The 233,349-nt window shown below is 45.8% G+C and overlaps 5 protein-coding genes, 1 long non-coding RNA gene and 1 pseudogene across 24 annotated transcripts in view; 3 read left to right on the top strand and 4 right to left on the bottom strand.

Annotated features, from left to right (window-relative positions):
• LOC128779185 (uncharacterized) overlaps nt 1-485 on the bottom strand; it is a 3,449-nt gene extending 2,964 nt beyond the window's left edge. Inside the window, exon 1 of the long non-coding RNA XR_008425083.1 lies at nt 353-485. This is a non-coding gene — a long non-coding RNA (uncharacterized lncRNA). The remainder of the gene's footprint in view (nt 1-352) is intronic.
• On the top strand, nt 194-30,535 carry GNA13 (G protein subunit alpha 13; the record flags this gene model as incomplete). The annotated part of the gene is given in 4 exon segments (XM_053910518.1): nt 194-503; nt 2,994-3,220; nt 19,525-19,575; nt 24,877-30,535. Coding segments are annotated over 4 exon segments (1,134 nt in total). The 3' UTR covers nt 25,450-30,535.
• A 24,182-nt stretch (nt 30,536-54,717) lies between these two features.
• Nucleotides 54,718-62,327, top strand: AMZ2 (archaelysin family metallopeptidase 2). Of its 9 annotated transcripts, XM_053911025.1 has the most exons (9): nt 54,726-54,786; nt 55,265-55,324; nt 56,105-56,180; nt 56,288-56,570; nt 56,857-57,030; nt 57,113-57,241; nt 59,549-59,712; nt 60,865-61,041; nt 61,986-62,327. In XM_053911025.1, the coding sequence occupies exons 4-9, from the start codon at nt 56,288-56,290 to the stop codon at nt 62,139-62,141; spliced, it is 1,083 nt and encodes a 360-aa protein (XP_053767000.1). In that variant the 5' UTR covers nt 54,726-54,786; nt 55,265-55,324; nt 56,105-56,180; the 3' UTR covers nt 62,142-62,327. The 9 variants fall into 9 exon arrangements, with proteins under 9 accessions (XP_024428904.2, XP_053767000.1, XP_053766995.1 ...); XM_053911020.1 differs by lacking the exon at nt 56,105-56,180; XM_053911021.1 differs by lacking the exon at nt 56,105-56,180 and having other exon boundaries at nt 55,265-55,358.
• Nucleotides 62,328-70,788: 8,461 nt separating this feature from the next.
• LOC128779211 (retinol dehydrogenase 14 pseudogene) lies at nt 70,789-71,594 on the bottom strand (annotated as a pseudogene).
• A 2,450-nt stretch (nt 71,595-74,044) lies between these two features.
• Nucleotides 74,045-180,301, top strand: ARSG (arylsulfatase G). Of its 10 annotated transcripts, XM_053911743.2 has the most exons (16): nt 74,197-74,482; nt 74,576-74,635; nt 77,808-77,971; nt 96,190-96,268; nt 121,823-122,553; nt 137,641-137,828; nt 139,622-139,669; nt 140,754-140,865; nt 143,422-143,559; nt 148,894-149,090; nt 149,949-150,029; nt 160,082-160,190; nt 166,132-166,252; nt 170,357-170,447; nt 178,546-178,863; nt 180,002-180,301. In XM_053911743.2, the coding sequence occupies exons 5-15, from the start codon at nt 122,336-122,338 to the stop codon at nt 178,821-178,823; spliced, it is 1,581 nt and encodes a 526-aa protein (XP_053767718.1). In that variant the 5' UTR covers nt 74,197-74,482; nt 74,576-74,635; nt 77,808-77,971; nt 96,190-96,268; nt 121,823-122,335; the 3' UTR covers nt 178,824-178,863; nt 180,002-180,301. The 10 variants fall into 10 exon arrangements, with proteins under 10 accessions (XP_053767717.1, XP_053767718.1, XP_053767716.1 ...); XM_053911742.1 differs by lacking the exons at nt 74,197-74,482; nt 74,576-74,635 and adding an exon at nt 74,045-74,081; XM_053911741.2 differs by having other exon boundaries at nt 74,197-74,635.
• On the bottom strand, nt 87,364-103,416 carry SLC16A6 (solute carrier family 16 member 6). 2 transcript variants are annotated; one of them, XM_024573219.4, is made up of 6 exons: nt 103,246-103,416; nt 96,334-96,572; nt 94,558-94,701; nt 93,873-94,001; nt 91,067-91,885; nt 87,364-89,984 (listed from the first exon to the last, which is right to left on the bottom strand). In XM_024573219.4, the coding sequence occupies exons 2-6, from the start codon at nt 96,563-96,565 to the stop codon at nt 89,731-89,733; spliced, it is 1,578 nt and encodes a 525-aa protein (XP_024428987.2). In that variant the 5' UTR covers nt 96,566-96,572; nt 103,246-103,416; the 3' UTR covers nt 87,364-89,730. The 2 variants fall into 2 exon arrangements, with proteins under 2 accessions (XP_024428987.2, XP_045038253.2); XM_045182318.3 differs by lacking the exon at nt 103,246-103,416 and adding an exon at nt 100,051-100,548.
• On the bottom strand, nt 179,556-211,002 carry WIPI1 (WD repeat domain, phosphoinositide interacting 1). The gene is made up of 13 exons (XM_024573487.4): nt 210,824-211,002; nt 206,800-206,882; nt 205,340-205,509; nt 199,122-199,218; nt 191,290-191,387; nt 190,510-190,602; nt 189,820-189,890; nt 189,089-189,196; nt 184,944-185,108; nt 184,085-184,192; nt 183,321-183,439; nt 182,836-182,936; nt 179,556-180,094 (listed from the first exon to the last, which is right to left on the bottom strand). The coding sequence occupies exons 1-13, from the start codon at nt 210,901-210,903 to the stop codon at nt 180,047-180,049; spliced, it is 1,341 nt and encodes a 446-aa protein (XP_024429255.3). The 5' UTR covers nt 210,904-211,002; the 3' UTR covers nt 179,556-180,046.
• Nucleotides 211,003-233,349: the final 22,347 nt, after the last annotated feature.

The following is a 233,349-nucleotide window of genomic DNA, read 5'->3' as shown; positions in this document are numbered from 1 at the left end:
CCTCTCGGGCCCGCCCTTCTTCCCTCCCTCCCTGTCTTTCCCGGCCCGCCCTGCTCGGCCCGCCCTGCGAGTCAGTTCGCTCGTTACCTCCCTCCCCCGGCGTGCTCCGGCCGCTGCAGCGCTCCCCGCCCTCGAGCCTTGGTGCCGTAGTCGTCCGCCGCCCGAGGAGGAGGTGGAGGGAGCCAGAGGGGCCCGCCGAGGCGGCGGCGGCGGCGGCAAGATGGCGGACTTCCTGCCGTCGCGGTCCGTGCTGTCCGTGTGCTTCCCCGGCTGCGTGCTGACGAGCAGCGAGGCCGAGCAGCAGCGCAAGTCCAAGGAGATCGACAAATGCCTGTCTCGGGAGAAGACTTACGTGAAGCGGCTTGTGAAGATCCTGCTGCTGGGCGCGGGCGAGAGCGGCAAGTCCACCTTCCTGAAGCAGATGCGGATCATCCACGGGCAGGACTTCGACCAGCGCGCGCGCGAGGAGTTCCGCCCCACCATCTACAGCAACGTGATCAAAGGTGCCGGGCGGGGGTCGGAGCCGGGGGACCGAGGGCTGGAGCCCTGGGAGGCGGCGGCCGGCGCGGGGCCGGGCACCGCCCTCGTTCGCTAGGTCACTGGCGGAGGACCCGGCCCAGCGGGCGGGCGGGAAGGGGGCGCGCCCGGGGATCTGGTCCTGCTGCCCGGGTCGCCCAGGGGAGGGAATACCCCAGTGCTCCCGGCCTCCCTTCTTGGTGCCGCGGTGGGACGCCGGTGGGAGGTACGGATGGCCCCCCCACCCTGCCCTCCGAGAGGGAAGTGAGGAATGCTGGGGTGCGGGGTGACAAGCCCTGTCTTCCCTCCAGATGAGGCAGGAAGACCCGTGAGCCTCCCCTCCATCCCCACCCCGGGCCCCGGCGGTGCCTACCCCAACTCTCCCCACCCCCTTGGGTGGGTGACCCGAGTCACATGGGGTCGGTGTGCTCCCAACTCCCTGCTTCTTTGGCTGCCTCCTGAGCAAGGGAGTTCGGGAACCGTCGCAGTAAGGAGACTTTTGCCCGAGGCTTGTCAAGGGCAAAAGGTGACAGTCCCTGGGCCCTTTTGGACAAGGATATGAAACTTGAGGGTGTCGTGTTTGCTGTGCAGTTATCATGGAGCTGTAGACCTGTTATAGTTAGTCTAAAAAAGCGAGCATCAGTGGTTTTTCGCCCCGGTGCCACGGCTGGGCAGGATGTTTGCCTGTAATCACTATGCAGCACGTTTCTCTCTCTCTCTCTCTCTCTCTCTCTCTCTCTCTCTCTCTCTCTCTCTCTCTCTCTCTCTCTCTTTCTTTCTACTTAACTGGAGGCCCGGGAGGGTTCTGTGTGCCACAACTTGCTTCTATTCTATTATATAAATGAAATTGAAATTGTGCATTGATATACAGACTCTTTGGCTTAAAAGTTACGTGGAGCCGTTATAGGTAGTCAATGAATCAGTGTCAGCTTGGATCATAAACTCTGCTATTTGTCATTATTTAAAAAACAAAATCAAAGTTGTACTTTGTTCTTAAGTGAAAAATACACAAGAATTGTATTTCTTGGGGTTGAGAAAATTCGAGAAGATGGTTTTTATTTTGTCATTTGGGCGGTATGTGGCACATACTTTTTTCAGGGTCAGATATTTTCTACTTTAGAAAAGACGTGGGAGCAAAATTGAGAGAGCCTGGCACTTAAGGTGCATCCAGATGCTCTTTATTTCATCTGGGTAGCAATTATCTGGGAATTTGCAACAAATTGCAGGTCTTTTCAGGCATGTTTTTTTAAGTGGGATTTTTTTTGTTCGGGAAGTACTTAAGCAGCTCCTCTGGGTCACTTTTTTTCTCTCGGGACTGAGTAGAGGAAAACTGTCTGGGAGTGGTGGAGGGAGGAGGGGCGTATTGTGTGGTGGTTGGGGGGGGGCTAAGCAGGAGGTGGGGAGCTCATAGACCACTAGGAGCTTGGAGCCCCAGTAACACTGCAGTTAAAGTGTACAAAACAGTTGTATTTATCATATTTTAATGTTTAGTACAAAAGTAATTAAGGTGTTTTTCAAGGCCGCAGACTCTGCCTTGCCAGTCCTTAATTAAAGGTACCTTTGTATCCTGATGCCGCAGAACTTCAGGGACTATGTCAGTGAATAGAGTCAACATGTTAACTGATTATGAGCCAGGTAAACACCTGTTTCTTAAATTTGTGCATGGTCTGAAGTGTGACCTACTTTGAGCATTGATTATGAGATGAAGTATGTCACTGACTGGACAGCTACTTTTTTGAGCTGGCATGATCAGAAAAGTGACAGCAAAAACAGTTTCTCAGCTGCCCAAACAAATGAGTTCTTGATAGTCATGTGACTGTTAAAATGGACCAAAGGTAATAGTTTAGTGGTAGAGATAGTGGGTTTGACTAATCTCTTTTGAGTTGAAATCTGTTTTTATATCTTTTTTTGCATTTGGTCTCCTTTTAGAAGAATCTGTTGCCGTCCTGTGACTTACACTGATTTGAAGCTTGGTATGGGACAGGTTTTTTGAGTTTTGAATGTGTTTCTAAACCAGTGTTGGATTAAGCGGGAAGCTTAGGGACCAGCCAGACCCAGAGCCATTCTGTCTGGTACTTGGCACTTCGAAGTGCCTTTTTGAGGGGCTCAGAAAATCTGGGTTGCAGCCATTTTCTTCTGAGCCTGGACATCAGGCTACGCAGCATGATTTCCATTTTCTTCACTAGTTTTTGTTCTCTTGTGACTTCCTTCTGCCTCAGAAGTTATTTTACAAATTAGAACATGTGAAAATCCTTTAGAGCTATTGTTTAATTGTATATGCGTTTCAAGGCTCTAATTTTATGATTGTAACTTAGTTTTTTTAAACTCAGAAGTTACGGATGTCCTTTTGATGTTGGTCTCCATTTTTGGAGGAGGTGGGCTTGGAGTAGTTACGAAGTTTACGAAAATTATTCTGGAATAGAATCTATGAAAATATATCATAACACCTGTCACACTTTCTTTTTTTTTAAACAAAGGTATGAGGGTGCTGGTAGATGCAAGAGAGAAGCTTCATATTCCTTGGGGAGATAACTCAAACCAATTCAGTGGAGACAAGATGATGTCATTTGACACCCGTTCCCCCTTGGCGGCCCAGGGCATGGTGGAAACTCAAGTTTTTTTGCAATATCTTCCTGCCATAAGAGCCTTGTGGGCAGACAGCGGCATACAGAATGCCTACGACCGACGTCGAGAATTTCAACTGGTAAGAGACTTTTCTTTTAAAATGTTGTGATTCTATTTTAATGACATTTATTATCTGAGTCTGACACGCTCTTTTCTTCATCGACTTACACAATATACTCTGTGCAGAATTTTAGCCGCAGAAATCGGAGTTGCTATATAGATGAGCTTTTTACTAAGCAAGATAAAAATAGGGTAAACCCTATAGATTCAGTGAAACTGTTAAAATTAATTGGTCATTTTTCCTTTTTGAAGGTAAGATCATAATGATTTTCATAGGCACTTTTAATTTTGCTCTTTTCAAAATAATTACCTCCCAGTTATAGCAATAATATTAACTCTTCTTTTAAAAAATCCTGTTACTCTTGGTCTAAGAGTTCAATAGCTGAACTGAGTTCAATGTGCTATTTAGTCTTTAGAGGTACTCGTTTTATGATACAGAGTAATAGAGAAAGTTCGATAATCATTGTGCTTTTTCTATATTTGCGTTCTCTTTTTACATGTGTCTTTTTTAAGGCATCTAAGCACATTTTACAAAACAGATTTTTTTTTTTAAGCAAAAATTTTACTGGATGAGCTAAACAGGTGTCCTAGTCTCTTTGGGCTGTAACAACAAACTGTGATAGACTCACAGACAACAGAAATGCATTTCTTAACAATATTGGAGGTTGGGACGGTGCTGGCAGGCTCAGTGTCTAGAGAGGGCCCACTTCCTGGTTCATGAATGGCCATCTTCCTGCAGTGTCCTCTCTTGGCTGAAATGTTTCTTCTTAAACAACAAAAAAATCTTGGTTATTTTTTGGCCATCTTGTTCCACATGGGAAGCACCTAGATTTTATTTTATATTTATTTTTTGTACTTTGTCTTAAGACTACCCCATAAAACTTTAGCTGTTACAAAGCATTGAAGACAGGGTGGAAGAGAAAGGATCTGATCTAGGTCAAAGATATAAAAATAATAATTAAAATAGATTTTTTTAAATCAAATGTTTTGTAATTTAATTGTGAATGCTTCGATTGCATTCTGGGATTTATTTACCAAAGACAGGAAAGATCCCAGGAATGACAGCAGTCTCGACTGTGTACGATTGGGGGCAGTTGGGGTCTGAAATGGCTCTCTGTACTGTGATCAAAATGAAGTGGCAGTTACAAGTAAAACTGCGTAGAAAGTTACTTGATGAGGTCACGGACATTAAAGTGATCCACATTTTTGGGTGTGGCTGCAGAATGACGTACAGCCAGTAGTCTTTGCTACTACAGTTTGTACTCGGAGGCAGCTTAGCTATTAACAGTTCTAGAAAAGTGTTCGTGATAACTTCGTGTAAAACTGATATTAAATCTTTGTTCCTCTGAATTATGGCTCTCATTTGCATCATACAACCAAGCACTTGATTGTTGCTGTCTTACATAGTTCTCTTCTTTGATATGAGTTTCTTGTGAAGTAATTTGTCCATTAATGAAAAGCAGAGATTTATCTCACATTATTGTGAAAATTGAGTAACTGGCAGCATTACATATTGAAAATTAGGAATTTAACTTAAGTGACCTTCATCCAATTCTCAGACTTGGGGTTGCTTTTTGACCTTTGGTCAGTGTTTGTTCTGTGAGTTTTGGTAGTCTTGCATAAGTTCCCCCACACAACCTCTTCTCATCTCCCTTCACTCCTGTTTTTAAGTGCTGCTTATTATCCTTTTTTCTTAATTCATTTTCTCAACAAACCACACTTTCCACTCTGAAGTTTTTTTAGGATGTTACTCAACTTTCCAGGTAGGGAAAAACATCATCTGTAACAGTACACATTGACTCATGAAGAAACGACTGTGCTCTGAAGTTCTCTGTAGGGATGTTCCCTAAGTCCATTTAATGGAAGGTGGGCTTCACTGACACTTCCTGAATCTGGACATTCACATCTTGCAGTACCATATCAAGACTATCTTGGAATCACTGCTGAGAAAGCATTCTTAAGTATTTGCCTTTAAGAACAAATGTGTAAGACCACCCAGGATGAGGACCTGCGTGTTCTTGACTTGAGCTAGCTGGTGCTTCAGGGGCAAAGAAGACATTGGGCAAGGAGAGACAAGTTCTAGAAATACCATTTTCCTGATAAAAAGTGCAGGCACAAATAAAGAGGAAGAGGGCAAGATCTAATTTTAGAACTCCTGAGGAAACAGGGATTTTTTTCCCCCTATATATCCTCAGCATTGTTCATGGTACCTGGCACCTGTTGTTCAACTGTTATGTCAAATTAATTATTCTCATGCTTTTTGGATGCTCAGGTGCTTGGCATAGTGTTGGACACTGAGAAGGCACTTGACTCATTTAAAATTTTCCTTCAAGTCATATTCATTTCCTCCTTTTGTCTACAGACAGCCATTCCCCAAGTCCTGTCTTTCTATACCTGTGATGTCTCTTGCATGCATTCCCTCTTTTCCTCCTTCACATATTGTCCTTGTTCTTGGACTCCCAGTTCATCGTTTTCAGATACAGCATGGGTTTGCTTAGAAAGCTTTGCTCATTCTCTACTGCCTCCAGAAGAAAGTTCAGCCTCTTTATGTATAGCGAGTTCAGCCTCTTCATGTATTGGGTCAAGGCTCTAGCTAGCTTACCTGTGATTCCAGCAAAATATTTTATTTGACCATTCACATACCCTATAACCCCTCAATTCCTGTATACCCTAATGTTCTGTTTCTGTGGCTGTCTTCACAAAGTCCCTCTGTCTAGTCTGTTCATTAGGTCCTACCCTATTCTTAGAACAGTGGTAATCCAAATTTTTTCCCCTTTTTTTATTGTTGTTTAAGTTCAGTTGTCTCCATTTTCCCCCTACCCCAGCTATCCCCACCTCCCACACTTGATCCTACCCTCCTTTGTCTTTGTCCATGTGTCCTTTATGCATGTTCCTTGACAACCCTTCCCTCTTTTCCCTCCATTATCCCCTCCCATCAAATTTTATTGTGACTAAATGCAGTCCATGGATCCCTTGAGTCAAATTCACTGGAGTGATTGTTTAGTACAAGACGAAAAAGCATTCTGAGACTTCATCACAGGAGGATCTGTTTCAGGAATCTGGGCTGGAACTCAGTGATCTGTATGTTTAGCAGACAGCCATAGGCAATTTGGGTGAATTGCCTATGTGCTTTAGGTTCGAAGCTGGTATGTTTTATTTGTCTTTTGCTTTCTCACTAGCATTGGGCTTGACATTTATTTCATTTCCTTATTTTTTAGACATTTGAATTACAACTTTATTCTACAAAAAAAGAAACACCCCACATTAAGTTCCATACAGGAAATAGGAATATTTCTGTATGCTAATTTGTTAATTTTACAGGAAACGGGAGGTCCTTGTATTTTAGAATAATAATTTCTCTTTTTGCAATGTTTGATAATGTATATTCTTGAATGTTGGATAGAAAAAGTAAATATCAGAGAAATGGAAGGAGTTAGCAGGTGAAATTAACCATTTTTGTTTTGACTAACAATTGATTATTAAACTTAATGCAAATTGAAAGGCAAAACTAAAAAAAAGGCCAGTTTTCAAGCATCTCTCTGTCTTTTTTGCTTTAGATGAGTAACTGCCATGCGATGAGTCTCTGAGACAAGGGACAGGATAGTTTTATCACAGCTTAGGTTTTTAGCAGTCCACTTACTTGTTAGTAATAACTTCGGGGGCAAACATGAGTATTTTGTTCTCAAAGGCAAACATTTCCTTTTCTGGTTAGTTTCATCATGGGTAAGCTAGATAGCTTACTGTGGAAAAAGAATCTAATCTGTTGTTATAGCTTAAGGTACTGTTTTAGTTCTTAAACTAGCACACTAAGGATAATACCTATATCCTAAGAAGTGGTCTTTTTTATTTGTATTATTATTTTTTATTGAATTTATTGGGGTGGCACTGGGTAACAAAATTGTACAGGTTTCGGGTGCACTATTGTACAACATCTGTACACTGTATTGTGTGTTTACCACCCCAAGTCAAGTCTTCGTCCATCCCTTTTTAAGAAGTGGCCTTTTAGTACTGAATGAAATGTTTGTAATGCTCAGCTTTGGGTGTACATTCACTATAGCCTGCCACTGCACTAAGGAGACACCCTCTCTTCAGAAAAACCTCTTATGTGGCAATAGCTAGGGAATTTGGTAAATTAGATGATTAAAGAGATGAGAGTCCAGGGTTGGCTGGGAAATGATACAACTGAAGATATGTAGTAAAACTAACAAAATAACTAGGAATCACTGCCAGTTAAATTTTATGGGCTTTACATATTATTCAGAAATGCAAGCAAAATGTGTAGAACTGGTTATATAGGACAGGAAAGTGTGTGACATTGGGAGGAATACTCTAGAACTTCTAGTTTCTATAATCACTTTAACATTGTCAGCATTAATACAACTTCCTGTAATGACCAGTGTTTCTTTGCAGTCCCTGGAGCCAAACTGTTTTCTTTGTTATCATGGTACCTTCTGTTAGACTTAATTTTTCTAGTTCAAGTAGTACAGTTTGTACTCGACATAGTTACACTTTAAGCTGATGGGATAGTTTGTTCATTAAGACAGACACCCCCCCCCCCCAGCGTCTGTGTAACAAAGTAACTACTTAATTTCATGCATTGGCTGCTGAAAAAGAGCTGAGTGCCAAGAACTTCAGGTTGGGGTAAATACTTACCATATTTTTCAGACTATAAGACGCCCCCCCCCCACCCCCGCAATTTGGGAGGAAAGGGAGGGGTGCATCTTATAGTCCAAATATAGCTTACCTGGCTTGCTGGGGAAGGGGGTTGGGCAGTGGTGGTGGAGCGGGTTGTTTTTTTCCTATTTTCCTCCTCTAAAACCTAGGTACGTCTTATGGTCTGGTATGTCTGATAGTCCGAAAAATACAGTATTTGCACTGCGGCGTGGATTTGAAATATTATAGAGTTAGAAGCATTGGTTTATTCTTTAACACTAATTTGGATTTTCTTTAAAAAGTGAGTCAATTACTATATTCAATTTAAACTATTATGTTTCTGTTGGAGAAGGATTTGGTTTGTTTTCTCTATAAATAAAGGCAAAACAGGGCTCTGACTTCAAGTTGCTCAGTACCTACTGTCTTATTCTAGGATTAAGGTAAAATATTTCAGCCTATGTAAGATGAGGATTGTATGTAAGAGTAGAGGTTGTAGAGATTTTAAAATTTCGGTCTCTATGGATAGGATTTCCTGTGGGTGAATTTGATCAAATGTCAATCCAAACCTTGGAAGCCCAGAGCTATAGTACTATTTACATTAAAACCAAAGAGATGTTTTAGCATGTGCTTATACACCTTTCTGAGAGTGTGTGTGTACATATGTACATGCACAACACGTAAGTACATGTCTTGATGTGTTGTGTTATATTGGCGTGGTCATGTTTATATCTTATATTTTGGGGGGAAGAGTAGAAATTTGACTAGCTGTGGGATTCCTGGCTCTCTGTGCTGAAGGGGGACTGTAAAATACTGTGCAGGTTTCTACATTACCTTTTATTGCTAAACAAAGCTAGTGATACAGTAAGTTATGCTGCTCTGAAAAGTGTTTATTAAAAAACTAAGGGATGAAGCAAGGAAATAATTTTGTTAGGAAAACTAGACTTTAGTTTCAGAATTCTTTACTAGAGTGTGGACCTAACCCCAGGAGTAAGGGTTGTGAGCTTGCTTTGAAGGAAATGCTTTCATTAATGGTGAAGGACTCTCTGGCTTGAATATTCCCTGTAGACCTCTCACAAATAAGCGTAGCCCAACCAAGTTGAAGTATCTAGTCATACTAGCCTAAAACAGGTGCTGATTTCTTTCCCCGGAAAATTAATTCAAGTGCTGATAATTACCACTTCTTAATATCTTATGTTTTATCAGAATGCCTTTGTACTTTTCAAAATTCTGTCGCATGCATTCTCATATAATCCTTAAAAAAAACCAAAACAAATAGAATATGTGTTGCTGTCCCCATTTCCCAGATGAAAAAAGTTCCTGTGCAGAAAGGTTCCTTGATGCTGTGGATCACAGAGTGGACACTGGAACCCAGACTGACTCCCAGCCCACAGCACTAGCCACTAAACTATTTTGCAAGCACTCAAATATTATTTCCGTGGAACATTCTTTTCTTTTATTCCTAGCCTCTTCTGACCAACATCCAACCACTCATATTATCATCCTCTTGGAAGTTCTAGCACAGTTATTTTAAATATGTATGTTTTCTTAAGAACACATAGCATTGAACTGATATTGACGGTTCTTTTTATATTCTGAAGTTCCATAATACCCTGTACCATTCCTTTTTTACTGTATTAATTTAGGTTATAGTATAGTTATGATATACATAAACTTAAATGCCATTTAATGGCAAATTCCTTAACTTAGAGTGTTACAGTTCATCCTAACCACCCTTCATCATGGTAAAGGCTGTTTGAATCCTCATCCCTTGAAAACACCCTTGAATGTACTACTAGTGATCCTCAACTGATGTTTTATCAGTGAACATGGTTTTTTAATTTCTATTTATTTACTTGTTTGTTTATGAACATGGTTTATAATGTACCCTGAAAAAATAAAAGTTTAATGGCAACCAGTTATCTGAAAGACAGCCATATATTTTTCTAGGAAACTGCTCTTTGGAAATTGGCACATATCTGATATATATATTTGCTCTTGTTTTAAAGAAGGGGATATCAGAAAACTTTTTAGTTTTATGAGCTCCTTTGCAGTGTTTCTAATTAATTGTCACAGTTTTCATACTACTGTTGAGCATTCCAGATTATAGTTGCAAATTTTTGTTATAGTTAGAAACTACCTGAATTTTTAAGTGCATATTTCTGAAAACAGTGATTTTTATTTTCTTGTTTGAAAGTACATTTTGTCTAGCTACATAATAAGTTCACTTTTTTTCTATGTGGTGAATATATATGTGTGTGTATATACATATTTTTACAAGATATATTTTTTCAAGAGAATTTGTTACATCCACATTAGCAGAGCATTGTTAGAATGGGCTGATAACAGATCAAGGAAATCATTTTGTTTTGAGAACTGGACTAAAGTCCCAATCTGCTGCACTGATAGTAGTTGTTTGTCTTAATCTTTCCAGTTTCATCTCTCTCCTTTTGGCAAAACGAATACAAGTTTGTTTTTTTTTAATCAGCGTAGTGGGTGTGCCCTAGGGTGTGCCCTTTTTCATCCCCAACTACTGTACAGTAGATGCCAAATACTTGAGTAGAATTGATCTTCCTTGATATATTTTGGTTTTGGCCTCAGTCATAAGACCTGTGTACTCGGTTTTGCTTCAGGAAACTTTACTTTGTATACTCCAAACAAATTAGGAAATAACCATATTCAGAGTTACTGATTTATTTTGCATATTATAAAACATATTCAGAAATGACTTTAATGTGACAACCTTAAGAGTTGATACGGCATTCTACTGTGCCGTGAGATAGGTAAAGAAGAGCTCAATGGCCAGCCAAAACTTGTGTCCTGGTTGTACCACTCACTGTGTGAGTTTGAGTGAGTCCGTGGTGTCTCTGAATCTGTTTCTGCAACTGAAAAATAGGGACGATCCAAGGACCCACTGTTATTAATTGTCATAGGGATTGCATGAGATAATCCATATAAAAGTCTTTGGCACAGTGCCTGATACATGTTAACCATATTAACATTAGCCATGTGCACATAAATCATATGTAGCTTTTTAAAAATAAATAAAGTACTATAAGGTTTGATTTGACCCACTTTTTGAACTCAATTACCAATATAAAAAATTCTTTATAAATAATGCAGACCTATGGCTTACATTCTCGTTAGACCGTATATTATCTGTAATAAAGGTAGCACATTTTTAAAAATTTTTATTTATTTATTTTTAGAGAGAGGGGAAAAGAAGGAGAAAGAGGGAGAGAAATATCAGTGTATGGTTGGTTGCCTTTCACATGCCCCCTACTGGGGACCTGGCCTGCAACCCAAGCATGTGCCCTGACCTGGAATCGAACCTGCCACCCTTTGGTTTGCAGCCCGTGCTCAGTCCATTAAGCTACACCAGCCAGGTCAAGGTAGCACATCTTAAAGAGAGATTTGAGGTTTTCATTGCTACACCGGTTCTTGTTGCCTTCTCATGTCACTTTGCTTGATTTTCAGACTGATATGTTGTAGGTTGAATTAGCCAAATCCTTACCTGCCCTGCTGGAAATGTGGTGAGATACCTTTGGGGAAAGCGCTGGTGTGCTGCTGTTCTTTCCCTCTCCCTCCTCCTCTTTCTTTGTGGTGCCCCTTCACTGGTGGTGCCCCCCCACCCCCAGACTCTCCCTTTCTGCCATTTCCTGTGCCTGGAATGGGCAGAGGCTTTGTGAGTACTCAGGTTAAAGAGGGATTTTGGTTTCTTTTTCCAAGGTTAAAAAAGATTCCATATATTTATAAAATACAAAGTGATTTTTTTAAGACTTCATGTTACTTTTTATGAGATTTTAGAATTTCTGACCGTTTTGTATAAAAACCAACTGAAACCTTAGTCCAGTAGAGAATTCCTACTTTTTCTCATGGTGCAAAGTAAACAAATTTCAAATTTGTTCTCCTAAAGAAAAAGAAGTATTGACTTTGGCATTTAAAAACAATGTTAGTTAATAAACAAGACTTTTTTTACCCACCCTCCCCTCAGTGGTTTCACTGTGTCTTTGGGGTCTTTGAGCCCGAGCAGCTGCATTTAGCATGCTAATAGGACGTTTCTCTCTTAACCCTTCTAGAAAGGTTAAAGAAAAAGGGCTGGAATAATGAGTAATTGGGGTGAGAGACTTTCACTTTCCTTTTTAATATCCTGGTTATTGTTTTCATATTCCCTGGGTAATGTTTTTTAAAATCCTATTTCTGCTAAATAGGATGAACTGTCTCAGTAGAAGTGCAGAGAATTTGTCATATCATCATGTGGGTTTCATTTAGGTTTCATGATATAAAGTGTGGTTGTATCCATTTATTGATAGTAAGTAAAAGAAAAATTCATGGGAGCTACTGGCAATGAGCAACTGTATGAGGTTTTCTGAGTTTCTACTCACAAGTTATTGCCTGGCCAACTCTGTGCTACACAAGCCTAATAAATGAGAAGATGTACGTGAATATACTTTAGACAAATTGATACTCAAATGTAAGAGCTCTAAAGTCATTTTTATTGATTTCTTTTAAACCTAATAAATAATTGAATGCTATATATTCACAAAGTTGTAAATACTATTTATTCTAATTGAAATAGTTATAAGAGTAATGTGATTTAGCCTAGTGAGTTACATACAGTATTGCAGTGCAGATGATTTGCTATGTTTGTTACTAACTTGCCACATTTGCAGTAAAAAGTTTTTATTAGCTATAGCTTCAGAAATGATTAAAATTGTTACCATATAGATGATACACATTTCAATTCTGGACTAGGCAGGGAGAATCATATTTTCCTTATTTTTTCTTGATCTTTTAAATTATAATCAAATGTTGCAACCAGTTTTGAGGTTGGTATTACAATTTAGTAAAAAAAACTAAGGTTCTCACTGTAATTTAGAATTTTGCACATCTGGCCTTAATATAAGATACCTTACTTTTGGAAAAAAAAAAAAGCCTCCATTTAAAAAATAGATATTTTTTTAAAAAACAAACTTTCATTCTGTAGAAATGCATTTTTTGATAGGACTGTATATGTCCTCTGATAAGTTTTCTATGTATTTATATTTTGCATTATATGCTGGTATCAAGGTTTAGAGCATGACTTTTGAATGTGCATTTTCATTATTGTCATCTGAATTTTTTTCTCCTCATGTGAAAAGTGAAGAGCAAATGTCAAAGGCAGTGGGGCAAGAAGGCCTTGGGGAGCAGATTTCATGGGGTCAGTCATTCTCTGACAAGTCAGATAACAGTCAGCTGGCAGCTTTTAGCAGTCATTAAGTAACATGTTATGGGTCACCTGTCAATGAGTAGGCACTTTGTTGCAGGCTGGGTATTTGCTAGTGGGCCAAATGTTAGTAATTGCTGTTTCCATTGATCTTAGATGGTAGTTGGAGGGATTACATGGGCCAACAAATAATCCCACCGGTGATAAATGCTTGGAAGGAAAAGAAAAGGAACCAGTGGCAAAACAGGAGAATGGTTTAAAGAGGTGGACATTGAAATTAAGACCCCATGGGTGAGAAAGGGGCAGCCAGGTGAGGGGAGAGAAAAGTTCGACAGGCAGTAGGGGGGCCATGTGCGCAGGACTAAGGTGGGGAACGGCTTGCTGGAGTGTGGAAATTGGAGAGAAGTGAGGGGAACAGTCAGTCAGTAAACGCATATCGAGAACCTTCCTGCTATTCTGGATGCTGAGCAGTTCCAAAGTTAGGTGGTAGCCGTAGAGGGGTAGAGAAGACAATGGATTCATGGTATGCTTTGTCGGGAAAGTCACTGGGATTCCGACAGTTCAGGTATGAGGTGAGGTAGACAGACAGACATGTTTTAAGAGTGACTCAGGTTCCTGGTCTTAACAAGCAGGTGGATGGTGCTTTTTGCTCAAGTAAAAAGACTGTGCAAGAAAAGAATTTGAGAGGGAAGATTAAGACTTTAATTTGGGCATATTAGGTTGAGATCTCTGTGAGAGATAAAGGTGGAATCAAGTAGACAGTTTGATCCAGATTAGAGCTTTGGGTTAGAGGTGGAAATTTAGGGGTTGTTTGTATCCAGGTGATATTTAAAATCTATAAATGTTTACAGTCACTCAGGGGAAGGATGTAAAGAGAGACTAGGGCTGAGGATAGAGTCTCAAGGAACGTTCAACCTTTTGAAGGTGTTCAGAGGAGGCGATGCTAATAGAAATGGCCAAAAAGGTAGGAGCAATTCAGGAACATGTCATGCCATGGCAGCTAGGGCAGTGTTTTGAGGAAGAAAAATGTGCCACTGAGAGGTCTTGGAAGGTAAAGAAAGACTGACATGTCCATTTTTGGCAGCAGGAAGGTTTTTGCTGGTTGTGGCAAATGACATGGTGAGGAAGAAGCCAGCCTGGGAGGGCCTGAAGAGGGAAGAGAGGTGAGGAAGTAGAAAAGAGCCCCTTGAAATCAAGCCGACTGTTCTCATTTCTCTTTGCAGTGCTTTCAGCCACCTGGTTTAGTAGGTTGTGTTTTTTCAAGCCTTTTTAAGGTTCAGGAGGACTCCATAGCCCTTATCTGATGTTCACCACCAACCATGCTTTCCTGCATCCCTTAGTAGCACAATTAACCAAATAGTGACTTGGAAAAGGAACTGATGTACCAGTAGAAATTTTGAGCTATTTCCCACCTTCATCAGGTTGTGCTGTTTTGCTCTCTGATATGATTGCTTGCTTGGCGGGTAGGAGAGGGAAGGTAGTTAAAGCTTATGTAGGCTGTGTGAGGCTTCTTGAGGCTTCTCTGCTGCAGGCAAGAGAGTTGGCATGATGGATTGAACACTCAAGTGGGAATAAAGTCATCCGGGTTTTCCTCTCACCTGCTGTGTGATCTTAGGTGTAGAATTACTTTATTAATTAACAAATGTTAATGTTATTTAATGTTGATTATTGTGTAATATTTGAGTTGTGGAGATTTCAAGATTTGTTGTAGCACATCACAAAGAAGAGCTTTCCATCTGGTGTGCATTCACAAGGATTCTGGGCAGTATGAAGTGCTCTTACAGGCCCACTCGAGTTACCAGGGAAATTGGAAGTATGATCTTTGAAAAACTATTTTTTTCTTTTTAACAATTGAGTTCATTTCTTTTTGAGAATCAGAAAAAGTTTACTACTGAATGTTTCTAGTTCTGGTACAGAATATTTCTTTGTATGCTGTTAGGGTTATATATAATCGACCCTTTTCAAAAATTTATTTTAAATTTTTGTGAGGAATTTCTTAAAACTCTGAGCTTTTTATTGTTATGTGAAGACTGAAAAGTAGGAAAATTGTTGTTTTTTTTTTTTTGAGGGAATTACCTCTTGACTCCAGAAACCAAATTAGCTTTTTTAAAGTTTAAATTTTAAAACATATGTCCATTGTAGAAAATCATCCAGTTAGTCATTTATACCACCACCCTAAGACATCTTTGTTGGTAGTTGGTGTATTTCCTTCTGGTGTTTCAGTACAACATTGGGTGTTGAGATAAACTTTTTTGTACTTTTTGTACGATTTTATGTCCTGTTCATTTAGTGCTGTTGCAACATTAGCATTTCCTGGAGGAGGTGATTTCTCAGAGAACTGGTAAGGCATTCTTCTAGAAAATGGATGTGATTTTTTTAAATTAAATGGAAAATTCTTTCTTGTATGTATTTTTTTAATGAACAGAAAGTAGTGATAATAAATGAGTAACATGCAACAAATATGGATAAATCTTACCATGTTGTTACCAGATTGAGCAGTGTTATGTATCATGTTAGAGCTAGCCCATCTCTATAATATTAAACTTCTTCCTTACGTTTCCAATTTGTATTTATAAGGGAATAAGTTTTTATTTATTTTTTATCCTCACCTGAAGACATTTCTTCACTGTGTTTAGATAGAAAGGGAAAGAGAGAGACAAGCATTGATTGGTTGCCCCCCATACTCGCCCTGATGCATATGTGCACCTGGGACGGGGACTGACCCCACAGCCCTTCCGGTAGGACGACACTTCAGCCAACCTAGCCACACTGGCCAGGGCGAGGGAAGAAGTTTTTGCTTATTTTTAATTAAAAAAGAGTTTTAAAAGAAATGCTGGCCTCCACTCTGAAACCTTTATTATTTTAAAGAAAGGGCTGTACTTCTCACACAGACTTTTTTTTTTTTTTTTAATTTATTTATTGTTATTTAATTACAGTTGTATGCCTTTTCCCCCATCCCTTCACCCCACCCCAGGTGAACCCACTTCCCTCCCCCCTCTCCACCCTCCCCCTTGGATTTGTTCATGTGTCCTTTATAGTAGTTCCTGTAATCCCCTCTACCCACTGGAATTCTACACACAGACTTTTGAGAGTGATTGATACTTTCTTAAGATAACAAAGTGGAATAGCTTATAAGTATTACATACACATTCGTAAGTATAAGAAACACATGTATCCAAAAATGCTTATTAGACATACGGCTAAGTTTTTTTCTCATATCTCTCGGATGAAGCATTTTAATAAAATAAGTTTATTTTTATGACTTCTGTAGTAGGAGAATAACTAAACTGCATTGTATATTTTGTGTTATGTGTAAATCAGAATTTGGTGGGACTACAGGAATACTCTGGAAAAACTAAAATCTAGCTTTAAATTATTTTGGTGATAAGTCTAAGTGAAAAACTTGATATAAAAAGAAATTAATTTGTGAGCAGTGGCAAGAAAGGTCAGTTTATAAAATAAAGTGATAACTTAGTTATTTTCAAAAATCTCATTTCTAATTTTGTGTACTAGTTTATTTTTATAGCTTATATGCGAAGAAGAGTTAAAATTAATTGTCTAAATCAAGCCGGTGTTCTTTTGGACATTGGATTTAGGCTATTATAAGTTATCTTAGATTAATCTGAATAGATATTTAATCTGAAAAATTGTTTTTAAATATTGGGGTGGTTTATGTTGTAACTAATTTTGGCTCTTTTGGAAGTTTTAAGTGATGCACATAGAAAATGTTAGCAAGAAATTTGAAACTCTGCATTCGTTTGGAGTCTGCATAATTTTGACCTATCTGCAGAGCAAAGGAAAATATTTTGCTTATGTTTCTCTGAGTATAAGCAAATACTGTCTCGCTCCTTGTGAACTAGAGAAAAAGGCGTGAGTGGTAGTACCTTAAGTATGCTTTAATGATCAAGATGGCAACGTTACCCTTATTAAAAGCATGTGCTGTGTGTCACATTAATACTTTACAATGCTTTTTCCAAATAAAAATTAATAGAGAATGTCATTAAACAAAAAGTAGGTCATCTGAAAGATAAGAAACAATAAAATAGGTCCTTTGTGGAGACCAGGCAATGCCGGAGGGGCAGTAAATGAAAGGAGAAGTGAAACTGCTTGCGGCAGGCTCTGAGAACCAGGAGCAGAGTTCAGTGCCTGCCCTGTGTGTCAGCCAGCCTCTTCATTATATTTTATTTTGGAATTAAGGGGGGGGGGGGAAGACGTGGAACCCATAATAGAGGTGGCATATTTCAAACATTTGAAGTAGGATGGTCTCAAGATCTTTTCACTTTAGAGTCATTTTCAAAGCTAGGAACACATTCTTTAAATATAATTAGGCCTGGTTTTATGTTTATTGTCTTTAGTGAATTAAGTATAATTTTATAGTCTTAGATTTCAAATAGTGTGAGCACAACAATATGTTGTATTTCGTATTTTCATGTTAATATGTGAAGAGACAATAGAGAAAGGACAAATAGGAAGGGAAATTGAGTCTTTAATTTACCTTTGTTATTAGCCACTTCCGTAGATTGAAATGAAGAGTCTTGATTCATTAACCAATTTTAACCCTAAACGTTTTTCATTTTGTACCTTATTTCTGTTTGGCATTTGATTCTGCTGTAAAACTTACATAAGTAAATGCTAGATGGCAAAGCTTATATTACACAAAGTCTACGCATAAAATATTGTCCAAAAGGATCCTTATTTAGATATGGCTTCGTGAAGATATTTGCAGGGCTTAAATTACTAGTATATGCAAATATGAATTACTGATTTTAAAAAAATTTCTAGGGCACTTTTAAAGGCAAGTTAGTAAGTTTCTTATTGAACAGATTTCTCTAAACAGGCTGAATGAAGCTTGCTTAATGAATATTCAGAAAACACTCTGATCCGGCTTAGTGTGGGGATTATAACACTGATGAAAATTAAAGGCGTATTACAGGTAGATAAACACCTTATGACAATAGATGCAATCCAACATGGCAGTATAGTTCGCAGTTACAATTAATTTAAGGGTAAACAGATTTCTAGTTTTCTCTCCTGTGTCTTGATTTTTTTTCACTGAAATATTTCAACCTTGCAGGTAGGGCTGAGTGTGCGTGGAAAGTGTGTAAGCCACTTTAAGTCATCGGACTTAGCCATTTTAGAAGACAAATCTCTAGTAGTTCACTAGTACTTCAGGAAATATTTTGCTGTTAAATTATTAAAATACTTCTCCCTTTTCCAACTACATTGCTGTTTAAGGCCAGATTTTCATCATATACTTCAACCAAAACAACCTAAAGTAGCAGTTCAAGTGCAGAAGCAGATGAGTGTCTCACTGTCTTTTATTAAGATATACTAAAGTGTGTTCACAGGTAATTGGTTTTCTATTGATATTTTTAAATGAATTAATAAATATTTGTTAGGATTTCTCAGTTTTGCTTTCGACTGTGGTAAATACCAATAGCTATAACCTTCATAAACAAAGTCTCCTTGGGATCCTGAAGATGTGAAAAGGGATCCTGAGACCAGAAATTGTGAGAGCTGTGCTCGCTTCAGCAGCACCTGTACTAAAATTGGAGCGAGATGGAGAAGATCAGCATGAAAAAAAATTTGTGAGAACTGCTACTTTAAGGCCTTGTAATGGAAAGCGTGGTTGGTCCCAGAAATCGCCTGAATTGCAGAAACTGCTCCCTCCCCCCACCTATAGGTCAGAACCTATAGTTGGCAAGATCTTCCAGTGATTCTCCCATACAGTAAGGAATCACTGCCGTCAGGAACTTGTGGAAGCAGCTTCAGGCAGGGGAAGTGCATGATAGTAGAAATGCAATAGGAAAGTGAAAATATAGGAAGAGAGCACGGGGAGACCCCAAGACCCAGAGGCTTCTTTCCCCAAATGGTTTCCTCTTATGTATCCTCTGCTCAAGTATTTCCTTTTAGGAATGTATTCTCATACAGTTTAGATGTTTGAAATTACCTAGAGGTCCTACTGAAATCCGGGCTCAGAGAGAGTAGGCTGGTCACTACGAAAAGAAGACCTATTGGAGATGGGAAGCCTGCAGCATCATTCAAAATCTTCGTAGCAAGCCGTGTCTCCAGGTGTTACTGGAAGAGTTTTTATACAGTGTTCTCGCCTCATCTCAGGTTTGTTCTCGTCTCTGGAGATAACCACCATTGGTATAAACTTCAGGTAGAAAAATGTGGACAAAAAGAATCCCATTTAAATTTTAGTTGTTATCAAAAGTATACATGTAATCCTGTCCAAGTAGACAGTCACTTGGGGGTATCACTTATTAAAGCATTTGTGAAACTCACCAGGCTGTGGCACTTTGTGGCAGAGGCAGACATTTTACGCGTTTTTAGTGGGGCTAGCTGTTCAGTCTGGAGCAAACTATGTTTGGACTAAGTGAACAGCCAGACAGTTTAATATAAACTGTTGTAACAAAGGCTTCCATTCCTAAGCCTTAATAACTTTGTTTTCTTCTTGCTTTTAGGGTGAATCTGTAAAATATTTCCTGGATAACTTGGATAAACTTGGAGAACCAGTAAGTTTTTTAATCCCTTTGAAAGCAATAGTCAGGATATTGATGTTATGAAATTTAGAAAAATTATATATCAAGCTGCTTGCTTCTTTCGGTTTCCTAGTGGCAGTGTTCTGACTATCCCTGCTTCGGTTTTTCTCCTCTACTGTGCAGAGCTCTGACATTTCTTTAAGGAATGCACTATCCACTGCTTAATGAAAGTAAAATTGTTTAGAGGAAGAAGTTTACGTTTGAAAATGAGATTGCGCATTATATGTTCTGCTTCACTGTCTTTTGGGTTTTATGTAAGCAGAGATGAACAACAGAGTGAATAATTGATTTACAAACCTTTCAGAAAACGGTATTTTCTAGTTCAGGACCCCTTTGTGTTGTACGGGCTAGATTCTGAAGGCCTGGTGAGGGATTCCATGCTGGAGAAGAAAGGGTTGTCCTTGGAAGAAAGTTTGTGATTTTCCTGCTGTGTGTCCCTCAGAGCCCGCGTCTCTCAGCTGGTAGTGCTTCCCTGGGCCTGCTGCGGGCAGAGCAGCTGCGCCGGCTGCTTTCTGTGTTGAGCTCATGCAGAAAACACTACTGGGAGAAAGGTTTCTTTTGTCTGGAAGATGTTGGGAAGCCTTTGCCTTAGAGTCATTTGTTAGCTGCTCAATTTAGTATATTTTCATTTGCTTCCTCTTAGCAAATTTATGTTATAAATTTTAGTATCTCATGGGTTCTATGAGGTATTTAAATTTAAAAACATAACTGAAGGAAAACACAAAATGAATCCCATTACAAGTAGGAAAGTAACATACTAATGGATCTAGGACACGTGAAAAAGTACCCTCTTTTTGCTCTAGCAGGATAATTTTTGTATTTTCCCTTATTTTGTATCTGTTTTGCTAAATTACATGTATCCGCCCTTCAAACCAATATGGTTTTCTCCTGCCTGTTCCCTATACACAGGTATTCCACAGTTTGGGATCTCTGTCTTTATCTAACTCAGTGCATGCACATCAGCGAGACTTTTATTAAGACTGATTATTTCATTGTCACTTTTTCATCTGGTCAGATTATAAGCCTTTAAGAAAGTTAAGGGAAGCCTTAATAGGTAAACTAATTTTTTAAAGTTATTTCATGTTTTCCAGTCCAGACACTGACTTGCCCTTCTTAACTTGACTCTTCACATAGATAGGCCTTTTGAGCATACCTTTTAAAGTAGGTCCCTTCCTCTTGTTTTCAGTATAGGCCCTTGCTTTTTTCCAACTTCATTGCTCTTAGTACAGTTGGTTTGTTTATTTATATGCTTACTGGTCTTTCACCAGCCTCTTCTATAAGGGCAAGGTCCTCATCTCTTGATTGTGAAGAGTTGAGTTCTTGATGCCTAATTGTTACTAACACATACTAGGCACTCAACAAATGGCTTTTGAATGAATGGCTGTGGTAGGCCAGCTCCAGTGAGTTTTCTACTGGCTGCTTAGTATCTTCTGCTGAGGACAGTTCTGAGGCCACATATGGAATAAAGAGAAAACAGTGCTGTAATCAGTTGGTAGTTAACAAGGAGGGAAGAAGGAACCTGAGTGTGCTGCTACGTACTGGCCACCCATCCTGGGCCTATTCGATAGTTCACAGGATTGCGTTTGCTTCTGCATCTCTGGCTAAAGTACCAGCGCCATTGAAGCCCCACTTCATGCCAGGCCCCCTGACCCCTCTGCTGGGTGAAACAGCATGTGGAGCGAGGGCATTGGTTCTGCAGCCAGACCACTTGGGTTCCTGTCGCTGTGACCTTCCAGGGGTGTCCAGCCTTTCGGTGTCTCTGGACCACACTGGAAGAAGAAGAGTTGTCTTGGGCCACACATTAAATACATTGTGACATGTAATTATAAAAAATCTCATAATGTTTTAAGTAAATTTATGATTTTGTGTTGGGCTGCATTCAAAGCCATTCTGAGCTACAATTTGGATACCCCTGTGCATTTGTAAACCTCTTGTTTTTTTTTGTTTTTTTCTTTTCAGTATCATAGGTGGCATAGTAAGAGAACTGTCCTCATAGAATTATGGGATGATTACATGAAATAAACCCCGTGTCTTAGTCTGCTGAAGCTACCATAACAAAATACCACTGACTGGGTGGCTTAAATAACAGACATTTGTTTCTCACAGCACTGGAGGCTTGAAGTCCAAGATCAAGGTGCTATCTAACACGGTCGATTTTTCTTGATGAGGTGTCTCTTCCTGGCTGGCAGAATGTGTGGCCTTCTCACCCTTGACGTGGCTTTTACTAGGCACACACACACGGGGAGGGAGAGAAAGAATTTTTCATTCTTCTTATAAGGCCACAAATACTCTGATTAAGAAGGCCCTCACCCGTATGACCTCATTTAACCTTAGTTACTTTCAGAAAGCCTTGTCCCGAAATATAATCACATGAGCTGTTAGGGCTTCAACGTAAGAATTTGAGGGGGTGTACACAATTCAGTCCAATACCACCTAGTAATGCACTCAGAGTAGTGTGTAATAAATGCTCAATGTTAGCTGTTTTGTTCTTTGATCTGTGTATTTAAGAAACTCGTTCTAGTCAAAGACGAGAGAAGTATTTCAGCTAGAAATGTTGGAGCTAGCCCAAAAGAGTAAGTGAAGGATGGGTTGGATTTAGACATGGAGAGAGGAGGTGCAGCCTACCGAGATGGAAACAGCTAGGTGTGTTTAGTTTTAGGAGGCACATCTGTCAGACAAAGGGTGTGTGGAGTCCTTGGCTCTAACTCATACAAACAGATTTCTAGAAGGCAAGAACCTGGGTGTGCATGCATTGTTCATTGCACTTGGACTATAGTGCAAGTCAGTGGGCAGGTAGTGGTATTACACATGAAGATTTGTATAGGTCTTGGTGTCAGGCTCGTGGTGATCCTGGGCAATGTAGAACAGCCTGCTAGTTCCAGAAAACGAGTAAGGAGGGTCACGAAAGCCAGTAGGCAGAGCCTGGATCTGATGGAGTCAGGAGCCGCACTGTAAGTTCTGAAGTCATGATGCCAGAGGGGTCAGTGTGGGATGGGCTTGGAGGGGGAACCAAGAAGTGCAAGACATTCAAGACAAGAGAACTGAAGCGATGGTAATTCTGCGCCTGAGAGGAAAAAAGTGGGAGGGTGGAAATGAGGAGGAAAGGGAAAGTGTAAGAAAGATTCAGAAAAGGAACAATAGTATTTAATGTAGGATAGGAGATGATAGAGAAGAGCCAGGGTGCTTGAGAGGCTTCAGGAATGCTGACATTGTTGGTGGGACAGGAAGTAGGAAGAAAAGCATACTGGCTGGACTTAGAGGAGTCGGTAAGGAAGAAAATGAATTTTCTTATTGACAATGTTGTATTTGTGAATAGACTGTCAAGTGTAAATGAATGGTGAGCATTTAAAAATGAGACGGGAGAGACTTGAGCAGAAGTTTACCTGCCCATCACAGCCTTTTCCCTCTTCCTCTCTACAGCAGAGGCCATGGTGGTGGCGAACACAGTAGGAACCACTAGACTAGTAACACATAACATATGTGCCAGACGCAGCTCTTAAGCACTTCACCTTATTGAATGTTACTGTATTTTACAAATGAGGAATTTGAGACAGAGAGGTTAAGTGACTTGTCCAAGATCATACAGCTAGTATTAAAGAGTTGACTCTAGAATTCCTAGTCCTAACTACTATTACCGCCAGATCATTTAGTTATTTGATTACATTGTCCTCTGTTTTATGGTTTGTACAAATCAGCCTAATTTGAACTAGATCGGTAGCTTCTAATTAAAGCAATGATAAAGAAGGTTTTATTTTTATGGAATAAGAAGTTTTTTTAAAACAACAGCTCAGTGCTGGTGTGTTTCTGAGGCAGCTGGCACACAGGCATTGTAAATTGGTACCACCTTTCTAGAAAGCAATTGGGCATTAAGTGTCCAGAGTTGTTAAAATGTTTATAACCTTTGACCTCATAAGCTTATCCCTGGTTATTTACTCTCAGGAAATAGTTTAAAAAGAAAAGAAAAAGTGTTTGCACAAGAATTTAACTGCTGAACTTCTTTGAAGTAAAGCAAAAATTTGGAAACAACCAAAATGACCACTAGTAGAAGAACGTTTATGTAAATTGTATCACATTAATCCATTTGATGTAAAGTAGGTAGGTATGTGGACAAAAGCTAGAAGAAAACAGAAATGCCAACACATTTATTAAGAGTCCCAGACTTACTTAATGAATGACTGTGAATTACAGATATAACATCGCTGAGAACTGCCTACTTTTTTTTTTTTTTAACTAACGTGCACCATTTTCAAGAGATAAGTATTCTCGCAATGACATTTCAAAATCATATTATACTATGTGGAAAGGCATAAAGTGTAGCATTGCAGATAACAATCAGCATTGTTTTAAAATCTTGCCTTGGTTTTTAAAAATATTTTGACCTTGATAATGAGCATTAAAAGCTCTTCTCTTCAGTATTGCCAAAAAGCTATGTCAAAGTTGTGGAAAAACACTAGCCTGAGAAGAGAAAGAACAGTTCGACTGTGGGATGAAGTGCACTGTCAGGGGCTAGCCTGTGACTTGTGGGACCAGCAGCTTCTGTCTGTTCAGGGTCCAGTAGTTGACTGATCCTGTTCACAGAGAAGGACTCATTTGATCTTTGCATAAATGTCCCTCAGAGGCAGGTAGACCCGCCATGGTCACCATCATTTCACAGGCAAAAGTGCTGACAGTAAAAGACTACTTGTGTCAATAGATGAGATCGCTGGAACAGGGCTACACTGTACCCTGGAAACAAACTTAGGAAGTGGCCCAGAGTAAACGCAGGTGATTATAGTAGAGGAGGTGTTTTCTCTCTACATACAGGCAAGTAGCATAGCAGCAATGATAACATGGAGTGATCAGTATAGAAGTTCTTAGTCATAAAGCCGGTAAAGAAATGTTTAGAATGGGCTAGAGAGAGGCAAGACCTTGAACTGGGAAGTGATTCTCAAGAACTGACATTTCAGACCAGCAGGTGGGTATGTGAGCAGTGAGGTCACTTTGGCTGAAACTAAGAGCAGCGGGCCAGAGTATGAGGACAGCTGGTAGGTAAGACCTCAGTTTGAGTAGTACCGCAGGAGGGAAAAAATAGTAGATGCTGCTCATTTGTAGTGAATTTTGAACCAGTCTTTGTACACTGACATTTTAATATATTGGTACTTTAATGTTATCAGGAGGTGTCGTTTAAAAAAGTAACTTCGTTTGCATATCCATTCACTAGACCCCCTAGTAGTACATTAAAAATTCTAATTACTTCTGGATTACTCAGTGTAGAATATTTTTTTTCTTTTTCAGGATTACATTCCATCACAACAAGATATTCTGCTTGCCAGAAGGCCCACCAAAGGCATTCATGAGTACGACTTTGAAATTAAAAATGTTCCTTTTAAAATGGTTGATGTAGGTGGTCAAAGATCAGAAAGAAAACGTTGGTTTGAATGCTTCGACAGTGTAACATCAATACTTTTCCTTGTTTCCTCAAGTGAATTTGACCAGGTGCTTATGGAAGACCGACTGACCAATCGCCTTACAGAATCTCTGAACATTTTTGAAACAATCGTCAATAACCGGGTTTTCAGCAATGTCTCCATAATTCTCTTCTTGAACAAGACAGATTTGCTTGAGGAGAAAGTGCAAATCGTGAGCATCAAAGACTATTTCTTAGAATTTGAAGGGGACCCCCACTGCTTAAGAGACGTCCAAAAATTCCTGGTGGAATGTTTCCGTAACAAACGCCGGGACCAGCAGCAGAAGCCCTTGTACCACCACTTCACCACTGCTATCAACACGGAAAACATCCGCCTGGTTTTCCGTGATGTGAAGGATACTATTCTGCATGACAACCTCAAGCAGCTCATGCTACAGTGATGTACAAAAGACTTGCTCTTTTAATAGCTTTGTATCTTTTTGATTGTTTTCTGTTTGTTTTGTTTTATAAAATAGTTTACAACAGGAATTAGAAAAATCTTGATCCTATGTTTAAGTTCTTGGAACTCTTAGTCCTCCTCCTGCGGACTTGGGTTTGTGGCTGAAAGCTGCTGAATAAAACATCGCTAGTATCTGCTGAGGTTCAGGCTTTGATCTGTTTCGCTGTGGCTTCCATTGGAGTGGAGTTGTAATTTCCTGCCAAACCTCAGACGAGGTATATTTCAGGCTTTAAATTCTTCCACTTTCAAACTGAATTCTGTAGTGCCAAGTAGAGAAGGTGTCCTTAAATATTTGTAGGTATGAGGCTAAGAATATTCGGTTCTGGGACAAGTAAGACACTTTCTGTCTGCCCAACACAGAGCACCAACACCCGTGCCTGGCTTTATGACAGTCTGTTTTGAAATGGCTGTTGGAAAAAATTTTGATCTGAGTAATGATATTCTATAGATTTACACAGATTTAGGCTTCATGTATCTTTAATTATGTACACAACATTTGTTTTTTTTCAGTTTCTGTGGTTTCTAGTGTTTTAAAGTTTACATGGAGATTTCTGGTGTGATGCTAACGAAAGTTCACACATGGTACGGGGGAGCAAAAGGCAAGCAAGTGCCATATGTAGTGTGGTGATCAAAGTTATGAGTAAAATATAACTTATCCTTTTCATATTTAAATAGCATAATAAAAGTGCCGGATGTGTGAAACATTGTGGCCATAGCAGTAACTAAAAATTGCAAGCAACTTAACAGAACTTTCCATAAAACACCCTTCCCAGAATGTTACGTGTTTTACTCGTAGACTTTTAAATCCTGTCTCAGATGATTTGTGGCCCTACTGTAGGAAATCATCGTTGTACCGTCATAAACATCTTTCTTTTGCTCTCCTATTTCCATCAACTCAGACGGTGCATTTATGGGATTTTTTTTGTTGTTCATTTGGAGCTTGACAATGGCAGTATTTTCATGTCAAACTATTCAGAAAGGTATTATTTCAAGTTCCTTTTCATCCTTGGTTTGCCACTAAAGCACAGTATACGCATGTTTGTATCATTGTTTAAGGAATTCCAGCTTTATTGAGGTACAGCTTGAATGTTTTAAGGATACTCACACCAAAATATGATTGCATTTGACCTCCCTCCATCACTTATCCAGTGAAAACATATCCATGAGGTAGCTTTGTGATTACAGTACACTCACAGCGAACTCTTCGCAATGGCTGGTTTGCAGGACTGAAAATACTGGCTCGCAGGTTCTGTGCAGTGTTAGAATTGGATTAGAGAAACAGATGTACAAGGCTGAGGCAGTTTGGAAAGTCTGGCAGCTTTTCTCTTTTTCCTGAAAATTGTGATTAAGACTGTGATATCCATCACTTTACTGTATAGCTGACTGGGTTCTCAGGTATTTTCTTGGCTAGAAAGTTCTTGAAAGATGGGTCAACATTATTGGGCACCCACCCTTTCCAAGACAGTGGCTCTTGGTCTGTCTTGCTGTCTAGTATGAGACTGCAGTTTTTCAGTGAGCTAACCAGGGATTGCTCTTACCATACCTGATGCTGCATTTGAAGTTCCATCCTCCATCAGGATGTCCGTAGTCACTTCCAGTGTTTCCATGCTTTGGTTCACACGACCTCCAGAGCTGTCTCCCGCATGATGGTGCAAGTGTTCATAGTATAGTTCGTGCACGTTTGAATCGCTTTTCATCCAGTGCTTCTTGCCAAAAGAATACTTTGTTTAAATTCACAGAGTGAGAATATTTTCAGTGCTGGTGAATATCTGAATTATGTGCACAATAATATTTGGACTCTTTGGTGGCAAGTCTCTGTAAATTTAGCAAGTAGTTTTATGGAATGGCCAAACCATTAATTCCAAGAAGACTGAGGTAAGTCCCCCATGTAAAGAGGAAACCGAGTCTGTCTATGTTATATTTATGTTTAGTGATATGAACCATAAATATTGCCTGACAAAGCAGAAATCATGTTTCCCCATGTAGACCACCACCAAGAAATGTTGAAACACCAAATAGATACGGCATTATTTTGAGCATTTGTGATTTTCTTTCCTGATAATGTGTGGTGTCTCTGCCAACGTCCTCATATAGTAAAGTCTAGAATATACTTGGAGGCAGTAATTATTTCTAATGGCAGGCTTGATTAGATAGTAGACCTGCAAAGTTCAATCTGAATGCTTTAGTCCACACTTTATATACTGTATTGTTCAACCATTTGAAGGAGTCGTTATCTCTGTACCATGAAAACCAAATCCTTTTGAAATACCTCTCCATGAAGGAGGAGGTGAAATTTAGTGAACAAAATGGAGAGGAGGCTCATAGTTTTCACTATGTTTATTTTCTCCTGATCTCTAAAAAAGTAATTGAAATGGAAAATTCTTTCACCTGTTACATTTTCTGACTTTGTGGTTATGATTTTGAATAACATGTGCCTAATTCTCTTACATTCTGTTCTTAAATCTGAATGTCTCCTTGTTTAATTCTTAAGAAATGTCACAAGAGTCTTCATTGACCCTGAAATTTTTAGTACACAGAGTTGCCTTACAAATCAAAGAACACCACAGACTTGGGCCTTGATTTTTATACAGGGAAAAGGCTTTGTCAGCTGTTTTCTGAAGGTCCAAAGAATTCAAGGTGTGCCTCTGCCACTTAAATATTATTTTTAATAACATGAATCATTGTCTGCCAAATATTGTATTAATTTCAAACCTTCATTTCAATTTTTTTTTTAAAGATTTTATTTATTTTCAGAGGTAGGGGAAGGGAAGGAAAAGGAGAGGGCGAGAAACATCAATGTGTGGTTACTTCTCACGCACCCCCACTGGGGACTTGGCCTGCAACCCAGGCAAGTGCCCTGACTGGGAATGGAACCTGTGACCCTTTGGTTTGCAGGCCCATGCTCAATCCACTGAGCTACACCAGCCAGGGCCTTCATTTCAGTCTTACTGGCTGGAAAGGGCACTTCATGGCTAGAGAGCAACCGCAACCCAGAAGGCAATGTGGAGTGAAAAAAGGTCATTTGTTTTTGTTCTGTCATTGACACGTATTGATATTTTACAAAGTGTGGATCCTCTGGTAAATCACTCACGTGAGGTTGTTTAGGAAAATCTTTGTTCAGTTGGTGGCCGTGGTTGGTTTAAAGGAGAAGGAAGTAAGATGACCTTAATGCCAGAAATGAGTAGAAGTACTGATTTAGATTGGACAAAAATCATGTGCCCTTTAATTTTTTGTTAGAAGGAAGGAGTAAATCTCAACTGCTGATGTATACCCAAATACTTGTATTTATGCTTTTGATAAAGTGTATTTTCAGCATTAGTACACATACCCAATTATGCCTTATTTATATGAAGAAAAAAGTTACCAAGTTATGTTCTGAAATGCAAATCACTGTTTGAGAAGCCCTCAAATTGGTGCTTTCATTGTATAATGACACATTTAGACAAAACCCCAAACCAAGCCATTTGAAACAAGATTCTCTCCATTGCGATTTGTAGCAATGTTATTTCTGTATATGTAATGAGAAGACTAAATATCAGTGTTAACTCAATTTGTTGTGTGAATCCATGAAATCATGCCTGTAAAGCTCAGCCAAATATTTGTAACAAACTCCCTAATAAATCTAGAGAAAGTCACTATTACCTCTTAATGTCTTTTAGTTTTATTTGAGGAATCAGGACAAATTTTGCAAGTGTCTTCTTAAGTTGGAGATCTGGCTTAGTGTTGGGTCCTTTTCCCTCCCATCATATCAGCAGGTTAGGTTGTATTAGTCATAGATGATCTGCTCATGTGTTGAGCTGGTTGACTAACAATACTGATTTTTTTTTAAGATAGCATACAGGTTGGCTTTTTCTTCAGTAAACATGAGGAAGGGAGGGATCCTATGTGAGTGGCTATGTTTTGTCTCCACGTTCCAAATAAAGGAAACGATATAGTACATACCTGTTCTTTTATGGTACAAGGCTAGGGCTTGATAAATTTATACTAGAAATTGCATTGTAAGTCTAAACCCGAAAATTTGAAACAAGTTGGACTTCATGGTTTTTCAACAAGTTGATAATAGCCTTTGAAGGCTGATTAGTGATTATTAACATCTTACATACAGTGTTCGTACTGCTAGCATTCTCATGTCTGTACTTGAATGTATAGTTAGCATGTAAATAAATATGTTCATTCTTGTATCATCCAAGTCTAACCATCGGATTTCAAATGCCAGAGCTTATATGGACCAAAAAGCGTTAATGGTGGGGCAGTAATTTCTGGGTTGACAAGAGATTTTGTGACCTATCCAAATCTGTCAGTGATGAAAATTTCCAGCTGTATTGAAGTGTGCTAGGACTCATTATGCGTAAATTTTCAATCAGTGAATGTCATGGTAGAAATACGCTACTTCCTTGGTATCTGATTTGGGTTTGTATTTAGAAAGCTTGTTACATTCCTGCCATCGTAAGGGATGTGTTTGTCCTCAAGCATGCCTGTTTGATGGTACCAGGGGGAAACAGCAAGGGGGGGCAAGGAGGAGCTGATTTTGGGGGAAACATGATGTAACAATGCAACAAACTATATACCATTCTCCTTTTTTTACCTCTTACTTGAAAGCAAAAGCGCAACATGTTTTCACTGGCTTTCTGTCCTAGACCTTGGGGAGAGCTCATTTACCACAAGAAGCCTTATCAAAAAGTATATTTTGTAACAACCTCATAGATACTGTACCTAACAAAACATGCTTTGTATTAGCTCTGTATAAAAGTATTTGTGGTTTAGGACTTTTTATACATATATCTTTTTATAACTTTCCAGGAACTAAGCACATTATCTGATATTGTAAATTATTTTCTGTTAGGCTTTACTTCAGGATTGGCAATAAATTATTTCTAAAGGAAGTGGAAAGAACAGTTTGGTTTTATGAGTTGCTAGTTTATTAAGGCTTTTTACTTTTGTACATATTTTGCAAAATTTTTTGCCTCTTGCTATTATATTTGCTTTGTAAAGATTACTGACATTTAATAAACATTTTTAAAACTTCAGCACTATGATGTTATTTAAACTGTTTGCTAAATGTAAAATGTGAAGCAGACACTTAGTTTAAAATTTGAAAGCAAAAATTTCGTCTAGTGGCTTAAAGCATGGAAATCTCTAGTTTGGCAGATCTCCCAACATAACTTTGCCTTAATACTACTCTCTAAACTTTTCCTTCCTAAAGATGGAGATGTAGACTTCATCCACGGAAGTGCGTAGATTTTTAATATGTTTTGATGTGGACATGGAGAAAGGAGAAACTTCTTTTCTCTGCGCTCCTCTTAAAATTACTAAAATTGTATTATGGTGGTTCTGGACTCATAGTTTATCCACCTGGAGGAGTAGTGCTGTTAAATGTCTGTTGTGCTTGATGTGTTTTAAAAACAACCCTTACCACTCATTTTATGTTTCAAGAAATTTTATATGACTTGCAGAAAAATTGCACCGGTATCAGAACTCCCATATTCTCCACTCCGTTTATAGTAGTTTCCCCAGTTAACATCTTGCACTCATGTGGTACATTGGTCATAATTCATGAACCAGCCTTGATGCTTTAATATTAACTAAAGCCCATCCTTTATTCAGATTTGTCTAGTTTTTCCCTAACGTCCCCTTTTGTTCCAGAACCCACCCAGGATAGCATACTTCACTTAGCTGTCCTGTCTCCAGGCTCCTCTTGGCTATTACAGTTTCTCAGAATTTCCTCGTTTTGATGACCTGGGCAGCTTTGAGGAAGAGGAGGACTGACCGGGTACAGGCATATCTTTGTTGCATTTCACAGATGGAAGGCAAGACCCTCCACCAGCAAGAAGATAACACTCTCTTTACTGTGGTGTCTGGAACTGAACCCACCATACCCCTGAGGTATGCCTGTATTTTCTAGATTATCTGTCTATTGGGATCTGTTGTCATTGTCCCTTTCTCATAACTAGACCACGTTATGTGTCTGGGGACCATGGAGGTGGAGTACTATTCTCATCAAATCCTATCAGGCACACACTCATCTTTTCCCTTTACAACTTCAGCTAAATTAGAAGGGGTTAAATAAATTTCGGCATGTTAATACCTCTTCTCAACTGGCATTTGCTGAAAGCTGAGCATGTACTTTTCTTCCCCAAAGCAGAATGAAGGGCCTTTCCCCACAAGGAAATGCAAAGCAGGTGTGTTAAATGTTCGGTGGCAAGGCCTGTACTCAAGACTGGCTGGCTCCAGGTCAGTCTTTTCCAGATAAAATTTCTTTTCCAAGGCCTCACCGTTAACATAAATTTTCACTGTTGGTCCCAAGAAAAACTGAGATAAGTTTGGGCTTAGAAATATCTACAAATACCTGCAAATCTGCAGATTGGAACCAGGTCATTTAAGGCTTTCTTAAAGAGATTCAAGATCTTTTAAATAGACTCTAAACTCTTGAGTATTTGAATCCCCCAAACAAACCAAGAAGTCTTCTTATGTTAATGTTGGAACAAAATACTCCTCCTTGTCAAGGGAAATCACTAAAACCCAAACTACTGTCTAGTAAAGCGTTCGTTTGGCACAATCACATCATGAACACGGATGTTCTCTCAAAATTACCTGTGTCATTGCCCCCAAGCGGGTTGTTGGAAGAGAAAAGAGACTTTGGTCACAAGGATGCAGGAAACTCAGAGTTTATAGGTGAAACTGGAGTTTTGTGTTGATGACAGGAAGTTGGGCATGCCTTCCTAGGGCAGTGTTTTAAAATACATGTACATTTCCCTCAAATTAGCGGGGTACCTGGAGTACCGAACAGTTGGAGTGAGGCGCATCTATGACAACACCGCAACTGTATCCCACAAGCATCCCCTTTTGCAAGTACATCGAAGCTCAACCAATGTTCCATACGAACTGACGATTGAAGGCATCTGTGTGTTTAAGTGTCTGTTGGCCCCACGAGCACTGAGGGGAGTTGTGCCCACAGTGCGTATTTACACTGAGTGGAGGAGTGTGTTGATTTCTCTTTCCTCCATAAAGGTGCGTGATAGAAAACACAAGGAACCAAAGGTTTTTTTAAAAGTTGATCATTCTTGTAATTAACCACACTGCAGCTTTAGACTTGGGCTTCCTGTCAAGTGTTGAAGAGATGGAACAAGGTTGTAAGATGAAGCTAAAGGCCAGACACTGCTGGCCTTGGGAGAAAAGTGTGGGGTTTTTAATTTTTTTTTCCTATTATTCTATGTGGAAAATCCCAGTTCTTATAAATTTTGTGGGATTGATTTAGCTAGCCGGTTTCGTTGAGACTTTGAAAATAAAAAAGAATCACAGCACCCATGGCTCACCAGCTTTGATGAAATTATATTTAGAGCTAATTCTGTACAGGCAATCCTGGCATGTATGTAGCAGGTTACAGTTTGGGGGAAATTACTATCAACCATAACAGAAATACAGAGTGAGGACTGGACGCCCAGCCTGACAGAATTAACGGGCATCAGTTTAAGACAGGTTCAACATACAGCATAATCCTTTCTAAAGTGCCCGTAGCAGTGACTTTCAAACTCTGCCCAACATTAAGGCGCAGGGGATCAACCTTCCTTTCCAACGAGCACTTCCAAAGGAGCGGCCACTTTTCCCCCCCCACACCTTTTCTCTGGGGCTCTTTGCCTCAGGGTAAGTCCTACACATCCTGCAAGCCCGCCTGCCCCCCAAGTTTTCTCCGTCTCCACCCACCACAAGGCCAGGGGCGGTTTTCTTCCTTGGAGCACCTGTCTCCTCTGATTGCCTCTCAGGGAACTGGAAAGGTTCTTCCTCACTTTGAGCCATCGAGACGCACGTGTTAGCTGCTCTGCTTGACTGTGAATTGAGCTGGACAGTGTCACAGATGGTGTCCTAAGTGCCGAGTGCCTGTCGGACACAGTGGGCTGTTCCCGAGAGTAGCCGACACAGCCTCTACTTGAGGCTCCCAGCGGAGCTGTGATGGGCGCCCGGGTGAAAGCAGACTGTAGAGGGGCGGCGAGAACCCTACCCTCCCAGTGTGCAGCTGTTAACTAGCATGAGGAGTGGGCTGATGAGACTGATTATCTGAGAAATAAGGAGGTTGAGCTAGATAACTTTCATGTTCTTGATTACATTCAGATTCTTGAAAGTCTTCTGGAATATTCCAACTTGTAACAAAAATGGTCTATAGCATAATATAGAATTGTAGTCGATAATACAAAGTTCCTATGATAAGATCTTTAATTTTCCCTGAGGGGAATAATTAAAGGGAGGGGCTTATGGGGAAAATTATAAGTATCTTTGAGGACACTATGGGTAATTCAATCGTGGTTGTTTTTTTTAATTCACCTGTGTTTCTTAATTTTTTGTCCTGCACTCTTTCTCATGGGGAATTTCCCTGTATCAACTTATAAATATTCAAGATCCCCTTCGTCTTTCTGAGGTATGAAAGTTAAGATCTGATAGCCTCAAAAGCTCATTAAAGTTTTCTGGTTCATTTGTTTTAGGGTCTTTGCTGGGCCTGCTATAAAAGGTACCACAGACTGGGCGGCGTATCACAGAAATTTGTTTCTCGCTCTTCTACTGAACATCTGAGCTAAGGGGTGCGAGTGTGGCAGGGTTCTGGAGACGGGCGCCTTTGGTCTGCAGACTGCCAGCTTCGCGCTTTGTCCTCACTTGGCAGAAGGGGAGCTAGCTGGCCTCTTCGGCCTCTTCGAAGGGAACTATTCATGGGGGCTCCATCCTCAGGACCTAATGACCTCCCAAAGGCCCCACCTCCAAAAACCACCCTATTGGGAGTGAGGCTTCGACATACAAATACGGCAGGGGGTGGAGGAGGAGACACACACACACACACAAACATTTGGTCCGTAATAGTCACCAAAACGTCATCAGACTGGACTTGAATGCTGCTTAATTGTCTCTTTCTTTCTCCAAGAAGAACCAACCTTTTTTTCAGTGTAAATTTTCTCCATGTTCTCCATATGCCATCCGAAACGGAAAGTCTTAGTCTTACTACTCTACCACAACCGCCATAAATAACTTTGATGTTTTCAGTCAGTTTTCCCTCTATGTATCCTTAACATGAGCCCCAGTGACAATTGTTTTAAATAGTTGTATATTTCACTTGGTGCCTATTTATATCGTTCTACTGAACTGCTTGCCAAAACTGGCGATGTGACCCATTCTTGCAGGAGAAAAATGATGACATCCACTTTGTTTTCAAAGTCCTGCAAATGAGATTACTTCTGAGCCTGACTTTTCCTCCAAGATACTAGTGAGTTTGCTTCTGAACTTCTCCAGTGTTCTCAGAAATCCACCATCTCAAAGGCCTTCCATGTTTTCATGGGAATTGAACCACACCTTGCTTGTGGCTCCATAAAACAGAACAGAAAAATTTAAAAAGTGATCTTATGTTTTCTGAGTTGCTAGTATTGAATGAGTAATTCTTAGTTTGGGGAAGATATCTCAAAATTTGATAGTAATAATTTTACCCATTTAGTAATAAAAATCATAAAAATTATTTTATTCGTATGTTGTAAGATTAAGCTTGATTTTAGTTTTACTCCTATGTACCTCTATTTGGGGGGCTTTTTGGTTGTTCGTTTCATGTGTCCAAGAACATCGTGTAGCAGCATAGGGCTTATGTCCAAGGATGTCCTCATAATTGTTTACAAAACGATCTGTGAGCAGCGCTCAGAAGGGGTAGTTGGCTACCAAATTTAGGCCTTTCTATCCACTATGGCTTAATACTTGTCTTCAGCACAGTCCTCAAGTAACCACGACTTGTAGCAATGTGCAAGTAAGAATTTGAGCTTTCCATAGCACATGAAAAGATGCTCAACAGGGGGGTGGGTAGGGCAAGGGAGAGTAATGGGGCAGGGGGGAAATAGGGACAACTGTAATTCAACAATTAAAAAAGCAGAAAAGATACTCAACTTGATTAGCCATCAGGGGAATGCAAATCAAAACCACAGTGAGGTACCACTTCTCACCTAACAGGATGTCTACAGCCAAAAAACAAGTGCACGATAATAAGTATTGGTGAGGAAGTGAAGAAACTGGAAACTTCATCCATAGCTGATGAGACTGTGAAGTGGCGCAGCCCCTTTGGACACGTTTGGCAATTCCTCAAAATGTCAAACAGAGTTACTCTGTGATCCAGCAATATCAGCCCTAGGTATAAATCCCAGAGAATCGGAAACACATTCTACAAAAATTTGTACACGAATGTTCCTAGCAGCATTATTCATAATAGCCAAAAAGTGGAAACCACTCAAATGTTGTTAACTGGCGAATGGATAAACAAAATGTGGTTTATTTGTACAATGGAATATTATTTAGCAATAAAAAATTACTTACACTACAATATTGATAAAGCCTCAAAACATTATGCTAAGTGAAAGAAGCCAGGCACAAAAGGCTTCAGCTTTACAAATATGTGATTCCATTTGTGTAGAATGTTCGGAGCAGGTAAACCTACAGACGTGGAACATAGATGTAGCGGTTGCCTGAGGCTGGCGGTAGAGGAAATGGGGAGGGAGAGCTGATGGGGATGGGCGTTTGGGGAAACGATCACACCGTTTTCAAATTAGATTTTGGTCATGGGTGCGTGACCTGTGACTACACGAAAACCATCGAATTGCATCCTTTAAATTGGTTAATTTTTTAGTAGATGAATTACATAAACGATAATGCTGGTTTTGAAACAAGAATTTGAGCCTTCACACCCCACACAGTTTGCAAGAAGACTGAAAATACACACCAAAATGTTAACTTTTTTTGGAGTGATGGTAATCACAAGACATTTTTGTCGTCTTTACACTTTTCTGTTTTCTACATTTTTTATGAAGAACATCTGTTATTTTTATATTAAGAAAACAAGTCAATCAACATTTAAAACCAAAAGAGCAACTCTGCACTAGCCAGCAAAACACACAAGCCTCTCAGTGCTTCCTTCCGAGCTGTTCTCTATTCCGCCTGGCATCTCAGCCACCACGTGTAATCGCGAATTTCCCAGCCTGGCTTTTGAACAGACCGTAACCTCCTGGCAGGCAGAGCTCCTGTTTGTGGAATGTCTCACTCACCTCTTCGGGCCCACAGTCTAACAGGGGTGTCCAACCTGCGGCCCAGGATAGCTATGAATGTGGCCCAACACAAAAGTGTAGATTTACTTAAAACATTATGAGACTTTTTTCTTTTCGTTAGTGTTTGTGTATTTAATGCGTGGCCCAAAACAACTCTTCTTCGGTGTGGCCCAGAGACGCCAAATGGTTGGACACCCCTAGTGTAGTAGCTTGTTAAATGCATGTAGGTGCTCAAAAATATTTGCAGAACGTAACCGAATTTATGAAACGTCAATTATGTCACCTATGTGCTAGAGGCTGGTGATAAGAAAATGATCCACTTATGCAACTGAATTGAAGATGCTCACAGTCTGGTGGGGGAGAAGACATAGGTGATCAATAATTAACCCTAGATATACAGTAATAAATACCACTCAAGAGGACTAGATAAAGTGCCACAGGCCTTCAGAGAAAGGCGATTACTCCATCTAGATGAAGTCAGAAACACTTGGGAGGAGAAGGCATTTGGGCTGGGCCTTCGAAGATGACTTAAATATGCCTGGGCGTAAAGCTGCATGCCTGATGGATAGAACAGAATAGAAATGAGAAAGCACCTTTATTGGATAGAGCAGCCTCCTGTAAGGCACTAGCAGTAAAGAGGAGAAAGCTTCCCTGTCACCGTCCCAAGAAGTTCAGTCTCTGGAAGAGGAAACAAAGGTATGGAAGGCTATCGTAAAAGGTGAATACAGCATAGGTTGGGACCGAGGGCACAGCATGTGCAAAGGCACTGCGGCATGGTGGAGCTTACAAGTAGGGGTAGCAGCAAGAACTCTCCCCGAGAGATAGTCAGAGACAGACACAGAGATAAAGCAAATGGCAAAATATTAGTTCTTCATCGTGCTATTCTTTCAAACTGTGTGTATGTTTGACATTTTTCATAGTTAAGAAAAAATAAAGAGGTCATGGTCTCACGGGGGTGGCGTCATAAGTGTAAAAACAGCTTCAAAGCCAAGGCTGGAGTGGGGTCCATACCGGGCGTATGTAGAGCTGAGTCATGTCAAATCCGCAACATCAAGATGCTTTCATGTGAGCCACAGTTCTAGGGTGGCCTCTTGGCCGTAAAGCCGCAGGGGCGGCGCTTTCTCGCCAGGCTTTGTGCGATCCATTTCTTTAATGGTCTCTCTGCTTAATAACATAAGAGGCCCACACTGCCAATTCCAGCATAACTTATTACATTTTTTTCACCCAAGCTTTCCTTTGTATTATGATTTTTCTAGAGAATTACTGTGCTGCTTTTCTTCCCCCCCCCCTTTTTTTAATGTTGTAAGATTCTTTAAGAAATGACTACAGGATGCTTCTGTGATTGATAAATGAGAACATGAGCTTTCAAGTAAGATGAACTTGGATTGAAATCCAGGCTTCTCTACTCACTGACCTGTGTGGCTTTAGGCAAATAAGCCTTTCTGGGCATTGATCGCCTCATCTGTCACACGTAGGCAGTAAGTTTATTAGACATCTGATGCAGAAACTGCTACAGTGCCGGGCATGGGATAGGATTGGGGGGTAGCTACTGGTATTTTTATCTTTTTTATTTTCATTTTATGGTTTTAAAAATTTTACTCTTTCTCAATCCCGTTGCCTTCTTTGTTTTCCCTCTTCCCTCTCATCCTTCTCTCTCTTTGCTCTGTTTTTTACCTTGACAATTTCTCCCCAAAGAAACCACAAACCAGAGTGAGAAATTCTCAGGCTAGATACCACCCTAGCCACCCTGAGGTGACACTTCAGCTAAGAGCTCCTTGAGAAAGAAGTGTTGATGTTGGTGCTTAAGGTACAATTGCAGGCATTCAGCCTTGTACTGATAGCATCTCTAAGCAAATTAAAAAAATCAATGGCCAGTGACCAACAGAGTTCAGCTCTAGTCTATTTTTACTATGGGAAAACACAAAACAGGTTTTTGTGGTGGTGTTAGCATTGTGCTCAGGCCGAAACTAAACATTCCTCAGTGGACGAAGGGTGTGATACTCATTTTCAGGCCATTTTAATGCAGGCAAGGTTGACACAGACAAACGGGTCCCAGGTTGCCTGGCTCCCCCCCACCCCCCACCATCGCATTTGGCCCTCACAGCATGAACAGTGGGTCACGGCGTGGCCTCGGCCTGAAGCTGGTCCAGCGAGGCCCCCTCCCCGGACCCAGTGCAGGAGAGAGGACTCCCTTGCAGATTGGACTTGCCCAAGGAGGACTCTCTGTGTGACAGGCAGCAACAGAAATTCAGGAAGAGACATTTAGAGGTAAATGAGAATTTAAAATGCAGACATCTGAGTGCAAAGATGCAAAGCAAAAGGGTTGGGGAGAAAACATGCTGACTGTGCAAGTTTGCTTCTGCTTTGTGCCCTGTGAGCCCTGTAGGAGGTTCATGTCCATCGTGAAGAATGGAGAACCCCCCAGGCTTCCTGCAGGACGGGGAGCGAGGACCTGCAAGCCCTGGGCCGGAGAGCTCCCAGGGTGCAAGGTAGCTTTGTGGGCAGGCTGCTCTGCCTCATCCCCTGTCTTTCTCTCTCTCTAGTTTTCTGGTTCTGTTGGAGGATGTGTCCTCTCCACATCCTCCAATTCAGTACAGGGAACAAGTCTGATTAATCTAATAGCTTGTCCCATTGGAGAGCAACCTTTAGGCCTCAATCAGCCAATGGATGGGCCTGTTTGGGTCAGGTGACCTCCGCTGGTCCATTCCTGGGAAGTGCTCAGTCGTGCTTCCCTGTGCTCCTTTGGTGGGGGTAGCATCGTACCTGACACCCCCAGGTTCTTGGGTATGGAAAGTGTGTTTGACTTTATACTTTAATTCTAGAGAGTGGTCTTGGGACTGTCTTAAATAGCAAGGGCCATGTAAGCAAGCCAGTATGTCTTTTTTCATTTTTAAGCTGCTTAATTTGCTCCTAAAATATACTCTGTGTGCTGGGTAGGAACATTCTCAACTGGCTTTTGATGCTGAGTCTAACATCAGTGGACCAGTTTTAAGACCATGAACAAGCCACCCCTCTTAGGGTCCCAGTTTGTTCTCCTGTGACATAGCAGGTCACAGGAGATAAATTCTCAAAAGCCTTTTATAAGATTAACATGCTATAACCCTGTGACTGAGTTGGGATTTTGAAGCATGGCTATTATGCATGATAATGTTGTGACTTGGGGTACAGAGAGAGTTTGTTACTGGAACTTGTAACCTTGCAAAGGTAACATTTTAGCATTATGTGTTTAGCTGGAAGATATGCTAGCAGGATGGTTAAAAGGATTAACTGGAGTCACACCCATCTCAGCATGAGTCAGCTGTTACAGGCCAGTTCTGTGACCTTCGGAAGGTTATCCAACCTCTCTACACCCCATTTCCCTCCTTTGGGGAGTGGGGATACTCAGTTTCTGCCTCACAGGCTCTTCAGGGGTGGGTGATAGATAACACATGCTCACCTGGGACCCAGGCGAGGCGACCTGGCTGTGACTTAAGAGTCTCTGCTTAGGGGATGGATGGCCAGTATTCATTTCCTGTGGCTGCTGCCATAAATTACCACAAACCCTTGATGGCTTAAAACAACCAAAATCTTTCTTCTCATAGTTATGGAGGCCAGATATCTGAAAACAATACTGCTTGGCTGCCATCCCCCTGGCAGCTCCAGGGGAGAATCTGTTCTTTGATTCTTCCAGCTTCTGGGGCTGCCAGCGTTCCTTGGCTTGTGGGCACATCACTCAGTATCTTCACATCTCTGCTCTGTCTTCACATTGCCCTCTCTTGTCTGCCAAATCTCCCCTTTGCCTCCCTCTTATAAGGATACACATGATGGCATTTAGGGCCATCTTCCCATCTCAAGACCTTAATTTAGTCACACCTGCCAAGATCTTTTTGTCAAATAAGGTAACATCCACAGGTTCCAAGGATTAGGACTTGGGGGCACCGAGGGACTCTTCCAGTAGGCTGCGGTTTTGTGTCTCTTTGTTCTGGAGATGTCCCTCATCCCTTCTGAACTTCCCTAACTGCAAAAACATCATTTTTCCCACCCAGCCCAGCTCTCTGTTCTGACTTCCTGTTTCTGGCCACAGCCACATCATTTTCTCCATAACCCTCTTCAGAACTGTCTTTGACCCTTCCCAGCTCCTTCCCTTCCCCAACACGTCCACACCCAGGCTTTAGATTAGTCACCCAGTCTCAGAATCACAAAGCCTCTGAGCAGAAGGGAAGCCTCTCCTCTAACACCTTTTATTCACAGACTCAGCGCTGAGCCCTAGAAGAGGCAGCGACTTGCCCATTTCATGCGGTGATTTAATGGCAGGGCTGGATTAGAGCCCAGGGCCCTGAGACCCACTCCTGCCATGGCTGCCCATCTTGGTAAAATTCTTCTCGAGCACCATGCTCCCCATCCCTTATCTCTATCTCTGCTGCCCGCTCCTCAGCCCTGCCCTTGTCTCCTCTCCTTGGGACACTGAAGAAGCCTCACGGGCCCTTTTCATCCAGTCTCCCCTTCGTCCAGTCACCCCAGCATCCATTTCACTGTGTTGATTTGAGTATCTCCTTCACCTAGAAGTGAAGTCCATCCGTTCAGCAAATATTTATTGAGCATCTATTACATGTTAGATATGGGGGGGAAGGGCAGTCCATGATAAACCAGACCCAGGCCCAGCCTTCAATCACAGTCTGGTCTGTCTGCTGGCTTGGCCTGGCATTCACATTTCTTACCTGCCTCTCCTGCCCTCATCCCCGAAGACCCCACTGCCCCAGCAGCCCACCTCTGCAGCTGGGATGCCTGCACTCCTGCCTCTGCAAGTTCACGGGGTTGTCCCCTGTGTGCAGAACTTCCTGTCCTGTCCTGCCCCCGTTGGCATGCAGCCTTCACAGCCTAGCACCTGTCCCTGCCTGGGAAGCCTACTCCGCACACCAGTCCAGTGCCCCGAATGTAGCCCCCTTCCCACTGTGGACCCTTCTGAGGCCTTTGGTTTTGCTTCCTGTCCTGGGTTGACTGAAGGAACCCCTGGCAGCTGCCTTTGCTGCTTCACAGAGTGGGTTTTTGCCTCCATGTCCCCTCCACTCCTGTCTCTTTTGGTTTTTGCTCCTGCCCGGAAGGTGGAGCACACCTGTCTGTCCAATAGAAGCACCTCTGACCCCGTGTCCCCAAAGCCCCCTGAACATAGCTCTCTCTGTCATTGCCGCTCTGGAGAAGCACAACCTTTTGGCTGAACAAAGTCAAGCAGGTCCCTCAGCTGAGAAATTCCCCCAGGGCCTGTCACCCATTCCCACCTGAATCCAGAAAACTGGGGACCTCAGGGGATTCCTGTCTGGTCCCCAAGGGTAAGTGCTCCTGCCTGTGATTAAACTGGGCATGTCCTTTCTTTTGACCCTGAGAAACCTGACCAGCCAGATGGCATGGATTCATGATATTTTTATTGGCATTTGGCCTTTTCTGTGATCCAAGGTTTCATTACTATTGCTGTGTAACAGACTACCTCAAAACTTTGTGGCTTAACAGTGAACCTGTTTGCTCACAAAGCTGTTAGTCCAGAACTTAAACAAGGCACAGCAGGGTTGCTGGCCTCTCGGTGGAACTTCCAAGTTCATGTTACCACCCCCATGTCAGGTGTTGGGCTGGTTTGGCTCTGAAGTCTGGCAGTGGCTGAACTGGCCCCAAGAGAGGCACAAGTCTGACTGTGCTCCTCAGTTCTCCCCCATGAAGTGTCAGGGCCTCTCCCCACACCGTGGCCTGTCCACGGGGACTCTCCATGTGGCCTGTCCAACAGGTACACGGTCAGGGCTCAGGGCTCCCAAAAGTACAAATGCAGAAGCCACCAAGCTTTCTTACAGTGTAGGCCTATAGCTGGTACAATGTCACCTCTGTCATATTCTATTGTTCTAGGCAGCCCAGATTCAAGGATGAAAACTTTGAATGCCAGGAGGTATGGATACTTGTGCACCACCTCTGGAACAAACCCCTCTGCATGTCCTAGCCTTCCAGGTGGCATCTAACTCTTCAAGGGATGGAAGAAGGTCCTGCCCCTCGGCACCCTTTATAATGGCTGACTGTCCCTATAATAAATAGGCAGATGAGGTCCGAGAGCCCAGGAATCTGGTTTTTATTGAAAACTAGGGAAATAAATGTACTTTTCAGGAATTCATTCCATGGCCAAATTGTCTGGACTGTATCTAATCTGCAGAGCTACAGGTAACTCATATTTACTTCCATGGGCCACCTTCACCCCGACACGCCTGCTTTGCTTGAACATGCCTGACTGTTTCTCATACCCTCTGCTTGAACCCAAGAGTGAGTTAAAAGGCAACGGCAACCATTTGTGAATGCAACTTACTCAAGATGCAATGAAACAAGTTCCTTGAAGGACAAAATAACCCCTCACATCCTCTCCTAAGACAGCATTTGGGAACATTTCGGTATTGAAAATTATAATTGCAAAAAGTTTTGATGACTCTAGTTTCTTTTTATTTTTTAAGATTTTATTTATTTATTTTTAGAGAGAGGGGAAAGGAGGGAGAAAGAGAGGGAAAGAAACATCAGTGTGTGGTTGCCTCTCGCGCACCCCCCACTGGGGACCTGGCCTGCAATCCAGGCATGTGCCCTGACTGGGAATGGAACCTGTGACCCTTTGGTTCGCAGGCCGGCATGCAATCCTCTGAGTCACACCAGCCAGGGCTCTAGTTCCTTTTTTTCTGGCTTGTGTTTTGTTTGCATATCGATTTCATCTGATCTTCTTTTCCCAGCATTAGCCCCTTCATGGCCTCGTTATGTCTTCTAAGCTTCATGCAAAGAGGACATCCATTCTGCCTCTTCCTCTCCCTCTACTTTACGTGTGCTCGAGTCACGCCCTCCACCTGGAATGGCTGACTATCCCATCTGCACCTGCTGATATTTGTAGAAGGCATCTAAGTACCAGCCCTCCAAGGGGCCTTCCTTTATCCAGTCCCTCCAAGCAGGCGGGATCTCTGCCTCTGACCCCGGGGTGCTTGGAGCACCCGCAGTGTGGCGCTCGGGTTCTGCTCTGTACTGCGGGGACTCGTGTGTTCTACACTCTCTAAGCTCCCTGAGGGCAAGGCTTGTGCTTTACCAGCCTTTACTCTCCCAGAGTCTCTCCCTGTACTGTGCCTTGTAAGGGGAGGTATTTGCTGTTTGTGTAGAGTGGGTGTTTATGTAAAAAGAATGACCTTTCTTACCGCTCCAGAACAGTGTATAGGTTATACGAACGACCACGAGTCACCCACCAGCACCTCCATGAATCTGGAAATAGGGAAACAAGATTTCAGCAAGTAAAAAGCCCAGTGAATTTGAATTTCAGATAAATAATGAATAATTTTTTAGTATAAGTATGTTCAAATATCCTGTATTGTACCTGGCAACCCTACTTGGAGAGTCAAACTATAAAACTAACACATATGGATTAGAACAAAAAAATGTAAAGTCACTTTAAGAAGTCAGAATGGGTCCTTCAGCAAGACTTCTTTGGAATTGGATAATGTAAAAAAAGCATATTTACAAAAACAATTGGAACCTTATTTTGTAACATATCTTAAGAATGTGCCAGTCAGGAGGGGGTTGGGCAGCAGTAGAAAAGGGAGGGTTGAAGAGACAAACCTCGGCCATTATCTTTAACATCCAGGAGCACCAAACTTCCAGGTCTGGGACAGCTCTGATGTCACCGTGGAGACAGACTTAACCAGGCTACTGAGTGGCAGGGGTCGTTGGGGTCATCCCACAAATTCCCCGTGTTTACCAGGAAAATGTGTTCAAATTTGGCTTCCCGTGCCTCCTGGGAGTGAGTGTGCTGATTGGGGAACATGTGTATTCTGAGGGCGACAATTAAATAGAACTGGCGTTTATTCTACCCCATTCTCTCTGTGCACGTGGCTAATAGGAGCCTGCTCCACTCTCACTGGGCTGGATCTCTCCCAGGTGACACCCAGTGTCAGTAACCTGCGTGCTTCACACCAACCCCTGCCCTGTGTTTCTGGGTCTCTATCACAGCAAATGGCAGAAGCTGTTTCCTCAGGATCTAAGTGCAGAATCATAATAAGTAGCATTGACCGAGTGCTTCCTATATCTTATGTAGTCCTTGTAACAACTCTCCATCCCAGTTTCAGAGAGAAAGAAATGCACTTGGAGAGGTTTACATAGCCTCCTTGTCCCAGGTCACGGGCCCCAGTAAGTGGCACAGCTGGGCCTCAAACCAGTGGCTTCTTTCCCTGATTTTTGACCTTTGTTAACATTTCGCAAACATCTTTACACACACATACACCTATGTTTTTATGTAAATAGGCTAAAGCTATATATACTGTTTTGAAACCTTTTTCAAAAGGTTCAAGATCTTAGAGACATCCTTCCACGGATCTGCTTCTGACTGCCATGCCATAAAATCATGCAAAGGAGGGTTTTAAATGTTAACAAATACCTTGACAATTCAGAAAATACGCTCAAGACAACTTCAGATAAGGAATCCAAATATTAAGGAGGAAGAACTCTTTACCCTTGAAGGAAAGTAACACAATTGCCCTCTTATACTCAGGGGTGTTGATAAAGGCCTAATGACTTTTGAAACCACTTTATGGCTGCCCACATTAAGTAGAACCTTCTTGAATTTATGTTTTATGAGGGGACTGAAGTTATTTGATTTTCCTTTTAAAATATTTTACCTGGGTGATCCTGAATCAACAACACAGGTGTGCATGTAAAAGGAAAGACTTTATACAGGAGAAAATTCGAGAGAAGGGGCTGCAAAGATGTAAGAGGAGACCCTGGCGAGTTTTATTTATCACCTGCTGCTCCAGAAGCTGGGGACTGTCAGGAAAGAAAATTAACCCCCCTGGGTGAGAATGACTGCCAATCACGGCTCTCTTTTTGTTGGAATGTGCACATCTCCAAACCATTCCAAGGAGAGCCCCTGGCCTGGAGAGACAAACCACCTCAGTGACTCACAGCAACAGGCCATTTTGTCAAAGCACATTTATTTCCATAATTAGAACTTGTGACTGAGAAATCCAACCACGAGGCTCTATCACAAGTACTTGTCGTGAGCGCTGGTTTCTTCAGCAAAAAACGACCTGGTTAAATGTCAGGACTTTGCGTTTTTGCCTTTGGGGTTTGGCCATGCTGTTATTACTGTAGTCAGCTTCTTCTGATAATAAATGGTTAGTTGTAAGGGGATTTTCCTGAGTCTTATTTACTCCTCTTAACAACCCTATGAGGTTCTTATTATCCCATTTGGTGGGTAAAAGCACAGAGGTTCAGGGAGGTAAAGGATCTTGTCTGAGACTGGCTGTTGAAGGGGTGTTGCCAGTGTCTCAGCTTGAACCCAGGTCCGGTGACCACAGATGCTGTAGTGCCTGGGCCTGAGCCTCTGAAATATGATCTAGGTCAGTTTGCTCCCGAGTGATCTCTACGGAGCCCTCGCCCAACAGAACCACGGTTGTCTGCTGGTGTCTTGTCCCCTCAGGGTCCCGCAGTGCCTGCTTGGCTAACTGGTGCCACTGAGCAGCCCGGAGAGAACGGTGACCCAGAAAGGTAAGAGGGAAAGTTTCAGAAAGGGGCGGTGCCCTGGGGTGTCAGATGCCCGGAGCGATACCGCTGACAAATGCCATGCTTTGTTGTGACTTTGTGCCTTTGGTATGTGCTGTTCCCTCAGCCTGGATTGTCCTGCACTGGCCGGTCCATACTTCTCCAAGACTCAGCCACAAACATTGTGTTTATCTCCTATGATAGAAATACCATTATTGTTTAAATTATAACACAGAGTTGTTATTTTAAGAATACAAGATAACAAGTTTTTAAAGTAGTTTTATATAGACACATATGTGAATTTTATACCTAACACTTACAATTTATATATTTTTATATTTGCAATTTTACATGTAAAAATGTAAATTTGCATATAATAATGTCAAATGCCAAAATGGTATCATACTATGTATAGGTTTGGTAACTTTCACTTTCACTCGCTATGTAAAAGATATCTTTTATGGCAATAGGAGGTAGATTTAAATAACTTTTAAAAATAAAGTTTAAAAAAGTAGAAAACTAGTAAATGCTCATTGCGAAAAAAATTTAAACATCCCTAAAAAACTATAAAGAAGAAAGTAAACAGCACAGAAAGCCCTACTTCTAGAGAAAACCGTTGTGATGATTTTGACAAACGTCTTTCTTTGCGCACATGTACGCCCGTGTTGTTATATAAATAGGCTCAAATGATATATATACTGTTTTGAAAACTTTTTGAAACCATCCAGCAAGCTCTTGGTGACATCCTTCCATGGTAATAAATACAGCATGGGATCGAGCTCCTTAGTGACTGCCTAATGGGTCGCTGTGAGGTTGTAGCTTTATTTGACTGCAGTGCTGATGATGAACATTGATTTTTAGGTCTTCGGGATTGTAAATGATGCTGTGGTAAACATTCTTATATAAAGGCTATTCTTTCCGGACTAGGAATGAAACAGATGGAGAAATCAGTGTGCACAATTTTGAAGGTCCTGTGTGATCACAATTTTGTTTAAAAATGTGCCCCACAAAAACGTATAAAAGTTTGGCCAACGTTCACACAAGTTACTTCTGGGCAGAAGGATCAGGAGTGATTTGTTCTTTTGTTTTCTCTTCTGTTCTTCCAGATTTTTCGTTTATAAGTCTGTCTTACTATAGTCTTTGTTCCATTGACTCACGGAAAAACATATTTTTACACTGCACAAGAAATACAGGTTTTTTAATCACTCAGGTGTCACCTCTGGCGACCCTCTGTTTCCTGTTTCCTCTGCACCACACCTGGTTCCATCACTGGCCACTCTCCGTCAAGTCTTCACATCCCCTCCGCCCCGGCCCTTGGTGAGCATCAGCTGGACCCCACAGATCTTCCGTGGGGGGTGCTGGCTGACTGGGAGGGTGAATTGGAGGCAGGGTGTTGAGGGCTCATGGTCCTAGGGCAGCCCCCTCAGGTGGCGCCTGCATTTAACATGGCCTGGGCATCTCCGTGTTGTGAGCAAAGTAGCTTCCCCCTTGTGAGAAAGGAGCTTTGAGGGTCACACAGGGACAAGGAGGCCACACACATGCAGGCAGCCACCTGTCCTCAGCTCCCAGCAGAGACCTGGCTGGGAGGGAAGCTTGTTGCTTCTGGGCAGCAGCTGTCCCCTCCCCCAGAAAGTCTGAAAGCACGCAGAGGATGGCTTCACTTTTTCCACAGAGGTCACCGACTGAGTGGGCTCTATTATGTTTGGTTAGTGCCGAGACACTTCCTCTTTCGTCCGTCTCATTCGAGTCCTCCCCGCCCCCGCCTTCTTGAAGACTGGAAAAGGGGAAGGTGAAAGAAAAACTCAAAATTTCAGATGTAGCTACAGCACGGGAGACCATACCGTCGTCGTCCAGCGGTGACTGGGGAAGTCGCCCTGGGGATCACCGCATCCTCCAGCGGTCACAGAAGCCACTCGACCTGTCCTTCCTTCCTCCCCTCAAGCCATCTTCCTTAGCTCCCGCCCAAGTACTCTTACATGCTGCAGGAGAGTCTTGGGACCCCAATTCCTACTTTTCAGGGAGTGGCATCTTAAAGAAAAAAATGGAAGTCTGCTTTTGCTCATTTTATTGAGTTTATTGTATTCATTTGCAAGATAAATATAGAGATGTGCAGATGTACATGTAGGCACACACACGCACGCACACCAGATTGTGGTAGCTTTTGGAAAGTGTTGGCACAGAAAATCACTCGCCTGACAAGACATCAAAGAGCTGCAAAAGAGGCCACAGAACCAGAGGCCTGAGTGACTGCTTAGCAATTTACAGCATGATTGATGATAAGCATCTATTTGCACCAACCAGTAAGTTGAAGTAAAACTGTAGCTGTTCCGGGAAACAGTAACTGAAGTCACAAATCATAAATAATAAAAGACAGAAAAATCCTCTTTTCACCTAATGGACTAAACGATTTCTTGTTTCGTATTTCTGCTAATGGCCTCTCTCCCTTGGCACTACTAGAGATGGCCCATTACAGGCAAATCAAGCCCCAGTTTGCAAACAGGACATGGTCCAAAAGATCATTTACAAGGTAGTTAGTTACTTGGAAGGCCGAATGTGTTTTCCCTAAAAACTACCTTTCCGGGGTGACTGGTTCTCAGGTTCTCTTGCACAGCCCTGTTTAAGCCCTACTGTACCTGGGCTCTGGGTCTTTGAGGGCAGGTTGTCTGCAGTGCCGGAGGGAGAAAACAAGTCAGCTCTCGCTGTCCGCATACAGCCCTGGCTCTGAGAACAATTTAAATATAAGTTAACTTTCTTTTCCATCTTCCCAACTCCCCTGTGGCATCCAGGGCCCTAGGCCCTAAGCCTCTAGATCACAGCACCCTCCCCAATCTCTGAGCTGCCCTCCCGCTGAGGGACTCTGGACCACAAATTACCCACCTGTCCCCACTTCCTGGCCAATCAGACTACCATTTCCTCAGAACAGCTAATATCAGCTAAGGGCCAGAGAAAAAGCAAATTGAGCAGATATGAATTCGTACAAGCAGACGCATGACTGAAACCTTCTTAATGTATTCTCATGTTACAATGGCTTGGCTGTGACACTTGAAAGTCGTTGTGGGCAGCGAGGTAGAGGGGATGAAAACAGGGAGGTTAGAAGTTCAGAATCTGCACTTATTAGTGAGATTCGCAGGCTACCCACTGCATGCAGCCTGCTTCCAGGACACTGGCTGTCAGGAAATAATCCTTCCTCGGAAAAAAAAGGGGTGATCACAGGTTCAGACACCGGGTAATCCATCCCCCTCAGTGAATGAGCTGGCCCTCTGGCTGCCTCTGGGAAGTCCCAATGCATCAGCCACTTTTAGGCGCACAGAACCATCAACCCGCTTTTTGTGCACCGTGATGAAATCTTAACAGATAGCCAAGGATCACCAGATGTTTGTGGAAAGTGCTAATATGGAAAAAAAAAAAGCAAAAAAGAGGAAATAGCAGAACAAAACTTTAAAAGTAGTGTAATGAATAGCCACAGAGAGATAAAATATCTTACCCATGAAAGAAGAAAAGTTGCAAAATAAACAATCAGAACAAGAAAGGAATTTTGGCTATTAAAGAATACAATGTTTTAAAATAAATATTAAGAAAGAAAAGATAGAAGATAGTTGATACAAACTTCAGAAAATAGTACAAAATGATGGATGGAAAAATATGAAAAAGAGAAAACTAGAGGGAAGCCCTATATCCAGCAAAAAAATGGAGGGGAAGAAATTGTAAAGAAATATAATATGAAAATTTCTTAGAATGAAAGAATGAGTCTCAAGGGCCCACTGAGTGAGCAACACCATGAATGGGAAAAAGGCTCAGACCAGGGTACACCTTTAAAAAAACATATAAACTTAAAAAGCCCAGAGTTCTTCAGAACTCTAAGGATAAAAGGGAGACCCTAAGATCTCCCTAAAAAAAGAAGCAAGTAACAGACAAAGGATTAGGAATCAAACTGGCATTATTGGAAGTCAGAAGAAAATGAAACACTCTTCATAATTTTGAAGGAAAATGAGTATCAACCTAAAACTCGGCGCCAATCCAGGGAAACTCTCGGTCAGGCATGAGGGCAGAATAAAACTGTTTTCAGATATACAAGATTTCAAAATATTTGTCTCTATGTACCCGTATTCCAAAAGGTTCTGGGGCATGTGCTCCTGCAATCCAAGGTGAAAACCAAGGAAGAAGAAGACACGAGATGGAAGAAACAGGGGACCCCACAGAGCAGAGTGTCGCTGCGGTCCCAGGGTGACGCCCTGCCGCAGGCCCAGAGAGCGCCAGTTCTGATTGGAGCAGGGGGACAGAGAGCTCCAGAATGACGTTTCCCAGAAAAAGGAAAAAATGCACCCAGTGTGCTTGGGCTCGGTAGGAAATATTACCGGCAAGTCTGTAAAGACATGATGAAGTATTTTAAAAAGAAGAGAGGAGGTCATAAGACACTAAGCACATGAAACTCTTCTCACTTAAAAAAGAAAGTAAATAACAGAAATGGAATGATTTTGAACTCCAGGCAAAAATAAAGGGTTCTGCCAGAAAGAGGGTAAGGTCGCAGTGCACTGCTTGGCTCTGCAGTGGGCAGTGTTCGCATCATCATCATAACACATGCGCTGACTGCAGAGTCGATCAAACTACGTGATGTAAGTGGTGGGGGGGGGAGTGGAGACACTGTACTTGAACAACAATTAAAGAAGCAGCAATATAAATCAGTTAAAAAATATGTGGTATAAGGTATGAAGACCTTACCCTCTTTCTGGCAGAACCCTTTATTTTTGCCTGGAGTTCAAAATCATTCCATTTCTGTTATTTACTTTCTTTTTTAAATGATAAACGAGAGGAATGAGAGGTGGGAAGTGGGAGCATTTATTATGGCAATAAATCAATAGATACTAACTTCAATCCACGGATCAAGAAATCTCATTATACATACTTTGTGTGGAAATACACAGATAAATACCAGGGAAACAGTTGAGGAGCTGAAATCAGAAGCCTCTTGGAGGTTGGCCTGTCAGGTGGGTGTTGTTACTTTTCATTACAGCCTCTTTAGCACTGTTTAGCTTTTAAAAATATGTACTTGGAATTTTTTCATATATCTAGTAATTTTTAAATAAAGCCAGAGAACTGGGAAAATGAATGATAGATTGGTTATTAATCTAAATGAATCTCTAGTTAGTAGAATGACGGGATGAGTAAAATTCAGAGACTGTACAGAAAGTGGATTGGGGAGGTGGAAGGGGCACCATTAAAACGTGAGTTTATACTGATATGTTTCCATTGTACTGTGGTTATTTATGAAAATGTACTGGGTTTCAGAAAGTACACACTAAAGAGTGTAGGAGTGAAGGGACATCGTATCTGTAACTTTCTCTCAAACGGTTTAGGAGGAAATATGTGTATTGAGAGAGAGAAGGAGAGGGAGGGGGAGGGAGAAAGACAGTGAACACAAATGAGGTTAAATGTTAACCATTGGGGAATCTGGGTGAAAATGATATATTAATAGTAGTTGTTTATACTATTTATGCCACTTTTCTGTAAGCTTCAAATTATGTTAAAATGAACAGTTTTATCAATTTAATAGGTAAGAAAAAGTATTAGGTGATTTTAATTTTAATTATTAGTAAAATTGAACGCATGTTAATGGATCATTCAAATTATGTTTATGTCCTTTGCGCATTTTATTTTTATGTTCTTTGAGTTTTCCTATTGATTTGTAAAGCTACTTAAAAATCCTTTGTCTGCCAAATATACACATATTTGGCAGATATCTATCTATCTATCTGGCGCATATCTATATCTAGATATCTAGATATAGATATAGATATAGATCTGGCATTGATATATATGGCATTTCTTTCCTGCTTTCTGTAGCCTTCTAATATTGTTACATTTTCTTTTTTAACCCTGGACAACTGACATATGCATATATTCTAAAAACCAGAACCTGTAGTTACGTTAGAAATGTAGATAGTCTGTGGTTCATTCTGCAATGGCATATTAGTTAATAGGCAAAAAAAAATCTTTATTATAATCCCATCCTGGATTCAGTGTTGTGAGCCCTTACCTGTTCCCCTGATTATGTATACTTTTTCTCCAACCACCTGTTATCTGGCATCCTGGGTAATGGAAAAAGATCTTTTTATTTAAAAAACAGCAACAACAAAAACCCCCTACAAAAAATTCCAAAACCCAAACCTTAAAAGAACACACAGCACTATCTAAAAAAATATTAAATATTTTATGCAGGAATATGGCATCCTTCTAAGATTTTTAAGCAACCACAACATTTTTATGCAAAAAATGGATTTAAGCAGTTTAAAGGCAAAATGGATTTCTGATAATGAATACAATTAATTAAATGAAAACCTAATGAATATCTTTTATGTTCTAGACACCTTGAGTGAAAGTCTTTACCCTCAATCATCTCACAGCCTGGAAAGAGAGTCCTTTTAAGAACTAGATTACACTCATTGTGATAAGGACAATGGCAGCAGGTATATACAAGACAATGAACCTTGCAGAAAAGGGAGATTTGTCTTGAGGGAAGTTGGGTTAGGGAGAGCTTTACCAAAACAGGTGATAACTCAGCTAAAGAGGCCTCTCAGGATGTCAGGCCATTCAACTAAAAGACGGAGAGTCCAAAGTCATTCATTTGATCCCTAAAACTCTGTACGGTCAGTGCTGTTACTATTTCTGTTGTGCAAGCCAGGGAAGAGATTCATGAGAGGTCAAATAACCAATTCAGGTCACATGCTACAAGTGAAGGTTGCAGGGTTCCAACACAGACCATCATCTTAGCCCCTGTGCTACACTGACTCCTGGGACATCTAGAGATAGGCATTCAGTCAAAAGACTTAACATCCAAGAACGCCTACTACTTCTCAGGCTCGGCAAGACCGATGCACCAATGTCCTCAGTTGGCAATTTGGAGAATCGGCATAGTATGAATGCATTTCATGGAAGAATGGATTCAGGTAAAGGGGATATGAACACTGTGTTCAGAGATGAATGTTGAGATTTCAAGATCCAGGAGGACGAACAAATGAGAGGCTGAGGCAATCAATGGAGTTCCAAAGATCAAACATTTACGTAGTAAAGGTCCTCTAAGGGGAGTCAACAAGTGGTTAAGAGTGGAGAAGATAACAGTTAGACAAGGGCTGAGGTCATTAAGAAAGAGAAAGCGAGTGTGTGTGTGTTTCCTCTTTAGAGCTTGGGAAGAGGAATTTGGATGAAGAAATACCACAGTATGGTAAAATGTCCTGAACTTCAAAAGAATAGAGATTACTTTGTAGCGGTAGGACAATGGCTTGGAAATGAAAAACAGGGCATAGGAGGTACGTTTGAGTGAAGGTTGAGAGGGAAGAAGTGATGACCAGGGAGGAAGGTTGGGTGTCCCTTAAGGTGAAGGTCTTGGAAGAGAACCTGTGGAAAAAGGTGGAGGTTTGAGGAACAGGTTTATAATGGAATAGGGCTTGGCGGGGTTCCTGTGCAGGAAGTTGCCAGGAGGAGCTGAGTGGAGAGCATGGGACAAAACTGGAGAAGAATGAACTGAGTTTAAGAGGAAGGAGGGTATGTGGGAGGGTGGGCTTGTTTGGAGGCCAGCTGGAAGGGAGAGGGCATCTTCATTAGGTCTCGATTTGTCCTTGGCAGTACTGAGTGGCATTAGCCAGCCTGACCATGTCCTAATGTCTGATGGGCACTGGGATGCATGGGCGGGGTGGGGGGGGGCTGTAGAGGGGTGGGGTCAGGGGATCCTCTGCTTTGATACACTCAACTTCCCAGGGCTGAAGGGGGCCTTCGGGATGAGAGCTCTCTCCTGTCCTTTTCCATCCACATGCGAATCGCGAGGCCCAGAAAGGTTAGGAGGCCTATCCAAGGCCACAGAGCTACTTCAGCCCTGACATCCGCTGGGGACCTGTGCTACTTCCCAGCCGCGCACTGGCAGACGCAGTGAGACACCAAGGGACGCACGTCGTGGGTGGAGAAACCCAGCCGGCGGCTTTTGGCTGGGACACCGCCTCTGCGCCGCCCGCGGCTCCGCGCGCTGCACCTGCACTTCGCGGTTGTGGCTGGCGCTTCCTCACGCCCCGGCCGGCCGTTGCAGCCGCTGCCACCAAATAAAGAAGCAACCAAATGAAGGAGGGAAAGTACAGTGGGTGACGGCACCAGGGAGCGCGTGCTGAGGCTGTGCGTAAGCCTCCGGCCACGGTTGACTTATATTTGGACCAGGCTGGTTAAATTAGTCACTTTTCAAACCCACGGCTCACCAAGCACATTCACAGTCATGCAAAGCCAGCGACTCCGGTGCTGCCCCATGGGGAACCACTGCCGCCTGACGCGGCCTCAGGCGAAGGGGGCCTAGCCCCAGCTTCCGCTGGGTCCAGGGGCCAAAGGGCATCCCTTGAGAGATTAGTGGCGGCGCCCCCGCGAGGGCCAGAGGAGGAAAGGCAGCCGCAGGGGCTGATTGCGGCGCCTCATCGCCCCCTGGCGACCCTCTTCAGCCCTGGGACCCAAGGGCAGCCCGCGCCCGCTGCTAGAATTTGGTTTCTTTTGGTCTCTTCGTACAACAGACAGTTGTACGCTTCCGGGCGTGGCAAGGACAAGGCGCGCTCAAAGGGGCTGGGCGTGACGGGGCGTGACGTTAGAGAAGGGGCGTGGCAAAGCGCAGGCCGCTAGGCGCAAGCGCGCAGGGGCTGCCGCAGTAGGCGGGCGTCCTGGCGTCGTCAAAGGCTGGAGGGTTGAAGGTAGTTCTTTGTAGACGTCATAGCCGGGCCCGGCATCCTGGGCCGCGCTGCGCGGTCGCAGAGGGTGGGGACAGTGGCTATTGGTTTGGAGGGGTGAGGATGTGGGGGCTGCAGCCGCAGCGGAAGGAGGGAGAACAGCGGGCGCCGTGGTGTCTTCGGGGAGGAAGGCCCGGCCCGGGAGGAGGCCCCGCAGGGAGAGAGGGGGAGGCGAGAGTCCCAGGGAATCCCCCACCCTGCCCCCCGCTGGGGAGTGCGTCACGCCCGCCAGGGCGAGCCCCGGGTGCCAGTTGCTAGAGGCAACAAGCCGCGGTGACCAACTTGTCCCCGCTGCCCGCGATGTGCAGGTTTCGGCTTGGCGGGATTGCAGACCTGCCCCCCCACGGAGGTGACCCTATTCTGCTCCGTGGGCTCCACCCAGACTAGACCCAGGAGACCTCTTGATATTAGGCTTTTAAAACGCTATAATTTTTAATATTAGGGTGGAGGCACCGCACATAACACCTTCCCGACCAGACCCTGAGATGCAGGTCTTTGTGAGGTAAAAACTTGCGGGGGAGTCTTCCTTCCTAAAGGTAGGAAGACGAGGAGGGCACACCTGGCTTGATGTTTTGTCCAGCAGAAGTCAAATTTCAGCCCAGTTGGGGGGCAGTGAGGGTGATTCTGTGCTGGGATCAGATCTTTGACCGTAGAGACCCCAGTTTTGGAATTTCTCCCACACGCAGGACCCCCAGGATTTGGATATCCAACCAGAAGAACAATTAGCTTAAATTTTCCCATGAAACATGTATCATTAAGCTGGAAAAATCTAGATAACTAGAAAATATGGTAGGTTCCAGACAAATGTCCAGTTTTTCCTTTTCCAACCTAAAAAGCCTTGTGATGCAACAGCTGTTTGGCCCATTCAGACAGGAGGATGAAAGCTCTGCCTGAAAAGAGGCTGTGAATGGAAGGGACCTGTCATTGAGAGTCGGCTTTTGATTAGTCACTGATGTGTTCTCCAGGGTGACCTGACCTGGAGACGATAAACTTCAGGGGCTGAGATATGTCCTCGGCCTGCAGTTGAGTTGCAGAGCCAGCCGTCCTTGTATTAGTCCTCCGTTTGGTCTTGGACACCTTTGAATCCCACTGGGAAGGATGAGTGTTTCTCATGTGGCCTTAATGAGTCAATTCATAAAATCCCTATTGCCACCCAAGTGACAGAAGGAAATTGGAAATCAGGCAATACCTTTTTGGGTTACCACTAGTTTTTTAATAATGGGATCAAGTACTGTAAGAGATGGAGGAGTGAATCTCATGATTTTTTTTTTCACTTTTTCAGGCACCGTCCCGAAGAAATTGACTGGAAATAGGGAAAGCAAACAGTAGTTGGGTGTGACCCCTCCAAGGCATTAGCAGTCAGTCCATTTGGGGAGAAATTAGAGATGCGTGTGGGGGATGGGTAGATTAAAGTCTCCAGCATGGATGTACATTTTATATTTGACTAGCTGTGTTTTCTTGGTAGATGCAAACAATACGGCACTCAGAGCAGACACTTAGAGCAGCTCTCATCTCAAAGAACCCGGTGCTTGTGTCGCAGTATGAGAAGCTTGGTGCTGCAGAAAGGCGTTTGATGAGTGAAGCCTTCCAACCAGCCAGTGATCTCTTTGGACCCATTACCTTGCATTCTCAATCAGATTGGATCACCTCTCATCCTGAGCCTCCCCAAGACTTTGAAGAGTTTTTCAATGATCCTTTCAGAAAGACACCTTCTCCAGAGAAACACAGTATTTATATACAGTGTATTGGTACATATTGTTAATATGCTGGATTTGGGTTGGTTGCACAGTGGTGCTGTTGCTAGGGATAGTTTGGGCTGTTGATCTCATCTAATGGTGCAAATTTTGTAGCCAAACAGCCTTAAAAGAGGACATTTTGTTTCTAATTCATATTCACATTAATGAATGATAAAGGCGTTTTGCAAATTTACAGTTGGTTTGTTTCTAATTCCAAATTTACAATTATAGACCGAGGTAAAGATTAAACATTTTAATCATCCTAAAGTGTGTCTTTAAATTTTCTTCCCTATTATAGGATCTCTAGGAAACACCAGAGTTATCAGTGAAGAATATATTAAATGGCTGAAGGGCTACTGTGAAGCATTTTTCTATGGCTTGACAGTAAAACTCTTAGAACCGGTTCCTGTCTCTGCAACGAAGTGTTCCTTTAGAGTCAATGATATCACACAAAACCTACAAATACATGCAGGTGAGTTAAAGAACTTTAAATTGTAATTGGGTAAAGGATGTGGAGATATATTTAAAGCACATGTACCTATCTTTTTGAATAGGACACATCCTGAAGTTCTTAAAAAAGAAGAAACCTGAAGATGCCTTCTGTATTGTGGGAATAACAATGATTGATCTTTACCCAAGAGACTCCTGGAATTTTGTCTTTGGACAGGCCTCTTTGACAGATGGTATTCCTTTTTGACATTGTTTATAGAAACACTCTCAACTTGAGACTCTTTGGAGATGTTGAAAGAGGGAAAAAATTCCAACCAATTATAATTTTGATACTTAAAACTATATTTTTCTGGCGCAGCATCATGCTGTATTGGGAGGTGTGTTGTTGATAGAACCCATCTGTGGGTTCCTCCCCAGGTCAGCTATTCACTATCTGTATGACCTTGAAGCTAATAATACCTGTTTCACAAGGTCATTTTGGGTACATAAAAAGTGTATATATGGCTGGCACATATTTAGGCATTCTGAGCAGCGTATGGGAAAGGTAAGTACTTTGGTGACAAGTTGAATTAAATAAATTGGGGATATTTGAACTGTCATTAATGTAAGTGAAATTTTGCTAATTGTTTTTTAACTGTTTTTGTAGTCATCTTGCATAGATGGAATAACCACAGACTGCTTTATAACTGTATGCTTAACCTGTGTCTTATTTTATTTTAAAAAGTGAGCTTTAATTTTTGATTTGAGATATAATGAGCTTTGACTAAGTAGGAACCCTGCATGGTTATATGGAAGTGGGGAAGGATCCAGAATAAAATCATATTTTTGCCTATTTTATTTTCTTTTTGTCTTCACTCTGTTCTCCCACACATCCATTTTTGCTCTTATTTTTCTACCCTTTATCCCCAGGGTCTGAGACCCATTTGAAGGGGGAAAGTCCAGGAAACTAAGGGCAGTCTGTTAGTGTTCTGAGGATGATGAGTAAGTACCAGGGACTGTAATGTATGAGTACCAAGTTACTGTCTGGATGACACCTTAGCTTCTCCCTGACAAATGTTTCTATTAGATATCTCTTTGTCTTACACATTCATCAGAGGTAGGGGCCCAGGGCACTACCCTTTATCCTCAATTCTCCATTACATTCTTATAGCCCCCCAACCTCCTCATGACCCTATCAATACGTTCTCTTAGAGACTTGGGCAACTGCTGTATTCCTGAGTTCTGTATGAACTAACTTTCTATGGAAAATAAACTTGTATGAGCTAAATTTTATCTCCCCTTTTATTTTTAATCCGGTAGAGATGGAAACACTTTAAGAAATTAAAACTGTTTATTGCTAGCTAATTTATCTTGTACATTTGAGGAGGTCAGAAAGCATTTCTCCAAAATGTTTCTACTTTAAGTTTCTTAAACATTGCATCATATGGGACAAGTAGTACTAAGCTAGCAGCATTGATCTGCTAAGCAGTGAGACAATATCTTGTAAGTGACTATTCAAGTTTACAGAGATTCATGTTTTTAAATTGAGAAATATTTAGTTATAAAGAAAATAATATTCTATTTATAGGATTATTAGAAAAAACGATTCTTGCTAAAGGGATTGTAGTAAAATATGCCCACACTTCTTTGGCCAGATGATGTGACACATGAGTAGATTCTGTTTTTTTCTTAACTTACTATGAAATCATTTCTGTAACAAAAAATTCGTTATGACTTCCCATAAACAAATGAAAGGCATAAATAAAAGTGACAATGTAAACAAGTCAAATTTTAAAGCAGTCTCCTTTAGAATGAGCTGAAAATCATACTCTGTCCTCCATATGTGTGAAGATGGTTTAGATGAGCCTAAGACCTAAGACAGGAAGTCAGTTGCAAGCAGGTTTATTCTGGTCACCCGACCCCAGCCACACAGTAAGAGTTGTGCTGTGCTTCAAAAGGGGGAGGAGGGGAAGAGGTTCTGTCCTCTCTCTAAAGCCATGGTCAAAACATGGTCTCCAGGGCGTGGGGGCAGTGGCAGGGCTCTTTTCCTCAGTAGCGTGGCCCGAGGGGAGTACAGGCACCCTCACTGACACGAGGGGAGTACAGGCACCCTCACTGACACGAGGGGAGTACAGGCACCCTCACTGACATAGGTCATGGAGATCTGCCTCTTGTGTCCTTAAAGAGAAGAATCATGTGGGTGGGTTGTTCATGTGATCCTTTTCAGTGTTCCTCCTGGGGTGCTTGCTTTGGACTGTTCTTTGAGAAAAAGACTTCTTTTGTGGGGAAACAAAACCCTCTGGAACTTCTAATTTGTCAAGAATTTGACGTCAAGACGAGTGAGTTTTGCAGGGCAGGGCACATTGGACAGTAGAAGAAGGTTTTGTTGGGGAATCCGGGGCAAAATCTCCCTTTGTCCTGGGAAACCTCAAGCGTACTGGCCTCTGGACACGGGAGTACAGATGTGAGCTGCCGGATCTGATGCCCTCGCGGGCTCTTGTTTGGTCTTTCCTTCAGGAATCTTAACTGTCATTCTGGTGTTGCTCGTCCTTTTTCTGTAGGTGTGGGGATATTCAGCTTTGCCAGGTATGGCAGTGATTTCTACAGCTCAAGCTATGCAGGCAAAGTGAAGGCATTCCAGAAAAAATCCCCAAGTGACTATTCGGTTTTCCATGACTATTACATTCCTGCAGTGACTAGTGTTTTGCTGCTTCGGTCCTGTAAGGTGAGTTGTTCATAAAATCCAGCAGGACTATTTTTAAAGAGATCTTACTTCTCATTCCTCTCAATTTTACATCAACATTCCTTAAGGTAATGTTATAAATGAGTCTGTGTCATTTGTATACTTTTGGTGGCTATTGCTTGACTGAGTTTATCGATAAAAGCAATTTAAATGGATACGTTAATATTAAAATGTACAGGGTCTATGCCAGTTTTTTGTCCTATTAGTTACCCACAGCCTCGGCTGTACCCACATCCTCACCATTATATTAATTGCAGAGTTCTGGTGTGAGTAGGTGACCTACCCTTTCAGGCTGCTGTGGTCATCAAGCAAAGCTGCTTTGCTGGGGCCCGGAGGACTTCTGTTCCCTAGTCTCTCAAGGAGGATGGCCTCTCTCTTGGTCTCCAGGCTGCCTTCTACTGTAGTTAGTTCTACTGACATTTCTTGATGTCCACCCCACCACTGCTCTTTGGAAAGCCTTTCTCCTCATTTTTTCTGTTTTCCACAGCCAGGGTCGTAGGCTTTTCTGCTTTCACGTGTATTGCCCGTGGGGCTTGAGAACTATACTTCAAAGAGCAATGTTTTCAATGTACATTCCCTGCATTAGCATCACCTCATATGCTTGTTAACATGCAGGCCAAGCCCTTCTTCCCAGACTTACTGACACTGCATCTCTGGGGGAAGGGCCCCGAAATTTAAATGGTTACAATTTTTTCACTGCTGTAGAGCACTGTCTGTCACCTAGCAGCTGTTCACCACCCAGAGATCTTTTGGCAATAGGGGGGGAGATTTTGGGGTGTCACAGTTGGGGAGTGGATGCTACTGGCATCTGGTAGGTAGAAGCCAGGGATGCTGCTAAGCATCCTACAGGGTCAGGATGGCCTCCTTCCTTCAAACAATGATCCCAAAGTATCATTGGTGTCACGACTGAGAATCCCTGGTGCAGTGGTAAGTAAGTGGCTAGGTATGGTGAGGAAAGCAGTAACACATTTAAGGAAATGAGGAGTTAAGTCTTTGGGCAGGTAGTTTAGGTGATGATTGTAAGGGAGTTGATTCCTGTAAATTTGTTTTTTGGGAAAGTAAGAAAAAGAAGGAGTGCATAACTGATTGTTGATAATGGTGGCACTATAAACCTTCAATGTGAATGTCTTGCAGACTTTAACCCACGAGATTGGACACATATTTGGACTTCGACACTGCCAGTGGCTTGCATGCCTAATGCAAGGATCGAACCACTTGGAAGAAGCTGACCGGCGCCCCCTACATTTGTGCCCTATCTGTTTACGCAAGTTGCAGTGTGCTATTGGCTTCAACATTATAGAAAGATACAAAGTAATTTGGGGTGGTGCAGTCAAAAGGGGGGAAGTGGTTATATAGGTAGCAAACTACATATTCTACTAGGCACTTCTCTGGAGCTGTCATTTATCAGAGGAAATTAGTGCAAAGATAAGCAGGAAGCTGTGGTTTAAAAAAAAAAGAAAATATACAGAGAAATATCCTTAAAAACTGCAGCTTGCCTCTGAGTGCCTTACATTTATAGTGCAATGAGAAGTGGTGGAAGAGGTTTCTGTATCTGCCATTCATTTAAGGCAAGAGAATCTGAAGTTTCAGAACAGAATAAATATTGATATGTGTGGCAAAGTTTATTTTTAAAAACTGTGTAAATATGTGGAGGTGATTTACCTCACGAAATATGGGACTGAGGTATGATATTCATTGGAGGAAAAGATGAGTTTTAAGAAGGAAGAGGCGAAGTACATAATCTCAGTATGTGAATGTGCGTGTCCAGACGTGTCCACGAACAGCAGTATACATCAGCTAAGTACTCACGGGTTCAACCGTTCAGGTGTCTACTGTACCTTCGTACACATCCGTCTTCCTTTAGCTGTGTGTACATGTAGGTGTGCTTACACATTCACATCAAACACAGTCACAGTATAACGTCTTGTGGAACGTTTACCAAGTTGAGAAAAGAAAATAATTATTTTTCACCCCAAAATACTAAGGATTAGTGTATTTCTTTTTAATCTTTTCTCCTATGCATACTTGCGACTGTAATTTATAATTTATGTTTGCATATTTTTGGTATATAATCTTTTACTCAGTATGTCAGCATAAGTGTTTTTTCATATTCATATCCATCTTTATCAAATGGAACATCTTCATGGGGTAGTCTAAGTCACCAATTTAGAGAATCTGATTTAGAAGCCAATGTTTTCCTCTTGCCTAAACTGTTTTGCTGTGCTTTGTTAAAATACTGATCTCTTCTTTCCAAGGCACTGGTGAGGTGGATCGATGATGACTCTGCTGACATACCTCGAGTCACTCCAAAACACAGTCGTGAGGATAATGTGAATTTGCCAAAACCCGTGGAAGCCTTTAAGGAGTGGAGAGAGTGGATAATAAAATGCCTTGCTGTTGCCCAAAAATAAGAACCTTCATATAGGAGTAATTAAAATAAGTACTTGTACATTATACTTTCTTTTGGATCGAGTACTTCTGTGGAATAAAGTGTTTATAGATCCTGCCCTGTATCAAAGTAACAGAAGAGAAGCACCTTTAAAGCACTTGAACTTGAAATGAGGCTCATTTTGAATGATAAAAACTCTAAACTCTTTCGTCTTTGTAGCCTGGTCTGTGACAGCAAGCGCATTGTATCCATTCTTCAAATATGTGTATGTCTCCTGGGAAGGCTAGGACCAGCAGTAACTAGTAAGTAAATAAATAGGGTAAACATAGCTGTGTATATGTCCCAAGAAAGGATTTTCAAGGACCCTAATTTCCAGGGTGTGATTTGCTTCAGTTTTTCTTTTTTATTAAAATATGTTTTATTGGTGATGCTATTACAGTTGCCCCAAATTTTTCCCCTTTTGCCCAGTACCCCCTTCCCTCCAGCAATTCCCTCCTTAGCTCATGTCTGTGGGTCATGCATACAAGTTCTTTCGCTTCTCCATTTCCTATACTATTCTCGACATCCTCCTATTTTGTACCTACTAATTATGCTGCTTTAAAAAAAAAAGATTTTACTTACTATTTTATATATAGAGAGAGAAACATCAATGTGTGGTTGCTTTTCATGTGGCCCCTACTGGGGACCTGGCCTGCAACCCAGGCATATTCCCTGACTGGGTATTGAACCGGCAACCCTTTGGTTTGCAGGCTGGCACTCAAACCACTAAGCCACACCAGCCATGGCCCAACTACGCTTCTTAATCCCTGCACCTTTTCCCCCATTCTCCCTCTTCCCCCTCCTCCCCCCCAGCTGATAACCCTCCAAATGATCTTTATAATTCTATTCCTGTTTTGGTTGTTTGCTTAGTTTGTTTTATTTAAAGATTCAACTGTTGGTTGTGAATTTGTTGCCCTTTTAATGTTCATAGTTTTCATCTTTTTCTTAAACAAGTCCCTTTAACATTTCATGTAATAATGGCTTGGTGATGATGAACTCCTTTAGCTTTACCTTGTCTGAGAAACACTTTATCTACCCTTCCATTCTAAATGATAGCTTTGCTGGATAGAGTAATCTAGGTTGTAGGTCCTTGCTTTTCATGACTTTGAATACTTCTTGCCAGCCCCTTCTTGCCTGTAAGGATTCTTTTGAGAAATCAGCGGATAGTCTGTCTTATGGGAACTCCTTTGTAGGTAACTCTCAGTGTTTCTGTTGCTGCTTTTAAGATTCTCTCTTTATCTTTAACCTTTGGCATTTTTTAAAAAGATTTACTTACTTATTTTTAGAGATGGGGAAGGGAAGGAGAAAGAAAGGGAGAGAAACGTCAATGTGTGGTTGTCTCTCAACCAGAAGGTCCCCTACTGGGGACCTGGCCCACAACCCAGGCATGTGCTCTGACTGGGAATCGAACAGGTGACCCTTTGGTTCTCAGGCTGGCGTTCAGTCCACTGAGCCACACCAGCCAAGACATAATCTTTGGCATTTTAATCATGGTGTGTCTTGGTGTGGTCCTCTTTGGGTCCAACTTGTTTGGGATTTTCTGTGCTTCCTGAACCTGTATGTCTATTTCCTTTGCCAAATTGGGGGTGTTTTCTTTTATTATTTTTTCAAATAAATTTTCAATTTCTTGCTCTTCCTTTTCTCCTTCTGGCACCCCTATGCTTCGGGTGTTGGTACATTTAAAGTTGTCCCAGAGGTTCCTAAGCCTATCCTTTTTTTTTTTTTTTTAAATTCTTTTTTCTTACTGCTGTTCTGATTGAATGCTTTTTCCTTCCCAGTGTTACAAATCATTGGTTTGATTTTTGGCTTCCTCCTCTCCATTGTTGGTTCCCTGTAGATTTTTCTTTATTTCACTTAATGTAACCTTCATTTCTTCCCTTATGTTTTTATTGTACTCAGTGAGTTCTTTGAGCATCCTGATCACCAGTGTTTTGAACTCTGCATATGATAGGTTGGTTATCTCTGTTTTGTTTAGTTCTTTTTCTGGGGTTTTGTTCTGTTCTTTCATATGGGCCATATTTCTTTGTCTCCTCAATTTGGCAGCCTCCCTGTGTTTGTTTCTGTGTACTAGGTAGAGCTACTTTGACTCTCTTTAAAAGACACCTATAAATTGTATGGGGTGGAGCCTTAGCCAGTTGCCAGGGCTGGGCAACCCACTTCACTCTGCGGCAGGTGGCAGGGCTTGGAGAGGGGACAGTGCTGCTGTCTGGCATCTGGAGGTTTGCCGGGCAGTCCCCCCACTTCCAGTCACTTCACCCACTTCCCATATGCAACTGGCACCCTTCCAGCTGTTGCCCTGGTGGTGAATCCCAGAGTGGGTGGGTTTGAATATATTCTAAGTCCATGCAGGCCATTTAAATGAGCTCTCTTGAAAATCTGGCAGTTTCTTCCACTGCCCCAACCCCCACTGGTCTTTACAGCCAGAGTTATAGGGATTTATCTTCCCAGCACTGGAACCCTGGGCTGTGCGGTGTGGTCTGGGGCTGGGTTCACTGCTCCCACGGAATCCCTCCCAGTTTTTATCCACCACACGTGAATGTGGGTCTGCCTGTTGTACCACCACTACCACTGCCTCCTGGTGGCATGCTGCATCCTCACACCTCCCCACCCGTCTCCGCAACTCCGCCCTCCTTTCTGTTTGGATGAATGTGGCTTCTTTAAATCCTTGGTTGTCAGACTTCCATACAGCTTGATTTTCTGATGGTTCTGATTGTTATTTGTTTTGAGAAATAGTTGTAATTCCCTCAGTGGTTGAGCGAGGAGGCAAAGTGTGTCTCCCTATACCTCCATCTTGACCAGAAGTCCTGCTTCAGTTTTTTAAAAGAGGTGCTCTCCCTCTGTTGGACCCACCAGGTTACCTTCTCCACTCACATACCTTCTCCTATTCTATGAACTTTCTCTTCCCTCTGGGCTGCCTCACATCCAGTTTTTCTTTGCTTGTTGTCAGTTTCTACCTGAAAGACACAACTACTTGTTTCCAGTTTCAGCAGCTTAAAATGTACCTCCTTTCTAGAATATTTGCGAGTGAAAATAAGAGTGATATTTGTACTACACCAGCCTTTGCTGGTGGTGGTCGTGATGGGGGTTACCTTGCCATTGTCAGCTTTAATCAACATAGTCATTTGGGAGGATTCTTGCAAATAATTGGCTCTAATGGTCCTTATGGTTCTGAGTGTTACACTTTCTCTGTGGGCTTAGAACGGCTGTTGGGTTTTTTCCTACAATAATATCTCTTTTACTTCTTTGCAGTGCTTACTTGACTGGGGGAGAGAATGTGATAGGATTACCTATTGCTGTGCCAAGATAACCAGGACGGCCTGATGGCTGTGAACATCAGCTTCATTTCCATGGTGGGGAACAGGCTGAAAACCTCAGATGGAATAAACCGCTTCTGCTAGATCAGCGTGTGCTGGTGATGGTGACGAGACGTTAGAGCAGATTATCAGACTGGGTGCTGGTGAGCAGAGAGCATTTCTCCCTTTCCCATCTTAACCTTGAGGGTGTAACTTAAAGGTAATTTTTGTTTCAAACTTTGAAACCCAATTTTTTCCTTTGTTATTTATGCAGTATGATTTAAAGCACATTTTATAACGGAATCAGTGATTTCCCTTACATTCAGTCCCCTACTTGATTAAGCCTCTAAGTCATTTAGGAAATGCTGGTTTGCCATTAAATCCAATTGGAGAGTGAATGCATGGTCATTTTGTACTGTACTGAGAAGAGAACCCATGGAGCATGGACTTCTGTGAATTCTGTTATGGGTTCTGTTTCCCCAATTATGTCTTTTTCCCAAATAATGTACTTTCAATTATTGTTCAATCCATCCGATTTATTTAAAAATAAATAAATGTTTATTTCTTTATTTTTAGAGGGGAAGGGAGGGAGAAAGAAAGAGAGGGAGAGAAACATCAATGTGTGGTTGCTTCTCACACACCCCCTACTGGGGACCTGGCCTGAAACTCAGGCATGTGTCCTGACTGGGAATCAAACTGGCTACCCTTTGATTCGCTGGCTGGCACTCAATCCACTGGGCCACACCAGCCAGGGCTCCATCTGTTGTTTTTCATTTTCCTACAAGGTAAGTGCAGATTTAGTCCTGTAGGTTAGCGTTAGTTATAACTTAAAAAGTCAAATTTGGTGAAGTGTGTAAATTGGGGTCACAATTACTTGGATAAGATGTAATGCCTGTTTGTACCTGCTCTGCACTGTAAGATCAGGAAAACAATCTGCTATTAAAAAGCCAAATCATCCAGTTTTGAAACAAATCAAAAGTTGGGCAAACATAAGTTTTATATAAGTCATTCACTTAAGTGTTTTGAATAAGTACTGGTTTAATGCACTTTTGGGCAATTTCTTAGGGTCAGGTTTAAAAATATAATTACTGCAACAAAATTTTATGTCCTATCTTTATATCTTTAGAAAAATGATTTTTCACTCAGTAACAAGTAGAAATCCATGCAGGTTTTACTCTGCAAATGCTGAATGAGCAAGATCTTTAAGAGTGAAGAGAATTAAAAAAAAAAAAAAAGAGTGAAGAGAATTAATAATTTTCTACTGTCCAAACACTACTATAGAAATAGGTGACTCTGAAGTGCTATTCACTTTGGCGCCTATGGGATTAGTAGTATCTCTCAGTTCAAGGGAAGTATTAAGTGTTAACATTTCAGTCCCCCAAGACAATTGATGGGGACGGTTAAAGAGAAGAATGTGGCGAGGATTCTACTTAGGTTGTTATCCAGCTTGTTCTATTAAGTGCAAGTTCCCCAGATGTGAATACTTGTAAATGTCTAACACTTTAGGACCCCAGGGTCTGAGTTGTTCCCTCTTCAGAGCAAGCATGATAAAACCCGTGCAGGCAGCTGTGGGACCTCCGGCGGCTCTGTGTGCTGGCCTTTCCTTCTCAGGAAGCAGTATCGCTGTCCCTGGCAGAGCCCCAGCACAAGAGCATGAGGGTCAGACCTCAGACTGGCAGCTGCAAGCCGTCGCTCCAAGCCAGCCCCCTGCCTCTGTCCCGAGGAAGTCCCTCAGAGCCAAGGATTATGACTCTGCCCTCCCCCGCACCAGGTACCCCTGAGGGGACCACCATCCTGCCATGCCACACACACTTGTTTGCCCTTGCGTGGGCCACACCCCAGGGGAGGCCTTGGAAAATCTGTGTGGCAGTGCAGCAGAGCAGTAAGTGGAAACACTTCTCAGGGAGAGAGCACGTACACAGTGCTTTCCAGAGTTGGATCTTAGTCAGTTCTTTGGTTCTGATTGATAGTCTAGAGCAGAAACATCTAATACAATAAATATAATATGAGCCACATACATAATTTAAATTTTTCAAATGGCCTATTAGTATATGCTAAGGGAAGCAGGTGAAATTAATTTCAGTCATATATTTTATTTAATCCAATATATCCTATGTTATCATTTCAACATGTAATGAATATACAAATTATTAAGATATTTTACATTCCATTTTCATACTAAGTCTTCAAACTCTGGCTGTTTTTTTCCCATACAGCACAACTCAGTTCCGACTGGGCACATTTCAGGTGCTCAGCAGCTCCACGTGACTCTTGGCCGCTGTATTGGACAGCCCCAGCTCTAGATTAGTACCATTTTGTAGTCTACATGGAAGGCGTAACTATGAAATTGAATTAACGGGGGAAAATAAAGCTTTTTAAAGTAAAAGGTCTTGTGGGTCCTCTGGCAGTACAGTAAGTGTGGATATTCAAGCTGCAAGGGTGTGAACACTTTTGGATCTTGCTGTCAACCTCTGTGGCAGGTGGTTTTTTACCCTCTTCTGTTATTGCCAAGGACCTGGTATCTCCTTTAAATGTGTTTTCATTTTTGGAAAGCAAAATTTTAAAGTATTAACGTGAATGTTGCTGAGTCCATTTCAAAGATGAGGAAACAAGCCCGCAGCAGCTAAGTAAACTGTGTATAGTGACACCAGAAGCAGAAATGGGATCATATCCCAAGTCTTCCTAATTTCATTTTCACTGTGCTGCATGACCTCATAAGAAGTGAAGTATTACAAGCCAGAAACCTACCATATTTTTACAGATTGTTTATAGAAGGGGTTATAAGATTAAACTCTTTCAATTTCTTTTCTCAAGTGGGACCATATGGGGTTGATCAAGGTCAGCAAAGTCAGAGTACTTTGCCTTAGCACCAAGGAAGAGGTTCAGTATCCAGAAAGAACTTGCCAGTAGTTGAGGCATTAAAAAAAAGTATAATGGAAAAATGTCTACTTAGACATAGGTTCGGTGAAAACAAAGTATGCTTCAGCAGTGTTAAAATTCAGAGCCTGCATTCTCCTTCCACCCTAGTGGTCATCTCTTCCCACTGTTTAGTCTTTGATGGATCTATGTTTTCTTCCTTACACCTGACCTGCATATAGAGGACATCATCGCTGGGCACTTTGAGACCCTTCTGAGACACTGGACCTGTAACAGGCTTTGAGCACAGTGCTTTGTGTCCTGTGCCCGGGCAGTCCAAATGCTTCATAGCAGCACCACACTCTTGAGCTGTAATCGTGAATAGATATCAACTTTTTTTCCTTTGCAAAAGTCAATCAAAAATAAAGAACTCATTCATTCATTCAACAATATTTTTGGAGCATCACCTACTATGTGCCAGGCCCTGGTCAACACCTTGGGTATGAAGCACTGAACAAAAAACTGGTTCCCTAATGTGCTCATGGAAGAAGCAGATAATGAAATGAGTAAACAGATACTTTTATAACCTAATATCAGAGTAAAGGGATAGCAACAAATGCTGTTTCAAATAGGATAGTCAGGAATGCCTCCTCAGGGGTGACCTCTGTAGGGGACCAAATCGAAGTGTCACATCATGTACACATTAAGGGAAGGGTGCAGCAGCAAAGGGAACCACACATGCCAAGGCCTGATTCTTGTGATTTCAAGGAGCAATAGGAAGGCCAGTGCAGCTAGAGTAGCAGTACCAAGGGGGGATGTGATAGCCTCCATCAGGCCGTACAGGAAGGGCCCATTGTTAAGGATTGGGTTTTAAATGTGATCGTGCCTGACTTGTGCTTTGAAAGGATATTGTAAAGCTGCCATCTGGAAAATGAAGGCCAAGGTGTGGTGGTTGGGTAGATAGCAAGAGTGGAGGCAGGTAAGCCAGCTAGACGCTGCTTACAGTAGTCCAGCTAAGATGATACTGGCTTGGACCAGGGGTAACTGGTAGTTTGAGAAAAGCAGTCAGGTCCTGGATATGTTTAGGAGGTAGAGCCAACAGGATTCGTGGAGGAGCATGCTTGCAGAGCAGGGTGGAGAGTTCTGTGGAGGACTTGTTAACTTGGAAATGCCTCATTGGCATGGCAGCCACCTGCTGTCACGTGGGCCTGTGTAAGTCCAGAGCTCAGCAACACAGTCTGGACTTAGTGTGGGAGTTGACAATGTGGAGAAGGTACTTACAGCTTTGACTGGATTCTGGGGGCATAAGTTGCTAGGAGAGTTAGTGTGCTTGCTTGTTTTCTTGAGTTGCTAGAGAAGTATGTAAGTAATATATTGCTGGCTACATGGCCACAGTTTGTATTTTCTGTCAATAATCTCTGGTGAGCTGTATTTGAAAATCTACCCTGACGTATGTGGCTCAGTTGGTTGGATTGTCATCCTGTAAACTGAATGGTTGTGGGTTCGATTCCCAGTCAGGGCATATACCCAGGGTGTGGGTTCAGTCTCTGGACTGATCGTGTAGGAGAGGCAGCTAATTGTTGTTTCTCTCTTACATCCATGTTTTTCTCCCTCCCTTCCCCTTTCTCTAAAAAATTAGTGATCAGGTCCTTGGGTAAGGATAAAGCAAACAAACAAACCTTTATAGATAGAGGTTTGGGTTATCAGTTTTGCTATCTAATTTCCCTTTAGGAAATCCATAGTCACTGAAATGATTTTGATCTGGATATGAGAGGTTTTCTTTCGTGAAAAGCCACGTTTTTCTTGTTCTATTCCTCAGGAAGTCATTACAGAAACTGAACACAAGGGGGAGAGAGTTTCCTTACTTATGCAATAGTGTCTGGGCCACCTGTTGGAATCCTCACTTCTCTTAACCCTGTATCAAAAACAAATTTGGTGACAAAGATAACGTCTCTTTTATCAACACAATGTATATTTATAGGAGTGACCTTTTAACATGTAACATGTCTGAATGGTCTTTACATTGGTACTTCCAGTTTCTTTTATTTCTCTTGCATCAGTAAATTTATTGCAAGTAAGAATTGTACACACACACCAGGCATATTTTTCCACATAAAAGCCAGCATTGTAATAAAAATATTTAACACTTTGGCCATGAAACTCAAAGATAAATTTCTCAAGGTACCTATATTAAGTAACTGAGTTCTTTAATATTTGTAATCTATGCTTATTTAATTATAATTTTGAAAATATAATTATATTATTCATTATGCTTATTGTATATTTATGAGATCTTTCTGAAATTTTATGTCCTTCAAAATACAACTTTTCATGACTTCAAAATACCCATATGTGCCTCTTAGTGATACTATTGTAAAACCAAAATTGTTCTCAAGTAGCAGGTGCTCAAGCCACACCATTCCTGATCACAGATTAAGTGATGTCCTTCTTTTTTTAATGGCTCTCTTATACTTCTTGTTCCTACTTTAATATGCCAACCATTGCTTCACCGATAGCCCAGAGTTTTCTTGCAACAGACTCACCCATGGCATTAGGCAGTAGTTCTTCCTCTTCATAATCCCCAATGTACTTTCTTGACACACGTCCTACCTCAGGTGAAGAGGCTAAATAAATCAAAGTCTGGGTACCTTCAGCTGGAGTTTGGAAAAAAAAATCCAAGACACCAAATTGAAAAGCCGTTTGCCCAATGGTGGAATGTGTATGTGCCTCCCAAGATTAGTCCAAACACCACCAGGGTGTATTGACAGTACCATTCGTGCCATCTAAGCAGCGGGCTAGTTCCCTGATGAAAAGGATGGTAGCCAGTTTGCTCCGACTATAACAAAAGCTTTCATCATAGCTTTGTTCACTGCTCAAGTCTTCAAAGTGGATGCCTCCATATTCATAAAGTTTGGAAGAAACTGCCACAATCCTGCTGGGAGCTGAACTTTTGAGTAGTCCGAAGAGAAGATTGGTGAGTAGAAAGTGACCCAGGTGATTCACTTCAAACCGCGTGGCAGACCCATCTCCATTCTTCATATAGGGCACTGGAAGATCCCTGTGTTACTGATCGAGATGTGTAGTCTGGGCTCTTTCTGGAGCATCTCCTGATGGACAGAAGGTGCAGTTGGTGCTCCCTGTGGCTAGGCTCAGCTCCTTGATGAGTGTCATCCGGGCCAGATCCCAGCAGCTCGTGGTCACCCATGCCCCCATGCGAGGCAGCTCTGTAGCCATGGAGCGGCCCAGGCCTCGTCGGCCCACTTGATCAGCACAACCTTGCTGTGCATACGGCCTGTATCCTGACTGATGGAACTTAACCTGTTGATATGATGGGAGAGGTAAAGGGACCCAGCACTAAGTCAGATCTTCAGCCCGAGAAGACACTTGCAAAATTTCTGTCCTGATTCCTCAAATAAAACTAAAAGATATTAAGAGATAGCAGAGTGACTTTCTCTAGGTTTATTAGGGAGTTTGTTACAAATATTTGAGCTTTACAGGTGTGACTTCATGGATTCACATAAGAAATTGACTTAACACTGATATTTAGTCTTCTCATTACATATACAGAAATAACATTACTACAAATCACAATGGAGTCTTGTTTCAAATGGCTTGGTTTGAGGTTTTGTCTAAATCAGGGATGTCAAACTCATTTTCACCAAGGGGCTACATCAGCCTTGCAGTTGCCTTCAAAGGACTGAAAATTTTAGGACTGTATAAAGATAAATACTCCTTAACTGTTAAGGAGTTGAAATTACATTCAGCCCTTTGAAGGCAACCACAAGGCTGATGTGGCCCCTGGTGAAAATGAGTTTGACACCCCTGGTCTAAATGTGTCCTTATGTAATGAAAGCATCAATTTGAGGGCTTCTCAAACAGTGATTTGCGTTTCAGAACATAACTTGGTAACTTTTTTCTTCATATAAATAAGGCATAATTGGATATGTGTACTAATGCTAAAAATACACTTTATCAAAAGCATAAATACAAGTATTTGGGTATACATCAGCAGTTGAGATTTACTCCTTCTAACAAAAAATTAAAGGGCACATGATTTTTGTCCAGTCTAAATCAGTACTTCTACTCATTTCTGGCATTAAGGTCATCTTACTTCCTTCTCCTTTAAACCAACCACAGCCACCAACTGAACAAAGATTTTCCTAAACAACCCCACGTGAGTGATTTACCAGAGGATCTGCACTTTGTAAAATATCAGTACCTACCAATGACAGAACAAAAACAAATGACCTTTTTTCACTCCACATTGCCTTCTTGGGTTGCGGTTGCTCTCTAGCCATGAAGTGCCCTTTCCAGCCAATAGGATTGAAATGAAGATTCATTGTTGGCAAACAACAATGATTCAGGTTATTCAAAATAGTATTTAGGTGGCAGAGGTACACCTTAAATTATTTGGACCTTCAGAAAAACATCCGATGAAGCCTTTTCCCTGTGTAAAAATCAAGGCCCAAATTAGTGGTATTCTTTGATTTGTAAGGCAACTCTGTGTACTATAAATTGCTTCAAGGTCAACAAAGACACGTGACATTTCTTATGAATTAAACAAGGAGACATTCAGATTTAAGAACAATGTAAGAGAATTAGGCACATCTTATTCCAAATCATGACTACAAAGACTTAGAAAATCTAACACATGAAAGAACTTGCCATTTAAATTACTTTGTTAGAGATTAGGGGAAAATTGACATAGCGAAAACTAAGAGCACCCTCTCCATTTTGTTCACTAAATTTCACCTCTCCATAGAGTGGTTTTTCAAAAGGATTTGGTTTTCATGATACAGACATAATGACTCCTTCAAATGGTTTAACAATACAGTATATAAAGTGTGGACTAAAGCATTCAGATTGAACTTTACAGTTTTACTGATGGTTTAATCAAGCCTGCCATTAAAAATAAATTACTGTCTCCAAGTATATTCTAGACTTTAGTATAAACGTTGATGGAAACATATCAGGAAAGAAAATCTCAAGTGCCCAAAATTATAACATATCTATTTGGTGTTTCAACATTTCTTGGTGGTGGTCAACATGGGGAAACTGGTGATTTCTGCTTTGTCAAGCAATGTTTATGGTTCACATCACTAAACAAATATAACAAATAGACTCAGTTTCCTCTTTACATGGGGGACTTACCTCAGTCTTCTTGGAATTAATGGTTTGGCCATTCCATAAAACTACTTGCTAAATTTACAGAGACTCGCCACCAAAAAGTCCAAATGTTACTGTGCACATAATTCAGATATTCACTAGCACTGAAAATATTCTCACTCTGTGAATTTAAACAAAGTATTCTTTTTGGCAAGAAGCACTAGATATAGAACTGTTTCAATATGCATGAACTATACTATGAGCACTTGCACTATCATGCGGGAGACAGCTCTGGAGGTCGTGTAAACCAAAGCATGAAACACTGGAAGTGATACCTCGCAGGCTGCTACGGTGCAGTGCCAGAGCTATTGGCTGCACTGGGTGTGGCCCTGTGGCTAGCATCTGGGCTTTTCTGGGCTTCGGCACATGATTGGGGGTGGGTCTGCGCCCCATGGCGACCCTGCTGGGGGTGACCAGAGCCCTGTCAGTCGCAAAACCGGCTAGTACCACGGTCTTAGCCAGGGGTGGGGGCGTGGCGCGCTCCAGGGGCGGTACGGGGCGTGGCGTGCTATAGGGGCGGTAGGAACGAGCCCGTGCGCAACATGTTGGGGGCGTGGCGTTGTCAAAGGGGCGGGGCGCACGCACGCGGAGACCGCCCCTGGAGGCAGGTACCGTAGATTGGCGGCCTGGGGAGGGTTCTGTGTAGACGTCATAGCCGGGCCCGGGCTTCCAGGGTCGCGCTGCAGAGGGTGGGGACAGTGGCTATTGGTTTGGAGGGGTGAGGATGTGGGGGCTGCAGCCGCAGCGGAAGGAGGGAGAACAGCGGGCGCCGTGGTGTCTTCGGGGAGGAAGGCCCGGCCCGGGAGGAGGCCCCGCAGGGAGAGAGGGGGAGGCGAGAGTCCCGGGGAATCCCCCACCCTGCCCCCCGCCGGGGAGTGCGTCGCGCCCGCCAGGGCGAGCCCCAGGTGCCAGTTGCTAGAGGCAACAAGCCGCGGTGACCAACTTGTCCCCGCTGCCCGCGATGTGCAGGTTTCGGCTTGGCGGGATTGCAGGCCTGCCCCCCACGGAGGTGACCCTATTCTGCTCCGGGGGCTCCACCCAGACTAGACCCAGGAGACCTCTTGATATTAGGCTTTTAAAACGCTATAATTTTTAATATTAGGGTGGAGGCACCGCACATAACACCTTCCCGACCAGACCCTGAGATGCAGGTCTTTGTGAGGTAAAAACTTGCGGGGGAGTCTTCCTTCCTAAAGGTAGGATGACGAGGAGGGCACACCTGGCTTGATGTTTTGTCCAGCAGAAGTCAAATTTCAGCCCAGTTGGGGGGCAGTGAGGGTGATTCTGTGCTGGGATCAGATTTTTGACCGGTGAGACCCCAGTTTTGGAATTTCTCCCACACTCAGGACTCCCAGGGTTTGGATGTCCAACCAGAAGAGCCATTAGCTTAAATTTTCCCATGAAACATGTATCATTAAGCTGGAAAAATCTAGATAACTAGAAAATATGGTAGGTTCCAGACAAATGTCCAGTTTTTCCTTTTCCAACCTAAAAAGCCTTGTGATGCAACAGCTGTTTGGCCCATTCAGACAGGAGGATGAAAGCTCTGCCTGAAAAGAGGCTGTGAATGGAAGGGACCTGTCATTGAGAGTCGGCTTTTGATTAGTCACTGATGTGTTCTCCAGGGTGACCTGACCTGGAGACGATAAACTTCAGGGGCTGAGATATGTCCTCGGCCTGCAGTTGAGTTGCAGAGCCAGCCGTCCTTGTATTAGTCCTCCGTTTGGTCTTGGACACCTTTGAGTCCCACTGGGAAGGATGAGTGTTTCTCATGTGGCCTTAATGAGTCAATTCATAATATCCCTATTGCCACCCAAGTGACAGAAGGAAATTGGAAATCAGGACGTGCTCTTGTGGTTACCACAAATGGTTATGATAACACACAAAACATAAAAGTACGTGTCGATGAATTAACCATTTTCATAGTTTGAATTGAGTGTAGAATAATTCTCACATATACTTTTTTAAAAATTGGGCACATCCTGAAGTTCCCAAGGAAGAAGAAACCTGAACATGCCTTTTGTGTTGGGAGAATAACAATGATTTTCTTTACCCAAGAGACTCCTGGTGTTTTGCCTTCGTACAGGCCTCTTTGACAGATGGTATTCCTTTTTGACATTGTTGGTTGACACTTCCTCAAGTTGACAATATTAGATGTTGAAGTAGGAAAAAATTCCCAACCAATTATAATTTTCATACTTAAAACTATTTCTGGTGTGGCATCGTGCTGTACTGGGACGTGTGTTACTGAGAGGTTCCAATGATCTGGGTTTCTTCCCAGGTTGGCCATTCGCTATCTTATATGCCTTTGAAGTTAGTGATACCTGTTTCGAGGGTTCATATTGAGATAATATGCATAGAAGTACCAATACATCCAAAGTGTGCACATATGCCTGGCACATACTTGTGTACTGACATTCAGCATAACAGATAGGAAATGTAAGTAATTCAGTCACAAGGTAGATTAAATAAATTAAGGAAATTTGAAGTGTCATTAACTTAAGTGATTGTCTTGCTAATTGTTTTCCACTTTTTTTTTCTAGTCATCTTGCTTAGATGGAGTAGCTATAGACCGCCGTATAAGTATATGCTTCCTATCCTGTGTCTTATGACCCTTTGATATTTTATTTTAAAAAAGTGAACTTAAATCTTTTATTTGAGTATAATAAACTTTGACTTTAGGAACCCTGCATGGATCCAGAAGATCATATTTTTGCTTTTTTTGCTTTTTTGCCTTCTCTTCACTTCAGTTCTTCCCACACCTTCATTTTGTGCTTATTTGTCTACCCACATGCCCAAGATCTGAGACTCATTTGAAAGGAAGAAGTCCAGTGCACTAAAGGGAGTGGTTGTCCATTAGGGTTCTGGGGGTGAGGAGTAAGTACCAGGGACTCTTCTCTATGAGTACCAAGTATATGGACTGTCCCAGTGTTACATTAGCCCCTCCATGGCAAATGTTTCTTTTGATTAGATATTTCCCTCTCCAGCCCATTCATCAGAGGTGGGGGCCAGGGCGAAATCTCATCTTTCCACCTACCCCTTTGTTCTCAATTTTTCAGTACATTCTTATAGTCCCTACTTACCTCTCCAGGACCCTATCAACATACCTGCTTGGAAACTGCTGCCTTCCTGATTTTTGTTGGAGCAAACTTTCTAGGGACAATTAAATTTGTATGAGCTAAATGTTTACCTCCCCTTTATTATTAATCTTATAAAGATGAAAATATTTTTAAAAATTAAAAATTACTTATCTAGATTTTACTAGCTAATTTATCTTATACATTTGAGGAGGTCAGTAAGCATTTTCCCCAAATATTTCTACTTTAATTATTTTTAAAAACGAAGTTTCTTACATATGCATGACATAAGCGATCGTTAGACAGCAGGATTGATCCGCTATGCAGTGAGACAATTATCTTACTCCAAGTGATCTATTCTCTTCTTTCCAAGAGTGTGGTGACGAGCATTCTTTTTGAATCTAGTTGGATTGGACAGACTTACTATGAAATCATTTCCTAACAAAAAAATCCTTATGATTTCCCATAAACAAATGAAAGGCATAAATAAAAGTGACAACGTAAACAAGTCAAATTTTAAACTGTTCTCCTTTAGAATGAGCTGAAAATCATACTCTGTCCTCCATGTGTGTGAAGATGGTTTAGATGAGCCTAAGACCTCACACAGGAAGTCAGTGGCAAGCAGGTTTATTCTGGTCACCCGACCCCAGCCACACAGTAAGAGTTGTGCTGTACTTCAAAAGGGGGAGGAGGGGAAGAGGTTCTGTCCTCTCTCTAAAGCCATGGTCAAAACATGGTCTCCAGGGCGTGGGGGCAGTGGCAGGGCTCTTTTCCTCAGTAGCGTGGCCCGAGGGGAGTACAGGCACCCTCACTGACACGAGGGGAGTACAGGCACCCTCACTGACATAGGTCATGGAGATCTGCCTCTTGTGTCCTTAAAGAGAAGAATCATGTGGGTGGGTTGTTCATGTGATCCTTTTCAGTGTTCCTCCTGGGGTGCTTGCTTTGGACTGTTGTTTGAGAAAAAGACTTCTTTTGTGGGGAAACAAAACCCTCTGGAACTTCTAATTTGTCAAGAATTTGACGTCAAGACGAGTGAGTTTTGCAGGGCAGGGCACATTGGACAGTAGAAGAAGGTTTTGTTGGGGAATCCGGGGCAAAATCTCCCTTTGTCCTGGGAAACCTCAAGCGTACTGGCCTCTGGACACGGGAGTACAGATGTGCGCTCCCCGATCTGATGCCCTCGTGGGCTCTCGTTTGGTCTTTCCTTCAGGAATCTTAACTGTCATTCTGGTGTTGCTCGTCCTTTTTCTGTAGGTGTGGGGATATTCAGCTTTGCCAGGTATGGCAGTGATTTCTACAGCTCAAGCTATGCAGGCAAAGTGAAGGCATTCCAGAAAAAATCCTCAAGTGACTATTCGGTTTTCCATGACTATTACATTCCTGCAGTGACTAGTGTTTTGCTGCTTCGGTCCTGTAAGGTGAGTTGTTTATAAAATCCAGCAGGACTATTTTTAAAGAGATCTTACTTCTCATTCCTCTCAATTTTACATCAACATTCCTTAAGGTAATGTTATAAATGAGTGTGTCATTTGTGTACTTTTGGTGGCTATTGCTTGACTGAGTTTATCGATAAAAGCAATTTACATGGATACGTTAATATTAAAATTTACAGGGTCTATGCCAGTTTTTTGTCCTATTAATTACCCACAGCCTCGGCTGTACCCACATCCTCACCATTACATTAATTGCAGAGTTCTGGTGTGAGTAGGTGACCTACCCTTTCAGGCTGCTGTGGTCATCAAGCAAAGCTGCTTTGCTGGGGCCCGGAGGACTTCTGTTCCCTAGCCTCTCAAGGAGGATGGCCTCTCTCTTGGTCTCCAGGCTGCCTTCTACTGTAGTCAGTTCTACTGCCAGTTCCTGATGTCCACCCCACCACTGCTCTTTGGAAAGCCTTTCTCCTCATTTTTTCTGCTTTCCACAGCCAGGGTCCTAGGCTTTTCTGCTTTCACCTGTATTGCCCGTGGGGTTTGAGAACTACACCTCCCAAAACAGTGTTGTCAAGGTACATTGCCTGCATCAGCAGCACCCGGTGCTCCTCCTGTGCTGGACCTAGCCGTGTCACCTTCCTTCTCCACGCACACACCTGCTCCTGTTCTGTGAACTTTCTCTTCCCTCTGGGCTGCCTCACATCCAGTTTTTCTCTGCTTGTTGTCAGTTTCTACCTGAAAGACGCAACAGCTTATTTCTGTTCGGCAGCTTACAATGCAATCTCCTTTCTAGAATATTTGCGAGTGAAAATAAGAGTGGTACTTGTACTACACCAGCCTTTGCTGGTGGTGGTAGTGATGGGGGTTACCTTGCAATTGTCAGCTTTAATCAACATAGTCATTTGGGAGGATTCTTGCAAATAATTGGCTCTAATGGTCCTTATGGTTCTGAGTGTTACACTTTCTCTGTGGGCTTAGAACGGCTGTTGGGTTTTTTCCTACAATAACATCTCTTTTACTTCTTTGCAGTGCTTACTTGACTGGGGGAGAGAATGGGGTGGGAATATCTGTTGCTGTGCCAAGATAACCAGGACGGCCTGATGGCTGTGAACATCAGCTTCATTTCCATGGTGGGGAACAGGCTGAAAACCTCAGACAGGATAAACCGCTTCTGCTAGATCAGCGTGTGCTGGTGATGGTGACGAGACATTAGAACAGATTATCAGACTGGGTGCTGGTGAGCGGAGAGCATTTCTTTCTTTCCCATCTTAACCTTGAGGGTGTAACTTAAAGGGAATTTTTGTTTCAAACTTTGAAACCCAATTTTTTCCTTTGTTATTTATGCAGTATGATTTAAAGCACATTTTATAACGGAATCAGTGATTTCCCTTACATTCAGTCCCCTACTTGATTAAGCCTCTAAGTCATTTAGGAAATGCTGGTTTGCATTAAATCCAATTGGAGAGTGAATGCGTGGTCATTTTGTACTGTACTGAGAAGAGAACCCATGGAGCATGGGCTTCTGGGAATTCTGTTATGGGTCCTGTTTCCCCAATAATGTCGTTTTCCCAAATAATGTCCTTTTAATTATTGTGCACTCATTCAGATTTCTTTCATTTTCCTACAAGGTAAATGCAATTTTAGTCCTGCAGGTCAGAGTTCCTGCAATTTGCTTCATTGTGCTTCCCACATGTTTCATTTTTTTAATGAATTGAAGGTTTGTGGCAACCGGTGTCAAGGAATTCTATTGATGCCATTTTTTCAATAGGCTCAGAGGATGGTTAGCGTTTTCTTAGCAATAAAATGTTTTAATTAAGATATGTACTTTTTTTTAGATATAATGCTGATGCACAGTTTATAATAGACTATAGTGTAGAGTAAACATGACTTTTATATGCATTGGGAAACCAAAATATTCCAGTCACTCACTTTATTGCAATATTCCCTTTATTGCTATGGTCTGCTGTTGAACCCCTAATTTCTTTGAGGTAGGCCTGTAGTTAGTTACAAATCTAAAGGAACTGAGATTTGACAAGGGATTTATATTGTGGGTTACAGTTATTTAGACAAGATGTAATACCCATTTGTTCCTAATCTGCACTGTGAGACCAGGGGAAAGATCTATTAAAGAGACAGATCATTTAGGCTTGTTAAAAGTTGGGCAAACGTAAGTTTTACATAACGGGCATTTATTCAGTGATCTTCACTTAAATGCTGTGTATAACTAATTATTGGGTTGTATGTACTTTTGGACAATTTCTTAGGGTTAAGAGTAAAAATAAAATTTGTTGCAACTAAATTTTACGTTTAAATTTCTGTGGTTGTTAAAAACAAAATCCATGCAAACTTTGCTCCGCAAATCCTTAATGAACACGATTTTTAAGAGGTAATTTCCCACTGTCTAAACACTATTCTACAAAGACGTGAATCTGAAATGCTATTCACTTTGGTGCCCATGGAATTAGTAGTATCTCTTAGGTCAAGGGAAAGTTTAAACGTTAACATTTCATTTCACCAAGACCAGTGATGGGGAGGGGAGTGTTATGTAGAAGAGTGTGGCAAAGATTCTACTAAAGATTGTTGTCCAGCTTCTTTGAACCACAAATTCACCTGACCTGAATTCTTTCAAATTTCTAACCTTAAGAGGGCCGGAGAGTGGAGTTATTCCCTCTTGAGAGCAAGTGTGCTAAAATCCAAACAGGCCTCTAGACCTCTGGCCCGCCCTGCACGCTGGCCCTTCCCCTCAGGAAGCAGCGTAGGACTTGTCAGTTCTGTGCCAAAGTGGGGAGCAGAAGCCAGGGACCAGCCGCTGTGAGCCACCGTCCCAGCTACTCTCCTATTTCTGACCCAGGGAAGTCCTTCCCCCAGGAACCCCAGAGCGCACGCTCGTGACTCCGCCTCCTCTGGCGCTGGGACCTGTGCTACCCAGGAGCAAAGCACTTGGCCACACCCACGTGTCCCTGTTCCTGTTGGCCGCACAGGGAGGCCTTGGAAAACCAGTATGGCGATGCAACAGAGCAGTAAGTGGAATCACGTCTTGGGTAGCGCATGGAAACAGTGCTTTCTAAAAAGTTTGAATCTTAGTCACTTCCTTCGTTCTGACTGATAGTCTAGAGCAGAACCGTCCAACACAAATGTGAGCCACACACGTAATTTAAATTTTTCTAGTGGCCACATTAGCAAATGCAAAAGGAAGCAGATAAAATCAGTTTCAATTATATATTTTATTTAATCCAGTATGTCCAAAATATTATTTCAATGAGTATACAAATTAATGAGATATTTTACATTCTATTTTCGTACTAAGTCTTAAAACTCTGGCTGTATTTTACACATGCATCACAACTCAATTCCAGCTGGGCACGGTAAGGAGCACAGCTCCCGTGACTGCTGGCAGCTGGACTGCACAGCCCCAGCTCTAGATTAGTGCCATTTTGTAGTGTACGTGGAAAGGTGTATCTATGGAGTAGAATTCATGGGAGAGAAGGGAGAGGTCATGCGGGTCCTCTGTCAGTGCAGGGGCTCTCGACATTCGAAGTGCAGGGGTGGGACCCCTGAAAGGGCCTCTGGAGATGCTATTGATTCACTTTTGGATCTTGCTGTTATTCTCCATGGCAGGTTGGTTTTTACCCTCTCTGCCCTCTCTTCCTATTGCTAAGGGCTTGGTATTTCCCTTAAATGCGATTTCATTTTTGAAAAGCAGAATCGTAAAGTGTTAATAATATGAATGTTACAGAGTCCATTTCATAGATGAGGAAAACAGCCCGCAGTAGCTAAGTAAATTGTGTGCAGTGATACCACGGCAGAAATGGGACATCGTCCCAAGTCCTCCAGGAGACAGATAATGAAATGAGTAAACAGATACTTTTATAACCTAATGTCAGAGTAAAGGGATAGCAACAAATGCTGTTTCAAATAGGATAGTCAGGAATGCCTCCTCAGGGGTGACCTCTGTAGGGGACCAAATCGAAGTGTCACATCTTGTACACATTAAGGGAAGGGTGCAGCAGGCAAAGGGAACCACACATGCCAAGGCCTGATTCTTGTGATTTCAAGGAGCAATAGGAAGGCCAGTGCAGCTAGAGTAGCAGTACCAAGGGGGGATGTGATAGCCTCCTTCGGGCCGTACAGGAAGGGCCCATTGTTAAGGATTGGGTTTTAAATGTGATCGTGCCTGACTTGTGCTTTGAAAGGATATTGTAAGGCTGCCATCTGGAAAATGAAGGCCAAGGTGTGGTGGTTGGGTAGATAGCAAGAGTGGAGGCAGGTAAGCCAGCTAGACGCTGCTTACAATAGTCCAGCTAAGATGATACTGGCTTGGACCAGGGGTAACTGGTAGTTTGAGAAAAGCAGTCAGGTCCTGGATATGTTTAGGAGGTAGAGCCAACAGGATTTGTGGGAGGAGCATGCTTGCAGAGCAGGGTGGAGAGTTCTGTGGAGGACTTGTTAACTTGGAAATGCCTCGTTGGCATGGCAGCCACCCGCTGTCATGTGGGCCTGTGTAAGTCCAGAGCTCAGTGACACAGTCTGGACTTAGTGTGGGAGTTGACAGTGTGGAGAAGGTACTTACAGCTTTGACTGGATTCTGGGGGCATAAGTTGCTAGGAGAGTTAGTGTGCTTGCTTGTTTTCTTGAGTTGCTAGAGAAGTATGTAAGTAATATATAGCTGGCTACATGGCCGCAGTTTGTATTTTCCGTCAATAATCTTTCATGAGCTACATTAAAAAGCCTTTAGAGATAGAAGTTTGGGGTATCAGTTTTGCTATCTAATTTCCCCTTAGGAAGCTCATAGTCACTGAACTGATCTTGATTTGGATGTGAGAGGTTAACATGAAAAGCGAAGTTGCAAGTTCTTGTCGCTCTCTTGTTCTATACTCTGAGGCAGTCAACACTGAAAAAGAACACCAGGGGGCACTAGATTCCTTACTTAGAAGACGGTGGCTGGCCCACCTGTTGGAACTTGTAGCCCTCACTTCTATCAACAGCTGTATTAAAGACAAATCTAAAGACAAGGACAGCGTCTATTTTCTCAGTACAATGCCTACTCACAGGAGCGACCTTTAAGCATGTAACATGCCTGAAGTGACTTTAAATTGGTCATTTACATAACCACTTAAAAATGTAGAGGAAATGGCTTCTAAACTCTAGATCCTTATTAGTGAGCCTCATATCGGGGAGCTTTTAAAAATAAGGACTCATGATAATTTCTTTATGAATTTTAGAATATTTGAGATGGAGTAAAGAAATGTAAATGGGCCATGGGAACCTTTACTTAAACACCATTTTCTATTTTATCATCAGGTATTAAGCTAAAGTAAAGGTAAATAAATGCAAAAAGGCTACATTACACACTTTTGTAGTATATCACTGATAACTTTGTTAAACGTTTTGGAAACATATTAGTTCAGATGGCATCTGTCTTAAAGGAGCACATGACTGCAATTCATTTTGGGAACAGGGGTAATTTCACGTTTTGGAAGGGAAACCGTCTACATTTACACTCAAGCATTATTAACTGAGCAAGATTAAAGCAGAATCTCTTTAGTCACAGGAAGTGAAACCTGATCATTCACATGCTCTCAGCTGTTTAATCTTTCCTGTCTTTGGCATCTATGATCTAAGAATCTTTGACCCCAATGATCCTGTGCTGTCACCCAGGGTTGCCAGTGTCCAGAGTCGTGCCACCGCTGGTATCTGTCTATTGCAGTGTCCCAGACACGCGGAGTCGGGGCCGGAAGCTGCAGTCCACAGGCCAAACCCAGTAGTCCACTGCTTAGGGTTTTTTTTTTAATTTTATTTTTCAATTACATTTGACATTCAACATTATTTTTATTAGTTTCAGGTGTACAGCATAGTGGTTAGATAATCATGTAATAAAGTGATCTCCCCATTATTTCAAGTACCCACCTGCACCTAGTTAGTTATTACAATATCACTGACTATATTCCCTATGCTGTGCTTTACCTCCCGGTGACTGTCCTGTGACTGCCAATCTGAACTTCTTACTCCCTTCACCTTTTTCACTCGTTCCCCCAACGCCCCCCCGCATCTGGCAGCTGTCAAAATGTTCTCTGTATCTATGAGTCTGTTTCTGTTCTGCTTCTTTGTTTACTTTGTTTTTTTAGATTCAATTCTTGATAGGTATGTATTTATTGCCATTTTATTGTTCATACATATATTTTTAATCCTTACCCGAGGGCATGCTTATTGATTTTTAAAGAGGTGGGGGAGGGAGAGGTAGAGGGAGAAAAATTTTGATGTGAGAAACATTGATCGGTTGCCTCTTGCATGTGCCCCAACTGGGGACCAAATCTGTAACCTAGGCATGTGCCCTCTCCAGGAATCGAGCCCACAACCTTTCAGTTTATGGGATAATGCTCCAACCAACTGAGCCACACTGGCCAGGGCTTTTCATATTTTTTTATCTTTTTCTTCTTAAAGAAGAGCCTTTAACATTTCTTGTAATGCTAGTTTGGTGGTGATAAAGTTCTTTAGCTTTTTCTTGTCTGGGAAACTCTTTATCTGTCCCTGGATTCTAAATGATAGCTTTGCTGGGTTGAGCAATCTTGGCTGTAGGTCCCAGCTTTTCATCACTTTGAATAGTTCTTGCCAATCCCTTCTGGCCTGCAAAGTATCTGTTGAAAGCACAACTGGCGGACTTATAGGAGCTCCCTTGTATGTAATGATTCTCTTGCTGCTTGGAAGACTTTTTCTTTGTCCTTAACCTTTTGCATTTTAATTGTGATGTGTCTTGGTGTGGGTCTCTTTGGGTTCACGCTGTTTGGGACTCTCTGTGCTTCCTGAACATGTGTGTCTTCCTCCTTCCTCTGGTTAGTGAAGTTTGCAGTCATTATTTTTCAAATAGGTTCTCAATCCTTTGCTCTCTCTGTTCTCCTTCCTGTACCTCTATGATGTGGATGTTGTTACACTTGATGTTGTCCCAGAGGTCCCTTAAACTATCCTCATTTTTTAAAATTGTTTTTTTTCTTTTTGCTGCTCCAATTGGGTATTTTCTGCTACCTTGTCTTACATATTGCTGATTTGATCCTCTGCTTTGTCTAATCTGCTGCTCATTCAGTCTAGTATACTTTTCATTTCAGTCATTGTATTATTCCCTTCTGTCCCTTTTTATGCTGTTGAAGTTCTAAGTTTTTTGATGTCCTTATAACCATTGTTTTAAACTCTGTATCTGGTAGTATTCTTGCTTCCATTTTATTTAGTTCTTTTTCTGGAGATTTCTCCGGATCTTTCATTTGGGACATGTTATTTGTCTCCCCATTTTGGCTGCCGCTCTGTGTTTGTTTCTCTGTATTAGGTAGATCTGCTGTATCTCCCAGTCTTAGTTGGATGGCCTTAGGTAGTTGGCATCCTATGGGACTTATTGGTTCAGTCTCCCTGATCTCCTGAACCAAGTGCTCCCGGAGTGTTGTTTTTGTATGTTACGTGTGCCCTCGTGTGTAGTTGAGCCTTGATTGCTGTTGGCACATCCATAGATGAGGATGACCCTCAGGCTGGCCGAGCGTGAGGATGGGCCATGACCACAGTGTACAAGCGGCTGTGCAGGGGCTGACCCCACTAAGTAGAACTCACCTGAGCAGGGTCTGGTGCCTGCCAATACCTCCCTTTGGGTGTGCTGCTTATTTGCTACTCATGTCGTGCTCTCTTGTGATCTAAGGGCAGCTACTGGTTCTGGGAGGGACTGTGGTGCAGGTCGGTGTCACACACTGCCTGTGATCAGCCCTGGGCTACTTGTTAGGAGTTACAAAGTGGTCCATGCTTAGTAGCTGCCTGTGCTGTACCTGGGTGTGCATGGAAGGGGCCAAGCTGCATACCAATGCCAGCTGCCACCAGTTATGGGCCTGGGGCAGCTCAGCAAAAGGCCTGAGGTACTCTGAGCCCCGCTGCCCCCTGCTGGCTGCCTGCTAGGCTCAGCCATTTAGAGTCTTGAGTAGTATGCAAGGTGCATGAAGCATGTTCTCAGGGATTCACACAGTAAGGGGGGTGGTGTTCACCAGGTTAATACAGGTTCAAACCTGGTGCCTATGCTGGGTCTGAGGCCACTGAGCAAAAGTCTAAGAGTAAACTGAGGCCAGCTTCCACCTGCCCGGGGCCTCTGGACCTTTGCAGATTCTCAGGGAGTTGTCAGCGTGGAGCTAGTAGAGTTCATCAGCTAACGCAGATTAAGACTTGGCAGTGTGGAGGCTGGGCTTACCACAGGAAGGGGGTGCACGTTGGGCATGTGGGATGATGACCTTCAACCTAAAGCCACGCAACTCGGTTTCTCTCTGTGTGTCTCTGGAATCACCCACGCTTGCCTAGTATTCTTTGAGAGTTTTTAAAGCAAGGCTGCAGTTTGGGCCCAGGCTGGTTATCACTGGCAGAGCCTACAGACGTATGTGAGTTTGGTAGGGCAGACCACAGGGAGCCCTCAGGATGGAGTTAGTGTGGCTCCTGAGGCTAATGCTGTGGGGCAGGGGGAGTGCTCAACCCAGGAAAGATGGCATCTGTGGGTGGTGTGGGAGAGGGGTCAACACGGACATTCGCAGCTGTCCTTCTAGCCCTCTCCCCAAAGCCACACAACCTAGTCTCTCCCTGTGTGACTCTGGCACCCTCGGAGCCGCCATCCTCCACTGGAGCCCCGGGTGGGTGCCTGCATGTGAGGGTTTGTGCACAGCAGCCTTCCATCCCACTCCAGCCGATTTTCACAGCCACACGTGCAGCTTTCTCTTCCCAGCACTGGCGTGCCAGGCTGTGGAGCCCGGGGTGGTGCTGGGACCCCTCACTCCTCAGTGGGGACCTTTGCAGCTGAGATATCCCTCCAGATTCTCTTTTTTTCAACCTATAAGAGAAAGTTTATTTAGAAAGTTACAGAGGCAAAAGAAGGGCCTTTGGAAAGAAAGGTAAAAGTAACTCGCCTGGGGGATGAAGAGGGGCGAGGAAAAGGTGCCGTGTGCTCCCAGGAGGCAATCCTTTGGATTGACACATGTGGGTAGAGCTAGACAGGCTCCCATCTCTGCCCCTCCTGCCAGTCTTGATGTGGCTTCTTCTGTTTATCTTTAGTTACAAGACTTCTGCTCAGCTAGTCTTCAGGATATCTGGGTTGACGGCTCAATAATTTAGTTGTAATTTTGATGTGGTCATGGGAGGATGTGAATGCAGCTTCCACCTCCTCCGCCATCTTGGTCTGAATCCACTATTTTTCTTTACAGCCTGTGAACTAATAATGGCTACTACATTTTTATGGCATTGAATCAAGTAAATTTTCTATAAATCAAGTTTTATGAAAATGAAATTTCAGTATCCATGGATAAACTTGCATTGAAACAGCCAAGATAATTCACTGATACATCGTCTATGGCTATTTCCCCACTGCAGCCGCAGAGTTGAATAGCTGTGACAGAGCCCTCACGGCACCCGGAGCCTTAACTTTTACTACCTGGATCTTCCCGGAGAAAGTCCACCAGCCCCTAGCCTGGAGAGCCTGTGCTATTTGCTTAGGGGTTAGAACAGGTCTTGGGATTTTCCTGTAACTGAATAGTATTAACTATTTCCACTCAATACAGTTGAGAGGCTGAGCTATTACTCTGTGGCCACCATGGTATTATTTCATTCATGTATTTTTCATCCAAGAAATAAATTCAGCAAATGTTTCTTGGAAATGTTTATGTGTCTGTAGTAGAGTTGAAAGATTTTTCAGGGAAGAAGTTGTTTTTATAACTTTAATTGTATTGCACAATGAATGCTGATGAGTCAATAAAAAATGAATCAGTCTCTTTAAATAAAAAAGCCATACATTTATTGCAAATCTAGAAGTACCAGAATGTCCGTAGTCTAGAACAAATCAGCAATCCTGTTTTAATTTTCTTCCAAACATTTAAAACCTTGATTATTGACAAACTGAAATTGGCATACATTTTTTTTCATGCAGTTAACAGAATGGACATAGAGCACATAGCTCAGAAATCAGTTATAAATATTAAACTGTATTTAACATTCATAGTAAAAATTGTTATAAAGTGCTGAAGTCACGTAAGTTTGCAACACTGCCACAAGCTCGGAGTCCTTCTCCAGCAGTGACAGAGATCTGCTACATCCACCTTACTTTAGGTGTGTCTTTATTTGATGGACACTTTATCATTTCCTGCTGTCCCACCCTCCCCAAGTATTTACAGATTGTCCTATTTCTATGGCTGATAAAATGCTGTACAAAATATAGCAGGTGGTGATGAACTATGCCACTTTCATTTCAGTGCAGAGAAATATTCAAGCTTTGTGTACCTGGAACCAAACTAGGCTTGTTATATTGTTTCCCCCTGAGTTGTCATAAATTAACAGTAAAGATGTATAAGGATGGAGCAGCAAGCATTGACCGTTACCTGTAGTGAGATTCAGTATGTAGGAGTAAGGAACCCACCTCTTATCCTCACATTTGCCCTCTACAAAAAAATGGCTAAAATGAGAAATACTATACATGTAGTGTAACTGCAAAAAACCCCCCCAACAACAACCAGTTAACCTGAAAACTCTGGCGACTTAGAGCAATCAAGGTTTACGTAAGATGTAAATTGCAGCTTGTAACTCATGATAGTAAAATAAATGTCCCTGCTGCCCCATGTAAAATACAGAAATGCTCCAGCAGTTAGATTTTTTCTTTTTTAAATCAGAAATGCTTCAACAATTCAATGCAATAGAATTCTGATCAAAGAAGAGCCTCAAGTATTCATAGGTGATAAAACATTACTTTAAAATGCTAAGGCAATTTGCTCTTCATTATTCCCCCCCTATAAATAGCACGTGTTGCTTTTAATCAAATTGAAGAACCATCACAACTTGGTCTTTGTGGAGTAACTTACAAGAGTGGTATTCTTTGAGGCATTTAAAGGATTGCAGAAGGGAGGTAAAAATGCTGCTTATGTCCCAGATTATATTTATTTTGATTACTTTATTCATCCTAGAATAACTTAATAATAAATAGTGGTTTAAATTAAAGACACTACGATCACATATTTCTGAAAAATTAAAAGCAACAGGAAACGCATTTTTGAATGCTACTCTGTATATTCTGTGAAATACTTCTGGTAACGACCGGCCATAAAAAAGAAGTGGGAATCTTCACATTCATGAGTTTCAAGTCTATATATAGAATGTATATAATACATATAAATTTATATATATAAATTTGCATTTATTAGCCAAATGTTTGGTCTTAAAGTGTACTTCATTTCCATTGAATATTTGGATTATTACGAAGCTGTAAGTTTTCAATGTAAACCTCAAGTATTTTTCAAAGGGTTTTAAACAATCTGTTCCTATTTCTGAAAATGAGAAATTTTAAAACTGATTTAAGATTTTTTTGAGTGGCCAATTTCACTATAGTGGCCTGGGCTAGATAGCAGTTTGTCACCTGTGAGAGCTCCTAAAACCACTTTGCCAATTTACGTCGCTGTTTTACAACTGGAATGTGAACCACAGTACTTCTGCGTATCTCTGTATCGCTACGGAATACAGCCAGATTTACGTATGGAAGAGTGTTTGGTTGTTTTTGTTTTGGCTTAAAGAACAAGCAAAAAGAAAAAAACTTAAAAATAAAGAAAAGGATGTTGGTAGTGGTGTTCATGTGTACATTCCCTTCAGGATGTCATTTTGAAAGTGGGTGGAGTGGTCAGCCCCTCTGCGCCACTGTGTCCCCAGCACACCGCTCCCCGCCGCCCGCCAGGCAGCCAACAGAGCGGCTGCTCTTACATGGAGGCCTAGCATACTGGCTCCATTTTCACTGGAACTTTATGCTCATTCTTCCCAAGGTCCATTTCGAGAAAGTCTTCAGGTATGTCTTGTAAAGCTCTCCCACGGTAACTCTCTGCCTTTGCTTCGCCGGCGTGATGGCGCTGGCACAGTCCCTTTTTACACGGTCTTACGAGCGCGAGGCACACGGCGGCCACGGACATACCAGCGGCACAGGAGTAGAAGGCTCTGCTGTATATCTTGCTGTGGTCCACCAACAGACCTGGGGGGGAACATTCGCATGTTAGCAGCGTGGACACAAACCCTTCTCACCCAGGCTCCCCTCAAATTCCGAGGCTTCTCAGTTTCTTTGCTTTCTTTGTTTCATCTTGTTTCTCTAAAGAAAAAAAAGTGTTGAAGGTAGGAATCTTTTCTAGACTGGGGGGAAGAACTACATCAGACAAACGTACAACATATTTATTAGCAGCTGAGAAAACTGTGTTGCCAAAATGTCTGCATGGGCTAATCTGTCCCAGTAGAGAATCTAAAACATGCTTCTTTGAAAAGGCAGAACCTTCAGACAGGGGAGAGCTCTGTTATTTTCACACGGGCTCATTTCAGGTAACTTTTAACATGGGGTAAGATTTCTAGTCACAGTATCGTCAAGGACCTATTTCAGGTCTGAGATATGAAACACAGCACGTCCTTCCTACCAGGAAATGTTCTGCAGTAATCAGCTGAGTATATGCAGAGTGCTGTTCTGCGCTCAGTTCCCTAACACCTAAGAAGGGAAGGTGACTTCCAAGTCCCTAGGTTCTGGTATTCTAAGGCAGAGGATGACAGAGTCATAATCCCTGGGTCTCCCTCTAGCATTTTTAAGGCAAGATGGGAGGAATGGCTGGGGCAGCTTGGGCTGCAGAGCGACTTGGTCACTGATTTACCATTCGACCATCGGCTCACAACCTTTGACCTTCAATTCCCTCATATTTCAATCAAGACAGTTGCTCAGATCATCTCTAATTCTGCCAGCTCTATAATTGTATGAAAGTATTAAAATCAGTATATTTTTAAATTAGACTTGAACAGGAAGCTACCACCATTAATAAGGGAATATTAAACATTATAGATTATATCATCTATATTACAGTACCTACTTTACAATATAATATGATCTCCATTTATAGCCGAAGAAGCTATCTCCAGCCTTTCTTAATGATATTCTTTGCCCTGAACAGTGTCATCTTGAACTAATATGCTTCAAGTCCAGAAAGGCTACAGATGTTCCACCTGTCCAACTCTGAAGTTTTTTAAAAAAGCGGGGAGAGTATAGTAGACAAGGATTTGGATTTTGTGTATTTAAATTACCTGCAAGGGGCGGTCCAGCCAGTGCTGCTATGCTCTGAAGGAAGACGTAGACTCCCGCAGCAGAAGACATCTTCTCAATTCCTGCAACATCATCTTCCGCAAGCAGTGGAATGTGGGTACCTGCTACTGTTCCGATCATAACACCAAAAAATATGCTACAGGACATTAAACCCCAGAATTCAGTAGCAAAAGTAAAGGCAAATAGAGACACAGTCAGTAAGATGACACAGATGAGCTCAATGTAGATCTTACGAATGGGCTCTCTGTTGAGGACCAAACCAGCTCCGATTCTTCCAAAAACTTCAGCAATTGCCATTGTAGACAACAGAAAAGCAGCGCGGTCCTCTTCAATGTCCAGGCTAATGCCCAAGGGAATGATGTACAAGGAAGGGGCAAAGAATCCCAATGTTGCAAAGAGACCAAATAATGCGTAACAAATGAAACTCTTCTCTTTCAAGACTGAGAAGTCCAACAAGGGGGCTTTTTCATCGCTGTGCTTGGAGCTGGTCTTCTCCACGATCTGCTGTTGAACGTCGGCCTTTGGCTCCAGTTCCACGCTAGCGTGACTAGGCACATTTTTAGGTGAGGTAGTTAGTTCTACTCCTGAGTCGATGGAATCTATTGAGGTGCGTGTTTTCTCATTTTCAAGCATATATTGTACTTCTTTCAGATTTTCGTGTCCAGTTATTTTCGGTGACCCTGGTCCTCTGATTATAATTGGTCTTAGCAGTGCCCCGCAGATGACAATGTTTAACTGCAGGAGGCCCACGAGGAGGAGGCTGTATCTCCAGCCAATGTTCTCTTTCAGAGCCGTGAATGCTTGGGCAGGCGGGAGGGAAGCAGAAATAAAAAGGTAAGGTCAGACAGTGGCTCAAAATCCAGGAGAAAATATCGAGTAGAAATATGGACTTAAATTTAGAATTAATTTTTTAAACAATTTACTCAGCAGTGTGAATGCAGTCAACCTGTACTATTTATCCTTTATTCTAGGTTTTGGTGCTTTTAGGAATCAATGTGGAGAAAATGTGCATAATGATTATATATAAAACAAAAATTTTCAGCCCGGGTCTTCAGAAGACTTTTGGAGGGTGCGTTTTGCCAGGTAGAAGCCAAGAAGTGAAATAAGTTTTTGACCTACATCAAAGTTCAGCAAACAGTAGCCTACAGGTCAAATCCAATCCTCTGCATATTTCTGATAATACAGCTTGGCTGGAACACAGCCACACTCATCTCCAGCTGCTCTGGTGATGTAACCGCAGAGTCCAGTAGTTCTGAATGAGACTTCTAGTACAGGAAGCCGAAAATATTTACTCTCTGGCTTTTTAAAAATAGAATATCCAACCTCTGAGCGACAGCATTGTATATCCAGCTATTCAGTGCTTAGCAGTAATGCATTAACTGCAAAGTAAACTAAGAATCTAAAAGCTCAGTGATTATCTTAGGATGAAATGAGACAGTTCTCCAGTTTCTACTTGGTGTAATGTCCTTAAGCATCTGAGTCCTACTCCTTCCTGCCAGTTAGTTGGGTCCTCGGCTGCCGACCAGAGGCAGCCTGGAGGGGGGGCTGGGCACCCAAATGTGATGTTGGGAGGGGGAAGACCAAGGGAAGCACAGAGGTCCACAGTGACAGTCGGAAAATTCAGGCCCCATAAGATCTTAAAGTACCTTTATAATCATCCCGGAAGGTGAAATGATGTTCATCAGAACTTCATTTTACCACATTCTAATTCCTTGAGCGCTGACAGCCAGGTACGAGAGATACGGTAATTTGGTGCCCCAGCAGACAGGCCTTACGTTCCTGGGGCGCTCCGCTTACTTTGGTAGCACAGGTTTTGCTCACATCTGTTGTCCCCCCATTCATATGGATTAGCTAGAATTGTAAAATAGTTTTGGCTTGGGTATTTCGGGTGCTTTGTACACATTTGGCAATAATGGGTCTAATTTTTTTTTCTCTGATATTTCTTGAGTCCTGTCAGGAGCCAGGGATATGTCCAGTGCTAGGGAACAAAGCTCACCAAAATGCAATTTCTACTTTTTGAGCACTCAGGCTACTGATCCTTTTGACTTCAAAAAATTTGATTTCAAAAAATTGGCAACCAGCAGAAAAGTGAAAAGAATGATACCAAATGCCTGCCTGTACTCTACCTGAATTCAACAATTAACATTTTTCTCTGCCTGTACATTTTTATGCACTCATATTTTCATTTTTGCAAACTACCTGAAAAGCTTCAGACAACATGACTGTCACCCCTAAATACTTCTCCGTGGGTCTCCTTTGAACAAAGTGCAATCCACTGACACAGTCATCAAAAGTGGCAGTGAAGGAGCTAAGTCTGGGTCTCCAAGTTATCTGTCTCCGTTAGTGTAATCCACAAGTTAACCTTAAGATCGAAATTACACCAGGGGTAAACATTTCACTGTGAGATCACACACACACAGATAATAAAGCCAACTTTACAAGCACAATTTACATGCACAGTGAAGATGGCTGTGTTAACAAAGGAGAGAAACAATAGTATGCAAATTCCAGATGGTTAATGGACGTTTCAAGCCTTGTTACTGCATATGTGCTGTGTATCTTCCGATTTGTGTAAACTTGGACTAGGACTGAAATGCTTGAATCCCTAACGTGGGGGTTAGGGAGGCTGATCCTCCACGTGTGCTGGAGAGGAGAAGGAAGTGCCCTTTCGTTATGCAGACAGAGACAGGTATCCGGCAGCTGACTGTGGGCGAGTTGGCGCAGCAAGAATAGCTGAGCGGCTTTCCTGGTTTCACATTAACACACACACGATTGTGATCCACCTACCTGGTGCAAAAGCAAACATAGCAAAACATTCTCCTGTGGAGGCGACTGCAGTGACCACGGAGCGTCTCTTGTCGAAGTACTGTGAGAGGATGGTGACGGTGGGGAGAAAGCTAAAGCAGTATCCCAAACCTGGGAGAGTCAAAACGAGCAGTGAGAACCACGCACTGGTTGAAAAGATGTATTTGTCTACATGCACAGAACATGGGTCCATACACGCATGTCCTCTCTACCTACGTCTGTCTATGTGTCTATCTGTCAGCAAGTAGCGACTCCTTTGAAAGGGAAGAGAGTTTGCTCAGACCCTTGAGAATAAGCCCAGTACACTGCACCCTTCCCCTATAGCTTAGGATCCTCAGACTCTATTTTGGGAAAATACTGGATAAAGAAATTAAAGTCTAACTTTGTGAAAATGATGTCTTTTCATGGTAAACTATCACTAAAGAAGTTTTCTTTCTCATTGGTAAATATTAAAAATCAGGCAAAAATTCTTGGGCATTGAGAACAGATTTTTACATCCCCTGGAGTCCATACAGCCCTGTTTAAAACCACTGATCTGGGACACTTAATTTTAAAGAAAAAAGGAAAAGAGAGAAAGAAATGACACTTTGGGGTTGAGTCCCTCCTTCCCCTCCTTGTCCTTCAAACTATGTATCTGGAAAACTTTTGAGCAGAGGGAAACACTTACCAGTGACGATGCCAATTGCGACGTACATGTGGTAAACCTCACGGGAAAAGGAGGCCACCACCATTCCCGTGCTAACGAGCACTCCTCCCGCCATCACCACCAGGCGGTGTCCAAAGCGGTTGCTCAGGACAGTGGAGAGGGGCGCTGCAGGAGAAGAGCATAGCATCACATTTCAACTTCCAGAGGCGCGTTAGCTTTAATACAATTTCTTCTTTAAAGTCTTGGTCATGGAAAGACACTGCTTAATATGTAACACATAAGCATTAGCTTTAACAAGATTCTCTCTCAAAGTCTTGAACATGCAGAGATGACGTACACTATGTAATACACTTTATGCAATGGTTACTTAAGTCAGTTTGGGAATTACAAGTGGTCCTTGAACACCGTGAGTTTCAACAGTGTGGGTCCACTTATGCTCATACTTTTAATAAATATACAGTCGGCCCTCTTTCTTCCCAGGTTTTGCACCTGCAGATTCAAGTAACTATGGGTCGATAACAATATTTTCAATCTGTGTTTGGGAGTCCACAGGTGGAGGGCTGACTGTATGCATTGATCTGTGCCATTTTATATAAGGGACTTGAGCCTCCATGGATTTGGGCACCTGTGGGTGGCCTGGAACCAATCCCCCACGAATACCAAGGGATGACCATTAAGTTTTGCGGGAGTCAAATGTTATACATTGATTTTTGACTGTTTGGGGGTTGGGGTCCTCAACCCCTGCATTTTCAGTGGTCAACTATATTTTAGTATTTGGTTAGACTGGACAATATATTCTTTGGGCTCCTTAAAGAGAAAGCCAGAGTAATGGTACAAAACTCATCTTAATATTTTTATGTATGTGTGTATGTATTTATTTTAAAGATTTTATTTATTTACTTTTAGAGAGATGGGAAGGAAGAGAGGGAGAGAAACATCAGTGTGTGGTTGCCTCTCATGCGCCCCCCACCAGGGACCTGGCCCACAATCCAGGCACGTGCCCTGAGTGGGAATCGAACCAGCAACCCTTCGGTTCACAGGCCCGCATTCAATCCACTGAGCCACACCAGCCAGGGTTCATCTCTATATTTTTAAATGAAGGATCTTGAGTTACCATGAGTGTCTATATAAAATTAGATATGCATTATATTTATGTTATTCTGTAATAAAAATGGGCTTTCCTATGATTGCTTGAATAATTTTATTTCCTATACTCACTGCTTTGGATTCCTTTTTAAAAAGTTCCATTTAGGATCAAATTCTAGCACAGTTCCTCTTGATTTTTATGAAAATGATATGAAAGCATGGTGAATCCTCAGGTCTGCACACCAAATGGAGAATAGTGACAGGGCAGATAATTCTAAGTGGCTGATGGATATACTTTACAAAGCTCCTATCTTTCTTCTTCACGTAGCCACATTTTCATGTTGCCAACATAAGCATGTTTTTGTGAAACCAGGGCCTAGTAGGCCAAGTGCTTCTGATGTTGCTTCTTTAAAAATAGTTACAATCCCACAGAACTGGGGGGTACTGCTGTCCTCAAAGTAATCTACAGCATCCTAAGAGTCTGCATACAGTAGGTGTCTAATACATGTGTGTTAAATTGAAGGCAGTCAAGGCTGGCAAATAAAGCTTTTTTTTTCCCCCCTTCAGCTCCTCACACCCTTGAACATCCTATTACTTGAGACTGGAAAGTGCCAAGAGGTCGTAGAGGACATGCATCACAAACACAGTAAGTACCATTATGTAGTTAGGCAAATTAAAATGAATAGGGTTTAACCTGACAGGTATACTGACCTGTAAATGTTAAGGTAAACACACATATTGATATTATCCATGAGATCCTGCTATTAGATTCCTCGAAACTGTCCATGAAGTCATTGAAGAAGACACCAAATGACTTGATGACACCATAGGTAAAGACTTCAACAAAGAAAAAGGACACAGCCACCGCCCAGCCCCACCCTCCATCAGGCACTTGAGGATAAACATTGGCTCTGGAACAAAGCTGTGATTTCTTCTCGGTCATTCTTAATCTGAAATGAGAAGTTTAAAAAAAATCAGACAAATAATAGCATGAAGGTTGCTGATTCTAGCATTCTTTAGCCACCATGACAAATAAGAACAAATTACCACATTTCTTAGTTTGATGAGTATTTACATCATGTGTAGTTAGTATAAAGTCTTTGGAGAGAATAAAGCATATAATGGAGCCCTCAAAGAATTTGGAAGTAGGACTTCCAAGCTGTGACAATTAAATGGGAAAAACAAACATAAGGCATCAGGGAAGGTATTTAGATGCAGTTTGAAGGACAGAGAATGGCCAACAGACCAAGCATCAACGGTGACCTTGACCTTGAAGACAAGTTAGGTGAAGGAAGATTGAAGTGACCAAAAGGAAGGTTATCAGAAATGAAACCTAGAAAAAGGCAGGCCAGGAGGCAAACATTGGCAGTACATCTACCCCCTTCCGTAGGACTAAGTGCCGGAGACACCCCTTCGCATCTGTGCTTGATGCCTTTGCCCGTTCAGATTATCCAGCTACCTCTCTCCGATCCCATTTCCCACTCAGCAACTTTATGATTATGATCAGGGTCCCATGTGGATGGACCGCCAAACTATGAACTATATAGAACGGGACTATAAATCCAAATGTGGACATTGTCTTCTGGGAGTTTGGCATGACGAAGTTACCGAAATTGATCACCCGCTGGTGCATTAGCAATTGAATTTCCATGCACACTGCAAGTACTACTCCAGAATATAGTGACCAAATAAGGCACTGCCAACTTGTGAGGCCTGGGTAGCCAGTTAACTCAACCTTAAGTTACCCCTGACCTCACTAGGCTTTCCATTCAAACTGCAACAAATGTCAGAACAAGCTGACTGGTACCTCAACACCACTAAATAAGAGGTAACGTTGTATTTAACCCTAGAGCGGGAGGTCCTTTTAAGTCTTTTGCATTGGGCTCCAGCACATGAACACTGGTTTTCAAAGACTCTGCAATTACATCTACTTCGAAACGGTGATGTATGGTTTTAGCCCAACTAAAAATTAGTATATGTAATAATGAATCCATGGTTTTAAGGTCTTAATTGCAACCCATCTTGAGTTTAACAATTCTCTACAACTATACAGTTGTATACACGTGTTTAGGGTGTTTCTGTATCCCTTCCGTAGCCATTAAATTATGTTAAGTGCTAAGGCAGGTTTTATTGATAAATGGAGAGTAATTGAAAAATAACAGGACTCATCTATCCAGTAGACTTGCCAATTTCTGGTATCAGGATCTAAGATTCTGCATTTACTCTATAAATCCTAAAAAGTAGCAAATCTGACCCAAGTTAATATGGTTCACCCTATTGATAGCACCATTTCCACAGTGGCCTACTACTTTGAAAGGATTAAATGCTCACTTTTAACCTGTTACTGTCAGGTATTTGGTTGCATAAATTTGCGCATAAGATAGATGCTTTAAGGAGCTTAAGTTCTCTGCAGCAAAGGCCTTTGTGTTTCCACAGGTGTTAATGTGTCATTCCTGACAGCAAATGGGAAGGTGGGAAGGGCAGTTAAACAGCTCAAGGTGTTAGCTGAGCAGCTACAGAGCTGTTTCCCACCCTGGAAAGCAAGTGATTGTAAGACAGGAGGCCTGCCCCCAAGCCAGTCAGCAGATGAGCTTTTCACAATACCACTTCCTCATTGGACTTTCAAAGTTCATTCCCAAAATGAGGCAGCTGGAGCAGGGGTGACAACAGTGCGAGACTCAGGATTTAGAGGAGCCCCTAGTGTTGACTTTAGAACAGTGTTTATCCCTGAAGAGAGGGTCAGGAGGAAAGGAGGGGAAGTGGGTGGACAGCCTACAACCCAGGCCCTCGGCCCTCACCCTTTCCCCTCCATCCCCTCCCAGGCCAGTGAAGCCCACCACTCCTTTATTAGTGTCTTAGCTGCTTCCCCGTGTCCCGTAAGATTAGTCATCTGAAATGCTGCACTGTCGCAACTTTTCTTTTTTAGCTCAGCGTTTTGCAATGGCTTTCCTCTCTCGGAACGGTAAAATCCACTGATCTGTCTGACTTTCAGTGTCCTTCAAATTGTACCCCAACTTATTTTTGAAGCCTTATTTCTTCCTCTTCTAAGACTTGACCCACCTGCCTTGGCCAAAATGGACTCCTCCTTGCCCTCCAGGCTCTAACCACCTTGCCTGTGGCCAGGCCTTTTCCCCAGGCTGGGGTCCCCTCGACACCTGGCCCCTTTAAGGCGCAGTGCCATCAAAATCCATCTTCTGTAGTGCTTCCTCTGACTGACTCCATCAAAGGGGGTTTTCTTTATGTGACAGGTATCATTTAATAATTGGGTACCATTTACTTTAATGAGTCTATCTTACTTGGTCAATTAAATTTTAAGCTCACAGACAACAAAATCTGGGTCTATACCTCTCTGTATGCCTTGTCCTACCGCAACCCCAAGTACCTTGCATATAACTTTTATTTATTTTTTCAAAAAGTACCTGTTGGTGCCAGGCCCAAAGCTAGGCCTCAGGAATACTATAGTGAAGAGACAGAGATGGTCTCTGCCTCCTTGGACTTAAATGTTTGTCAATGAAAATGATAAGAAATGGGAAGACTGAAATGCATATTTCAAACCATTCCCCCACATCCTTCCAGAGCTCAGCACACTGAGATGAGAACTTCCAAGGCCATGTTTCTATGATCATTCTAACCTGGAAGGGTGCACATACAGTCTCAGAGTCTTAACTGAGGGCTCAGGACTAACCTGAATATAAACATATTGGGATAAAAAAATATCGGGATAAAACTGATGAGTTCCCGAAGAGACAAAATGAATCTCTCTCTTTGGCCTAAAATCCCTGCAGGATGAAGACAATCTTTTTGTTGGCGTGCATCTCGACAAGTAGGACCAGACCGCACCCTTTGTAGGACGATGTGTTTATCTGCCCATCATCAGAAGGCTGTGTTAGGCCCCCAGTTCAGTTCTGGTGATGAGTGCCCATCCCTCTTTCTCTGCCTGTCCCGACAGAGGTTTGCATGTGCATAATCGGTGGGATTAGGGTTAATTTGTAGCCGCAGGATGGAGCTGGAATTACAGAATGTTGTGGCTGAAAGGGAATTTGGACCTCATCTTGTCCATCTCTTTGTACAATGCAGCTCATTTTGAAAAATGGGGAAACCGAGCCCCAGACAGGTGAAGGGACCTGACCAAAATGATCCAGAATTGAATCTCCTGCCTCCTGGGCCCTGCTGTATCAGCCCCCAGGGAGGGCGATCTTTTATATAGAGATAGTGAGAAAACAATTAAAAAATAAAATAAAATAAAAGCTCTCTCAGCTTCTGTAGGTGAAGAGAGAGGTCTGTGACCCGGTTCTCCAGTTAACTGTGTGACGTTGTGAAAGTCACGTCTCTAGTCACAGATTTTCTGGAGAATCTTTAAGGCTCCACCCAGCTTTAACAGTTGGTATTTCTGAGTATTCAGTATTGGGCACGAGTTTTATAGCTCACCTGATTCCTCAGGCCAAGGCTGGCAGCCCAAGGAGACCAGGGAGCTAGGCAGAAGGTGCACACGCTAGCCGGCTCTTGGGAAAGTGGGTGAAAGCTGCTGAACCTTGGTGAGATCTGATCAGCTAGTTCGACGACGGCAGCCTTTTGATTGCTCTACTTGTTTCCTTTCTGAGCCCCTGCAGCGCGTTCAATTCCTTTTGCTTTTTAAAATTTTCCTTGCATCTGTGTTATGCTCCTGAAGCTAGATCCAAATGTAACTCTCACCAGCACTCCTAGGATTTTTGGAGGACAGAAATCTTCTTGTTATTACAGAAAATATCATAAAAGCAAAGATGAACCCCCTGCCGAACCCAGTCCTACTTTAAAGCTTATGACTTTAACATCCAAAAGCATCCTACGTCCTACTAAATTTAGCTCTGAAGACCACAGTATAGAATAATAATAGGATCACCTGGTTTCCAAAATACACTGGACACTAATTTCCGTACTTTGCATGTCTGACCACACAGGGCCGGCACCTACCGGGTGGTCAGCAGCTCTTTCCAGACAAGAGCCTGGCAGCACATGTGGCACCTGGTGGGTGCTCGATAAGTTTACTAGGCAAATTATGAGTCTTGGGGTGCTCCTGAGCAATGCACTGCTCTGTGCTTAGAAACAGAGTCATCAAGTGAGGAAGTCCCTGATTGCAGAATACATGCTTTGCTGGACTGGGCTCCTTTCCTTGTTTCTATTCATTAAGCAAACCACCTGGCTTAAACTGTCAGACTCTGTTCTACAAAGCAAGAAACTAAGGTCTGAATTTTGAACTTGGTTACTTAGAAGCCTCTCCAGAGTCCAGAAGAAGGAAAACTCTGTCTGTTTAGGTTTTATGGTTATGTAAACTTATCTGATGAAAAGGGACGTGGGTTCACTGTGCGGGGCTCTAACTGGTGAGGCAAACGAGTGACTCTGGTTTTGGGTGAACCGCTTTGCTCCTGGATGGTCAGGGTCATCAATGAGTAAACAATGCAGATGGACTAGATTCCGATGACCTCAGATCTCTTTCTGCCCTGAGAAGCTCTAATTCTGCTAGGCTTTGACCCTGACTGGCTCCAAGCTACCCTTTAATTCTTTTCTACCCATGTTGGGTCCTCTGACATAAAGCCCACGTGTGGGTTTGTCTTTTTTGAGGCCCATCGGCATTATTTGTGGAGTTGTTTACACTCTTGGGGAAATCACTTGGTCCCTGAATTCCGTCATCTGTGAAGCAGGGGTTAGACATGGCAGTCGGATGGTTTCTTGAACCATAAAACTATTATTCTGAATGTGGGTTCCTAGCTGCCAACTTCTCTTCACCCTAATGCTCTTCCAAAGGAAGGGTAACAAAAAACACTCGGCAGTTTGGAGTATATCCGATGAGCATTCGGTTGTCTTAACCTTAAATAAATGCGTATTCTGCCAAAGCTTGCTGAGCTGCTGTGCCGGGGAATTTCACTGTGATTTGATTTGTTGAGAAAATATTTGACCCGGGGCGTGAAGATTATAAAATATTGGATTATTATAGACCATCAGGGTGTGAGTCCAGGGTCAGTTCAGAGTATAGTTCAAAATGCAAGCTTTGGACAGAAATGCTGGTAGCTGCTGGCATAAGCAAAGCCTAGGCAATGCATTGCCAATATCCATTCTTCTTAAAGGCGCAGCCTGGTAAGCTTTCTACAAGTTGTTTCTGGCCCCATTTGTCAAAATCATTCTGTATTTAGGTGAAGTTCATTTGAATTTTCTATTTTAAAGAAAACAAAACCCAAACCTAACCTGTACAGCTGCCTCAGCAGCTTGGAATCACTGGATACAACCGATTCACCGATTTTACAAGATCATGATGTTGAAATCCGAGCCCCTAATTTAAGTGTCCTCCTCAGGAGTTCCACTGAGGAAAGTCCTCTTTGGGAAACCACAGAAGGAAAGCTCAGGGTTGGCGGTACTCATTAAGCCAGAGGGAGCTTTTCCACTTGGCTGCGTTGTTTATTTACATACTGTTACTGTCTACCTTGGCCCCCCTTCCCTTCATTATGAGAAGAGATATTTCTGTATCCACCAGGCAGAATATATTGTTGACCCCCCAAAATGCCTTTTAATCGTGCTTGGGACACGGGGAGATGCATCACTTAGAGATTTCAGCATAAGCTCTTGGTATTTTTTTGCAAACAAATCACTTTTTATTAAGATTTGCAAACCAGTAAGATTGCTGAGAAATGTCCTTCTCCAGGACAGAAACCATCTCTTTTGAGAAAGAGCTGGCACGGAGTTGTCTAGCAGTGCAAACAAAACTAGCTTCCAGATTGATACGTTGCAATTGCTCTTCCCCAGTTGGCTTTGGGGAGCTTTTCCTAACACTCCTGTGTTTGGTGACATTTTTTTATGCCACCTCACAAACTTGGGGTTGGTGGAGGTTTAGTTTAGTTAGTTTTTTTTTTTTTTTTAAGAAGAAAAAACCGAGAAGGAAACAACCCATTTCCTCTGTAAAATCACCCTCCCTTGCTACAGAACTGCTCAGCCTCAGGGGCGCTTTCCTGTGGTTGGCAGCTCAGGGAACCTTGGAAGTTGAGCGGAGCAGGCTTCAGCCGCTGACAGCTCTGACCATTCAAGTGCAGGACCTGTGCTCCGCAGGGATATGCCTGTTTTCCCCCAGGGGGTCACTCTGACGCCCTGGTTGCGAGCCCTGGGTGGGAGATAGATGGAGCCCCACTTTCCCTCGCACTGCCTTAGTGGCCGACCCGCGTGTGCGCGCGAGCCTAAGGAAGGTACCTCTGACATTTGGCACTTGGGACGCGCAGGCAACTTCATGCGGAAAATCCAAGCAGGCGCTGAGCCCGGCGTCCCCGATCTGCCCCAGGGTCTGGAGCACCTAATCCGGGGCTAGGTGCACTCAAAGGCCAAGCCTGCTTTTAGGTATTTTCCGGACCCAACTGTATCAGGACCAAGATCATTCAACTCTCAGTTGCCCACACTGGTGAGAGCGCTTCATCCTAGTGGCCCCGAGCATTCCCAACTGTCAGAGAATATTTTTCAGAATAACCTCTTGAAAATGTTAAGATGTTAAGTGCTCTCCTCCGCCTCCCACAACCCACCAGGCAAAAAAGCTCCTAACACATTAAAATAAAAACCCACACCCCATAATCAAAGTTTGAAACACGGGAAATAATAAAACCAACTCACCAAGTTAGAAGGGCAGAGAATAAACCCCAAAAGGCTCCCAATAAGGCGTAGGCTCGGCCTCCCCTCCTTATAAGCCGCTGGGTAACATGAGAAAGGTTTAACTCCTTAGGGCGTGGGCCCGAGCCTATCGCAAGTTGGTTGAGGAGGGTGTCACCGGCGCCCGCCCGCAGCGCCCCGCCCCCCCCACCTATTCCCTTGCCTGGGGCACCCCGGCCGCACCCTCCCCCCGCCCCCCACCCGCCTGCGCCCGGATAGTGCGTGCTGCTGCCCGTCTCCCGGCCCCGTGTCGCTGCCTCCCTCTGATCCTATACCGGCTACAGCCGGTCTCTGCCGGCCTCAGGGGCGCGCCGCCGCCGACCATGTGCTGCGAGCGCCGCGAGCGCCGCGGAGGAGGGGGCCTGCCTGGAACGCGCGCGCTGGCCCACGTGTACCCGGTCCGCACCGGGCGCGCGCCCGTTCTGAGCCAAGCCGGGGGTCACGGAAGGTAACGGCGTCGCCGTCCCGCGCGGGGGCCGCTCCCGCCAACGCCGCCGGGGTCCTGGGCGCGTCGCCGGAGCCCGGCGCGGCTTTGCGCTCCTGACCGGACCAGACCCCGGCGTTCTGCCGCACTGCAAGTGGGGAAAGCGGACTTGTTTGGGGGCGTCTGCACCCTTTTGGCGAACACTCCCGGCCGGGAGCGCGCAGGGTCCCCTGGCCGTCTTCCTTCTCCCAGCCCTTCTGCGCGCTCAGTCCCGCCCGCATCCTGAGGATTTGGGGGTGTGGGATGAGGGGCCCTCGCGGTGCATGCATCTGTAGCGGCTCCGCGGACAGAACAGGTTCTTTCCAGTTTGAGTGTGAGCTGCGCGCGCGGCGCCGCGGGCCCCAAGTTCCTCCTCCAGGGCCCACTTCCCCCAGTTTGGTTAACTAGTGCACCCTCACAGTTCCCGTTCCGGGAGGGCGGGAAGAAGTGTCGCAGTGGCCACAGGGAGCTAGCGGCCGGGCTGCTAAGGGTGTCCAGGTTCCCTCCCTTTTTCTGCAGTTGCAGCATCCGTGTCGAGCGAAGGGATGTGAGCAGCGGGGCTGAGTCAGCATCCCCTGCCGGGGGCGCACGCGTACCGTCCTCCCCCGGCTGAAGCCGAAGTCCACACAGGTGTGTGGCTGCCTAGCCCACGGGGAGCCTCTTGTAACACAGGGACTTGGTCGTTTAGGGAGTACGTGCCCCTCCTCCCGAAATTCTCGATCCCAAGGGCACCGTGAATTCCGAAGATAATGCACGGGAAACCTCAGTTACTAGCTGTCCTGTGGACAAAGCGGTGTGTCCGATCCCGGGCGTTTCGGAGCCCGCGGGGACGCAGACTGTTTCCTAGTATTCACCCCATGTCCCCACGGTCCATTAGGGACTTGCTCGGAGGTAAAGGCCCTATTCTCCGGATTCCCCTGCCGCCTTGGCACGGGCTGTTCACTTCACTGAGGTTCGGATATTGTTCTGATGTCAAACTCGAGAGATCCCATTCTGCGAGTGCGCGCACGGAGAGGTCGCCACCAGGAGGAGTGGGCGATCTGAATTTTGATAAAAACCTCCCTTTGCTCGCTGCCTGCTCTTCCTCATGATTTGAGGGTAGTGTCTCCTGGGTTAAACGCCTTTCTGTGCTGTTACTAAGGTCCCGCGTGGCCTAGGTGGGGGCAGGTATGCTGGTGTAAAGTGCTCTGTCAGGGCCAGGGCTGTACAGCCAGGGGACACTGATTAGCTTTGCAGCCTTCTGAGATGGGCGGGAGGAACTAAACTTCCAAATCTGTGAAAGGGGGACAACAGTGGTGCTCCCAGAATGGAAAGGTGTCATTTATGATGCCTGTAAAGTTCAGATCAAAGTGCCTATTGCAGGCCCTGAGAACCCATTAGTTGTTACTGTTTTATTTGTGGCTGACTCCTCACTTATCCTGCAAGTGATATTTTTTTTTCCCGAGTTGTTCCGTGAAGAATCCACAGATAACGATGTGTGGAAACTGATTGTAATCACTAAATGCAAACCCTGAGTGCCAAAATGGGACAGACCGTAGTGTAATCTCTGATGTGTAGCATCTTACGGAACATTAGGACCCGTCACTTCATTCAGTATGGAAATATCATGTTTAATGTGGCACAGTAGTGGTATATTTGAGTGTTGCATAAGAACCTGGTAGTGCAGCCCCTCGGTTAGAACCGAGTCTAAGCAGGTGTGGAAAGGTCTTGGTGCTTCTGTCTCTGGATTATAAATATTAGAGGAAAAATGGCTGAGAGCCCTAGGGGTGAATGAGTGATTGGGAAAGTCACTTCTGCATATTTGACCACGTGAAACAGCTGGCTGCTGGAGGGACAGAACTGTAGTAATATAATAATAATGCATTGTCACTGTCCTCTTTATTATAATTTCGACAGGTTTGCTCTGTTCCCAACTTAATGTTAACCCCATCGTCAGACTCAGGCAGCTGACACCCCCATTTTATGGGTGAGAACTGCTGAGGCACAGAGCGCTGGAGGAATTTGCCCGAGATTGCATGGCACTGGTAGGCACACACTGGCCCGCTTTGCAAGCAGAATTCCTCTAAAGAGTACATTTGCCGCTAGTGTCTGGAAAACAGCGAGTTGGCTGGGAATCCCAGCCTTGCCAGCCACACACCAGTGACTTTTGCCTGCCTGGTTAGAGGCCGCCTTCACCTTGTTCCCTCAGTCCTAGTGAGACCGAGCGAGAACACCCCGGCTTACTTCACTCCTCCTGGGAACGCAAAGAGAGGGAAAGCGCTGCATTGCCATGGTGATCACCCTCCTCACCCCCAAACAAAACTACCTCTGTTTAGTTCTAAATCCGAACAAAAGAACCTTTGGAGTCGGGAGTACAGAACCAGAAAAATTAGGGAATTAAGGAAAGGGTTCATCTTCCTTCTTAGTCTTTTCTGTCGTGTCTCTTCTTTTACAGTGGGCAAGGCTGTAGTGATGCCCTTAAAAAGTCCTTCAGCATCTTCTCTGGACATCAGTTGGCTGTGAGAACCATCCCCATTGCTCTCTTTTCTAGGCATCTTGCTTAGGGTCATTTGCATGAAAACAGATTCTTTTGTGCAAAGCTGGCCTGCCTGTTCTCTGTCAACATTTATAGTCCTTCTAGTCTTCATGTTGGGTTGCCAGGCAGATATGGCCCTGGCTTGCAAATAAGCTCACTGCTTTTACCAGCCCGTGAGAACTTCAACTTGGGGTAAGTAGATTGAAAGGAATCTTGTCTGGAGCTCAGAGGGGGAGCAAGGCTGCTTTTGAGGGCTAGGTTTTCAGAGCAGCCAGTGAAGAGGGGGAGCATTGGAGGGGCCTTCTGCAGGAGTCCTTGACTGCCCAGAACATCATCTCTCCAAAACTTGATTGTCTGAGAACCCACCGTGGCTCAGGCCTGGTGCCCTATTACTCTTGCACAGATAGCCTTCCCCTGCTTAACCAGAGCCAGGAATGTACTAGGGTGACCTGTTCCTTCTGCAAAGGTCTCCGGGGGGATGTTGAAATAGTATGTCAGGGAAATTGCCTTTCAAGTTGATATGTACCCGCCTCCAGTCCATCTTGTTAAAGATGCATTTTCAAGGAAATTTTCTTATTCTTAGTTGTCAAAATTTATAATATATGTTTTAGTATAAATTACTACAGTGATAGTTGTGATACTCAATTCAGAAAGGATTTTTAAAATACTTGGAGTAAAGTATAAAGTATTAAATTTCAATTTATTCACAATATCTATTTCAGAGAAATAGGATAAAGTAATTAAATACTTTTGAACATAAAAGTGTATTGTATTGAGATAGAATGGAAATGCAGTTTTGAAACAAGAAAAATAATATAAAACTTTTCAACTCTGGGAAATGTGCTCATGTAATTTCTAAATGAATGATGGTGGTTTTCAAATTGCTCTGGTGTTTATATTACACTGGATGCATTTAAAAGAGTGGTTTAAGAATTTTACTATAAAAATAACTTTTACAAATACAATCAAAATGATATCTCTGGCAGTTATTTAAAGTTACAGTGAAACATTGAAGATAACTCAGAACTGATCAAGCGTAGGGTGGGCTGAATGTTTGTGGGACCCCCACCCCCTCCACCTCCAAATTCACAGATCAGTCTAACCCCCAGTGTGATAGGATTTGTGAATGAGGCCTCTGGGAGGAATGAGGTTAGATGAGGTCGTGAGGGTGGGGCCCTCTTGCTTAGATTCGTGCCTTTATCAGAAGAGGAAGAGAGAATATCTTAGAGAACACCCACGGAGGAAAGGTCATGTGAGGATACATCGGGAAGCCGAGGAGGAGCGTTCTCACCGAACCTAACCGTACTGGCATCCTGATTTCAGACTTCAGCCTCAGAACTGTGAAGAAATAAATTTCCGTTGTTTAAGCACCTAGCCTCTGTTATTTCATTATGTTAGCCTGAGCTGACCAATACAGAGGGCATTTATTGTTTTTCCAGTTCTTTTAGAGCACAGGTTCTGTTTTAGAGCAGTTCTTTCTAACCGGGGGCCACATCAGTCTCGCGGTTGCCTTCAAAGGACCAAAATAATTTTAGGACTGTACAGATGTAACTACTTACCTGTTAAGGAGTTGAAATGACATTTGGCCCTTTGAAGGCAATCTCAAGGCTGATGTGGCCCCGGGTGAAAATGAGTTTGACACCCCTGTTTTCGAGGATACTCAAGCAAAATCTTTGGAGATCACTGAGTGTGGTCCATATTAATATCAGGACAAGAAAGATATATTCCCCGCCTTCATGGGTAAGTTCCCCACAGGGATATAAAATAAGCCAAAGAGTCACCAAAGTGGACCATGGGAGGCCAGGTAGGGATTATGTAATTTGTCATGTAAGGTGCTGTAAATGCAAGATGCCCATGAGGACCTGACCTTGAATCCCAGTTCTGCCCTCACTGGCCATTTCACCTTGGCCAGATTCGTTACCCTCTCTCTACCCCAGTCTGCTCATCTGTGGTGAGGGATAATACCTGCTTCATGGGCGAGGTGGAGCTTAGCCCTGGGTGGCTGGTTAACTGGGTTCATTTTTTGAAGGGGTTTAGCAGCTTAGCATTGTGCTTGGATCACGATGAGGCTCTGGAAGTCTTGGCTGGGAGAAGGAGGAGGATGGAGATCAGTGAAGCCTAGAAGGTCAGGAAAGACCTTGGAAGGGCTGGCAAGGGGGAGATGTGAGGGGTGACCGGCCTGAGAAGAAGGCAGGAGGGGAGAGGGACGACGCTGGGTTTGAGGACAAGGAGGTCAGCTCCCTGCCCGTGGCACCGGGGGAGGTGGAGATCTGACTTCTATCTCGCCTCGTTGCCGTTTGGCGGTGTTGATGCTGTATCGCTGGGTGTGTCTCTTCACTCTGGAGTAAGTTTTATTTGATTTCAACACTGATGTTTGTTCCCAGACGTCTCAGTATGCAGAGTTTACTGCTCCTATTACGGTTTTGTCATCCTCTCACTACCTAGAGAGAAAAAAAGAACATTGCCTTGAAGAGGCATCTATAAACGATCCCGAGCCTGTTGCAGAAGCCTTCAAAACAAAACACAATTCAAAATTCTCAGAACCGAGTGATTTAAATTACATTGCCTTTAGGATAAATAACTGTCATATTAAACTTTTATGACACCGTTGTGGGTCCTGAAATCTAACTGGGAAATATTGGAAAGTGCTGTGTTTGGGACACTGGGTTTCACTCGGATTAAATCAGGCTTTCTTTGGATCGTTTCTGGTGTTGCCCCACTTGTCACGCTCCTCAAGTCCCCAGGAATAAAAACCTGCTTTCCTGCTATGTTTCTTGCCTAAAGTGAGATGCTGGCTTTCCCCATCTTGTCTAAACACGCACAGTCTGGCCTGCTGTTCCCTGGAACAATACGCAGCGTGAGGTTTCTGTTTTAACTCTTTGGAAGCAGTGCACTTTGGCATTTCCAGATGGGTAGGGGATGACACAAAGCTAGATGGATGCTCCAGGACTGTGGTGTGAATAGGAGGCAAAGCGGGACCCTGCCCAGCCATGGTTGGTGGAAAGTTGTGGTCTCCTTTGGTGAGTGTGAATGCTTAGTAAGGGTAGATGACAGGCCTGGGTATAGGAAGCGCCCATCCTTCTGTCTCACCCCATTGCTCCTCTCTCCGGGCAGCATCTGCTCATCATAGCCCACTCATGAGCTGAACTGATGGACTCAATTGTCTCCCAGGCCACAAAACCACACCCCAGCGGATGTGGTCCCTCCTCTCAAAGTGTTGACTGTCTAGGCCAGAAGACAGGACACGTGTGATACTTACCCAAAATGGCATTTTAGCAAGTGAATTTTGCAAGTTGAGAATCTCAGAAAAAGGAGAGCTTGCAAGGTCACCTTAGGTTTAGAAGGTGATGAGAGGAAGCTGGGCTTTCAGGTTGGTGTGGAACAGGCCTTGGCCGTGTGGATGCACTCATTCGGCAAATTTTGATTGGACAGCCTCTGTGCTCAGAACCAGGCTTATGCAGTGTATAAACCAGACATCCTTGCCCTTAAGGAATTTACATTGTAGAGTTGTGGACTTTCTTTTTTTTTTTTTTTTTTTTGCTGGAACACCTCGTCCAGTATTGTGGACAAATAGTTCTTTTGCATGTTTCTGATACTAAAATGTAATTTCCACTTTCAGTTCGCTTCAACAAAGGGAGATTTTCATCACACCCGCCTTACATCTCGACTTGACCTGTTATATTGTCCAAAGCCAGATTTGCTGGTAGGCAGCCTACCCTAAGGACCATGCCCACTGTTACCAGAGTCTGCCCACGTAGCGAGACCCGGCTCAGGTTTTCCCCAAATGGGACAGACAGCTGTGGGACTGTGTGGCAAGGACCTACAGTTTGGAGCTTTAAAACTGCAAACTGGAATGACTTCTCACTTTCCCTTTGGAATTGCTTATGCCCATGGTGTTTGGAGCTTCTACCTTCTTTGGGTACAGAACCCAAGCAGAGCATGCTGACAAATAGTTCTGGAAAAGACTCAGCCCATAGCTGCAGGGAGTCCGGATTTCAGCAGTTATTTTGCTTATTATTAATGTTATTAATGCTTGGGGCTTGCGTAGTGCTTTTTCAGAGTGTTCTCATATTTGCTGTCTCTTCATTCTGAAAACAGTCAAGAGATGGCATGTAGCCAACAGTTCTGAGCCCTTGCTGAGAGCAGACACTTGTGTTGGATTATTTCATTCTCATGTTTTGTTTGGAGTGGAGGAAGTTTGGCTTTGTTTTTCGGGGGAGTGGGGAAACTGAGGAGCAGAGTGATTCGGTAACTTATCCAAGGTCACACAGCGAATGAATGACTGCTGAATCCTAGACACACATTCTCCTGGAGGCAGGCCAACACATCCCAAAAATCATTTCCCCAAAAGGCAGATTTTCCGAGCAATTGCTTCATTGGATTGAGCATTTTCCTCCCCATTGTTGGGTCATCTGTCTGTCTGCACCTGCCTCACCCTCAGATGTTCTCGGATAAAAACTTACCTGGACTCTGTCTTAGTCTGCTAAGGCTGCCTGATGAAATGCCGCAGACAGGATTAAACAACAGACGTCTATTTCTCACAGTTCTGGAGGCTCGATGTCTCATATCAAGGTGCCGGCTGGCTGGGATCCTGGTGAGAGCTCTCTTCCGGGCCTTCAGACAGCCACCTTCTCACTGTGTTCCCATCTGTTGGAGAGAGCAAGCGCTCCCCTGTCTCTTAAAAGGGCACTAATGCCATCGTGAGGGCCTCACCCTCATGACCTCATTTAACCCTAATTACTTCCCAGAGACCCCATCTCATACACCATTACTTTGGGGGTTAGGAATTAACTTATGAATTTGGGGAGTACACAAACACTCAGTCCAAACCAGAATCTAACATATTTCATTGTACAGGTGGGACAGATCTGGGGAAAGGATAAATCTGCAAAAACAGAAAAGATCGGATGTAATATTTAAGAGTAAGTTCCCTGTTCTCATGAAAAATGAAACTTCGGCACGTGAACTACTGGTCAACATTAATAAGACACGGAGAAAGATATGATATTTAAGGCGGACCTAACAGAAAAATCAAACCTGAGTCTGATCTTACCTCTAGATTTTCAACTCAGTTTACAGGAAAAATAGAGGAATGGAGAACATTTTAAATGATATCCAGAGTGCAATCAGCCAGATCCAACACTTAATAAATTTTATAGGATATTCGGCCAAAATGGAGGTATAGGTAGATACACTGTGCCTCCTCGCACAACCAAAAGAAGGACAACAACAAATTTAAAAACAAAAAGCAACCAGAACTGCCAGAAAATTGAACTGTATGGAAGTCTGACAACCAAGGAGTTAAAGAAGAAACTATCCAGACTGGTAGGAGGGGCGGAGGGGAAGCGGGTCAAGGTGGCAGCTGCAGGACCTGGGCACCTAGGTAGGCGAGGCAGTGGCTGGCAGAGTGGGTGGTCCCACATTTGCGTGTGGATGAACTGGGAGGAACAAGTGGGGAGCAAGACAGACTGAGCAACCCAGGGTTCCAGTGTGGGGAAATAAAGCCTCAAAGCCTCTGACTGAGAAAACCTGTGGGGGTTGCGGCAGTGGGAGAAACGCCCAGCCTCCCAGGAGAGTTCATTGGAGAGATCCACAGGGCCTAGAATGTACACAAACCTACCCACCCAGTAATCAGCACTGGAAGGGTCCAATTTGCTTGTGAGTAGCGGGAGAAGGGACTAAAAGCCAGTAGAGAGCTGAGCAAGCAGCATTGTTCCCTCTCTGACCCCTCCTTCACATACAGTGTCACAACGAAGAGATGTGGGTTGCCCCACCCTGGTGAACACCTAGCGCTCCACCCTTACTATGTAACAGGCATGCCTAGACAAAAAAATGTGGCCCAAATGAAAGAACAGATCAAAGCTCCAGAAAAAATACAACTAAGCGATGAAGAGATAGACATCCTATCAGATATACAGTTCAAAACACTGATAATCAGGATGCTCAGAGAAATGGTTGAATATGGTCGCAAAATAGAGAAAAAAATGAAGGCTATGAGAAGTGAAATAAAGGAAAATGTACAGGGAACCAATAGTAACTGGAAGGAAACCGGGGCTCAAATCAACGGTTTGGAGCAGAAGGAAAAAAATAAACATTCAACCAGAACAGAATGAAGAAAGAAGAATTAAAAAAAAATGAGAGGCTTAGGAACCTTGGGGCAACTTTAAACGATACAACATCCAAATCATAGAAGGAGAAGAGGAAGAGCAAGACGTTGAAAACTTACTTGAAAAAATAATGGAGAACTTCCCCAATCTGGCAAAGGAAATAGATTTCAAGGAAGTCCAGGAAGCTCAGAGAGTCCCAAAGAAGCTGGACCCAAGGAAGCACACACCAAAGCACATCATAATTACATTACTCAAGATTAAAGATAAGGAGAGAATCTTAAAAGCATCAAGAGAAAAGGACACAGTTACCTACAAAGGAGTTCCCATTAGATATCAGCTGATTTCTCAAAAGAAACTTCACAGGCAAGAAGGGGCTGGAAAGAAGTATTTGAAGTCATGAAAGTTAAGGACCTACATCCAAGGCTATCCAGCAAAGCTATGATTTAGAATGGAAGGGCAGATAAAGTGCTTCCCAGATAAGGTCAAGTTAAAGGAGTTCATCATTATCAAGCCCTTATTATATGAAATGTTAAAGGGACTTATCTAAGAAAAAGAAGAAGATCAAAAATATGAACAGTAAAATGACAAACTCACAACTATCAACAACTGAACCTAAAAAAACAAAAACAAACTAAGCCAACAACTAGAACAGGAACAGAACCAGAGAAATAAGTTCACATGGAGGGTTATCAGTGGGGATGGGGAGTGGGGAGAGTGGGGAGAAAGGTATGGGGAATTAGAAGCATAAATGGTAGGTAGAAAATAGACAGGGGGAGGTTAAAAATAGTATGGAAAATGGAGAAGCCAAAGAACTCATATGTATGACCCATGGACATGAACTAAGGGTGGGGGAGTACGGGTGGGAGGCAGGGTGCAGGGTGGAAGGAAATAAAGGGGAGGAAAAAATGGGACAACTGTAATAGCATAATCAATAAAATTTATTAAAAATTTTATAGGACAATCAAATTTATTTAGAAGTATATTGCAGGGAAGAGAGAAGAGGAACTTATTAATTAAAAGAGAAGAGACACATGAACCAAATGCAGTGTGTGGTGGGCTTTGTTTGGATCCTGATTAAAACAAAGCAACTGTAAAATAATGAGACAAGGGAGGACTTTTTAAACACTGATTGGATTTTTGATATTAAAAATTGTTAATTTTTAAAAGGGGCTATTAATAGAATTGTAGTTACATTTTAAAAGAATCCTTGTCTTTTAGAGAACATTTAGAAATGTTTACAGATGAAATTACATGATAATCTGGGGTTTGCTTCAAAATAATTTAGTGTATGTGGAGGACGAGGGAAAGGAGCAGCAGGAGAGGAGACAGAGAAAACAAGCAGACTGGCTGACCCTGTGTTGATAATCGTTGAATCTCAGTTTTGGATGAGTATGTGTGAGTTTTTCAACTTTTGTATATTTGATACCTTCCATAATGGAATGTTTAATAAATAATAAGTACTGCTTTGGAAAATGTTCTTAAAATTTTGTTGTTTTTTTAAAAAAGATTGTATTTATTTATTTTTAGAGAACAGGAAAGGGAAGGAGAGAAGGAGAGAAACATCAATGTGTGGTTGCCTCTCAAGCATCCCATACTGGGGACCTGGCCCACAACCCAGGCATATGCCCTGACTGGGTATCAAACCAGTGACCCTTTGGTTCACAGTCCGGTACTCAGTCCACTGAGCCATAGCAATCAGGGCTAATATTCTTAAAATTTTGGGAAACAGGCTTTCAGGGAGTGGATTTCAGGTAATTGACCTTGAGCCCTTTCCTCTTGACCACACCCCTCACGAGTTTTCTTCTCAAGGGGAGAATAGAATTTCAGAGAAAGGATGTTCAGAGGCCCATCTGCTCTTCCTGTTTTTGTGACCTGATTTCAAGGACCCAGATATAATTTCTGCACGGCAACTGGGTTTGTAGATGCATGGCATGATGCCACCTCTGCTTTCCCGAATTGGTTCCTGCCACATGGCTTCCTTCTGTGAAAGTCCCAACAGGTGGTTCAAACATCAAGGCAGGCAGCACATCATATGCCCCCTGTGGATGAGTTTCCCTGCATCCTTGGGTTCACTGAAGTGGTATTCCCAACAACAGGGTCTGTCTTGAGGTCTTCAAGCTTTAAAAAAACAAAACAAAACATCCAGCTCTTGGTTGATGTGGTTCAGTGGATTGAGTGCTGGCCTGCAAACCAAAGGGTCGCCGGTTCCACTCCCAGTCAGGGCACATGCCTGGGTTGCAGGTTAGGTCCCCAGTAGGGGGCGCACGAGAGGCAACCACACGTTGATGTTTCTCTCCCTCTCTTTCTCCTTCCCTTCCCCTCTCTCTAAAAATAAATAAAATCTTTAAAAATAAAACAACCCAGCATTTTAGTGATCTAAGAGGAATTGTTCTCCAAACCTGTATGAAGACATTCGACCAACAATTTCCTTTGCTCTAGTTATAAGTAAGTACTGGGGATGTAATGTAGGAGATGATGGCTATAGTTAACACCACCGTATGGTATAGTTGAAAGTTTCTAAAAGAGCAGATCCTAAATGTTCTCATCAGGTGGACAAAATTTAATTGTATCTATATGAAACGATAAATGTTAACTAAACTTACTGTGATACTCATTTCACAGTATATGTAAGTCGAATCATTATACTATACCCCTTAATCCTGGACAGTGTTGTGTGTCAATTATACGAGGTCTGTCCGGAAAAAGTCCAGCCTTGTTAATATAACGAGAAAGGTTTATGCAACATTGATGTAACCTGGCAGCCAAGGAGAGTGGACTGGAATGCGCATGTGTGAACAATGACAACTTCACTGTTCTAGACAGTGGGGGCGGTAGACACCATTGAGTGAACCTGTGTACTGTGTGGCTGTTACATTCAAAATGACTGAGTGAGTAGAGCAACAAATCTGCATCAAATTTTGCATTAAGTTTGAACGTTCCTCTGCAAAAACTATTCGGATGATTCAGAAAGCCGCAGCTATGGGCAACCAGTGGCTGGCAGCTCCATCATGACAACATGCCTGCTCAAGCATCACATCTCGTGCAGAGTTTTTTGGTGAAACATCAAATCACCGAGGTGACTCAGCACCCCTACAGCCCAGATTTGGCGCCCTGTGACTTCTGGCTTTTCCCAAAACTCAGATCACCTTTGAAAGGGAAGAGATTTCAGACCATCAATGAGATTCAGGAAAATACATCGGGGCAGCTGCTGACAATTGGGAGAACTCCGTGAGGTCCCAATGTGCCTACTTTGAAGGGGACTGAGGTGTCATTGTCGTATGTACAATGTTTCTTGTATCTTGTATCATCTTCAATAAATGCCTCTGGTTTTCATATTATGTGGCTGGACACCTTCTGGACAGACCTCATATGTCAGTAAAATGGAAAGAAAAAAACATAATGGGAAAAAAATATTTTCTTTGCATTTTCTGTTGAGCTAAGACTGGGGTCCCCCAAATACTCCCCTAGAAAGCAATCTTTCTGAGTTGGGCCAGCCCCAAACTGACATGTCAGGGTCTAGGGGCAAAGTTAGGGGCCATGAGGATGTCAATTATACATAGGCATTAATCACCTTAATAACTGTTTGTCCTGGCTGCCATGGTAAGTGGATTTTCCACTCCATTTGTGCTTGGATTAGGGTGAGGCCACATCTAAGCAGGAACTCATTGTCAGGGTCACACAAGGGCAAGGAGTGCTGCACCCTTAAATTGTGTGCCCTGGGCGCTTGGCTTGCTTCTAGCACCATCTCACCGTGATGAGGCAGCATACTCCTGTCTCCTCAGCTCTTCCCTCCCCTGCCCTGTTGCAACACATTCTCTCCCTCTCAGCAGAGCCGTCAGTGGTCTGTTAGGATGCAGTCAGAACTTGCTGCTCTGTCTCAAACCCTCCAGCCTCGCCATCTGCTCAGTAAGCCCGACTTCCTCTAACACTTGCCATTCTCATGCCGCTGTTTCTCCTGTGGCTTCTTTGCTGCCTCCCACAGGTGCCAGCCCTTTGTGATTGCTGCCTCACAGTTTCCCTCCTTCTCTTCTACAGATCGTTCTAGAAAGATCACTTCAGTGGGGTTGTCTCTGACCCCCTTCTTTCACTATGCACCTGCTCACCCCCACACTCCTGATCCTCTTTCTGCTTTGATTTTCTCCCTGCCCCATTTATTTGCTCACTTCCTTCCCCACCCCCAACCAGGAAGTGCCACGAGGACAGCAGGTTTCATGTTTCATTCCAGGCTGTAGGCACAGCACCTAGATCAAGACCTGTCACTCAGTCGACATTTGCCGGGTAGATGACAATGCATGGGGGAGCCGTTTCAGACTACACTTGGGCAGCTGGTGCCCCAGGCCCCTCCTGGCAGCCCCCACGTGACTCCTGGCCCAGCAGGCACAATGACCAGGTTCTGATCTGCGGGTAAAACAATAATGCTGTGCCCCCAGAGAGCACACTCCCCGAGTGCCTTTGTCTTTTTTGGCCTCAGCTCATCAGAAGCTTTGTCACTGGGAAACTAACACAGCCCTCTGCCAGAAAGGTCAGCTGGACCTTCTGGTTATTTCAGCTGTTTTCAAGGCTCTCTAGCAGGCGGTTTGGCCACAGGGAGGCCCCCAGGGAGCCAGGGTCAGGTGGTCAGGTGATGGACTTCCAGCTCTGGTATTCAGACACTGCAAAGCACATCTTCAGGTTGCCTCATCCTGTTCGCTCCCCAGCCCTTCTGGGAAACAACAGCCTGCATGTTCTTCATGCCGCTTCTGCGAACACCTTTATCTAGAAACAAGACCGAAACCCAAAGAGGAGCCAAACTTTAGCAGACCCAGCCGTTCTGCTTTAAGATGGGGGTCATAAAAAAGAACAGGAATCGTTGCAAAGCTGATTGGCAGCTCAGGGTCACTCTGCTGCTGCCCGAGGGGCGGGGAGACGAGGGCAGTGGTTCATACTTGTGCTCAGCAAGGGTCTATCCCAGTCAGCGCTGCTCCCGTGGCACAGGTGGGCCTGCCTTGTGGAGTTTGTGGAGTCAGGAGGTCAAGCCCCTTCCAGCTCCCTGGAAGGAGGGGGGAATGCTTTATTTACCAAAGACTGCCCCCTTTTTCCTTAGCCCGCAGGAGTGTACCTTGCTTGTGTCTACTTTCTCTTCCAAGAGGGGGAAGGTGGTGGGTAGAGAAAACATTGGGACAGTAACCCCAGACAAGGCACTGAGCTCAAGGTCTCAGCTGGGACCTGTTAAAAAGAATCCCCTCCCCGTCTTCACTGAGGTGCAGTCGACAAATGTGTATGTGTTGATGGTGTACAACATGATGTTTTGATTGTGAAATGGTTACCACAATGAGGCTGATTAACATACACATCAGTCCCCTCAGGTATAGCCATTTTACATGTTTTTGTGGCGGAAACATTTAAGATCTACTCTCCGAGCCAATTTCAGGTTTGCCGTACAGTATTATTAACTGTAGTCACTACAGTATTGTTAACCACGCTGTACGGGAGCTCTCCGGAAGTCCCTCATCCTGCGTAATTGGAAGTGTGTACCTTTGGTCAGCCCATCCCGTTTCCTCCCCCACCCCCGCCCCTGCCCCAGCAAGCTCCATTCTCGCCTCTGCTCCTGTGAGTGCAGCTTTTCAGATTCCACACGTAAGTGCGATCAGGCGGTACTTGCCTCTGTGCGCCTGGCTTGTTTCACTTGGCACAATGTTTGCTGAGTTCATCCAGGTTGTTGTAAGTGACAGGATTTCTCTCTTTTTGAAGGTTGAGTAATATTCCATTGTTCATGTGTGTTATATATATAGCACGTTTTCTTTACTCATTCATCTATTGATGAACGCTTAGGTGGTTTTCATATCTTGGCTGTTGTGAAAAATGCTTCAGTAAACCCAGAGTGCAGGTATTTCTTCAAGATAATTATTTCATGTCCTTTGGTTAAATACCCAGAAGTGGGATTTCTGAATCATAGGGTCATTGTATTTTTAATATTCTGAGGAACCTCCACACTGTTTCCCATAATGTCAGCTTGGATCTTTTTTTTTTTTTTTTCAGCTGGATCTTAATCAAAGTCTGTGGCTTGGAGTCCATTCTTTGAATGTCCAGTTTGCCTTTTTGTTGTAATTAAAAAAAAATAATAAAGGGGGAAAGGATTAAATGTCTCCCTTGAATTGTGGGCATGAAGGATAATGCGATGGAGTGCTGGATAAATAAGCTTATTTCTATTCTATGAAAATATTACTACTTACTGATTTGCTTTAAATACCTTCAAAGGGCCCTGGCAGGTGTGGCTCATTGGATTGAGGGTGGGCCTGAGAACCAAAGGGTCATTGGTTCAATTCCCAGTCAGGGCACGTGCCTGGGTTGAGGGCCAGCTCCCCGGGGGATGGGGTGGGAAGGGGGTGGCATGTGAGAGGCAACCACACATAGATGTTTCTCTCCCTCCCTTTCTCCCTCCCTTCCCCTCTCTAAAAATAAATAAATAAAATCTTGTAAAACATTAAATAAAAATCCTCAAAGGAATGTTTTATTATGGAACTCTTAAGCAAAATAATTTATAGGGTCCGACACAAATAACACCCCTTTTTTATTACATAAAAATCCTTTATTACAAAATCATAAGCATATCATTCTGTAACATAACAATATCACACTCAAGCACACCATATGACAATTTAGGTGACATGTTCAAATTGATGTCCATCCTGTGAGATATTCACGTACCCCACCCACACACTCAGTGGTGTGAGCTCTGCTGGACCCTGTATGTTCCACCTTACTTCCTGCTTCTTTAAGTGAACTGTGTTTTTGAAGTCTTTCTGTGTTGAATCTTTCTGAATGGATTAGTGACCACGAATGAGGCCACTCCAGTATTCCAGGCTAAGGAGCTTTAAGAACAGAAGCTTCCTGTGGTTGCTGCTCATGGTCAGAAGCCAGTGGAACGAGGCTGGGAATCACCCAGCAGGCCCACAGTGTTTTCTAGGTGCTCCCCTTGTGCTCAGGCTCTTGCTTCCAGATAGGAAAGGGCCTTTGGGGCCTCAAGATCAACAAATACCAGTTGAATCTAATTGACTTTGAAATAATAACTCTCCTCTTAGAAAACAGAAAAAAAAATTGCATTTCTGAACAATTGATTCATGGGCCTCCAGATGACCACGCCTGTTTACTTGGACTTGCTTTTTACGGTGAAGCATGCATCTGCCCATCCTTCTGAGTTTATCTAGGTCTTCCAGAATTTACCTGCCTTTGACGTGCCCATCCATGCGGGTTGGTCCCAGGGCTGGCTTTGCCAGCCGGGCACTCCTTCCCGAGGCAGCGGTCACAGCTGGATGTCGACCCGCCATACCCCAGCACTAGTAGCATCTTCACTTGTTACAATTTGGTTCTCCTTCAGTCTTCCCCATTGTTTGGGCGTTCAGCTGAGCTTTTTGTCTGGTCCACAGTTTCAAGCCCTCCTCTCTTTACCGAATGAAAATTAAGGGCTGTTAAGTAAACTTGAGGTGATAATTTTATTTTATTTTATGGTTCCTGTGTTGAAACCCGTGTTGAAACACAGGTATGCTTGCAACCCGTGTTGAAAGCATAACCTTCAACTCCTGTCTTTCGTGTCCGAACTCGATTCATTGCTTTTGTGCTTGTCCACGGACGCTGAATCACCTCTGGTTAGGGTAAGCACCCGTTCGGTCTGCATCTCCAGTTGGGTTAGTTTTCTCCTGGAACGAGAATCGGGATATTTTCCATTTCTGAGCATCTCGGTAATGAGAGTGTGATTCAGAGACCAGCGGTGTCGGACTTTTGGGGGAGCTTGTTAAACATACAGAGCCCGGAAGCCAGCCCTACCTACTGAGCCTGCATTTTGGCAGAATCCCCAGATGGTTTGTATGTACATCAAAGCATGAGAGGCACTGGTTGAGCATGTCTTTAGATTTGCTTATTAAAAATTACATCGTCAAGGTGTAAAGGGACACAATTCCGTTAGAAAAGAAAACCTTTTTTCCTACCATTTTATTATGAGACAGTACAAATGAAGGGTCTACAGGGAGCTGCCATAGGATGGCCACTTACTGTATTTTTCGGACTATAAGACGCACCTAGGTGTTTGAGGAGGAAAATAGGAAAAAAAATTTGAAGGAAAAAATGTGGTAAAATATTTTAAAACATCTTTTAAAGCAGAAATCCTTTTCTGCTTTGACATCGTTCCACAATTATGGTAGATTCAGCGGGAGACTACAGCATGCTGTTGTATCTTTCTGCAACAAAATACAGTAAAAATAGAACTACCAGCACTGTGTCCTTCATAGTTATGGGGGCACTGTAGCTGAGAACATCAGTGGATGACGCACTGTTATGGGGGATCTGCTGCTGACACTGTTATGGGGGGTCTGCTGCTCACATTGTTATGGGGGGGATCTGCTGCTGGAGGGCCACAGGTTGTGCAACACTCTTATATGGGGACAGCGGTTTTGCACAACCTGTGTGGCTCTGCAGCAGTTGAGAAATTACAGCTCCCATCATCCCAACCTGTCCAAGCATGATGGGAGTTGTAGTTTTACAACAGCTGCAGGGCCACATTGACAGGTGACCCTGCAGTGGAATTTGCCTATGTCAGTGTTAATGGGGGACACACCAGTCACCTGACGGAGGCACATAGGGGCGCCGCAGGCTTTCTTCTCCTAACGTGCCTGCCCCGCCTGTACCCTCCTCCCTAGCACTATAGTATGCCGCAGCGGGAGTCCGCTCCTGCCTCCCTTGCTTCGCACCTCCGGGACACCCCCTCCTTCCAGCCCAGGGCCCACAGCATCACCCCACTCCTGCTGCTGCTTGCTTCCTGCAGTGGCGACCCTGCTCCACCGCCGCCCCCCACCCCCACAAGCCAGGTAAGCTACATTTGGATTATAAGACGCACCCCCATTTTCCTCCCAAATTGGGTGAGGGGGAGTGCGTCTTATAGTCTGAAAATACGGTAGATTCTACCATGAACTTACTCCTTTACATTTCCGTTCCCCCCATGTTTTGGTCGAGAATTTTATATAGAAATGTTTGTTTGCAGCCTGACTGTTAGAAAGGGTCATATCTTGTAATCAGGTTCTCACCCTTCCGCCTCAGTGAGAAGGAATCAATCAATTAGGATCATTCTCAGTGAGTTTGATAATGTCACAGTGTGAGACCTTCTTGTGCATCGGGGAAGCGTGGTGGGTGGCAGAGTGGGGTGCTGGCCTTGCCCCATCCAGAACACTGGGCCTCAGCATCCCCTTGTGTACAGTGAGCGGTTTGAGAGAGACGTCGCTCCCACCCCTGCGATTATAGGCTCGTTGCAAATACTGTTGTCATCACTATTTCTCAGGTGGAGAAACTGATGAACCAGTTAAATATTCGAATAACAAGAAAAACATGTGTTGGCGTGGAAAAGTGATTATTTCCTAAGCTACTGAGTGTAACACAGCTGTACTGGCAGTTTTCACTCTGTTTTCGTGTCCATTTCTGTTCTTTCAGGAAACCTTACAGAAACATGAAGCCCTCAACCACCTGGGACTCCGAAACTCACTGGGGGCTGACTACAGCGTCTAGAAAACCCAGGTGTTCTGCAGATGTGAGATTTGAGCCTGCACTCACCAGCTGGAGTCCCGACCAGATGCAAGGCTCATGCTTTGGCTCTGACACCTCTGAGCACAGAGGGGTCACTTTCTAATCGGCCACGGGGCAGGTGTTGACACTGATGTCTGATTGCTTCACACAGCCAGTCATCTTAGGGAGCTGCAGTGGGGAAAGTCAAAGTTGGGGGTGCAAGTTTCCTGACTCTCTTGAACTAGGATTCTAGATGGGGGACTCATTTCTACAGCCCCTACCACCAGAACCCTGGGCCTCAGCATGCTCACGTTTGCAGTGAGTGGGTTGAATATCTTCTTGCAAAAACACTGATCTCCAGGAGCTCCCTGCATTGGAAGTGAACAGAAGGGGACTGTACGAGAAGTCTCTAGTGGTGGCCCGCCATCATCCCGTACCACCATGGGCTGGCTTTTTCTGAAGGTTTTATTGGTGGGGGTGGCTTTCTTGGGATGTCTTTATCCTCTTGTGAATGTTTGCTTCAATGAGGAAACAAGAGGCCAGAAACCGAATTTCGTGATCGTTTTGGCAGATGACATGGGGTGGGGTGACCTGGGAGCAAACTGGGGAGAAACAAAGGACACTGCCAACCTCGACAAGATGGCTACTGAAGGAATGAGGTGAGTCTTGAGGATGCTAAGTCACTTTCTTTTTGAATGTGTTACTCTGCCTCTTTTGGGGGGTGGGGGAGGCATAAAGCATTTAAAGGGCAATCGATGGGTCCTTGTTGATTTAATTATATGATTGATTAGTTTGGTGTGAAAGCAGTACAGCCTTATGGAGAAATCCACTACGAGTCTGTGGTCCATCCATCCATCCATCCATTCGTTCTTCCATCTGATGACATTCAGAGTCTGTGTGTTAGGGACGAGATAACAATCTGTCTGGTGTGGAGACAGGTTCAATGGAAAGTAAGGATGAGGATCCAGTCCATGAATCTGCATCAGGAATTGTCGGAGTTCCTGGGAGGCTTTGGAACCCAGCCTGGGGGTTCAGGGGAGAAGGAGACCTTTGAACACCTGAATCAGGGAGGCACAGAAGGCAAGATGACTGAGGTGACAGTACGTACGAGGCACACTTACCCCGCAGGGTCTGCAAAGGTGAGGAGTGTGCATCTGAATGAAGTCTTCATAATTTTTTTTGTTCAAGTGCTTAGCCCCCCTCCCCGCATAAATATAGTACAAGTGTCAGCTTTCAACCCTTTGGGTTTTCTTCTTGGGCTGACCTTGACTCGGCTGGCCGACTCAGCTCCCATCTGCCCTGGGTTGACTCCTCCTTCTGGCTCAGTGGGATCACTCCAGCTTGCTAGGGAGGACTAGGCTGGGGCATCTTGTATCCTGGAGCTTTTCCCTGAGATATAGGCCCTTGGGATCCATGCATGTGGTCACTTGCCTTTCTAGACCATCCTCCCCACCTCAGCCAAGGTAAACTTTGTAGAAACACTTCTCTGCTTCCAGTCCTTCAGCGTCATTTTGTGTCCCTAAGGATAAAATCCAAACTCCAAACAGCAGCTTCCAAGACCAGCCCGTGTGCCACACCAGTCTCTGCATGGCCCCCTGGCTTGCAGCTGCCATCAGCTTGCCTTCCTCTTTCTGGGCCTCACCCATGTGATTAGTTCTTCCTGGTGTGTTGTCCACTTTCTCTGTTTAGTTGATTTCTACTCGCCATTGGGTTCCGATTCCATATGAGGTCCTCGGGAAAGCCTGCTCGGGTGTCTCAGGTTTACTCTCCCATCACCCTTGCTGCTCTCCATGGTGATCGTTTAACCATCTGACCACCTGGCTTGGGTTCAGTAGCATCTTCCCCAAATTCATGTTCACCCAGAACCTCAGAACATCACCTTGTTTGATAAGAGGGTCTTTGCAAATGTAATTACTGAGGGATTTTGATGATGCCATACAGGATTTAGGGTGGGTCCTAATTCCAATGACTAGTTTCCTTATAAGAAGAGGAGAGGATGCAGAGAGACAGGCAGAGGAGAAGGTGATGTAAAGATGGAGGCATCAGCAAGCCAAGAATACCAAGGCTTGCTGGCAACCACAGGGAGCTGGGAGACAGGCATGGAACCGATTCCCCTCTGAGCTTCCAGAGGGAACCACTCTTGTAGACATCTGGATTTCAGAACTCTCACCTCCTGAACTGGGAGAGCATCCGTTTCTGTCATTTTAAGCCACCTAGTTTGCAGTGATTTGTTACGGCAGCTGCAGGAAATTCATACACCTCAATTCTAGCTCTGGGCTTCAGGAAGAGAGATGCCTTATCTATTCTTTCTCCTTTGTCTTCCTAGCATGTAGCACAGTGCTTGCACATAGTGGGCAATTCATAAATCTTTGTTCATTGATAAATGGGCTTTAGGAGTTCACGATGCCTCGAAATGTCCCCCCAAATTTTCCACATAGGGATTTTTATTTGAGAAAGAGTTAATCCATACCATTTGCCAAATCTTCAGAGGGAAATGGGTTGCCAAGTGCTTAGGGACTCCTGCTTTCAGCGTTGAGTGGGTTAAGGGGGGAATAGCAGGCCCATTTTTTAAACTGACTTTTGGGAAGCCCTGTCCTTTTTAGGAGCTGTCCCTACCTGCATGCTCTCACCCTGAGCAGAAGGGGCCTCTCAGGGACCAGATCCAAACACAGTTTGGTGGGCTCTGCTATTTTTTTCTTCCATGAATGAAGATATTTTCTCCATGTGAGCCTTGCGACAGCCCGGCAGACAGCCCTCCAGACAGCCCTCTGGCCTGAGGCTTCTCACTGCACTTTGTTGACAGGAAGGCGGGCTTCCTGTGAGGCCAGGGATTAATCTTCCCCTGGCTTCTCCCCTGCCTACTCATAGCCAGTGGGGAATCGTGACCTTCAGATGAGAACTCTTGTCCTACCAGACAGGGTGACTTGAGAATGTATCTTTTGTCTTTAAAAAAAAATGAGCACCTTTGTGTCCTAGGACTCACACGACAAATTACTGCAAACTGGGTGGCTTAAAGCAACACAAATTTATCCCCTCCAGTTCCAAAGTCTGGAAGCCCTAAATCAAGGTGTCGGCAGCGTTGATTCCTTCTGGAAGCTTTGAGGGAGAATCTGTTCCATGCCCCTCTCTTCTGTCTTCTGGTGGTGGCCGGCAGTCATTGGCCTGCCTTGGTGTGTAGAGACAGCACTCCGTTCTCCGCCTCCGTTGTTGCATGGTGTTCTCCCTGCGTGTGCAGGTCTAAACTCTCTCTCTTAGGGATACCAGTCATTGGATTTAAGACCCATCCTAATCCAGTGCGACCTCATCTCAACTTGATTACATCTGCAAAGACCCTCTTGCCAAATAAGGTCACATTCACAGGTTCTGGATAGACATGAAATTTGGTGAGTGGGGCCCTATTCAACCCAGCACAAATAGCTATACTACATATAATTTAGTCTTCAAGGCAGCAGACATTTATTGGGCACCTGCTATGCTGCAGGCTATGTTGGGGACAGAGGTCACGATGGCCTCCAGGGCTTAAAACAATGCCTAGCTTATGGTGGTAGGTTCTCAAACGCGTTCGTTCACGTACTTCCACTCCTGGATCTAACTTTCGGGGCATGTGTAGATGAGTTCCCCGCAGCATGGGGTCTGGAACCCGGCTGTCCAGGTCTGTCACTTACTAGCTCTGAGATTCTTGGCTCATTATACTGAACTTCCCTGGGCCTCTCAGTTTGCTCGTCTCTAAAATGGGACAAAAATGGCCTAGTTCACAGGGTCATTTTGAGGAGGAAATGAGGTAAGTCATGTAAGGCAGTAGGAGAGTCCCTGGCACATACTGGTGCTTGGTGGCTGTTAGCTTTTATTGTCCCCCATGACATTGGCTCTGTTGCTCTGCTTTCCTCCATGTCCCCCTGCCCTCGCTGGACCTTCTCTGCCCTGACCCCCATCCCTTCCCAAGCTGGGCCGAAGAACTTGGCTGCCCGCTCACAATCTGCTTGATCCCACAACCACACACACTTCGTTTCTGCGTTGTTGTAGTTTTACCCTGGCCACGATGCATGCGGCTTGCCAGATGTGTGGGCCGCACGGGCGCCATTCACACTGTAGTTGCGATGCCATTGTTGCTGCAGGACGAAGGAATCCTTGGGGGGAGAAGAGGACTCTCAGTGTCTCAGTGTTGGTGTCCCCTCTCAGGGTTCCTCAGCTCCCCTTATGTGGAGGTAGATAGGATTGTGGTCTAACACCTCAGTGCCTTGAGCTCATTCACAGTATCTCAGAGCTTCCACATCACCTGTCACATACGGGAAACTGAGGCTCAGAGAAATGAAGATTTTACTATTCTAGTCAGTTCTCTAATGTGGGGGCAGGTCGTCTAGTTTGCAGATTCACCCCATTAAAAATTATGACAAATAATTGTGAAATAAAATGAAAGCCGCCACAAAGCAGCAAACGTCTCTATCAGAGGGCGTTGTCGTTCGGGGCTCCCTGGTGTCCGTGACTGCCCACGTGTGCACAGGGAGGCTGCAGTCCTCTTGCACTTGTCAGCAGGTCCACCAACCAGCATGTTTTGCCCTTAACCTCGCGGGCTGTCATTTTGCCAGGGTCCTGTGCACCTCTGAGCTGGGCAGTGCTGGTGAACATTTCAAAGTTTAAAAAAGATATGATAACCTGAGAAAATCAGAGTGTTGGAATTCCAATGAAAATGCCAGGGACTTAGTAATCAACTGCACCTTAAGCTTTCCAGGCAGTTGGAAAACTTGCATGACAACATAGGGTGGAAGAATGAATGAACTGCTAATGCTTTAAGGAAGGTGGCAGGTGCATTTCACTGACGTCTCTTCCAGCTCTTCCAGCAGCCTGGAAAATACGGACATCGGTCTAATCATTAGGAGAACCCAGCGAACAGTCTTGATAATTCAACACTTGTTTGGTTCTTGTGGGCAGTACATCCAGGCAAGGCCAGTGCTGGTTTCACCTGATATGAACAAAGTGATGTATTCCTTGAACATTCTCAGGTTAAGAAGTAACTTGCATTAAGTCTCCTTGTCTGGGTGCCTGGATTCAGGTGGAGGCTTAGGGTGTCCACACTAGGGTTTGGGCACTCGTGCCCCACAGGTGTCTCGGAGGGAGGGAAGAAGGATGACCAGTGATACAGAGAAGTGGTCCCAGCCAACAAAGCCTGAATTCTGCCCACTCACTCAAATCGTCTGCTAGGCTGGCTCAGAAGTGAGGCTGACTGTATATTGTAAATACATTTACGTAGGTAAATTGTCTTGCAATATGTTAGCTTTGCATCTTGAATCCTTTCCCTTCCTGCTTCACCTCTTCTCTGCCAACAATTTAATTTTGTGTAAAGTCACTGCCATTGCTGAGAATTGTAGGCAGTGGCTTAGCTGGAAATCAAAGCTCGATATTCACCACTGGAAGGTCAGAGGCCCTCAGGGACTTGAGGCTGTTTCTAAAAAGGGCCTCAGCAAGGAATGAGTTGAACTGTCAGTTCAGTCCAACACCTGATTTAATTTCTGTTCTCAGCATTGGCTTTTGCAAAAATTCATCCATCCTGTTACCTTTCAGGATTTCCTCAGCCATCCTGCTGCCCTTGGGATTCATTCCGCTGTAACCAAAGGAAGATAAGAACCGGGCTGGCACTCAGAACTGCAGGGAACTGTGAGGCGGTCTCGTCGTCTGGTGGAGGCCATGAGAGCCAGGGCAGAAAGGGCTTTCTGAAGGAGACTTACATTAGGGAGAGAGAGACCCTTCCCCCACCATGTAATCCCCTTCCAGCTTTATATCACCCTCCAGCTTTATATCCCCCCACCCCACCCCAGTAATTCAGATTCAGGGTTGAGGACCCTCATCAGGGAGACATGTACTTGTCCTGCGACCTTTATCATTAACTCTGAGATGTGTGCTTTGGGAGATCCCAGCCTATATTTTCCTTGTAGGCGCTCAGCATCATGGGATGGGCAGTTTTTCATCTTTGCTCTTGGGTAAGGAGGTCAGGTAGACATAAACATCATGTAATGCCCACCTGGGGCAAGGTGAAGTCTTTAGAAATGGCACTGCAGGTTTTAACCTTGTGGCTCTGTTTAATAGACGGGGACACACAGGGACATGATGGTCTAGATGGTAGCTAATCTTAGAGAAAAAGAACTGAAATATTAACCAGTGAGGCCTTGGTACCAGCTTGCTTCACAACTGCGTGTTCAAAATAGGCTGTCCAGCAGCTATCATTCATTCCCCTGTTAAGTCTCCCAACTACATTCATTCAACAACGAATCTCTGCTAAGAGCAGGTCAGGAGACAAAGAGGCTGGGAGACCCCAGCCAGCTCTGCCCCTCAGGGGCTTACAGTCTGGTGGCAAATAAAGATAAGAAAACCATTTAGAATGCAGAAGGGCGATGTGCCCTCAGAGCAGGGATTCCTTTAATAACCTGAGTTGACATCCTGGGGGATGGAATGAGCACATTATTTACAGACTAGTCACAGTCAAGAATGAAGAAAGCTTCCTGCCGGGCTTCTCACCTTTGGGTGGTAAAGCTCAGTGCGAAAATCATGTTAAAGATAGTGCCGTGGGACAATAAGAAAGGCCACTTCTCCAGAGGGAAGCCAGTCTGTTAGGACCCGAATGTCGAGACCTTAAAGATGAGTAGGAATTGGCCAGACGAAGGGGGAGGAAGGAGTGTTGTAGGAGGAGGGAAAAGCATGAACCGAGACCCAGAACTGAAAGGTGCCCCATTCACTCAGCAGGTCTCCTAGAGGATCCCCCAGGTACTGTCTTAAGTGCTGGGAATATATGTGATCCAAACAATAAAAAGCCTTCACTCCCCTGGGGCTGACTTGCATTCTGGTGGTTGCATGTGGCTGGGCAGGGAGCGCAAAGCTAAGCTAATGGACAGGCAGCTGGTGAAGGGCACCGTGCACATGCTCAAGTGTTCGGACTGGATCCCGAGGGCAGCGGGGTGCCCTGAGCACTGACGTCATCTGCTGCATTTGAGATAGATCATTCCAGCTTACTAGGGGTGGTGCGCTCTGGTGGTGTGGAGGGCAGGGGTGTGTCCCAGGCGTCTCCTGGATGGCTTGGCTCAGGGTTGTGGCCATGGGGAGAAGTGTCCGGTCTAGGAGGCACTGAGGTGCCTGTGTGTGCATCACGTTTTCACGTACCTTGTGTGTGTCCTTCCTAGAGAGTGGAGGTGCACACATTCACAGGGAAAATGTGAAGAAGAAAGGAAAAAATTGCCCAGGATCATACCAAGTTCAGCTGTTGGGAATCTTTTTCTTCCCCCCACCATCAAGAGTATGAGTAGATGTATGAATGAGTGAATGAGTAAACACAACACACAAACTTTGCTATTTGCTGCCACATTTGCTTGTAGTTTACAAAGGGCCCGAATCCTGGATACCTCAGTTATCCCGCGTAGGGGTGACTCAGCTGTCTTCCCATTTAACAGAAGGAAACGTGGGGACTGAGGTGAGCTGGCGTGTCTCAGTCCCACGTTAGCGTTCTTCCAGTTCTCACTTCCCACCCCTGTCCCTCTACCCACAAAGGCCACAGCAAATGATTTTAAAAACCTATTTCCACCTCCAAGCCTTTAAATTATGAATGGAGCAAAGATAGTTTTTATTCCAGTCACACAGCAATTTAGAGAGTTGCCACAGAAGGCCTCATCATCTATTTTAAATTCCTTATAGATGAAGGCTGGACACGCTTAACTTCGCAATGTTATGTCTCTCCAGGGCGTGCGGGGTGGCCTTTCCAGCACTAACAGTCCCTGATTCTAATACGTGTAATTTATGCAATGGCAAGTTGCTTTGGTTTCCGTCTGGCTGTGTCTTAATTTAAGCTGATTTTCCCGTTAACAGGCTGCTGTAATGCCTGGCTCTGTGTTTCCAGCTTTGCTTTACAATGCATTTTCAGACTTTAATTAGGACCCCTGTTGGTGAACTGGCCTGAGCCTGCCCAGATAGGTCTGGGGAAAAACAAAAGACGCTTTCCAAATAGCAAGACCATTTTATTACTTATTAATTAGTCCCTGCCAAATGGAGACAGAGGTGGGCGCGGGGGAAAGGTGACGTGCAGGTCAGTTCATAGGGCTGCGTGGGACGTTGTTAGATTTTTTTTTTTTTGAGGAGAGTACAGTCAGAACTCTCCAAAAACTTGGGAATAAAGGAAGTAAGATCGTTTCTGAGAGTTAAGCTATGAACTTTATCACACAGCGGGGAATGAGTCGAGCCCTAGAAACATCGGCTTAAGCGATTATGTGGTAAGTGGACTAACGTGTTTTTTCCAATCAAACGACATGGGCCTCTCTCTCTTCCAGTTTTGTTTGTTCATCCACCAGATTTTGCTGGAGCAGCTCCATCCATCCCAGCAAGGCACTCTGCTTCGACTGGGTTAGCAACTCCAAGCCCCATCCTCACAGAACCTCCGGTCTGGGAAGAAAGTCGAGGCTACCTCTCGCTGTAGAAATGTGCGGCAGCTGTTTTCAGGGCGATGGCACTGACGTGGCCAAGGAGAGACCACATTCAGGACAGTCAGGAAACGCAGGCCAGCGGGCTCAGGGTTGCTACGCATGTTGGCACTGCCCAGGTGTATTAGCTTGGGCTGCTACCACAAATACAATAGAGTGGTGGCTTGCACAACATACGTTTATTTTTTTAGTTTTGGAGGCTGGGAAGTCCATGGTCAGGCTCTGCTAATGGCCTTCTTCCTGGTGGCAGAAGGCCAACTTCTCTCTGTGTCTGCACATGGAGGCTAGAGAGAGAGCTCTGGTTTCCTCCTCCTCTTGAAAGGTCACTCCCGTCATGGGAGCATTACCGTCATGACCTCCTCTAAACCTGATCACCCCGAAGGCCCCACCTCCTAATACATCCCTCTGGTATTTCAGCATATGTATTTTGTGGACACGAACATTCAGTCTGTGGCACCGGAGAGAAGGACTGATGGTCCACAGCCTTTGAGCATCCCAGATCCACTGGCAAAGTCAATCCACAGTGGACAAAAGTCTCTTAAGCTGAGCAACTGTAGGACTTTTTCTTTGATCCATTTGAATGCCTTTAGCCTTAATTAACTCCACACTCACCAAGGCAAACTTCGGATTCTGATTTCCTGTGCAATTTGTGACCACTGACACCGGTTCCTGTGCCCACCCCTGGAAGTCGGTTGGGAAATGGGCGTTCTCGTGTCTCTGGCTCACAGGGTCATGTGGAAGTGAGGGAGGCTTTGGGGCTAACACCACCCCAGGTGAGTCTTGGGACCTCCTCAACCTGACACCAGTGAGTGCGGGGCAGGGACCAGGCGCAAGAGTCACGTGGAAGAGCAGGGGGAGAGTGGGCGGAGGCACCACAGGAAGACACCACTGACGACGGCTCTAGTAAGTGCTCTGATGTCGTCAGGCGAATGGCTACTTTCAGGCACGAAAAGGCTGCAGAAGATTCACATGCTCTAGAAGTCAAAGTCAAGACCCATCCTCCCGGGGGATGAGGAAAGGCTCTGACAATGGTAGGTTTGAAGGATAGGTGGGCGTTTTGGAAGGGCAAGATGAGGGGTAAGCACTCTGGGCCGAGGCACGGCAGGGTCAAGCTGTTGTGCAGGAGAGCTGCGTGCGGGATGTGAGATCTTCCAGGAATTAGAGTTCTGTTGGGCTGAACTCTGGGCCTATGTAGGATGCTGTATGAGTTTCCTGGAGCTGCTGTGACAAAGGACCACAGACTGCGTGGCTTGAGATATTTATGTTCACAATTCGGGAGGCTAGAAGTTAAAAATCGAGGTGTTGGCAGAGTTAGGCTCTCTCTGAAGTTCTAGCAGCCCCAGCATTCCTTAGTCCGAGGCAGTGTGACTTCTGTCCTTGCCTCCGTGTGTCTGTGTTTGCATGTGGCATCCTCTCTGTGTCTCTGTCATGAGCACGCCAGTTATATTGGGTTAAGGACTCTCTCTGCTCCAGGATGACCTCAGCTTTGTTAATCTCTGCAATGACTATTTCTAGATAAGGTCACATTCTGAGGTATGGGGGTTAGGACTGCAACATGTCCTTTTGGGGGAGACAGTTCAGCCCAGAGCAGGCATCAGTGACTCAGAAGGCTGGAGAGGTAGGGTGAACCAGAGCAGAGGAGGTAATGGTGGCCAAGTAGAAGGAAGTTACTGAAAACCTGGGGTTGAGGGACGGCATGCCTAATCAGTGTGCTGTCATGGGTTGGAGAGAGTTAGCCTGGCATCATGGATGGTCCCCGAAAGGATTTAGGTGAGGGACAATGACCACGTTGATGGCATCCTGGGAATGGGAGGATCTGAAGGAGTTAGGAGCTGGCACAGACGTTCCAAGACAGACTCGAGCCCGTGTGACCAGGAAGGGAGTGGACACAGGCTTTTGGAGGGAGGGCTCAGCTTGGTTCCATGCATGTTGAGGCAGAGGTGACCTGCTACGTAGGTGTGGCAGTGAATTTGATGCCCATGTAATATCAATAGCAACTCATCCCTGGAATTCCAGCCACTCATTCCCTGTTCACAGCTCCCCTACCATACCTGGGATGTTCTTTTTCTCCCCAGTTAGCTAGGTACAGCAGTGATCATGTTGGCTACCATGAATTTTAAAAGAACCTACCTATTCTGTACCTCAAACTCTGCTCAGTGCTTCATGTGCATCAGCCCATTAAATCCCTGAAATAACCTGGTGATGGTTTTGCTCGCTTTGCAGAGGAAGATACTGAGACTTAGGTTAGGTTACCTGTTTAGTCTCACACTGCAGGGAGCTGGGGCCGGGTTTGACTCCAGCTCGTTTGCCCACACTTGCAGCCTCCCTGCAACTGCCTCCCGTAACACTTTCTATTTCTTGCATGGGGCTCATCTTATTTTTTCTTATCCACAGATGTCTTCATACTTCTGCTAAAGTGTAAGCTTCCTGATGCTCACAGGTGACAGGTTTGAGGTGAGAGGGGACGTGCAGGTGTATCTGCTGGGAGGCGGAAAGACGAGTGAGGGAAGGAATGTCCAATCCGGTCTCCGCGTCTGCACAACCAGCTGCTGGAGAGACAGTGTCTTGGTGACCGCCAAGAACCGGCTGAGCAAGCCAGCATCCATGCAGGCTGGGCTGTCCCACCAGATGGGAAGAACTGTGTCTCCAGTAGAGTGCAGGACCCCAACTGCTGACTGGAGAAACAGCCCTCTGGAGGTCTGGAACAGGACCCCAGGGTCACTGGCGGGAATGGGCAGACGCCCATGCTCCTGTGGAACTCCCTTCTAGATGAGGGAGCCGGGCACTAAGCACGGAGACAAAGCCCATGAACAAAAAGAGGTCAGAGATGATGAGGGCTAGGGACAAAACAGAGCCAGCGATGTGGTGGACAGTGGTCAGGTCAGGACAGGCCTTCCCGAGGTGAAAGGAGAGCTGAGACCCCGATGACAAAAAGGGCCAGCCACATGGAGACTAGAGCAGAGCTTTCCAGACGGGACATTGCAAGGGCCCAAGGAGGGAGCTAGCTTGTGGTGTTCCGGGAAGAGCAATTCTGGACAGCGTAGCTAGGGGGAGAGAGCCGGGGAAGGTGTTGGATGGGGTCTAATCACCTGGGACAGTGAGTCCCCACCTTTCCCATGTGGTGTCACACGTAGAAACTGATGACACCTGTGCCCCTCCCACTGTGGCAGTTGGAGGTGGGCAGCCATGAGCTTCAACCAGGATGCTTGGTGCCCCACCCCAACAGCCCTCTCCACGTCCTGCCCTAAGGGGGTCTCTCCCTGGATTGTGCAGGGCACAGGCAGCCAGGGCAAGACTGCCCTGGAGCCGCCAGTTGCCCGGGGCCCCACCTGGCTTCCCTGGGATTGAGAAGAACCCGATCTCCGTAAACCAGTAACCCACGTGGTCCTATTGTGAGTTCCAGCTCCTGGGCTGGAGAGCGCTGGTGGAGGGCCTGTAGACCACAACGATGAGTTTGGATTTATTTAGATGGCAGTGAGAACCCATTAGAGGGTTTCCAGCCAGGAATTAACGTTAGCCGATAACAGTTCTTAAGGTTACTTTGTATGACCCATGGGCAGTGGGAAGGGAAAGGGGATCCGGGAGTTGGAATTGTAAGTGGGGAGCAAGGCAGCACACCCTGCTGCACGGATGGGCACTGTTCAGCTCTAGACCGCAGTGCAAACGGCGCTTGATGATGCCCTTCCGTTGCTATCTTCAAATGCTTGGTGACTTTTGAACAGAGGCCCGAACTTTTTCACTGTGCACTGGGCCCTGCAAATTGGGCAGTTGCTCCGAGTGCGGTGGGTGGAGAGGTGACAGATTCAAACCAGGGTGAATCTGGGGCGATAGTTGCTAATGACTTCACGCGTGTGCAGTGCTTCGAGAAGGGCCTGAGCGATACACGGGCCTTGTAAGCATTAGCTGTGAGAGTAATTAAGAGTAGTTACAAGGAATATTTTGGAGTGTGAGCTAGGAGGGTCCTTGTCCCTCAGTCTCAGGGGAAAGAACAGAAGAGGCTGGGTAGGGATGAACATTTTCCTGGCAGCAAAAGTGTGAGCCCCGAGGGGGAGCTCGGTTTGGAACTCTAAGGGCAGCGGTTGCCAGCTACCTGCAACAGTGGTAGGTTCCTGGGTTCTGGTTCCGGGAGTCTGACCACCGCCCTCCCTATGTGGCCCCATAGGTCTGGCAGGGGTAGGAAGCCAGAGCTGCGCCAGGGCGCCGGAGGCCTGGGGGAGGCCTGGCGCAGCACGTGTGAAGTCACCGGTGCGTACTGCAGCACCCACCTTCCCTGACCTCATTCTGTCGGGTGAAGACACCCCACAGCCCGCCTCCAGGGGTGTGGCTTCGGGGCCAGTGTAATCAGACAGGCAGTGCTGGGATCTCACAGGGTACTGTCACTGCTCCCGATGCTGTCCCTTCCTTGCCATTTGTCACCTTGAAAAGTGTTGTGAGGGAATTGGCCATGTTCTGGGACTGAGGCCCAGGTCTGTTTAGCAAGACTTGTGATGTACAGAAGCCAAGAGGACAGTGGCATTACCCACTCAGCACACACTGCGTAGTGCCCACTTCACGACGGAGTGGGCCATCGTTCTGGTTCTGTATTGCCGAGTAGCAAACTGCAAAACTACCCCCAAAGTTAGTAGCTTAAAACAATGACTTTTATTACATCTCACGATTTTGTGGGTGAGGAATTCAGGCATGTCTTGGGTGGGCAGTTCTTTTTTCCCCCACGTTGTGTTGACAAAGATCAGTCCGTGGAATTCAGCAAGTAGATAGGTGCGTGTCCCAGGTGGCCTCACTTGCGTATCTGACCTCTAGATGGGTCATTGGCCACAGCACCTACAGACGGCCTCTCTAACGTGGCGGTCTGGGGTAGTCCAGCTTCTCCCGTGGCAGTTCACAGAGTATTTCAAGGGTGGAGGTGGAAGCTGCCAGTCCTGTAAGGCCAGAGCCCAGAAACTAGCACAGTGTCACTTCCACATTATCCTAGTGGTCAAAAAAGCCACCCAGTCAAGGGGAGGGGACTCACACCTCACCTCTCAATGGGAGGCTTGCCAAAGAATCTGTGGCCATCTTTACACTGCCCTGAACACCAACACAAAGAATTATAGTTCAGTGTTGTAGAGGATATATGCCAAAAGCTATACAATTACATAGAGAAGAGGGGGGCCCGATTCTGTGCAGGCATGGGGGGCAGAGGGAGTACAGAAAGCTTGGGGGAGAGGAGAGTCAGGGAAGATGACGTGGAGGTGGTGACATTTGAGTTAGGTCATGAAGACAGCTGGGACTTGTCAGTGAAGATGAGGGAGGCCTTCCCAGTGGTGGGAACAGCATGTGCAAAGGCTCAGAGGTATGAGAGTAATATTGTGTGTTGGGAGCACAGTGTATGGAGGAGTGGGGAAACATGAGCCTGAGGATGCAGGTGGAGAGAGACCATGTTTTTCGATAAGAAATTGTGTGATCAGATTTGCACAGGAGAAAGACCTCTGCGTTAGTGTGGGGGATGGGGTTGGGGTGGCAGGAAGACCAACCTCTTGTAATAATTTTGACTCTAACTCCTACGTACCTCTATCAATACAGTGACAGTGGGTGACAGAGAGGGGACAGATCCGCAAGCCATTTAGGAGGCAGAATCAATAGAACTTGGTGACCAGGCTGACATGAGGTGTGCGCAAGGGAGGAGGGGATGTGACGCGCAGCATGGGGACCATGGTTAACAAAACTGTATCGTATATTTACAAGTTGCTAAGAGAGTGCATCTGAAGAGTTCTCATCACAAGAAAAAAATTTTTTATGTGAGGTGCTGGATGTTGACTTACTGTGATCATTTCACAATATACACACGTATCAAATCATTACATCGTGTACCTTCAACGAATACAATGTTATATGTCAATTACACCTCAGTAAAACTGGAAAAAGAAGCAAAACATTTTTGCACATGGCCATAATCAAGAAAATGAACAGTAATTCCCTAACAGCATCTTATATTCAGTCAATATTAAATTCCACTGAATGTGTTAACACATTCCCCGAATGTGTTATGTTAGCTCGTTTGAACTGGGATCCAATCAAGGACCATGTATTCCATTTGGCTACGTTTCTTTAGTCTCCTGTAATGTACAGTGTCCCTTCTTCTACCCAACTTTCGCTCAGATAGTGACTTTTTAAAAGAGATCAACCAGTTGTCTTGAGAATGTCTAGAGATTGGCTTGTGACATTATTTCCTGGTGATGTCGAACAGCTTGTTCTTCTGTTAGCTGTATTCTATAACCTGGAAATTAGGTTCAGCAGTCTGATTACATTCAGGTTAAAGTTTTTGGCAAGAATCTCTGATGTTATGAACATACTGCATCTCATCAGGAGACACAAAAGGTCAAGTTACCCCATTCTTAGTGACATGAAGTTTAATCATGTTCCTCGAGGGTAGGAAAATGGCTAGACTTTTTATGTTTCTCCACAGTGTCTGGAAGAGGGCTGGGTATGTGGCAATGTGCAGTAGATACGGTCAGTTCTTGTTATTGGCAGTACTTATATCCTATAAAGTCTCTGTGAACGTTGAATTAGGGAAGGCTGAGCCACTGCTTCCAGGGGAAATACAGGGTTAGGTTCCTGGGAGCCTCTGGCCACATTTTCATCAGCTAATCAGCACAGAACCTTGTTTTATGTTTCTTTTTAAAGGAACCTTATTTAATACATATTTTGATTCATTAACATGGAACTCAGAGGCAGCAGCCCTATACCACATTCCTGAGTAAAGCTTATATAACACATGGTTTTGTTTTGTTTTGTTTTTTTCCATAAGGAACACTGGCTAGCAATTCAGCACTATGCTTGAGGGCCATTTTAAACAGAGAAATCAGCAACACAAAGCACAGAAATGCAGACAAGTGTGGTACTAAACAGGCAGTGACAACGAGGACAGTTGCTTACAGCATGAGAGCCGACCTGAGCCGGGAACGTGCGTGCTGGGTGACTCGGATTTTTCCAAGATCTGCATATGTCTCTGTATAACCACTCAGAGCCACTGAGTATTGATTTGGGGGTTACACATAAACTTAGGAAATATGGAATCTTTGGATAAGGAGGATCAATTAAATATGTTGGATTGCATCACTGGGAATTATCTGTGCGACCTTGGATTAGTCACATGGCCTCTCTGGACTTCATTCCCCTTACCTGTTCTGCTACTGGGCAATGCGTGAGCTTTCTCCGCCCTGGAATCCCCGGAACCGAGTGGCAATGGACTTTTCTCCTGATTCGTCTTCCTGTGGTTGGAGAGATCTCGATCACTTTCTTTCCGTGCAGGTTTGTGGATTTCCACGCGGCTGCCTCCACCTGCTCACCCTCCCGGGCTTCGCTGCTCACTGGCCGTCTGGGCCTTCGCAATGGAGTCACACACAATTTTGCGGTCACCTCCATGGGGGGCCTTCCACTCAACGAGACCACCTTGGCCGAGGTGTTGCAGCAGGCCGGCTACGTCACCGGGATGATAGGTAACACTGACGCCCCGCAGCCTGGACCCCTGTCTCCCACCGCATTTCCTGCGCTGGCTGCTTCGTGTTTGTGTAGCCCTAATGTGCTGCTGCCTCGTCTGTTCACGTCTGTCTGCGTTGTCGTTGACTTCCTGCCGTGTGGGTTAGGGATGCATTCCGCCAGGAGTAATTGCACAGACTTAACCAGGGGCTAAACCAGATACGAACTGTTTTCCTCTCATTCTAATACACTTAGAGGTAAGTGATTGGTTTAGCTGGCCCAGCCACTCAAAGAAATAATTTCTTTCTGCTCTGCTGTCCTTTCTGTGTTGGCTTTTGTCCTCACACTTGCTGCCCCAGGGCTGCGGTAGAGCCGCTTCAGTACCATTCCCCATACTTTGGCTTCAAGGAAGGAAAAAGGGAGGGAGGGCAGTTCGCTTTTATCAGGAAAACAAATCTTTTCTCAGTCCCAGAAGTGCACTTAAGTCTTATTGGTGGGAGCTGGGTCTCATGGCCACCCTTTGTTGCAAGGAAGGCTGGGAAATGGAAGTCAGGATTATAATGATTGATTTGGCCTCAGGCACAGGTCCTGGGCTTCCTGAACAGAACCACAGTTCTGTGAGTAAGATGAGTGCTCACACGGGTGAAGGGCAGGCAAACAGCAGCGTCTGCCGCAGGGTCCAACAGCTGTCTTTTCTTTCCAAGCCAGCACCTCTTCCTTAGTATTTGTTTTGTGCCAGGCTGAGTGTTGTTTGCACCAGGGCATGGTAGTACTTTCTGAGATTATGATTTCCCCCATTGTCTAGGTGAGAAAACTGAGTTTTAGACAGGAGTTGTTCAGTGTCGCCTGGCCTGGAGCTGGTAGATGTCGACAGGTGTGCCTGGCCCAACTTGTTCTCATGCTTTGCCTCATTGCTGGTCTTCCCTGCAGGGGAGATGGCAGCCCAGCCATCCTAACAGAATCCTTAGGCTGCCTGTGCTTGTTATTTCGACTGCAAGAGCTGGGTCCTGTGGGATGCCTGCCTCCTGCCACCACGTGTGAGGTGACAAGGGAGGGTGTGCTGACAGACCAGCAACGAGGGTCCCATGCTTTAGATCTCGGTACCGTATCCATTTCTTTGCCCCTTTGCCTTGTGGGTAATTTCCCTGGGGTCTTTTCTCAGAGCAGAATTAACAGGTCAGAGAGCTCCAGCATTATCAGAGTTGTTGGCACATATCAGCAGTTACTCCCTCCGGACCTTGGGCATTTACAGAGTGAGGAGCAGCTGTGCGTCTGAGCTTCCTTGTTTGCAGCCCGATGGGTGTCTCTGCACTTGCACTACAGCGGGGAGGCAGTTTCTTGTTCATTGTGTGCAGGCTGCTGACTTGGCCAGAGAAGAAGATGATGAAACCAGGCAGGAACCGGGCATCTCTGAGACTAGGTGGGGCATGCACCTGCACCCTTTGCAGGGCCCCAGCCCAGGAAGGCAGACTGGAGGGTGCAGTGGGCTATGTGGGGTTGCAGTGGGCACTGAAGGGGAAGAAGCTCAGCCTGCTGGCTTCTCTGGGCTCCCAGTAATGGCTTGTCTTCCCCTTTCCCTGTGCATTCTCCTGTGCAGCTGCTGAGTCATCCTTGCTTGCTTTCTCTCTCCCTGTGGACTCCCTCTGGGTCCCACAGAGCAAGGCTTGGCTTTCACACTGTGTTTACAGCCTCTCTTTTCTTGTCCTCAGTAAAGGGCAACGCTGGTGGAGAACTGAGTGTGTGATCAACTCCCCAGAGGGGCTGGGAGCCCCGTGGGGATTCCTCTGAAATTCTGTCTCTTGTTTTCCTACAGGCAAATGGCATCTTGGGCATCATAGCTCCTATCACCCAAACTTCCGTGGTAAGAATTCTTTCGGGGATTTGTTACTTGGGAAACAGAAAATACAGACCTCCATATACAAAAACCTCAATAATGTTTGAGCCTTCCTGCTCTGGTAGACATCTCTCCTAAGTTAGAATATCTTCATTCACAGCATCACTTGGGCGCATTTGGGGTGCCTGGGCTCTTCTTGATCTCACACCCCTCTCCCCTGGCACCTTTCCTGTCCCTTCTCCTTGGTTCCCCTTTGTGAGCCCCAGTGTTCTCCGTGACCTAGAACTTCCTCCATTTGAGGGAACATTTGGCTGCTGTGAGGTCCAGACACATCTAGTGTGGTAAGAAGTAAAAACCGAGGGATCCTGGCCCGGTGGGCCCTGGGGGAGGAGTAGGGAAGTGCTGTGGGGGACTTCTCACTAAGGCTTGGGTTGGAGAAGAGACAGGATGAGGGAGAATCTCAGAAAAGAAGTCAACAGCAGGTATTCAGGTCTCAGTTTAACTCTCACATGCCCCCCACCCCCACCTCACCCCAATACCCCAAGCCCAATCCTGCCAGCCTTCTGAGTTCTAGCTGAAATGCCATCTCTTTCTAGAAGCACTCTGGGATTTCTGTCCCAACCCCTTCCCCCTCCCGGCAACTGGGGATAACTTCTTCCTCTGACTGCTCTTGTCAGCTTACTGATTATCCATCTCCTACAGCTTCGTCTGTATATCTTATTTTCTCTTCAGACAAGAAGTCTTTTGAGGGCAGAAGTTACTCTTTTATCCCTTAAAGTGTCATGCATGTAGTAGATTTTCACCAAATACTTTCTGAATGTGTCGGTAATTGTACTGGGGATGGTCAGTGTTTAATAATTCTCTTTACCTCCTCCCACTTTGGGCTAACTAATCACAAGATGGTTTGCAAATCTGGTCTTCTAGCCGGAACCCAGCAAAGTGTTTTCTTTGCACACTACAAAGGGATATTCACCAAATCCTCTTTTAATTACATACTCCATAGCGCTGCAGTACTAAATCGTGGGAAATTAAATTTTTGTGCTGGGTGTCAGAATGCAGGCTTATGGAACAGAAGCCAAGTGGGGGTGCTAACCAGTGGCTTCTCTTCCAGGCTTTGATTACTACTTTGGAATCCCATACAGCCATGATATGGGCTGCACAGATACCCCAGGCTACAACCACCCTCCTTGCCCGGCGTGCCCACGGGGTGACAGACCAGCAAGGTAATTGGCTACGGGATCCAGAGCAAGGAGGAGTCCTGAGGGCTTGGTCCATGAGGAGTAAATGAGAGAGGCTGACAGGGCCCAGTTAAGGCAGCAAAAAGAGTGAAAGAAAACTTTCTAGCAAAGGTGAGGGCAACAGCATTTCCTTTTTGGAATTTGCCAGGTTCCTTGGACTGTTTAGCTCTGTTGGGTAGAGCCGGGTACTGCCACGGTCTCACAAGTGGGGCTTCCCTCCTTCTCTGCCTGCTGGCTTTGCTCCTGGCCCACTGACCTGGGCCACACACTGGATATAAGGAGGGACAGAGAGAGAAAGAGAAAGTGCACAGGGCTCCTTACAAGCTTCACCCCACTCCCCACACCTACTAAGAAACCGTCTGCCATTCTGCCATTGGAATGCCATGCAGGCACGAAACAAGAGGTTTTAAAAACATATTCAATGACACGGGGAAATGCTCACGATGTAATAGTAAGTGAAAAAAGCAGGAAACAAATCATCAACAGTGCGATCTTAACTATCTCTGTATTTGTGCCTTTAGAGTCCTGTCAAGAGAGGCTCACAGGAAGTAAGCCAAAGTGGTAACAATGGCTCATTCACTTTGGTTGTGGGATTAAGGGGTTTTCATTTTTTTCTTTCTCATGCTGTTTTCCAAAATTCAGTAATGAGCATGTAATACATTAATAACCAGAAAAAGGTAGTAAACCTTATTCAGGTAATGAAGCAACACAAACCATGTATTCCACTTGTTCAGAATGTGCACTGGGGCTATTTATAAGGTTGCAGGTGTTGCAGCTGCTTGGGGAAGCAGTCTCAGCTGGCTCATTAGTAACACAATAGTTAATATAATATAATAATGGCTGTTTACTGAGAAATTGTTACATTCTAGGCACTCTGTATACTTAGCTGCAGTCTGCTGAGTGAGGCAGGGATTCGCCTGGGTTTTGCAGGTAAGGAAGTGTACCTTGTCACCCAGGTCACCCTGGAGCGGTATGGGGTAGGGATGGAGACTCACTCCGGGTGTCTCTGAGTCCCGAGCCCATGCCCTCTTCTTGATCCTTAGTCCTCAAAGTGTTGTGGCTGGACCAGCAGCATGGGTGTCACCCGGGCACCTGTTAGAAATGCAGAAATTCAGACCCCACCCTGAGGCTTGCGTTTTAACAAGATGCCAGCGGATTCATGTGTTCACTGCCGAGAGAGAAGGGAGACTGTAGAACAGCTCGCCTCCCTCCCTGCCTGGGGTTCCAGGTGGGCATATTGAGGTGTGACATATGCCAGCCAGTCCCCTTTAAATCCATGTTCAATCAGGTAGGGGTGGGGGAGGGAGAAGAGAGCAAAGCAGGGATCAGTGGTGGAGGACGGGGACTTGACTTGGGGCGGGTGGGGGGTGAGAGTGTAAATGATGGTGGGGTTGCAGTGAGATCATAAAAAGCTGAAAAATTCAACACACAAATGTTGAGATTAGGATTGTGATGCTCGGTATGGTGATAACTTCTTTTTTTCTTCTTAAAACATTATGGTCCTTGGAGATTATCTACCCCCGTCTGACCTTATCTCCTAAGCTTTCATGAGTGTGTTTGCATGTAGGTTTGCGTTTCTCATTTTTTTCTCACACCTTCCACTGTAACCACAAGGATTGGAGAGGCCTCCCATTACCGCCCCTCCCGTTGTGCATGCCCCCCGCCCCGCCCAGTCCTGTCATTGTTGTCAGCTTCTCTCCTGGTTCTCTGTGGCAACCAGGACAGAGCGCTTGAGTTTTTATTGAGTTTCTGGAATGGTAATCAGTGTGCAAAGCACTAACCATTCATTATCTCCTTTAGTCCTCCTATGACCTCTGTAAGAAGGCACAGGCAACCCCGTGCTTCAGATAAGGAAAGTCAGGCTCAGAGCTTAGGTAACTTGCCCAAGATCAGGGCCAGATAGTTCCTCAGCCGCTGTGGTGGAGCATTCACGTGTCAGATTCATTTCGATCCCAGTGATGGAGGGCTGAGTTTTTTTTTTTTTCTGGGAGAGAAGTATTGGTCTGACCTCCATTTTTTCAAGTTGCTAAAGTTTCTCCAAATTCTCTAAACATGGTTTGAAAATTTAAAATTGCCCCCGGCCATCCGTTCTGTTGTCAGATGTTATGCCACACGAAAATAAGTCAACAACAAGCATTGCACCCCATGGACAAGTCGTCATTTAGGGGGGAAGGTGGAGAAAGCCAGGGACGGGGCTACGGATTGGCTGTGGGGCTCTGCTTGAGTAATGTAGTCTGTTTAGACCCCCGTTTCTCTCCCGGCCAGATGGCATAATAACGTTTCTAGCTCACAGAAGCCTTCGCGAGCTTTACTAAATGCCCGAGCCTGTGCGAGGAGCACGCACATCTACTCAAAGAGAATGGAAGAAGGTATTATATTGGTTTTACACTTGGAGGAAATGGCCGACTGGAAAAATCATTTGGGGCCAGGCTATTAAGTGTTTTATATTTATTTACATTGCTGCATCAAAGCATTTTGTTCTACTTTATAAGTACTTAGGTCATGGAAATGAATACTCTGCCGTCTGTGGTTTCCACACAGGAGCCCTGACAGGGACTGTTACACTGACGTGGCCCTTCCTCTGTATGAAAACCTGAACATCGTGGAGCAGCCCGTGAACCTGAGCGGCCTGGCGCAGAAGTATGCTGAGAAAGCCACCCAGTTCATCCAACGCGCAAGGTCAGGAGTCCTGTGGCCCTAAGTGCCTGCCCCCTGCCCCCGCCCACCAGGTCCCTCGGCCTCGCTCAGCTCTCACAAAGCCACGACCCACGCCCACCGTCCAGCGGGGGTGGGATGAGCACACCTGTCTCCCGTGAACGGAACTGGAGAGCAGTCCTCCCTGGAGTCCCCAAGCCTGGATTTGACGTTCCTGGGCTTCCTTATGTTCCGGCCGAGATCATGCTCTACTGTCGACAAGTTTCACTTGTCTTCTCCTGCCAGGGCGGTGTCTCTCCAGGGTATTTTGGGCACTCAAAGCATTCAGTGAGTTTGTTAGTCCTTTCTTGTTGCTTCTGTAACAAACTTACTACCAACTTAATGGCTAAAATAACAGCAATTTATTCTCCTATAGATCTGGAGGCTAGACGTCTGAAACAAGTCCTAGCGGCTAAAATCAGGGCGTCAGCCCAGCTGTTTTCTTCTGGAGGCTCCAAGGCAAAACTGTTCATTGCCTCTGGCAGCTGCTGGCGGCTGCGGCTTCCTTGGCTGGTGGCCACATCACTCTACTCTCTACTTGTGTTCTTCCTTTGCCTTCTCCTTCTCTGTAGTCAACCACCTCTCTCTCGCTTTCTCTCTTTGTAAAACGATTTTATTTATTTATTTTTAGAGAGGGGAAGGGAGGGAGGAAGAGAGGGAGAGAAACACAGATGGGTTGCCACTCGCATGCACCCGACCAACGACCAAACCCAAACCCACAACCCAGGTGTGTACCCTGACCAGGAATTGAACCAGTGACCTTCCAGTTTGTGGGGTGACGCCCAATGAACTGAGCCACACTGGTCAGGGATCTATCTCTCTTTTATATGAGGATGCTTGTGGTTATGTTTAGGGTCTACCAGGATAATCTCCCCGTCTCAAGATCTTTAACTTAATTGCTTCTGCGAAGTCCCTTGTGCCATTAGACCCTGGGTGTCTTTGGGGGCCACGATTCAGTGAAACCCACAGGACTTACAAATTTCAGCAACTATAGGGCCCAGGTAGGTAGCCTTCAAGAGGGAAGCAGGCTGACTGTGAGACATTAGGGGAGTGATGGGCCTGCCCTGACCTTGAAAGCACATTGCCCATCTAAGGGGGCAGTCACTACCCAGCTCCAGCCGCCTGTTGCTTCTTTGTGGGAACGGGAGCCTAGATGGTCAGAGCTTTCCATTTCACAAGAGAGACGGGATACCTGGCCCTTGCGTGAAATCTCCTGGTCTTTGAATGTTAGAAACAACTAATTAAAAACAACAGGAAGCAAAAAGCAGAGCCACACCACAGTGTGTCTCTAACAAGCTATATGTGTGTGAGGGCTGCTGCTTTGCAGCCCGTCAGGCCAGCGCAGAGAGTGGATATTGTGAAGCCACAGACAACTGCCAATAGCGCACACTCACCTTGGGTGCACATGCGTAGAACAGAGGGGTGCAAGCACATGCCCATGTGTGTGTGCACACAATCACCCCTCCCCTTGTCCTGACCCCACAACTGCCCTAGTGCTATCCTCTGATGACCCCATGTGCGTTCCTCTTATCTGTCTCCCCAGATTGCAAACTTCCCTAGGGCAGTTTCCAGTAGCTTCTCTAGTATCTCAAACAGCCATAGGCTAAGTGGGCAAGAAAAATGTGCTATGTGCCTCTGCACTTGTGCAGAATTAAAAGTGGACTTCACCTGAGGGAAACTGACCACTCCAGCTCCTCGACTGTGCAAGACCCCCCAGCCCCTTGCTCAGACACATTGAAGTTGAACTTTTCTAGAAAGAAGGGCAGCAAGGAGGGTAGAGGCAGAAATATAGTGGATCCACTTTTGTTTTCTTGATAATAAAAACTACTTCAGGCCTAAATCTCCAGATTGGGGATTCAGAGGTTGCCCCAAACCAGATTCTCAGGGCTTTCTGAGAAACACTGGCTTTTGTTCAGATGGCCGATAGGAAAAGAAGAAGGACCCTTGTTGCATCTGGAGCGTTAATCATTTCTCTGCTCCCTGGAGCTCTGAGGTTGTTTCAGGCCTGTGACAGGTAGATGCTTTGTGGCTGGTGGGGAACGGCCTCTCCTGCTTTCACGGGGCCTCAGACAGCACAGCCTCCGTAGAGGGAGGGGTGGCTGCCGGCTGGGGCCTAGGGATAGTTGAGCTCTTGCTCTGAAGAGAGAGTGATCCTGTTCATTCACCAGTTCATTCATCAGTTAAAAGACAAACAAATTAACAAACACTCTACTTACCATGTGAAAAAGATGAGTTTGCTAATTTATTCATTAGTTATTAAATGAAAAGTCACCTGTTGGCGTTTAGTGTAACAAAACAATCCTCAGGCATGCTGATTTCTTCAGGACTGACTTGCCAGTTCATTCTTGATTTTCAGAAAGTCAGCAGAAAAGGCCCCCAGCCCTGTGCTCCTTCCACCTCTGGGCCCCCCGCCCCCATCTCCTTCTGTGAGTCCTGTCCCCACCTGGATCTGTGTGTCAAAGCTACCAGAGTCAGCACGGGGCCAGCCCTAGGACTTCTTTCAAAGTTTTACTTGGATCTTTACTTGAATTTAGGCCCTTCATCTAGCATTGACGCTGAAAGCTAATCCTTGCTTTGGGTTTTTTAAAGCAGCAGGCAAAGGTCTGAATTAACAAAAAGGGGGAAAGCAGATGGCGTGGGCTCTGCTCCTTACAGGCTCTGGGACTGGGCATTGAGGCTAATTAGGGGTAAGGTTGTGACAAGGGTGAGGGTATTGGGCACAGGTATGAGGAGTAGCTAAGGATATTTAAAATCACAGTGTATGGTCAAAAGGATACCGTAGAGGTTAAGGTAGTCACCCAGGGTCAGACAGCCATGAAATAAAAATTCTTGAAATCTGGATACAGGTCTCCAAAGCCTGTTCTTTTTATCAGTCCACACTACCTCCTGATGATGGCATGCCTTTTCAGTCTCTGGCCCGGGGTGCTAACAGGGCCGTGATAATGGGTGGGAGTTTGGAGGATAATGGTGACGGCTGAGATAAAGAATGGGCGATGGGAACCTCCCAACCCCTCGGTACTTGTTTACACCTGGCACTTGGAGAAAAAGGCCCTAATTTGTAGCATTTCTCCACTTCTCTCTTATGAATACTCTCGCCCTGGCTGACTTCAGGCTACCAATGTGCTGTTGCCGAATATGGCATTGGGAAGAGATGTACAGCACACCATGGTACAGTATTTCCATCACACAGATACAGTAGATGTAAAAGAACCTCAAAAGCATAGTCAATAGTAAAGTGTAGTAGAATAATTAGATCATGATAAACCATGAGACTTTATCACCTTTGTTTATAATATAATTTATTTAGTTGCAAGCTGATTTAATTTGATTTTAAACATCGGTCATGTTTAAAACTGGCTTGCAAAATTCCTGAAATTTGAGCCAGCCGTATCCAGCACGCCACTGCAATAGGGCATCTACCTGCAAATCAGAAAAAGGCGCCCCCTCTGGGTGGGTGCCGGTCTGTGTCCGAGTGCCTGCTGGGCCAGGGGATTGTGGGCTGGGATTCGGCTCCCATTCGCTTACCCAGCGGGATGTGCTCGTGCAGGATGCAGAGTACAGAGCTGTTCACAATTGTCCTCGGGAGAGCAGGCAGCAGACACTCTAAACCAGGACTACGCAGTAGAACTCCGCACGGGTGAAAAAGGTCCCTATCTGTGCTGCCCAAGATGGCAGCCGGCAGCCCCCTGTGGCTACTGTGCATTTGAGACGTGGGTAGGGCAACTGTGACACTGAATTTGTACAGAGATAGTGGTGAAATACATACACAAATGCACCTTTTTAAGTATATGGTTCTGTGGCTTTAAGAACATTCACATTGGTCTACACCCATCAGCACCATCCATCTCCAGAACTTTTTTCATCATCCCAAACTGAAACTCTGTCATCATCAAACAGCAGCTTCCCATTTTCCCTTCCCTCTAGTCCCTGGCCCCCCACCTTTCTACTTTCTGTCTCTCTGAAGTTGACCACTCTCTGTGCTGCCTATATAAGTGAACTCATGCAACATTTGTCCTCTGGTGACTGGCTCATTTCCATCGGCATGATGTGTTCTGTGTTGCAGCGAGTGAGACACAGAATTCTGTTTCATTTAATTTTCACTAATTGGAATTTAAATAGCTTCACAGGACTCGTGACTACTGTACTGGACAACCCAACTCCAGAAACGTTGAAGAGAAATGGCTGATTAAAATGGGGAGGGAGAGGCCCCTGACTGGGACTTGTGTCCTGGGTTTTATGTTTGTAAAAGAGAACCGAGTGCGGGCACAATCCCAGGTAGGAGGCCCTGGGAGTCAGAAGCAGGGGACTCCCCGGGGCTTGAATTGATGCAGGGCCGATGATGGGGATACTTTGAGAACTTGGTGTGGGGTGATGTAAATCAGGGTAAACTAAGAGCACCGAGGCCGGTTTGGAAGTCAGATCGCCAGGTGAACTGGGGTAAAAAGAACCCTCCTCTATCAACACTTGGTGGGAAGTTGACTGAGCTGTCCCCTCACTCTCACTGTGTTCTCTGAAAGACTACTCCACAGGTGTGGCCTGTGGCAGGGAGCTGCGTGAGGGTTCTTGTGGCAGCAGGAGGGGACAGGCTGTGGTCCTCCAGCTGCCCTGATCCTGCTCCTTGCCTGGGAACAGGGGTGGGACACAGGAAGCAGAGCCCACCCTGGCCCCCAACATACCTTTCATAGGAATCTTCAGGGTTCGCGCAGGGGTGGCTGGGCACCTGGGTCTGTAACCAGACCTGTCTAGATGCTCTGGGTAGTGATGTGCTTTGTTGGGCATTCTCTGTGGCCAACATGAGTTATCCATTCATTTCTTAGCCAGGGCCAAGTCTGAGAATGGATGTGATGGCCTGGATGCTGCAAAAAGCAGATAAAATTTTAAAATATGTTCGCATTGGACTTCAGTGTACAGGAGTTAGGAGCAAGGGCTTTTCTCTCGGCCAGGTGTAAGCTGGAACCCAGACTCTGTCACTTACTAATGTGTGAATTTAGACAAGCTCTTTAGTCTCCCTAAGGGTCTGATGCTTCATCTGAAAAAGAGAACTTGGGGGCGGTTATGAGAATGAATTTAGACAACATGAGCCCCATTTAATGAGCTCTCAGGAAATCTTAAAGGACAGTAACTGTTATTACAATTACTTTCAGGTTTTAATTGGCTAACCAGTTTATCTCCACATGTCCTAGGAAGGTTCTGGACGGGTAAGTTCTCCTCGTGCACGTAGGGCAGAAGGTGTTCTGGGTGTTTTCTCTGAGGCAAGGCAGAGACGTGGATAAGACAGAGAGCCTTCTGGAGAGTGATGTCTCGGCTTTTCCGTTCCAGCACCAGCAGAAGACCTTTCCTGCTCTACGTGGGCCTGGCCCACATGCATGTTCCCTTAACCGCGACCCAGCAATCAGCAGACCCACAGGGTCGCAGGCCTTACGCTGCAGGCCTCCGGGAGATGGACAGCCTGATGGGCCAGATTAAAGATACAGTTGACCGCACAGCAAGAGAAAATACATTCCTCTGGTTTACAGGTAAAGTAGTAAAACGCAGCCAGCCTCCCTGAGATCTGATGGCTAACTCTGCCTGTGCACCCCCACTAGTGTTTGTTGGCTCGAATACTAAGCACGTGTCCACTGGGGCCTCCACGGAAAGGTTTGCACAGAAAGAGCAGGTAACCTGCTGGCCCGTGAAGAGTTGATCAGGGCCTTCTGGATATTGTTCATAATTGTTAATGAATGACTTTGGTATTGTGAACCTGCATCGTCCTCAGAGACTCTGGCTGCTACTGGTCACCAGATCACCAGGTCACACATCTTTTGGCTGAGTGGAGTTGAACTAGTGAGCCATGGAGAGGGACCACGCTGGCCTTGTGGGTCTCGGGTCCCTGTCTGCGTGAGGGCAGTGGTTGAAAGCACGGCCTCTGGGTCACATAGGCACCCGGATTTGAATCTCTATGCTACTGTTGAGAAGGTTAATCTCTCCGAGCTTCTGTTTCTTCACCTACAAAATTAAGCTGCCAGTGGAGTCTAGTCCATAGCATGTGGGAGGATCAGGAGATAATGCATGTGAAGCACGGGGCCATCGTCGGTGCTCAATAAGTAGTTGCTGGGCTGGTGGCAATGGTAATGAGATGGCTAAAAGTATATAAAAGGCGAAAGTCCCTAAGGCAAGAGCCTCAAGATGGGACTAGCTTGGGACAGGAAAGCCCACCTCACTGAAAGCCCAACAGAGTTTCATCGAAGGGTAGCCCTTCAAGGGTAGGGCCATAGTTGATTTTACAAGTCCCTCTTCTATCCAGTCCTCTGCTGTGCCCAGTGTCCGAGAGAGAGAATCAGCAGAAGTGTCCACTAGCTTATGGACCTTTACATGTTGTTTCTTTTGGTTTTTAGGAGACAATGGCCCGTGGGCTCAGAAATGTGAACTGTCGGGCAGCGCGGGTCCCTTCACTGGGTCGTGGCAAGTTCGCCGAGGTAGGAAGTCAGCTGCGGTTGGTGGGCCCCACTGTGGGTGGGGCATGGGATTCTGTCTCTGGCAGGGCCAGGCCTTAGGGCATCACTGTGAAACAGGGACAAGGTCCTCCCTAGCCACCAGGTCCCAGGAAAGAAACTGATTGGGATGGGGGGAGTTTCTGCTCAGCCTGGAGCACGAACAGAACTTCGCCCTCCTTTTCTCCTGGGACTCCCTCGGGGTCCGCCCTCTCCCTACAAGCTAGCCCACCGACCTCCCAACGACTGTGCTTTCCCTTTACTTTCATCCTGCCGCACGTCCTCATTCTCTTCCCTTCTTTCTTTTTTATAAAAAGTCATCCCTCCATCCAACCCTTAATTCGTTTCATTCACTCAATATACTTAGTGCACAGCTCCTGAAGTTTCTGTATCCATTGTCTCTAAACCTCACAATCATGACAGGTGGGTTCACCGCCATGTATAGGTGAAGAAAGAGAGAGGCTCCGAGAGGCCAGGTAACGGGCCCATGGCCACACAGTTTGTGAGGAGGGGGCCAGGCTTGCCATCAAAGCTAGAGCTGGCGATCTTCCCACTACATCACACTGCCTTTCCCTATGGAAACACCCTTTGCCTCCCAGCTCAGCGCCCGTGTGTTCTGGGACGCTTTCCTCCCCCAGGCCCTGGCTTTTCTGACAGAGCAGCCATACTGGGGACAGTTTGGTAGCACGGACCGAATGCTGAAAGAGGCACCTGCCTGTTGATGCTTCGGTTTCTCCCCTAAGAATTTGTCCCGAAGAAATAAATAGCCAAGTACACAATGGGGTATGTAAAATGATGCTATTGCAGTAGATTTCTAAAATAACAAGTGGACATAACCTAAGCATTCAGTAGTAGAGGAGAGTTAAAGAAATTATGATACATCCGTTTAAAGAGATGCTAAGGAACCCCTGAAATGCTGCATATCATTGACCTGGAAACAGTTACATTAAATACTTTGCAGTGAATAAAGCAGGTTACAAAACAATATGTAAAAGATAATTTTAGTATGTAAAAATAAGCATAGTTATTCTCAGGAAATTAAGAGGCAAGAAAAGGTAACAAAAGATTAGCAGGAATTACTTATGGGTAGCAGAGGGAGGGTTTAAATGTGATTCCCCCCCACACACACACACAATTCACTGGTTTTATTAATACATATCTGAAAAAATTAAGTTCTTTAGAAGGTGCTTGTATCCAAGGGATTTGGAGGTGGACTTGCCGACATTACCCCCTGGGCCTGGGTTTTCCTGCTGTTCAGCTCAGTCCTGAGCTATGGCCCCCACTGTCCAGGTCAAATGATACAAAGTCCCTTTCAGAGTAGTCTGGCAGGATATTTGTAGTTTCCTAGGACTGGAATCTTTGTGTCCCTCATGGCGGGGGGTGAGATGGACGTGCTGATCATTCCTTTTTATTTGTCTTTAACCTGGTATTCCTTGGCTCAGATCCCTGGAGAACTTTACAAGTGAGTGGCTGCCAGGACTGTGGCCCCGTCTTGTGTCAGGGAGCTGAGTTAGGAGCCAGGGAACTGGGTACCACCTCCCTTCCTCTGTGCAGTGAGCAGATACTTTATTGTTCAGGGCTGGTGTTGCTGGTGTTTCTCTTTTTCCATTGATCTCTTTGGTTCTCTCCAGTTTAAGAACGCTGTAAGCTAGTTCTGGTTGCTGGAGAGCTGGGCCAGGAAAAGACCCCAGGAGCAGAGGTGGGTGGAACTGTGTCTGATACCTGCAACAACAGCCTAGGCAGGGGTGTCCCACCTGCGGCCCATGGGCCACATGCGTCCCAGGATGGCTGTGAACGCAGCCCAACACAAAATCATAAATTTGCTTAAACTATTATAAGATTATTTTTTTGTGATTATGCGTCATAGTATATTTAATGTGTGGCCCAAGACCACTCTTCTTCTTCCAGTGTGGCCCAGAGATGCCAAAAGGGAGAGACAGTGTTAAGCTGGGAGTGGTTATTTGCATTAGCTGGTGACAGTTCCTCCTCTCCTACCTGGGACACCCTCAGGCCAGGCTGCCCAGGTTGGCTCAGTGGGAAAGCCTGGGAAAGCCTGGAGTCAGACCTCTCGAGGAAGAAAATGCAGAAGGCATGGAAACCAAGGATGAGGGGGAAAGGGCCTGTCAGTAAGGGGCTCCTTTGTGGGGACCTCTCCGTTCTCCCAAAGTTGATCTCTGATCTCCTATCTGAAGACCTGCCTCATCTTGCTTCTTCCCCATCATATGAGGCAGTTTTGAAACATCGAATCCAGTTTAAGGATGTGGACTGGGGCCCATTCTTTGAGGGAAGGACCTGGCCCTAGGAGAAGCACATTTACTAGCTGGGCCTGGGCAGCATCCATCTCTTCTTCCCTTCTACTTCTTGAGCGTGGACGATGGGCCAGGAACTGAGTGCTGGGAGCACAAAGATCCACAAAGCCCCTGGCTCTAAGGAACGACAGTCTAGAGCAGTGTTTCTCAGACTCGAACGTGCAGACAGTCCCCCGGGGATCCTGCAAAGATGCCGTTCTGACTCAGTGGATCTGGGATGGTGATGGAGATGTCACCTGTCCAATACGCTCCTAGGTGACGCTGATACATCTGGTCCAGACACCGAACTTGGAGAGCTGCCAGTCTAGAATATCCCCATCTAGACCCTATTGATTCCAGAGTCATCCAAGTCTGGACCTTTCGGATGTGAACCAGAAGTTATCAAGGGTGGTCTCAGTACCAGCAGCATTAGCACCACCTGAGAACCGTTAGCCGCGGAAATTCTAGGGCCGCGCCCCAGACCTACTGAATCAGAAGCTCCGGGGATGGGGCCCAGAAATCTGTGCATTAACAAGTCCTTCCGATGACTTTGATGTGGGTTGAAGTTTGAGAACCGCCAGTCTAGAGCTGCACTGCCCCACGTGCCAGTCAGTGGCCACACGTGCCTGATGAAATTCAACTGAAATTGAAGTTCCAGTTCCTTAGTCACCTTAGCCACGCATTAAGAGCTCAGAAGCCACATGTGGCTGGCGGCTCCCGTACTGGATAGTGCGAATATGAAACACCTGCATCGTGGCAGAACGTTCTGTTGGGCGGTACTGGGAGTGAACGGATAAGCAGGTCACCATGCTACAGGCTCAGAACTCCAGGGTGGCAGGGAGCACAGGGGCCTCTTACCAACTGGGATGGGGAACAGGAAGGTTGCCCTGAGTGGTTAGTTTTGAAGAATGAGTAGGAGACAGCCAGGGATTTTCAAGGGAGGGCTCTTGGGGCTGCCTGGGCAGGGGCGGGAAGACCAGATGGTAGGAGCTGCCTAGCTGTCTGTGCCTGGAGCTCATGGGAACAGAGAGACAAGGCCGGGGCCAGTGTCTGAAGGTCTTTTCTTTCAGGCAAACACTTTGGCCATCATTCTAAAGAAATGGGGAATCATGCCAGGATTTTAAGAGTGAGAGTGATGTTATTCAATTTTGAAAAGGGAGGTGAAATTCACGTAACATAACATTAACCCTGTACAATTTGGTGGCATTTGGAACACTCACAGTGTCGAGCCACTGTCACCTCTGCCGAGACCCTAACATTTCCATCACCTCCAGGGAAAACCCCGTGCACGTTCAGCACCTCCTCCCCATTTCTCACTCCTTCTGACGTGTCGCTCAGTTTTTTAAAGACCCCTGTAATGTCAGTGAGGGAGAGCAGCAAGGGCGGGCTTGCTTCCACTGAGCCCGAGATGATAAATGAGAGAAGCAAGAGACAGTCTCTAGGAATATCCCTGCATTGGAAGAATGCTGGGGTCAGAGGAGACCTCAGTGGTCTTTACTCCAGCAGCCCTGTTGGCCCACTGAGGAAACTGAGGCTGAGCAAGGTGGAGAGCTCTTCTAAGGCTGTTGATCAAGGAGGTCACATTGTTTGGCCCCACTGGCTCATTCCACACCCCGGGATCGTCATCTACTCCCGCCCTGTTCTATAGGACTGACGGCTCAGCTGCCTGGAGAATCTGCCTGCTTCCCTGGACCCCATGGGAATCGAGGAAAATGTGTGCAGCCCCTGTGACAGTCTGCGTCTTTCCAACCCCTGGAACGCAGACTGTGGGGTGGGAAGAATGAATGGCTTTGGAGGCCCAGGTTGGGCTTGACTGTCCACTGAGCTTAGGAACCGGTGCCTGCAGAACACCGTTCCCTTTCAGCCCGTTTCCTCCTCTGTGATGAGGGTGTCAGGCCTGCCTCACTGGGTGACTGGGAGGGTCCACTGGCCTGTTGCCTGGGAGGCACTCAGCCTCTGTGCTCGGCCTTCACTAACTTCTACAGACTCGATTTCTTTACTCCCAGCTGAAACAAAGTGGGGGGAACTACAAAGGGAAGGATGCCCTAAAAGAGATTTTCCTACGGAACGACACAGGTAATGTCAATAATATATGGATACCTTTCCAAGGGTCCTGGGCCTCTGTCTTGGGAAACTTGGCTCAGAAGCCAGATTTCAGTTATCTCAGGAGAACCCTCCTTTGGGGCAAGAGCTTTCCCAGATGTTGCGGCTTTTTGTGGTATCTGAGTAGCAGGCACAACCCCTGAATTCGTGGCGGGGCTGGGGCTGGGTCCATTTTCTTCTTTTCTCAGGGGATCCTAAAGGCAAACTTTGCCTAATAATAAATACTTCATCTTCTCCATTCTCTAGACCAGCTTTCTGTCAACTATTCCACAGGCTTCCTCCTCCTCTCTGCCTGGGAAGGCAGGCAGAGCCCTGCGTGGAAGGGCATTTACCCAGGGCTCAGGTCAGCTTAGCTGGAGGTCCTTCTTGACCACCTGCTCCTCCTCACCCAAGTTCCTCGTCAGTGGGACGCCTGCACGTCCTGCTGTAAGGGGGCCAGTTTTCAGAGCAGATGAAAGAGAGAAGACAGTCAGTGTTTTTGCAGTGAAGCAGGACAAACAGTACCCAGGGCCCTGCTTCTTCCGCCCTGCAGCCGGCCCGCTATGTCAGGCCCCACGCTGCCTTGTCCTGTTCTCAGGCTCCCAGGCCCCCCTCCTTGTCTTCCCTTTCCTTTCCTGGCCAAGCTGCTGTGCTCAGCTGATGGGATGAGGCAGCGTCTCCTGGAGTCATCTTTTCACCCCGTGCAGGAGTGGGGGTACTCCCCTGGGCTTGGCTTGTGCCCTGCAGGGGTGAGGAGAAACCGAACTGGGGGGTGGGGGCAACCCAGGGTGGCCCTGCCTTCTCCCAAACACGAGGTGCCCGCCGACTGCTGACCCCAAGCCCACGGCCCCTGCTCAGGCCTGGCTCAGAGCAGCCGCTGCCCTCTTTCCCACCGCAGGGCAGAACCAGCACCTTGTTTGTCCCTGACAGACTGCTCTTCTGTCTGGAAACTGTGTGTGTGTGTGTGTGTGTGTGTGTGTGTGTATGTTTTATTTGAAGAGCAGAACTGTTTTTTCCTCCCCTTTGGTGATGAGGAAACATTCTGTTGAATTTGGCATCCTCAGCTTCTAGGAGACCTTGGTTGTTTGTAATTTGATGCTATCAGGTTGTTGCATAACCTTTCCCACTGGGAAGCGGGCTCTGCATCCTGGGCCTTCTGTCCAGTGTGGGGTAAGGGTAGGGGTACAGAAAGGTCAGAGGTGGGGAGGGGTGAGGGAGCAAGGGACAAGGCATGTTGGCTATTGGCCCCTGGTTGGGGAAAGGGCCAGCTGGTGGGGACCCAGTTGAATTGTGTGTGTCCTTCTGGGCCTTTGGCCACCAAGCTTGAAATGTCCCCTTCATCACACTTACGGCCATGCCAGGCCAGCCAGGGTCATTGCCCTGATGGCCTTTTGTTTCTAGAAAACCAGCGTGCTACAGGCATCCTTGGCAAGGGCACATATTTATATTTAGAAAGAAGCCTGCTGCTTTAGAAGGTTATAAAATGTGCACTCCTCAGAACAGGCATGTTCTTCTACCGAGTCACGATCCAAATGCCTTTGTGGGCCAGGCAGGTGGTAGAAATGAACACGCCTCTTTGGTCAGTGTGGGGCGCGTCAGGGATGCAGGCAACTGGAGACAGGGTCCAGTCTAACGACATTCAAAGTTAGTTAAAAACGACAACAATGTCCACAGCGACAGCAAAACCATCCACACCAAGCCAAACGTCAGAGGGCTAAGCTCAGCGTGTGAGCTGCCGGGTTGCAACTTCTGCTATGTGCCATCTGTAGGCAATGTTTTGTTTGTTTGTTTGGATGGATGGATGGCGTTTGTTTGGCACTTCCATGGCGGGCACTATGCCAAAGGACCTTGCTTCGAACTCCATACACATTCTCTAATGTAACTTCCCACAGCCCCATGAAGTAAGCACCATCCTTTCTCCCCTTCATGACCGAGGGGATTAAGTCTGATGGAGATTAAGAATCCTGCCCACGCCACACAATGAAGAGGGGTGGCCCTGAAGCAAGACCTGGCATCTGCCTGATTCCAAGGGTGCCTCCTGCACACCTTGCTAACCCTTCTCACCCTCTGGCCCTCAGGCCACTGAGATGAGAATTACCTAGACTCAGAATCCCACCCTGGGCTTATTAAAGCAGCATCTCTGGCCTTCTCCTGGTGGTTCTGCTACACTGAGAAGTTGCGAACGCTGTCTCTCTGAGTCAGTGCCACGCAGCACTTGTGTCCTTTCCGGGAGAGACTGCTATTCCCAAGTATGGGCCAAGCGAGTCTTCCTTGGCCTGCGCTGGCTCCACGCACCAGGGAATGCCACTTCACTTCCGTAGCCAGGGAAGAACAAGGAAGCAAGTTCATGAATCATGGTTCTGTTTATATTTTGGTTGCTGAGGCTAAATATTTATTGCTTTAAGTAAGAGGTTCTGCCTTAATTAGAGTCATAACTAACCACAAGTGCCTTCCAATGCGCTCTCAACAGAAAGCCGTACCAGCTAACACTTCTTATGTTCCAGTACCACTGATGGAAGTATTAAGGTTTATCTAAACTGCCAAATCGCTTTTGGAATCAGAAGGTGCATGGGACGTTGATCTGTGGACTTCTTACCTATCGTTCTTATTATAACTTACAGGTTCGTATTTATGATCCTGTGTCTTAAAAGTATAAAGGTGTGGGCACCAGGCTGCATGTAATTTTGAAAGACATTATGCCCACTCCCTGATCTTGCCCCCTGCCCTCCTACTTCTGGAGTGGGTATTCTTCACCTTAAATCAGCAGTACATCCCAGGCCAATCAAATCACGATTCCTCAGAAAGGGGCCTTGGCGTGGGTATTTTTTATGTTCCCCTACTGATTCTAATATGCATTCAGGGCTGGGTGGGAGCTACTGTCCTAGAAGATTTAAAGGGTGAGAGTGCTGGCTGTGTAGTTAGACCTGGATTCAAATCCTGGCTCTTAGCTTTTGCTAGCTGTGTGACCTTGAGCAAATTACTTAACCTCTCTGAGCTTCAGTTTCTCCATTTGAAAAATGGACTTATAAGTACCTGGCTCGAAAGGTCATGATAAGGATTAAATGAGGTAATTCAGGGAAGCTTTCAGCATCATGCTTAGGAGCGCTTCATTTGGCGCTTAACCAGTGCTCACACAATAAGAGATAATGTTGTTACTGTTATTATTGTGTTGAACTGGAAATGAGTTTCCATTCGTAGGAATACATAATCAGTGAAGAATACTGGGAGACCAGAGGCAGCTCTCCTGGGATCAAGCCTTTGCTGGTGCAGATAAACCACAACGAGCACTTCTTCAGATAATCAGACTCCACGACCCTGGGGACCCACAGAGAATGCTGGTCAGGTTTTTCGTTTGTCCACCCCCAGCAGAGCCACTGAGATACTGGGGTTCCGAGTAAGACAGTATCCGTGCTGTGAGGGATATATATTTTTGTAATTGCTTACCCACACCCTAGGCACCTTTCAGATAACGTGCTTTAGAGTACTAGGTCTCTGGGCGTGGCCGGGATGTACGATGGTGTCTCAGTTGAAGCCAGAACCCAAGGTGCAGCCAGCACTCGCTGGCCAGTCTTGATGACATAGAGTGGGGTGGGCCCTCAAGTGGACGCACCGAGGGGCTTTGTTCTTCCTCTTTCTCTCTTTTCTCTTAATCCTGAATCTTTGCCCTGTGCACAGTTCACTTGGTTGACATATACATGTTTTATAACTGGCTGAATTCCTTTTAACCCCTCTAGCTTTTTCAACCCTCTGTTGAAATAAGGCAAACATATTGAAGTATTTTTCTCTGAAACACAACTTAGGGAAGTCCATTGCCCAAAAGGAGCACACAAAAGCTTGTGGCAAACCAGCAGAACCCCTAGTGGTGGAGACCAATTAGCAGATGCATTAATTAGGGGCCAGGGTACTGTTCTGGAAACTTCCGGGAGGCAGAGACCGCATCCGGTGCCAACTCTGGTGCCCCTCACCTGCGCCACGCAGGCGCTCACGCCTGCCTCCTGGTTGACTGTCAGAACTATCTGCTTATTTCTTGGAACTGAAGCCTTCACCTTGTAGAATCTGGCCTCAAGGGCTAAGCAAACCTGTTGAATTTTGTGCACCATGGACATGCAAGGAAACAGGTTCTGTATTTCACCCACCTATCCCCACCCCCACCCCAGGCCTCCGCATAAATTCCCCTCACGGGGGTGGAATTCTCTGCAAAGCCCTAGCACGTGCAAGTGTGGACACTTCCTGTCTCCCTGCTCTTTGGCCTTAAGCCGTGACATAAGTCATGCATTCCGAAGCTGCGTGGGAGCTCGTTTCGTGCTTTCTGTGGTTCTGGACTCTCTTTCCCGTGTGCGTCAATACCTGGGAGTGGGCACTGCATGTATTTGTGGAAGATGTGGCTCTGGTTGGGACGACTGCGTCTGAGAACTCTGGGGCCCGGCCAGAGAGCTTCCCATTGAGCCTGCACAACTCCACTTGGTTTTGAGACCCCCCCCACCCCTAAACATGAGCAGTCCATAGGAGGGGAGTTGTTCTGTGTTTTGTTTCCCACTTCAACATTTGGGGGACTCCAGAGCTGGTCCTGAGAAAATCGCAAGAATGCTGAGCGTTTCCGGTGTGGCGTGCGGGCCAGGGACATCAAAGGTTCAGCGTGAGTGCAGAGCTCGGAAGGCTCGCTGCCCCTCCTTCTCATCACCATCGCTTTCACATTCTCGCCAGCCAAGCTGGGGAGTCGCATGACCACAGTATGTGTGAGCCACATACACGTTTGCTTTGGCAGGGCTTCCTACACGCTAACTTTGTGGAATCCTTGGCTCAACAAGGATGAGGGTGGGGTGTATGTGGGAGTGGTGGGGCTGGTCATGGTTAATTCAAGGCAGCATGTATTCAGGATGTTTCCATAAAACATGAGCTCATCTCTTCCAGCCCGCTGGTCATCATTATACTGGTGGTCACAGAAAGACTTAGTGGTTACAAAAGGAATTCCTTTAGTTACCAAAGTGGAAATTCATAGATTGCACGTAGATTGTTCTTGCCTCCCCCTGAGAGGCAAGAGGTCGGAGCTATTACTAATGCCGTCTCCACAACATCGGAACAACTCGTTAATTCAAGGAAAAACAAAGCAAAGCGAAGCAAAATACAACAACAAAGCCCACGCCGGCTCAGTTGTTGGGCTTCGGGCGGATCAAATAGCCGGGGACTTTTGCCTTTCTCTCTTTTCAAACAATTATATTTCTTCATCCTGAACAGATAAGTTACATTTTGATCAGTAGGGAGACAAATTCATTTATTTAACACGTATTTGTTAAGTACCTGTGTCTTGCATACCCAAGGCTGATGAAGTCTCGTGGTGCGGAGACATGCGATAGCAAGTCCGCAAACCAGACAATTTGCAGTGTGAAGTGTCACGAAGAAAGTACAGTGACATGATTTTGTCAGAGTGACTGAGGCAACTACTTACATGTGTTGAGTCCAGTAAATAAACGCACGTATTCAAAGACAGCTAACTAGTGGAATAAACAGAGCCGGTTACTAAAAGAAGTCACTCCTTTGTTGTAATGATCAGAAGCTCTCGGAGAGTCCTCTTAGAGAGGGACTGTTGTCCCAAATGGTAGCTCTGAGATGAAGGGGAGACCTGAGTTACCACTGTCCAAGAACTACCTGTCTCCCCTCCTTTCACAGGGGGCAGTCCAGCCAAGCAGACCACCTGGGAAGGAGGACACCGGGTCCCGGCTGTGGCTTACTGGCCTGGCAGAATCCCCAGCAATGTCACCAGCACCGCCTTGTTAAGGTATGAGGCCCAAGCCACCTGGACTCGCTGCTTTTATTTACTGCAGGAAAATCACTGACGCTTGAGTGGTTAGAGACCCGGGGAAGAGAGAGCGCCTGCCTTTCCCGAGTGTGCTCAGTGCCAAGCTCAGATCGGAGCGGCATGGATCTGCCCGTCGGCAATCCTGTGCGCTCGTTGAAGTGATACACGGTGGAGTCTTTTCAAGCCACCTGGGTTAATGTCTGGGCGGAGAGGGGACTGGGCGGGTGTCGTGGCCTTCAGTGCTGGGTCGTGGTGGTGTGTGTCTGCTGAAGAGAAGGTAGCAGCAGAGAGGGCAGCAGCCTCTCCTTCTGCCCTGCCCCAAGCTGACGGGAGGGACAGATCACCTGAGCCGTCACGATTCCATCTTTGGGGGTAGGTGGGTGTCCTAGGGGTGGCTGTGTGAAGCCAGCACTTCACGGGCACCCACATGGCCCCAAGAAAGGAATGTCCACTTGCCCTGTAGGGGAGGGAGAAGGTGACACCACCAGGCTGGTGCGGTGAGAATAAATCCTTAGGCGAGGACCGTCTTCCTGCCTCTGGCAGTGACGCCTGTACAATGAGGTGGGTCACTGGGTGCTTCCTGCATCAGAAGGACACCTGTAAGTATGACAGCTCCCCATCACTCTAAACTCCTTATTAAGCAGATCCAGGAGGCCCTCTCCTCGGCCCAGACCTTGGCTGCGGGTGGGCCATTCCGAGAGCAGTGCCATTGTGCCATGTAGCTGCGTAATCGTATCGGGGACGTCCTGTTCATTCAGACCTGGCGTTGCCCTGTGTTCACTGACACGGACCCTCAGCAGAAGCCACTGTCTGCTCAGAGGTTCCGGTCTACTTAAAGACAAACCTACTATTTCCACAGGTTCTCTATCATCTACCAAATAGGTACCGGCCTAAAGAACACAACCTACTAGAAAAAAGCAAGCTTCGCGGGGCCCCTTTAGCACCCTGAGACCTGGTGTGAGGGGAGGGGGGAAACTGCAGCCCAGGGTAAAGGAAGGGTAAACAACTCTGACAGCAGAGTAGGGAATGGGAAGGCACCCCCCGGGCAGCCTGTGGGCCCCAGGACTGTGCAGTCAGGAGGGGCTAGAGTCTCGTCATGTCAGGCTGACCGGGAAGAGGGCCAGGCGGGCTGCTTTTCATGGGGCCGACTTGGTGCATGCAGGCAGGCCAAGTGCTCACAGGCTGGGCTGTACACACACAAACACCCCGGCCGCCTCTCATGTTACATCACCGAAAACCAAGCACGCGCTTCTCATCTGAGAACAGTGTTTACACCGAGAGTCAACCGCGGCAGCGTGATAAAACCTCATCGTCTCGTTGGTCACCTAGGGACTCAGAGGTGACTTAGGGGATATTCTGGGGACCGGAGGAACTGAGTCTTGGTACAAGGTATCATTTGCTGGAGGGCCCCTGGAATTTTTACCAGGACTGTGCCAATATACTATATCAGCCCCTCGTAGAGTACTTTCTGGTGTCAGATCAGTCTGGATTGTAGCAGTTTGTCTCTGTAGAATCCACCCTCTTGCTGTTTTCCCATGTGAATCCATGCAGATTCGGGTGTAGCGTCCTCACTGCCAGGACAGGCCACCACGTGTCTGCTGCCTTTCCCACGATTTCCTCGGGGTCAGCTCCAAGGAGAAACTTACGCTAACACTTCCTGCTGTTGGGGACCCAGCACTCCCTGTTCTAGTACTTCACAGTGCAGGGGATGTAGGCCTTCCAGATACAGCCAGAGTCACTTAGCCTGTGCTCTGTTGGCCCTGAAGAATTATGAACACTGGAGAGCAGATGAGTTGATAAAAGTATTCACACGAATACAGAAAAGTAAAAAGTGTGTTGGAAGGGGGACGCAGGAGAGAAGGGAGCCATTGGTTTTGTCCTAGAGATAGCCGTGCTCATACTCGGGGGCGCACCCGTCTGATGGGATGAGATCCACAAAAGCTCTGGCATATGCGCTGACCCCAAAGCCCAGTGGCACCAGTACAGAAGGGGGGGAATTTGTTTATTCAACAGATGTTCATTGCTCTGTCCAACTGTGGGTCAAGCATCGCCCTAGGGACAGAGGCTCCCGACGCTGAGGAGCTGGCCTCCCTTCAGGAGGGTGGGCCTTGGGCAACACACGGGGAAAGGCCTGCTGGTGGTCTGAACCTAAAGTTCGAAGGCAGGGTGTCTCATCCTCACCCTGTTGGCATTTGGAGCCGGCTCACTCTCTGTTGTGGGGGCTGCCCTGAGCCCTGTAGGGTGTTTAGGAGCATCCTTGGCCTCTACCTACTAGATGCCAGCCACCGCTCCCCCTCCCACCCCCACCCCCCCACCGCCCAGTTGTGACAACCAAAATGTCTCCAGGCAGCTCTACACATCCCCCCGGGGGACAGGCTCAGGCTCATTGAGAACCAGAGCTTTACGTATAAAGAGGTGAAGGGTCTGCCCTGCATCCAAGCTGGGAGCCCTCTGTCTGTTCAGAGCCGAGGACCTCTCTGTCAGAGATTGCTGGGGCAAGTACAAGGTGACCAGCTTGGTATGAGACTCGAAACAATCTCATTCAAATACCAGCTAAAGCTGCTGTTTGGCCAGGAGAGCGGATAATCCCCTGGGGAACCTTGTGGCTGTGTTCCGACACCCGAAAGGCAGTCACCCGCTCTGTACAGTCTTGAGCTACAGAAACGCGTCCTGGAAGTAGGAGCTACAAGGAGAAGTGTCACCCCAGGGCAGGGTCAAGCCGCATGTCCAGAAAGGGCTCCCTCGCTCCACTTCCTTACCGGGTGGTGAGCAGCAGTGGGGGGAGACGAGGAGGCAGCCACGCCGGGCTCTGTAGTGAACGTGCGCACTTTGCCGTCGGCTCTGCTGATGCTCTTGGGGGCAGCTGTGGCCCCTCAAACCTCCACAGCCGGCTTACACCAGGAAGGGGCGGGTACCCAGCTTTTCCTAGGGGAAACAAGGGGGAGTTGCAATGCAGGAAGAAACTTAAAACTGAACACTAAACGCACTGCTCCCCATGTCCTAGGGACACTTCCCACTCTTCCATGGTCTGGAGGAAGTCCTGCCCTCCCCTGGCCCCCCACCACGTCCAGTCCCACACACCTCCAGTCCTTCTCCGAGCAACCCCCTCACAGTCCTCTCCTCCCATCTTCAGATCACATCCACCTTTTTTTCCCCAGATATAATGACCCCACTTCCTAGGAAACCACCGTCCCTTCCACCCGCCGCCTTTGCCCTGGGATGCACTCTAACCCAGGGCTGCATAGCACAGTGCCTCAGTTCCCCTCCGCACAGGTCCTGAGGTCCAGGAGCTTCTGCCGAAGCCCTGCAGCCCCCCTCCCCGCCCCATTTGCTGGGGGCAGGGCCCTCCCACATCCTTCTCTCTATCACCCAGTCTCCACACCCAGGTTCCTGGCAGCTCCTTGGATGAGAACACTAACACACACTTCCTCTGAACAGTCTTTAGTGCCTTGGGCTGGCGGAAGCCATGGTAAGAAAAAAAGGAATATGTTTTCACAGGGGCAAGAGAACCTGCAAAGGTGCCCCTGCCCACTCGGATGGCAGCCTTCGATGTCATCATGCAGAGGAGCCTCAGCCTCTCCATCCGTGGGCAGGCTCCTGGCTGCCCTTCTCACCAGCAGAGGACCATGGAAATGGGGTTTTCTTCCTTCTAAAGTTGGGGCGCACTTCTCCATCAGGCCTAGGAGGAGGCCCAGTGCCAGGGGCCAATGAGGCTTTGGGAGCACATCAAAATTTTACCTTCTCAAAACCAGAAGAAGGAAAAAAAGAACTTTCAGGTTGAAGAAAATGGTTCTATGTATACTCTCTATATGCGTGTTTACGTCCACACAGTGGTGAGATGTGCCGCTCGGTGTTTGTGTGGCGGGAAGGGCTGGCGAAGGCAGTGGTGCCTGGCCCAGCCCCCGTCAGAATGTGGCCCCGCCCAAAGCCCCCACCCAGAAGGTCGTCATGAACTGCAGGCACTTGAAAGTGTCAGTTTGGATTCCCCCCCCCTCTCTTTTTTCAAGGTTTTAAGACTCCCAGGACCAAATTCTTAGGTGCGGTTTGAAGTTTGGAGCAGCTGGGGTCGTTTGGTAGCCTTTGTAGAGCTGGTGTTTCTCCACGGTCACACCCAGCCTGGGGAGGCACCGGGACTGCCTGTGCCCGGGAGGATCTCCCTCTTGTGGGGGAGCCTCCGGGGCTTGGCTCCTTCCACCACATGAGCAAGGGCTTGGGACAGCCTGAGCGTGCCAAGCAGTGCTGGGACTGGCGAGTCACCGGAGGCACTGACGCTCTTCTTGTGGGCCAGAGGTCTCCTGTGTGTTCTGGGTGGACAGGCTTCCCGGTAAACTCTGAGACACAGGATTCCGAGAACATTAGACTTACTGCCGTATAATTAGGAGGCCAAGCCTCATGACAGAGGGGAAAAAAGACGGAAAAAGAAAGTGTACCATGCCTTCCAAAATCTAACACAGACCCTGTTTCTCTTGCTCACTGATGTGACCCATCTGGACACAGACCTCTCCTAGGGGCACAGATTAGAGAAAGCTCAGAGGAACAGCCCCAAGCGCCCCAGGGCGTCTTCAGGCTGCACTGCAGTCCTCCACGCTGCCTGGTTTGTGGCAGGAACCTTGGACTCTGGACAGGTTTCTGGACTGTGCCGTACTTGACAACTGCCTCCCCTGCACTCCTCGACGCTGCCTCTGTGTGGGGCGCCAGCTCCTGGAGCACTTATCGAGAGAGAGGTTGCCAGCTACGTGGACTGTGAAAGCGGAAGGCAAATTAGAAACCCTGTGTATTGTAGTCAAAGGAGAGATTCCACCTGGGGCTGTAGGCAGAGCCTTGGAGAGGAGAAGGAGTCTGGCAGAGGGAGGAGGAGGTGCGCGGCAGGTCCCACCTGCAGCCCCTTTTGGGAGGAAATGCTCCCTCCGCCAGACGCCCAGTGGGGAAAGTGGCAGGTGTGACCCTTCAGGCCTCCCACCGGAGTGTCTGAAGTTAGCTGCTGCGCCCTGCCCCAGCCCAACCAGAGCCTCCTGCCTGGGGATGTCCAGCCTCACGGAGGCCCTGCCCTCCTGGCCATCAAGTCCCACGGACCCTTTGCTGGCCCGGCCCTCAGATCGGCAGCTCTGCTGAAAGGGCAGCCGGTCAGTTCTTTCTGAGGAGTTGTTTCCAATGTGAGCCCAGCAGGTGGGATGGAGACGTGCCCTAGAGTAGAGTCGGATTGTACCGTGTGAGTTAAAGGAAGTCGTATTAACAAAATCCAGCCAAGCGTTAACAACAGCTGCCCGTGGGCGGCGGCCTGTGTGTGCGTTGTGTCGTCCTGCATGTGTCTGGAGGTGCTCCTTTTTCCGCCATAAACACGTGTGTTTTGTAATGCGGAAACAGAGCTAAGTTAAAGGGGAAGGAATGTTTCACACATCACGGGCTTCTGAACAAAGACTAGAGATTGGTGACACAGACCCAGGGAAGGACAAACGGAGTGCACACTCTCTTGCAGACACCTGTCACACACTGTTCCCTCTCAGTGAGTGGCCGTGGCCTAGTTGGTGACAGGTGGAATGGCTTAGGCCCACAGGGGTGCCCCGTGAGCAGTCACAACACAGACGTTCAGAGAGCACTTTCTGAGTGCCAGCTTCTTCTCTGTGCCTTTATTATTATGCTTATGCCCATTTTAGAGAACAGAAAACTGAAGCCCTGAGCAGCCAGAGAGGTGGTGGCACTGGGATTTGAGCCCAGGCAACCCTGGCCGTGGAGCCTGGGGCTGAACCCCCAGGCCATTCTGCCCCTTGTAGGAGCAGACACCAAGGTGGAACCTGAAGGAAGGACAGGCTGGCCATACTGGAGGCTGCGCTTGGGCCGGGGCGGGTGGGCCTTCACCACAGCATGACCAGGGAGAGAGTCTGGGACCAGTGGGGCCAAGGCTGTCTCTCTCTCCCTGCAGTGTGCTGGACGTCTTCCCCACCGTGCTCGCCCTGGCTGGCGCTCGCCTGCCCCGGGGCCGACACTTTGATGGTCTGGATGCCTCTGAGGTGCTGTTTGGCGGCTCGCAGACTGGGCACAGGGTAAGTGGAGGACGTATGTACCCGTCTCCGGCTCTTCAGGGGGTGGACCTGCTGCCTCTCGCCCGGGGCCTGTTTGCCTTTGTGTGGCCAGAGCCGTCCTCAGGAGATGTGTGCAGGTGGTCACCGCAGATCCAGTTTCAGAACCCCCAAGGGTGACTCCTCTTTCCTCTCCCTCCCTCCGCTTCCCCCTAAGCAGCCCAGTTTGCCAGTCCAGATTTATGTCTAACGATTTGGCAGAGAGCAGGGGCATGTTGGTGCTTATTCCCTGCGAGAGACTTCCGGGTGTCAGGGACAGGCCCCTGGCTCCTGGAGGGCCCAGCATGAGGCTTTGCAGCCTCCACACGAGCTTTGGGCTCATACTCCCCAGCACCCCAGTGTCCTCTCTTCAGGTGCTCTGAAGCACAGCCAAGAAATGGTAGACCCTATGACCTTTCCTTGTCAGTTCTGTGTGTTTTCCTTTCACCAAAAGGGGAAGAGGAAGCGGGAGGAGGGAAGGAGGACAGAGGAACCGGAACCCCCTTTGTAAGGCTCTGTGAGCACAGGGCTCCTCAGTTAGGGACCCACACATCAAAGGGTCTATTTATATTTATGTCTTTACCAAGGGGGTCACACGGAAATGACTCAAATGCTGCTCAAATGTACTGTGGCAGTTGCTGAAGCTGCCCTTCCCACTCGGCCCACCCCAGCAAGCCTGAGCAGGCCATCGGTGCTTCTGAACACTCATTAGTTTCTAGGTGTTGTCAGATGATGCCTGGCATGTCCCCCAAAGGAGGATGCTTCTCCCCGGAACATCTGACCCTCCAGAACTGCAGACCTGCCCAGGTCGGACCCTCCTCCTGAGCAGCAGCAGCAGCAGCAGCAGCAGCAGCGCAGGAAGACGGTTTCCTCCTTCAGGCTGGAAGTTTGCAGATTGTGACGTCAGTATCCAGGACGTCAGTGAAGGTGCTCCTGAGTGTTTGTCACCATGGCTACCAATAGAATAATTGGGGTCACCAGGAAGTGCTTCAAGGACTGTGGTCTTGCTGTTGGTCACTTGTGGAAGCCAGGTCCTGTGCACCGACTTCCGTTCTCAGAGGGGAGACTGCTCGCTCTTTGTCAAGTCTGCAGACACGTGGAGGCCCCTCTGCAGGGCTCTGCAGTTATTAGTCTAAGTGCCCAGAGGGGTGGGGCCGAGGGGTCAGGAACGAAGACCAGATACAAACCACAGCCCCGTGTGGGCTTTTCGTGGGAACCTGTGATATGTGGGAATGCATGATATGTGGTAATGCAGCGGGAGTCGGGCGAGCCGCACCCCACAGCCCAGATGGAAATCCCCATGGTTACTTCTCTCTAGAAGCTACTGCTGATATCTTCAAGAGTAAAAGCACATGGGTGCAGGCACCTGGGGGCCCCTCCCAGCCTCCCAGAGCACCAGGTTCTGGCAGTGTTAGTGAAGGCGCTTGCTATAAGAGTATTTGGAGCTTGAAGACAACCTAGGTCGCTGTTGGCCTTGGTCTGAATTTGGCCTTGGACTTTTCTGGACAACTAGTAAAGAGACTATACTAAATCATCTGTAATTTGCTGAAGGAAGGCCAAGAAGTAAAACTGAGTGATTATATAGATACACACACATATTTACATGTGTATACACACATGTACATACATGTATATACATGTGTTTTTAAATAAGCACAATTTAATTGTGGTCACCCTTAGCTATATCCTGGGCTTAAAAGGATTCTAATGTGGCTCGGCTTAGAAGAAAACCGCTCAAAGTAGCTCCTAGATAGTCATCTCAATACAACATGCAAATATGTTCCAGCAATTGGGTTCTTCCCTACTTTGCAAATGAAGTAACCTAGAGGCATTTACTTTTTGGCACCCTTTGGGGTCCCTTGTGGAGAGGTTTAAAGGCAAATTACTGGGCTGCTGGCTTTCCTACTGAATGGTCTTCTCACGAGTCGCTTCCCGGGCAGCTAGGGACGTCATGTGATGTGATGTTCAAAACCCAAAGCAGCCGACAGCCTGCTGCGTATTCTTGCATTCGCTGACCCTTCTGCTGCTGATCTGGACAGATCTGTGTCTTGGCAAAGAGGGTGACCACAGGGGTGGTGGGCAGGAAGCAAGGGTGCGCAGCCTGGCATCAAATTCCCACTTTGTGCTCTCCCATCTCCCAGGTGGAAGTGGGGGGTCATAATGTCCCGACTGGTTAAGTCATATCTCAGCCCCAGGTTGCTATGACCAAGTCCCAAAAGGGAAGACTTGCTTAATGGCTCTGCCACTGCCCAGCCCAAACCAGTCTGGGGCTGCCGTGGGTCCTAAAATGCTTGGCACATCCCTGGAGGCCATATGTTGAAGAGACAGAAGCTGGATTTCAGTCCCTTGAACACAGATCACTTCTCTTAGGGAGGCCCCTAGTGGTGAAAGACACCGCCCCGTGTGGCTGGTGGAGGGCTAGCCGCTTCTGGAAAAGACGAGCTGTGCACCCCCTCCTTGTGGGGTAGGAGGGCCTCCTTCTGGGCATGTAACATAGGCGCCAGCCTTCAGGACCAAAGATAAGGCGATGCTCGAGTGCTTAAGCACAAAAGAGCATGAAAGAAAGCAAACAGGTGAGAAAGGTAACCAAGAAGAGGCAACATGTTTTCAGAAGATAGTTTCATCTTTGAAATTTGGACCCGGCATCCTCTGCAGAGGAAATATCTGCTGCTGTGATTCATGGTAAATTTGCCAACCTCCTTCCTATGTTGTTACAAACAAGAACACTGTAATCAGTCTGCTCAAAGGAAAGAAAAAGGCATATACAAGTTTTCCAAAATCCATCCTTGTTCCGAGATTGAGCCATCCCCAAGTTAGCTTCCTCTCGGACTGTGGAAGTTGCCTCTGGCAACGTTGCATAAATATTCCAGCCCACACTATGGAATTTCTGTTACTGAGACGCTATGCCAATGGTTTGAACCAGCAGGCCTTGACTCCCATCTTCTGGATGTCGGAGTGCATTATAGATCAGTTGACAATAGGGTTTCCAAGTCTCCCACTTCCTGCCTTCTCCAGAAGGAAACCAAACAGCCTCCTGTGGTGAGTGGCTTGGCTTCCTGAAGCAGGGTTGGAAGAAGTGAGGGTTTTGAGTTACGACTCCTCTTCCTGTTTGGAAGGAGCCTGCTGTCATCATGCTGGCTGGGGACTGCAGAGGCTGTCACGAGAGCACCGCACGGAAGAGGCAGGTGTGCGAGGAGCCCCACCCTCGGCGTCCTCTCGGAGCTGGGAAACTTGGGGGGACAGCTGTTCACCGCTCCAACAGACGTTTCTCATTTTTTTTTTTTGTTTTAGCCCCATGGAAACTGTGAATCACATAAGCGCCTTACCAGTGGTATATACCGGTGGTGATTCATAGCAGGGCGGTCTCCTGCTCCCAGCCCAAACCCACCAACCTAGCAAGGACACTGGTCACTTATTTTGTACCAAATCCAGCCCTTGGGAGCCCTGAATTTGGTGTTTCCATTCTGTAGGGATTCTTCCCTCTGTGACTTGCTGAGGAAGGAGTCCCTCAGTCTGAGTGGGGTGGAACTGAGTCAAAGGTGAGGACGTCCTGTTCAGAGGTTAGGCGGTGCCCATTCCTGGAGAAGTCACACTCTGAGGTCCTGTCCTCGTGCCTCCTTATGCCATCCTCGCTCAAGTGAGGGTTAAAAAATCGACTGGGTGCTAAAGAAGCCATTTGGCAAGGAGATCTGAGGATCATCTGCGTCAGAATCCCTGGGAATCTGGGGAACACACTGGTTCCCAGGCCCCATCTTGAACCTGGAGGGTGGAGCCCAGGCAGGGCCGGCCTCCTGGACCTGTGACCGGTTTCTCTCATTCTCACTCTGTGCTGGACCCTGCAAGTCACGGAGCTGATAGTGGGCCCAGCGTCTTACCAGAGCAGAAACCTCCTCCAGCCACTTCACTGAGGCTCCCAGGAGTGGGCTGGGGTGGGCTCGTCTGTCTGTGTCTGGGACAGGGTTGGAGTTGGGGGGGGATAGCGAGGATAGTGGGGGTGGTGGGAAGAAGGGATCATGACAAAGGAAGTGATGCTTCCCCGGGGCATCTAGCATGGTTTTCTTATTAGTAAACCCTGCCGCTCTTCCTCAGGTGCTGTTTCACCCTAACAGTGGGGCAGCTGGAGAGTATGGAGCCCTGCAGACTGTCCGCTTGGAGCGTTACAAGGCCTTCTTCGTTACTGGTGAGTTAGTGGGGTGCGGGCCTGCACGCCTGGACACGGGCCCCTGCCCCGTCTGGACTCTCAGACCTCCAGGAATGGGTGTGAGTGGCCCTTCTTTGGGGAGCACTCAGCACCTCTGACAGTGCTCCCCGCCAAAGTCTGGGCCCAGCAGAAGGTCCCAGCACCCAGGGCCCCAGCACAGGCCCTGTGCACCCACAATACACGGCAAACAAGGCCTTCCTACTATTTGCCTGAATTTCCAACAAGCTCAGAGCCAGTTTAGCACATTTGTGCAGTTCCTTTTCACATGAAGAACAGTTCATTTGTTAACACAATGCAACTGGGTAAATTTGGAGCGCTAATCGGCTTTATTAAGTGATTCATGTACTGGGCAGCAACCCGTCTAGCAACTGGAAGGGTGCTCTGCAGGGGTGGTGTGCAGAATGGAATGTTTTTAATAGGCACAATAGTGTGGCAGGGGAGTTATTAGCAAAAGAAAAGAAAGGATTATTTTAGGGCAGTCGTCTTCTTGTGGGGGAAAGAAGTGACAGGGGTTTAATCCCGCAGATAATCTCACTAGTATTGATTAGGGAATTCCAGACTGATTGGTTTAAAATTCCACTCCAGAGAGAGGCTGAAACTGCAGTTAGGTAGGTTAGTGTGTTTTGGATTGGTGATGTGGCTTAGCGTAAGTGACTCCATTTTGGCTTGTTGTTTCTTTCTTTCTTTTCTTTTTTTTTTAAACACATTTCACTGTTTTGCTATAGATGCCAGTTTGGAAATTACATTTGGAATATTTGGAAATTACATTTGGAATATTTGGAATTACACTTCCAAATATCTCTAAGCTTTCATTTAATGGATGAACATTAAATGGAAGCTCTAAATGGAAGCTTAGAGATATTTGGAAATGTAATTTACTTGACAATAGACTGTTTCAGAAAATAGAGTTGAAAGGTCTATATTTAGCAAACCAACAGAAGCCTCCGCTTGTGGGTTCACTCGGCGATCATCATAAATGTACTTGTATGTTTTAGAAAATGTGATAACTAGATTAGAATGGTTCTCAAAAATCTTCCAGTGGCTTCTTTCTGCCAACTGAATTCACACTCCCTCCACTCTGGGTCCCTCTTCCTTTCCATTTTGTCCAAGAGTAAGGCCCTCTTCATTGGCCGCAATCATAAAACTCTCTCTCATCTTCCCGGCTGTGTAGGATCTGGAGGAATCTGATGTTTGTCACATTCTCCGTAAGTCAAACGAACTCAGAAACTGGAGGCTTTGTTAGAAACAAGTGATAAAGATTCATTTAAGGGTCTTAAGAGTTTGCATACTGGAAACACAGGTAAACACTGAGAAGTGTTCCAAAGAAGAAAGAAAAATTAAAAGCTCTTATAGTAAAAAGTACATTCTTGAGAATTATCCATCCTGCCTTCTTAGGACTCATCCAAGAGAGCTGTCAGTCAGATGTCTGTGGACATATATGTGAGCCCTTCAGGGGGTGCTCGTTCTCTGGAAGACCGGTAGACATGGCCAGATGCACAGCCGGGCACGGATGCAGGACCGGAGAGATCAAAAAGTTTAAGTTCCCAGGCTACTGACGACAAGAATAGACTTGTTTCTCCATGTCTCAGCCTTCATAGTATTAATTTGAGCAGCTTGGTTAAAGTGACTCCATTTTATATATTCTGTATTTTCACTCTTTTCTTCTCACATTTATGCCAGTCATTGAGGCCCATGTTTTATTTCCTCTACTAGTTTTAAGCTCTCCAAACTCAGAGCTTTGTAAGCTCTTTCATCTTTGTTGTCTCAGAGTACATGGCACAGTATGTTGCACCTAGTAAGAACTTCAACTTTTTTTTTTTAATGAATGAAAAACAAACAAAAACCCTAACCCCATCAGAATCTGGGACCTGATGCAGATTCCAATTTGATTCAGTTATTTAATGTTAGAGCTTTCCAAAGAATTATATAATACAGAACAAAAATTATTTTCCCTGAGTGTAAAGAAGTGACCCCAAAGAAAACGTGGCACAAAAACAAAACAAGTTCTATGAGTTCATAACTTGGAGGGTATTAAAAATGCCACAACAGTCTTTGATTCTCCGACCCTAAAACGCAAACCAGTCAGATAATTGTTATGCTTTCAGATGGAAAGTTTCGAGATCACAGTCCTTACATGACATTATCTAAGAGGTATGGTTTCTCCAGGCTGAGTTAATTTCAGAAGCAATAGCCCTGCCAGAAAGCCCTCGGCACCACAGTATTGGAATCATAAATGTTACTATGAAGTAACAGGACTGTTTAAAGTGATCACCATCAGACAGGAATGATAACACCCAGGGGACGTCTGTTCTGAGCAGGCATCAGACTCCCAGGAGAGTCAGGGTGGGGAGGGCTGAAATCTCAGCAGATGGGATGAAACCGGATAGCACGGAACAGGCACAGGCTCGGATTCCTCCCCACTGCAGCCCCTGGAAACCTGCCCCTCCATCCTGACCGCTGGTTTTGGCTGAGCTACGTGGGTTGACATCTACTACGTTAGATTAGAGAAAGATGTGTGTCCTTTTATGACAGGGTTGTGATTTTATGGTCATGAACTAGGAGTGGCCTTAAGAAGGCAACCAGCCTGTGTGGCCTAGAATTAAGGTATCTCACTGTTCTTTCACGCTGTAAAAAGTAATCAAGGCCAACTTTACACACAGTGAAAGGCGCAGGTTTCAATGGTACAATTTGTTAAGTTTTTATTATGTGTGTACTTGTGTAAGTACCCTCCTAATGCTTCGAATTTCACCACTTTTTAAATGTTCAGTCAACTTGGAATTCCTGCATAGATCCCACTTGTGATTTAAAAAAAAAAAAAAATATATATATATATATATATATATAGGGAGAGAGAGAGAGAGAGAGAGAGAGAGAGCTGGGTTTGATTTGCTAAGATTTTGTCTATAATTTTTCTTATACTGTCTGTGTCAGGGTTTGGTATCAGGGTTTTGCTGACCTCATGAAATAAGTTGGGAAGTGTTCCCTTCTCCTCTGTTTTCTGGAAGAGTCTTTGCGAGGCTGGTATTTCTTTCGTGTTTGGTTAAATTTACCTGTGCACCCATGTGTACCTGGAGGTTTCTTGAAGGAAAAGTTCTTGGTTATAAATTTAATTTCTTTAAAGATATAAGGCTATTCAGATTTTGTATTTCTTGTGTCAGCTTTGGTAAGTTGTGTTTTTCAAATAATCTGTTCATTTCATCTGAGTTGTCAAATTTATTGGCATACAAGTTTCATATTATTTCCTCATTATCTGTTTAGTTAACCTTTTTAACAAACCAGCTTTTGGCTTTGTTCATTTCCTTTATTGTTTTCTGTGTCATGATTTCTGCTTTTATTTCTGTTATTTCTTTCTTTACTTGTTTTGAGTTTAATTTCCTCTCCTTATTCTAGTTTCCTAGAGTGGACGTATAGGTAATCAGTTGTGAACTTTTCTTGTATTCCAACGTAAGGGTCTGTAGCTCCCCCTCCCCTTTAAAACGCTGCCTTATCTGCATCTCACAGCCCCGAGAGGCTTTGTTTCCATTACCGTTTCGTTGAAATGTTTCCTAATTTCCCCCTTAACCCATGTTTGGAAATGTGTTGCTTAATTTCCAGATTTCAGGGCCATTCTAGCTACCTTATTTTTGTACTTTCTCATTTAGTTTTATTATGGTTAGAAAATTACTCTGGAAGGTTTTAGTCTTTTGAAATTTACGGAGACTTGCACGGCCTTGCATACGCTCTACACGGGCAAACATACCGTGTGAAAGTGAAGCCAGTGAGGCGGTTCTTGTGTGTGATGTTTCATAAGTGCCAGTTAGATGGAGGTGGTAGTTGTTCAAATCATCGGTATTCTATTTTTTTTGCCTAGTTCTATCAATTATTGAGAGAGGGGTGTTATAATACCCATTTAGGATGTGGATTTGTCTACATTTCCCTTTAGTTTTGTCTTCCTTAAAGATGAAATGTCCCTGTTTATCTTAGTACTGCGTGTCTTGAGTATATTTTGTCTGATGCTAATGTAGCCACTCCGGTTTCTTATGCTTCCTGTTTCTATGACATAACTATTTTCCTCCTTTTACGTTCAACTAATCTGCTTTATACTTAGAACAAACGTGTAGTAGAAAGCATAGAGAAGACTCTTGTTTCATCCAGTTTGACAGTCTCTGCTTTTTAATTGGAGACTTTTGTCTACTTACTTTTCTTTATATAATTAATCAATACAAATATAGATAGTTTTACTTTTTCCTTTTCAATCTGGATGCCTTTTATTCTTTGTTTTTGTCTAATTTCTCTGGCTACAGCCTCCAGTACGACGTTGAATTTAAGGGCTAAGAGTGGACACTTTTATCTGACTCCTGATCTTCATGGGGGAGCTGTCATTCTTCACCAAGAAGTGTGATGTCAGCCGTGGCGTTTCATAGACACCTTTTATCGGATTGAGGAAGTTCCTTTCTATTCCTAGTTTGTCCAGCGTTTATATCGAGACAGGATGCTGGATTTTGTTAAATGGTTTTTAAAGACTTTATTTTTTAGAGAGAGAGGGAGGAAGGGAAAAAGAGAGGGAGAGAACCATCAATATGCAAGACAGAGAGATCAATAGGTTGCCTCTCATGCGCCCCTGACTGGGGACCTGGCCTGTAACCCAGGCATGTGCCCTGACTGGGAATCGAACCTGTGACCCTTCTTCGGTTCACAGGCCAGTGTTCAGCCCACTGAGCCACACCAGTGAGGGCAATATACATTGTATTACACTGATCTCTGTATGTTAAGGCAACCTTGCATGCTAGGAATAAATCCCACTTGATCATGGTGGGATTTTTTTTTAATTTTTTTTTTTTTTTAATATTCTGCTGGATTGAGTTTGTTAGTATTTGTTGAGGTTGGGTTTTTTTTTAAATTTTTACTTTTTAGCATCTACGTCCATAAGCGATATTGATTTGTCGTTTTCCATGGTATTTTGTTATGGCAGCCTCTGCTGATTAATGCAGCATTTGTGGTCTCTTCATGTCTTTCCATGGCTTGGTAACATTTGTTTGTAGCGCTAAATTACATTCCATTGTGTGGATGTACTACAGTTTATTTATCCACTCATCCACCGACAGACAGCGTGGCTGCTTCCAAGTTTTCACCATTACGAATTGTTTTGACAATTACGCTATAAACACCCACATGCAGATCTTCTTGTGGACATACATTTTTAACTCACTCGGGTAAACACCGAGAAACACGATTGCTACATCATACGTTAAGAATCTGTTTAGTTTTGTAAGAAACCACCAAACTCTCTTCCAAAGTGATCGTACGATTTTGGATTCCCACTAGCAGCGAGTGAATGTTTTATGGCTCCGCGTGTTCGCCAGGCTTTGGTGTTATTGCTGTTTTCAATTTTGGCCATTCTCGCGGGTATGTAGTGGTGTCTCATTGTTGTTTAAAGTGGCAGTTACGTAAGGACATGATGTTGAACGATCTTTCATTGGCTTATTAACTAACCGTGTAGCAACTTTGGAGAGATGTCTATTCAGGTCTTTTGCACACTTTTTAATTGGGTTGTTAATGTTCTTACTGTTGACTTTTAAGAGTTCTTCATATATTTTGTTTAACAGACCTTTATCGGACATGTTTTTGTACAAATATTTCCTTCCAGTCTGTGGCTTGTCATCTTACTCGGTTGGCCTTGTCTGTCATAGGCATTCATCCTGCTTGGTGTTCTCTGCGCTTCCTTGATGTAAGGTTTGGTATCTGACATTAATCTGGGGAAAATCTCAGTAATTCTTATTTCATAAATTTCCCTTGCTCCTTTATCTTTTTCTCCCCCTTCTGGTATTCCCATTATGCATTTGTTATAATTTTTGTAGTTATCCCACAGTTCTTGGATATTCTGTTCTGGTTTTTTTCAGTCTTTTTTTTTTTTTTTTTTTTTGTCTTTGCTTTTCTATTTTGGAAGCTTCTTTTGAGATATCCTCAAGCTCAGAGATTCTTTTCTCAACTGTCGGACGAGCCACTGAAGGCATTCTTATTCTTATTTCTGTCCCAGTGGTTTTGATCACGAGCATTTCTTTTTGATTCTTTCTTAGAATTTCCGTCTCAGAAATAACTGGTCCCCACGGCATGTTTAGCTCTCAGACTGGGCAAGCTAAGTCTCCAGCAATTCATCAGCTACAGTGGAGGTTTCCCTGCCCCGGTGCACTGATTCCTGGAGGTGTCTGCTCTGGAGTGTGGTAGTTCTGCTTATTCATCTGTGTCTACAGTTTTGGGGGCGCCGGGTTGCCCTGTGACCTCACTTCTCTGACAGGTCTAAGAAGAGCTGTTGCTTTTTTAGTTTGTTCAGTAATTTTCACTCATTAGGGTGGAGTCATGACTTCTAAGTTCCTTACATGCTGGGATAGAAACTGGACGTTTCCTACTTAGCAGTTTAAAAGAAAAAAACACTGGGCATTGTGGGCGACCCATCATAGACATTCTGAGTTCTATTAGTTAAGAAGTGTTATTTTTTGTTGTTGTTGTTATGGGCGGTTAATTAGTAGTCGATCCCCTTAAACTTGTGTAGGCTTGGCCTTATGCTTTGTTCGAACTGGCTCTTCCAGCTTTGGCCCCTAACCTTAGGTAAGTGCCTCCGTCCTGGGACTCGGTTTTTACTCCTAGCATGAGCCTTTTGGGACGTGAGTGGGAAATACAAAATGTTTATGAAGCCTTTCTAACCTAACAGAATTCACACTCGAAACGCCATCTCCCCTGTGGTGGGTAGCGCAGAAATGCCTGCTGAGCTCTTCAGACTTGTAGCTGTTGTAGAGCTTGTCTCCCCTGTGCGTGCAGAGTTAGGGCTCAGCCAGGGATTGTAAAGGAGTCCATTCGCAGATTGGGACGCTTCCCCTCGCTGGCTCCCTCCTCCCCAGGAGTTAGTTCGCCAGTGTTCATCCGTTGTGGCAGCCCTGACCTCTGTGCCCCAACACCTCACGTCACAAAGACCACAGCTTCCTCTCGGGGTCTACCTGCTCTGTGTGCCACCCAGACTTGGGGGGGCGGGCGGTGTGCGGAGGACACAGTAGGGGTTCCTACCAGGGGAGAAAGCTTTTAAACACAGACCTAACCCAGCACGGCTTCTTTCCTTCAAGGATTGAATCCCTTTCGGTTTCTGCCTGTGTTGGTTATTTTCCAGTGCCTTCAATTTTTAAAAATATGTTGCCTAGAATGCATAATTGTTATCTATAGGGGGGTTAGTTATATGCAAGCCACCCTCACTATTCCCTTAATTGGAAGTCTTTTAATTTTTATAAGGATTCAGTCCCAACGTTCACTTGACTGACGGCCAAACCTCACATGACCACTCTTTATTGTCAGTGAAGAAGAGCTAAATTTGACCCCCAACCAGGCAAAGTCAGTAAACTTTCCTACTCTGCTGAACACCCTGCATCTCAGTCACAGGGGGAAAACCATTGTGGACCAGTCCTGAAAGGGTGTGTGATCTACCCGTTCCTGTCCCTCAGTATTTCAAATTTTACCCCTGTCCAGACTGGACCAGCACGGAAGCGGCATCCTCAGGAGCGCAGCTCTGGCCCCCGTAGATGTGCTTTTACTGAATTGCATCTGATGCTGTGCAGTAGCCAACATCAGATGCAACAACAAAAGAAAGTCATCCGAATCATTAAGAACTGAGGATACTGTCCCCACTCCAAACTGCTGCCACTCCTCTTTGGGACTGCCTTAACAGCCAGGATCTAATTCATGCAAGAATCTCGATGGCAACCCAAAGTGAAATTAGCTGCTTTGTCTGCCTGCCTCATGAACCAAATTGAATATATTTGCTGCCCAAGAAATCAAACAAACACATTTACTCCCAAAGGGCAGAGATGAAAGATATTTGAATGAATGTTCTACTGGCTCTGAAGGCAAGTCCAAGGAGAAGCTCCACGTGACTGAGCATCGTGCAGCGGGCACTTAGATTGTCAGGGTGATTTCTTTGACAGGGAGAGCAGTCGTCGGAACAGTCCAGTGCTGGTGTGTTTGAACTAATTCACGCTCAGTCGCAGGTCTGCGCTCTCACAGCGCATGGCTAGTGTTGGGTTTGACTGGGGGGTTGTTGTCGCCCTCTCTCCAGGTGGAGCCAAAGCCTGTGATGGGAGTGTGGGGCCTGAGCAGCATCACGAGCCTCCGCTTATTTTTAATCTAGAAGATGATGGTGCAGAAGCCGCGCCTCTAGAAACAGGCAGCGCCGAATACCAGAGCGTACTGCCCAAGGTCAGAGAGGTTCTCGCAGACGTCCTTCGAGACGTTGCTGATGACCATGTCTCCAGAGCGGACTACACGCAGGACCCTTCGGCAACTCCCTGCTGTAACCCCCACCAAATTGCCTGCCGCTGCGAACCACCTCCCTGACCGATGTTCCCACCAGCAGAAGCATCAGGAAGTGAGACGGGCAAGTTCACACCCTGACTTCAGTCTTACCCTCTCTATAGTTATTTACACTTTAAAAATAAGTTTCAGAATTTTGTTTGGAAGCCACCACTTTGCATCCCTCACTGTCCCTTCTGCACTGAAGGCTTGAGAGGGGATAGCTGCGAAGAGCTGTAATGGGAAGCACACGGGCTTCTGAGTCAGACCAAGTTCAAGCCCCAGCTTTTGAACTCGGGCCCTTACTTAACCCAACTTGCAAGCTGATTTTGTGGATTCCACCAGGCAGTACATGAAAATGTGTGGCCTATTACCTGACCCTTGAGGCAGGCACTCAATATGTTTTAGTCTTTTTTTTTTTTTTAATGCCCCCGGTTTCACTGGCCATTTTAGTAGAGATCTGTTCCACCTGGCCCCTGGAGCAGCGCTTCTCCATCTCTAACACGCACACAAACACGTGGGAGCTTGTGAGAGGACGTATTCTGTCTGGGCTGGGGCCCAGGGCCTCCCTTTCTAGGACGCCCTGCGGGGTGCCGTGAGCAGTGTGGAAGCCGACCAGACAAAGTCAGATGTTTCCGGGTCTCCAAGCAGATAAGTCCATGGCTCTCCCCACCTCTCCCACCCCCTTTGGAAGGTCACATGGCTGTATTTTAAAGGCCTTAGGAGTTCTTCCTGCTTCCTAAAACCACAAAGAAATACATTTTGAGAGCCTCAAAACTGCATTGCCGTGATTTTATTATTAGTGTCCTAAATGGGACTCGAAGGTAGTAGTAAGTGATTTATTCCAATCACTGCAAAAAACACTTTGCTTGGCTGAAATAGTCTCTCCCTCTACATATGTTATATACAAGAAATACAGTTCAAAGACATTTTCCTGTAAGTACATTTTTACACAGCATACATTTAAAAAGGGTGCCCTTTTTAATATAAAATTCCATAGGGACCAATATGGTTAGTTAGTATTGACACAATGGCTGCAATGTATTTTAAATAGCAGGATGTGTATACCGTGTCTCCCGTACCCACTGGCAGCCAGGGCTGAGGAGGGCTTGCTGAGCAGTGAACCACGTCCTGTGGCTTAAGTAGGCGGCACCTGGGATTCCTGCCCCCCATTCTGCGCCCACAATCGCACTCCATTCTTCCACCTTCCTTGTTTTCTCCAGAACCACCTCACAGGGGGTGTCCTGATTTCTGAGGTGCGCTTCTCATCAAGACTGCTTCGTTTTGCCCTTCTGACTTCCGCGGCACAAGATTATCTACCGAAATCAAAACAGAATGGCCTTACTCTTTCCAGGAAGAGGCTGGTAAGCAGGCTGCATTATTAACAGATCTGCGCCCACGCAGGGTGGGCGGGGGAGGCTGGGCACCACCGCCACAGAAAATTCACCCGCCCTATTTAGGTGTAGGCGAGTCTGGCACAGTTTCAGAAGGCACTGACTGTATATAAAGTGTTTGTGTGTGTATTCATGTGCATGTGTGGATTTCTTTAAAAGGCTCATCTTGTAAACACCGACTGCTAAATCACTATTAAAAAGTCAGTAAATACCCCTGGTCCCGGGCCCCTTACTCTGGCTCACTAGAGTAAGGCAGTGTCAGAAAATATGCCAACTTGTAACGGTTGGCTTGTTACTGAAACGAAAGTCGCCCACCCTTTTGAATTCTGCATCTTTCTAAGATACCAGAAACGATCAGTTCTCTTCTTTCATTGCTGTCAGAGCAAAGTAAATCCCAAGGAGGTCAGAGTGACCATATCCAGGGAAGTGTCAGTAATTTTTTTAAAAGACCACTAGTGATGAACCATGTCCTTAAGGTAAAGCCCCCTGGAGCCCCTCAGGAGATTACCCAGGTAAGCCCACATTCGTGTGTGCAGAAGTGACTTTAACCACGCTGAGGCTGCAAGATTCTTTCATAGTCCTGGACATTTTTAAGGAATGTAGGTAGAGACATGAATTCTGGACAGATATTTCTATACTAGGCACAGGAGAACAAAGGCAGAGAGGAAGCTGTCCGAGCGTCTCCAGTGGACTATTCTAGCCAGGAAGGGTGTGACCGAGACGGTCCATGTTGAGAGAACGTTGCAGTAGCCCTCACGTCTCTGAGCCTTGCACACCGAGATGGAGGAACCTGTCTGCTACCGTGTCAGTATCAGGGGCACGGCCCTCTCCTCGCCGTCACCTGCAGGCTCGAGCTCAGGCTGGGGTCTGGTGACCTCATGACACACACCACTGGCTCTGCACGCAGGCTGCCCAACACTTGCCAGGGCCTGACAGTCGTTCTAGGGAACCACTTTCGGTGATGTCACTGCAGGCAGCCTTCCTTGTATGTGAATAAAACCCCTGACACAGTTTCAGCCAACTCTCCCTCCTCTGGTCCAAGAGGGAGACGGGGCAGCTGGCTCGCGCGCAGCTTGCTGGCAGCGCACAGGCGAGCAGGCCATGGGAGTAGGTCTTAAACATCTTCTTTTTTTTTCTTAACTCCAGACAAATGCTCTACATAGCGTACCTAAATTTTATGCAGGTTTTCTTTGGCAAGGGACTACCTCCCGAATGCCGATGTCGGAACTACTCAGATTCTATGAATATAAGAGGTTGTAAGGCCTGCTATGATTCTAGTTAAGAATATAATAACCTTTTATAGCAGTCACAGACTTTTACCAAAATTACTGAAGTGGAACCTAATCGTCTCTTTTATCCCCAACTGCATCGGACTTACTCTGGCCCCTGGAAGATGCACCTTCAGGTAAATAAGTACCAACTTGTGGGTGACAGAAAACCCCCTTTACGGTTAGCTGGGGCCTGAGAACCCAAAGGCAAAACAACTTGGTACTCTGGGAGCCAGCAAGCCAACAGATGTTTTTAAGTTTATAACCAGTACTTTAAGAACCACTGCTCTCCACCCCTAAAGTACAAACTTTACTTGCTGGCAATGTATTTGGCAATCCGCCTATTAAGAGCCAGAATGTGAATCTCAAGCTGCAATCCACGGAGCCCTCATGGGAACCCGCACAGCCCTCCAGTCACGCACAAGCAGCCAGACCTGCACCCCGTCCTTTGGCAAATGGAATCTCAACTGACACAAAGGAAGGACCCGGAGGAAACAGGACACACCAAGACCTAATGGGCATTGAAGCAGTGCCCACATGGCTACGTCTCTGCCTCCAGGAGGGTCACTCAGTTGGCTCTCCGAGTCCCAGCCCAAACACTGCTTTTGTCTCTGAATGACTTCAGGTGGACTCTCCGGGCTGTTCTCTAACGGAAGCTCACAAGGGGCATCCATATGGTGCCCTAACTGGACGCTTAAAGAATCAGAAGCTAAGGAGGCCGTGGCAGCCGCCCAGGGAGAGAATCTTCTGTTCAGACAGGGATGCGGGAAGAAGCCAAGCCCAGTGCCCAGCCAACCCTGGGGCCTTTGCTGCCAGCACAGCCAAAGCAGGATGCTGGGAAACCCAGCCGTTGCTGCCCAGGGGTGCTCTCCACACAGCTGTTAATAAACGAGGGCCTGCAGCTGCTGCAGAGGCTGGGGTCTGCCGGGCCAGAGCTGGAGGGCACAGCTTGCCCACAGAGCACAGGGCCCAGGACTGTTAGACTGTCATCTTTAGTCCAAAGACGGAAGCATTTTGCAAATCACCCTTAGGAGCCTCACGAAAATAAGAGTGAACACAGGCAAAAGTTCCTGCCTATGAGCAGCTGAGATAGTGCTAAAGAAGCAAAGTCAAGGATACGAGGCCCCCAAAAGTAGCAAGCGAGGCCACAGAAACCCCCGGGATTAGTACTCAGTTACTCCAACACTGCCGTGTTGAGCGCGCGACCTGGTGGCTGGTCTGTAGAATCGGCAGCACACAGAGCAGCCAACACTCTGTGGCTTTCTGAGTATTATGGGGGAGGATTAGTTGTTCTAGATTAGCGAAAGGGAAAGTGCCTCCGCCCCTTGCACAAGGTGGAGGTTTCCCTCGAAGCGTATAGACTGAGCCACTCTTTTAAGGATTCCTAATGCTCACAGGGGGAAACTCATTCTCATCATCAAGACACACTGGTCCCGTCGCAAACTCGTGTTCAGGAATAACCTCTCCTCGGAGTGCCCCGCCGTCCTCAGAATAACCTGGAAACCAAGAACGAGATGTGAGAGAAGCCACAGGGTCTCTTCCTGTGCCATGACGCAGGGACAGGGCCTCTAAAAAGGGAGAGTCCAGGGAAACGATGGAGGCCACTTTTGCCTTTCAGGAGAGTCAAAGTCCCCACCATCGATAGTCTCTCAGCCTCTGAGAGGCAGGCGGGCTGGGCTCGCCCACCTTCCACCCCGGCGCCTAAAGCTTCCCACTAGTTTGCCGATTCTCACCTCGTTAGGGAGAGGAGCATGTGCCGCCATGCCTGCCAGGTTCAGGGACCTGAGTTTGCAGGCTCTTCCGGTGACCTCTGCATCCTCGGGTAACAGTGAAGTGGGGGAGAGGGCCCCTGTTAGACACATGCCCCCACATCTGCTCACCTGGCACCGTGGAGGCAGACGATGTGCTTGGTATGGCTACAGTTGCTGCATAAGACTGAGGTAATGGAGGTCTGAGGTCATTTTCTTTATTCTCTTCTGTTGTTCCTGAGCCAAGCAATCTAATTGCAGCAATTAAGAGGGAAAAGAAAAAAAAGATCACGTTTCCAGGACGCCTCCAAGAGGAAAGGCACTAGGAAGCTCACGCTTGGCCACTTGGGTTTCAAGGATAGACCTCTCGGTGCCCTGCTGGGTCCCTGTGAACTGTGGCAACCTTAGATGGCCAGGGTCGATCATGCAACTTCACAGGGACCCCTTTTTCTTATATTTAATAAAGGGAGATTGGCCCTTTGCCTGTCCCGGCACATGTAGGCTAGGGGTGCTCTGTGGGTGAGGGGCCGTGGCAGCTCAGTGGCCAGTGCACAGCAGGAAGAGTTTGTTCTGTACTCAGTCACAGAAGTGAAGAGAACTTTTCAATTCAATTCGGTAAGTGTTTCTGCGCGCCCGCTATGTTTGAGGAGGAAAGGCCAAGGAGGACTTTTTGTTTGGTGGTGGTTCATCCTGGCACTTTCCCAGAAGCATACAGTGTGGTGCGGGCACCTGACAACAAGCCTGGCCAGAGCAGGTGCCTGCTGGGGGCTTGCCACCGGGATCACGGTTAAAGGAGAAAAGCGAGAGCACTAAAGCTTGTCACCATGCTTGGCCAGGTGACAACTCTATATGCCTGGCTTTTGAAAGGCTATCTTTTTGAAAACTGGTCACTTCACCTGTGAGTCTTTATTAAGACACACTCTCCTCCATCCTGAGGGTCCAAATTGTAGATATAAAGGTGTCCATCGGACGATGCAACTAAGAGTCTCGGCAATTTCTGGATCCTAGGAGCCAAGGGAAACAGGCGCTGTGGTTACAACAGAGACGGGTCACAGACCACCTTCGAATGACAAAACCTCACTTACCCTGACCGTCACCAACTTGTGCCACCAACAGACCCTCAGCCCGCTGACCCCAGATTCTGGGCTTCTGGCTATTTCTTTGCATTCTGACCTAGCGATCTACCTTGAGGATTAATTCTTGTCTTCGAAGAGACAAAATGACGTGTGTACACACAATTACTCCCTGAAAAGCTATTGCAGACAAACACGGTAGCTCACCTGAACGGGACGTCGTCTCTGTCCCACCTCTGCCTTTGACAGTGTGGCCAAACGGGGAGAAGTGGGAAATTTGGCTCGCCACCTTTGCTGGCTAGTGTTAGGGCATTTGTAAAATGTTTGAACTCCTCTAACTTCTTAGCTAAAACATCTGCCAACCCCATCGGTGTCTGAACCTAGACACGGGAACGACAGCCTTTTTACATAATGACGTAAAAACAAAATTGTTCTCAAGACATTGTCATCATAACCTGGAGGTGAAAATTCCCATGCCCGCGTCCAGCTGCCCCTCCCCCCGAGAGAACGTCACCAGACAGGAGAAGCAGCTGACCGCAGTCTGCAGGGTTTTGATTTGGATCACTCTCCCTCTGGGCCGTCTTCTCTTCTTTCCTTTTTTCTATGCATGCATTGGGGAATTTGTGCTTCGGGCAAATAAATGAGTAACAACAGCGTTGAGAGTGGGTGGCGCCATACGTACGTTGAGAGGGTGCAGATGTTCCTCTGTCCAGAGAAACTCAAACGCCCAGTGGCAAAGGCCCTGTCCTGGTTCATCATGTCGGACACCTGGGCGGGGAGGTAGTTGGAAGCAGCCATGAACATCTTCCCCATGTAGCCACTCCAGGTCGAAGGCTCTTCGGGTCGACTGGGGGAGCAATGCACAGGCGAGGCTGAGGCTGAGCCGCAGGCACCGGCACCCGTCCTGCAACCCGTGTGCCCAGATGCTCTGAGCGGGACTCACCACGGGAGGAAGAGGCTGCCTCAGCGTGATGTCCTGCCCACCCAGAACAGCTCGGGGCACATTGTTCTGGCAGTGCCAAAAGGGCAGCCAGGGCCTATTTGTACTTCAGGGGAGCCATTGTGAAGCTCTTAAGAAGTTCCCGATGTTACTGCTTTCCTACATTAACCAAGTTGTATCTGATGATCAGTCTGGCTTCTAGATTTCCAAAAGGGGGTTAGGGTGGAGAATGAGATGGCATCGCTCTCTGGACTCTCGCCCGAGCTTCTGAAGGAAGCTGAAGCCTGTTGGGCATTCAGGGAAGAACAGCCAGATCTCAGTGTGAAGGCCTCTGAGCCAGACTGAGTGGGAAGCACACCTCCGGGCAAGAGGCTTGGGTGGTGTCTGACTCCAGCCCTGAAGCACCCAGGTACCCAGCAGTTGCTAATGGTGGAGGTAATTCAAAGGGACCTGGTGCGCCCCCTGCAGTCATGAAACTTTGTCCCGGGGCCTCTGCCAAAGGGGTGACTGCTCTGTTGGTGAGAGACGGGAGTGTGGATGGGGACAGGCATGGGGACACGTGCACCTGCCTCTGTCCTGCGCAGTGAGCAGCACGTCAAGGACCAGGGTGGCCACACCTGCTCAGAGGTCGCTTGCCTACGGGACCAGATCTGGTGGGAGCATGCAGCAGGGCTCAGAAGCTCTGGGGCTTATCTCTCAGTCTGCCACCTCTGGCCGGATGGTTTTTAGACAAACCTCTCGGCCTCCATGTTCTCAGGTGAAAGTGCCCTTCTAGGCATGCTGCTATCATTCTACGAGGATGCTCTTACACATTGCAACACATCCCTGCACTGCTCTCCCTAGAGCTCTGTGCTCAGGCTGGGGACGCACAGAGAGGTGTAATACCCAGGCCCTACATTCATGGTGGGGACATGGCCCAGGAAAAAAAAGAAGAAAAAAGCATGAATAATTAACGTCACATAAAAGCACAGGTGGTAGCTACTCCAGGACCACAGAGGGGAGAGAGGCAGATAAAGTTCCTCCACCTCTCAGCTCCCAGTTTCCTCATTTGCAAAACAGGGATGGTCACGGTCACCTAGCCATGACGACTAACCAGGTAGCACATGCACAGGCCTGCCTCGCAAAGCACCTGGCACATGACAAATGCTATGTTATAAGATGGCATCTTTGAGGCTGGTGTGACTGAAGAGCTTCTGGCAGTGGGGACCTCTGGGCTGGGCTTGGAGGGCAGGTCTAACTCAGAGCCCCAGGGTGGGGGCCCGAGGAGGGCACCTCAGATGTGGACGCAGAGTAATGCGTCTGGGAGTCACAGCCAGGCTGGCCCGGTTGCGGCAGAAGAGGCGGGAGGGCTGCGGCAGCAGGTATGGAGCACCAAGGAAAGCCTTCAGTGCCGGCTGGAGGAGCTGGGACTCTGTTCCCAAGGGCAAAGGGGATCGAAGGTGTCTGAGCAGGAGGGTCATGTGCCAGGGAGCACATTCAGAGGATCAGTCCTTTGAGGTGAGATGGGACGGTCAGAAGAGCCTGGAAGGAGGGGGACTAAAGAGAAGTCATGAACTGGCCCAGACGAGACATGTTAAAGATGTGGATAAGGCTGGGGAAATGAGACTGAGGAGGCACGTGTGAGCCACGCACACAGGGCCTGTTAATGCATCGTGCACGCTGAGGGGGAGTCGGGGACCACAGGAGGGCTTTGTTCCTGGTGATCTGAGATCACCGGCAGAAACAGGAGAGCCTGGAGAGGGAGCTGAGTTCCGATGATAATTTCCCGTCTTAAGCACCAGTGACGACCTCAGATAAATACGAGACTGAAGCAGTGGTTGGGTCACTCACTCACAGGCCCTCAGGACTGAAGAGGACCTTAACTGTTCTGTCGCACTCCGGCGCTCCAACCTGCTACAACGGGCGGTGAATCACACCTCCGGAAGAGAACGGGGCTTAAATTTGAGAAAGTGACAGAGAAATCTAGAGCACAGATGTAACTTTTGTGACAAATGTGCAGAGAAAGAACTGCAGGGCAAACAGTGGGCTCTGCGGTGCACGTACACTGATGGACATTGGCACGGCTGCAGGAAGTCTGAGGGGTGAGGAGGAGCAGCCCCCCGTATTTCAACCACCAGTGGGGGGCAAGGTTTCCAGAGAAGGGGTGTGACACCAGCCTGCAGACGGAAGTGGGAACCAGGACTGAAAAATCCACAGCAAGGTGGCTTGGTTGCTGGCGCCCTTGGCTGGAGCCACAGAGGCCCACAGGGATATGCACACCACAGAGGCCAGGGATGGTATCACACTCATCAGGGGGAGAGTGTATTTCTTGTGAAAGTTCTACCACAGAGTGAGGAGAAGAATTGCAGTCTTAGAAGACGGGTCTCTCTCGGGACCATTGTGAAACCCAGCACAGGATTATGTACTTGGGACATTTGTCCGAGACGCGGTGGGGGGGTTCCACCATGGAGAAGCACTGGAAGCCTGGTGGGGGTGTGAAATGTGGGCTTACACGTGGACCCTGGATTTGGAGACAGGCTGGCTTTGAGCAAGGCGTTGGACTTCTCTGCACCCATTTCCTCGGTTATGAAGCTACTCCTTTGCCTGCCTTCTAGGAACATTGTGGGAGCCAAGGGAGGAAGTGTGTGAGAATGCTCTAGAAACTGTGAGATGCTTCCAGTGCACGAGCATCATTATCGCTGGCCCCACCACCTGCTTTCTCAGTGAGACTGAGCTAATCGCCAACACTTCATGTTTTAATTTCCAATAATGACACTAAAGAGGAGTGTCAGGAGACACGAGGTGACTGAAATCCCTGAGGAAGGTGTGAGCCATCTGCTGTGCTACTAGAGGTGGGATCTTGACCTCATGAGGAGGGCTGGGCAAGGTGACACAGCCACAGCTGATGGCTGGGTGGGAAGGGACTTCGTCATGCTTTTATGGCTTTTGAGGGTAAAATGTCTTCAGGAGAGGACGCGGGCACTCATGTAGCACGGACTTAGCACGGTAAATTCATGCTCACACACGACAGCAGGCGGGATTTCTCAGAAGGGCCCCAAGACTCCTGCCCTGGTCCCTGGAACCTGACAGTGAGGAGGCAGCAGTGACTGTTGTTATAAGGCCCAGCTGTTTGTAGGTAGGGAGAGTATCCAGGTGGGATTTATATAATCACGTGAGCCCTTAAAAGCAGACAGCTCTCCCTGACTGCTGGCACAGAAGGACGGCAGAAGGGAAAGAGGGCAAGTCAGGGAAATCCAAAGCACAAGAGGGAATCCACGTGCGTGAGCTGGGAAGAGGACTTCAAGTTCCAGATGCGAACGCAGCTGGCTGACGCCAGCATTTCTGCCTCGTGAGACCCTGAGCGGAGCATCCAGCTGCCCTGGCCTACTGACCTACAGAACTGTGAGACAATGCATGTTTGTTGTTTTAAGCCATTAATTTTGTGCTAATTTGCTAGAGCAACAATAGGAAATGAATATGTATGGCCCTGGCTGCGCTCTTAACACAGGCTTTGTACTGCCAGCCTCCCTGACTCCTGCCACAGCCACGCTCACGGGCCCTGAGAGTGTTCGCCCAGGGCTCCGTGGTTGGGTACTGGCAATGACTGTATTACTATATTTACAGCTCTACTGGCTGATACTTATCAGTGTCTACTACATGCCAGGTACTACACTCAACCCATTAGTTCAAGGAACTCATTTAATCCTTACAACAAGCCGAAGATGGGTTTATGATTGATCTGTATGGAAGTCCAGAAAGATTAAGTTACCTGCCCCCAGCTAAGTGTCCCCAGACTTTATGCATTCAGGAAAGAAGAAATCGCTATGCCGGCAGCAGCCACTAGAGCAGAGAAATCGGGCCCGACTCCTGTAGTCGAATGGGTATTTTATGTCTGGCGCCATACTTACCTGTTGGTGAGGTGTTCCAGCTTGAAGATGTGCACGGTCTCAGTGTTGCTGGAGGCACAGAGGAACTGCGAGTCCATACTGAAAGCCAGGGAGCTGATTGTCACATACCTAGGAAACAGCGACACGGGCACCAGTGAGCTGGAAGAACCGAGCGTTCCGGCCTGAGAGTTCCAAAACCTGCTTTATAAGAAAGCTACACGTGCCCTGAAGAGTCTAGGTATTCTAGAACCTCTTCGACATTGTGTCCTTCCTTAGAAGTCAATGTTGAAAAGATTCGTAAAGGGTCACGGTCTCAGGCAAGAAGAATCAAGGCTCCTTCCTGTCACCTTGGAAGTTCTCCAGCTGCTCTGTGCACTGATGAGCTGCAACCCCTGCAGCCAAAAGCATCCCAGACCACCACACTCTCATTTCCACCGAGGGGACCAGGAATTACTTTTGCACTGTGACCCCCTTGCTCTCGCATTCCTCCTGTGCTGGCCACCCATCCACGTCAAAAAAAAAAAAAAGGACTCCCGTGGCTAAACTGTGTAAAAACGGCATCTTCACTCTCAGGTGTACCAAGCAGTGCACGGGCCTCTAGAAGGTTACCTGAGAAAGTATAGCTCTACCCGCTCTGGGGCTCAGAGAGGAGGGCACAGAGCCGCCCGCCCGCCTCTCCCTAGAAGGCTGCCAGCCGTCCACTGCAGAACCTCTGTGGGTACTTTAAACTGGGTTTTACAGTGAACACACACCTTTTCATTCCTCTCCGAAACTCATAGAGCTTTTGCCCCTCAGGTACAGAGAACACCCGGATGACCGTGCCCTGGAAAAGAAAGCAGGGGGACGTTTCATACCATTAATGGCTTCACACAGACATGTCCCTCCAGAAAGGAACTTGTTTTGTTGGCTCTGAACACCCACCTCCGAAGAGGAAGCGCGTGTTGGGCATGGAGGCTTTTTTGGGTCTGTGGCCTGGAAGCAACTCTCGGATGGCGCCTGCCTCCCTTCTCCCTCCCACCCTGGCCCGAGGCTCTGTGTGTGTTCATTCAGATGGCTCGGGCTTCCTAGAAGAGTCCATCTCTGCCTGTCAAAATAAACCTGTTTCTCATGGCACTTGGAAATTCATCTTGATCACATTCCCAGATCACTCCAGCACCTCATTTACACTACGCTGACGAAAGGCAGCATTGCATCTCTCTGTGTCTGCGATGATGGGCACACACACTTCTCAACAGACGGCAAGTTTTTATCTTGCGTCTTGCACAGCACAAGCCTTTGGTCTATTGAGTTAATAGATGCGTCAATATACCGCAGCATGCCAGAAAGTCGTCTTCAGAAATTAATTGCGAGCGGGCCCAGAACCAGTCCGTCCTCACGTCACCAAGCGCATGTCATCAGATCGCAGTCCAGCAGGAGGCCACGAGGACGCCGAGTGCACTCACCTTTTCAGAAGCGCTCGCCAGCTTGGAGCCCGAGGCATTGAAGGCGATGGCAGCCAGCGTCCCCTCATGGGCAGCAACGGTGCCGACCGTTTTCTGTCAGTGAAAAGGCAAGATGGACATTGATGCCGGGAAAGAGGGAAGATGAGTTTCACACCCCTCTCCCTCCTCTTTTCTTCTGAGACACTCTCCCTCATTTGCTGGATTCCCTGTCTGTCTTTCTAGCAGAACTTTTACATATAAACTGTCGATCATTTTCTGGCACGTCCAGATTGTGCTTCAGAGGCCGCTCCGTTTCTATCTCTTTTCCTGCCTTCAAGAAGATGGACAACCAATGGTGCCTGCTGCGGAGTGACATCATAGTCGCAGGCCCTCCTCGTGTGCATCTTTAGGGGGCTTCCCACAGCAATCCTGCCCCTCCCTGTGAAGCTGGGAGCGCAGCGGGCAGGAAGCATGAAAGAGCTGCACATTGTTACAGATTGTGCCACACTGTGGCACGACACCTTCAGGCCAACAGCGGGCTTCCAGCTGGCACGGGGTTTCCATGACGCTGCAGATGTCTGCCTTGCCTGGCATGCTGCCCCCTGGCTATGCTGACTGATGGCGTGGGGGCAAGTATCATTACCTTCTCCTCCACACCCAACGCTGTAGCCAGAACTAACTCTGCCAGTGTTGCTTCCACCCCTGCACCTCAGCCCACTGCGCCAGTGCCTGTTCATCACCTGTCACGGGCCACAGAGCCAAGCAGGTGGGCTGGGTCAGCCCGGGTCACTGTCAACTCACCAGGGAGTGTCCATCGTAAAGCACGATCTCGCCTGTGGACAGGCTTCCAGGATAGGCCACGTAAGAATTGGAATGGTTGATAGAGAGGGCACACAGACCTGGCAGGGAATAAACAGCTGATGAAAAGCCAGCGAACCTAACCTGCGAAGGGCACCTGAAAACAGTGTGTCTACAGTGCCGCCTACTGGTGAGGGAGGGAATGACTCTGCAGACATTGACTTTCAGTTGGTTATTCTAATCTAATCCAATAAAGTAAATTCCCAAGGGAAGACATGCTATTTGACATTGGCATGTCCTCTCCTTAGCTACCGGATTTAGGTTATTTAAAATGTTTTTCTTCACATTTTACCCCAGGGCTCTGAAACCACTTCGACCTCTCCTCCTATTCCATTACCTGTTAGGTCTCCGGGAGAATTTACTCATAACTGAAGTCAGACTTCCTACTGCAGAGGGCAGCATGTGCTGGCCTTCCTGCAGGTGAGTACAGAAGCTGGCCAGTCATTTCAGGTTGGAGAACAGGAGGTGGGGAGGGAAAGGACCCACTTAAAAATGGCTCATTTTGGAGCCAAATGTCCCGCCTTGATAAGGGAAACGAGCGCCCCAGAGGTGGAAGTTCATTTGAGGACTGCACCTGCGGCGGAGATGGCGCGCCTGCCATCGAAACAAGCTAAAGGAAGGGCATTTTGTACTGACGACGTTTTGACAATATTCTGGAAGAGTAAACAGCCACTGGAACCATCAAACCAACATAAGCCATTTCTGTTTACAAGGGGGTTCAAGGTGTGTGTGTGTGTGTGGTGGGGAATCCTAACAGCATTTTTTACTGCAAATAATTTTTTATTTTTCAATTACAGTCGGCTCTGATAGCATTTAAGTGCAGGGTTTTCACAACAATGGTTTAGACTGAGAGAGGTGTAGATGGTAGACGTGAATTCAAGAAATTACCAGAATCAAAAGCACGACCAGAATAGGAACTCTGAGATCAGGCAAGAGAGACATCTTTTTAAATAACACAGGTAACTGACATTTTTGTTACTAGTTAGTATGTTAAATGGGTTTCTCATAAAAGTACAAGGAAAACTTCAGATCAGGCTCAAATGTACCCACCCAATCTGCTGCGGGGGAGAGCAGAGAGGGGAAAAATCAAATGTTGAGAATTGGAACCAAGGCCCTACTTCCTGCCCTGGCTTTGCCAAGTACACAGCCAGGACCTGTGGGAGGACCGAGACTGCACCTGGCACCCTCACCTGCGTGCTCTGGCTGCCTGCAGCCTCCTTGTGCACAAGGTTGCTCTTGGCCTCAGCCTTACAAGACACCACTCGTACCTTCCCAGTTTTGCCCTGGGAACCCCAATTGCCCGCCTCATCTGGGTTCTTTGCGGTCTGGAATGCAATTTCAAGAACAGCTAGCCCAGCAGAAGGAATGCTGGTCTTGTGCAGCCGGGGAGGGAAGGCAATCAGGATGTCAGGGTGGCTGGCACGTGGGCCCCAACAGGGGCGGCTAGCGGAAAGGGGGTTAGGATCCAATGTGGCGGCCAGAGAAGGACTTGAGTACCAAACTGAAGGGTTAAGTTCTTGTAAATGTGGCCGGTAAGTACCAAAGGTTTCTGAGTTTAAAAAAAGCAGAGTTAATCAAAACCACAATGAGGTTTTGATTAACTCTGCTTCACACCCACTAGGACAGCTATTATCAAGAATAATTGGAACCCTGATCACCACTGCTGGGAGTGTAACGTGGGGCAGGGCGTGGAAAGCAGCCGGCGGTTCCTCCAAAGGCTCAGCACAGAGTCACCATGTCACTCCTAGGTATGCACCCAAGGGAAATTAAAGCATACAGCCACGTAGAAACTTGTACGTAAATGTACACAGAAACATTATTCATAATGGTCAAAGAGTAGAAAGAACCCAAATGTCTACCAGCCGATGAACGGGTAGATAAAACGTGGTCTACCCTCACAATGGGATACTATTGGATACTAAGAGGAATGTGAAGTACTGATGTGTAATACAGTATGGATGAGCATTGAAAATGTTATGCTTAGTGAAAGAAGGCTGTCACAAGAGACCCCGTGTTGTATGATTCCCCTAATAGGAAATGTCCAGAATAGATGAATCTCGAGAGACAGGAAGTAGATTAGGGCACTTAGGCCTGCAGGTATGAGGGCGGGGGGTGATGAAATGGTCTAAAATTGATTGTGGTGGTGGTCACACAACCCTCTGAATACACCGAACGCTATTGAATTGTGTACTTTCAATGGGGGAATCATGTGGCATATCAATTATATCTCAATAAAGCTGTTGGAAAACAAAAATTGGCAGTGTTTTAAGAATATCTGTCTGGCAGGGCCAGGCTGAAGACATGAGTTCAAGACCCAGCTCTGCCACCTACTGTGTGTAATTGGCCGAGTTCTTGGTGGCCCTTTCAGGCCTGTTTTCTACTCGTGAAACGCAGGGATTTCACTAATCTAGGGTTCTTTCCAGCTTTAAGACTCCAAGATGCCAAGTCTTCATTTACTTCCTCTGTCTGAAAATATCGGCAGGGCCCATTTTTGTGGCAGGGGCTGCTAGGAGGTCTTGGAGCAGAAAGTTTGGACAAATACTTCCAGTTGCCTTGCAGAGGCTGGTTTGCTTGTTTAACTGAGGTATGATTGGCACATGACATACTAGTTTCATGTGTACCACATAACGATTCAATATTTGTATGAATTGTGAAATACTCAACACTAGTAAGTCTAGTTAACATCTATCACCATACATAGTTAGAATTTTTTTCTTGTGAGCAGAACTTTTAAGATCTAATCTCTTAGCAACTTTCAGTTACACAAGACATAGAATCACCACGCTGCACATGACCTTCTCAGGACATACTTGCTGTATAACTGGAGGTCTGTACCTTTGACCGCCCGCGCCCGTTCTGCCCAGCCCCTACTTCCCTCCTCTGGCAACCCCCCATCTGTTCTCTCTATCTGTGATCTCACTTTTTAAAAATTCCACGTCAGAGATCATACAGTTATTTGTGATGTTTGCCCTCTGTCTGACGTACTTCATGCAGCATAATGCCTTCAAGGTCCACCTGTGTTGTTGCCATGGCGCTACTTCATTCCTTTTATGGCTGAATACGTTCCACTGTGCACACATCCCACGCCTGCTTTATCCACTCCCCCTTCGTGGGGCACTCGGGTTGTTTCCGCATCCTGGCTATCCTGAGTAGCGCTGTCACGGACCCGGGGGCGCAGCTACCTCTCTGGGAGGGCGACTTCATTTTCTTAGGATGTAGTCCCAGAAGTGGAGTGGCTGGATCACAGGGTTGTTTTATTTTTAGTTTTTTGAGGAACCTCCGACTCTTTTTCCTAGTGGCTGCACCAATTTACATTCTCACCAACAGGGCACAAGCGTCCCCTTTTCTCCACGTCCTCGACAACCCTTGCTACTTCTTGTCTTTTTGGTAAAACCCCTCCCAGCAGGTCTGAGGTCCCCTGCAGCGTTTTATGTTCAATATCTCAGAAAGGAAGGAAGGCTTCCACTTCTCCGGCTAACATGGAACTTTCTGTAATACCCAGTGGAGAACGAGATGACCCTAGATTCCAACAAGGAAGGGGCGACGGGGAATGACTAAGGCAGGTACGCTCTGACACGCAACCACTCACTCGACAGCTTTGACTGGGGCTTGCACCTCCGCCAACCGCCTGAATGTGGCCGCAGGGTCCTGCACACCGACCGTCGCAGACTTAGCAAAGGAGCCAAGAAACACTTAACGTGAATTCCCTTGATTTCCTGGGGTCTAATTCTCAGACAAACCCAAGCAGCTATAAAAGAACGCATCTCAAGTGCTTGTGAAGCCCCCAAGGAAAGCAGGACAAGTCTTGTGTTTCCGTCACAGGTGCCACACAAAGCCTCTTAAGGAAGAAAATGAGCTTTTTCTTTGATAGTATTTTATTTTTATTTACTTTTTTATTTTCACCTGAGGACACGCTATTTTAGAGAGAGGGGAAGGGAGGGAGAGAGGGAGAGAACATCTATGTGAGAGAGAAACATCAACTGGTTGCCTGTTGTATGCGCCCCTAATAGGGACCGAACGTGCAATCCAGGCACATGTCCTGACTGAGAGTTGAACCTGCGACCTTCTGGTTGACAGGACGATGCTGAGCCACAGTGGCTGGGGTTCTTGGATATTATTGTATGACAGAAAAGTGATAATGTAAATAATTTCAAGAGCCCAGAAACCGTGAAGAGAAGAAAAATCACCCATCACTCTAAACCCTGGAGACTTTTCACTGTTCTCAATATTTGAGTACATTTCCTTCCGTAGGAACTTGGTTTTGATGTGGCTTTTGGACTTGTTTGAGATTTGACACACATTTTCATAAATCATCGTCAACAATCATTTCACTGAAATTATGTGTGGCTGTAACTCTCCTGCAGCTGGAAAAGGCGGCTGCGCTATCCGCCGAAGAACCGATGGCACTGTCAGCTGGATTAGAAGGAAGTCCTGTGGTTCTAAGTCATTGTCTTCTTGGCATTCAGAGTATGACATGTCAAACTTAAAGCAAGTTAACAGTGATTTATGATATGCCGTTCCCTCTGGGCTGATTCATGGCTCAGAATATGCTCTCCAATTTTCAAAAATAGAAAGGAATCTCTGTGCTTACAAATGCACTGTGCTTCTGCAAATGAGAGCCGGTTCCCCACCTGCACTGCCAGTCCTCAAAGAGCTCTCCCCACACAATAAACCGCTCCTTTGTTCTGTGACACTCGCTGATGGTGGCACAGACTGTCCCCGCCACTCTCCGTAAAAGGCTGCAGGCTCCGATCCCGCAGCTGGCAGAACCTGCACGGAAGTTTCTACCCTCCACTGCTCAGCGCACAGACTGCTGTGCTAGCAGGAAATGAGCTTCGAGTCCCGTCTGGCCTAAGTCTTTAGAGGAAACAGCCTGCAATCTTTGACACAACAGGAACAGGCACGGCACAAACAGAGACAAAGAGGAAGGAAATTTACAGCCACGCTGGATACTGAGCGCAGTGCAGCGGGAGAACTCTGTATATGTCATTTCTTTGTAGTTCGCGTGGGCAAAGCACGCACAGTTTGTGTGCTCCAGACAGTAAGACAAGTGATTCTGTCTCCCTTGTGTACTGGTTCAGGGCTTATAAAATCAAAGCCAGAGTTTCCATCCTTATTGTTGTTCAGAAAGTATGTTAGAGAATGAGAACAAATGAAGCAGACCATTGGCCCCAGGGGTTTCCGTTCATGGTTTTGACAGTGCAGAGTCAGCTGGGGGTTCTTGAGTGAGGAGCCGTCCCGTCACTGGAGTGCAACTTTGGCTGCCGTCAGGCTGCCTGCCTGCTGGCACCGTGCCAGTGCGTGAGCCTGGCGGGCTGCCTGCGAGTGTGGGGCAGACACGCCTCGGCTGTCACTCCATGCCCTGAGCTAGTCCTCCCCACAGTCCTGGGGGCTAAAGACTGTCATCTCCATTTTACTGAAATAGAAAGGGAGCTCAGCAATTGCTGAGATGATAATTATAAATTTCAGGATCTGAAAAACTCCGGGACATTCTCTCCAAAGGATGGCTCAGGTGTAATAAGACACATTTTGGTCTCTCAACCCGACCCTGGTCTTTCAGAAGGAAATGCTAAATCTGTCCCTGAATCCATTCATAATGTTTCTCTGTGGCAAAGAAAATACCTACCATTGTTTCTAATTTTTCTTGAGACAGAATTATTCCTTTTACAAATAATACACATTCTTTCAAAATAGCCCCACACTTTCAACAACTTCTTTCCTCCCTGTTTAAACTGAAAAAGTAAGGTAACCAATGAGTTTTGAGCTAAGAAAAACAGCTATATTTGCTAAAAATGAAGAGTAGACGGGGAGAAACTTTGCTTTTGCAGGAGGAACAGGCCCGGCCCGAGGACAGGCAGCACTGTCCCCTGGCCTGGGCAGCCTGAGAGTGACAGTGCGGCGGGCGGGGGTGGGGGAGCGGGCCAGGGGGGTGGATGATGGAAGCCGACCTCTGGGCAGTCCACAGGTCCCTGTGCTGGAGATGCCACTCACTGTGCCCAGTGGCCCGCTCTTCAAAGAAACGGAGAGCCACGCACAGCTTTGAGCTTTCTGCCCCCCTGGACTGTCCCCTGCCAAAATCTGCCAAGGTCCAGCTCGGGCCCACGCCTCCTGGGAGTTCTGCTCAGATTCCACGCACCTCTCCTGCCCAACCAGAGAGCACCTCTTCCTGCCGACTGCCCACACCCCAGTCCCACCCTGGGTCCCACCCATCTGCCCTGTGTGTCACTTGGAGCAGATGGGCTCCGGGAGCAGTGTGGCTGGGTTCGCAGCTCCTGGTGTGTGGTCGGCCTATAGGTACCTGACAGGACCTAGTGCGGTCCCAGGCACACAGTGTGTCTTCAGTAATTACTCTTGCAGATGAGCTCAGCCTCTCGTTCCTAAAACGTCAGATTTAACCCCCACAGCTCCTGCACTTACCGGCCTCCAGTTTGTGAAATGGGCCTTACAGTCATTTCACAGAACTTTAGAATGGCCTCCACGGCTTTGTTCTTTTAAAAACATTTTGTTGTGGCTAAGATTTTTCGGCACTGACGTCAGCAGAAAGGGTCTGCGTGTGGCGATGAGATGAAGCAGAGGAAAGGCGGCACAGGGGTGTGCCCTGCACAGCAGGCTGGGGGGGGGGGGGCGGCTGTCCGCTTTCGCAAATGTTACTGCACTCCGTTCTCAGCTGACCCTGTGAGACGGGCATTATGACCCCGGTTTACAGAGAGGGAAACTGAGGCTCAGAGTCTACGTATCTTGGGTTGGTCCAAGCAGATCCTGAAATTCAGTGACAGTCGAGGAATTGGGACACCGCAGTAAACTGAAGCGGCCATCATGGCCCTACTGGAATACAGTTTACACGCAGCAGCTGAAGCATCGGGCACACAAATTGTTCTCACGAGATGCCGCCCACCCTGCCGCCCCGTGAAGCACCTCTCCCTCATTGTCTCCTTGCTCAGTGACTTCCTACAGTGTCATCGTCTGCTGTTCCAATCTAGCAAATGCACACTAGTTCCATTCCTAACTGGGAAACTTACGCAACAGTGTTCCATCCTGAGAAGTCTGTGAAGCCCACTAGTCTAGAAGATCACCCAAGTAGAGATTTCTTTGTAGTGTAATAGAATGCATTTTTAAAAAATTCTTTAAAAGATTTTATTTATTTTTAGAGAGAGGGGAAGGGAGGGAGAAAGAGAGGGGGAGAAACATCAATGTGTGGTTGCCTCTCACGCACTCCCATTGGGGACCTGGCCTGCAACTCAGGCATGTGCCCTGGCTAGGAAGTGAACCAGCGGCCCTTTGGTTCACAGGCCGGCACTCAACCCACTGAGCCACACCAGCCAGGTGTAACAGAACACATTCTTTACGGTTTGGCTTGTCTATATCCTAGTCACGTAGACACACCAAGTCAAAACCTGCCTTTAATTATTGCACCTACGCTGTCCTGAGCAGCCACAGAAAATAATTAGGAGTAAACACCTTTCAGTATCAGATGCACAAAATCTCCCACGCATCTCCCTTAAATGCCCCGACGCGTTTGCTGAGAAAGGGTCCCAGGTGAAAGGAGCTTCTGTCTGGTGGCCACGGTGGCCACACAGCCTCTTGCAGGACATGCGACCTTAATGTACTTGAACCTGCCAGCATTAAAACACAGCCTCGAGGTGAACACCACAAAGACGAAGACTTATAAAGCAGAAACACTGCTTCAGGTTCGCAAGACAGCCGGAAATGCAGCTTGTGAAAGGGGCACCCGGTCGTGAGGTGAGGGGCTCACCGACCTCGTTCGGGGAGCTTACCTGTTGGGTTTGCAGGGATATCCAGGATGGTCTTCAACAGCTTCATGTCCTTAATGTTGTGAATGTAAATGGACTCCTCCAGGCACACCAGCAGCCTCTGTAACCACACAGATTCATCAGTCGCCTGGATCGGTTCCTCCAAAAGGGACAGAGCTAATAAAAATCGCTCGTCTTTCCTCTAAGTCCTCATCGGATTCTAAGCCGGACAGGGGAAAAAGTTGGATGATGGCTTTGAAGACAATGTTTATGTATGCACATGTGTGCACATCCGTGTACATCATTAGCTGCCTGAACAGAAACTTAGAATACAAGACCTTTAGAAATTTCACTGAGAAATTGAGATTTCCCTCCCTCCCTTGTACTTTCCCCTCTACCAAGAATGGGGATTTCTGACCACTTCCGGACCAGACTCCCTTTGCTGGTTAGGACAATTTGCTGTTTAGGGTCAGTTTTGGGTTCCTATTTCCATAAGACAGGCTCCCCTTTTAAAAATTGAATTTATTAGGGTGACATTGGTTAATAATATTATATAGGTTTGGTGTACAATTCTACAACACGCCATCTGTATGTTGTATTGTGTGTTCACCACCCCAAGTCAAGTCTCCTTCGTCACCATTTATCCCCTTTTGCCCTCTTCTACCTCCTCCCACCCCTCCCTCTGGGAATCACCACCCCGTTGTCTGTGTCTGTGAGGTTGTTTTTTTTTCTATTTTTGCTTAATCCCTTCACCTTTTTCACCCAGCCCGGCAACCCTCCCCTCTGACAGCTGTCAGTCTGTCCTCTGAGTCTCTTTCTATTTTGTTTGTTAGTTTATTTTGTTCATTAGATTCTACATATAAGTGAGATCATATGGTACTTGTCTTTCTCTGACTGGCTTATTTCACTTAGCATAATACTCTCAGGTCCATCCATGCTGTAGCAAAAGGTAAGATTTCCTTCTTTTTTGCAGCCAAGTAGTATTCCATTGTGCAAATGTACCACAGCTTTTTTATCCTCCCATCTACTGATGGACACTTGGGCTGCTTCAAATCTTGGTGATTGTAAATAATGCTGCAGTGAATATACGGGTGGGGATATTCTTTCAAATTAGTGTTTCGGGTCTCTTCAGATATGATCCCAGAAGTGGAATTGCTGGGTCAAAAGGGAGTTCCATTTTTAATTTTTTGAGGTAACTCCATACTGTTTTCCACAGTGGCTGCACCAGTCTGCATTCCCCCCAACAGTGCAAGAGGGTCCCCGTTTCTCCACATCTTTGCCAGCACTTGTTGTTTATGTTGGCCATTCTGACAGGTGTGAGGTGATATCTCACTGTGGTTTTAATTTGCATCTCTCTGATGACTAGTGGCAATGAACATCTCTTCATGTGTCTATGGGCCCTCTGTGTGTCCTCTTTGGAGAAGTGTCTGTTCAGGTCCTCTGCTCCTTTTTTAATTGGATTATTTATTTGTTTTGGTGTATTATACGTTCTTTAAAATTCTGGATATTAACCCCTTATCAGATGCATCATTGGTGAATATGTTCTCCCATTCAGTGGACTGTCTTTTCATTTTGTTGATAGTTTCCTTCGGTTTGAAAAATCTTTTTAGTTTGATGTAGTCCCATTGGTTTATTTTTTATTTTGTCTCTCTTCCCTAAGGAGACATATCAGAAAAAAATATTGCTATGAGAAATGTCCAGGATTTTACTACCTATGTTTTCTTCTAGGATTTTTATGGTTTTGATTCTAATATTTAAGTCTTTAATCCATTTTGAGTTTATTCTTGTGTATAGTGTAAGAAGGTGGTCTAGTTTCATTTTTTGCTCCTATCTGCCCCATTTTCCCCAAACCATTTATTGAATAGACTATCTTTACCCCATTGTATGTCCTTGTCTCCTCTGTCAAATATTAATTGACCACAAAGGCATGGATTTATTTCTGGGTTCTCTATTTTGTTCTATTGATCTGTCTGTTTTTACGCCAGTACTGTGCTGTTTTGATTACTATGGGTTTACAGTATAGTTTCATATGAGGTAGTGTTATTCCTCCAGCTTTGTTAGTTTTTCTCAAAATTGTTTGTGGCTATTTGGGGTCTTTGTGATTCCATATACATGTTTGGCATATTTGTTCTAGTTCTGTGAAATATATTATTGGTATTTTAATAGGAATTGCATTCAATCTCTAGATTGCTTTGGGTAGTATGGACATTTTAATGATGTTAATTCTTCCTATCTATGAAACTGTATATGCTTCCACATATTTGTATCTTCTTCAATTTTTTCCTTCAGTGTCTTACAATTTTCTAAGTACAGGTCTTGCATCTTGGTTAAGTTTATTCCTAGGTATTTTTTTATGCGATTGTAAATGGGATTGTTTTCTTAGTTTCCCTTTCTGATACTTCTATTGGTGTATAAAAATACAACTGGTTTCTGGATATTTATTTTGTATCCTGCTACTTTACTGAATTCATTGATCAGTTGTAGTAGTTTTTTGGTGGAATCTTTCGGGTTCTCTCTACATAGTATCATGTCATCTGCAAATAATGACAGCTTTACTTCTTCCTTTCCCACTTGGGTGCATTTTACTCCTTCTTCTTGTCTGATTGCTGTGGCTAAGACTTTCAGTACTGTGTTGCATAGGAGTGGTGAAAGCAGACATACCTGCCTTGTTCCTGATCTTAAGGAAAATGCTTGCAGTTTTTGTCCATTGAGTAGGATGCTGGCTGTGGGTTTGCCCTATAGAGAGACAGTCTTCCTTTTAATGTTCATAACATTAAGTCTCCCCCTTGTACAGAGGTGGGTTTCTTTGCTCCCCCTGGATCTCCCAACCTTCTGTTTTACCCCTGTCCAATGAATGGTCAGAGTTTAACCTCACTAAGCTCTCCTTCAGATCTACCTTCGTGCACTTTGCCCAGCCCTGGTAGAAGGCATGGAGAAGCCCTTCAGTCTTCATGTGAACACTCCGTCCCCCTCCCATGCTCCGCTCCTCTCCCTGGGGGTCACCCTCCCCAGTGCCGGGAGATCCTTCTCTTCTACTTCAATGAGACTTGTCAGGTTTGGAGGCTCTTCCAAGTGGCGGTACACTCTACCAGGTGGAACAGGCCACGGGGTTAATGTGCTGCGTGTGTGAGGGAACAGGATGCATAGCTCAGTGTGAGTAAACAGATGTCGGGTGCTGGGGGAGCTCTTGGGGAGGAATTTGGGGCCCAGTATCTCTGGCCTCACTTCTAGCAGCTGCCTCCTACCCCCGCACACGCCTGACTCGACTGCCCTCGAGGCTGGTGGTTCTCAGACTTGGGTGTGAATCTGAGCACCCAAGTGGGGCATGGGCTGGACTCCCCCAGAGATTCTGGTTTGGGAGGTGGTTCGCCAAGTGCCCCAGGTGATTCTGACGCAACCTGTGTTTAAGAACCACTGTTCTTGGGCCAGACCCTTTTATCCCAGGGAACAAAACTTGGAAAGGCAGGTACCTACAACACTGCAGAAGAGCAGCAGGCTTTTCCTAGGAGGAAAGCCTGCTCCATTGTTTTCCCAGCAAGACTCCTCAAAGCTCAGAACAACAGAGACCGACACTTGAACCAAGAAGAAAAATAAAATGTAAATATGTTAATGTTAATTAAGGCACTGCGGCCACAGGTCTGCGGCTGGGTGCTAAGGAGCAACAAAATTCTAACTGGGTCTCAAAACTGATGACAAATTAGTGTTTCTCTGCAGAACACACATTCTCTGGTTGACCCGATCCCTTTGCCCTTTGCCAGCACTTACTGTGGTTTGGGCTCTTATTACTCTATGCTTGTTATGTTCTTAGGTTTGATATTCTCTCACAGCCCCTTCCAGCCCTGCACCCAATCCCCAGCCTACTGGGGCCTCAACACTTGCAGAATCAGCATCTACTGCTAGCTTGTCTGACCTCGCCCCCGTCTTTTCCCTGAAGCTCTGGGGCCCCTTTGGCCAAATTTCAGGCCGCCCCCATGTTGGCTGCAGTCAAGAATTAAGCAGGAGGAAAACAGAAAGCATTCAGAGGGGAAGAGGAGGTACTTTGTCTCCGGTTCACGTGACAGCACGCTTCTGGGATGGGCAGGGCCCTGCTGCTCACTTGCTTCGTCTGACAATCACTCTTCAGTCTCAGCAGAACCACGGGCTGCTGGCCTTCGACTCAGCTCATCCCTGTCCCTTTGGCTCTCATCAGCTTTCCTAAGTTTAATCATTTAATAATTCCTTTTATCAATTAAAAAATATTTACAGTGTCTGCCCTCGAGCACCGCAGATGGAGACTTTGCTTCAAAGGCTGGTTGCAGATGCCACATCTGTTCCAAGGGGCCCCTGGCATCCACATGGAGGGTGAGAACAGAGGACCAGAACCTGTAAAAGCTGTGTATCGAAAAGCCTCTGGTTGACTCTCTTTATTCCACTGAACACATTTCCTCAATTAAGCACCAGGGGAATCATGTCAACTAAAAATGCAAAATATCACAATTACTAAAGAATCTTCCTTTCTGTATCTTTGAGGGATGCCCCCCACCATGTGGCAGGGAGGGGCTACAGGACTTCCCTAAAGCAGAAGCTGTTGAGACCCAAACCTGAATGTTTGAAGACAAGCAAACCCCAAACATTCCCTAGACATGTTCCAAATCATCTTCGTAGGAGCAGAAATGTCAAAGGAAGAGAGACCTGTTCAGTCTGGGTTCCAATTAGCTTGGCCGTGAACAGCCGAGGAGCCCTGGGTGCATCGATGTCCTTTGGAAGATGCAGGGGGGGGGGGCCTTAAAGTTAATGAGTGTTACATTACAGTGACAGCTAAAGGTTAACAGACTCAGACACTTGAACAATCCTGCCTTGTCCCATTTGCCAAAGAAAATATCAGAGAGCGAGTAAGAGAGAAGTTATACAAATAAATGCCATAGGTGCTAGAGGGTTCTGATCTCTACAGGATATTTGCCTAACAGTCTTAAAAAGACAATCAGCTACCAGAAGGGACAGTTACTGTTCCTCTACTGGCTACTACTACATGCAAAGATAAAGATACAGTTCTATAACAAGGTTTAACATGCTCCCAACAGAATTCAGAGGGAGCCCTTGAGCCAAGGATTGTGCTTAAAATCCTTCGAATTGAAAACTCTCAAACTGCCTTTTCCTCCCTTGCTAAGAACCTGGGTGTATTTTCTTTATTTACTCCGGCTCCTCTTTGCTTAACCCCCGCCCCCAATCCTATTTCTCAGGCAATTCTCTGCTTTATACAGGCTTAACTGGATATTCAATCAAAATATTTGATCCACTCCAAGGAACAATCTGTTCCTTACCATAAACTTAAGAAAGCACTTGGTCTTATTTGTTTGAAAAAAAAATAATCATCACTTAATGGTTTAGGTACAAAGACAGAAGAAAACATTGACCTCGGTGACTGAAACGACCTCCGTCATCCTGGGAATAGTTACTTGGACAGATAGAGCCACGTGGTCATACAGAGAGTCGGTCTGTTTGTTTATCTAACAGGCAGCCAGGAAACAGATATTTATGGAGCATTTTTCTACCAGGTCTTACAACAGTGAACAAAACGGACACACCCCTGCTGTCCTCAGAGGATTTAAAATCCAGTAATTCAACGGCAACTCTGCTAATAACTCAAACACTTATTTCACAAGGCCTGATATTTTTTAAGAGAAGGCGCGGCATACTTGAGATAAGAATAATCCTTCCTTCAACAAAGAAAACACTACAAGAACAATCTTCAAGTGTTTGTTGGGTAGAAGTGGAAGCCCGAGACCAAGGACCTGGCCCGCTGGGCACTTTTATGGACGGCTCCAGCACCAACGCAGGGGGACCACACTTAATCCTCAGGGGCTTTGTTCTGAGAGGCACTACCAGCAATCTGCGGTGAGTGCCACCGGCAGGGACCCAAACGAGACAGGCATCCCTCTGTTGAAGGTGTCCCTGCAGTAGCTCAGGGGAGAGTTTCAGAGCCTGAGGTCCGGCCAGCCTGTATCCGGGGGAGGGTTCACCTAGCCATTGGCCAACATCCGAGAAAGAACAAGAGGCAGAAGGACCAGGGAGGACCCACCACTGAAACACACACATGGAGTCGACAGTCTTCACAGTAGCCCCGTAAAGCGAGGCCTGAGTATGAAAACCCCCTTTAGAATTTGATGCTTGTTCTAGAAACATTCATCTTGAAAGACATCCATCTTTCTCTTCAGTCCCAATGAGCAGAAGCCTTGCTATCTGGATGGACCTCCCCCACTTACCTGCCGGTTCAGCCTTATGGACAAGATGTTGTTGGAATAGCTGTAATTACAGATCTCTGTGCCTTTCTTGAAGTGATAGACGTTCATTTGCCGTGGCTTTGTGCGACTGACCACCACCACCAGGCTGCTGGAGAAGAGGCGCTCCACGATGTAGACATCTGGGATTTCATCTGGAAGGGAGAGCGGTGGAAGTTACCTGGCTTTCAGCGCCCCCTTGACGAGGCCAGGCACCCAGCGTTCTCTGGGTTCTGCTGACCAGGCACCCTCCATCAGCATGCATTTGCAATGACTTTTCCTCATGGTGAAGCTTTAACCATTTCCAAAGGTAACAGTTCCAAAGCCCTATCAAATATCTAAAGAAAATACCAGTGACCAGACACAAAGTCAGGATCTCCCGAGTTCCCACTCCAGGGCCCTCAGATGCCACCGTTTGCTCTAGGAAACATATTTGAGGGGTTTGGGCAATCTCCGTCTACCCTGCTCTCATTGAGAGATTTCAAAGAAGTGACTACTCTGTCACAGCCTCTGCTTTCAGGATTCTTTTTGTCTCCGCTGCTAAGATGGGGACCGCCGTGGGGGGCAGTAACATGGAAAAGTCTGTACTCCTTCCCCATCCTGCTGCCCTCCAGGACCCTGTCTGGAGTCCCTTTCCCGTTGTAAACAATCTGGACTTCACTTTATGGCCAGGGAAGCACTTCTGCACACTGGAAGAAAGTACATAAATAAGCCTCCTGAGCACGCGTAGGTGGAGAACGTTCTTTTCATGCCTTTCTTATTCCTGGGCAAGTCCCATAGGGAGCAGCTCAGGAGAGAGACAGAGCAAAATATTCATGAAAATGGCATAATAAAAATGACATCCTACAAACAAATTAGGAGCCCAACATATTATTTGCCAAATCACTTTCTTTCCGGGAAATCCAAAGACTGTGTATTCTTCCCTATTTTGATGGCATAAACCATCGCTTACCCTGGGACAATCAGAGTCACGTTTCTAAACTGAACTCTTAAAAAATATTCACCAGAAGCACTCCAACACCTTCAATATGGACTGTGTAAGTGGGATAGTATTGTTTTATTAAAGCAAACACTTCCACGACCGAATGAATGTTACCAACATTCTACAGCACCAATATGATGGGGAAAATCCAAACTGACCTTGTAGTGTGACAACTATAAAAACCGATGACTGTTAATATGTTTACGTGAAAAGTTATCAGCAATATGGTTCCAAACAAAGGATTTCTTAATATAAAATGTTACCTAAGCTATTGCTACATCCAAGTGCTTCATCATGGTTTTTTTTTAAAGCAAGAGGAGACAATGATTCGTATTTCAATCTGCAAGATCCTGACTCCAGTTTGATGGCTAAGGGAGGGAAATGCAGAAAGCTCAGGAGCACCCAGGATTAAAGTCCGGAGGGAAGATCTGATGTCCTTGAGGTCTCACACACACACACTTACTGCTTCCGTGGACTTGGTCCAGTTGCTCCACAGAACTCAAAGAAAACAGCTTGTACCCGGCTTTGGTTCCAATTGCTAGGGATCTGTGGCAGAGAACGACAGCCCAGGAATGACAACAGGTACTGTATTCCAACTCAGACCTGCCTGGAGACAGAACCCCTTTCCCCTCTCACTTCACAGGGGACAGATATACATACATCCTCAGGTGCTTGGATATTTGATAACTTTCTAACTGGCGAGGCACACCTTGTCAGGTGGGCGGGCATCGTAAAAGGACAAGGTCAAAGACAACTACACAGGAAAGTGTGCAATGGCCGAGAGACAGTCCATGGGCTGTGTCATCAAGTGAAATGTTGACCCTATGAGGGACCATGTTTTCCCAGCTGAGCAGAAATAGGAGAAATGGAATGTTTAAGAATATTCACCGTAGTTCCCACTCCCAACACAATTAGGGGGCTCCTAGCTGTTGAGAGGTACTTTGTCAAGAGGTAAATCATTTTTTATTTCCTTGATGACCTTTCTTGGGGGGGGGGCTTAAAAAGGAAACACAAGTTCTTAGTAGGCATAATAGGTCATGAGTAGGCAACATTTAGTAGATGCTTCCTTTTATTTTTTCCCATGAAGCATTCCCAGATACTTTATGCCAGTAGCTCTCACCCCTGGGTGGACGTCGGACTCACTTGGGAATTCGCAACAATGACAAAAATACTGATAACTCTACCTCTACTCCCCCAGCCCTGCCCTTTTTTCATTCACTGAATTTTTAACTAATTAATTTATATTTTAGTTCAAGAACTCTAACACGCAGCCAGGGTTGAGAACACTGCTTTATACCAACGAACAAAACAGAAACTAAACACTTATCTGGGACAACATGGGCTAAAAACAAATCTTGTTTTTTCAATTTTTCACTTCTCAATCCATAGATAACGACAGAGTGTGAACCAAGGTTTTGGTTTTTGTTTGTGTTGTTGTTTTTTTTTGGGGGGGGGGGCTTCAGGATGAAAGCAAATGAGTCTGTTTTGTTCAGCAGCTGGGAATCCCCTTCAGCTTTTTCCCTAGTGAGGGACCGAATCTGACACAGAAGACTGTGAATAACAGTCTGACCCTGGGCACTTCCATCCTGGGAAAGTGGGATGTCCGAGCTGAAAGGGACCTTAACATGGTCCTCAGTAGACCTACAAAGGAGTCCACCTTCCTCATTTGAAACAAATATATGAAAAGGCAAGATTTGCTCTTCCCAGAGAAGCATGTACTAAAATAAGCAGCTTCCTGCGACAAGCCCGATGCCACGGGTCTTGTTTCACTAGCCTAAAAAAGAGAAGGTCATGTGATTTTCCCTGGAATATTTTCCTGCCCAATCATTTGTTCTTCCTTGGGACACGGGATGGGTGACTCCAGTCAACTTGTAATCAGCGAGGCAGGGGCTCGGGCTCCTTAGGCCTCCCAGCTGCCCAGTGTCTGAACTGGTGTGTGAGACCTTGGCTTGGGAGAAGCGGTTGCCTTGGCATCCGCAACTACAGCCTTAATGATGACAAGCAGCGACTGGAAAGACGAGCCAGCCGCATCTTAAAACCTTCCAAGTATACTCTGTAGTTACTGTTTTAAATTACTGTTGAAATGCCTGGGTATTTTCTGGGTTATTTTCACATAAACTTTTTCACATGTCGGCACACTGAGATGTAAACTGAGGTTTCTAAAGCTTGCCAGTAATGGAAAAAAATGTTGTAACTAGAGTCTTATAATATTAACCAATACATCTGGCAATTGAAAATAATTTTCAAACATATGCCCTGCTCCTGGAACAGACGAATTTTACATATGAGAAAATGGCAGCGCGGTCACTGGGCATGTTTTAAATCAATGGCTACATAAGTCTCCGAATCAAGGCATTCAGATAAAAACCTTATTTTATCCACAAAGCTTTTTTCTAGGGAAAAAAAATTCTCACCTCCGGTGGGCACAGTGTTTGGGATAAACATGCATCACCCATCAAATGGAAAAAAAAAGGTACCCAAAGTGTCTGGCACAGTGCCACCCATGACGCGTGAGTGAAAGAGACTGGTAAAGGTGGGCCGTCTTCACCCCCATTCTCCAGAAGTACTAGATCTTATACACAGACTACACTTACAGAGAAAGTCACAGTGATACTCCTAAGTGTATTCGGTAAGGGGCTTGGCTTATTTTAAAATTCAATGTCATACCCTCTGTGGCTCAAAACAACTGACTGTGACAAAAACTTTTATTTATAGGTGAGACAGAGCTGCCCAGCAGTGCCTGCATCCAAGAAAATAGAACTAACTGTAGGGACTGAGGAAATTAACTTCCCCAGCACCCTACGGTTTTGATAATAACATTCTTATCCAACTGCTAGGAAAGCCTGGGCTTAACTAGAATAAAGATTAAAATAATCTAATAAACAAGGCTACAAAGCAGAAATTAGAACATTCACTAATAAGCAAACTAACTCCCTTCTTTAACTTGTGTTCATTTGGGAAGGAAAATACCCAGGCATTTCAACAGCCATCCCCTCTTGCAAAATGTTTCTTACAAAACATCAGAATTTTATCTAGACCGTCATTTTTGTAAACTGTGGGTCTCAACTGTGAGTGAATCTTAAAAACAAGTCAGTGAGTCACAAATGGCTTAAAAAAAAAAAGAAATAGAGAATACCACAGGGTATCACCCATCACAAGGGTAGGCACCATTTTGTGAATCACTTTTTAGTGATATTATTTGTATATGGGTATTGGGTGATGTTGTAATATATATTTCTTATTGTGGGCTGAGGTCGAGGAAATCTTCAAAGTCAGGCAGCTAACTAATCAAGACATCCAGTAACCAGATTACCCGATTACACATAGTTTTTCTGAACAAAGGCACACTGTTTGGCACGGGGTGTATTTAAACAGACACACAAAGGGAATGGAAGCCAGAGTTGCTTACGGTACCTGATGGCCTTAATCACCCCACTGAATGTTCAATATTAGCATAACCTAGTCACAGGCCAAAAGCACAGCCTGACGCTGACTCCAAACAAGGAACACAACAGAAACTCGTACAGCAGGAAGTGGGAAACCGGGAAGGGGTCATCCCTGCCCGATGCTCTGGGTGCACATTCCAAAGCGATTATTCCAGACGGTCCCCAGGGCTGGCGTCTGACAATTCCATGAAAAGAGGGAAGGAAAACGACGTCTGCGTCCAATGGACGGAACCCTCCGGATGCCTGAAACACAGTCCAGGGAATCCCAGCTCTCTGGCCAACGTCCAAACGTGACCACCAAGGCGAAACATTAAAAATCTACAAAAAAGCGAGAGTGGAGCTCAGGCTCCTGGGGGAAAGCATCCCGGGGCCGAGACTGGGCTCGTGGGCTCGGCGAGGGCGGGTCGGCCTCGCCCAGTGAGCTGCGTGGAAACGCGGGGAGACGGACGGAAAGGTTTCTGACATCCAGAGGAGGCCAGATGCCAGCGCTGGGGATGGGACAGAGGCTGGCCTGCCCGCAGGGATAGGCTGCCTCTTTGTCGGAGGCCCTGCCCAGATGCCACGTTGAGATGCTCAAGGACAAATGGGAAAGTTTTTCCTGGACTCCCAGCTTCCTGGGCCCCAACTACCACGCCTTGGGTCAACTTCCAACCTGCCCCTCCCCTCCCATCTCCTTTGTTTTGGCCTCTGCCCCTCCTTCCCCAGATCCCCACTTCGGTCACCACCCCCAGCCCCCATTCCTTAGCTTTCTTCAGCCCTGCTTCGCTGGCTAACTTTCCGCGTTTACCCTCGACCAGCCCCTCCTGGCTCTCGGCCTGAGCAAGGAAGGGTTGGGGGCGCCCAAATCCCCTGCTGGCGGAGGAGGAGGGCGGAGGAGATGGATACCTAGACCCCAACCTGACGGGGGCAGCCGCCGCCGTCCCGCTGCCGGCCTCTCGGGGCACAGGCCAGAGCCTGTTGCTATAAGTTGCACACAGGACAACACCTCGGGCCGCCGCTTTCCGTCCCCCGCTTCCCGGCCGGGCGGACTCCGCTGCTTACGTGCAGTCCTGGTTGAAAGAGAAGCAGCTGAGCGCCGCTTCGACCCCGCCCGGGGGGCCGTCCGCGGCCTCGGCCTCCATCGGGGGCTTGACCCGGGGAAGCCGCAGTTCCGAGCGGGCGACAGCCACCTCAGCAGCCCGCTGGCGCCGGCTCCCGGGGCCGGGTGGCCAGTCCCTCTCCTCACTAGCCCCGCCCCGATTCCGCTTCGCCCCGCCCCTCCTTGCTTCGGCCCGCCCCTCCTGGTGTTGCCGCGGTTCCGGGTGCTATTGGCCACAAGCCCTTGCCGCGACGCACTCTTGACCAATTGGAGATGGCTGTGGGCGGACCAACCTAGTTTGAGACCCGCCCCCAACTCCGTGACTTGGCTCGCCATTGGGCAAAGGCTAGTGATGCTGTGGCTGCAGGACACGTGGTGGTGTTTTCATTGCCAGAGCCGCGAGCCAGAAGAGAGAAAGGAGTAAGTGTGCGGCTGGGGCGAGACCTGCTGGGTCCGTCCGCAGCTGCGTTGCGGCTGCCGCAAAGGGGACAGGCGGACGCTCTCGATCCTACCCCACCCAATGCCTTGTCGAGTGTAACTCTTCGTCTATTAGACTTAGAGTTTAGTAGACAGCGTTAGACGCCAAAGCCCCACCCTTTTCTAGCGTCATCAAGCTGCTTTGAAAAACGTTTCTAAAATGAGGATGCCAAGGTCAGGCAGATAAGTTATCTTACCCATTGCACTACTGTTGAGAATGACTACATGCCAACACTGTATTAACTCGTTGAATTCGTAGAAAACTATGTGAGGAAAGGATAATTATGCCCAACTTAAGGAAGCGGCAACTGAAGCCCGGAACTGCTAAACAATCAGAATGTGGGTTTGTCTGATTTCAAGATCCATGCATCAAACAATTCTGCTAGACAGTATTTGACAAAACCTTTTTGGTCTGTAGCTGAAAAAAATGAAAGAAAATGTGTATAGGATGGTGTATTTTATGAAAGGTATGTTGTCTTGAATACACAATTCAAAACATGTAATTCAAGATGACAAAGGGTCTCTACTCACAAGCTAAATACATGTTACCATGTGGAATTATTAGCACAGTTTATGAATCATTAGCTCTATTAGATCTGCCAGCTTTGGGTTTGTTTAATTCCTGATGAATTTTTAATTCATGCTTTTCAACTTTTAAGATAAAATGGTATTTTTATTATTGTTATGTCACAGCACTTCAAATTGGTATAATTCAAATTTATCTCTTTTGTGACATATATAACCTTGGACATAGAATGAGAGAAGAGCACTGTTTTGACCTAAGATTTTCTGGTTGGGTTTTCGGTTTTGACTTGAAATGCAAATAGAAGTTTCTTCTCTCAAATGATGTAAAAATAGTTCATCTCATAGATCCACAGTGTGTGTGATTGCTCTTTAGTTCATTGTGAGGTGTTGTACATCATCCTAAGTGAAGAGAGCTCTGTCTGGACCTCTTCCCTCCCAGCTCAGGCAAATGCTTCAGTCCTTTCTATTCTATTCAGAACACCAAGGATATGGCATGTTAGGTGCTACGTTGCTGGGACAATTACAGGAAGTGCCCAATAGATTTTTAAAGTGGAAGTTGTTATTACCAGGAGTTTGGGCTTTATGGGGTAGAATTGGGAGCTGGTGTTAGGTTTTGAGCAGGAGTGTTTCATGATAAAAGAAGTGTTTTAGGCAGATAAACTCAGCCGGGGTGTGCAAAACAGATTAGAAGTGGGGGGGGGGAGCCTAGATGAATGTGAAATTCTAGGAGTGAAAGAATGTGAGAGACTACTATGCTATTGGATGGCAGCAAGGTCACATAGGTTAGGACAAACTTGAGATTCTTTTCTAATTGAAATGTATTTGACATGTAACATTGTATAAACTTAAGGTATATAACATGTTGATTTGATACATTTATATATTGTAATATGATTGCCATGTAGAGATAATTAGCACCACTACACCAAGAGATGTTTTGAGGTAGTGCTCTCCAATAGAAAGATAATGTGAGTCATTGATGTGAACTTCCTATGTAATTTTACATTTTCTAGGAGTCACATTAAAAAGGGTGGAAGGAGCCCTGGCTGCTGTGGCTCAGTGGATTGAGAGCCAGTCTGCCAACCAAAGGGTCACCCGTTTGATTCCCAGTCAGGGCACATTCCTGGGATGCGGGCTGGGTCACACAAGAGGCAACCATACATTGATGTTTCTCTCCCTCTCTTTCTCCCTCCCTTCCCTTCTCTGTAAAAATAAATAAATAAAATCTAAAATAAATAAATAAAATCTAAAAAAAAAAAAAAAAGCTAAAAAGGCCCTGACTGGTGTGGTTCAGTGGGTTGGGTGTCATCCTGCAAATCAAAGGTCACCAGTTCCATTCCTGGTTAGGGCACTTGCCTAGGTTGCTGACCAGGTCCCCCAGAGCAACCAATCAATGTTTCCTCCCTCCTTTTCTTCCTCTCCTCCCTACTCTCTAAAAATAAATAAATAAAATCTTTTTTTAAGGGTAAAAAGAAATGGGCAAATCAATTTATTTAATATTTTTAAATTTAACCCAATATGTCAAAAATATCATTTTAATAGGTAATCAATATAAAATCATTAATCAGCTTGTTTAAATTATTATTACTGCATAAGTATTTAAAATGCAGTGTGTCTTTTTCACTTGCAGCATATCTCAACTCACACTAGCTAGATTTTAAGAGCTCATGTGGCTAGTAGCTATCTCAGTGGTCAGTGGAGTTTGGAGAGCATAAACCGCAGGGTAGGGCGACGTTGGGGAAGAGGGAGTGGCAGGCACACAGAGGGAAGAGCTAAAGCAGATTCCATGGTTGGGAAAGGGGCAGCCCATTGTGCAGCTTTCAGGTGCTTGGGCAGGTGTTCAGGAAGAGACATTTAGTTTCAGATTTGTTGAGGGAGCAGAACCGAATGTTCATTGGAATTGAGGTTCAGGCCTAGAGATGCAGATATGGAAGAAAATGGGTCATCTTCCCAGCCCCACCCTTCCTGTGAATAATGCGCCTTGTATGTTTCCTTCTGGGTTCATGGTCCTCCAGCCACCATGACCCAAGTGGAAATAACATCTCAGGGCTGCCTCATCCGCTTTTCTTGTTTCCCAAGACAATACAGAAATGTATATTTTTATGTACATTTATATTTCTATAAATATATATTTAATTTACATGACTATATTTATATAAATCTATGTTTATTTTATATAAACCCATAGTTTTACATAAAAATTTAAAACGCTGACAACTAATTCTTATTCAAATAAAAAACCAACACCACGTGGCCAAACTAAGCACATCAGCTGGCTTGATATGGTTTGTGGAGGGCCAGGGTGTGACCTCTGCTAAAGGTGTGGGCAGCCTCTTTGAGGGGCTCCACCCCCACAGAACATTCCCAGATGTCCATTCACAGAAAAAGCCAAGGAAAGGGTTATAAATAAATTCAGAAGTGCTGAATTCATTTAATGTCTGGCTGAGTTTTGTTTTAGTTTTTAAGTCCTGGCCCTTGTTCTAGAACTTCCGTGGGAGTGGAAACTCCTAATTTGAATGTTGGGCATATTTATGGCATCTTAATTCTTCCACATTCTTGGAACAGAAATTTCACAGCTAAATAACAGAAGCAAAAGCTATTGGGGGAGGGGGAGGTGAACAGAACATCTTACTGCAATGGGAACAAGACTTTTTCTCTTTTTTCCAATAGAAAATTCCTAACTGTCTATCTTTTCCCAGACAAAATGTCCATTTTTCCCAGGAAACAGTAAGTCAGCAAAATCGTGGGAGAGTAAAGCTGGGCTCTGCATCTCAAACACCCTTGGCTTAAGAAATTGCAAAGACCCCACTTCAGCGAATGGGAAGACTTCCTATTTGCATACAATCAGGTTGTAATTTAAAAACGTTGACTGGGGAGTGAGCAGGGCCTTCACAGGGGAAGCTGGGAATGACACATCCTGTCTGACGCAACCCTCAAGCCCTGCGGTCCGCTGCCCATCACACCCAACTGTCTATAATTAGAGTAACTACTAGGTGAGCAAACGCCACTGCTGGCCTCATCTTCTTTTTATGAAATCTATTTTTATAAAATCAGGTCACAGGAAATAATCTCCTTTTGCTTTTCTGATGTCTTTTAACACTCAGAACTCGTGCTGAAAGAGAGGCAAACCATGATGGACAAGAGTATGGTAGGACTTGGAGAGAAGCGTGCAGGGAGGAAGGGCCTGGGGGCAGTACGGAACAGGCAAGTCTTGGGGCTGGGGGGCAGGTCAGGGAAACTCAAGGAGCCAGCCAGCCAGTTCTAGGGTAGGAGGGGGAGATTGACAGTAGGGTGATTTCTGGGAAAGGACACAATCCCGTCGGATTGATGAACAGGAAGTCCCCGGCCAGAGGTATGGCCGAGCAGCAGGCACCTTTGAACTTTTTGTTTCTAATCCCAGGCACAGTCCTTATGGGAGAGCATGGCTGCAGTGAAGGAAGAGTCGTATGTGCAAAGATTCCCAAAATGGAACCCTTATTCCTGGTCTCATTGATTTGAGGGTGGGGGGCAGAGAGCAAAACCAACAACCATTCAAATATTCCTTGTCTGATACTTTTCCTTCCAAGGGCAAGAAAATGACATTTCACCGAATAGTGAGCTGGTGTCTTTGTCTTCATTTTCTTCCCTCATCTGTCTTATTTTTGCTTCCAGGATAATCTTCCTAAACCCCCAAGGCAGGTCATAAGTTCTCCATAAATACTCGCTGATCAGCTGATATTTGTGAAGACAGTAGTTTTCAATGTGTGCAAGTGCAGACATAGTTTGAGCCAAGGGTCTGTTTATTATTTGAGACAACACAGAGAGGTTCAGTCATGGAGTTTTAGTTCTCTGGGACATGGGAAGACCAGCTGAGGTTACAGAAAAGGATTCAGCAGGTCAGCCAATCACCGTGACTTAAAGTTTAGAGTATAACTGTAGGTGATATCTGAAAATGGAAAACAGAAAGCATGGCCTGAAGCCTCACACACCTTCTCATTAAATGCTCACTACATCTGCCCCGATCCGCGTATTCTATTCCCACCACACAGCTGCACACACCAAATTTGAGAGGTGCTGGGGAATTTGCTAAAGGTCCAGGGCGGTTTGTGATGGAGATACAGTTTGTACCCAGTCCCCTCCACTGGGCTCCCACATCACCCTTCCATGCTGCCTCTCAGACTGCTGTGGCGCAAGGCTAGAAAGACAACCAGCATCTCGCACTTCATCCTATGCTGGGTCAGAGAGGCCAGGGGTGGAAAGAAGGAGACAGCATTGTGCTCAGAGGGCCAGCCACAGGCCAAGTGCGAGGGGGAGGCCATGGAGTCCTGCAGCTTTCAAAGGTGACTGAGGCTTTGCTTACGTTTGCCAGGGATATTACTAGTATTTAAAATCATGTTTTGTTCCTAAGCAAAAGGTTAACCTACACTCGTAGCGGGTTCGGCTAGTTCAGAAGTGGTTTTATGCGACTCTGGGTTTCTTCTTAGTCCAGAGAAATGATGGAGAGTGGTATCCATTTCTCAGACTCCTTCACCCCTGGAAGGAGGTGGCTAAAAAGGCCTCCAAGGAGCTGGGGACTCTACTAAGAATCCCACGATTCTTGGTGAACAGCGCCATCTAGTGACCCATAGTGTCCAGTTCCAGGCGGGTGGGTGGATCTTGGACTGGCTTGAGTGAGAAGATGCAGCTGAATATGAACCCTGGGAGAAGAGCCTCCGAGGCTCCCCACATGTTATTCCAAAACTTCTTTACTGTCGATACATGGGAGACCCAGAGGCCTCCCTTGCCACTTCCAGGGTGGCTGGAGGAGGGGGCATGATCGATAGGAAAAGAGGTCAGAACGATAATGCTGGGGGAGGAGGGGAGGGCTTCGGAACCACCGGACATTTTGACTTGTACTAGAACAGGCTCCCTCAGGCAGCTGTGTTGAAAGTAAATGGCAGGTGTCTTGAGAAATTCCCAACTCACTTTAGCACATTAAAAGTGCCAGAAAGCCCAGCACGGCCTTTATTTAACATCGTTTAACAAGCACTTCCCAGGCTTATTCAGATCTCCTTCTTCCCGGAACACCCACTAACTTCTCGTGGGATCCGAGAAGGTGGAGATCAGCCCGATCTGTGATGCCCCCGCTGGACGGGCACAAACGAGCCCAGGGTGAGGCCACCAGAAAGCAGTGTTGTTCTCAAGGCCACACGGCAGCTGCAAAAGGACTAACACTGAAGGACTAATGCCTAAGTACCAATGCCTTCCCCAGACTCACTCCATTCCTCCTACCTCCTAAACAAAGATTCGTGATGTGAAACGCCTGCTTCAGGACCAGATCCGACCCTACCTGATTTCTGTTTCTCCTCCCCATCCCACCTTAGAATCACTGGGCGGGACCCAAACCATTCCCAAAGCCCCTGCCACCAGCCTCTTACGGAAACGTCCCCTGGTTCGTTTGCTGTACACAGTCCTTCGCTGCTGATGCTGTAAGTTAACAAAACCAGCACTGACTGGGTGAGCCTAGTGGTCTTTACTGGCAGGTGCGATCAGCCCCCAGCATTTCATAGAACAAAGTTTGAGAAGAGCTGGGCAAAATGACTACTTCTTACTACAGAATTCTGCCAGTTTATAGTGGAGACACTGTACCCTGCTGAAAATGTCTTGTGTATCAATCGGAAAACAGTGCACGATAAGTGAAAGGGGTGAGGACTGCACTGTGAAATATTTTAAAAATAGTTAGTGCGTGTTATTTTTATAAGTCGCCTCTCCTCTGGCGGGTGCCTCCTGATGTTAACGTTTCTGGCTGAACACTTGTGCTGTGGGCCCTGTTGGCTTGATCACGGCTTCATACCCTTCCCTCCTGCCCTGGGCCTCCCTGGACTTTCTCAGGACATGCACAGGTGACCAGGGAAAGGCCAAACTGGTTGTAGGCTCAGCAGTGTACACTTCCTTAACACACCCGAGTTGCATGAATGTGTAAGCGAGGGTGATCCCCGAAGTCAGACTTGCGTCTTTGAAAGCTCACGAGGCAGCAGAAGTGGAGGCTGCAGAGGACTGATGGGGAAGTAGAGGCAGAGACCAGGCCGCAGGCTGGTGCATCAGCCCAGGTTGGAGATAATTAGACTTGAACTCCAGTGACAGCTGGGGGGGGTGGAGGCGGAGGCTATGGGCCTTGGTGGCCTATTTAGACATGGGACTAAGGGGACACGGGTCAGCGTGTAGACTGCGGCCAGTGTAAGCTGGGCTTTCTCTGCATGAAATGACGTCGTGCCAGTGGTCACCCACATCTCACTAGCTCTTGCCCCTCCCTTCAAAGCCATCCCCAGTAATTGCTGAAGTCCCCGGAAACGCCTCACACACGCAGTGACCTGCCTTACTGGGTGTGATCACTGCGATAAAGGCCATTGAGGATGGTGCGTCACTACTGCCAGGACTGTGGCCCGTTGGGACAACACCAAAGGTTTTTGTCCCCATGCTTTTCCTGCTTTTGTGGAAATGATCATTCCTGTTTCCTCCCGTCTGTGCTAACCTCGCAGTTGATACACATCTACATCCCCGGGGTAGGTGGGCGTGGGAGTGAGAAAGGCATCGCGCTGAGTCCCTAGCTGAAGCCCTGAGCGGTGGCAAGGGGTCGCGGAGGATGCGTCAGTTGCTGCAGAACTGGAACGAAACGTCCCGTGTGGCATTTGGAGTTTCCCCTGGACTTGGGGAACACCGTCAGAAAGGAGGTGGGCGCAGCGGGCGGCGGCAGCAGCAGCTCCGCTCGGCCGTCGCTCTATGGCTAAAACCGAGGGCACCCGTTTGTGCTGGTGCCTCTTCTCCATGATCTCCTACTCCCCCCCCCCCCCCCCCCCCCGCCCTCCATCGCGAGTGCGTGAGAGGAATAAAAAGCGCGCGTGTTTCCCCCAACGCAACTGAGAGTTCTCACTGCTGCGTGTCTGAAGTGGGCGTGATTTAGACGTTTCGTTATTTCTCGCAGGTCGGAGATGCCCTTTGGAGCGTTTCTCATTTTTAGTGGAAATTTGGTTCCAGAGGCTCTTTCGGAGCCTTTAGGAAAGTTCCCACGAGGCCAAGGCGTCTCTTCCCTCTCTGCTTTCTGCCCAGGGACATGTTCCCACCTGTGGGCCTTTACGTCAGTCTCTAGCAACAGATGACCCGTGCCTGACCCCGCTCTCTGGAATGTTCTGCCTGCCTCTGACTTTCATCCCAGCGCACGTCAACACTTCCGCTGGCATTTCTGATAGAGCTCTCCCCTCTTTTTTTGGGAGCTCTTGAAAGAATCCTGCTTCGGCAACTCGCAGGACATGGTGGGAGGGTTGTTTTTTAGAAGGAGCTCTAAAAATTTTTGTGCCCCACCAAGCCCAGGAATCACCTGTGTTGCACCATCGTATGCATCCACTGTTTGAGTGGCAGGTCGTTGTTTTCCATTCTTCTTTCATTGGGGTCCATGAACGTAGTGCAGACGCTTCGGTCCTCTTGAGCTAGGCATGGAATTTCCGGTGATCATACAGCCACGTTCCTGTCGCGTTAGCCCGTGTATTTCCGTCAGTGCAGTCCCCCCCACCTGAAACCACCGCGTTTGTTTCCTTGTTGGTGTGCTCACTGTCTGCTTCCTCCATTGGGCAGGTGAGCTCCACAAGGGCGCGGTCTCGTGTGCCTTCCCCCAGCGTCCAGTGCAAAGCTTGACCACATAACAGGGGCTCGTGAAATATTTGCCAACTGACTGACTCACAGAAACCATCACTTAAAAAAAGTCACACAAACAGGATCTTCCCATTAACTTCTCATAAGTGTTGGTCTTTTTGCCTCTCGTCAAAAATAACGTTGTCCAAATTTAATTAGTATTATCACTAAGTGCCCATGAACTACACAGTACTAATGGCTCTTGAGGAGAGGCGTTGTTTTACATTTTTGCAAATCTGTTCAGTGTCTGGCTTAATAGGAAAACAGCTGGATTCTCGTAGCTGGTTGTGCATTCAGTCTGCGTTGCTATCACAATAACATGCAGGCTTCGGAAATCCCCACTGTGCATTTGTGAGTGGGAGTAAAAAAGGCAAATACCATCTTGGCATTATTTTGAAAATAGTTTTGTCTTCAAAGATGCCCCAAGAGATTCTTGGGTAGCCCCAGGCATCCTTGAAGCACAATTTGAGAACAAATGATGGATATTAATAGAGAAGAACACTTTTCTTGCCTTTGAACTACACTACCTTTAAACACCGTATCTTCCCCTTTCTTAGCTCAATATTAAAATGCATTCATATTCCTCGGGACTGTGTCATTGCCAAAGGTAGCCAAGATGCATACTGAGTGATGAGCCATGGAGAAGCACCCTCAAATCAACAATTTGTTGCAGTCAGATGCATCTAAACACAAACAAAAGCATCAAGCATAAAAGCAGTTCCTGAGTATGTACTACATGCCCCACATTTTCCAAAGATTATCTCTATTCTTTGTAACACTTCCAGGTAGCAATTGTTAACCTTATTTCATAGACAAAGAAATGGGAGCTCAGACAACTTAAAAACAGTGTATCCAAGGTCAGGAAGTTAATCAGTGATGGAGTGACTACCAGACTCAAGTCTCAGTTACCCCAAAGACACGTGTCTTTTACTCTCAAATGGTAGGTTACCACAGCATGGGGCAGGGGGGTGGGGTGGGGTGGGGTGGATAGGAACAACGAAGAATCTGCTATGCAAATTAACCTTGTTCTTTTTCACAAACAAATCAAAGAATCAAGAAATGTGGTTCCTTTTTGTTTTCTCTCAGTGATGTGTTCTTAAAAAAAAAGTCAATGCATTTTTTTCTGATTGGAAAATAGCACACCTACAGCAAAAGGCTGAAGGAGAACAAAATACCTTTGATAGAAGGCAGGTCCATGAACTGCGGCACATCTGTAGATGCGAGTGTGTGAGTCACTGAAAGAATAAGACAGTCAGTCCCACTGGTACCGGCGCAGAACCGCCGCTGACACATGATGTTATAGGAAGAAATAAGGTAGCAGCATAGGGTCTATTTCTGTTAGAAAGTGTGTGTATGAATGCGCACACGTAACTGGTTTCTTACATGAACTCACTGGAGGGACTAACAGGAGACTGCCCATTTTTCTGTAATCGTAATTACCAAAATTATGGTGTGGGCAGGTCCCCTGTTTTCAAGGCCTTCAGGAGAGCAGAAAACGTCCCTCTCAGAGCTAATCCAACCCCTCTGAGCTCTTCTTTCCCTCTTTCCCCACCTCCTCTACCTCCCTCCGTGTTCTCCTGAGCTGGAGCCAGGAGATGGGGTCGGTGGGAGAGGGGAGACGTCTTCCTGGTGGCAGCTTCGTGGTTCCCTCTTGCCTCGCACTTGCCCATGAGGGCAGCTCTCCAGATGTCTCCAAAAGTCCATCCCTCTCATGGGTACAGTTTGTGGCTATTCAGAGGCCTCTCACCGGACCCTCCGCCCTGCCCAGTTCCTGACGTCAGTGACCTCTTGGGGCTCCTTTTCAGCTTCTCCCACCGTGCCTGTCCTCAGCCTCTGTCTTCTGCAGCACTGGAGGTGGTGCGGTGGCTCCTTCAAGATGGCTCCAGCCTTGCTTGGTGACTCCTGCAGCCTCCGTCCTGTAAGAAGCAGGCACTAGGCTCTAAGTTCACGTCTTTCTTGCCCACGTTCTAGGGGACACAGCCAAACTCCCGAGAACTTTCCTGCTGTCTCTGCCCAGGCATGTTGGGGGGAGACTGGGACTCTTTACAGCCCAACCAAGCTTCCACCCAGGGCCAGTGACAGAATTTGCAGGTAAAAATGGAAAAGCGGGATCCAGTGCAAAATGGAAATGCAGGGCCCTTCATTCGAAAAGCAGGAAACAGTGCTGTTAAAGGTACTAAAATGTAAAGCTACTTTTTCTTTTGTCTCTAGTGATTTTTTAAAAATTGAATCTGTTGGGGTGACATCAGTTAATAAAATTATATAGGTTTCAGGTGGGCAATTCTATCAGACATCTTCTGTATAGTGTACTGTGTTCACCACCCCAGGTCAAGTCTCCTTCATCACCATTTATCCCCCCTTTGCCCTCTTCTACCTCCTCTACCCTTTCTCCTGGTAATCATTGTTGCCTGTGTCTGTGAGTTTTTTTAAAGCTATTTTATTTAAAAATATTTTATTACTATAAAACCTAATGGGGATAAGAGAGATACACAAGTACCAACATAAACTTACACATTACAAAAACAAAACAAAACATTTTGAGGTCATACTTTATATAACACAATAATTTGTTAACGTGACATCTTGACTGATTGTTGGGTTTTTCTGGCTCACTTTTCTGTAAGTTTACTTATGAGGTCATTCATTTTACACCTAGGAACTTTGGTTTTAATCGATGTAATGGAAGCTGTCAGCTGCTCTCGACAAATGCCACACAGTAAATCATTCTTAATTTTGAGAAGGATTATTTTGAAGATACCACTGTGCAAGCTCACGTTTAAACGTAAATTCAGACGTGCACGGGACTGATTAGTAGGCAGAGACAGAACTATTGATCTAGCTGCCAACCTGCCTGCTGATCGACCGATCGAGTGCCCTGTGTCTTCTGAATGTTCCGTGTTGATTTCTGGGGAGATGGGGGGAAATTGGAAACAGTTGTTCCCGGGCTCACTGCTGTCCACAGAGACTTGGGGCTGAGGGGGCTGAGGTGGGAGGCAGCTCACTCTTTCTTTGTACAATTTGCCACTGTTTGGTGTTCTAAGCACGGGCATGTATTACGTGTTCAATTTTGAAAATTGTTGACAAGAAAAGGAACACTTCGAGAAAGAAATGCCTGTTGCCTTACAATCTCAGCTCTCGGCTGTCCACTGATTATGTTTTGCTTCGTGCTCATCTTCCTAAAGCCATTAAACATAGTTTTATATTTATTTTATATGCTACACAGCTCTATACAGTTCAGCATCTTTGACTCAGCCAACAAACATTAAGCCTGGAAATTTTCCAAACTTAGAGCATTAACTCAGATCGACTCTGCTTTTTCCTGGGCTGAGCTTTGGGAAGGTAGGGTGTCAGCTGTCATTTCTGTGGCTGTTTTTGAAAAGATGTGCTCCCTAAGGAGTGACAAGGGTGCCGCCAGGAGGGTAGTTCCAGCGCTGGACATCCGTGTGAGTGCAGGGAGGACTCAGGGCCGGGCCACCGGGACAGCAGTGCCCCAGGGGCTGGCCTGATCTCCGGCTGCCTGATGTCACACATAGCGAGAAGGCTGGCAGCGGCCAAGGCCGCCTCCGGTCCTGTGATGAGTGGTCCGCGGGGCAGGAAGTCAGGTGGCCGCTCGCTGGTAATGCCCCATCAGGGTTTCTCAATCAGCTCACCAAATAAAAGCCACAGAACACCAATGTTTGAAATCAAACACCCAAGTTTTCCTATTGCTTAAGTAAGTAACTAAAACACTTAAAAATGTCTTTTAGAAATTATGAAATCTAAATTGGATTTATTTCCATAATGAACGGATGGTTTAACATTTGAAAATTAATACATTTAATGCAATTTTAATGTATTACTGGGCTGGTGAATTTCAAATTCATTCATGATAAAAATCCTCAGCCAGCCGGGAATAGAAAGGAAGTTCCTTAACCTAACTGGAAGTGTCCACACAAAACTTCTAGCAAATAGCACACTGATTCCAGAAACATGGCAAGAACAAAGTCAGACAAAGCGCAAAACAAAAATGTCAACCTTTGCATCTTTTTCAAGTTAAACGTATAGATTTACTGAGGGGACAGCAGCATTTTTGGGGGGCCCCTGAACAATGATATGCCTTTCCATGTGTTCCAATATTCTTTTGGGTCCTTCAGGGGTGTTTCTGGTTTCCTCATGTGGATCTGGCGATTTTCTTGTTAAGTCTGTTTATTTGGATCTTTGTCACACTGCTACATCCGGGCCATGTGGTTAGGTATGTGTAAGTATAGAGTCTTCCCTTCTTACCAGGATATTGCTCTTTTATCATTATACATCATCTCTCCTTATTCCTAGTACTCTTTTGTCTTCAATTCTGTTTTATTTCTGATATTAATATAGCTATAGCTTTCTCTCTTTTCTGCTGCAAAAAGCTTTATGGTTTTCATTTGGTCCAGTGCATGGGCAAGGGCTCCAGGGTGGTTAAAAGGCTGCAGGGAGAGGCTCAGGCAGAGGCAGGACACCAGGGGGACCCGGGGGGACCCCTCAAAGGCCTCTGGGCTCCAGAGGCTCGGAGTCATGCTCGAGGGTGAGTTTTTGAAAGAGACTGTCGCCCAGTGCAACCTGGGGTCCGCCAGCCCTCAGAGGTGAGCCAGGTGGTCGCCCATCACTTGATGAGTTTCACCTGTTCCTCCAGGAAGTGATTCTGCAGAATGTCACCGAGAAGGGGGTCTGTGCCAGTAGTACACAGGGCACGCAACTCCGAAAGGGCCTAGGTCAGGTTCTTGTCCATGCCCATGGCGGTCTCCACGGTGGCCTGCATGACACCCGACTCACCGTGGACTGGCTCCAGCGTCTCCTGGAAGAGTATGAGGCCACCATGCTAGCTTTGCATCTTCTGCAGATGCTCAGCGCCCTGGTGCTTCTTCTGGGCCAGCTTGCGGAAGCTGTGGCCCACACCCTCCAGAGCCACATTGTCGCAAGGGAGATAGAAGCCCAGAGGGAGGTGGGTGTGGGAGGCCTGCAGAGGCAGGGTGACCAGGCAGTGGACGGCCGCCTTCACTAGGGTGGAGTCATTCTGAAGAGTCGGGCGCTCCTGGGTGTTCGGCAATGAGAAGGTAAGGTCAAAACCCAGTCTCAGCGGGTCTCAGAGGCTGAGGATGGCTGAGGTGGTTCTGAAGGTGGCCAGTGGAAAAGAGGCTGGAGGGTGGTGGGAGGCTGGAAAAAGGGGCATCACTGGGTCTGCTCCCTCTGAGCACTGCTGAAGCAAAAGGCAGACCTGGGAACTGTGGGGGGCGCTGCCCAGCGAGAGCTTTCTTTTGGCTGGTTTTACCTAATATATCTTCTCCCTTTTTTGCTTTCAACTCTCCAGTGTCATTTTGGGTATACCTCTTATTTATTTTCTTAAGGTATAATTGACAAATAATGTTACACTAGTTTTAGGTGTACAATATCATGATTTGTTATTTGTGTATATTGCAAAATGACCATCACAATAAGTCTAGTTAACATCCAACACTACATGTGTGTGTGATGAGAACTTTTAAGATCTAATCTCTCAGCAACTCTCAAATACGCAACACAGCATTGCTAACTGTGGTCACCATGCTGTGCACTGTACCCCAGGGCTCGTCATTTTATAACTGGAAGCTTGTACCTTTTGACCCCCTGCACCCATTTTGCCCAGCCCCCACCCTCTGCCTCTGGCCCCCCCCAATCTGTTCTCAGTGTTTATGAGATTGTTGGGGTTATGTTTCTTTCTTTTTTTAAGATTCCATATATATATGTGAGATTCCATAGGTAAGTGAGGTTTTGGTGGTATTTGTCTCTTGCTGTCTGACTGATTTCACTTAGCATAATGCCCTCAAGGCCTATCTTATTGTTGCAAATGACAGGATGTCCTTTTTTATGGCTGCATAATATTCCTCTCTCTCTCTCTCTCTCTCTCTCTCTCTCTCTCTCTCTCTCTGTGTGTGTGAGAGAGAGAGACACACACACACACATTTTTCTTTATCTGTTCATCCATGGATGGACACTAAGGTTGCTTTCATGTCTTGGCTATTGCAAATAATGTTACAATGAACACAAAAACGCAGATATCTTTTTTGAGTTAGTGATTTTGTTTCCTTTAGATAAATACCCAGAAGTGGAACTGCTGGGTCAGATGGCAGTTCTATTTTTAATTTTTTGAGGAAGCTCCACATGCTTTTTCATAGTGGCTGCACCAGCTTATTCCCCAGAGATATCATCATCCTGGGCTTTTTAAAAAAAACTTAATTTATCAGTTCAAGGGGTCCCAGACAACCCAGCTCCTACACATTTGAAGCCTAAACCCACTTGCAATACAGGCTGGAGGCTGCAGTTTCTCTGGGAGTTTCCGTTTTTACCCATGACTCAGAGGATGAAGAAAAGCTTCTTTGTCTTCCTGAGTTGTTGAGTAGTGTCCTACCCTTTTACTGCTGTGGTGGAGTTTCAAAGATCGCAGTTTTATGGGGGGTCTTGGTTCCAACTCCCTGCCTCGTGTAGGTCCAAGGCTTCATTTCTGGCATCCCTGTTGGCTGGGAACCCTGAGCCTGCCCCTCGCCAGGTCTAACGGCCACATGGCTCCCTACCCAGTCACGGCATCAGCTGACCTGCTTGCAAGGCTGGGCTTCAACACTCTTTTCGTTTGTGCTTTTCATCTCTGCTTTTCATCTGCCACATCTGCCTATGCCACGTTTATTGTTATTGTTATTATTGTTATTTTTAGAGAGAGGGGAAGGCAGGGTAAAAGAGAGGGAGAGAAACATCGATTGGTTGCCTTTCGTGCGCTGAGCCCACCGGCCAGGCATCAGTGCTGTTTCTGGTTCCTGAGGTTTCCCTGTCCTCCTTGGAAGCTTAGATATGCACTAAAAACATCATTATATTTAATCCCAAACTTCCAGGTGATGACAGATGGAGACTTTTCTGGAACATACAGAACCCAATGGCACCACGCAAACACACACACACATGGATGGTAGCTATGTGAGGTGATAGATATGTTAATTATCTTGACTGTGGTAATCATTACCTAAGGTGTACTTACATCAAAATGCCACACTGTGCACCTTAAATATATACAATTTTTAATTTGTCAATCATATCTCACTAAAGCTGGGGTGCAGAGGGACAGTGGGAAGTTGAGTGGACAGGAAAAACTTCTTGGATGGGGTAGCACTTGAGCTGAGCCATGAAGATTACGGGACAGGAGACAGAGGTGTATTGAGTGCTAAGAATGTGCTAGGCACCGGTCTGCATGCCGAGGTACAAAGTGGAAGGAAAACGCTGCCTTTAGAGTTTACAAGTCAGTGGGGAGAGCAGACACAGACTAGGGAGTGGTTCGTGGTCGGGAGGCGCGGCTGTGCGCCCCAGCGGGTGAGGCTGAGAGTGATGTCTTCACGGAGGATGAGTCTGAGCCGAATGTTGAAGGATGAGTGGCAGTTAGCAAGACGGCGCCATAAGGAAAGAGGCTGGAAGTTTTGACGGCATATAACTTAGAACATCTGTATAAAAATAATCATGGTTGATGTTTATTGAACACTTACTATGGGCCAGCTGTAGGTTTTTCAAAGATGCCCTTTATCAGATGGAGGTGAGTGTTGAAGGCTCATCAGCTTAGGCAGAAAAGTCTGATAAAACGGAATAGCGTCCTTCATGATGCAGAAAGTGAGCAGAGCCCAGGGGAAGTCTCAGGTCCTGGGGACCACCCACACTAAGGCAATGTCCCTGTATTTGTCATGAAAATCAATGTGGCAATTCACTAGACAGTGTGAAATTTCGTTGTCACGTTAAAGTTGTATTTGCTCCATTCACTTTAAATTTATTTTCTACCTGCCCTGGCTGATGTGGCTCAGTGGATTGAGCACCAGACCGCAAAGCAAGGGGTAGCTGATTCGATTCCCAGTCAGGGCACATGCCTGGGTTGCAGACCAGGTCTCTAGTAGGGGGCACATGAGGGGCAACCACACATTGTTGTTTCTCTCCCTCCCTTTCTATCTCCTTTCCCCTCTCTCTAAAAATAAATAAATAAACTCTTTAAAAAAATTATTTTCTACAGAAGAGCAAAGCACTAACAATTTGGCACTCTAGTGGAATGCCTAAGAATATATAAACACACCAGAGATGTATGTTCTACCAAGAACTCAAAGAACAACTTGACTTTCTATGATTTGCTGAATTCAAGTGCAGATTGTGGGGCACCTTTCTGCTAATTACAATAGATGATTTCACCCACCAAATCATGTTGGAAAAATTCTGAAAAGAGCAGTGGTTTGTGTACACAGGCCTGTTTGTCTAGAATTAAATTAAGCTCAACCGAGATGGCGACTGGGAGACCGTAAAGGATTTCCCTTCCACCAATGGCTGACTGCCCCGTGACCTCTGCACCAGCTGCTGCCGTACCAGGAATCACCTTAGACCTCGGAGTTACTCCAGGTCCTTGGATTGTATTATAGCAATTAATAGAGCAGGAGGTTTGCTCACAAAAGAGAGAGGGCAAGGTAAAAAGGAGAAGGCATCTGTAATTTCTGGTGAGTTAAGCCTTCTAAAGATATTTCTCTTTTAGTAGCCGCTTGTTATTTAGACGCTTTGATCTTTTACTCTGAAATAGGACCTTCTAAACTTTCCTAGCTCTGTCCTGTGTTTACCAATGGGGACAGAGCTGCCTGAACCGCAGAGGTAGAGACTTCATTTTGCAGCCACAGCTTTTGGAGACAAGGGGTTGTGGTGAATAAAGGAGGAAACATTCTAAATAGTCTTGCCAAGGCTGAAGAGCTACATTTTCTTCATTTGAAAACATTGTATTCATTCTATTCATTCTAAAGAAACATACTTTAAAAGTGCTCAGTGATCAAGTCCTGCCGTCCCTACCACACGTTTAGTGTTTCAGTGAGCTGTGGATTGATCAAAAGGAGAGAAAGGGTTCTCTCAGGAGCTAGCCAGCTTTGCAATCAATTTCACATTAGTCTGACTGACGGCGGGAGAGGCGGAGAGGACCCCCTGAGATACTTTTGAATGCCCGCATCATTATGGAGTCTTGGAAGCATAATGGTTTTCCAGGGGATTGTTTTATGAAAATCGTGGGGCTGAAGTCTGCTACAGTATCAGGAGGCTCCAGCTCTTGATTATAAGGAGATTCTTAATTCTCTTCCTCTCCTCCTTCTCCCCCTCTTCCTCCTCCCCCTCCTCCCCTCCTTCCAACATGGGTCTCTACAGCTTGAACATTTGTTTCAATATCCTCCCCTCCCCCCACCCTGCCCCACCATCCAAGCCTGATTTCTGTTCTTATTTCTGTTTTTTTTTCTTAGTGTTTATTCTTATTCACATTTTAATACAGTTTTATTATAGGCTTATTCATTGTAATGTTCCTTCAGTCCCTTGGTGAACGTTGGGTGAGGATCTAGGGAATAAATAGGTTCACGCTGGCTGAAGATCTAGGGTGAACAAACACAAGAGGATAACTGAAAAGATGCGATGTCAGTCTGGAAACCGGGCAGGGAGTCTCAAGCAGGCTGGTGGCTGTTTCTGCCGAGGCAGCCAGGTTCACTCCCTCTGCCCTTTCCTCCGGGATCCTGGCAGCTCCCCACGCAGTTCTTGGAAACCTGGTGATGACCCTGATTCCGTCCCCTGCTGCTACCCCCTTGCTTCCTGGACTGGCTCTGATGTCTGCTGGCGTCATCCCGCAGTGTTAACTCCCAAACATCCTTGATTTCAATCTCGTTGACATCAGAGAACATGCTGGCATCCTAGAATCTTTCTAAAGCACACCCTGATCAGGTCGCTCCCTTCCTTGAAGATTTTCATGTGTTCTCAGATGAAAGCCCAAGATCATTAGCTTGGCCAAGGTCCCGGTTTATACCCCAGACCTACCACTTCCTAGCTACATGGCTTGGGCAAATTATTAAACTTCTCTATGCCCGAGACCCCTCATCTGTACAATGGGCACAACAAGCGTGCCTACCACGGGAGGTTCTGGTGGGCACAACTTACGTAAAACATTAGGACAGTCCCGGGCACAGAGTAAGCACCCTACATGTGTGTCAGCCTTATTGTGATGAACTCTTCAGACTCACCTTTTGCCAGTCCCCCTCACACAGTGTCTGGTTCCATGTGTCCTGAATCAGCTGCCGTTTCCCAAGTGCCTGGCCTGCACCCTGCTCCCTCTTACCTCTGGGTGTTTTGCATATGTTTCTTCTCTCTGAGAGGTGTCCATCCCCACTCCACCTTCCATCCTGGCCCCCAGCTCATCCTTATTCTTATTTCAGCTGAGGTGACACCACCTCTGGGAAGCCATCCCTGACTACTCTTCACCTCTCTCCATCCCCCATGTATATTTTTCTGTGTTCCCCTAGAGACCAGGGACTGTGTGTGGCTCACTGTTACAGGAACTATTACAGTTCCTGATAGACTAGGTGCTCATTAAACTCTGATTGAATGAATCAATCAGAGTGATTGATTCTAACACCTACATTTTTGATCTACAACTCAAGGCACATTCAGATCAAAAATGTAGGCATTAGAATGATGCACATCTGAAATAAGATGATGTAATAAAGTTCCAACCACCTGATTACAAAGCTGGAGTGATTCTCAAGCTGTTTCTACTATTTTCCACTTGGTGGCACTACTTTACCTGGTAACCAACAATACCCACCAGGCCATCTCAGGATGGGTCTGAAATTATGGGAGTGTTTAGGAATTTGTGCTTGGCCTAAAGTGCTAACCCATTATATACCTGGCTAAGACTGTAGAATTGATGGGTGGTAAAAACAATGGGGAAGAGCAGGGGAATGCTGGGACAGGAAATGAGACTGTACCAAGGGGATTCAAGGATCAGGTGGGTCTGTGAGAATCAGGGTCATGGCCAGGGGGCTAGCTGAAAATCCAGAATGCCAAACTCAGTTCAGAGGGCAGGGGCACCACGGATGCAGGAGAAGGAGAAAGGAGAGGCGAAGAAGGAGATGAGACCCATTTGGCAACGACAGATGAGAAAACATTCAGATATGGGGCACCGAATTCCATCCTGGGATCCAAATCCAGGAACAGGCACGGCTGGGGCAGCAAGCCAGGATTCAGTGCAGAAGGGGCAGCCACAGCTGCTTATTAAGGCTCACCAATACCTAGGATGTTTATTTCACAGTGGAAAGGGCGTTAGGGTTCGTCAGTGCAGGAACTGGAAATTTTTCTATGCGTTCCTTCAAGTTACAGAGGAGAATTTTTGGTGCTGGTCCTCCACACAAAACGAGGTGGCCCCTGAGCTGTGGAGTGACGAGTTGTGAGGGGTGGCCCCTGATCAGCGCTCCCTGCTCCTTGCAGCCACCTTCAGGTGTGCGTGGGTCACAGGTGGCCAAAGTGTGGCCAGCCAGACTGGGCTCTGCATGCAGTTGTGACTATTAACTGGGGGACCGTGGTCATTCTTATGGTATTCCCTTCTTGGATGACATGAAGACTGCACTTTAGCTAATAGGTTATTTCCTAATTATCCAAACAGGAGCCTAGAGACTTAATTTTAAAAAAATCCTCACCCAAGGATATGTTTTAGAGAGGAAAGGGGGGCGGAGAGAGAGAGAGAGAGACATTGATGTGAGAGAGAAACATCAATTGGTTGCCTCCCGTATGCACCCCAATCAGGGATCGAACCCGCAACCTTTTGGTGTTATGGGACGAGGCTCTAACCAACTGAGCCACCAGCCAGGGTGGATGAAGATATTTTTACTTGGAAATCTCCTTGCTATTAGACCCCAGATTGCCACTCTTCTGGTTTCATGGTTGATGTTCTCAATTTTGTTCAAGAGAAACACACATTCTCTGTTTAGATAAGCATTTGCCAGTGAGAAAGAAGGAAGACTGTCGTGATTTGCATGCTCGCTGGAATTAGTTAGGTTGCAAACCACTACCCTGGGTTCCACAGGAAGCATAAACCCTCAGCTCCACTGCATAGCACAAATAGGTGTTGATAGTCTGAAAAGTTCCCCTTGGAAATCTCCAATATGTGGTCCTGTCCTTAGCCAGCGGAAAAGTTAACCATAAGAAACACTAAGAAATGGGCCACCAAAGTATTCCCTCCTTTTATGTTTTGGTTCTTAGTTCTACTTCGGCTTATTAAATGCACCACTGATGTTTGTTTCTCAAATTCTTTGCTGTTGTTTTACAGATATTGTAACAGCAACTAAGGAGTTTTGTTTTAAAGAGAAAAATTTACTTAAAACCCCACTACCCTAGAAAGTTACTTAGTCGAGCTTTCCAAGGACACAGGCCAAAGGACAGGCCGACGGACCGGACCTCGGAGTCAAGGGCAGAAGGCCCCTGGAGAGGGGAAGGCACAGAAACTGCAGTGGAACCACGATCCTTTCTGAAATGTGATTACAGGTTGTTGTTCTCACAGCCACACAGTGGCCCTGAAGCAGCATTCACACCGCATGGAAACCACTGAGGCTGTTGGGTCTTTCAGAACAGCTGTCTCCGTGAACTCTTCGTCCCCTGGGCTCAACTATTGACTGCCCAAATCCCTTTTTGTCTTTTAAAGCCCTAGCATGAGGATCTGGCAGCTAGAACAAGGTTGAGCATGACTGACACAGGAAATGGCCCGTGGCTGGACTGGCGCCTGAACGCAGCTGCATGGGGACACGCACACCCGGGGCTTTAGCAAGGAAGCAGCTGTCACTCAAAACACTCAGTTCAATGTCACCAGCTGTGTGTTTCCTTATTCTAAGTGTCTTGATGGTCTTTGGGAGGTAACAGTAATGGTGGGACACAGTACAACTCTGTCTTGACCTTGTAGTTGGGATAGTTCTTTAGGAAGGGGGAGGAAATGTGGGAAGCAAACTAACTTTTATTTATATACCCCACACTGTGCTGGGCACTTTATTTATATATACGCTGCAAAGGAGACTGGTTAAGACCACTGACTGTGCAGGCCATGCCTCGTTCTCCTTCTGTAACAATAACAGTAGTAATAATACCTAGGCCACAGAGTTATCGAGGATTAAATTAGTTATTATGTGTAAAGCACTTAGACCAGTGCCAGGAACATAGTGAGTGCTGTGTACCTGTTCACCACTATTTTCTTTACTAGGTAATTTTACAGAGCCCTGCTTTTCCTTTTGTGATTGAGGAAACTGAGGCTCATGGAGATTAAGTCAATTACCGGAGATGGCAGAGCCTGAATCCAAACTCAGATTTATTGGACTGAACTGCTTTCTTCTCAGAACAGGACTGGGCCTGCTCAACGCTATCGGATTCCCTCTCCTGCTTGCCAGCTCAGGGTTCAGTTTATTAGCTCTTCTTTGTATGGACAAGGGTGAAATCCTATATGACTGAGGTTCTGTCTCTAATCCCCCCGTTCCACCCATCCCTGGCAAAAGGCCAATGGTCAACTGTGGGGGGGTAAGGGGTTGTGGGAGGAGAAACTTCCCCCCCACATGCCCCCATAGCCCAAATCGGCTTTTCTGATGTTGCCTATGCTTCCTCCATCAGCAAGCAGGGGACAATGTAACTAAGTAAACGATTCCAATGAGGACTCTTATTATAGCCTAGTGGATTTAGGGGGGCAGTTGGCCTCCCAGATCAGTGCTGTCCAACAGAAATATAACACCAGTCGTATAGATAATGAAAATTTTTCTAAAAGCTACATTAAAAATATTACTATTTCAACCTGGAATCCATATAAAAATCACTGGTGAGATTCAGTTTTAAATCCGTTGCGTTTACACATACAGCCCTTGAGCCGCACACCACGCGAGCACACCAGATGCCAGACGCCAGGATACTGTACTCCTAGGGTCTTCTGTGTTCACTTAGCGACTATATATATATATATATATATATATATATATATATATATATATAACTGTCCCCCGCCCCTTTCTTC

Source organism: Desmodus rotundus, chromosome 9 (assembly GCF_022682495.2).
Source record: "Desmodus rotundus isolate HL8 chromosome 9, HLdesRot8A.1, whole genome shotgun sequence".
In the NCBI taxonomy this organism is placed as follows: Eukaryota; Metazoa; Chordata; class Mammalia; order Chiroptera; family Phyllostomidae; genus Desmodus; species Desmodus rotundus.
The sequence above is the reverse complement of the archived record's forward strand: the minus strand, read 5'-3'. Positions and strand labels throughout refer to the sequence as shown.

Excerpts from the sequence above, each read along its gene's own strand:
- AMZ2 (XM_053911019.1), top strand. Across the intron at positions 57,242-59,548 it reads ACAGGCCTCTTTGACAGATG|GTGTGGGGATATTCAGCTTT; the intron begins GTATTCCTTTTT and ends CTTTTTCTGTAG. Across the intron at positions 61,042-61,985 it reads ACATTATAGAAAGATACAAA|GCACTGGTGAGGTGGATCGA; the intron begins GTAATTTGGGGT and ends CTTCTTTCCAAG.
- SLC16A6 (XM_024573219.4), bottom strand. The coding sequence starts at position 96,565 with ATGACCGAGAAGAAATCACAGCTTTGTTCCAGAGCCAATGTTTATCCT. Across the intron at positions 94,702-96,333 it reads GTTTACCTTAACATTTACAG|CGCCCCTCTCCACTGTCCTG; the intron begins GTCAGTATACCT and ends CTTCTCCTGCAG. Across the intron at positions 91,886-93,872 it reads TATGTTTGCTTTTGCACCAG|CATTCACGGCTCTGAAAGAG; the intron begins GTAGGTGGATCA and ends CGCCTGCCCAAG.
- ARSG (XM_053911742.1), top strand. The coding sequence starts at position 122,336 with ATGGGCTGGCTTTTTCTGAAGGTTTTATTGGTGGGGGTGGCTTTCTTG. Across the intron at positions 137,829-139,621 it reads CTACGTCACCGGGATGATAG|GCAAATGGCATCTTGGGCAT; the intron begins GTAACACTGACG and ends GTTTTCCTACAG. Across the intron at positions 150,030-160,081 it reads GTCGTGGCAAGTTCGCCGAG|GGGGCAGTCCAGCCAAGCAG; the intron begins GTAGGAAGTCAG and ends CTCCTTTCACAG.
- WIPI1 (XM_024573487.4), bottom strand. The coding sequence starts at position 210,903 with ATGGAGGCCGAGGCCGCGGACGGCCCCCCGGGCGGGGTCGAAGCGGCG. Across the intron at positions 183,440-184,084 it reads GTCTTAATAAAGACTCACAG|ATTGCTTGGCTCAGGAACAA; the intron begins GTGAAGTGACCA and ends TGCTGCAATTAG. Across the intron at positions 182,937-183,320 it reads GTCTGCCTCCACGGTGCCAG|GTTATTCTGAGGACGGCGGG; the intron begins GTGAGCAGATGT and ends CTTGGTTTCCAG.